The 265,374-nt window shown below is 42.7% G+C and overlaps 5 protein-coding genes across 7 annotated transcripts; 3 read left to right on the top strand and 2 right to left on the bottom strand.

The window, feature by feature from the left end:
* Nucleotides 1-7,925: 7,925 nt before the first annotated feature.
* Nucleotides 7,926-20,575, bottom strand: LMOD2 (leiomodin 2). Its single transcript, XM_084811829.1, has 3 exons — nt 20,297-20,575; nt 11,917-13,425; nt 7,926-7,952 (listed from the first exon to the last, which is right to left on the bottom strand). The coding sequence occupies exons 1-3, from the start codon at nt 20,567-20,569 to the stop codon at nt 7,926-7,928; spliced, it is 1,809 nt and encodes a 602-aa protein (XP_084667955.1). The 5' UTR covers nt 20,570-20,575.
* Nucleotides 20,576-31,619: 11,044 nt separating this feature from the next.
* Nucleotides 31,620-60,387, bottom strand: ASB15 (ankyrin repeat and SOCS box containing 15). Of its 3 annotated transcripts, none has more exons than XM_084810842.1 (11): nt 60,278-60,310; nt 57,223-57,311; nt 48,362-48,505; nt 46,993-47,045; nt 46,352-46,483; nt 44,811-44,969; nt 42,868-43,113; nt 41,138-41,309; nt 35,706-36,276; nt 33,744-33,897; nt 31,620-32,529 (listed from the first exon to the last, which is right to left on the bottom strand). In XM_084810842.1, the coding sequence occupies exons 3-11, from the start codon at nt 48,481-48,483 to the stop codon at nt 32,357-32,359; spliced, it is 1,782 nt and encodes a 593-aa protein (XP_084666968.1). In that variant the 5' UTR covers nt 48,484-48,505; nt 57,223-57,311; nt 60,278-60,310; the 3' UTR covers nt 31,620-32,356. The 3 variants fall into 3 exon arrangements, with proteins under 3 accessions (XP_084666968.1, XP_084666967.1, XP_084666969.1); XM_084810841.1 differs by having other exon boundaries at nt 31,668-32,529; nt 60,300-60,387; XM_084810843.1 differs by having other exon boundaries at nt 31,781-32,529; nt 58,436-60,278.
* A 128-nt stretch (nt 60,388-60,515) lies between these two features.
* Nucleotides 60,516-69,440, top strand: NDUFA5 (NADH:ubiquinone oxidoreductase subunit A5). Its single transcript, XM_084810844.1, has 5 exons — nt 60,516-60,653; nt 62,590-62,634; nt 65,437-65,553; nt 66,380-66,445; nt 67,555-69,440. Exons 1-5 carry the CDS (start codon nt 60,633-60,635, stop codon nt 67,654-67,656), a joined length of 351 nt encoding a protein of 116 aa, XP_084666970.1. The 5' UTR covers nt 60,516-60,632; the 3' UTR covers nt 67,657-69,440.
* A 7,943-nt stretch (nt 69,441-77,383) lies between these two features.
* On the top strand, nt 77,384-117,284 carry IQUB (IQ motif and ubiquitin domain containing). The gene is made up of 12 exons (XM_084811828.1): nt 77,384-78,239; nt 80,055-80,189; nt 81,381-81,548; nt 81,650-81,825; nt 82,249-82,404; nt 84,022-84,232; nt 92,858-93,033; nt 104,702-104,872; nt 106,878-107,054; nt 108,468-108,716; nt 115,455-115,640; nt 116,675-117,284. Exons 1-12 carry the CDS (start codon nt 77,384-77,386, stop codon nt 116,840-116,842), a joined length of 2,829 nt encoding a protein of 942 aa, XP_084667954.1. The 3' UTR covers nt 116,843-117,284.
* Nucleotides 117,285-126,136: 8,852 nt separating this feature from the next.
* On the top strand, nt 126,137-216,706 carry LOC146340048 (V-type proton ATPase subunit S1-like). The gene is made up of 10 exons (XM_084811905.1): nt 126,137-126,189; nt 155,131-155,260; nt 155,355-155,423; nt 174,011-174,207; nt 175,856-175,896; nt 177,436-177,521; nt 197,152-197,405; nt 201,551-201,604; nt 205,984-206,221; nt 214,020-216,706. Exons 1-10 carry the CDS (start codon nt 126,137-126,139, stop codon nt 214,227-214,229), a joined length of 1,332 nt encoding a protein of 443 aa, XP_084668031.1. The 3' UTR covers nt 214,230-216,706.
* The last annotated feature ends 48,668 nt before the right edge of the window (nt 216,707-265,374 follow it).

The raw sequence follows: 265,374 nt of genomic DNA, 5'->3' as shown, positions 1-265,374 counted from the left end.
GATCGATGCTGTGCTGCTAGTTCTCATACTTGCAGCATAGTCTAAGAACTAGATACAGATTTTAGTAATCTTTCTGCATAATTTTCTGTGAACAGCTGTGCTGTCATTTTAGAGACTAGGAGTTCTTCCAAGAAACACAAGGGCAAACAGCTCTTCAAATATGACCTTCTGCTTTTATTATTCCTACAGTGGTTGGCGTTCTAATTTTGTAGTATCTATTTCACGCTATTGGAAGGGGAAGAGGAAAACAAACTGTTCATTGTAATCTTAAAGTTAACAAGGCCTTTACTGACCTGGAAAGTCATTGTGAAACACCTAAAAATGTAAGAACATGAGAAGAGCCATGCTGGATCAGGCCAAGGATCCATCTAGTCCAACATTCTGTTCACACAGTGGCCAATCAGCTGCCCACGGGAAACCCCCAAGCAGGACATGAGTGCAAGAGCACCCTCCCGCCCATGTTCCCCAGAAACTGGTGTATGTAGGCATACTGCCTCTGATACTCAAATGGTGGCCATCACTACATCTCGTGGTAGCGAATTCCATAGTTTAACTTCGTGCTGTGCAAAGTAAAATATTAAATGATGCCATAGTTAACGAAGGGAGCAATCCTATGGCCGCTAATCAGCGGGTAGACAGCCATAGGGTATCTGGTTTTCCCAGAAAACCGACCCTCCCCCACTTCTCTACTGCCTCACAGGCAGCGTGGAAAATCCCCGTGTTCCGCGCTCGCAAGAAAAGTACGGAGCAGCCAAAATGGGGCATTCCCGGGGGGCGTTCTGGGGTGGGGAGGGCAGAAATGCCGGTACGACACATCCCATGTGTCATCCAGCAGCCTCCTCCCCCACTCAGCCCTCCCACAGCTAGACAGCCTCAGTCGGCTGTCTAGCCAAAAATGCAGGGCAGGAGAAGCTTGGAGGGAACGATCCCCTCCATGCTTCTCTTGCCCTGCATTGGATAGGTGGTCGCCTCTGAGTTCAGAGGCGGCCGCCTATCTGCACAGGATTGCACCCTACTTGTGTTTTGGGCCCACTAAGGAGTCATGGACACTTTGTGAGAGGCTATCTGAACAATTATCACATGGATTACTTCTGTTCTAGACTCAGAATCAAGGTGTATAGGATCAATAAGGGCTTGTCAAAGCAAGATATACCAAACCTATTTCCCCTGCCATCCAAGATCTATGGCTTCAACGATTAGTCCTGGAACTTCCCTTTAACAACAAGTTTAAAACTGGAGCCATAAAAGGTTGGGCTGCTAGATGAGCAGAAGTGTTGAATTGTGACCATACAGATACAACCTCAAGCAAGCTTTTTGTTAGAATTGGTATGTAAATGTTAACGTGTATGTATAAAGTTGCTATTAAAAGTGTTCTGTATTAATAAATTAATTTGAAAAAAAAAAGCTTTTCAGTCTCACCTTATAGCAGCTTGTAAGGTAGGACAAGGTAGTTTCGCGTGTGTAAAAAGGGAATAATATTAGTGATTTACCCAAGGCCACCTGGTGAGTCCAAGGCAGAAGTGGGCTTTGGTCTCGGACTGTTCACTGTAGTCCTATACATACTTATTAAGTAATAAGCCCTGTCAATCACAAAACTACATGCTCTATCTCTGATTTGTATGGGGTTTCCCTTTTATGGGGAGCTTAGAGGCATTTCAGTTGTAAAAATTCACTTGAAAAAAGTACCCCTCCAAAAGCAGGTCTGAACCTTTGGGAATAAAAAAGTTGCTTCAGGGGAGGTCCAAATACCTCCAAAGCGGTCTGCTTTTGGTTCAGTATTCAGGCTTTGCCAGAAGTGGAGGCACAGCCCTATGAAATGAAGCCCTCATTCAGATATGACACCTGACAGCATGTTTGTATCTAAGATTATGGGCATCTATTTGCGTTCCCACAAGCAGCTACTTTCAAGGGTTTGTTTTCACATGGTGCTGTAGCAGTTGTGAACTGGTGTAGCTGTTCCTCCCCACCCCTCCACACAAGTTAGATAAATAGCTATCACGAGGTAACAGGACTTGCTAGTATACATAGAACGTATACATGCAGTCTTTTTTTTTTTTTTTAACTTTCATACATTAGGATCAACATTGTCATGATGAAACAAATAGAGTTTTGTTATCTGCATCTAGTAGTTTGATCCATTGGAAATCTCTGCTGAAACACTATTGGGTGGAATAGAGTAACATGCCCAATGTTTGAAGGGCGATAGGTCTACAACCCCTGAATTCTCTACAAACCCATGTGTTCTGAAACTGGAGCTCTTTTGATGTTCCAAACCCTGTAGTTCTAGGCCAAGGGTGCAAAACCTCTTTCAGCCTGAGGGGCAAAATCCATTTTCAAGAAGCTTTTGGAGGCTGCATTCTAGTGGTGGGTGGGGCAAAAGGGGCATGGCCAAAAATACCAGCATATTGTAGCTTCATTAAGTAGCTCTCTTACTGCCTTTAAGGCTTAGGAGAGGCATTTCAACCGTTTAGAATGAGGAGGGCAGAGGACACACACAAGCTGAAGAACCACCAAACTATCAGCAGGCCGGATGAAAAAATTGAAACCAGGTGGTAATGGGAAGGGGCGTGGCCATCTGGGGAACCTGGGCTTGAGGTTTGTCAAGAATGACAGCCTGTTTTCCATTATGCCGTTAGGCCATTTTGTCCCATCTAATACAACCACCTGGAATAGTACGTAATCTAGAGGCTCCTCGGCCCTTTGCTCGAGGTCAGGCACAGTCCCTGCTAATTGGGGAGTGACAACAGCTGGGTTTGGTGGGGAGTTCCAGCCTCTTGGAGGCAAGGGTGGTCCACCCAGGGACTGAGCCGGTGATTGGCTAAAGGAAAATCTGCCCTGGGTTGCCAGGACTGGGCTTTAAAAGGGGGCTGAGGGAGAGACCTCATGTCTCTCTTTGTCCTGGTCGTTCTGGACCTGTTGATATCTGGGGCAGTGGTGGCTGTACTTAGGCATGTTAAGGACAGACCAGGTATCTTTGTTATTTTTCTTGGGTGTGCACGTATAAGGCTCTCTGTGTATGTTTAAGTAATTCATCTTTGTACCCTCTTGTGCCATTTGCTATTCCCATTCTTCCTTTTCCCTCTACCCCCTTTTTTATCTTAATAAATATTTATCCAACCTTTAGTTGGTGTGATTTTCTTTGCATAAACTCAGTGCTTATTTCAGTGCCTCTTGGCCAGGAGGGTAGCTACTGGGTATTTAGGGGGACTGGAAGGCTGGGTTTGGCCAGTCCTATTTTGCAGGAGAGTTGGAATTAGTTCCAGCAATCCTTCGCAAGGTTCAACATCTCTTCTGAACTGGACTTAAGGTTTAAAACTCTCTTCATAGGGTTTCCAGCATCTATTTTTCAGCAATGTTAGTGTGCCTTGAAGAGATGAATCTTCATATTGAGTATACATTCTGTATAGCTTATAAAAGGAGGCAACCCAGCCAGGATGATAAAAATCCCATTTTTTTTAATGGGAATTGGGAGAGGGGCTGCCTTTCTCGAGAGACTCTATGTCCATGTTTAATGTTAGAGTACTAGAACTACTGTGCAGCAACATTGGCAGGCTGTCTTCAAGCGAAAGGATAGTGCAAGGGCCATGGCATTCTTTAAAGCAGAAGTAAAATATCATGTATCTTTGGTAAATGCTGGCCATGCCTACACACTCAGGAATATTTTCTCACTGTCCCCAAAATCCCTGGCACTTCCAGAAACTGCACAGATTGTATGAAATGCAGGAGGCTTTCAATATGTCCTCCACCTACGTCACAGCCTGACATTCCCCAAATGTCACGCTTTGGGAAATTTAGTGGATGACTTTTTGTTTCGCACTTCACAATTTTTTCTACAAGTCTAGCTGGATAATGTATCCTGAAGTGGAGGTGGGGAGGCTTTTCTTCTAGGCTTGAATTACAGAGGGGGAAATAAGTAGACCTTTATGTTCAAGGAACATGAACGTTCTTTTCCAAATCATTCTCTTCCCTGCACTGTACCCCTTAAAAAAAAAAAAGCATAGCTAAGAAGGCTATGACAAAATGGAAGTAGGGTGTAATTTGGAGAATTTTCATTTGGAGAACTATGGAGGATTTCAGCTTGGGACTGAGACATAGCCTCGATTACCTCTTGGGCTCTTGCTGACCCTTGGATTTTGTGTGTGTTAATATACACAAACTAGCTATGGCCACCCCATAGGCAGGTTTTCAATATGAAACAGCACTTGTCAGCATGTAGCATTGTATCTTATTATTCTTATCTAACTCCGGTTTGGTCTAGTAGTCAACACTTTCTCAGCCAAGGTACCTTTTGTGGTCAGTAGCACTCCCCTGTATGCTGTGAAAAATCAGAGTATTTAGTATACTGGGTGTGGTGTCTAAACTTGAGCTGACAGCTGGAAAGTCTAGCTTAAATTGCACATCAGTCACTATGTTTGAGCTTCAGCCCCTCATTTTCATTGCAAGGATAATACTATTGTTGGTCTAACTTCCATAACTGCTGTAAAAATTACCTCAATAGTGTTAAGTGCTTCTGACATTCAGAAAGTACTACTGTGGTACTACTTCAGAAAGTACTACTGTTACTACATTTCCTTGAGGTCTTGATGAAAGTGGTAGGGCAATAGTACACTTTGACTAATAAAAAAATCACATGATTCACTGTAGGTCAAACAGTAAGAACTAGGAAACTATTTCCCCTGCCCTCGTGATGACTCAAGGGAATCGAATAGAACATGAAGCTAAGCTGGCATGCAGGCCCTAGAGAAAGCCAACACAGCTACTGTTACAAGTTTCCTCTGAGATTTTGAAAGAGATGTTGATGCGATCTGACAATTTCCCTTGTTGCTCAAAATGACATAGCTGTCCCTTCATAATTACGTTGGAGAAAAGATTCCTAACCATGTTTTTCCTGACAGAAAATTGGGGAGAATGTTTGCATGAGGGAAGTCATTTTTCATCCCAATAGAGGTGGCAGATGCTGGCTATGTAATGAGAATAATGCCTCATTGAGACATATGACATGAACACAGGGATGTTGCAGGGGCCTGAGAGCAGTGTTGAGTCCAACGGACACCCACCCCCAGCCGTGCTTGACACCCCCAGATGCTGCTCACCAAGCTGCAGGCTCTTTATGCCTCCAACATTGCAGAGATGGTCCTGTATGGTCACCATTTTGCACAACATTAAAAATACAGAAATTACAGAGTCACCATCTTGTGTAAAAATGGTGACTCACAGTGAGGAGCGGGAGGCTGCGGGGCACTCCCAGCCTGCTCGCCGAGGCCTCCAGGGCTTGCATGGCTTGGCAAGCAGGGGTGGGTGACAGCAGCAACTCGGCAAGCTCCCACCAAGCATGGGCGTGGGTGAGTCCATCCATCCATATGTGAATGTGTCCTGTAGTGGCTTCCTTTTGGTTGGAAGTCATTACTCGTATAGATTTCATTCTTGAAAAATCTGTGGTAATAGTGGATGTTCATGTACTTTTAAATTATATCCCTGTGATGTGGGGATTAACAGATGGACAACAAAAGTGGATGCTGTGAGCCCTTACAGCTGGAAAGAGACATATTTCAGGCTTGGAAGGATAAACACCCACCACTCGTCATTCAGTGGGCTGAAGTTCTTACTGCTCTTTCTACATTTGAACATATCCCCTACAGTCATCAGTCTTCTATGGATGCTCATTTAGACATATGGACTGCTTATATTAAAGTATATATTTGAAGTGGAAATACTAAATCATTTCCCCCTCTTTTTCCTTTTGTATTAAAGGTGATATAAATGACTATTGTGCATTGATATGTTGTATGATAGGTTCTTCCTTCTTTTTCTTCTCTCTTTTGTCCCCCTTTTTTGTTTGTTATGTTGTATTCACAGTTTAACTTTTTTAAAAAAAAAAATCTTCCCAGTAAGCAATTCCATTGACATAGAAGTATGAAAGGATAATGTACTTCCATACATATTTCTAGTTAGTCAAAAATTGCACTCTGTGTGCACGCGCGTGCATGCGTGCACACGTGCCTGACCTCATGCTCTTGAGATTACTATGTTATTATATATTAAAAAATAATTTTTCAAACCTTGTGCTTGTTTTTGTTGTTGTTGGGATGATGACAACAAGTGCTACATTATAGGGGTGAGAACTTCCCCCATGCAGTAGCTGTGACTAGAATTCATTTCAATAATACTGTGATGGAGGTACATCCCCCAAATTAGGAATCATTTCTCACTTCAGTCAGTTATGCTGAGGAGAAACTAACATGAGGCATGGACAACATACGGAATGCACAAGTTCATAAACATCTCTGAAAAACCCTCCTTGCATCACGGGAAGCGTTGCCATAGTAAATACCACTGTGTCATCTACGTCTTCAGTAACAACCAACTTCTCTTGCGTTTTGTTCATCTGAATACCAGGTTTGAAGCTACCCTTGTTGCTGCTGTGGGCAGAATATAATTACAACCTGGGATAGTCAGGATACGGATTGAAAAACTTGGTGTGAAATGTGCAATAACTGTGGTTGCTATGAACAGATGGAGTCTCTTTCATTTTCCTTTGGAGTCTGAATTATTCCCAGCAGCATATTGTATACGCACATTAAGAAGAGGGTACTCAGTATCTTGCTGGCAACATGCGTCTGCCTGGTGTGTCCCCACATCCTCATTATGGCAGCCCGAAGAAAAGATATAGTCTGAATAATAGTAACTCACCTTAGAGATAACAGTTTTCATTACCCTTTTCTTCTTTTCCCTGGTTTTCATTCTGCCTCTTGCTTCTTGTTCCAGACTCCACCAATTTGTTTGACTTTGTTTCAGAGTAGACAGCAATAGCTGGGGTGGTCCTATGGCTGAAGGGCATTTTCTCAATGCTGCCTCTTTGCTGTAATCATGTGATAGCATGTACCTCATTGAAAGGAACAAGTGCCCAGACTGTTTTGTTTCTCCCCCATGCAAATTACCATTGTGTATTGTGATCCCCTCTGAGTGGCTCTGCTGGTGTGGCACAGGTTTGAACAGGCAATACTGTTCAGGGTGCAATAGCCTCAGAAGAACAGTGAAGAAATAAATTATATGTAGGGACGGGGGGATGTTTTAGAGGATTAGTTTATGTAATGTAGAAATGTACAGACCTTCAAGTTGCCCAGAGAAACATGTTATACAGGAGTTGTTCAATGTGGCTTCATACAGCACAACTCTATGTGAAAACATCCATGTGGCATCAGCTCCTAGGTAGTCGCAGCATGCAAGAACCACTCATGTCAATCCCCCCCATTAAATGCAGGGTTTCCATGCCAGCATCACACATTCTTAACAATGACCAGCGTGTGGAGACACTCCACATGATTGGTGCAATCCATATGATGATCAGCTACCATTTACATCTGCCACCACACACACACACACACACACACACACACACACACACATCATTTCCAGCATTATTCATGTGGTGACCTTATCCCAGATGAGTCCACCCTAAATCTTAGGTATATGAAGAATTATCTCACATCATTGTGAGATCACATCATGCTCCCTTCACCCCATCCAGCAATCTAGGACAAAGATTGCTTTGTCACTTGAAAATTCAAACCACCTTTATTGTAAATTCATGAGGCAGACAAAACAACAACAACACAGGTCACTGAACAATTACTTCTCTGTAGAAAGAACATGTTCTGTGCTGCTTGATATCAACAAGAATATCGAAATAAACTATTCATAGAAATCTCATTAGATAAAAAAGTACTTTCCGTATTTACAAATGAAAAAATGCTGATGCATCCTTAAAAGCGTTACTTGACGTTCCATAGGTCTCTCTCTTCATATTTTAAATCTAAGAGTGCACTTTTGAAGCCATTTACATTAGTCTGTTTTATCACTGCAGAAACATTCGGTACCTTTCTCTTAACCACTGTAGTATTCTCAATGTTCTCCATTTCATGGGTTTATCGCAGAGCTTCTGGGATTTCCACCTAAAAAAAAGAGGGTCTTTAGTATTATTTAGGAATATTAACGGGAAGGGAAATAATTAGGCGTAAGCCTGAAAATTATCTTTGGGATCAATTCTAAAGCCAGGAAAAGGTCGGCTGAGGCTGTTAGAAGCAGAGGCCCCCAATTATGCCTATGAAAAGTTCCAAGGGTGTTGATGTCCCACCAGCAGTGCTACACTGGTGGCAGGGGTCAACATCTGGTGTTTCAGGGGCATGTCAAGGGCAGTTGAGGATCCACAGGATCCTAAGCCCCATTGTTCTTCAAACAAACTTTGAATACTTTTTAATACTTTGGAAGACAGAAATAAAATTCAAAGTGATCTGGATAGACTGGAGCGCTGGGCAGAAAACAACAGAATGACATTTAATAGGGACAAATGCCAAGTTCTGCACCTAGGAAAAAGAAACCAAATGCACAGTTACAAGATGGGGGATACATGGCTCAACCACACTACAAGCGGGAAGGATCTTGGAATTGTTGTCGATCACAAGCTGAATATGAGCCAACAATGTGATGTGGCTGCAAAAAAGGCAAATGCTATTTTGGGCTGCATTCATAGAAGCATCGCTTCCAAATCCCAGGAAGTACTAGTTCCCCTCTACTCAGCACTGGTTAGGCCTCATCTGGAGTACTGTGTCCAGTTCTGGGCACCACACTTGAAGAAGGATGCAGACAAACTGGAGAGGGTTCAGAGGAGGGCAACAAAGATGATCAGGGGACTGGAAACAAAGTCCTATGAAGAGAGACTGAAAGAACTGGGCATGTTTAGCCTTGAGAAGAGAAGACTGAGGGGAAATATGATAGCACTCTTCAAGTATTTGAAAGGTTGTCACAGAGAAGAAGGCCAGGATCTCTTCTTGATCATCCCAGAGTGCAGGACACGGAATCATGGGCTCAAGTTACAGGAAGCCAGATTCCGGCTGAACATCAGGAAAAACTTCCTGACTGTAAGAGCAATACGACAATGGAACCGATTACCTGGGGAGGTGGTGGGCTCTCCCACACTGGAGGCCTTCAAGACGAGGCTGGACAGCCATTTGTCAGGGATGCTCTGACTTGGATTCCTGCATTGAGCAGGGGGTTGGACTCGATGGCCCTTCCAACCCTACTATTCTATGATTCTATGAAACCCTACAAATGGACCCTGAACTATGCCATCCCTGTAGTTAATCTCCTTCCATTGATAATAATAAGGAAATAAACATCTCCCACACCAACCAAGAAAGGTGGCTTAGGGGAAGCTGTCCCCAACCCCCTGTCCTTGCTGAAATACCCAGCACACCTTTGAATATGGTGGTTGATCAACCACAAAATAGGACTGCTCTGCCTGTCTAATATATAGAAAAAAAATGTGTACAGGAAGTGCTCTTTTCCATTATATTGGAGCACTGTTGCTCATCTTGATGAAAGCATATGGCAAGATTGGCTAACTGATGGCCCACTGGCTGAATCTGGACTGCAAATGTTAATCCAGTAGTTAATTGAGCTTTTAATTTTTTAATTTTAATGCTTTCAGATACACTTGTAAGGAACACATGTGAGTTTATTTCATATGCATGTTATACATGTGATTCTATTTGTTACTCTTGTGCATTCTCTCAGGCAAAGCTCCACTGCACATCTTCAAAATGAGGCCAACTTGCACAAGTATTTTTTTTTTCGCCTGCCAATCAATGACCTCCTATCTGAGAGCATGTGTTCCATGGTGACAAGTGATAGCCAACTTTACAGAAACTTGCCATCTATGGGAAGGGATTGATGTTGCTCCCAGACCACTATCTGGAGCATCTGGATGCCACCACCCCAAATTCAGACATTGGCATTCCTGCCGTAAGGGGCAGTTTCTCACATCTGCTTATGGGGATGCTCCCACACACTCCCTAGAATCCTAATGTGGGAAGAAACGGTATACACAAGAAAGACCTGAGCTGAGTAGAAACTCTTCCCATCATGCAGTTTCAGACATGGAAGTACCTTATGTAAACATGCCTGTATCCAACAGCCACTTGCCACATTGGGATTCTAAGTCCCCCAGCAACAACAAAATAGATTAGGCTTTGAATAATGGCATGCATTAAACGTACTTCATTAGAATGGCATGAAATAGATGCTATGATCAACAAAAATAAAAGGGGCTATTTCTGGACCTATAACAACAGCTCAAGCTACCAAAATGAGGCTCAAGGGCCCCAAGAAGTCCCCACCCAATTATATATATAAAAACAGAGTGCATCTCATCTCCAGATCCAGGTCTACTCTTTTTCCTTCACTACTGAGCCTGGGAATCTGATATGTTTCTGATGCATTTTCAGTTCTGAAGAAACCTCTCACTTAAATCAGATGAGGGCCCTCTGCCGCTCAGAAAGCCCCCAGCCCACCTGTTCCTGCAAGACTGAGCGCGACATGAATGTCTGTCTGGGCTTAGAGATTTTTATGGGCTCATCTAAACTACACAATACATTTTTAAACAAGATTAACAATCATGCAGCTCTGTCCACTCCCCAAACCCCCTTAGGAATTGAAACTGGTTAAAACCATTTCACTTTAATAGGCAGGAAGTTTGAGTCTGGAGTAAGCAGCAAACCATCTGAAAGGGAACAGTCCCTCAGTCACATACCTTTTGAGAGAACTTACCTATATAAGCCAAAGAGGTGAACCCCCTAAAATGCTAGAGAAAATATATTTATTTGCAAAAACACTCTAATTTCTTGTCATGCTCAGTAGTGCCGTCTCCAAGTTTTTTGAGCGGGATGCCTTAGGCAAGTGCTGTCTGAGCTCCCCCCACCCCATGCCCCCGCCCCTCTCCAAGGCATCACTTTTTTGCCATTTTCCTCTGGTACCGATCTCCACAACCACCCAAAGGAATAGCACAAAGTAAGTGGACAATTTTGTTCCACCTCCTTGTTTTTGTCACTGTTTGTAGTGATGGCAAGGAGAAGGAGCAGCAAGTTCAGGAGACTCCAACAGGTGGCAATGTGGGCCTTGGCAGATGCCCAAAGATACCAGGCCAAAAGGCATTTCTTGTCTCTTCAATGAAGAGTTGTCATTTTAGGGAAAATACTTGTTCTGGTATTTGACTCTCCCAAAGATAAAGAAATATAAAGGAACTCCTTTAGGAAACGTGGGTTTTACCTCTAACAAAGAGTGTATTAAACTGAAACCTATTAAGCATGTTAAGAAAGCGGAGTGCTTCTGCAACTAAATAAGACCGTTATCTTTAGCACTTTTTGAGAACTTACCTTTTTGTTTGTTTTGGTTTCTTTGGACTGAAAATTGATATTGTCCTAATTTTTCTCCTGCTGTCCCCAACTATCCAAATTTCCATAATTTTCTGAAGAGCAGCTTACTTAAAGTTACTTTGTCAGGGATTGATCAGGCCAATACCTCAAAAATATTGGTGGCTACATGAAAATACACTCTCTCTGTCTCTGTCTGTCTCTCTGTGTGATATTCCAATGGAGGCTTTTTTTCTTTTTTCAACCCTCCCCCATGGGGGGTGGAATACAAAGGGGAAAATGGGTGGGGGTAGTTTAAACACTCCTCTCCCAAAGTACTCTGGCCCTAATTTGTATCAGGACCACATGCCCTTACACAAAATTAAAGAAAAAAAGCAGCATCATACCCTGATGTGATTAATAGAATGTATAGTTTGGCCCACACACCTAATTGTTAACCGATTAGGTAACTGACAGTACTCTAACTCAGGCACTAGATATTTTAATGGCACGATGATACAAACCAAAACAAATTAATGTAGTGTATGCATTTAGAAATTTGTCTTAGAAATTTGATAGTGATGATAATCTTATGATATAGTTTAACTCAGATATTTAAACATAGAACTATCTATCATCCTATGTACTCATTTTTTAAAAATTCATTGTTGTGAACCCGTAACCCAACTTATTTCTAAATCTGATTAGCTTCTGGAATGAAGATACTTACCCGCCTTAGCTGTTTTATGCTACTTGAACGAATTGCATCCATGAGATCACCATGGAGGGATCTCACTGGGGTAGAAGGTCGGGTAGAGGGGCGTGAAGAGGGACGTGAACCTTCTTCTGAAGTCTTGTCTGGGACTGATTTTAATGAATGTTTAATTTCTTTCAAGATCTCATTCTCATATTTTTTGCTCTTCTTGCCTTTTTTCTTCTGTTTGTTTTGTAGAGGCTTTTTCTTTGCACTTTCCTGCTGTTTGATAACCTCAGCAATATTTCTGGTTGGTGCCTTTTTCTCTGGAACTATTTGAGCAGGTAGAGGAGGAGGAGGAGGAGGTGGTGGAGGAGGAGGAGGTGGTGGTGGTGGTGGGGATGGAGGTTGGTTTTTAACAGGAGGAACATTTTTAGGAATCTTCGGAGAGGATTGAGGTGAACTGCTGGGAGAAGGTTGGTTCTGAACAGATGAGACTTTTTTAGGAAGTTTTGGAGATGACCAAGGTGAACCTCGAGGAGATGAATAAGGTGAAGAACCAGGAGTTCCTTTCTGCAAAGCTTTGGTCTTTGGATTGATTGCTCCATCCCAATTGGGCTCTTGCTGTCTTTGTTCCTGCATCCGTTTCTGCCTTTGTTTATCCATGTTCCTTGTCAGGATGCTTGTCATACTCATTCTTGGTCCAGCAAGCTCAAAGTGATATCCTAGCTTCACAATAGTAGTATTGTCCTTCAGAAGTTTAGCAATGTCCATTTCAACCTGACTGCCCATTATATGCCTTTGGTTGTGGAACCGTAATTCTGTTAAAACTTTGTTATTCTGCAAAGCCCTCATGATAGCTAGTATTCCTTTGCCTGTGATAAAATTGGAATCAAGATTCAGACTCCATATATGTTGATTCACTTTTAGCATACCTGCGATAGCCATTGCAACATTGTCGTCAGCATGGGTGTTAGCCAGACTAAAGGTTTTGACTACAGTGTTGTTCCTGAGGGCCTGAGCAAAATGTGTAAGCATCTGTGGTGTGATGTTTTCAATGTTGTTTAAGTTGACTTCAGTGGTGTCAGGATCATTGTCCCTAACTTTTTCCAATGCATCTTCAATCACAGTTGGATTTCCACATGGATGCATGGCACCCATTCTGCAGCTCAAGTCTTCTGCATCCTTTTCACTATGACCATTGGTAACAATTTCATTTTCATTCTTGTTGCATTTCTTTAGTTTAATCTTGAGTGAACTTCTTCTGCTTTCAGTGTTTGTAGTCTTTTTACCCTCATCAACAGGCTCCTTTTCCTCCTCCTCCTCCTCCTCCTCCTCCTCATCTGCATCTTCTTCTCCTTCTCCTTCTCCATCAACTTCTTCTTCCTCCTTTTCCCCCTCCTCCTCCTCTTTGTCCTCTTCTTTGTCATCCTCTTCTTCATCTTCTTCAGTGTATACCTCCTCAGAAACCTCACTGTTGCTTTCTGTGAAATAGTCTTCATTAATTTCTTCAGATTTGTCATCATCATCTTCTTGTTTAGAATCCTAAAAGAGAATGAAGATTACCAATGTAAAAACATGAGGTTAAAAAGGAGGAGAGCATCCAAAATAGACCCACGAATAGAAAAGAAACGTCTCAAGATGCTGAAATTGAGATTTTACTTGTTAAAAAGCCCTGAAATTCAATTTTAGTAGGAGACATCATTAAAGGAATTTCTGCAGATGTTTTTTATAACCTCCTGAAGAAGGCCTTGAAATAAAGATAGGACAAACCGTATAGGGCTTTTTAACAAATAAAATCTATGTTTCAGCATCTTGACACATTTCTCTTCAATGTAAAAACGTATTTTATCCTAAGGGCTTTCGATCTTCATTCTCCTGAGGGTATTTCCAGATTATTAGTTTATCAAACAAAAATGCATCCTTGTTTTCATTCACTTTATGAGATCCAGACATCCTCCCTCAGGGACAGCTTTTGTATTGAAGGTATCTCATGTGTTGAAATATCAGGCCACAGTATATGGCCAAGCACTGCAATTTGGGATGCTATAGTTGTGTGTCATGGGCACCTATTTGACAGTATCCACAACATCACTGAGGGCAAGTAATGCAACACCCTCCTACATCAAGCACACATTATCAGCAGCATTATATAACTTTGCTGTTTTCATGATTAGCTGTATCATTCATGTATGAGAGCAGTAATGTGACCCTTTAAAAAGAAGAGCAAAAAACTAGCATTCATCAGGAAGGCCAAACCTGATTTACCAGTCCAAAGAAAACTTAGGCTGCCATTTTCATTCCCCAGAAGCACAGCAACACCAGGAATCCCTTCGAGTAGTGGCCTTGGAGAGCACAGCACTAGCCTAATGTTGAAAATATTGGCTGGTGAACTGCAGTGCATAAATGGCTGAGGAGTAGCCAGAAAGTGAGAAGGAAGAAAGAGGGTTCCATATTCAATCCTATGCTGATTTTTCCTGAGAGCACCATTGTGCCTCCATAAGCGTGTGTGTGTGTGCATCTGTGTATTAAGGTCATAGAACATTATTCCTATGTTCAGCTTAATGTGCAATGAATGGAGAATGTGAATAGACATAACGTATGCTAAACATAAAGAAATGAAGAACATTCACCAATGGTCTGAAAGTGGATGCCTTGCATATTGACTCGTCAGTGTACACAAATCTCAGCTTACGCCTGGGGTGGGGAAACTCTTTCAGCCCAGGGGCCAAATTCAATTTTGAAGAAGTTTTCAGAGGCTGCATTCCAGTGGTGGGCAGGGGCAAAGGCAAAGGGGGTTGGGCCAAGTAAAAAAGGAGAGGCTAAAACTGCATTGAGCAGGGGGTTGGACTCAATGGTCTTGTAGGCCCCTTCCAACCCTCTGATTCTATTTCTGTGTAATACCAAAAAAGCCCCCGCATCGTTTAGCTTAAAGCTCTTCCTGCCAGTCACTAAGCCTTAGGAAAGGCATTTCAACCTTTTAGAATTGGGGGAGCAGGCGGGGAGGACTGCACAAAAGCCAGGAAACCACCAAATGATCAGTGGTTGGGAGAAAGGGGTTGGGGCCAGGGGAAGGGGAACCCCAGGAGGACTGGATTTGGCCCCAGGGCCTGAGCTTCCTCATCCCTGGCTTATGTTCTCAATTTGTGTGCCTTCATGAGAATGTGTGCAATTCGCCTATGTTTATGCAGTTTCTATGTCTAACTTGCATTCACCACACCATATACATGGACAAGTTTATCTGTTTTAACCTCCAACATTTATCCTCCAGTATTCTCCAAAGAAGGGATCTGAAACCCAAGCCAGCCCTCTTAATTGGTAATCTGGTTTTGCAGTCCTTACTCCAGCTGCCAGCAGTAGTTGCACTATAATCACTGATTAGGACTGAAATAAGAAGTGAAAATCCAGAGAAACAAAGATACCACTACTAGCAAACAAAGCCGGGAAAAGTTTGGGGGCATCAGTCCACTTGGACTGTGGATGCAGCACCTGTGCATAGGAGACTGCAATACTGTTTCCCCATCGGCATGTGGGCCATTTGTGGAAATAGGAATCCCCAGATACCCTTCAATCTCTGCCTGATACATATCACTCCTGTTCCAGAAATGCGTAATTTATGAAGCACAGGGATGGAGGGCTAATGAGGATATGGGAGGTGCATACAGACCACTTATTCTGTCTAACACTCCATTGCACTACCTCTGCTGGTGCACACACCTGTGTGTGTGTCTCTGTGTGTGTGCTGGCAGGGAACCAGGCCTCAGTTGAACCCCACTGGAATCCTCTGCGTGTGGGCCCTGTGCTTGTAGTGCAATGGATCGTGCCCTAAATGTTTGGAGCTATAATTACAATAATAATTGAGCATGAAATGGAGAACAATTTCAGAGAAGTGCCAAGCAGCCTCAAGTGTAGGCTGAAATTAAGTATAGAATTAACTGTGCTCGTACCTTCTCAGATCAGACATAGCGATAGTAGTTATTTGGGTGTGCAATTGCATTACACAGCTCTGCAAAACTCGTTGCATCACGATTGTTACTGTTTATTATTTTATTTTGTAGTATTGTTTTATTATTTATTTGTTACCATTGGACAGACTTCATGACCAATAGTATATTAATATTTTGATTGACTGCATACCAACACCTTGGCCGTAGTGCTCGGTCACATTCCTCCAGCTGGGTTCTGATAAGTGCCAGTCGAGAAGTGAGATAATTCCGTGGAAGTCAACTGGGATACCCGCTTTACACGGGTAGAGAGCATGGCCCTATCGGTTCAGTGGTAAATATAGCCCTATAATCTGTATACTGCTAGGAATGCTATTCTCTATTTAGTTGTTGTTGGGTTTTTTCCAATTTGCTGCTCTACAAAAACAAGTGATTATTTTACAAAAGAAACAAAGGCATATAGGAGAAAAATGACAACCCCCTTTGAGCCTATGTGGTTGGTAGCTGTTGAGATACTCTCAGATATAAAATACAATATTTTGGAAAATACTTTTCCTTTAGTCTGATATTCAGTTTATTAATTATTTTGCCTACCCAAGTACTATGACTCCCCCACCCTACCTGACTATTCATCAGAACCAGGAGGATCTGGTAGATAGAACATGGACCCCAGACACCTTCTTTTAAATAAATGGAAAGCAAATATAAAATAGTCATTTGTTGTGAACAGAATGATGTGGTTTTGATACATGTGGACATGTTTCATGAATTGTTTTTAAAAGTTGTTGTAAATAAAAGTAGTTATTTATTATTTTATAACCTCAGGCCCAGAAGCCAAATCTGGCCTCCCTGGGGTCTCAGCCTGGACCTCTGGGGTTCCCCAGATGACCGCACCTCCTTCCCCTGGCTCCATCCCCTTCCCCCAACCACTGATCATTTGGTGGTTTCCTGGCTTTGGTGCAGTTTTCCCCTCCCCCATTATAAAAGATTGAAATGTTTCTCCTAAGGCTGAATTTAATCCCTGCCCAGCCTTTGACACACTGACAAGTGAGCTATTTCTTAGTAAAATTTTGTAAAATAGAAACAATAGCATGAGCACGAGTATCTTCTGCGAGCAATGCAAGACCTTTTAATTGGAAAAATATGTTGATTTTGTGACCTGGATGATCTTTTAAAGGCAGCTGTGACCTGCTAATCTTTGGGGATCCAGGTCTGGTGAAGAGTAGACGTAGTGCTTCCAACCATGACTAAAAGGTTAAGGGTACAATCCTATATCCAGTTCCCTGGGACCAAACCCCATTGAACTCAATAGGACTTACTTTCAAGTAGACATATGTAGGATTGTGCTGTAAGAGTGAACAACTGGATTGAATGCTCCTTCCCCCAATCCCTTATGGACAAATTACCCACACCCTTACTTCTGGTAACCTTAACCATAGTTAAGGGTGCTCTCTGCACCAACCTTAATAATTATGCAATACTAATCCAATTTGAAAGACCTGGTTAAGATGGAACTGGGTTCGAATTAACCATGGTGAAGACAGTCCAAATAAGGGTGGGCAGACTTGACACACAAGGCAGGACTGGCTGGAGGGGTACAATCCTGTCCCTAATCACACTCTTTTCACCAAGGTTACAAATTGGAACACTGCATCTGCACTAGACAAGAATGAATTTTAAAAATCCGGAAAAATACACAACTGTCCATTTTACTAGGTTGTGGTACAGATTAATAAAGTAAAGGCCAAAGAAATCTGTGTGTACCTAGACCAGCCCTGAAATTCCCCTGCGCAGGGAGCACATGGTTTGGTGTTTTTTGTGGCTGCTTTCAGAGGCAAGCCTAGAAACCTGGCTAGGTGCATAAGAGTTACCATGCAGGATCTTTGGATTCTGTCCAGTGGTTGTGATGCAAAAGAGCTGATTTAAGTGTGCAGGAGAACTTTTGCATGCTCTTCAGTATTTCTATATGCATGATCCTGCCAACGTTAGGCAGCTTTACATTTTACTTATTTCAGCAGAAGAGTTTAAAAAGATTTAAACTTAAATCTTTCCTATTGAAATCAATGGGGCATAAAAGTACTTGAGTCTGACAGGATCATTCCCATCTTTCCCAGTAGTCTCCCCTAACTGCAGCACACCCAACCCCCAACCCCAATCTCCATAGCAAACTGCTTTTGAAACTCTCCTGCAATTATAAAGCTGTTTGTGACAAAGTTTCTGTCAAAGATACCAAAGACCCACAGAAAGGCTGGGGCTAGCTGTGCCATTCTACAGAGAAAGGGTGGGCAGAAGGGACTAGATGGGAATCTACTAGTAGATCGCTGAATGGCTTTCAGTAAATCAGCAAGGGTTTTTGATTCCCAGTTGTTTAATAAAAGTAAAAAAAGGGGCTCTCCCCCAACACACACAAATTAAGGGTTGGATCCAACTAGGGATGTTGGAGAAATCCACAACAGAATCAAGTAGAAGTTTGGATTTCTATGAATCTGACCCACAGATTTGGCAGGGGACTGGCTCTTCCCAAGTCGCACAGATTCCATGCAACTACAGATCTTTTTTTTTTTACTTCTGAAATTTAGTTGCAAAAACCCTACATAAAATTAAAAAAACCCAGCTGAAAATGTGCATTTCCCCCATAGGCTAAAGCATGAAAATGCACATTTGGGGGAGATTTGCGCATTTCGGGGAGAATGTTGCACATTTTCGCAAGCGTGAATTTGCAAATTTGCACAAATTTGGGAAATCAGAAAAAAAATCTGATTCTGTCAATGAGTGAATGATGGAACCAAAGACACCTGACAATCCATGAAACACAGACAGAATGTATTTTACAAAATCTGTACATCCCTAGATCCAACCCACCCAATGGGACTTCCCTGTCCTCTCCTCCCTCTTGCCGCCGCCCCCCACCATTGGGTGGGGGGAATGTTGTGATGGAACAACACCATTGGATGCAACCTAAGTTGTTATTAAACCTGATGTGAACTAACTCAGAGGTAGATTTGCACTAAACCTTATTTAGGCATTCAAATGATCCATGCAATGATGTGGCGGAGTGGGGATGAACATGCTAGCTCTGTCTCTACCTTCCCCGTCCCCCTGCCATTGCCATTTTTGTTGCCATCCACAGGTCAGAAGTGAATGCCTGCAGTGGGAAGCATTCTCTACTTGTTGAAGTTCCTCCACACGATCTAGAACCCTGGGAAATAATGGAGGACAACAGGGAGTACAGCTAGTCTGCATGTCCCTGCTCTCCCTCATTGTGTAGGGTGGCCATGTTTCCTTTTCTGCAGAGGACAGTCCTCTATTCGAAGGCCTGCCAGAGGACTGTCCTTTATTTGACGTCCTCTGCATCCTCTATTGGAAGGCCTTTCCAGTCTAAAGAACCATTTATCTTAAATGGTAAATTAAAGCTCTTCCTTCCGATAGAAGGAAGAGCTGGGCCTTGAAGTTGTCCATCAACAGCAACTGGACAGCAGACTGAGCAAGGCACACAGGTCTCCAGTTCATACACACTATGCTCAGAGGAATCGTATTTCTATTTAAATTATAATTATTTCTAAATTTGCACTTATACATATAAATTAGCATATGCACATTTTATACAAATCAGTGTTCTCTTTTACCCTCTTTTTTGGTGATGCCTGTCCTTTTTTTGTGATTCACAAGTGGCCACCCTTTCCCAGTATATGACTTATGGGGTGCAGCTGGAAATTGTCTCCACCCCCTGAGCCACCATTTTGCACTTAGGTTCTAGTAAAGAAAGTGAAGTAGATCCTCGAAGCCAGTCGTCTAGAGCCTCAGCTGCTCTAAAGCATGGACACTGACTATAAAGCATTTTGTATGTGAAATGTGCTACTGAAGCCTGGGAGATCTGAACTATACGTTTAGCAACATCACATACCACACATTTGTGAATATGTGACCCTCCAAATGTTGCAACTCCCATTAGTCCTAGCTAGCATAGCTAACAGTGAGGGCTAAGGGGAGCTCCAGTCCAACAACATTGAAAGGCCACATGTCCCCCATCCTTGACACAGTAGAATCACTTATTTACTTGGAGCCTGGTTACATTTTTGAATACTCCCTCATGTAAAAATTAAAAAACGAATCTCCCTGCACAGCAGACTAGCACACTGGGCAGAAAGTTTGTCATCTAGCTCTCTCCCGGATGTGCTAATTTTCTAGAAGACAGTAATGTTTACATCAGGGATTTTTTTATAAGTGTTCCCATCTACAGTCTGAAGAAGTACAATCTTAGAAGCATTCTGCCTTTGTGAATATGTCGATCAGCCCTCTCTCAACTAAGGAGATCTTTCACTGACATTCTACAATATTTTCACTTTAATAAATATGGCTGCCATTGATTAATGGGCCTTTTAGTTCAATAGCAAATATTGAAGGGAGAAACATTTACTTGAATAAAAGTAAAAAAAAAGAGAGAGGAAATATTTCTGCAATGGCTACCCTACCTTTTCACATGCCCCCATCCTCTCTTTCTCTAGAAGTTTTCTGGTCTCTCTTTCCCAGTAGGCCATGAGTGCCTCCCGGCTGAAAGTTCCTGTTGGAGTTTTCTCCGTGAGACTCTTTTGCCTGTGCCCCACTGGAAGGTTCCGGTCAGGCTCAATGTCCTCTAACTCTCTCTCCAGCTCCTTCAGCTCTTCATCAGTTAGAGAAGCGAGGAGTTCATCTTCATCTAGGTCTTCATATTTACTAAGCCCTCGCCTGTAGCCAAAGGTCGACATGGTCCCTTCTTTTGTCAGGCTGAGGTAAAGCTGAAACTACAATGCCGCATTCACAAAAGCTGAAATCAAGGCGTCTGTATCTGGTTTGGTTAGCAACTGTTTCCCCAAGTAGCTGCAGCACCCTTTAAAAAGTATTCCTAGGGGGTTGCGACAATGTACGGAAGGATGAAAACATGCTCTGTTTTAAGCATCAGACGTCACCAAGAGAGTTGAACAGAAAGAATGTCCCGACACACCAGTGTCTGTATGTCTCTTAAACACGGGGATTATTGACATACTGACCACGACCATATTTAGCACAGCCTGATACCAGGAAAATATATACTCATCTACATACTTCAAGGCCAGGAGGAAAGTAGGAAATAAAACAACAAGCACACTCACAAAGACTTCGTGCTCACCCAAATAATGGAGAGCAACGACTATTTTGCTTCGGTATGCTTAGTGTCATTCCAAACTGTGGGGTGGGGAAAGATTTTCCCAACTGTAGCACTTCATTTTCATGGTTATTGAGAAGAGAAGGGTGGGAGGAAGGGTCTGTAACTATGTCAGGTTTGAGATTTATTATCTTCAGGAATGTAACATGAAGCCAGGAGGATACACATTCCCAAGATTGGAGTATATGCCATTCAGCTGATGTCAGGCATGTTTTTAAAAAATTAGACAAAGACAACGATGACTGAACCCTTTCTATTTAAAACAAGTACAAAAGCAAAGAACTTGCGCTCAGCCACAATAGCAATTTTATTATTTTGAGGATTTGTCAAGGTATGAGGGTGGAGCTGAAACCTGATTAGTGACAGTTTTTGACATTGCCCCCTAATATCTGAGGGAGCAAAGGAGGTGCTATTACAGAAGCCATTTTGTGGACATGCTTGAGGAATTTGATCTTTGCAAATTCCTATAGGAAATGATCTGACCCCTTATGCTAATGTATGGATTAGAATTTAGCTATCTACTGGATTTTGCACTTCTCTGAATGTTGGGACACAGTTCGCAGCGGTTTAAACATGTGAAAATATGAATTTTAAATATGTATTTAGAGAGAAAATACACATTTCAATATGTATTGGGGGATGCGTTTTGAGAGAATTTTTAAAAATCATGAATTAATGCAAAAATGAAAGATCTATGGGTAAGAAAAGCATAAGTGAAATGGACCATAAATAAAGAGCTGGTGTGGTGTAGTGGTTAGAGTGTTGGACTGGGGCTTGAGAGACTGGGGTTCTAGTTCTCATTTGCCTATGAAGCTCATTGGGTGACTTTGGGCCAGTCATTGATTCTCAGCCTAACCTACCTCACAGGGTTGTTGTGAGGATAATATGGAGAGGAGCAGGACCATATAAGATGCTTTGGGCTCCCTGCAAGAGGAAAAAGGGCAGGATATAAATGTAATATATAGAGATAGATAAATAGATGGATTTGCCCTTCCTCTATAACTTTGTGAATGTAAATTTCTTTTTAATGGATTGCACCCACAAAATGACCTATTATCACAATCTTTAGCATTTTTTTGAAATGCGATCAACCATATCAATGTGGGTGTGGGGTTGAGGGTCTTCTTCAGCCGAATTGAAATGCAGAATGTTAATTGTTTCTCTGACACATTCTGTGCATTGTAGATTATTTTAATGACATGTAGTTGTAATGGAAAAGAATGAAGTTACAAACTTCAGTTATTTCACTGGCTTTAAGCATGCTTAACTCTCTAGTGGGCTGTGCCCTAAGTATATATCCACATATGGAGTATATCTTCATATATTTTTAAATTTTAATTTACATTGATGCGACCATTACAAGAAAAGTGACCAGTACCAATGGGAAGAAGATATGATAGCAATACTTTGTTTACTGTCAAGGTTTGATTTATGAACTTTAAATTCTAAGGACGTACTCAGTATGCTCTGGATTGGCCAAGTCAAGTATAAATATTATGCTCAAAGGCAGAAGAAGCATGTGCACTGTAGGCTCCAGCTCCTGACTTCAGGAACCCTGTATGAATCTCTAAACACAGCCCTGTTCTGGCCAAGATATATTCAAACACAAAATCTCCCCCTTGTCATCTGAAACCTTGCAGTGGCTTTTGATACCATTGGGTATTGGAAGCACCTTTCTTCAGTGGTTCTGGCCCTATCTGCAGGATCATTCAAGAGAGTAGTTTTGGGGGAGTGCTCATCATGCTTAGGCTGTGGGGTGCTGTATTGCCCCGGCTGGGGCAATACAGGTGCCACACAGCACTATTTTCTTCCCAATGCTATTTAATATTTATATTAAGCTGTTGGGGGTTTTGAGCAAGGTGCCATCAGCGTGGTGATGACACTCAGCTCTATTTTTCTGTAACGGCTGAATCAGTGGAGACTGTGCAATCCATGGACCAGTGTCTGGATGCAGTGGCAAGCTTGAGGAGGGCCAACAAATGGAGTCTGAATTCTGTCAAGATGGAGGCTCTGTGGTGAGTGGTTCCCATGTCCGGCAATTAGATAATTTGCCTAGGTGGGGTTACATTACCCTTGAAGGAGCAGTGGTGTAGTCTGGGGATACTCCTCGATCTGCTGTCACTGGAGCTGTCTCCGATGGCTAGGAGTGCCTTTTACCAGATTCAGCTGGTAAGACAGCTACAGCCATTCCTGGACAGATAGCTTGAACACTATAGCCCATGCACTGGCAACTTCAAAACTGGATTACTACAGTATACTTTATGTGGGGCTGCTCTTAAGGTTGATCCAAAAGCTGAACTTGGTGCAGAATGCTACAGCCAGGCTCGTAACAGGAGCAGCTTCTCAACAGCATATTACACCTATCTGCATTGGCTGCATATATGCTACCAAACCCAGTCTAAAGTTTTTGTACTTGTTTACAAAGCCCTGAACGACTCGGGACCAGGATACTTAAGAGATACCGATTCCCTACTTGCCTGTTCTGCTGTTGCGTTCATCAGGAGATACTCTCTTGGTGGTGCCAAAGATTTTGGAGGTCCAGTCCATGATGGCCCAGATGGCTTTAGTATCATAGTGCCTACTTCCTATCAGTACTCATTAGACAGACATGGAATCTTCTGGGGTTTCGGCACCTAAAATCAACTTGTTCCAACAAGCTTGCCACAGAATGATCATGTCTTCCTTGCTGTCATGCAGGATTGTCTTATGGTTTTATAACGTATAGCTGGTATAGCACTTAGACTTTTATTTTAATGTACTTCATAAATATAAATAACAAAATAGTACAACCCAGGACCATTTGCCACTTGATTTTGCTGACTATACAAACATACCAGGATAGTTTCTTACAGAGCTCCTAAAGTGGTTTCGTCATGTTTTCCCTTTATGATGCTCAGATAGAGTAGACCAGAGTGTGCACATAGCTCTATCTGTATTGTTTTTAGTTACCATAGGTCTCAAATCCTAGACTAGGGGTAGGCAACCTGGTGCTCTCCAAATGTTTCGGATTACAACTCCCATTACCCCTGACCACTGGCTATGCTGGCTGGGCCTTATGGCAGCTTTAGTCCAAAACCTCTGGAAGGCACCAGGTTCTCTCTCCTGCTCTGGAAGACTCTGGTTCTTTCTCCTTCCACCAACATGACACCTGAGCAGATAATTCAGCTGGGTCAGAAGTTGCGTTTCAATTCGCTGAGCCAGGGGGTCTGGCGCTGCATAAGTTTCACAGACAAGACTCTGCTTTCTTGCTTTCTCTCTCTCACTCCTCAGCTCTCCAGTCTGAGGAATGAAGGGACACAGTATTCTGATCCGCCTCCTGCACAGATTCATTTTGCACACTCTTCACCTTTCCCTTCAACTGTGCCTCTCCCAGACTTCCCCGATAACAGTACCTCACCTCCTACAAAGCCTGAACCCCCATAGACCCTAACAGCTGCACTCTGCCATCTGAGACCCAGATAAGCCACTGCACTGGCAGCGTGTTCATGCCTTGAGGAAATGTGCCTCTCAGATTGGACCTGGTCAGCTTGACCTGCGTAGCTATGAAAATCCCTGATATATTGTCAGGTTTTTCTGTGATCCATTTTCAGGCAACTAACCCTTCCTTACGTAGCTCTGTGTAAATCTCTGTTCCAGCACACCTTCTTTAATGAAAATAAAAAAGGTCAAAATGGTGAGAGAAGACAAGCCTTTCTGACATCTAAACATGGATGCCAGACAGACAGACTGATGAATTTTTCATCCAGGCTGGATGAGTTTTTTGCCCAAGAAGTCAATATGACCGCTGAAAACTATGCATACTGCAATGTCCCTGAGAACAATGTGTCATCCCCTACATTTAAAAGTAGTATCAGCAAACAGGGCAAAACATATGCTGGACGCATGTGAAGGAATAACTTTTCAGCTGGGCTTCTTTGCCAAATGATCCCATTGTTCAGGTCACCTGACCTGATGATATTGTAAACACTGAAGTCAGATGGAAGTAATGGCCTTTTCCCTTCTATCTGTGATAGAGGAAGACAGAAACTATAGTTATTCTCTCTAAGACACATACAAAATATTTCCTGTGTGGACCTTGCCTCCAGTTCTAGCACTGGATGCAAAATTCAGACCAGGGCCAGTCCTACCGTTAGGCAGAGTGACATGGCCCAACTCAAGCAGACAATTAGGGAATGCTCTGAAAGGATCGCTTCTTATCAATCACTTAGTGCAGGGGTGATGAACCTCTTTCAGCCTGAGGGCCAAATTCCATTTCAGGGAAGCTTTCAGGGGCTGCATGCTAGTGGTGGGTGAACCAAAGGCAAAATGGGTGGGACCAAAGTTCAAAGGGCTGAGGCCAAGGAAAGAGGGTGTGCCCATCTGGGACACCCTGGAAGGCGAGATTAGGGCCCCAGGTGGGCTGGATTTGGCACCCGGGCCTGAGGTTTTGCACCCCTGACTTAAGAGTATTCATTGTTATATGTTAACAATCACTAAGGAGAGACACTGTTTGAATTTTATCCCTCAGGCATCAACTTTCCTTGAGCCATCAGAAGATTTCCCCCAACAATTGTCTCTGGGTGCTTCCAGACAGACAGCTTCTAGCACTACCAATCAGAAGACATTGTGCAGCTATTCTGTCCTCTCCTCCTCATCAAGAAACAGCCCTGCTTCATTCATTGCATTTTATGGAGCTCCAGCTGACATTGTCTTCCACTTGTAACCTTCCTATGTTTGGCCACTGCTTCTTCGGTTATTTTTCTTTGCCCCCAAGCACTGTTAACTAGGAAAAGACTGAATGGCTGCACAATGTCTTTTGATTGGTAGCTCTAGGAAATTCAATTGCAATTTTGCTTAGAGCTTACAGTGGAAGAGCAATAATTGGGTAGTGCTAGAAGGCACTCATCTGGAAACTTCTCAAGTGATGTCCATCACTGCTGAGAAACGTTTTGGCCAGTGGAGGAGTAAACAGTCTCTTCAATCTAGCTAAAATTAATTGAAAGCAATGGGATTGAGTTACAACTAATTTGTTATTTTGTTTTCAGGAGGGATTAGGTAAGGCTAACTTTTGCTGGAATAGAACCAAATTCTTCTGATCTATGGGTCTTATAGTGAAAGCAGGCATAGATTGGCTAAGAGGTACTTAATAGGGACTGTTCACATGTAATGGTGGCAAATTGTGGGTTAATTAACCCATTATTTGATGTGGTGAGTGCCAGGTGTGCCCCACTGCCTTTTTGAATATTCAACCCCTGATCAGACTAATCAGGGGTTATTATATGATGTCTGGACCCAGACACTATAGTTAATTGTGGGTTAAACAACTTTAATTTAAAAAAAAAATGTAAGTTTTTTGTGGGTTGTTTAACCCATGATTAATCTATAGTGTTCGTGTTCAGACATCACATAGCAACCCTCGGTCAGCCCAATCGAGGGGTTAAATATTCAAAATGGTGGCACAGCATACCTGGCACTCACCACGTCAAATCATGCATTAATTAACCCATGATTTGCCACTATTATGTGTGAACTGGGTCTATGAGAGCAGAGTTCTAGATTAGCTGGGACAGTTTGCGTTGCCTAATTTGACAAAATGTGAGGTGGTACAGGACAGGTTATGTCTGTAATAGAGATGGGAAAAGTAATCTCTGCAACAAAACTAGGCCTTTATGGCCGCAGGGGAAATTGGAAGATGTAGGGAGAGCACTTACTTGAAATTGCTACCTAAAGGGATTTGGATGGAGCTCCCAGTGATCAGTGGGATGCTTCGTGGTAACCCCGGTTGTTGTTCCAATGCCCCTGCATTCTAGTTGCTTTCCCACACTGCCCCAGGGTTTTGTGAGTCTTACATCCATTTTTTCCCTTCAACTAAATCAGATCCTGATATATTTTAATAGAAGATCCTAAATTTTGTTATACAATATTTAAAATATATACAAGTTACATAATATGCAATCATATGGGGGGGGGGGAGAGTCCACTTTCAGACTGTGCAGCTTTCTGATTGCTTTTCTTATACAACATTATAGATCCTCTCAGACAAAGAATGGTACATGTATTACAAAGCTGGCAATAAATAGGACAGGATTTTCTTTAAACATCACTGCAGTGTTTTCAGATTCAGCACTTAACAAGATATTACATGTTTATCTTTTAAATAAATATATAGTCTCTTGAGATAAACTGTTTATGAATGGCTGCAAAGCTAAACATTAAATAATTGTCTGCAGTTTCTGAATGGTGAGCAATGAAATACTAAGGACGTTAACCAATGGGAACACAATTCACCTGGAGGAATGGATGTATGTTATGCTTTGAAATGCACATATCCCAATCAGATGACAGCAGGAATGATCTATTACACTCTGTTACTGTGAAACAACTTCAATTCATGCATGATAATACACAGCAGAAGCAACCTATTAGGTAGTACTAAGTATGATATGTCGAATGCCTCCTGCATGCTACCAGAAAACACTAGGAAAATGGCACTAGGAAAACGGCATTGCAATAATGTTGCAATGGTATTACTTTGTTTAGCATTTGATAAAGTGTAAGGAAGAGATACCAAAAGTAGTTCTTACTTGGGTCAAAGCCATATCATCCACACATTCACACAGCCCACTCACACTATGTGAGTGTTCCTGGCAAACACTAATTATTCTTAACTTATTTGTATGGAAGTAGGAAACTATAATTACATTAGTATTCGTGCCAAGGCACATAATAGTTTCTCTCTCACACTCACATAGGAACACAGCTATGCACTCTGAAGCTTATCCTAAGTGTTTGCAGGGACTCCCTGCCTTTGCAATAGTGGAGACTGAAGGAAACAGCTAATAGCAGCATAGCTGATGATTCATTACAAAGGAGGTTTTGCATGCTGTATAAACAAACAAATAGACCTTTCATTTATTCCAGCTGAGGATCTATCAGAAATTGTATACTTGTCCTTCATCTCTCTTTTGCTTGTCACATAATCCTCCACCACTCTCAGCTACCTTTAGGCTTATCTCCCCCTCCCCCCTCTCATAAATAATTCCATATTTGCCCCCAGTAACCTTGGGCCTAGTACTTTGGTCTTGTACAACAGCCATACCATCTCTCCCTTCCTCCAAAATAGGCACAAGTCAGCAAGAGATTATAACCACATGCCTAGTATGTGTATCATCCAGCTAGGTTGCTTCTGGTGCTGTCAACAGGGATAATTTAAGCACATACAGATTGAAGGGGGCTAAAATAAAACATACAAGGCATGTTTTGTAGTCTAAGCTTCACCTAGGATACTCCAGTTATATCCAACTGATCAGATGTGAAATACAGATTATTCTTCTCTCATCCTTCAATAGCAAATGGTTAAACATTTGTATAATAATAATGAATTACCATGAGTCAAACACTGATCACTTTCTAGTTCACTATATTAGATACTCATATTGCCCCCCCTTTCACTTAAAATGCAGCTCTGTAACTACCTTGTGTTTTTTTAAAATTAAACATTTTAGAATGAGGTGTAAGGGTGACCATGTGTTGGTCCTCTTTTGCAAAGGACGGTCTTCTATTTGAATGGCTGCCAGAGCAGTGTCCTCTATTTCAAAGGCATCCTCTATTTGAAGGGCTGTCCAAATCAAGTTTAAAGATGAAAAACCTTCAAGGGCGAGTCCAGGGGCCTTGAAGTTACCCATCAACACTTTGCACCTGGACAGCAGACTGAACAGACACACAGGTGACCTGGTCATGCTATGTTGAGATGTACTGTATTTCTGTTTAAATTATAATAATAATTTCTAAATTTGTGTCTATACCTATAAATCAATATATGCAAAAATTATACAAATTGGTGTTCTCTATTGTTCTCTTTTCTGGTGATTTGTAAGCCCCCCCCACACACACACACACACTAGTGCTAATAAGTTGAGATTTCCAAGGAAAAGGTAGCAAGGCTAGGCCCGAGTGGATTCTGTGAGAAGACTGAAGGAAGAAGGGAGGCTTCTAATACTCTCACCATGACAGACTTAACAATTTAGGCCTTTCACAAGAGACCCTGCCTGAGTGCTGAGTGCCTTTTCACCTGTGGGTCATCTGTGGTTTGAGTATTGAGAGTTGTACATAGCCAGATCTACAATGTGCCTGCAGTGGTATAAAGACCAGATTCCAGAGCATTTCTGTGAAATACTCCACAAACAAGTCACCAGCAGTCCACTCATCCTAAAGGCCAGTTCTTACATGGGCCTCTCCCACATGGAAGTGGCTGGAAATATTTCTGCATGGCATTGGTTCCAAGCAGCACTCATAAGGCATGAGGACTATTCATCACAAAAATCAGGCCAGACTACCGACAATTTTCTAGGCACCTGGAATACAGGGTGCTGATGGAGAAACTCTACTTGATTGAGGCAAACCATGTCTTGATTGAATGTCTGTCATACTTCACAGCCATCTCATGGAGCTGCAGTCATCCAGAAGCTTTCCTAGGTACTTCCACATGGAGTCCATAATGTGAATATTGCCCTTAGACCAGGAGTGGGGGAATATGTGGTTTTTAGACTGCAGCTCTTATCATCTCTGACCATTTGACATGCTGGCTGGGGCTGATAGGAATTGGCGTCAAACAACATTTGGAGGCCACAGGTTCCCCATTCCTGCCTTGGACTGAAATATTTTGTTCAAAAATGCACAAAAGCAGCAGTGGGTGTGGAAAAAACACACCTTTCATGCTACTGGCACAGGATTCAACAGACCCATCAGTTGCCTGTTTCTCACAGATTTTGACACGTTTATCTAGCTAATGCACCTAATGGGACCTAATGAAATGGAAATTCTTCCCTTCCCATCTGTGTTACCTTCAGGTAAAGAATTGGTGTAGCATATTACCTCTTTATACAACATATTACCTTTCTGCCTGAAATGCACTCTAGGCAGTGCACAATTCATAGAAGCACAGGGCCAAAACAGATGTGATGTTTTCTGTTAAACTTCAAAGCAGTCATGGGGAAAGGTCCAATTTTATTTGAGCATCTGTGTTTGTGGAGATGGTGTTTAACCCTTCCCCTTGTGAAATCTCCCTAATCTGAATCCCCTTTCCAAAGCTTCTATTAGTCTAACTGGAGAAAAATGTAGCCACTATATAGGTAGTATATTTTCCCAGCAGGGTGAATAGTGGCCTCTAGGGGATGGATTTAGAGTTTTAGACTGGAAAAATGCTAGAGGGAGGTTACACACACACCTTTCCCCAGTGCCCACTATTCTGATCAAATACAGAGCTCCCTGCAGCTGCTTTACACTTAAGAGACAGAGTATCAGGAGGTCCAATCATACACAAATCTCCCATTGTCACATCTATTAAGCTTATAATCATTAAGAGATGTAGGATTTCTGTCAGCCTCACTCCCCCTACCCATCCACCCACCTTGCAATCTGTAACCTGGAGATAATAAATACTGATCAACCTTACAGTGTTGTTATAAGGGTTACTGAGATAATGTCAGTCCGGTGCTTTGAATACTCATAGCACTATACATGTAAGTAAAAGCCATATATCACCAAATGTATCTGTTCCTTGGCCAGCACCACATCTGCATTATTGTGATGCCTGTGTAGTGAAGTGGTTAGAGTGTCAGGCCAGACTAGGAATGGGGAGACCCGGGTTCAAATCCCCACTCAGCTTATTGGGTGACCTTGGACCAGCCACTACCTAATCTGCCTCACAGCGTTGTTTCAAGGATACAACGGCCAGGAAGAGAACCATGCATGATGCCCTGAACTCCTTAGAGTAAGGGTAGAAGTGGAATAAATATAGTTGCATTTAAGTCTTAAGTGCAGTTACATTCATTACAGGTCTATCCTACCCTTCCTCTAAGGACTTCAGGAAATCACAAATGGTTCTCTTCCTACCCATTTTCTCCTAGCACTAAAGTGCTTTCAAAGTGTTCTTCTTCCACTAATGGGTCATGACCTGGAACTATCATCAGTCATGAAATGGCAACTGTTGTTCCTGGCTGAGAAAGCAGCTGTAGCAGTTAAAGCCTGGGAACACAGGAAGTTGCCTTATACTAGACCAGACTATTTGTATCTAGGCTAGTGCTAATGCTGTCTACTAAGACTGGCAGAGGCTCTCCAGGGTCTCTGGTAGGGATTCCAGGGACTGAACATGGGGCCTTCCGCATGCAAGGCAGGTGTCCCACCATGGAGCTAAGCCCCCTCCCGCAGAGATGGGGCTCATAATTTTTTCAGGGAACTGTCAATAAGAAAATTGCATCATGGCCCATGGGATATACACTCACCCCACTATCAGCTTTTTATCAGGTTTTCCTGAGTTTGTGCAGTGCTGCAAACCGTCTTGAGATGAGCAGAAACAGCAGTGGGTCAAAAGAAATGAATGGGAAATGATGGCTCTGTCAACCCACCTTCAACTCTCTTGAAATGTTTGTATAGCTGCAGCTAAAGTAGACTAGGGTAGCAAAGGATCTCTTGTGTCACTAGTCAAAAGAAAGGAGAAATACAGGGAAAGCTGCTGGAATAATGCATAACCAAATTCTCAGAGTACACCCTCGAGCGTGAGCGCGCACACGCTCACACACGCACACACACACACTCATCCCGTTCATCTTAATTGCACTTGAACCAGTTCAGATCTCACAAACTTTTTGGAGTTTATAAGTGAGCACTTCAACTGCCTCTGTCTGAGGGGATGGAGGTTGTATTTCCCAGTTACAATTATGTCTCAGTTAAAGTTTAGCTATTTTCAGAAGGAGAGCAGTGAATGAAAGCCAGGAATAACTACATGGGAATAATTACAAAGCAACAGTGAAATGTTTCTTTATAACGACACACACATAGAAAATAGAAGCGGAGTAACTATTAATGTAATAGTCAAGTAGCGTAACGACTTCTAAAAAATTAAGCCTGGGTTACATGCCCTTGAACACTGACAAGAAAGCTTTTTAATGAGACGTTCCTATTACTTAGCAAAATATGTGCATCAAGTGCATACATTTCTTTACTATGCACACTTATTACCCTCTCTTCAGTGCATATCTCAGAAAAGGAAATGTATTTCATGATTGTTTATCACAAACTGAGCACAAAATAGAAATGCAGAGCCCTCCGCTATGATCTTTGTACATGAACAACAGTGCCAGTAATAACCAGGAAGTTCCTCCCATGCCACAGGATTTCCAGGTGAGGGGAAACATGAGAGAGGAAATAAAAATTTTATATGCAAACCCTTGTGCATATATGAGGGCTTCAGGGCATCACACCACACTCTGCCATAAAAAAAAAGCCACTGGGACCCTTCAGCCCATTATCCCCATAAAAACCTGCCTCATGATAGATTGAATCGAAGTGAAGGTATCAGGGATTCTGACAATCATGCCAAATGTAGCTCCCTTCCATAAAGATCATATTCTTTGTATAGAATATATGCTTTCAGAACTGGTGGAAGAGGAAGCTTCTTCACTGACAGCGGCTTCTGTGTCCTCTCCAATCCTATATATTTACGTATTTTCAAGCGGCACAAATGCTTTAGTGGACGAGGATTCTCTAAATGACAAAAACAAAACAAAGAGAGAGAGCGAGAGAGAGAGAGAGAGAAACACAATGTGTTATTTACCCTATTAACTTACTGACTATGTAAGTTATTTACCCTATTAACTTACTGACTATGTAAGTTAAAAGGATATAGCAAAAATGCAAGTCATGGTATGGCCCAACACACTACAGACAGCTAGCATAGCACATGGTCAGTGAGGTGACCACAGTGACATAAATGGCTGCCAGTGCAACTTAAAAACATCTCCATAGCAGGATTGCATAGGGGCTGATTTTGCCACTACCCATTTTAAGAGGACAAGACTTCCCATATTGGCATTAGACAAATGGTTAAGCATCTTTTCAACACCATTAAACCAGGGGTTGACAACACACAACACACAGCCCACAGGCCACATGTGGCCCCCACCCTCTGCTGCCTTCCTCCAAAATCATCATCATCCCCATAATCATTACTATTACTATTACTATTATTTTAAAGGCATTGGGGCCTACATTTTACCCTTTCTGGCCCTTTTAGTGCTCTGTCACTACTGCAGAGTATGAAAAGGGTCAGAAATTAGCTTGCAAACAAGCTAATTTTGAGCCTTTGAGAACTCTGTAGCCACTCCGGATGCCATTTTTAGTGTGTGTGTGTGTGTGTAGCAGCGGGAGAAGGGAGATGCAGCCGGGGGGCAGGGTGGAGGGTGAAAATGGCCCCTGGACCTCCCAACATTACCCACCTATGGCATAAACATTCACTTCTGGTGCCATATAATCTAATGATTACCCAGGTCAGGTGAAGACAAAAGCAACCATTCCCCTGGGATCCACTGACTTTTGCCATTTGTTTCTATACTATTTTTTTCCTTTTCCATATCTGGGGTTGCAGAGCAAGCTCTCTTCTACCCTACATCCCGAGTTCCACCCTGATAATACACACATCCTAAGATTCATCCCTCCAGCTGAGTTCTTATCTATCTTTGGTTGGACAAATACTAGTCCAACCTTATTCTTCTCATCATTAACACACCCACATGGAAGTAAATCCTGTTTATTAAGTACATATGCTAAAGATCAGGAGATGTTAGCAGAACACAGTGTAATCAACTTGCCTGAGATACATAATTATGGACCTAATAAACATATGGTATGGGGTTTTTTTTAATTATTATTTTATAGAAGTAAGTAACAGGAATATTTTCAAGACAATGTAATATATTTACCTAATATTTGTCTGATCTCTGCCCATTCTTTCTGGGTCTCCAAGACAAACTTAAGTTTTGGGCACAGAGGAACATAATCCATGTAATCTACCAAAATGCGAACAATGGGTCCTACTAAATGTTTCATCCAAGGAACAGTCATGAAGTCACAGAACTGAAAGGATACATGTCCAGCAATATATTAAACTTCGTCTGAGGGTTAATAATATTGTGCAGAATTCACAAACATATAAGAAGACAAAAGAAAATGCAATAATCCAAATATTACATCACTTTGCTTTAGAAGGCTGAAAAAAAACTCTTAAAAGGTTATAGTGTCATCTCTGACTTGTTTAGTTCTCTAAGGGTGCAATCCTCCCACCCTGCACTGGATAGGAGGTCGCCCCCGGGCTCTGAGGCAACTGTCAATCCAGATAGGATTGTTCCCTCCAGGTGCAATCCTATGCATAGGCAGGAAAAAAATATGCATAGGCTTGGCTGGGGAATACTGGGAGATGTTAGACTTTTTTCTTTGTAAACATGCATTGGATTGTGCCCTAAATGCATTTGAGAGAAATTGAGATGCTACATTCTGAGATGAAAATAAATACATTATTTGATATCTATCGGTGTTTGTCCTATGGGCATCTCAGTCCACAAAGAAGTTAAACTAATATTGCTAATTATCATCGTAATCTCATTTAAAATGTATCAGCAAGAAGAATCTATAGATTTTCTTTAGCTGTACACCACTGTAGCTTGCCGTAAAGTATCTTATTCCCAACAAAGGGGGCAGAAGTAGACAGATCTGTTGAGGCAACTCTCCCTTAATCTACAGAGAGGGACCTGCCCTCTTTGCTCCTAATAGGCAAGAGGCAACTAGGATGCCATGCAGTGGTGCTGCCAGCAGTCTCATTCAGCTCCCACTGTCCCACATACATTTTTCAGCTGGGCTATCTTGTATCGCCTTCTCATCCACATAGCACTGTGCATGCTGTTGTTGCTGTTCAAGCAATGGTTCTGCCCTTGGCTGTAGTCACTGATACAATGTGCCCCTTGTATTATCATGTGCTAGTGGGGTATCCCTTTTACCCCAAAATGATAAGAACATTTACCCAATGATGTCAATTGCCTTAAATCAATATAACTGTGATTTAGCCTTGAATATAATTATGGCACAAGTCATGTGTAGACAGCTAGACCAGTTGACCAACATTATGTATCCATCCCTAAGCACCCTTATCAGCTGAGGAAAGAACACAAACCATGTGACAACATTTTCTTCTTACAACAGCCTTCAGCTAGCAACTTCAGTCTCTCTCTACACTTGGCCTTTGTCATCATAGCTAAAAATAGGGAAAGGGATGAGTATTCATACAGATCTTAGTCCTTTGTTCTAGTTCCTCTGGAAGCAGACAGTTCAATCATAGTGAAATGCTGTGATCTTAACTCCAACCATAACCAATCCAAAATTCTATGCTTAAAAATGTTGACTACGTGAGCGGTCCTATGGCCACTAGACACTGTCCAGAGGGCCGAAGGATTTTTCAGTTTCTGGGAACCGAGGTCAGAGCTACAGCACCGAATGCAATTCCCAGAAACTGCGCTCCCCTCCCCCTCATAGCTGGTGCAGTTCTCTCCACACTGGCTATGTCTCTGCACTTGGAAATGGAGTGTGGAGAGGGGGGAAAGGGGGCTGTCCCGGGGACGGGGAGAGGACCGTGGAAGCTGCGTTACACAGCTACCTATGCGCCTTGTGGCCTCCTTCCCTCTCCCTCCCTGAAGCTGTGGCTAGACAGCCAAAACTGGTTGCCCAGCCAAGAATTCAGGGTGGCCAGAGCAGAGAGGCACAGATTGCCTCCACGCTATGGCTGCCCTGCATTGGATACTCAGCAGCCTCCGACTTCGGAGGCTGCCAACTATCTCAATAGGATTCCGCCCTAAGAATAGTACAAAATGGGAAAAATCAGGGAATGTGCTTACTGGATTATCTTTAATCACACAAGATGTCCATCCTGGTAACACTTCTTCCTCCAGAGTTGACCACACAAAAGAATTTCCAAAGATGTCCCCATGCATGCAGTCAAAACACAGATCCACATCATATCCATGGTTCAGCAGCAACCTTAGCATCACCTCATCATTCAAGGCATACTGAATGGCACTGGGAAAATGGGTGTCATTCACAAGGTTAAAGTAGCAGTTGACGTTTGCTCCATAAGAAAGAAGCAACCTTACAATTTCATGATTGCCAGCTCTCACTGCCACAAGAAGACAGTTGAGGGGGTCTTTATTTGGGTCTGCACCAGCTTGCAATAATACTTCTGTTGAGAGAATGTCATTGTTGGAAACAGAAAAATAAAGCGCCGTTTTCCTTTCGTCATCATAACTTTGTGAAATGTGTTCTGCCAGGGGGGCATTGACATCAAAATCATTTTCAATTAGAAGTTCTAGGCACTGTGGGTTTTGGCCCTCTGCTGCAGAGTGAATGGGACTCTGTCCACTTTTCTGGATTGCAGCTTTGGACGTAACTGGAATAAGGAATTTCAAGGCCCTATGAAAAAGTAAAATGAGTTTAACAGATAGCTGAAAAGCACAATAGACTGTCCTAAGTTAAAATACAGGGGAGTATCCAATTGGACACAAGTGCTAACATAAATGACAGTGTGGTAACAAATTATGTTGCGCTAGCATAAGGGAGCTCTAGCGTAATGCCCATAGCATTAGCTGGTGTGATGGGTTTCCCGGGGAATTCCGTCATGCCAGCTAACACTATTGGTGTCTTGCTAGAGGTAGGGATGTCAAAGAAATCTGCAATGGAATCAAATGAGTTTGAATTTCTTTATATCCGACCCATGGATTCCGCAGTGGATCAGCTTTTCCTGAGTCGCACAGACCCTACAGACCTGTGGACCATTTTTTAAAAAACTTTTTGGAATTTTATACAAATTTAGTCATAGAAAAATACGTAAAATTAAAAAGAAACACTGGCTGAAAATGTGCATTTCCCCCATAGGGAAAATGAAAATGCACATTGGGGGGGAGCTACATATTGGGAGGGGGTTTGAACATTTCGGGGGGGGGGGTTGCACATTTTCACAAGTGCGAATTTGCAAAATTCAAGAAATTGGAAAAAATCCACAGAACGAAAGGTGTCTGATGATGCATGAAACGGAGATGGAGTGGAGTTTACAAAATCTGTACATCCCTAGCTAGAGGTCCCTTACACTAGCACAATGTAAGTTATGTCAGTCCTAGTGTCCAGATGGAAACTGCTCACTAAGCTTAGCACTTGGTTCTTTATAGGGGAACCCATAGTTCAGTGAACAGATGCTTTGCACTGAGAAGATCGCAGGTTCGGTCCCTGGTATCAATAGTTTAAAAAAAGTTCAGAGTCAGGAATTATGCATTTATTACATTTCTATTTCGCCCAACAGCTGAAGATCTCTGGGTGGTTCAGAAAACAAGACTTAAAACCGTAAAATACAATAGCATAATAAAAAATTAACAAGTTTAAAACATTAACAAGTTTTAAATGGAACAAAAGTAGAGTAAAAACCAAAGTAAAGGCCAGCAGCTGTGTACAGATCTTAAAACACAATCGCTTTTTAAAAATGTGCAATCATTCACAAAATGGGTAGTTCCAGGAAAACAAGAAATTCCAAAAGAACATTTCTGCAGTTCAAAATTCAAGCCATGCAGAAGTTGTACTGTTACCTGATGTAAAAAGTGGCTGATAACAATGGGAAAAGTACAGTGAGTAGTCCAGACTCCTCTAGAACCCTAAAACCTGATCAAGGACACTCATTTCTCCTTCCACTGCTAAAGACACTCCCCACAGACTCCATGGCTACTCCCTAGAGCTGCCTTCCCAAACCTGGTGCCCTTCATTGTTTTGGACTTCAACTCCCATCAACACCCAGCCAGCATGGCCAATGGTCAGAAATGCTACGTGTTGTAGTCCAAAACAACTGGAGGGCATCAGGTTGCAGAAGACTGTTCTGGAGAGTGTTCAACAGTGTTTCCAAGATGAAGGAAATTATTCTGGGACAAGTCATGTGAAGTTGTCAATGTTACGATAAGGGCAGTGATGCCATAAAATATCCAATATGATATAATATTCTTCAGACAGCCATACTGTGTTTGTGTGTTTGGGTTTTTTTTCTCTTGTTCCTAGAAAAAAAAATTATCCCTTACTCCAGGTACAGTTTTGTTGGAGTTCATGATGATTCTTGAATATAACACTCTTCTATTTTAGTGCTGTTAATTCCCAGGGCCTTCTACTACTCTGTGTAGGCTTCCAAATTTCATGGAATGTGATACCAAACAACAAAGTGCACACAGAAGGAAAATGCACAGGTGTACTGTAGCGGCATGAGCTAGGCATGCAAATTACAACCACAAGCAGCTATATAGCTTTGCCCCCTCCCACAGGAAAAATTCCTGCAGACACTCATGGCTGTAAACAGTGTAAAATCTGTCCCTCCCCACTTTTGAAAATGGTTTGTATTCCTTACAGTTGGACTTGGGCAAACCTTTGATGAAAAATGGGTAGGGAAGCCAGGCCACAAGTTAGTCATCCGTGAATGACAAAGAATATGTATGTATGTATGTATGTATGTATGTATTTATACTATTTCAGGGCAGAAGCCCTCCCAAGGCGGCTTACAGTAATAAAATACATAAAAACAGTTAAAATATTAAAAGTGATAAAAACAATAAAAGCTACAATAAAAGCCAACAATAAAACCAGCAACAATGTTAACAGCAGTACCAGCAACAATAGCAGTCATATCACGAGAAGGCCAAGGTAAAATAATGTTTTCAAGGCCTTCTTAAAAGCCTGCAATGACGGAGCATGGCGGACCTCTGATGAGAGCTTGTTCCAAAAGTCTGTGACCACTGCAGAGAAAGCCCTCTCATGTGTGATCACCCACCTGACTGACCTCATGGGTGGCAAATGAGAAAAGCCTCTCTTTCTGATCTTAAAGTGTGGGAAAGCTGATACGGGTGAAGGCGGCCTTTCAGATAACTTAGTCCCAAACCGTTTAAGGCTTTAAAGGTCAAAACCAGCACTTTGAATTGAAGACGTACATCCCTGCTTTAAACACCAAGCTTTGCCATTTTAGGTTTTCTTCTTCTTTTGACCAAGCCCGCAGATATGATAACGTGAACCTCCACGACTGCCATAAGGTGAAATATCAGCAAATGCAAAAGATACTTATTTTAAAGTTTGCCCACTCATAATGTGTAGTCATAAAAGGTCCTGCAGTTTCCATCAGGTCCACTGAACCTCTTCTTCTTCTGACTCCTTCTCGTCACTCCTATGGGCATTGACTGTGGATATATCTACACTGCTTATATTGGCTTCTGGACCCCAAACCCAGCCGCATATCTGAATACAGGTGTGCATTATAAGGAAATTATAGTATGTAGCATTAGATGACTTGTAGGCGACCAGTGATGAAGACCACAGGGTAGCACAACAGTGCCCTGCCCCACATGACACCTGAACTAACATGGACCTGAATCTAACACTGGCTTAAGAGAATGATAGGACACAATGTGGAGAGTGTGCAACTATTAAAAGCCTTAACGGAAAACATTTGCATTCAGTCATCTTTAATCTGACAGTACGATACTAATCCTAGAGGTCAGAGTTTGAAAGTGGGAAATCCAGGTTCAAACCCTGCACAGCTATAAAATCTTAGTGGGTGGGGCGTCATCGTACAAGGCTAAAAATCCCGCAATTTACCAGGGCTTCTGCTTCTGGAATCTTTGTGGGATTAGACTGGCTCCTTTCCACGAGGCTTCACAAAAAAATAAACTTCTCAAACAGTTTTATGTGTTTCATTACAAAGCCACTAGGTGGCACTGTTGTATTATTTGAAATAAAGTGACTTTAAACAGTATTGGGGGATTTACTGTGACTCCATAGTGGGTGGAGGGAAAATGCCGGACTTCAGTCATCATGACAAACAATGCAACAGAGCTAACAAAGAGCAGGAGGTGCCCTGGAGGAGGATGGCATTGTGTATGTGACCCGCAAACTTCTGTGAGTAGCCAATCTCAATAGCAGGATAAAAGCCCCATGCAAAGGGGCCCATGGTCTCTCTCAGCCTAAGCCTACCTTGCACAATTGTGGAGATAAAGAACAGTAGTGCAGTGGAGCCAGGGCTCACAGGGATGAAGCACCTCCACTTTTTTTTATTAGCCACGCCCCTCTCCCCTCAGACTTCCTGGTTCCCTCTGAGTTATCTGCAATCTTCACAGTAGCTGAGGAGAAATGACTTTTCCAGTAAAAATATAGTGTTCCCTGTCATAATGTAAAGTATTTGGAGTGGCTTGGTATTGAATGGGTAATTAAGACCCACTGTCTTTACAAAAGACTTGCTTCTGGTAGAGATGAAACCTGCTAGAACCTGTCTGTTGGACTCTCCTTGAGGATATGGCTATGGGGACTGTCATGATGAGGGCCTGCACTCCAAAGCTGACCACCACACCACTGTCAAAGGATGATATGAGCTTCCAAATCCCGGGAAGTACTAGTTCCCCTCTACTCAGCACTGGTTAGGCCTCATCGCGAGTACTGTGTCCAGGTCTGGGCACCACACTTTAAGAAGGATGCAGACAGACTGGAGAGGGTTCAGAGGAGGGCAACAAAGATGAGCAGGGGACCGGAAGCAAAGCCCTATGAAGAGAGACTGAAAGGACTGGGCATGTTTAGCCTTGAGAAGAGAAGACTGAGGGGAGGTATGATAGCGCTCTTCAGGTACTTGAAAGGTTGTCACAGAGAGGAAGGCCAGCATCTCTTCTTGATCATCTCAGAGTGCAGGACACGGAATCATGGGCTCAAGTTACAGGAAGCCAGATTCCGGCTGAACATCAGGAAAAATGTCCTGACTGTTAGAGCAACACGACAATGGAACCAATTGCCTGGGGAGGTGGTGGGCTCTCCCACACTGGAGGCATTCAAGCTGAGGCTGGACAGCCATCTGTCAGGGCTGCTCTGACTTGGATTCCTGCACTTAGCAGGGGGTTGGACTCGATGGTCTTATAGGCCCCTTCCAACCCTACTATTCTATGATACTACTGTAACCAATCCTGGTATTTAAAGATAGGTTGAGAAAGAAATCTTATTAATTAAAAACAAATGATTTACGGTGCAATCTTACACATGTTTACTCAGAATGAGGCTTACTCCCAGGTAAGGGTGAAAAGAATTACAGCTTCAGACTCTAAGCTCCTCTAAGCAGGGGCCTTGTCTTCTTCTCATGCTTATGTTACCCTGTAAAATGCCACATACATTGAGAGTGGTATAAAAATAAGAAAATTGTCGTCCTCATTCATAACAAAGTACTGCAATTTTTCACACAAATGTCTTGGGCTAGGAAAGATAAAGGGAATTTACTCACAGATAATGACCTTCGTAGGCTGCTCTGTGTATAGGGAGGTGTCCAGCCTTATTGGGCAAATTACCATTTCCCCCATATTCCAACAGCAAAGCTATACAGTCAGGATTACCACCTCCAGCTGCTTCGAAGAGTATTGATGAGCCATCGTCAGCTGCAGCATAAACATCTCCACCTAGTGGAGGAAGACAAACTAGCCACTTAATCCAAAAGAATATTCTGCAAATGCTCATATTAACAAGGCCAGCAATTTCTTACCCTCTTTATTCTTTTCTGATATTAAAAAAAAATGGCCGCTAAAAGTACAACAACAAACAAGAGGTATCTTCCAGTGGAGGCTGGTGGCTCCAATGTCAGTGGGGAGAAAGCTGAATCCACTTCAGGTTTTAGTCAGAACCAGTCAGAACTCTAAAGGAGCTATCCAAGGTGCTCTGCAAAGGCGACCTCGGAGAGGAGGGAAACGGGGCAGTTCTGTGGGCAGGGAGCGGAGGAGACTGGGGAGGCCAGCTTATGAAGCAAGCCAGGTATAAAACTAGCCAGGTGCACAAAGCATAGCACATAGTCTGCCACTGATAGAAGAGAGAGAACCTCAGACTGGGTGATATCCAATGTTGCACGAGTGGACTTCTGCATGCACAACACAACTTCCACTTCCTCTTCTCCTCCTGCATCCCCTCAATCTGTTCCAAAGGGTCCCCCAACCCTCTGGAAAGCTACAGGGGGTACATGGACCTGCAGGAAGGAAGGGAAGATCTGTTCTGCTGATGGATGCCATTCTATTTGTGGATGGACGGCACTAGAAACTATCCACTATATTTAGTTTTCAGAGTATAGAAAAGGGTTCATCAGTACTGTGATTTTTTAAATATTTTATATGTAAACTACTTAAAGATTTTATTTTATTAAGCAGTATACAAGTATTTATATTGTATACAAGCAGTATACAATAATTCACGTGTGCTGCCTTGCGTACCTTGAAGTAGGAGAAAATGCAGTATACAAGTAAATGCAGTATTGTATACTGCATTTACTTGTATACTGCATTTCAGACTGCATTTTCTCCTACTTCAAGATACGCAAGGCAGCACACGTGAATTATTCCACTATATCTGTGCTACCTAAAATTAGCTGTGAGGTAATTTTAATGACTTCAGAAAGCCAGAGAATTTGATGGCTGAAGCCTTAATGCAGCCTTCCCTGACCTGCTGCCCTCCAGTTGTGTTGGAGTACAACTCCCATCAGCCCCTACCAGCATGGCCATTGGGGCTGATGGGAATTGCAGTCCAACATTTCTGGGGGGCATCTGTTTGGGGGAAGGCTATGTCAATGGAATTCAGCTTTGTCCATCATTCTGTCCACAACATTGACTCTCATTGATGGCTCTTTATGGGTATTAAAGGCAATGAAATAGTGTTTAGTAGGTCTTAGTTGGATGAACATAAAAATCAAGCAAACTTATTGCTTTTGGCCAATGGCCACTGAAACATTCCAAGGGATAGAAAAACAATATTTCAGAAATACAAGAAGTTGAGGAGAGGACTGAAGAAGATCCTGTCTAAGCATCCAGAATCTATTTTGAGGTAAAGCGATACTAGGTTTCCATTGCCCAGATAGATTTGTGGAGGGAGAAGGTTCATAAGCATCTTGAACCAGGTATGAGAAGAAGAGATAGACAACCCTTGTCATAGAGGAAGATGCTACCTGTTGAAGTACAAATACTATTGTTAACCCACCTTTATGAATTAGATGCTCCAGCACATCACAGTGGCCATATTCAGCAGCTGCGCCTAGTGGAGTTACCCCATATCCATCTCTCAGGTGTACGTTCCCACCATTCTTCAGAAGAAGAGCAAGAATGTCATTGCAACCCTGTTTTGCCGCTTCATGCATCGCTGACCAGCGTTTCACACATGGCTGATTGATGGTGCAGTTGTATTCAATCAGAATGGAAGCCATTTCATAGGAGCCCTGTCTTATTGCTTAAACAGTAAACAGACCCCCGCCCCCCAGGAAGATAATGTTTTAGATGTTATGCTTAAAAAGAAGAAGTCATTTGTAGTAAAGTATTATTTTGTTTCTAGTGAACGAAGAAACATTTAAGACAAACGTGACTGAGCTTAGTTCAAGGATTTCCATACAAATCAAATTCAACAGAATTTTTAGATTTCCTATACAAATCTATATTGGCAATAAAATAAATTTTACAAGGGTGAATAGTTCTAGAGCTAAGAATATTTTTTCTAACTTTTAAAGAATACAGTTCCTGATGATGAAGAATTATTATTTTACATGGTTACAGCTGCAAGATTAGGGAGAGTCTCTTGCATGGAATGTCAAAGGAAGAGGGGTGGGTAGGAAAATGTTTATTCAAATTTAAGTTCCACAGTATTCAATGAAGCTTACTCCCTACTAAGTGTATTTACAATTGCAGCCTTTAAAAAGAGCAACACCAAATCAGCTCTGTGAGCATCCAGGATCTTTGAACCTTCAGGAACGTTGGGATCATAGAGAAAAGAAAATACTAGATAATTACTCATCTCGTTGGCTGAAGACTGAGCTTCAGGGTTCACATCAAATGCCAAAAACAGGGACTCCTATCATTGTTGCAACCATTTGTTATGTGTTCAGGGGAGTGGAGGAACATTCTGCTGCCCAAGCACATCTATGCTCAAATCCTTCTACTGAGTTCTCTGTTGTTTTCTCTTTTCTGTAGACGGTTCTCAGGTCTGCCAGGGAAGCAGGGAAGGATCTATAAAAACTGGACAGGCTATGCGAGCCTTGAAATTAAGTCTATGGTTGAGGGCCAAGTCTAGTTTTTCCAGTGTAAATAGCAGCTGTGGGGACCCCTGTGCTTGGACTGAAACTGCAGTGGATAGAACGGGGGGGGGGACCCATTTCTCCTACCCCACAATCCTGATGAAAACGTCCCCTCTGGAGCTGCTATTTGCCCCAGGAGGAAAGCTTCCATTAGTGCCAGTGGAAGCTTCCCTCACAGGGCTAACAGCAGCTCCAGAGTGGGGAGATGATTTTCATCAGAGTTGCACTGTGTGGGGCAGAAAGGGTTTACCCACCTCACTGCCCACCATGGTCCTAATCGTGCGTGTCCTCCTTGAGCAGCTACTTATATTTATGAAAACGTGTGTGCTAATGGCTTCCATGTAATTAAGATCTAGTTTGGCCCTCCGTCTCCTGCAACAATACTGCTGCTTTTTGGAGGTGGAGATCTTTGGTCTCTCTCAAAGATGAAAGGAAAGCCATCACATGGCTCTGCCAGTGTACATTAGCGTGACACACACACCCCATTCATTACAGCACAAATCAAGAGTTTGCACAGGAACAGAACAACATGCAGTTTTTCTATGCCTTCATATACCAACATTTTGGTGTCTCCACAACTGAAGAAACACCCCAGTCCACTATACCTGTCCCTTTGTGTTCCTGTAGGGGTGTGTGTGTGGGTGCGTGTGTGTTTCGAAAAAAAGAAAAGATTGGTACTGGGACAAAGAGGAATAAACAGTCAAAGTAAAACAAAATGAAATGTTCAGCAGACAGCAATGGCTCATGAGATTAAAGGTTTGTGTGTTCGGTTTCCAGGTTTGTTTGTGATGGCCAGCTTTCAATTCTGCAAGAACTGGCAACAAACTAAAATACTGGAAGCCATTAATAAAGTAATTACCTATCAGAAGAGGGGTTTCTCCTTTTCTGTTAGTAGTGTTGGGCCAGACCCCCTTTTCTAATAGCGTCCGGACATTTTCCCCATAGCCAGATTTGGCTGCCAAAGTTAACGGTGTCTCTCCATCACACGTTTTATATTCCCACATAGTTTTATAAGATGCTAGATTTAATTAAAGAAAACACTGTAAGTTTATAAATACCACATTTGTAAAAATGCACATGAATTTTATTTTAGAAATGTTAAACAGCAGCTACCTTATCAGTCAAAGTCATGAATATATATACAGACACACACACACACACACACATACATACAGGCTTCTGGATGTGACCTTGCATGTGTAAAACAATGCTGCATAGAGGGCTAAATCCAATGTTATGTGAGAGGACATCTGCTCATGCAGTGATGTCCTTTCCCTTCCTCCCCTTTGCAGCCCCCCACAACTGCTCCAGAGGGTCTCCCAAACCTCTGGAGCAGATTTGGGGAGCCTGCACAGGGAGGAGAAATTCACTCTGCCAGCGGTGTCCATTCTGCTGGGGGAAGGATACCATTGGATACAACCCAGAGGGTATAAATTCAGCACACTGAATTAGTGCCCAATGTGCATGCATGTACTCTCCACACATTACCACACAAAACAAGAGATGGTTGGCACTGTCAGCTTTGAGAGTACTGATTCCAACCACCTGCCTTCCTAGAAAAGGTGACTGACACTGTCAGTGATGAGAACACTGACCAAGTACATGTTTAGTAAAGGACATCTAAGTCCAGTGTCATGATCTCCAGTTCAGGACATGCATATATATGTGTGTTCACGTGTGTGCCTGTATGTCTGCCTATCTGACCTGATTTAGAGCACAAAATTACATTTTCATATTTTGACTACTCGCTTGATCTATTAAAGCCCTCGGTCCCACTTCTATCAACTTGTCCTGGGTTTAAAGGCCCCATGTTTCCTTCTTGCCCCTTGAGTCCTGCCTTATTACTATATCCCTGGACTCCGAGTTACTAGCTTTCCACCCTGCTCTGGCTCCCCTCCTTTTGTACCATTCCAGCTTAACTGCAGCCATAAATTTGCCTTCCCATCCCTAGTCTTTGAAAAAGGCGTGGGCAACGTCTGGCCCTCCAGATGTTTTGGTCTATAGCTCCCATGATCCCTCACCGTGGGCTGTTCTGGCTACTGCTGATGGGACTTGTAGGACAAAACATCCGGAGGACCACAAGTTGCCCACCTTTGCTTTGAGCCCACATCCAGGTTTTCTGGTGCCCATCTTCTCAATTAGATTCAGACCATGCTTCCTACTAGGTTAACTACCTTGAATCTTGTCCTAAGATCATTTTCTTCTTCATGCTATATAGGCCTAATATACTATGAAAGGATACCTGTTTACATATAGATGAGACAATCTATATTGTAGACAATCATCCGACTAACATCAACAAAATACATTTGTATTTCCTGGAGGCACTGACTCTATCATGCTTTAGAGTTGTATATTTTCCATCTCTGCTAACATGTATGAAACTCTGTGCCAACTTACCATCCAATATTACTTCAAGTATTTGCTGAATTGGCTGACTGGCAGCTTCATGTATAGGAAACCAACCTCTTTCATCAGCCTCATCCAAAGCATATTTGTATTTCACATAGTTTTGAAGATCAAATACTTGGCCTAAAGGGAACAAAATAATACAATGTGAAATAAAAGAAATGACCAACACATGCCCATGAAGAGCAACTGTTGTCTTTCAAAAACAAGGAAGTCTTGTAGCACCGTAACGACTGACAAGTTCAGTATGGTGTAAGCATTCATGGATTAGAGTCCACTCCATCAGATGTATAACGAGTTATCCTTAGTTGGTAGGTCTGTATACAGATAGGTGTAGAGCAACCTTGCCCAACCTGGTATCCTCCAGATGTTCTAGACTACAACTCCCATATGCCCAGCTAGCATGGCCAATGGTCAGGGATAGTGGAAGTTGTAGTCCAAAACATCTGGAGGGTACCAAATTGGGGAAGGCTGGTGCAGAGTGAAACCCCCCCCCCCCCAACCCAGTGGGGTTAAATGGAAAAAATGCAGGTGTACAGTCTGTGATCATTCGTGATTAAGGCTTAAATGTAAGCAAAATAAGTACAGTGATCATTCAAAACAATAGTAACTGAGTAACAAAATACTTGTACCTTCTCTTATGGCAGCTACAAGTTTCCTGTTTTGATCACTGACTGGTAAAAACCTATTAAAAGGATGATAGAAGAGACAAGATATAATATCTCATGTTTACAGAACCATTGCTATTATTACATTAAATATATCTGCCACTTTAAGTCTTTAAGAAGAGTTCTGTTGGATCAGACTGAAGGCCTATCTAGTCCAGCATTCTGTTCTTACAGTGGCCAAACAGATGCCTAAGGGAAACCCACAAGTGCACAGTAGCGGGACATGATCACAGTTCCCCAGCAACTGGCTTCCAGAGGCCTACAACCTCTGATACTGGAGGTAATATACAGCCAACATGACTGGCAGCCATAGCGTTCACAGCCTGAATCTTAAGAATGTCAGAAGTGCTTTTGTTTGGGGTGCATCCCTCGTTGACACAAAGGGCAGAAGCATCCAAGCGAAAGCATTACTATATTTCTCTGCACTTGGGCTCAACATGCCTCCTTATCGTCCTGTTGCAATCACAGAGATCAATGCCTTCTGTATGGCAAGTTTAGAGGCATGGTATGCAGAAAGGCCTTTTCAGCAAATGCTGCACATCTTTTGGAAGGGCTGTAAGGCCTATCATTTTGGGCTGGTTTTGGAGATCAGGGTTGAACCAAAAGAGGACTGGCTTGGAAAGAACTCTGACAGAATTTTATTATTTATATTTATTACATTTCTATACTGCCCCATAGCCAGAGCTCTCTGGGCAGTTTATGAAGTTTAAAAGCCATTAAAAATACATTATATAAAATGTAAAACCATTTGCATAAAAACATATAAACAGACAGCACACACAGAGACAACATATATCTAAAACAGTTTTAAACAATCAACCATACGACAAATCAAGGACCTGATTAAAAACTCATCATATGCTGCTGAATGTCAGAGTGAAGAGAAAGGTCTTAACCTGGTGCCGAAAAGATAACAAAGTAGGCGCCAGGTGGGCCGCATCAAGGAGATCATTCCATAATTGGGGGGCCACCACCGAGAAGGCCCTCTCCCTTGTTGCTGGCTTCTGAACCTCCCTCAGAGGAGGCACCCGGAGGAGGGCCTTAATTGCTAAAGATATCCCTCTTTAATGGTCTTTTAGTATCCGCCCAAAGCCATCGAACCGAGGCAGGTTATAAATTTTAAAAATAAGCAACACTACAGGACCCCATAGTCCAACCTGCTAAATAACCAGGGATGACACCTAACAACATACCACTGCTAGCCTTCCAGCAGGTTCCAAGCAACAGAAAAAACACCATAGATATTGGGGTGGGGGTTGAAAAGAGATGTTGAGAAATCCAGGGTTTAAAGCACCAGAGATTCAGAACTGGGCTACAAAGACTGCTAAAATACCTGGTTTCATGACTGGGGGAAGACGTTTGCTGACTCCTTTCACTTTCAAGGGACTCCTGGATGCTAAATTGGACGGAGTAACCAGTGAGGTGATCTTCATCAGAGTCCTCGTTCCCTTCCATTTTGTCCGTATGTGTTAATGAGCTGTTTTCAAGCCACAAAAATAAAGGAAAGGTCATATTTTGCCATAACTGTGCCAGATGGCACTCAAATGCATTAGCAATGGTTTAAAAAACAACAGCATGATTAAATGTCACGTAAGAATATATCAGAAAATATAGTTTCATAACTAGATGAAAAAGCAGAGAATAAAAACATAGTTAGATTAAAGGATGGATAGGTCCTATGCCAAAGCATATCCTTGGGCCTCACATTTCCCCTCATCTATAATCTGTGCATCTATTCTTAGCACTCATACAGCACTGCAGAATCTTGGGGCCAAACTAAAGGTTCTGTCTAGCATGCATGCATGGTGGAGCCATGCATGCTAGTTTCGTTTACCTCCGTGTAAGAGTGTGCAGCCCCAATTGGATCAGGACCATGGTGCTCTGAGAGGGGGTGGTTAAACCTTTCTCCCACCCAGTTGTTGTTTTTTTAAATTCCACCCACCAGATGCGGGGGAAGGGGGGTTAAAAAAAGGGCAGGCAAGTTTCAATGGTGTCAATGGATTTTTCCCCTTTTTTAAACCCCCTTCCGCCTGTGGAAGGGTGGAATTTTGTGGGGGGAAAATGAGTGGGGGAAAAGGTTTACTGCCCCTCCTGGAGCACAACAGTCCCAATTCGAATCAGGACCACGTGCTTGCACAGAGCTTAAAAAACCTAGCATGCATAGCTCCACCATGTACTCTAGACAGAATGTCTTGTTTGGCCCACAGGCTATCAGAGTAAATGGTTTTCTGGAAGCAAACTGACCAATAGCTGCTCTCTACTCTGCTACAAAATTTCCCTGTTCAGCATTAAGGATCCAGATTTGTGCAAAATTATCTGAGGAGCTCAACATCTGAACTAATCGCTTTCCCAATTCTGAATTCTCAGGATGTGAACTTTACACATGTGAGGGACTCTTTCTGATAAATAAAAACACTACTGTGCCATCCCTTTTCCCAGCTGACACATGACTTTGCTTGGGCCACCAGCTCATGGCCACAATAATTTCCATAAATAAATATAGCTTCTTTGTAATCATACATCTCTTTATTTTTAGCACTGAGGAACATGGCTTTTCCTAGGTCATAACAGATGGGAATCAACACCCCTATTCTGCCTCTTTTCTTCAGGACAGGAAGGTTTCAATATAACCAACTTTAAAAAAAAGATTTTCACATGGCAGTTGAATGTCGACCAACGTGGCCAGCACAACAGAATATGGAACTTTTTCTAATCCATTCCACAGTCACACACGCCTTAGTTACATCCTGTTTGGACTACTGGGCAGAATCCAACAGGGCACTTATGCCCCCGCCAATTCTCTTTCACTCCACCAACTCCATTTTGCAAGTGGCCCCCACCGCTTGCGCAATGGCGATTTAGCACTTCCAGAGCAAACCGACACGAACGGAAACTCTTGTTTCTGGAAGGAGGCACATCCACAGAGCTCACATAAAAGAGCTCCATCGACTTGCCTCCTTCCAGAAATGAATGTTTCCATTCATTTTGGGGTTTCCCCTAGGAAGCACTAAATCTTCTTTCTATAAATGGTGGGTCCTGCTTGTGCAACAGAATTGGTGAGACCCACCTCTTGCGGAAGGGAATCGGCTGGGATGTAAGCTCCCCATTGGATTCCTCTCACTGTAACACACTCTAGGTGGGGTTGTCTTTGAAAACTGTCTGGAAACTTCAGCTGGTCCAGAATGCTGGGGCCAGACTGTTGACCAGAACTGATTATAGGGAGTACGTGACTCTCTTGTTACAAAAGCTTCATTGACTTCCAATCTGTTTCCAGGCACAATTCCAAGTGCTGGTTATGACCTAGAAAGACTTTATGCAGCTTGGGACTGGGCTACCTGAAAGACCACCTTCTCCCATACAAGCCTGCATAGCTTATAAGATCTTTGGGGGAGGCCTTTCACTCAGTACTGTCACCATCAGAGGCATGTTTGGTGGGGACATGAGAGAGGGCCTTCTTGGTGGCTGCTCCCAAGCTTTGAAACTCTCTGCCGAGGGAGGCTAGATTGGCTCCCTCTTTGCTGTTCTTCTGCTAACAGGCAAATATATTTTTATTCAAGCAGGCCTTTGGCATGTAAGCTGGTCTTTTGGGTTGAGTGCTATTTATACCTTTATTGTTGTGCTTTTTGATTCTGTTTTAATGTATTCATTTATGATTGTTTCAATTATGTTTTTATTTTAAATGTTGGTTTTTATTATTGGTGTTGTTAGCCATTTTGAGTGCCATTTCCTTGTAGAAAGGCTGGGTACAAATGAATGAATGAATTAACCTTTATCCCCAAACCTGTCACTTCTTTGTACAGGCTTAAGCAAGATCAAATGATGCAAATGAACTTTCTGTCAGCAGCACTGAAAGCTGTTCCATACAAAATGAGTATAATTCCAAGATTTGGGGAAAGCATGATTCCAGCTTCTGCCATTTATAATGTTTACAGCTTGGGTAAGAATAACCTGAACCATTGCATGTTACTCCTCACCCAAAAGCTCTTGCTAACTGCAACAGTTTTTCTAACCCTAGGCATACCTGGAACCTGACTCCTAAACTTTACCTAGGCCTATGAAACCTAAGATATAACATTATACTGCCACACTGCAGTCTAGGTTGCAAACACTGGGCTCCATCTCAAAATGACTGGACTTTGTCTCTGATTTCCTCTAAGACCTGTACTGACCCAGACGGCTCAGTGTCAGGCACCACCCAGCTACAAGATTTTTATTTTTTTTTTTTACCTCAAGAGTTGTATATGATGCAAAGGGAACAGGCCTGGATCCTCCCAAGACTTTGCACAGTACTCTGGGATATGCAGGAGTTTTTTCTCAGGGCTGACCCTTCTCAAGCTGGGGAGAGGTAACGAGTGGGGTACCGCAGGGCTCAGTCCTGGGCCCAGTGCTCTTCAATATTTTTATTAATGACTTGGAGGAGGAGGTGCAGGGAATGCTGATCAAATTTGCAGATGACACAAAATTGGGAGGGATAGATAATACTTTGGAAGACAGAAACAAAATTCAAAGTGATCTGGATAGACTGGAGTGCTGGGCAGAAAACAACAGAATGGCATTTAATAGGAACAAATGCCAAGTTCTGCACCTAGGAAAAAGAAACCAAATGCACAGTTACAAGATGGGGGATACGTGGCTCAACCACACTACGAGCGAGAAGGATCTTGGAATTGTCGTCGATCACAAGCTGAATATGAGCCAACAATGTGATGTGGCTGCAAAAAAGGCAAATGCTATTTTGGGCTGCATTCATAGAAGCATCGCTTCCAAATCCCGGGAAGTACTAGTTCCCCTCTACTCAGCACTGGTTAGGCCTCATCTGGAGTACTGTGTCCAGTTCTGGGCACCACACTTTAAGAAGGATGCAGACAAGCTGGAGAGGGTTCAAAGGAGGGCAACAAAGATGATCAGGGGACTGGAAACAAAGCCCTATGAAGAGAGACTGAAAGAACTGGGCATGTTTAGCCTTGAGAAGAGAAGACTGAGGGGAGATATGATAGCACTCTTCAAGTACTTGAAAGGTTGTCACAGAGAAGAAGGCCAGGATCTCTTCTTGATCATCCCAGAGTGCAGGACACGGAATAATGGGCTCAAGTTACAGGAAGCCAGGTTCCGGCTGAACATCAGGAAAAACTTCCTGACTGTCAGAGCAATATGACAATGGAACCAATTACCTAGGGAGGTGGTGGGCTCTCCCACACTGGAGGCCTTCAAGACGAGGCTGGACAGCCATTTGTCAGGGATGCTCTGACTTGGATTCCTGCATTGAGCAGGGGGTTGGACTCGATGGCCTTGTAGGCCCCTTCCAACCCTACTATTCTATGATTCTATGATTCTATGACCCTGGGTTCTGGTGCCGTGGTACAGGAGGTGGATCCTGCTCCAGGATTGACACAAAAAGGTGAAGTGCCCCCTGTGGGTCTGAATTTAGAGCAAGTGATGCAGGCAGTCCCCTGGGTCACCTAGGCTTGGGGTGGTGGTGGTACCAGGCTAGGTAATCAACTATCCATTCAATGGCTGATACAAATATTACGAACAATTCATCTTCACTTGTAGCAAAGCTGGCAACCCTGTCTTGCATATCCAGTGTGGTGTTAATGTTTCATTCTTTTTATTATTCTTCATGGGGAAAATATACAACATCAACAAATAGTGTGCATGTGAGTAATTGCGATTGCATTTGTGAGTAGAAATGTATAATCTTATATGACAGGAATAACTCATGTAACACAGTTGTAAAACAAGCTACAAACATAATAAAATGAAGGGATTCAAAAAAAGTTGAACCAATGGAGCAGGAGTGCCAAAATGGTTTCTCACCTAGACCGCTATTTGGTCTAGGGCTGGCCATACCTCCAGCCTTCCACCCAATCCTATGGTCTACCTACAGGGGAAAACAAAGCTCTGGGAAGGACACATATTTGAGGACTGCAGCATACATTTTCTGGGAAGATGGAAAAAACTCACCCACGGTATATTATTATGCTCGTCCCACTTCAAGCGGTGAGAAGTTGCAGGGGGCACAGTGCTTATTCAGGGTTGTTTTCTTTGGAAGGAGGTCAGTGGTGGCTTCCCCTTCATGGATCACTGCCTTGTTGTGGTGAAGGGGCTTGCGTAACTCAGTGAAGCCATAAGCTATGCCGTGCAGGGCCACCCAAGACGGACAGGTCATGGCAGAGAGTTCTGACAAAATGTGGTCCACTGGAGAAGGAAATGGCAACCCACTCCAGTATTACTGCCAAGAAAACCCCATGGAACGTATCACAAGGCTAAAAGAGATGACGCCGGAAGATGAGCCCCTCAGGTTGGAAGGTGTCCAATATACTACTGGGGAAGAGCAGAGGGAATTTCCAAGTAGCGCCAGAGAGAGTGAAGCGGCTAGGCCAAAGCCGAAAGGACACTCAGCTGTGGATGGGTCTGGTGGTGAAAAGAAAGTCCGATGCTGTAAAGAACAATATTGTTTAGGAACCTGGAATGTAAGATCAATGAATCAAGGTAAGCTGGAGGTGGTCAAACATGAGATGGCAAGATTGAACATCGACATCTTGGGAATCAGCGAACTAAAATGGACAAGCATGGGCAAATTTAATTCAGGTGACCATTATATCTACTACTGTGGGCAAGAATCCCTTAGAAGAAATGGAGTAGCACTCATAGTGAAGAAAAGGGTGGGAAAAGCAGTACTGGGGTACAATCTCAAAAACGACAGAATGATCTCAGTACGAATCCAAGGCAAACCAGTCAACATTACAGTAATTCAAGTCTATGCCCCAACCACTGAGGCCGAAGAAGCTGAGGTTGATCGGTTCTATGAAGACCTACAACACCTTCTAGAACTAACACCAAAAATAGATGTCCTCTTCATCATAGGGAATTGGAATGCCAAAGTAGGAAGTCAAGAAATAACTGGGATAACAAGCAAGCATGGCCTTGGTGTACAAAATGAAGCAGGACAAAGGCTAATAGAGTTTTGCCAAGAGAACATGCTGATCATAGCAAACACGCTTTTCCAACAGCACAAGAGGCGACTCTACACATGGACATCACCAGATGGTCAATATCGAAATCAGATTGATTATGTCCTTTGCAGCCAAAGACGGAGAAGCTCTATACAGTCAGTCAAAACAAGACCTGGAGCTGACTGTGGCTCAGATCATGAGCTGCTTCTTGCAAAATTTCGGCTGAAATTGAAGAACGTAGGGAAAACCACTAAACCATTCAGGTATGACCTCAATCATATCCCTTATGAATATACAGTGGAGGTGAGGAATAGATTTCAGGGATTAGACCTGATAGACAGAGTGCCTGAGGAACTATGGACGGAGGTCTGTAACATTGTTCAGGAGGCAGCAACGAAATCCATCCCAAAGAAAAAGAAATGCAAGAAAGCAAAGTGGCTGTCTGATAGGTTTTACAAGTAGCTGAGGAAAGAAGGGAAGCGAAAAGCAAGGGAGAAAGGGGAAGGTATACCCAACTGAATGCAGAGTTCCAGGGAATAGCAAGGAGAGACAAGAAGGCCTTCTTAAATGAACAATGCAAAGAAATCGAGGAAAACAATAGAATGGGAAGGACTAGAGATCTTTTCAAGAAGATCGGAGATATCAAGGCAACCTTTTGTGCAAAGACGGGCATGATAAAGGACAAAGAAGGCAGGGACCTAACAGAAGCAGATGAGATTAAGAACAGGTGGAAAGAATACACAGAAGAACTATACAGGAAAGATCTGAATGTCCCTGATAGCCATGATAGTGCGGTCACTGAACTGGAGCCGCACATCCTAGAGAGTGAAGTCAAGTGGGCCTTAGGAAGCATTACTAACAACAAAGCTAGCGGAGATGACAGTATTCTAGCTGAGCTATTTAAAATCCTAAAAGATGATGCTGTTGAAGTGCTGCACTCAATATGCCAACAAATTTGGAACACTCAGCAGTGGCCACAAGACTGGAAAAGGTCAGTTTACATTCCAATTCCAAAGAAGGGCAATGCCAAAGAGTGTTCAAACTACCGTACAATTGCGCTCATTTCACATGTCACCAAGGTTATGCTCAAAATCCAACAAGCTAGGCTTCAGCAGCATGTGAACCGAGAACTACCGGAAGTACAAGCTGGGTTTCGAAGAGGCAAAGGAACTAGAGATCAAATCGCCAACATTCGCTGGTTCATGGAGAAAGCAAGACAATTCCAGAAAAACGTCTATTTCTGCTTCATTGACTACACTAAAGCCTTTGATTGCGTGGATCACAACAAACTGTGCAAATTCTTAAAGAGATGGGAGTACCATACCACCTTACCTGTCTCCTGAGAAACCTGTACGAGGGTCAAGAAGCAACAGTAAGAACCAGACATGGAACAACTGATTGGTTCAAAATTGGGAAAGGAGTACGACAAGGCTGCATATTGTCGCCCTTCTTATTTAACTTATATGCAGAGTACATCATGAGAAACGCCGGGTTGGATGAATCACAGGTCAGAATTAAGATTGCTGGGAGAATTATCAACAACCTCAGATACGCAGATGATACCACCCTAATGGCAGAAAGCGAAGAGGATCTCAAGAGCCTCTTGTTGAGGGTGAAAGAGGAGAGTGCAAAAGCTGGTTTGAAACTGAACATTAAAAAAAACTGAGATCATGGCATCTGGCCCCATCACTTCCTGGCACATAGAAGGGGAAGAAATGGAAGCAGTGACAGATTTTATTTTCTTGGGCTCCAAGATCACCACAGACGGTGACTGTAGCCATGAAATTAAAAGACGCTAGCTCCTGGGGAGGAAAGCTACAGCAAACCTAGACAGCATAGTAAGAAGCACAGACATCACCTTGCCGACAAAGGTCCATCTAATCAAAGCTATGGTTTCCCCAGTAGCAACGTATGGCTGTGAGAGCTGGACTATAAGGAAGGCTGAGCGCCAAAGAATTGATGCTTTCAAACTGTGGTGCTGGGGAAGACTCTTACGAGTCCCCTGGACTGCAAGGAGGTCAAATCAGTCAATCCTAATCAACCCTGACTGCTCATTGGAAGGACAGATACTGAAACTGAAGCTCAAATATTTTGGCCACCTAATGTGAAGAGAAAAGTCACTGGAAAAGACCCTGATCCTGGGAAAGATTGAAGGCAAAAGGAGAAGGGGACAGCAGAGTATGAGATGGCTAGATAGCATCACCGATGCAATGAATATGAACTTGAGCACACTCTGGGAGAGAGCAGAGGGCAGGAAGGCCTGGCGTGCTATGGCCCATGGAGTCACAAAGAGTCGGACACGACTTAACGACTGAACAACAACAACAGTGGTGGCTTATTAGCATTTTGCAATATTAACATTTATTTATGAACATGAAGGCTGAGCATAGGTGGAGACACAACCTAAACTCTCCAACAGACAGCCATAATCCATTGCTCCCATACCAGACCAGGGAGACAGCCAGCACGCTGAGATGCTTACAGAGTCCAAACTTGGCTCTATGTGTTTCTTCCTCTGTCTTACTCAATCTTCAGTGTATTCTTCTCACACACAGACACTGGGTCAGGGTCGGGGGGTGGGTGGGATAATGGAGATGAGTCCTCTCATCTGACCATCACCTAGCTTTCCCAGCTCCCATGGAGACACATCACTGGAACACCATGGACTATCAACACTCCTTTGTCAAGTCCAGGTAATGCCTCAGGACAATCCATGCTGATGGCCCTCCCCACAGAAATCTGATAGCAAACCCATAACATTATTGTTTCATTTCTCCTTCAAACTGATTTTAAAAAAATAAACAGCAGCATTGATTTTGTGTTCTTGTAATTTGTAACATTCTATAACTTAGCTAAAGCTAAGCACTTCACAGATTTCAACGAGAGAGGATATATTTAACTTCTTTGCTCTAAGAGTAGTGATTTGCCACAAATATTTTCAGTACTCAGAACTTGACATTCTATGTACCAAGGTGATATTAATAATAAGCAAAGTGGATAGGTTTTTTAGTATAACATGAATGAAATGTGTTAATCCAAGATGATTAATGCATGAGCAAACTAAGCACCTTTAGCTTCATAACAGCAGAGAATAATAAACATGCAGCCTTCGATTATTCATAGAAATACCATCCATCATTAATCACAATCTTTATTTGGATTTACTCTAACATAGGATTCCTAGTTTTAAGCTACCACCATTAGGTTAATTGGCAATCTACAGATATCAGAGACTCACCTTTTCAAAATCTTGCAATTGTTTCATTGGGCCCTGAATTTCAAACACGCAGGCATAGGCCTTGTGAGCGGCTGGGTCATGTGGTAGTTCTAAAATTAAATACGCAGTTGATAGTTAAATTAAGGTCTGACCTTATACAACTGAAACACAAGCAGACTGCAGGAAAGCATGACACATGATTGCTCTCAAATCTCATCTAAAGTAATCTGAGGTCTCATTGATATAAGATGATCTGCACCCTGATTGGCTCAGCCAGCTGTCTTTAAGAAAACAAATAATCTATAATTTTAAAATTGTAACTTCAATTAAATCAATAATATTCCCATTAACTGTAAGAGACAAAGGATTGCATCTAAGCATCCAGATTCCAAATGCTGTTTAGGCCACTTCAAAGGAGGGACTTCCATATTCAAAATACTTGGGAGAGCTGAATTTATAACCAGATCCATGAAATAACTGGTTTACTTGAATGTGAAGTGATTTTACACACTTGATCTTAAGCCTTGTCAGGGGTGGGGACCTGTTTCATCCCAAGGGCCACATTCAGTTTCAGAGAAGTACTTGGGGGCTACATTCCAGTGGTGATCAGGGGAAAAAGGGTAGAGGCAAAAATACAACCCCCAACATATTGTAGTTTATACTGGCAATAACTAAGCTTTAGGAAAGGCATTTCAACCATTTAGAACAAGGAGAGGGGAGAACTGCACAAAAGCCAGGAAACCACCAAACAACTAGTGGTTGGGGGGAAGCAGAAGTGACCTTCTGGGGAACCCCAGATGGCCACAATGGGACCCCAAGGGGGACAGATTTGCCCCCTCCCCTGCCCTGCCCTTCCCTGAGATTCCCCACCCCTGCCTTATATGCGGTTGTATCTCCATAAAACACCCATCAGTGCATCTCTTCAGTGATGGAGTAATGATATGTTATTGCACTAGTGCAGCACATACACCCCATCAGTAAGACAACATCGGGAGACACTTCCTTCTTCGCTAGGAGGAAGTCATCTGAACTTCCTCCCCCTCCAGCAGGCAGGCTGGCCCTGAACCTTTTGTACTGTGCCCTGAATCTGAGGGGCTGGGAACCTCATGCAGCAGAGATGGAGAGCCAAGCATAAGGTGGCACTGCACATCAGTTGTGCAGCAGCTGTGAAGAGTTGAGGAATCCAGCGGGAGTACTGCCAATTCACTATGTGGTGGGGAAAGTGTTTGGTTGCCTTTTCTGGGTGGGCTGGCTGCTGTGCTTGTGTGCTTCCTTTTATTAGTGCAGTTGCAGAGGTTGCTGGCTGGGCAGGGAGGAGGAACAGAAGGAGAAGGGGAGGAACAAGAGATGGGTGGCAATTGCAAGGGGGCAGGGAGCAGGCATTGTCCCCCTCAGAAACCGTTTCATGTGGAGGTTGGAACCAAGCAACTATTCTTCCCTCTTCCAGGAGATAAGACAGCAACAACCTCCATTCAGTAAAAGCAGCATGAGAGGGCAATCAACTATCTTCCAGAGAGTGAGTTTTGTAAATAAAACTAGAAGTTTTCTTTCAATCAACATGGATTGTTTTATTTTTCTGCTACTCTGCCCACCACCATCTTTTACTGGACATCAGTCAAATAGTTAAATACCGCTAATTTATATTACGACTGTGAACTGAGTGAACAGAGTGAAAAATAAACTCAATTTATTTATCCTGAATTGAGTGATAAACAGAAGGGTAGGAAAGATCTGGAAGGTAAATGAATGGTGATAGGAGTTACCATTGCCACACTGGCTGGGGATGATGGGAGTTGCAGTTCAACACAACTAGAAGGCACCAGGTTGGGGGAGACTGTTCTGGTCAAATGCCCTGTTTCCAGCAGTCATCAGCCAAATGTTGTGTAGCGGTTGGAATGGCAGATGAGGATTGGGAAGACTTCACTTCGAATTCCTTCACCCACAAAGCTTACTGGGTGAATGCAGTCCAGTCGCTCCCTTTGCAGCCTAACCCAGCTCACAGGGTTGTTGAGAGGAGGATAAAATGAGCACAGCAGGAAACCATAAGCATAGAGGAAAACCCTGAACTCTTTGAGGAATGGGCAGGACAGAAATGTACTAAATAAAATGTGCCTCTGAGAAGTACACTAGTATCATCAGGAATTTAGAGAGAGAGAAGGCTGTTTGTGTTATTTCTCAGGGTGAAAAAATGGTTTTATATCTCTCAAGCTTAAGTGTTAGGAACACAGGTAAAGGTTTTCTGGAAAATCTTCTACAGAAATGGGCATCATAGTTGGCTTGACTAACTTCCTTGAGTTCGCTGCTTTGCACATATGGGATTTTCCTGCTTTCCAGCTGTGGAGCAGTTGTGGTCTTGTCTTTGGTTGCCGAATATCAGGCACGAAGGCTATAGACTAGTGGCAGGGGATTTTTAAGTACAAGCAATAGCGGGATGGTACTAGAAGCGAGCAGTATTTAACTATTAGGCCAGCAACGGGACGATCTTATGCATGTTTAGACAGAAAAAAAATGCCCTACAACTCCCAGCATTCCCCAGCTGGCTGGAGGTTGTAGGCCATTTTTTTTTCTGTCTAAACATGCACAGAATTGCGCCCTAAAATACCTTGGTTGAAGGTGGGGGACATACAGAGCAGCAGTCAAATAAAACAATCCATATTGGTAGAAAGGGCACTGCTACTTTTGTTTACCAAACTCGCTCTCCGGGAGACGGTACCAGCTGCTTAATCTCTCATGCTGCTATCGCTAAGCTGCTGCTACTGATGTCGCCTTGTCTACTGCAAAGGCGATGAACGGCTGCTGGGCTCCGATCTCCGCGTGAAACGAGGCCACCAAGGAGACGATGCTCCCTTGGCGTTACCGCCATCGCTCGCTCTTCCCCTGCCCGCTCCTCCTCTCCACCCAGTATCCTAGCTCCGATGGTGCGCAGCTGCTGTCGCCGCTGCCGCAGCAGTCCTCCCCAACCGGGACCGCTCCGGATACAAATCCCATCATCCCCGGCCAGCATCGGAGAAGATGAGCTACATCGATGACAGAAAACAAGCACGGCGGGCCAGCAAGCCCCGCCACACAAAACTACCAGACGCTTCCCGCCAGCGCACCCCTGATTGGCGGCGCTCGCTCAGCTTCCCCGCCCCTGAGTGACGCTCCCCAAGAGCGCGCGACGCAGCCTTTTGCGCATGCTTCTATCAGACGTCAAATCCAATTCCCAGCATGTTTTGCTCAAGCTGCCCCGCCCTCCGCCACAGTGCGGTTCGGGCGCGTGCGCATTCCGTTGTCCTCAGCCTTGTCCTCTAGCTATTCGCAGCAAGGTCTATATAGGCAGAAGCTTGCACGCGCATGCGCGCCCTCTGCCTCCCTCCGTTGATTCTTGGGCTTGATCGGCCTTGTTCCTGCCCAGATTCCCTTAGCAGGCAGCTTCTGAAATAGTGGCTATGGCTGGAGCCCTAAAGAAGGTGAGGGGGCTGGGGAGCTGATAGGTTTCTGCGGGCTGGGGAAGGGGGCTTGAAGGAGGGACTGGTCTGGCCCCGGGCCTGTCAAAGGGGAATCTCTGGTCTCCATGGAAACTCACAATGAAGTTCTCCTCCCTCCATCCCCAAAACTGTCTCCCTAAAGCAGCCTCCCCAACCCGGTGCTGCCCAGATGTGTTGGACGATAACTCCCACCATGCCCAGCCAATATGGCCATATAGAAGTAGTAGTCCAACACCTTTGGATGGCGCCGGGTTGGGGAAGGCGGCCTTGAAGTATCCCAGAGTCCTGCAGAGCAAAACGGGAGAGAGAAATACTGCCTCGAGCCCCATAAACCAAGGCTGTTCTATAGCAGGCAACCTCCCTGGCAGAACAGGCGTCCCCCGCAAGGGCCACTGTGTCACGCTTAAACTCGGGTTCATGACAGCACTTGCTTTAATAGATCTCGGTTTTAAAGTGCTACAAACTTCTTCGTTGTTTCTCCCTACACCAGAAGCCCTAGAAAAGATCCCTTTGATAGTGCAACTTACAGTATACCGGGCACAACTTTCACTATATATATACATATATATTCTGAAGGCTTGGTAACCATGTTTTGGGTTCCAGTAATGCTGCATTTTTTGGCTCTGTTCCAAATGTGAAACTGAACTTGTGGGGGTGGGATGTTTTGTGTTGTTTTCTGCCACTTCTTGACATATCCTTGAATTACTGTTTGCAGACTGTCATTTTGCTATAGTATTTTGACGATACCCCCCATGTGCTCAAAGATGTGAACAGGTCATAGGGTTGTGGTGGCTACCCATGGCCCCCCATGAAAAGCAAGCCATGCCCTTGCACATTCAGTACATGTGAGAAGATGTACATAGAGATCCTCCATGTGTTGGGGGTTCCAGGCTCAATCAGGACACCTCTCTCATGTGAGGATCTCTAAGGATGTGCATTGGTGTGTGCATAGGACCATTTCTCATGTGTGCTAATCATGGGGACAGGGCTAGCCTAGCCTCATGCCCACCTCATACATTGACCCACCTCATGCATTCTTTGAACATGTGTATGAAGGTCATCTGAAGCACTTAGTGATACCCTTCACAGGGACATTTCTGTAATGCTATTTGTTTTGCATATGTGGATTGATTATTTAGTGGGAAAGTAGTCAATATCAGTATGTTGAAACATGTAGGGATCTTATTTATTTTTGTGAATTTTAACCTTTTTTAAAAGCAGTATACAATAAAATACCAGAGGACACTAAAACAATTAAGCAAGTTGATCCATAGTGGATCTCTGGATCCCCTTCATGGATCACTGCCTTGTTGTGGCAAAGGGGCTTGCATAACTCGATCTCTGGATGCTTGTGTGTTTCTGATTAATATGCCATGGCCAAATATGGAGCAAGCTGTACAGTTTTCAAACTTCCTATCTAGTTTAAGCATTTTTGAGGGGGAAAATTGAGAAATTACTGATGTTGATGCAAATTTGCTTATCAGTAATTGGTTAGATTGGTTAATAACTTTAAAGGCACAATCCTGTGCATCTTTAGACAGAAAAAAAGGCCTGCACCTTCCAGTATGCTTGAGCCAGCATGGCTGGCTGAGGCATGCTGGGAGTTTTAGGCCTTTTTTCTGTCTAAACATGCATAGATTTGCACCTTAAATCAGTGGAAAAGGTGACTTGCATTAATCAGGCAGATTACTTATCCCCCTTCTCTTTCATTCAAGGGAATACTTCTTCTGAAATAAAGTTTGCTGTGACACATAGTAGTATCCACAAACAAAGTAAGCTTTGGCTTCAGAAACATTCTTTTTATCCATATGCACATTTAATTGATTATTCAAGGAAAAGCAAATAATGATTCAATTTAAAATTATTTGATGGGGTTGCAGTCCTACTTATTAAGCATATGTATTTTTAATCTCTGCAGACCACTGGGCTTGTGGGGCTAGCTGTATGTGAGACTCCACATGATGTAAGTACATATCTGCTTATTTGAAATTGAAGTATTCAGAAGTGAAGTGTTGGCCTTCCAGATATAATGTTTATGAAATAAGATGCATGAAAATTTCAGCATCTTAGACAGTCATTAGAGAAAATCGTAGACAAGCATTAGTTGAGCGTCAGAACATACATTCTATAAAGTTGTTGCAACCTGGTTAATAAATTACGCTAAGGTTACAATCCTTGGCATGTTTAGACAGAAAAATAATCTACAACTACCCTCCCCAGTTGTAGAACTTTTTTCTGTCTAAACACACATAGGATTGTGCCCTAAATGAGCTTACATATCAGGTAAATTAGGTCATGGATAATGCTCCTTTCTTTAAAAGAGAAATCATTTTAGTATCCTCATACTGTTATCATCATCATCATTATCATTATTATGTTGTTGTTGTTGTTGTTGTTAGACCTGTAAATATTTTACTACTTTGCTACCCTTCCTCTCCAAAAATGCTTGAGGTGGCTTAGAAAAAAGATACAAATGTAAAAAAATAAAACCATGTAGCTAAAGCAATACAAAAACTAGACCACAGCAGAACATAGGCTGATCCAATGTTAGTTTAAAAAAGAAATGAACACACATACACAGATGCACATATAAAATGCATGGCTGAACAAATAATTTTGCTTGGCACCAAAAGGCCATAAATATAGGTGATTAGGTTTGCAATTTAGAGAATCCTATTAGATCCAGCTCTTACTTTGGATGCCCAAATAGCTTTGGTAGTATGAAACACTTTTCACCAGTTTAGGATAGCATGCTAGCCACAGCCCTTTCTGGACAGGGTAGATTGGCCATGACTATCCATTCATTAGTAACATCCAGGTTTGACAGCTGTAATGGCCTATACATGGGACTGCCCCTGAAAACTTTTCAGAAACTTCCATTGGTTCAATATACAGTGGCTAAGATGCTGACCAGCACAGCTTATGTGGATCACATTTTGCCAATGTTGAAAGGGGATTATTTCAATGCTCCCTGTGTCTTTCTAAATACAATTCAGGATGGTAGTATTAGCCTATAAATCCATATATAGCTTGGGACCAGAGTATGTTAAAGTCTGCCTGAGTCCATACAAACCTGCCCATACTTTGAGATCAACCTTTATAAGACACCCAGATAATCAAAATAAGCATGTTAGCATCCATTTCATTCAACCATTTACCTATGAAGCTTATATCCCACCTTGCATGAAAAGTTCAAATCAGCTAACCATAATAAAATACATTAGAAAACTGTATCAGAGAACAGAACCTATTAATAGTGATCTGAAACAGAAATAAACTATGGCACTATAAAACCCTGTATTTTTTTTTAAACCCTAACAAACCAAGCGGAATATCTAAAGGATTAAAACTCTGTATGACCTGAAAGGCATATAAGCCTGCCTGCTTTTAAACATCTGCAGGGGAGGTTTTCTCCACGTTCAGGTGATGATGAAGGCACAATTGGTTGGGACACAGGAGAGGGCTTTATCTGTGGCTGAGCCCAAACTCTGACATTCATTCCCTAGTAAGTTTGATTGCTCCATGTCTCTTGACCTTCCCTCATCTGGTCAAGTTATGTTTTTTGTGTTTTAAAATTGTTGTAAGCTGCACTTAGCGTTGTGACTGCAGCAGAGGGGTAGGGTGTATATTTTCTAAATGTAAAGGAATTGTTAACAAAGTTAAAAGGAGGGCTTCCTTATGGAGGGAGTTCCAAAGCCTAGATGTAGCCATCAAGAAGCCCTGTCCCTGGTCTCAGGCAAACATATTTAAGATGACAGTGGAACACACAAGATAGCCTCCCCTGATTACTGCAATGAGCAGGCAGAACATCCTTCATGTATCCTGGTTCCAAACCATAAACTGATTTAAAGATCATCGCCAGCACTTTGAATAGGGCCTGGAAACAAAGTGGAGTGATTTTTTTTCAGCAAGAGGGACTCATGTTCCTGATATTCAGCTCTGGTTATGAATATGCCCACTGGGTTCTGGACCAATTGAAGTGGCTGGACACTTTTGAAAGGCAGCTCCACATAAAGCACTTTAATTCAGGTGTGATACATGTGTTGCTGCGTTAAACTGGGCAATCAGAGTTTTTAATGAGGGCAATTAGGCGATCAGTGCTGTCCAACCTGCTGGAAGAAAATGTTTCTGGAGATAAAAGAATGGGCACCTTGGAGATATGAACAAATTTGGGAGGTATTGAAGAAATCCTCCTAGTCTAGATCTTAATGCTACAGACAAGTCTGTGAAAATGAAAGTAGAATGTTTACTAGAATCTGTTGTAGTATGTACAGGCTCTTGATTAGGGCAGGGGTCTTGAATGTTAAATTGGCTAATAAATTGTTTTATTGTGTGCTGTTTGGTTTTAATTTTTGTGAACCGCCCAGAGAGCTTCGGCAATTGGGCGGTATAGAAATGAAATAAATAAAATAAATAAATAAAACGGCTCATTTAACATGTGCTATATTTGTGGAAATAGAAGATTAATACTAAACTATCTTCTTTCATACATGTTGTTTTTGATCAGTCGTTAAGTTGTGTCCCACTCTTCGTGACCCCATGGACCATAGCACGCCAGGCCTTTCATACATATAATTGTATAATATCTTGAATTTGGGGTTAAGGCTTTAATGCAGAGTTTTGCAGCACAGCCTTGTTTCCTTCATAGGTATTGCCACTGAAGAAAATTGAACTTGTCATTTCTGTTACACTTCAGCGTTCAATGTATAAACGTTAATGGTTAACTTCACATTCCTGGTTACTCATTGCCACGTGATCTTTTCAGCGCCTTAGGATACTCTACACAAAAATTCTTACCGCTCTGGAGACTATGCCTAGAGATGCAGCATATAGGAAATATACGGAAAAAATCGTAAATGATCGGTTTGATATGGTAAAAACAGTAAGTACATCATATCTTTTAAGCATCTCAGATTAAATGATCCGAGCAGTATATAATATCTTACATCACTTATCATATTTTCTATTTAAATCAAATGGAGATGTTTCTTTGTGATTTATGTTAAAATTATTTCCAATAAATAGATCTTATCCAATTTTGAAGAGAGAAGGTTTGAACTTCCAGTTATTTTTACAAGCGTGTGTGTATATGCTTGGAATTCTTTCTCTACCCCAGGCTGGATTTACAGCACATTCCTGCATGTCTACTCACATGGGGCTTCTTCCCATTTAAGTGAGTATAGGACTGCAGCCTGAGTTTTAGCTTCATCTTGCAACTATCCAATAAGACAGTTGTTATCTTCAGGTTATACAGTGCATTTATTTTAATTGACATGGATTTATTAGAGACAACTATGCATTCTCCGCAAATATAGGTCAAATGCCAAAATAGTGATAGTGTGCTCAATATCTTGTTATTAGTGTATCAGTATCAAGGTACTATTGTCTTCCATGGCAACATAATATTTTTCCTAATGAATGGTTAAAATACCAAAGAGAAGCATTTTAACCTTTGACACTTGAAAAACTCTAACTTGTCCATGAGGGTAACCTGAAATAGCTGCCGCTTGCTAAGGTGTATGGCTGAAAACCACCGTTTTCATTCTTCTTTTGACATTCTGAGAAAGTATTACTATGGTAGCCTGTATGCCAGTATTTAGAGAAGACTTTTTTTTTGCTATTTTTCATTCAGTATCAGACACAGGAATATATTGCTTGTATATACTGTGGAACACATCTGAGCCTTTAATTTGTTCTTGAACTTGCAGGAACCGAATGTGGAAACACTGGAAAATAAAATAAATAGTGGACAGATAGAAGAAGTGATTTTGCAGGTAAAATTGCACAGTGTATAGCAAAGATCTAATTGTTTCTTTGATTATGTACTGAGAAAATTAAAGGGATCCCAAACATTTGCTTAATATACTGAATTCTGGAATACGGGGTGTGGTTTTTGTTTTCTTTTTTTCTATGTAGAGAAGACTATAACATCGGTGTATTGTTATGGTGATGACCTTTCCTACCCAGAAAAATATGATGAAATATTTAACATCACCATAACAATAACAATGGTATTTACAGTGCAGACCTAGACATATTCAATGAGACTCCCAGGTAAGTGCGTAAGTGTTTGTAGCCTCAGTTGTGCTTTTTGTCAGATATTCAGATGATTTCAAGAGTTGCTGTCATTGATGAGAGCCAGCATTAACTTTCATGAAGACAACTCTAACTTTAGTCACCAAGCATTGGTGGCTGGGAAATGCAAGACTTCTTTCTCTCTAAACATGCATAGGATCGGGCCCCAAATAATTAAATACTTTGTCATTATATGTGACATAGTAAGCTGGGCTGCTAATTAAAAGTTGCATTTTTTAGCTCTTGGCCAAAATGATATTTTAGTACTATAACCAACCAACCACTTTCCTCTGATGTAATGCGAATACAAAAACAATACAGCATTTCAATCTTGGAGCCACATGGTCATAATAATTTTTCAAACATTTTTCTGTGTATACCACCCCTCAAAACTACAGGTACTATTGCTTGAAATTTCCACATTAAAGCCTTTATATAACTTATATTACAATTATAGGTTTCCTGTGTTAGCCCATTATGGTGTTCTAAATAGGCTTCCCGATATTGCAGGTGCGGTACTAGATGCACAGCCTGTTCTGATGCATTTACATTTTCTGAATTGGGATCAACCATTTGAACAAAATATGTGCAATGCCTATTTAGATCAGTGCTGTACAAATGAAACTGTTTAGTAAGGAACAGTGTCAACTAAAATCTATGTTTTAATATGTAATGAGTGGATCTCATGGATGTTTTAAGACCCCTCTTAAAGTGTTGAGAGTTCACAAACTCATCAAAATGTACATTGAGTAGTTTTGGTGCAGCATCTTTGAGAGAGTTTTAAAATAAATTTGTATTTTGTCAACAGGCTGAAAGTGAGCTCACTCTAGCCAGGAAAATGGCACAGTGGCGACCATGGGAGCCTCTAGTTGAAGAACCTCCAGCTGACCAGTGGAAATGGCCAATATAGCTGGCACTATTTGTAGTTTTGGGAATAGAAGAACATATCATTAAATCTATGCTGGACATAAACAAAAACTGTCTTTAATGCTACTTACACAATTTTTATCTGCCTCAATATTATTTGGAAGATCACTGTAAACTTACTACAGCACGAGAATGGATCTCAGCAATTTAGCCACTGTAATCTTAAATTTTATAGATACCTGCAAGCGTAGGAATTCTCATAGTGCATAACAGAGCCCCATTCCCCATCATCAATGGCCATGTGCATGGGTTCTGTGCTCATGTTCTTGACCAAGTGGATTAGGATGGGCCATTGAGGATATGGAAGTTCACAGGCTACCCATTTCTTGGAGTGCCCTGGTAAAGTACTTGTGTGAGTGTCCATGCTGGTGCATTCAAGGGGGAGGATAGCAAAATCAGGACTCCACTAGGCCCTATGTGTGCACAGACACTGGGTTCACATGGGAAATACTGGCTGCACTTGGATGCAATGATAACCCAGGGTTTCAGAGAAGCCTGGCTTATTGTTTACGAGCAGCTGAACAAACCACAAACTCTCTGTCCATGGTATATTGTGTGGTCTGAACTGAGAACTCTGGCTTCTTTCCTCAAACAAGCTGGAGCCATAAAGCCAACATTTATGACTCTTGGCATGTTTGGGGAAAGATAACCATAGTTTGTGGTTTAGATGTCACAATAACCAAATGACAGTCCAAGGGCTGTGGTCTCTTTAGCCACTCTTGCCTGTAGGAGCCAAATGGGAGCAATCAGGCAACATACACCAGCATGGCATGCAAACTGGGCCACTAAGTCTATTAGGCTCTAGAATATGCAGCTATTAATATTCTATACGTTCTGTGTTGGCAATAGAAGACATCCTTGTGTAAGTTCACTGCCTCTGAGGCAGGGCTATGTAAATCTTGTATCTGTCTGGTAGTATACACAGCACCAGTTTTCATTCTGCATACACTGAGACAGTAGGTCTGCCTGCTTACTTTGTAATAAAGTAGCTTTTTTTCTTCCAATAGGAGACTCTGTTCTTCCTTTCATTACCAGCTTAGACAGTATAGGAAAGATGTTTTTGGAGTTGCCCCAACAAGCTGATTGTGGCCTAGTGACTTGTAGCTCCCTAAGCAGCTAACAATTCCCTGCCCAGCCAAAGTGGTATCACCAGGGTAAGCAGCAAGAGGGCTGCTGCAGATTAAAGGGTTAGGAACAACAAACCTCTATGAGCATACAAGGAAACTATTTGTTGTCTGATATTTTAAGGGTACTTGGGCTACTGTAGTTTTTTGAACATTACTATGTTTAAAATATATGATGTACTATAAACAGACATTGAAGTAATTATTAGCTTAGTGTTTGCTGGGATCCATACTTCTCCACTACCATCTTGTAAAAAGAAATAGTGCATGTTTTAGAAGAAAAGCCACTAGAGGGCATCATGTCTTACAATGTGGCAAGCATTATATTTGGAAAGAATGTGTGCTGGATAAAGATGAAAACTCTTTGCTGAAAATAAACAAATATAAATTCTAAACAAATGTTCCTGCAGGCTCCATCAAGATGAAAACGTGACTGAACTAAATTTTCCCATTGAATTTAATCTCTCTCACTTTTTCTGGAGATGGCTTACATCTCTTTTTATTTTTTTACTGATATGTTCCATTCCTGCTCTACTTTTGAAATATTTCATATTGTAATCATGTTCCTTATCATATTAACCTGTACTGGAGCAACTCTTACAATGCATTGAGTATGGAATACACTACACAAGATACATGAATCAATATTTTGCGTTATGGGATTCTAACACTATCAGAAGGCATTGTGCTGCTATTCCATCATGTCTTAATGGATTTCTTTCCATGACAAGAAAAAAATGTTGGGAAAATATGGTGGACTTACAAGTTGTATTGATCTGGGGTCCTGTCAGTTCCCTGTCATCAATCAAGATTATTTTGGTTATCAAGATGAAAAAGCCGCTTGGGCAAAAGATGACAGTTTATTGATATATATATATAATGGATGATATATATATACACACACATATACACACACACACACATATACATATAAAAAGGTAAAGGTGTCCCCAACCAGTCGTGTCCGACTCTAGGGCTCAGCCCCATTTCTAAGCCGAAGAGCCAGCGCTGTCCGAAGACGCTTCCGTGGTCATGTGGCCGGCATGACTGAACACCGAGGTGCACGGAACGCTGTTACCTTTCCCACCAAGGCGGTACCTATTTATCTACTTGCAATTTCTTGCTTTCAAACTGCTAGGTTGGCAGGAGCTGGGCCTGAAGATGGGAGCTCACTCCGTCAAGCGGCACTTGGGTCTCGAACTGCTGTCTGCAGTTCAGCGTCTTAACCACTAAGCCACCGTGGCCCAGGCATATACATATACATACATACATATACACACATTACACACACACACACAGTTCACACCTCCCTTCAGGTGACAAAGCAGTTGCCACACTCTGAATATCTATCTGGGTCCCCAAAACAGATGAAGGCCATTCCTCAGGACCACAAGTTTCTCTAGGCTGGTAGCATGCATATTCCTCCTTAGAGTGAGACTGAAGGGTGGGCCAGCAAGCTGGATCTTACAAGCTTCTCTGTTTGATGCCTCCTACTAGCCCATGAGCAATGCCTTTCCCCCTCCTCTCTCACACCAACAGAGTAACGAACACACATGCACACACGAGAATGGGGCTTCTCTCTTACCCTAAAGGTTCTCCAAACATTTAGCCTGGGAAGTCTTTTGGTGGGAGAGTCTCCCAACTCTTCTGTGAGCCTCGAGGCAATTCACTCTTATCTCTTCCTTCAGGATGACATAATTTAGCAGGCATAAATAGCTTCAAGGCAGGCTGTGAATTACCAGCCTGTGTTAAAGGCCTGCTTTTTAAACTATAAACTGCCGGTTAAATTAAAATTACACTGGTCTCTATGCATTTTGGGAACTCCGTGGAGTCCACATGTTCTGCTCACTATCCAACTCACTACACAAGCAGATGAAGATGTTATCTGGACCCCTTGTAAAATTAAGTGAATGCGACAGGGTGATTGCACATTAAAAGCCTCATCTGGAAGCACTCCTGGTAATTATGGTGAACTTTTACTTTGCCATAGCGTGCCAGTGGCCTTACACGTCCTTCTTTAAAAAATCATTTGTCAAGGCAAATGCTCACTTAAGCCTATTGAGAGTACACTGTCCACCAAACTACACCAAACCTGTCTGTAAGTAAGCGCCACCGCTTTCAGTGGGATGTATTTCCAATTTAGTATGCACTGGAGTGCGGCCTTAGAGCCCTAGTCCAAGCTAGGAGGTGACCAGGCGCAAAAAATGTGCCCCTTTGGTATCTTTCGTGGCTGAGCATTCGCGGGAATTCCAACAGGTGAGGCAGCTCCAATTCCCCACTCCCACGGCCATCAAGAGGGGACCCTTCTGTCGGGTCCCCTCTCCTGGCATTCTTATACGTGAAATGCGACGCCCCTGTGCTCTACCCGCAGTTCCCCTTACGGCAGCCGCGTCCTCTTCCCGCTCGATTTCGGCAGCCCCTCGAGGGCGAGCGCCCTCGATGCCAAGGCCGCGAGATCGCGCGTTTCCTCCTATGAAGCCGTCCTGGTCTCGCGAGAGTGCCTGGTTGCTGTGGATACAGCGACGCGCTCTCAGCCGGAGACAGTAGGCTAAGCTACCGGCCGTTCTGGGGAGCGTCGGTGAAATCCTATAGTTAAGGTAAACGCGCTCGCCCTTTAAAAGAAAACTGGGGGGACCTTAATGTTGGATAACGCAGAGAATTCGGGAACGAGTGGGCGCTGAGGCGGAGGTAGAAGAAACGGTGAGAAACGGTATTTGTATGTCTGGTTGAGTCCATTACTACAGTTCCCGGTGTGCTGTGCGCGACGGCTACCTTTAAAAACCTTCATCGTGGCGGCGCAAAGCACTTCGGGACAGTAGCCAGCAGGCGCAAGGGGAGAATTGAAGGGGTCCCGCACAAATAATGAAGACTCCTGATGCATTTTGGGTGCTTTGGACATTCGTGTGATCCGGACGGAGCTGTCTGTGAATGTGATACAGTATAACAGCCTTCCCCAACCTGGTGCCCTCCAGATGTTTTGGAGTACAATTCCCAGCATCCCGCAGCTGACGTATGCTGGAAATTGTAGTCCAAAACATCTGGATGGCACCAGGTTGGGGAAGGCTGCAATGTGTGATACGTCTTGACATGCTCTTTTTTGTTTGTTTTAATATAATAGGCTGGAGGTGCCTGTGGTGCTGCTTCATGCCAGCGAAGTATAGGGTGTTACTATTCTATGTAGAGGGTTGCCTTTGACAGGTGGTTGTCACAGGTAGAACTTCACCAGGTGCAGCTTGCCCTGGGATAAAAAGTATGGGGGGGATTTTATTTGTGGAGTTCCTATCTGTCCTGAATGGTGCTGCTCCTTAAATTAGAACAAAGACTTAACAACAGAGTTAAGCAATTTGCACACGACTTAAATAAAGGATCATAAATCATAGAATAGTAGGGTTGGAAGGGGCCTACAAGGCCATCGAGTCCAACCCCCTGCTCAATCCTGACAGATGGCTGTCCAGCCTCATCTTGAATGCCTCCAGTGTGGGAGAGCCCACTACCTCCCTAGGTAATTGGTTCCATTGTCGTATTGCTCTATTCGGCCCCCCGAAATCCGTGGCGGAACGAAGCCCCCCGCCCCCCCACCCCGCGAAAGGCATTTACCTGGTGCCGTTCGCGCTGCTTTTTCATTATTACCATGATAGGCTACATAAATACGTAGCCTATCACGGCTAACGCAGGGATGCCATTTGCGTCCCTGCGGAGGCTGCGATAGGCTACATAAATATTTACGTAGCCTATCACGGCAAAAAAAAAAGGGAACGCAAATGGCGGCTGCCATAGCCACCGCCATTTGCGTTCCCTTTTTTTTGTCGTAATAGGCTACGTAAATATTTATGTAGCCTATCACGGCAAAAGACAGGGGCGCAAATGGCGTAGTGGCCGCCACATTTGCGCCCCTGCGCAGGCTGCCCAGCGGCCAGTTGTCCGGCTGCGGGAGGCCTCAGCCGGCGGCTCCGCGGAGTCGCTGCAGAGCGGAGCCGGCCAGGGAGAATTTGGGGGGGAGGGATGGCGCGCCTCCCCCCCACCACGAATGTCACCCTTCAAAAAGGGAAATTACTTTCGTACATCCCTAGCTAGTTTGCTCATCAGGATAGCATGGGGCACTTTGTCGAAAGCTTTGCTGAAGTCGAGGTATATGATGTCTACAGCATTCCCACGGTCCACAAGGGAGGTTACTTGAACAAGAAATGAGGTCAGATTCATCTGGCAGGATTTGTTCTTGACAAATCCATGTTGGCTTCGAGTAATCACGGCATTGTTGTCAAGGTGCTTCCAGATGGATTGCTTTATCATCTGCTCCAGAATTTTCCCAGGGATTGATGTCAGACTGACTGGTCTGTAGTTCCCAGGTTCCTCCTTTTTACCCTTTTTGAAGATAGGGACAACATTAGCCCTCCTCCAGTCATCTGGCACTTCCCCCGTCCTTCATGATTTCTCAAAGAGAATAGACAGCGGTTCTGAGAGTTCTTCTGCCAGTTCCTTTATTACTCTAGGATGCAGTGGAGATTTGAACTCATTCCAAGTAATTAGGTGTTCCTTGACCATATGCCTATCAATCTCAAGCTGCAATCCTGCCCCTTCAGCCTGTACTTTGCCAGGGGGGGTCATAGACCCTCTTTTGGGAGAAGACTGAGCCAAAGTAGGAATTGATCACCTCTACCTTTTCTTTGTCACCTGTTATCATTTTGCCATCCTTGTTTAATAGCTGAACCGTTTCTTTCCTCTGTCTTTTACTATGCATGTAGCTGAAGAAAGCCTTTTTGTTGCTTTTAGAATCCCTCGCTAACCTCAGCTTGTTCTCAGCTTTAGCCTTCCTGATACCATTCCTGCAATTCTCTGCTGCCTGCCTGTACTCTTCCTTTGTTGCCTGGCATTCTTTCCACTTCCTATATGTGTCCTTTTTTGTTTTCAGGTCATCTCTTAGCTTTTTGTGAAGCCACAATGGCTTCTTCTGTTGTCTTCCACCTTTCTTCTTGTTGGAATTGTTTGTGATTGTGCCTTGAGAATTTCCTTTTTTAAAAAGGATTTTGCTCCCACCCATCTTGGACTCCGTTTCTCGTTAGAGTCACTTGCCATGGGACCTTACTGATCATTGTTCTGAGTTTATTAAAATCAGCTTTCCTAAAATCCAGGGTATGCGTTTGACTACACTCGGCTTTTGCTTCCCTTAGAACCAAGAACTCAAGTACAACATGGTCGCTTTCCCCCAGAGTTCCTGTAACTGCTACTTTATCCGCTAAGTCATCTCTGTTGGTTAGGATTAAGTCAAGGATAGCCAATCCTCTAGTTCCTTCCTCTACTTTCTGTAGGAGGAAGTTATCTGCCACACAAGTCAGGAATTTCCTGGAGGGGCCATGTTTTGTAGAATTTGTCTCCCAACAAATACTGGGGAAATTGAAGTCCCCCATTACTATACATCATGCTTCCTTGAAACACTGGCTATTTGCTTTTCAAAAGTTCCATCCTCGTCTTCTCCTTGATTGGATGGCCAGTAGTAGACTCCGACCACCATATTCCTTTTATTCTTTGCTCCATTTATTTTGATCCAGACGCTCTCGATGGGGCTACCAAGTTCATCCTCCTGTATTTCTGTGCAGAGATATGTATTTTTCACATATAGTGCAACCCCACCTCCCTTTCTGTTCCTCCTGTTCTTTTTGAACAAGTTATATCCTTCAATTGCTGTATTCCAGTCATGGGAGTCATCCCACCAAGTCTCAGTTATACCTATCAGGTCATAATTTCCCTCTTGTATTAGGAGTTCAAGTTCGTTCTGTTTGTTTCCCATACTCTGGGCATTAGTATATAGACATCGAAGGCCATGTGCTTCATAGTCTGGCTTTCTTCCTACATGTTTGTGAAGACTATTACTGGGTGCTATTAGAGCTGTTCTCTCCGTTGCGGTGCATGAGCCTTCGTCCATTGTTACCCCCAACTTTTCATCTCCCTTCCCTGTCGGATTCAGTTTAAAGCCCTCCTGATAAAGTTCTTTGTGCTGTAGCCAAACACATTCTTCACAGCCTTTGTGAGGTGCAACCCATCCCTTGTCAACAGCCCATCATAGCCCGTGGTCCCAGAATCCAAATCTCTCACACCAGCACCACCTTCGTAGCCAGTCATTCACCCGGAGTATTTTTCTTTCCCTTTCTATCCCTCTTCTAACTACTGGAAGGATGGATGAGAAAACTATCTGGGCCCCAAAGTTCTTGAGTTTCCTTCCCAAAACTTCAAAGTCTGTCGTGATTTCTTTGTAGCTCCGCTTGGTGGTATCATTTGTTCCCACATGGATGAGTGGAAAGGGATACCTATCAGTGGGCTTTATGAGTGCAGGCAACCTTTCAGTCACATCTCTAATCTGTCCTCCCGGGAGACAACATACCGGGCGAGTCCACGGGTCTTTGCGACATACTTGGGTTTCGATCCCACACAGCAAGGAGTCTCCCACTACTACTATTCTTCTCTTCTTGTTGTTGTAGGCCTGGGTTTCATTGCCTCTGCTTGACTGACCTTCAGCCTCTTGCTCACTCTCATGCAGATTCCCCTGTAACTCTTCCTCTGCAGGCTGTCCCCCAGTCTCATCCTCAGGTACCTGGAATTGGTTCCACAGCTCCACTGCTTCCACTGGTGCAGAGTGGCGTCTAGTTCTTCTCCTAACTGTCATCCTTTTCCAAGGAGTATCCTTGGAAAATGATGATAAACTGTTATGAATTTGCAGGTAATGTGGCCTGTCAATCACTCTGATATGCCAGTTGTGACAAAATGGCTGCCTACAGTGCACAGACACCATAGCAGAGATAAGAAGCAAGATCAGTCAGAATAAGGAGTCTTTAATCATACTCTTTTTATACTCTTTTTTTAGTGTGGAAAATGTTGGGGTTTGCCCTGTCAGTTATAAAACAAACACATTCCATCACATCATATTGCAGGTTAGGGGAGCTGTAGCTGTGAAGGAGCAGCTTGTGACAGTCCTGCAATATCTTCTGTTTCAAACCTGCTGGAGTGCATCCTACAGAACAAAACAGACTCTGCATTATAAACAAAACCTCCAAATTTTATTTAAACAAAGGCCCCTCTACAGAGCACTCTCAGGCTGTGGCCTCTCTTTCCTCAGGCCAGAAGCAGTGGGTTTTGCCATCAACTACCTCTTGGCTCTTCCCAGGAAGCACACCTCATCCAGGCCAATCCAACAGTTATATTGTTACATTGTCCACTTTTATATGGCTGAGATTAGAGGTGGCTGAGATTCAGATAATGGTTTGCAACAACTCAGCTCTGTAGTCTCCTGTTATAATGTGGGAAGGAGGGGTCCAAAAGTGCGTAGTATATGATAGCCCTGGGGTGTAATCTAATGTTACTCATTCTTCCTACTTTTTTTAAAAAGGGAAATTCAGTTGGGAGGGGTTTTGTTAAACTGAATGCAGCAGTGGTGCTGAGTGGTGGAGAACATTTTCCATGCAAGATATTTTTGCAATAAAACCTCACCCCACTGCTTTTGCTTGCAGAACTGCCCACAAGCAAAGGGATAATCAGTCCTCCCCAGTACATCTCTGGTCAACTTTGCAGCCCCCCTCCCCAAATACATTACTCTTCTTTCCCCCCAACCCACCCCCGGAAGAACAATGAGCCTCAAGTCTGAGCCTCAGTTCTCAAGATTGTTAAATAGTGCTTAAAGAGACTGTAGTGGAAATGATTTCTACCACCACTGCCCTCCAAAACTTAGCCATTTTCTGTTGTTACCTGGTTAGAATTTTCAGCCCCCCTCCCCCCCAAACACACCTCAAATTGCAGCGAAAGTCATCCTCCCACAGCCCAATTTCAGAGTTCATTTGCAGGCAGAAGCCTTGTGCTCTCTTAAATTCCATGCAAGCACACTGTGCTTTTACCCTTTGTGCCCCCCCCCCCAACCATGCAAAAAATGAAAATACCAAGTTAAATTGGAATCTGGTAAATTTGTGTCAGTCCTGGTTTTTATAAGTCTATGGAGACTTCAGGCTGTCCTGGAGTCATACCCTCTGATCTGAAAACTTACTTACAATCACAGATAAAGGGGGGGGGGGCAAGCTGAGCTCAGTCATCATTGGTATAACAAATGCATTATTCATATGATCAGAGATACTCTTTCATACCAGAACTGACTTTCATAACATTGAGAACTGCTCATGGGGTTGAGCCCTGGTTCAAAATAAGATTTAATAAGGGCTAACTTTTAAATGCACATTCTTACTTTTAAGCCCAGCAAGATAGAAATTAGAAGGGATAACTTGTAACTAAAACTAAGAAACAGATGAAGAAGAAAAGCTTGCAGTTCTTTTAACATCAGTGTGATAAGCTCTTAAAATAGCTCCAAGTTGCAACTTATTTTTCAGCAAAATGTTTCCTTCACATGTTGAAATATGCTGAAACTTAAATGTAGTGGGCAAAGCAACTCTTTTGGAATTCCAGTATTCTGGGGTGCTTAGCCTGAAGAGCTTTTTCCTGCCAATGGTCTCGTATTTTAATAGTACAAAGGCTATTTGAGACTGAGCGCTAGTCTAAATTCAAAATCACATTTTCGTGTAAAAAAAAATTGGTCTTACATGATAGTTAACAATGTGTACTACTGCTTTCAGGGAAATGGCTGATCTAGAAGAGGAGGCAAGTGACCTGGCTGAAGCAGATGATGAAAAGCAAGTTATAGAGGACAGATCTGTAACCAAACAAGCAGAAGAAATTATAGACTCTGCAGGTACTTCAGAAGAACAGGCAGACACAGCACAATTCCATGAAATAACTCTGCCAACAGAGCAGGAGCAACACACAGAATTAGCAACACATGAATTGGCTACTTCTGAAGAACTGGCACAGGGGCTGTCCGCTGCTGAGGAACCAGAACAGGAGCCAGACACTGCTGAGGAACTGGCCACACAGGACCAAGATGCTGCCAAGGAACCGATGGCTGCTGAGGAACTAGTGGAGGGGCCAGATGCTACTGAGGAATCAGCACAGGACTTTGCCACTGCTGAAGAACTGGTGCAGGAGCTGGATGCTGGTGAGGAACTGACCACTGATAAGGAGCCGGCCGAGGCACCAGCTGCTGATAAGGAGCCGGCCAAGGCACCAGCTGCTGATAAGGAACTGGTTCAGCAGCTGGCTGATGCTGAGGGACTGATGCAGGGGGTAGACACAGTAGAAAAACAAGAGGAACCCCATGCAGAATCCCAGGATAAAGTCCCGGAGGTTCAGAAAGAGATTTCAGATGTTCAAGATCTGGGTGCTGAGGTTAAACCAACTAGTGTGGATACAGGTGTTCCAGGAATCAAAACATCTAGAGATGCTGTTGAAATTGTTTCTGAAAAGCATATTTATTTTGCAACAGATATGTGTGCTGCAGATACCATGTTAATGGAACCTTTGGCATCTCAAAGAGCACAATTTCCAGAAAGTACAAGAGATGCTACTGTAACAGGTATACAGTTTGTCAGATACCATAAACGATTACTGCTGTCTTTACTACTAAGTACTAAATTACAACAATAACAGCTAGTCCCCTGCTTTCTCATGATGTCTGGCAAATGTCTCACCAGCCCAACAAAACTGTTCTAAAAAGATGACCTGCTGTACTCTGTCATATTAGAGAGCAATAGAGAGTTTATTTATAACATTTTTATACTCTTTCTCCCAGGAACTCAGTGTGCTGTACATGGCCCTCCTCCACCATCATTTTATCCCCACCACAACCATATGAGATAGGTTAGGTCTTCCTGGTCCTAGTCTGACACTCTGCCCACTGTACCACCCTAGCTCTCAAATGCAATTACCAATACAAAATATACAGTTCAACAATACCAAGTTGACCTCCTACGTGGCTTGTGGGCCTCAAATGCAGCCAGTGCCACAGCAAATTTTGCTTTAAGGTCTTGTTTTAAAGCTAAATTTGACCTTTTTAGGCCACTGATGTTTTTGCTGCTTCTGCTGTTGCCACCACCACAATTAAGCAGTGCACAGCAATGGGGGTGGCCCCTGGCAGGTGGGTAGAGGATTGAAATTGAAATCTCCCCTTCAGTCTTTGTTCATGGCTTGGTACAAAAAGTGACTAAAAGGTAAACCTAATTTTTCTTTGGGTAGCCACGATTTCACAAGAAGGCAAGGATGATGTGCGGGTGGATGATGCTTATGATGTTGCACAGCAGTTCAGCATGATTTTTGTGCATTTCTAGAGGCAGCTTTTGGGCCATGGAATAGCATGTTGCTGTGTGAACACAGTCACCCCAAGCCAGTGGCTCCTTAGTTACTTATAAAATCTATATAACATTTTCCTTAAATGGTACACAACATGGTATACAATAAGGACAGTAAAAATAAGTAAATCACAAAATATAAAAACATAGAGCAAAAGAAAAATATTTAAAAACATGAACTCAACAAATCTACATAACAAAGCAACAACAAATTTACAGGAAGCTGGCAAGAAAATTATATATTTCAAAAGATGAATGCTAAAAGCCAAATAGACCATGTCTTTCCAAATAACCTAAAGGGATACAGTGATGGAAGCTGCTAAGCCTCCCAAGATAGAGAGAGAATGCTATGGTTTCAGTGCCATAACTAAAAAGGCTCAGTTGCTGGAAGCTGCCAATCTCCACAGGTTAGGAATCCCCAACAAGGCCTCATGAGATGACCTCAACACACTTAGGTTGCAATCCTAGGTATACTTGCTAGGAAGTAAGCCCTACAGGTTTACTTTTGAGGAAACATGTTTAGGATTACACTGTCAGATGCTAATATGGGAGACAAAATTCCTTCGCATGTTTATGCACTCAAGTAAATTATAGAAGACTGTAAGCATGAGCAAAGACTTCCCCACTGACTTCATTGTTGTGCAGGGGTCTCTTTATGCAAAGGAATTTTGAGATTTGTGCATTTCTAGGGAAACTATTTTTGGCATGCTGGCATGTGCATACAGTAATTGCTTCTGAAAACAATACCACCTAAAGGATTATACAGCATCAATCCCTTTTCTGTGTATTGTTCTTTATTTAGAATGTTGTCTTTATTATAGTGTAATTATAGGGTATTATTTATGATATTTAAAAGATTATATTTCAAAGATGTGTTTCTTAATTTGTTACATTTAAAAACTAATAATAACCACTTCCCAGAGCAGAAGAGAAAGAAAGATGCACACAGCAAGAACATGACTTACTTCATCTGACTAAAGAGTACATTATTAGAATCAATTGCTGAAGAAATACGATAATGGATAAATTTGTTTGTTTTTCAGTTAAATTCATGCTACATCCTGATATCCAGATTTTCGTTATGACTTTTAACATTAACCGAACTGTGGAGCAAATCAAGAAATACTTTGCAACACGTTTAAAAATACCACTGAATGTTATACAATTTATGTCACTAGGTATGTATGTTGTGGTATCAAGAACCTTCTTGTGTTTCTCCAGATCTATAAATATAATCATGAACTAGACCCAGAAGAAGAATGAGGCTACAGTCCTGTGCACACTTACTAGGGAGTAAGTCCCATTGCACTCAGTGGCACATATGTCTGTGTAAACATGCCTAGGATTGTGTTATAAGTGTTGCTCAATAGGACCAATTGTGTTTTTGTTTTTGTCAACAACAACAACAGAAGTTCAAACCTATAAAGAAGAAACCATCTTTTGGTAAACCTAGGGAGGTTCAAACACTGAGCACAGTCCAAACTGCAAAGGTGATTACAGAAAGCACGGTGAGGAGGCAAGTGCAGCCGCATGCTGCTGTATTGATTTTAGCTGTCAGGTGCTGTGCCATAGCCTTGCCACTCAGCGCCTGGCCTAATACCTCACTTTAGGAAGGTATCAGTGTTTCAGAACCCCTGGTCTGTCTTCTACAAGATGAATATAGGGGAAAAAATATACCTTTTAATTTTATTTTTAGATACAATAATAATTTAATGAATAATTCCCAATGTGCTCCCAATATCTTCTTCAGGGCAAACTGCTCAGCACTTAAATACACACACAACATTATATCTTCCTCTAGGGCTCTACCTATAGATGAACTGTGTATCCTTCTTTACAAATCAGTGCTAGAAGGAGATAAGGCCCTGTGTCCATTTAACTGAACAGTTCTCTCCGATGAAGATATTGTTCTTTATTACCTGATTTTTAAGTTATTCTTATTATAACATAAAAATATTATACAAAAATATCAACGTCAAGGACAAACACATGCAAAAGGAAAAGAAATACTGTACAGCAGGGCTGAGCAACTTGTGGCTCAAAAATATTTTGGCTTGAAACTCCCATAGTTCCTCACCATTGACCATGCTGGTTAGGACTGATGGGGGTTATAGGACACAACCATTGGAGGGCCAGAAGTTGTCTAAGTTGTCTGTACAGTAAAGGGAAGAAAATATATGGTAACACCTTTGTAATGTTTATGGGTCGAATGGTTAACTTGGGATAGCAGTTGGGATGGCATTACCATAGGCTTTCCCAAGGCTTGGTCGCATCTCCAAAACCATCCTTAATTTTGTTTTTACGAAAGAAACAAAATTTTTAGCTTTTTGTTTGATGTGCAACCTAATCATCTTAATATTTACTTTTAGGTAGAATAATTGGAAATAACGAAACCCTATGGAATCTTGGTGCTCAGCCTAATGGGACCACACAAGTTGATATGTTCTCCCTTGATGAAGAAACCTTTCCAATCAAAGCAGCAAAACTCCTACATGAATTCTACATGGCTGACATTATAACTGTTAGAGTGCAAACAGGTAAACAGCAATGTTCAAATATACATTCTAGCTCATTCTAGTCAAATATTACCCTGTACTACTCTGTATGTAATTTAACAACACTGTTTTTATCTGAACAGATTCAGAAACCTTTCAGGATATAGATGTAGAAATTAAAAGGCCAAATTTCGAGAAACCGTTTTTGGGTGGATTTAGACATAAGCATACAGGCACGGAATATCATAATGCAGGATCACAGACAGATCCAAAAAAACGTCCAGACAAAGAATATGAAGAGTTCTGTAGGTCAACACAGGTAGGTTTGCAAGATAATAAATTAAGACACTAACAGTACAATCTTGTACATGACTACTTAGAAGTAAGTAGCATTGTGTTCAATGGGGGTTACTCCCAGATATGTGAGTATAGGATTGCTGCATAAGGCTGCAATCCTGTATACACTTAGTTCGGACTAAACCCTGTTGAACTCAATGAGACTTACTTCTAAGTAGGCATGCATAGGAATGTGCTGTAACGTGAATATGAGAAAAGAAGCTGATTTGGAAGCTAGGTGTCTTCCAGCATATTAGAAATAGTTAATTATATGAGTTATTATTCCTTAATCCTTTCATAAATTAGCATTTTGTTCCTTTTAATTTGTACAGAGAAAGAGCCCAATGTTTCTAGCACAGCTTGTTTTTATAACGTGATGATTAAAATAAATTAATTTTATTTCTAGACAGTTGTTGAGAGGAAAAGGCTGCAACAGACAAGAAATACGACTTCCACCCAGATGACTAAAATTGGTGTCTATGTGACAAATGTTACCGATAAACTTATAGAACCAAAAAGGTACGTGACAGCTGAAGAATACCATGCACGACGACTTAAGGCAGTAAGTATTCAGTCCATCAAATTATTATCATTATACAAGCAAACTAAAAGATCATTTGAGGCTGCAATCCTATTTACACTTACCTGGGAGTAAGTTTCATTGAACTAAATGGGCCTTACATCTGAGTAGGCATGTATAGTATTGCACTGTGCATCAGAAATGTGATGTGTGATGTTTACATTTAAATGGGAATCACAATATTCCGGAGAAGGCATTTTTAAAGTGTTATATCATAAATAGTATTTGAGACTATTGTTTGCTAGCTTTGGATTGGATAGACAAGCTGCAAATTTCTTGATTTATATGTCAAGAGGGAGGGATACACAGTTATAAAAAGAAGGTTATTTAAGGCAAGCTCACATTCTTCTGCACTGATGTTTTGAACATGTAAGATTTTCAAAAGCTCTGTGTCACCAAGATATTTGTCAGTCAAGATGCTAATATTCAGGATTTCTTCTTACACTGCAGCCACCAGTCTCTTGGACAAGGAGCATACACAAATGCCTATGTACTTCATAGCAAGGTTTCCCATTTTCTCTCAGCCTGCACATTCATTCTTTTGGTTAAGATTACACAGTACAGCTGCAGAAGCAGTCCCGTTTAAATACAGTAGCCTCCCTTACTTGACATGCTTCCATATTAATATTTGGTACAAGCAAATCAGAATAATGCAACCAAGGTTAAGAATTGCTGACCTACAAACTATTCAGCTCATTTAAGGCTGCAATTTTATGCACATTTACCTGACAAGAAGCTCCACTGAACATACTAGGACGTATTTGTGGGTAACCATGTTTAAGATCGGACTGTAAAGGCACATCTGAACTAGGGTTTTCTGCACTCCCATTTCAGAGCTTTAGACAGCAATCCAATGGTCCCTGGGAAAGCGTTCCAAGGACCATAGAATGGGATGTGAAACACCGCTGAGGTCAGAAACAGTGCTCCAACGTCTGAAGGGGGTATCAGAGATCCAACCCCAGACTCCTTCCCCTCGCAACTGGCATGGAAAGAACAGTGCTGGCTGCTTCTCCAAGGTTGGAAAAGCGACCTCAGAGGATGTGGAAAGGGGACATTCCAGTTGGAGGGGAGGGGAGGAGCCTGCAGAGGTCAGGATACGAGTTATCCTGAGTCTCTTCCAGCCTCCTTCCCTCCCCCTGCCAAGTGCCTTTGCTAGATGGGCTAAAAAGCTCGTCCAGTGAAAATACAGGAGATTGGAGGGCAGGGAGGCTAAGATCGCCTCTGCCGCTCCTCCCACCTTGCTGGCTTCAGTCCATCAAGGTATAGGAACCTCAGTGGCCCCTGAGTTTGGGGACTTCCTAGCAACAAGGGTGCAGTCTGTAGGATTGTGCCCTTAGTGACTACCCACAACCACTGTTCAAAACATCCATGCAGGTATCACTGATGGTTAACTCCCTTTATAATAAAAGTTCAGCTTATCTTAACCATTTGCATCACTTAAAAATGTGCTATCCTGACAGGTAAACTATTTGCTGATAAAGCCTAGCAGATTTGCTCTTGAAGCATCATAAAAGAGATACTGTAGAATATTGTACTTCTTTGTGACATGTATTGAATATTTCTCTCTCTTTTTCTCCTCCTGCCCACTCCTATTTACAGGTAATTGTAATCCAGACCTATTACCGACGATGGCTAGCTAGGAATATAGTAAAGAAACTAAAAGAAGAACTAAAGTTAAGACTGGAGTGGGAAGAGCAAGAAGAGCTCAGAAAACAGAGAGAGAAAGCAGAAAAACTGCTGAGGGAATATAATCGACGGCTGCATCCTAGAACAAAAGACGATTTTGAATTACTCTATCATGCTTTAGAATGTAAGTTTCTTTGAGAGATGTGTTTAAATGAAAATTCTGAAAATTTCTTGGTCAAGAATAAGTATATATAGGGCCCTCACATTATTGGATTGTTTTCAGGAAATGTTATGCCAAACCATGCGTACTGTCATGAAATCACTGTCAAACTGGGATATCTCATACAGTTCAGTAAAACTTGCAAGCTCCTATGGCTTTTCAGAACTGTGGCCATGGGTTATATCCAAGTCTAGCATGGCCTTAATGCTCTGTATATGTAGCAAGTGCCAATGTTGCCAATGCACTTTCTATTTTAACAGGCAGAATGCTAGTTAATGAACAGAATTCAAGAAGGAGTAGTTAGAATGACTGCCATTGGCTGCAGTCCAGGATTTTATTTTATTTTATTTTTTGTGAGTGCTTCCAGATTGTAGTGTTTCACTTCTGTTTCTACTGCCAACTCTCATTTTATTTATTTATTTATTTATTTATTTATTTATTTATTTATTTTGTGCCCCACCTTTCTACCAAAAAATGGCACTCAAGGCGGCTCTCAGATATGTTCTATGGATTATGCAGAAAGGGGTGGTAGACACAGGTGGTGGAATTCTGAATTATAGAACTTCTGACTGCAGCTGGAGGGTCATATATTTTAGTGTTCTCAGCATAAGACTAGCATATTGGACTGGGGCAAAGCTGTCTATAGGGCCTAGAGGAGGGGTGGGGAACCTCTTTTAGCATGAGGGACGAATTCACTTTCAGAAAAGCTCTCAGGGATCATATTCCAGTGGTAGACAGGGCCGAAGGCAAGGGGGCAGGACCAAAAACAAAAGGGGTGGGGTCAAAAATACAAAAATTACCGTCATGTTGTAGCTTAAAGCTGGCCTAGAGAAAGGAGCAGCTGTGTCCTAGGAGGATGGGCAGAATTTCACATGCTGATTTAAACTAACGAGCCAGTCTTCAATTGCAGGCTTCTAGTACGATTACATTATCTTTAATAATAATACAATCAACAATAACAATCTATGTATAATATCACTTTAGAGTGTTTATAGCGCTTCATGTATATTATTTTGTTGTAATCATCACTACACCCCTGTAAGGTAGGTCAGTGTTGTGCTTGCCAGTACCAAGATGGTAACATTTTAAAATCTAGTCATGTCCCCCATGCTTATCCTATCTTGGGGGTGGGAAGGGGACCTTACCAACTTCACACTGAGCTTCAAAAAAGCTTGGGGGAAAACGAGACACCTTGCTGCTTCCTGATCATTTCCGAAATAGTGCAAAATTTGAGGAAAGGGTGGGGGATCTTGCTGACCTCACACTGAGCTTCTCCATGCTCAGACCTGGACCAGAACCAGGCAGCAGGCGGGGGGCCAGACACCTGCAGTCACATGCAGCACAGTTGAGACCCAACAAGGTTTGGGCACAAATCTTGACTGGCTACTGGCTATCTAGAATTTGTAGAGGCCTGATTATTATGCCCATGGAGCAGGTGAGAGGCTGAGGATAAAAAGAGTAGTTTGTCTAAGTTCATGACAGAGGCAAGATTTGAATAGGGGATTCATAGCTCGCTCAGCTACTGCGTTACACCAGCTCACAAACTAGTTAAATACAAAGCTACTGGTGTGCAAATGGAGCTCTAAATGAAACCAGCTCCAATAAATCTGTTCTAAAAATTCATTTCCCGTAAGCAGGGGTCCCAGGGGATGGTTGCATTTCTTTGCAACTGCTGCCCCCTTGTGGATCCTCAAAAACTGTGTAGACTGCTGTCTTTAAAGCATGCAGCCATTCTCATCAGTATACCAAACAAGAAGAATAAAGCTGAACTAAAAGCGAAAAAATATATAGTCACTTGGTTGAGATATGCATAATGGTTTTTACTCATTAAAATAAATATGTTTTGAAAGAAGATTTTTATAAGCAGAGTTTTTGATTTTGTATATTTTCTAAGCTTTTCAGAAATACGTAGAGATTATGAACTTGAAAATTTGTGCAATGAGGTCCAGAGGATACTGTGTTCAACCAGGACTGGTCTTCAGATTCCAGCTCTTCCATGGATTCACTTAGGTGGCCTTGAAGAATTGCCATTACTCAGCCTCAGTTCCTCATCTGTTAAATGGCAATGATAACCCGTTTTACAGGGTTCTGTGAAGATGAGTGAGAAAATGATTAGTGAGGAGCTTTGCGCAGTTTAATTGCTATGGGCAGTATCCAGCGTTGGCAGTCCACCAGCACCAAGCACATTGTGCCAGCATGAATGACCGCTAGTGCAACAGGAAACTGACACTTCATAGCGCAACTCCAGACAGTAGTTCAAACTAGCGCTTTCGGAATGAGACAAGTCAATGGAGCTCCATTCTGCGGACTAGTTTGGGCGAGTTTCTGGTTGCGCCATCAAGCGCTAACTTTGTCTTGCACTAGTGATCATTCTCAATAGTACAAGATCAGCATTGGATACTGCCCTATATATGTAATAAATCAACATCCAAAGAGTAATCTGCCTAACTAACGGCCTATTCATACATCTCTTACTGAATGCTGGTAGAAGAAAAACAGCAACAGCCTATGTGAATAGCTAACGGCCTACATGAATGAGTCCCAGCCATTCCCAGTATATGTTACTAGCTAGTTCTCAAAGCTAGTTACTAGCATCTACCACCACACATTGAATCCAGCTTTTAAGCATTCCTCAACTATTTGTTCTGGTGGTGGTATTTGTTGTGGTGCCAGAAACTGAATTCAGCTCCTGGCAGATGATATTCAGGACCAGTTTGGCACACACTGGGAGCAAATGGGCATCAACATAGGGCCACCACACACTGTGCAGTGGTGAGAATGGACCTGTTTCTTAGGGAAGATCATTAAAGCTGATGGTGATAGCAGGGACCAAGGGCCAAACTACACATTACATGGGAGTTCCATGACTGGACCTCTCCATCTCCTTTTCAAAAAACAACCATGAGGGGAGTGGGGAGAAGTGTCATTTGGATTGCAGCCATGGAACAGGAGGAAGGGGGCTAACCCTTTGTTCCCATGCTGATTCCCCAGGGCAACTCTTTCCCTGCTACTAACTTCAGAGAGGAAAACATCCAGAAACACTTATGGGTGCCTGTATGTTTTCCTGTCTGTGCTAACAGCAGCTATGAGGGAGGGATTTGCATTGGGGAATTAGAGCACCATGGCCTCGGTCCAAATCCCCCCACAATACTTTTTGAAAAAGGCATTGGGAGCACTAATCATGGGAATATTATGTAATATCTAGTTTGGCCATGAGTGACTAGGCAGTTGTAGCAGCCTAAAAAAGCAAGCTCTGGTCTCTGATTAAAATCGTATTAAGAGCTCACTTAACTAAGCTTTGGAAGCATTTTTCATGGCCACAGCTGAGAAGTGAATTGCTATAGTAGACAATCATAAAGCTTTTCATGCATTTACAGAGCTGAGTAAAACATTAATTTCTGAAAATATTACAAGTGAGACACAGCAATAACCACATTAAACCTATTATACATTTTGTAACATCATTAGCATCAATTTTACTTGATTGTAAATGATACTGAAACAGGGCCATGGTAAATCAACAGCCTTCTGCTCAAACTCAAAGTCAGAGGAAAACTGTAAACAAAGACTACATACTCACGAGGACCCTATTTAAAGAAGTCTTCCCGAAGGGACGGTAAATAAAGAAATAGACTCAATATTCCCACTGGATGGTAGCAGATTTGCATTTCTGTTCTGTGGTCACAACTTGGAAGAGTAAATTGAGGGAGATGAATACTAATTTTTTTTTGACAATCTAATGTGTCCTGTAAGGCTGATGGAAAGTGTTTTTGAGGATGCAGCTGCTTTCTTGATCGCTTCAAGATATTGAAGGTGAGAATGGAGCAAAGCTGATCTCCCCAGTTGTCCTACCTTATTGTTGGAATGTATTTGTGTGGCTGATCATTGTAGAGATGGTGGTATGACATCCTTCGTGCTCCGGGGGGGCTCATTTTTCAGACTCCTTTTCTTCCATTGCATACAGATCACAACCCAACACACAGCTGGCTTTGGCTTAAATGCTGATGGGGAAAATGGACACAGCTACTTTTTACTGAAAGTAAAATGCAATAGACCTGTAAGCCAAAATTCTTGTGGTGATGGGAGCTAAACTGGAAAGATGTGCATGTATTTTCATCAATGTGAAATGGGGGGGGGTGTCCTTAAATACATTTTATATAATAAATTTAATCTAAATTTATTCAGTACTTTTAATTAGTGCTGAGAGTGCAGGACAGGAAGGCCTGGCGTGCTATGGTCCATGGGGTCACGAAGAGTCGGACACGACTGAACGACTGAACAACAACAACAACAACAACCTGTCCACCATACCAGTACCTTAGCAGTCATTTGTCAGAGAGCTGGAAAATGGGATCAGATGTACTTCTTACTGTGCAAAATTGTCTAGAAGAGAGCTTTTATGTTTTCCCTTATCTCAGTATAAGGGCTAGATATTTACTAACCCCTTCCCCACAAAAAGCTCAAATTCAGGGAAGATGTTCTTGGTGGAGTGTCCTGGAATGTCATTTGACGTACCAGGTCCACAGGCCAACCCATGGCTTTTTGCTGCAGTAGGAAAATTAAAAATTTGCTGCCCCAGGCCCCTTCTTAGAATATACTGAGCAGTGTGATAATTTTCAGGTGCCCAGCTGTTGTCAGGTGCCACCCATAAAAGCATGTATCATCTTTGCTGAAGTTGTATCATCTTTGCTGCACTAGTTGCCCATTTGCTACCAGTCCAGGTTTAAGGTTCTAGTGCTAGTATACAAAACCCTGAACAACTTGGGACCAAGATACTTGAGGACATGCCTCCTCCCTCCCTCCCTCCCTCCCTCCCTTTGTTACATTTATATCTTGCCTTTCTTCCAAGGAGCCCAAGGCTACATGATCCTCCTGCAAGTCATGGCTGAATGGGGACTAGAACCCAGGTCTCTTGAATCCCAGTCCAATTCCCTAACCACTACACCACACTGACTCTTATTATAGAAGGATGCAGTCAAACTGGAGAGGGTTCAGAGGAGGGCAACGAAGAAGATCATGGGAACTGGAAACAAAGCCCTATGAGGAGAGACTGAAAGAACTGGGCATGTTTAGCCTTGAGAAGAGGAGACTGAGGGGAGATATGATAGCGCTCTTCAAGTACTTGAAAGGTTGTCACAGAGAGGAAGGCCAGGATCTCTTCTCGATCATCCCAGAGTGCAGGACACAGAATCATGGGCTCAAGTTACAGGAAGCCAGATTCCGGCTGAACATCAGGAAAAACTTCCCGACTATTAGAGCAATTACCAATTACCTAGGGAGGTAGTGGGCAATCCCACACTGGAGGCATTCAAGACAAGGCTGGACAGCCACTTGACAGGGATGCTCTGACTTGGATTCCTGCACTGAGCAGGGGGTTGGACCCGATGGTCTTATAGGCCCCTTCCAACCTTACTATGCTATGATTCTGTGATCCTACCTGCCCTGATCATTGAAGGGGGTGCTTCTGACTGGAGATCCACTTAGAAATCACCAGTCGGGCCTTTAGTGTGTTGGCTCCCACCGTACAGCATACCCTTCCAACTGAGATCAGGCATGCACCTACATTACTCTGTTTTCGACATTTGTTGAAGACTTTTCTTTTTAGAGAAGCATTTCCTTACTGATGAGTAAATTTCAGCCACTGTTTAATTGATGTGTTTTTATTGATTTTTTTCTATTTGATGTTTTAACTTGTTGTACACTGCTCTGAAATCTTTTAATGTGGAACTTTTTATAAATCCTATAATAAATAAAAAAATAGTGCATTTAGGGAGCAATCCTGTGGCTGCTAGACAGCAGCTAGACGGCCATAGGATATGTTGTTTTACGGGAACCAGTGTCGGAGCTTGCGCTCCAAGGTCTGTTCCCAGAGAACTGACCCCCCCTCCCTGCACTTTTGCGCTGCCTCGGAGGCAGAGCGGAACAGCCCTGCCCTCCACATTCACAAGAGGAGTGTGGAGCGGCTGAAAAGGGGCATGTCTGGGGGGTGTTCCGGGGCAGGGTCAGCAGAAATGCCTGTACGACACATCCAGTGTGTCATACAGCAGCCTCCTCCCCCGCTCGCCCCCCCCCATTGCTAGACAGCCAAAATCAGCTGTCTAGCAGAAAATGCAGGGCCGGAGAAGTGCAGAGGGAACAATCCCCTCCATGCTTCTCCTGCCCTGCATTGGATAGGCGGTCACCTCCGAGTTCAGAGGCGCCCACCTATCTGGATAGGATTAGGCCCTAAGTATACTTCCAGAGGGGGCTTTCATCATGCAATTACTCTGCTTCATTCTGGAATTTTACAGGGGGTCCAGATGTCATCATTTTAATCTTGTAACCCTCCTGTGTTTCCCCACCACTTCTTCCATCCTTCTTCTAAAATCTGTCAAGGAGGAGAAGACTGTCTTTTGATAGGTAGCACTAGGAGCTGTCTGTTTGGAAGCAGCCTAAGTTTGCTTCCATACTAGCCCTTTGCTCTGGAATTCATAATTCATCAACCAAATTCTATCATCAACTCAGTTATTACGGAGAATCTAGATGACATTGCTGCCAAACTATTGCAATCTAGTATTTTCTCTGTTGTCTCCTGTCTTTTTAAAGGCCTGATTTGTGATGATTTTTCTGATTTGCAACATAATTGCATTGCAGCAGCATCCTGAAAAGCGTGAACTGGCAAAGCACTATTAATGCTCCTGGAAGGAGAAGTGGTCTGAGAGGCAGATAATGATTTAATTAACAACGCCCTGCCATTTCTTGGATTCACTGCCCTTACATGTCCTACAACATGGACCCTTCTTCCATTACGTAGTTTAATGCAAATGTAGTAACAAATATACTTTAAAAAAATCATCCTTGAAGGATTTAAGGAAGACAGAATGGAGAAAACATGTGGGCAAGCTCCTCAGCGTGTTAGGCAAGGAGCAAAGAGGAGCCGAATAGGAGGGACCTAATTCATTGGAAAGATTTAATTGTGACATTTTTTCCAGCTAGATACGCAGTGGGGAGAAATGCTCACAGGTAGATTAAAGATGTTTACTAAGAGCTGATGAGTTCTCCAGTGGGAATAGTATAATGACTCACTGAGATGCCTTCTTATAGAAATGGACCTCTAGGCAAATCCAAATGCTGCTCAGCACTACTTCCTTCCCCCCCCTTTTTTTTTTAAGGAAGGGCAATGGCTGTTCAAAGACTGTTTTTGACCTGAGACAACTTGGGTCAAATCACATTGCTTCTTATGACAAGTGCACCCTGGCTTTATCCAAGTGTATATGTATAAGATCAGAAGCAAGCTTACATTACGTTTTGAGAATCCGAGGTTTAGGAAGCAATAGGGGTTCACTTAAGCAAGGCTAATGTCAAGAATTGGTATGGTTGGGCACCTGCTGAGGGCCTACTGACAAAATTCCCCAAACCTGCTCCTCTTCACCATTGCAACCTACTGGTTCACCCATCTCTCACAGTGGTGGTGTGCAGGAGAAACAGTAAACGCCACTGCCTGCATACTCATTGGATCTCTGCCTGTCAAGTAGCAACGATGAGGAAAGGAGCAGGCAATAATACTGGTGAGGAGGTGGACAGAGGGAGAGTGGCCCATTGAGGGTGTTTGCCCAAAGAACCTCAAAAAACCTGCAACCAGCACTGCATTTAAGCATACGTTTTAACTGTTTATGGGTCAGATTTCTCAATCACTTCCAGCACAAGGAGGCTCACAGATTTTCATTTGGATATCTCTGCATCTGTTTTGTGACAGTACCAAATTAGTAGCTGCTGCTACAGCAAAACTGCACTACCCAATAGCGCAAGCAATCTATTCTTCTTTTGCAAGAATTTGCCCATTTCACTTGTATAGTTTAGCTTATCAGGTAGACTGAAGAATTCAGAATATCATGTTCTTGTTCCTACCTTAGGAGCTATTAAAAATATACACATCCAGTGGTCCTGTCTCTTGCTGCTGTAGGTTCATGTGTAGAAAAATAACATTCTCTGTTCCTAAGGAGGTTATTAACCTTGGCACAAAAACCTAATTGGATAATTTATGGTCTTGCTTGAAGCATTTGTATTCTTTGTCAGTGCTCCCATAATAGAATGTTGTGTTCTTATTTTAATGTACATTTAACTGATAGTACAGCTTTTGCATTGTGTAGTAACAGCATACATTGGGATACTGCGTAGGATAACTCTCAACAAATACAAATAATTACAGCATTGTGACTGCATAGCATATTATAAACAATATAATATTCATAACGTTGCGACTTAGGTGTTCCATTTATTTTAGATAGCTATATGCGAAATATATTCACTGAAGGACATCAGTAACTTTAGTGGTACAACATGTAATTGGATGGTTGCATCTGTTCATATGTAGAATGATATACTAGCAAGTATTGGAGAAGTTAAAAACACACACAGACACACAATAGCACACATTTTACCAATGTACATCCTTAAGCTTAGAGTACCAGAATGACAAACGCATAATCCCCTTTCAATGCTGAAGCACTGAGCTAACCTAAAGGATACATTTCATACTGATGGCATGTGAAGGCTAAATCAAGGAACAAGAGTTGGAAAAAGCAATTATCTGTCTTTGTGTTCATATAGTATGGAGGCAAGAGCAGCTTGAGCGTATCAACAGCACTTTCACTGGAGCTGAACGGAAGGCAGCTCTCTGTGCACTTCTGGAAAAAGAGGCCCAGCTGATTGCTTCCATTGGAAGACACAAAATAAATGCAGATGAAGAGAACCAGGAAAAAGCAATCCTGTTCTTTTTGGAAAAGGTCAGTGTGATAATCTCTGTCTGAACACTGAATGTACCCAGAGTTCAAAAACCTGAATTAACATTTATAAACTAGCAGCAGACGGAGGAAAAGCACAGTAATTAACTTGACCAGTTGAGGATATGATTTGTGGGCTTTATGCATGTCTGGCAGTAAAATTGGCTCATTATGTACAGTTATTAAAAGCTTTTATATATGCCCATAAAATTTGATTTCACCTAAGAACAGAGAAACCACCACTTATATCTTAATTTACTTAATTGTGTCTTCTTATTGAAGATGATGAGTACTGTGCACTATGTAACCCTCCATTAGTGCTACATTGGAGGCATGAGTGGCTGAATGTTTTACTGCAGACTCATTCATACTTCCTCAAGTTTACATTCTAAGGTAACTTGCATAGAGGGTCTTTCTTATTACTTTCAGTGTTACAGGATCAGGCCATTTTGGCTCCATCACAGGAAAATATATGGTATTCTAGATTGTGCATTAGGACAATAATGAAGAATAGTTATTATTCATGCTTTGTTTTTTAAAAAGAAACTTTTAGGATATTTGTTTCGTGGTGGGGGTGGGGAGAGACCCCAGCATCTCTAATCGAAATGAACTATGGCCACAGTCCTGTTCTCTCCACATATGGAGAGAATACTAGAGGAACACATCATGCAAGAAACCTCTTTCTTGCCCTGCTATGCATCTCTTGTGCAGGATACTTCAAGCGAGGTGCAGGAAGGCTTTAGTTTGCCGTATATGACCTGACAACAGTGGCTTGCCTGGAGAGGTATCAGTATGGCATAGAATGGAAATGTTATGCTGCAGTCCTATGAAGTGCCCATCTACATCTTGCTTTCTGCAAACATAAGGAGAAGAACTGCAACCTATCTTTCCCCCTAATCTGTGCTTCTGATGTCCTGCTATATACTAAGTACAAAAGCTGTTACTAAAAGTAATTTGATGATTTGTCTGTGCATCCAAGATCACAGATCACCATGTCACTCCAAAAGTCCAATACTCCCGCAAAGTATTCAATAAACCAGTTAAACTTTAAGCCACTTTAAATCTAAAGATTGGCTTAACAAGTGAATTGCAAGCTTAAGTTGTTATCCTCCATAGTGCTGTACTGGTATAAGCCTCATTCAGTGGTAGTATCCTTCAAAGAGCTCAAAATGTTCTATTTTGTCTGCATACATGAGTGTTTCATTTGTACATTGGTACTCTCTGTTCTGTGAACCAGACAACCTGTGACGGTTAGAGTGATTTTTTCTTCGCTATAGGTTTTGGTCATAGTGATATTAAGAGTGGGAATTTAGAGGCAGGAAACAACTAATTCATCAGTGCTTTGGAATACAATCAGATAATCCAAAGAATAGTGCAGTGGATAAGCAGAGTTTGCTGGTTTACTGGCACAAGCAGAAAAATACATCTGCATGGGATATGATGATTGGATAAGGAAAAGGGTACTGAAGAAGAGGAATATGAAGGAGAGTGTAGGCATATAGCATAACACTGTAGATGTTTGCAGGCTGCAAACAATCACCCTCAGAAGTGCTCAGGTCATATGCTGTCTTACTCATAAGAGAAGTGGATGAAGGAAGTGGGTTTGGGAAATGGGGAATATGAAGCCAGGTGAGGGATTAGCAGCTATCTGGTTCTGGAATGTAGGAAGGAAAGAGCAAAATTTAAGATGACCCCAATTTTGCATGCCTGGGAGACATGAAAGATAGCATTGTCTGCACTATTATCTAGCAACTTCTACTTGGTACTATAGTTAATGATTTCTCTTGACTGAAACAAAGGAATTTCTTGGCTGATACGGATTTCAGAACTTTGTTGACCTTCCCCATCCCATTGTTATCTACTGTGTTCTACCTAGTATGTAGTCAAGAGTTTATCTGGACTTTTCCCATAATGAACAAGCCACGTCATAAGAAATGTTGGTAGTTCAGTTTGTGCCTGAGACAAATTTTAATGTAAAAATAAAGTTTGCTAAATAACAATCCTTACAGTTTTTTTACTCATTGAATCAAATGTCTCCTCTGACCACTTGGGCTTTAGATACCAAAAGAGACTACCTTTACTGTTGGTTTCATTGCAATCTTTAAGGTTGGCTGAAAGCACCCCTTGGCAGTACATCTGTGTCCTAAAATCAAACATGCTGTGAAAACACCTATGCTGAGTACATAATGGGAAAGTTAAGATAGGCACCTTAACTTATAATTTCCATGCTTTTTGGTGCACAAGTGAATTTGCAAATGATCTCTTAAACCAATTTCTTTAAAAAAAAAAATCTAGAATAACAAATGTAGCTACATGTAAAGGAACAATATAACCATAGACATGTCTGCCTCGGTTTGTACATTCACATTGACTCCAGACTATTAATTGACCCATGAACCCAGGATCTTGGGACCAAACTAGACTTGATGCATGGAATCCATAATTACAGATGTTTCGTAGTTTTTAAATAATAGCTGTAGGGGAGCCTGAATCAGATCTCAACCACAGTGCCTTTTCCCTCTTGCCAGTTTTTCCAAATTTTCCCCCTCCTGAAGCTGGTATTGGTGGTATCAGAAAAAATTCTACAGGTACACACTCCAGCACCATGGCCTTGACCGGATTCCCCACTTCTGGCAGCATTCACCATTTTTAAAAAGCAGTTCATTGCTGCCATTGGACAGGGAGAAGAAGAGGATGATACGCTGCCCACTTCAGTTTAATATACAGAAGTTTCTCCCCTGAGGCAGCCACCTGGCAGTAACCTGTTCACTATCCTTGGCTGTCAGGGGAATCCTGATAGCTGAGGCTTGTACATATGCTGTAGAAATGAGATTAGAGGAGCAACAGGGGCAGGTCTTGGATATACTGTAGTAAAAGGTGGGCTAGAAGATACTACTGTTAGATGGATTTGTAGCTTGTTGATGGTTGTACACAAAGAGTGTTCATCAATGATTCCTTGTCAGCCTGGAGGCAAGTGTTAAATGGAGCATCACAGTGTTGTGTCCTGGGTCCAGTGTTGTTTAACACCTTTATAAATGACTTGAACAAAAAAGTAGAGGGGGGATGGTCATCAGATTTGGAAATGACACCAAACTGGGTGGGGTAGCTAGTACTTTAGGAACTGGGATTCAAGATGATAGTGATAGGATGACAAACAACATGAATTTCCGCAGAGATAAAATGTAAATTTCTGCATTTAGGTAGGAAGAATCAGGTGCCCGGCTTGCCAACAGTACCCATGAAAAGGATCTAAACATGAAACAGCAGTGTGATGTGGCAGCTAAAAAGACTAATGCAGGTCTAGACTGCATCAACAGTAATATCATGTCCAGATCACAAGAAGTAATGGTACCACAATGGTACTCTGCTTTGGCCAGCCATTCACATGGAGTGTCTTGTTCTGGGCACCGTAGTTTAAGAAGGATATTGACAAACCAGAAAATGTTCAGAGGAGGGTGACAAAGATGGTGAGGGGACTTGGAGACCAAGTCCAATGAGGAAAAGTTGAAGGAGTTAGGTATGTTTAGCCTGAAGAAGAGATCAGTAAGATCATAGGATAGCCATCTTCAAATACTTGAAGAGCTGTCACATAGAGCAAATTTGTTTTCTGTTGCTCCAGAGGGTAGGACTTACAAGAAAAAGATTTAGACTAAATATTGAGAAGAATTTCTTGGTGGTATGAGCTGCTCCACAGTAGAAGAGACTGCCTTGGAAGGTGGTGGACTCTCCTTCGTTAGAGATTGTTAAGCAGAGGCTAGATGACCTCCTATCAGGGGTGCTATAGTAGTGGATATCCTGCATCAGCAGTGGGTTTGATTAGATGACCTTTGAGGTCCCTTGCAATTCTGTGGCTTTAGTACATGGGGTCAATCTACAGTTAAGAGCTTGGCCTGCACTGCCAGATCTCCTAAACAGAATTTTCAGTTGCCTGCAAAAAAATGCTAGGTTTTTAATTAAAAAAAAACACACCTTGCTAATAATACCAAATGCTTATTGAATATGTTTGTTAGTTTAGATGGTTTGTTGTTTTCTTCCCAAATAGTCTTTATTTATTATCTCTCATTTTTCTTTGCATCCCTTCTATCTCTCCCAATGTGTGTTTTATCCCCCCATTCCAATAGTCTGTACTGCTTTCATGTGTGGGCAACTGAATGTAATTTACAATAAGCCTGCTCTCTGAAGCAATTTAGATAACAAGATTATTGTAATTTCCATTTTTAGCCAGCAAACTAAAAGGCAGAAAAGAGCTGGCAAAAGAAATCGGGAGATTCAAAATTTCTTGCATATGTTTTGAGTGTATAAAAGAGGCTGTCAGTGAACACTTTCTACATATAAAAATACCATAAAATTGATCTGGATTGAACAGACAGGTGTTGAAAGATGGATGGATAAATGGTTAACATTCCTGAAAGCCCACGGTTTCTGACAACCTGAATAGTAACTGTGACAAACCCCTATATTCTGATGTAGCTCAACAGTGCCCTGTAGAGTGTCTGGTAAGTTGGCACCATACTGGGACACCTGAATAGGCTTATCGAACCATCTTGTTCTACAATAAAAAGGTAAAGGTGTCCCCAACCAGTCGTGTTGGGTGTGGTGCTCATCTCCATTTCTAAGCTGAAGAGCCAGCGCTGTCCGAAGACGCTTCCGTGGTCATGTGGCCAGCATGACTGAACACCAAGGTGCACGGAACGCCGTTACCTTTTCCGCCGAAGCGGTACCTATTTATCTACTTGCAATTTCTTGCTTTCAAACTGCTAGGTTGGCAGAAGCTGGGCCTGAAGACGGGAGCTCACTCCGTCATGCAGCACTCGGGTCTCGAACTGCTGTCCTGCCGACCTTCCAGTCTGCAGTTCAGCGTCTTAACCACTAAGCCACCGCGGCCCCTTTTCAGCCCCTTACTCCTGTTGAAAAACTGCTTTGAGGGGTTGGGGAACCAATTGGAACACTGCTATGCAGCACATGGAGCTGCAGCTGGGAGGGGTCTGGCAGAAATCGGAGACTTCCATTTGCATGAGCAGAAGTACTTTCTACCCACCATAGGGTCTCTTTGGATCCAAGCCTATACTGTTGTAACGAGAGAGAGAAAGAGAGAGAGAGAGAGAGAGTCATGAGAGTGGAAATATACTTCCTTGGCTGACTAAATTAAAAGTGGTTGTGCGGGCATAACAAAGTCATCTGACTTCAAAAGACAACAACCACCCTGACTGCCATCCTACAGGCTTATACTATAAGCCGTATCGTACTTTATGAAAGATTTGTTTTATCCTGCATGCATGGGGAAACAAATTAATAAACCTTTAGATATGCTAGAGCAACAATCCTCTGTTTCCGATTTTCTCGGTTTGCTAGCTCTAATTGAAAGATTTAGAACTTCATTATTTAGACAAACCTGTTTCCTGTCAGATTTTTTAATCAGTTTTGGCTTCAACCCGTCAGTTCCAATTATCAGCACCTCATTTAATTATAGAACTAAACCCGCTAAGAATCTGTCAAACTCTCTTTTATGAGCTCCTACTTTCTTTTAGTTGTCTTTTTTGTGCTTGCATAACTTGAAAAATAGATGATCCTTAGCACTGTACAGATTTGTGCTTCCAAGAGAAAACTGTGGCTGTGCATTTGAGTTTGGTACGGACATGAGCAAGACTGGGAACAGCGCTTCTTGGATTCAGAATAGCCAGTGGCATCGTCGGCTTTGTCATTTTTTAAAAAGCAATTGGCATGACCGGTCAGGGCAGAGAGTGGGGAGAGTGGAGGGTTTGGCTTGGGAGTGTGAGATGGAGGAGAGAGCCCTTGAGCTAATCTGCACTGGCTGAAGTTTATGAGCAGGCCAGGAAAGGGGAGAGAGAATATTGCCACAAGTCAGGATTGAAAATCTCCTGATACCCACCCACCTTTGCTGACTTGTTCATTCCAGCCTTTGGGTTTTTCTACATTAAGCAAAAAACCGCAAAAATCCACATCCTTTCCAGAGCTTCTTGCTTTCGGTTTCTTTGCAGGACTAGGAAGGGCAGACACATGATTTGAACTGAAGGAGTGCCTTCCTCCCTCCCTGGCACGTGTGCCAAGGAGCGAGGGTGTGGGGTAGGGGTGGGTTCTTGTTTCCGTAGCTTAACTTCTGCTGTACTCTTTTCTTGCAGCCCCCAGGAAACCTCTGACTTACTTCTAAGTAGACATAAAATGTAACATTGTGCTGTAAGTCTTCAACCCTTGGCACACTTATGTGGGAGTAAACCCCATTGAAATCAATGAGACTTACTTCTGAGTAGACATAAGATCACCTTGTAAGTCTGCAACCCTTGGCATACTTACTTGGGAGCAAGCCCCATCTAACTTAATGGGGTGCTCTGAATCAACAGAGGACATTGCTTCTGAGCTTGGTGAGGTGGGGGATCAGATGTGTCTCCCTTCATTGCAGGGAGGCATTTTACCCTCTTCGCCCTCCAACTGAGAAATGTGCTCAAGCATTCACATGGCAGACACCTGGGAATCAAGGAAAGTCCTTCCCCAGCCAGATTCTTGCCCTCGCACCTGTCAATCTGCTCCTGCACTTCTGCTCCCATCCTCAATGCCTTCGTCATCCTGACCATGTGTGCCCCCAGCAACTGAAAACAAATGCCTACAGAGCGGTTTCTCCCACGATTGGAGAATTTGATGGGGAGGTCATGACACTCCTCTTCCGTGAGCTGGAAAAAATACTACATTTTTTGCATTTGGCGAAAACATGGGATAGGCTGGGGAAAATGGCAGGAGACACCCTGGAGGGTAACAGCGTCATCTAAAGAGCCCGCAAACGTCCATGAGAGAGCCATCTCAATAGCAGGATAAAACTTCCATGTGATGAACCCCTTTGTCTTTGCTGGAAGGTAAAGTCTAGCCCTGGGTTTAGTCACAAGGAGGTCACAAAAAACACATGGTTGAAAAACAGATCACTTTGTTTCCACTGCTTACTGTTGTGCTGCCGGTTCTCTCTCAGTGTATAATATGCCACCCTGTGTATCTCTCAGCCACTGCATAGGGTCCACAATATGTATATCAGTTAGCCATTCTTATATTATATTGCACGCATTTTGTGTGTGTACAACTATGCATCCCCTTGTGTGAAAAAGACACATCAGAATTGGGTCACAGGTCTGAGGATAATAGGGAGTGTCTATCAGGTTCCAGTTGATCAGGTTCTGAAAACTGGGGGGAGGTGGCTGTCAGTCTAGGTGGGCTGGAAGAGGTCTGTGTTCCAAAACAACCAGGGGCCGAGCACCAAGACAGTAACCAACTAACAGAAGCAGGTGCTTATGCAGAGTCCTCACATACAAGCCAAGTTGCTCAAACTGAGGAGCAAATTCTCCATCTAGGGCTTTATAGGTCTAAATAATTTTGCTGTTTTAAATCTTTTACGATATTTTAAATCTCTGCATTGCTGCTAGGTTCTATTCTAGTTGTATTTTTATACTGTAGTTTTAAGCTTTTATATTTTTTACTGTTTTTATTCTGTGCTTTGTGGTTTTAATTTTTCAGAACTGCCTAGAGAGCTTCAGCTATTAGGCGGTATAGAAATGTAATAAATAAATCAGAGGTGTAATAAATAAATAAATGGGGGGGCATTTTCCACCCCTGTCCTTCCCAGGGGACACACTCCTGCCACTACCCCAGTGCCAGCAAAAATCCCAGCAGTTTGCTGCCCTCTGTCTATCCAAATCCCTGCCATCAAGAGCCAGGCAAGGCGGGAGGAGGATGGAAACTTTTACAGCCTCTCCACCCTCTGTTTAAAATATTTTCTGTTAGATGGGCTTTTCAGTTAGACTAGGGAGTGGGCAGAAATGGTGGTGGAGAGACTCTTGGATTGACTGGATCTAGGCCTCTCCTCCCCCCTCCCCTCCCCACCACCTTTCATTCCTCTCCAACTTCTCTTCTGAGGTCACAGTTGCAAACTGATAACTTATAAGATAAGCTTTCTACAGCAGCTAGGCAGGGGAGCAGGGAAGATGCCCTCCTCTGCAATTGTAGCCCTGTCTACAGCCGTGGCCCCTTCATGGATCACTGCCTTGTTGTGGCGAAGGGGCTTGCGTAACTCAGTGAAGCCATATGCTATGCCGTGCAGGGCCACCCAAGACGGACAGGTCATGGTAGAGAGTTCTGACAAAATGTGGTCCACTGGAGAAGGAAATGGCAACCCACTCCAGTATTCTTGCCAAGAAAACCCCATGGAACGTATCACAAGGCTAAAAGAGATGACGCCGGAAGATGAGCCCCTCAGGTCAGAAGGTGTCCAATATGCTACTGGGGAAGAGCAGAGGGTATTTCCAAGTAGCGCCAGAAAGAGTGAAGCGGCTGGGCCAAACCCGAAAGGACACTCAGCTGTGGATGTGTCTGGTGGTGAAAAGAAAATCCGATGCTGTAAAGAACAATATTGTTTAGGAACCTGGAATGTCAGATCAATGAATCAAGGTAAGCTGGAGGTGGTCAAACATGAGATGGCAAGATTGAACATCGACATCTTGGGAATCAGCGAACTCAAATGGACAGGCATGGGCGAATTTAATTCAGGTGACCATCATATCTACTATTGTGGGCAAGAATCCCTTAGAAGAAATGGAGTAGCACTCATAGTCAACAAAAGGGTGGGAAAAGCAGTACTGGGGTACAATCTTAAAAATGATAGAATGATCTCAGTACGAATCCAAGGCAAACCATTCAACATCACAGTAATTCAAGTCTATGCCCCAACCACTGAGGCCGAAGAAGCTGAGGTTGATCGGTTCTATGAAGACCTACAACACCTTCCAGAACTAACACCACAAAAAGATGTCCTCTTCATCATAGGGGATTGGAATGCTAAAGTAGGAAGTCAAGAAATCACCGGGATAACAGGCAGGCATGGCCTTGGTGTACAAAATGAAGCAGGACAAAAGCTAATAGAGTTTTGCCAAGAGAACATGCTGATCATAGCAAACACTCTTTTCCAACAGCGCAAGAGGCGACTCTACACATGGACGTCACCAGATGGTCAATATCGAAATCAGATTGATTATGTCCTTTGCAGCCAAAGATGGAGAAGCTCCATACAGTCAGTAAAAACAAGACCTGGAGCTGACTGTGGCTCAGATCATGAGCTGCTTCTTGCAAAATTTCGGCTTCAATTGAAGAACGTCGGGAAAACCACTAAACCGTTCAGGTATGACCTAAATCATATCCCTGATGAATATACAGTGGAGGTGAGGAATAGATTTCAGGGATTAGACCTGATAGACAGAGTGCCTGAGGAACTATGGACGGAGGTCCGTAACATTGTTCAGGAGGCAGCAACGAAATCCATCCCAAAGAAAAAGAAATGCAAGAAAGCCAAGTGGCTGTCTCATGAGGCTTTACAAGTAGCTCACGAAAGAAGGGAAGCGAAAAGCAAGGGAGAAAGGGGAAGATATACCCAACTGAATGCAGAGTTCCAGAGAATAGCAAGGAGAGACAAGAAGGCCTTCTTAAATGAACAATGCAAAGAAATCGAGGAAAACAACAGAATGGGAAAGACTAGAGATCTCTTCAAGAAAATTGGAGATCTCAAGGGAACGTTTTGTGCAAAGACGGGCATGATAAAGGACAAAGAAGGCAGGGACCTAACAGAAGCAGATGAGATTAAGAAGAGGTGGCAAGAATACACAGAAGAACTATACAGGAAAGATCTGAATGTCCCTGATAGCCATGATAGTGCGGTCACTGAACTGGAGCCGGACATCCTAGAGAGTGAAGTCAAGTGGGCCTTAGGAAGCATTAGTAACAACAAAGCTAGCAGAGATGACAGTATTCCAGCCGAGCTATTTAAAATCCTAAAAGATGATGCTGTTAAAGTGCTGCATTCAATATGCCAGCAAATCTGGAACACTCAACAGTGGCCACAAGACTGGAAAAGGTCAGTTTACATTCCAATTCCAAAGAAGGGCAACGCCAAAGAGTGTTCAAACTACCGCACAATTGCGCTCATTTCACATGCCAGCAAGGTGATGCTCAAAATCCTACAAGCTAGGCTTCAGCAGTATGCGAACCGAGAACTACCAGAAGTACAAGCTGGGTTTAGAAGAGGCAGAGGAACTAGAGATCAAATCGCCAACATTTGCTGCATCATGGAGAAAGCAAGAGAATTCCAGAAAAATGTCTATTTCTGCTTCATTGACTACGCTAAAGCCTTTGATTGTGTGGATCACAACAAACTGTGGCAAATCCTTAAAGTGATGGGAGTACCAGACCACCTTACCTGTCTCCTGAGAAACCTGTACGAGGGTCAAGAAGCAACAGTAAGAACCAGAGATGGAACAACCGATTGGTTCAAAATTGGGAAAGGAGTACGACAAGGCTGCATATTGTCACCCTGCTTATTTAACTTATATGCAGAGTACATCATGAGAAATGCCGGGTTGGATGAATCAGAGGTCGGAATTAAGATTGCTGGGAGAATTATCAACAACCTCTGATATGCAGACGATACCACCCTAATGGCAGAAAGCGAAGAGGATCTCAAGAGCCTCTTGTTGAGGGTGAAAGAGGAGAGTGCAAAAGCTGGTTTGAAACTCAACATTAAAAAAACGAAGATCATGGCATCTGGCCCCATCACTTCCTGGCATATAGAAGGGGAAGAAATGGAAGCAGTGACAGATTTTACTTTCTTGGGCTCCAAGATCACCGCAGACGGTGACTGTAGCCATGAAATTAAAAGACGCTTGCTCCTTGGGAGGAAAGCTATGGCCAACCTAGACAGCATAGTAAGAAGCAGAGACATCACCTTGCCGACAAAGGTCCGTCTAATCAAAGCTATGGTTTTCCCAGTAGTAATGTATGGCTGTGAGAGCTGGACTATAAGGAAGGCTGAGCGCTGAAGAATTGATGCTTTTGAACTGTGGTGCTGGAGAAGACTCTTACGAGTCCCCTGGACTGCAAGGAAGTCAAATCAGTCCATCCTAAAGGAAATCAACCCTGAGTGCTCATTGGAAGGACAGATACTGAAGCTGAAGCTGAAATATTTTGGCCACCTAATGCGAAGAGAAAACTCTCTGGAAAAGACCCTGATGCTGGGAAAGACTGAAGGCAAAAGGAGAAGGGGACGGCAGAGGATGAGATGGCTAGATAGCATCACGGATGCAATGAATATGAACTTGAGCACGCTCCGGGAGAGAGCGCAGGACAGGAAGGCCTGGCGTGCTATGGTCCATGGGGTCACGAAGAGTCGGACACGACTGAACGACTGAACAACAACAACAACAACTACAGCCGTGGAGGAGGAGATCTGCACCATCCTCTGGATTGCTCTGTAAGCCATTACTCTAATGAAGAAAACATTTTTAGCTGTATTCTGGCAGCAACTTCTAATTATCCACCAACTTACAGTAAGTAACAGCCCCTTTTCTCCACTGTTTGCATTTATTGTCTTCTGATTTTATGTTGGCCAAGTAACCATGCAATTTTACAGTAAACCCACTGAATTTGGCTGTTAAATATAAGAATTTACAGAAAATGTGAAGTATTTTTCAAGGAACTGCAAGTTTCTTGGGATAGTGATGGTTCTTCAGATAGCTTTTTTAAAGTATCACATGTTTAGAAGAAATCAATGAATTTCCGTGGGGAGCATCGTACTTTTTTCATCTGTTCATCCCTTTGTTCTAACCCAGTGATATAAATGTTTCTGAAGTGTGCAGCGCCAAAGAAATGGAAAGCATTTGATGGCAAAACCACAGAGATGGATACACAGTTCACTCTGCGTGCCAGGGAACTGCTTGAAATCTACCGCAGCATTAGTATGAAAGACCTTCCCCAAGATGAACGGCTAGATGTGCTGCTAACGCTGAAGCATACAGTGAAGGTACGTTTCCCTCAAGCTTTTAAAGAAACCCTGCTGAGACCACACTGAGTATATTAGCGACTGCTGAGTATTTGAAAGGGGACTCTGCACTCATGTGCCAACATCGGTGTTGTGCAGTATGTATCGATTGCTTACTGAGTTAAGAAATTAAGACTGCAGCTGTAGGCACACTGACCTGTGAGTAAGGCCCATTGAACTTAATGGGACTTGCCTGCATAAGTTGTGCTGCACAACTGCAGTCTTAATTTCTTAACTCGGTAAGCAACCAGAAAGTAGGTTCCTTTGATTTCATTATGTCTCAGGGCCAAATTAGATGATATGCCATTCACACAATTAGCAATTGTGTGACTGGCCTTTTAAAAGTAAATTGCAGGTGCAGGGAGAACCAGTCCAGATCAGGGCCGTGGTGTGGAAGTTAAGGGGTCTTTAACCCTTTACCCCCCATTGTAGTCCCTTTTCAGATTGGGCTCCCTGCACCTCCTATTCTTGTGGGGAGGGGTGCGGAAAAGCTCATATTTGCTGTTGTCAGTGAACACTTTCTACATGTAAAAATACCATAAAATTGATCTGGATTGAACAGACAGGTGTTGAAAGACAGTGAACAGTGGATGGATAAATGATTAACATTCCTGAAAGCCCATGGTTTCTGACAACCTGAACAGTAACTGTGACAAACCCCTATATTCTGATGTAGCTCAATTGCGCCCTGTAGAGTGTCTGGTAAGTTGGCACCATGCTGGGACACCTGAATAGGCTTATTGAACCATCTTGTGCTACAATAGGCATCCCAAAACTTATGCTCTTTTTAAGAATAGGCTAACTGGTTCAAACCTACTCGCCCTTTTGAGATGTAAGATTAGGGCTATTCGGAAAGTGGGTCATGCTACTAAGTAATCTTCTGATCTGCTGGCTAGACCACTGACATCAGAAACTGAGGCTATCGCATGATTGGTCAAGACAACAATCAGTCTCTGCTAAAGGGCTGGATTTTACAGAATTCAGATTTCCTCTTGCTCACTCCTGGGAAGCCTTCCATATAACATCTAATCAGAGGCCAAGATGCTCTGTCTCAGGCCATCCCCTCTGCAATGAACTCTGCATATGTTCTGGAGCCCAAGACTCGATTCGACTTGACTCCACCTACTCTACCCAAGACTCTAATAATTATGATGATGTGCGAGCAAGGTGGAGAATCCCCCAGTGCTGCTTTGAGATCCTTTTAACTATTTGTGGATTGAACCTGGAATTTTCTTCATGTGCTTTTCCCTTGAACTATGCCCCCCAACTAGCAATATAAGTTTTTAATGTAGTGTCATGTACATGCACAACTTGGGATCTCTTCTATATGCAGAGGAACATTCCCTGGGGCTACTTAGACCTGTGTGCCCTGAGGGAAGGCAGAAGAGAAGGCCAAGCTGGGGAGCTCATGCCATCCGTTCCTGAAGAGAATAAAACAATATAGTAAAATACAATAAAATATAACAATTACAGAATTAAAAAAAAACAGAAAAAAACCCAGAAAACAGAACTCAACCCAACAGACCCCCTTACAGGCCAAAGGCCTTCTTGAATAAAGCAGTCTTTGCCTGCTGGCAGAAGGACAGCAAAGAGGGAGCAAACCTAGCTTTGGCAAGAGGGCTCAGAAACTCCTGAAGCAGCTAGACTAGAGTGTCTCAGCAGGTTCATCCTGGCTGATAGCAGCCTATCACTGATTCTTTTGGGGGAAAACTGTTGAAAATAAAGGGTCCATCAGTAGGGAAAGTCATTCCCCCTCCAAGTCTATAACAGAAACCAACTGTAGCCACTCCATTGAGCAAGAGTGATATATGACTGTATACCTTTTCTGTAGTCACATTATAAAGTCATTTCGCAAAGAGCTAACATTTAAGATGCCTTGGGGCACCTGTATTATCATAATTGACTGGCAATCAGTGGAAGAAATTATGTGAGCAATCAGTGGAAGAAATTATGTGCACATGTTTTGCTAAATGTTTTGCTTTTGCAGGAACATGCGTGTAAACTCACACATGAAATAGTGGAATTAATTGATAGAGAAGCAGACCTCATGATGAGGGCAGTGAAGGAATGTAATTTACAAGGACTCAGACAAAGAATATGTACATTATTTCTTCAGTATATTAAAACACCACTTTTTAATCCAGAGGTTGCTCGACTTCTCAAGGTATTTTTCCTTTCTATTACATTTGTTACTTGTTCATGATAATGTAATTTTTAGCTAAGCAAAATTCCTTACTTTAACCAGTCCAGACACTACCCAAAGGCAGTTGAATTGGTAGATAGCAGAGAAATGGATATTGTTTCCCTGTTCACTTAGTATTGCAAGAAGATACACCTGGTGCTCCAAGGATATAAATATGGAAAGAATAAGGGAGTCAATGAAGCATTTGAGAAGGCTATACAATGGGTTGTACCTAGTGGTAGTTTAACTTAAGTCCCATTCATTTATTTTGTCTACTCTAAGTAGGACTAACATTGGATAGAACCCATTGTTTATGAAGAAACTATATGAAAGCCAGCTATCAAATATTACTGCTGGGCAAAACATGCTCACTGGCACCTTTTAAGTAGGAAGGGGAAATATTGGAGAACATAGAAAACAATGAAATGAATTGATAACATAGTGACTAACAGAGCGATCTTCAGAATTAGGTCACATTGAATTCAATGGGACTTTGAGTGTGTAGAAGATTTCAGCTAAGCATGTGAGCTCAAGTTCAGGGTTCACTCAGAGAAATGTGGATGCATTGGTGAAAATAAATGGGTGCTCCTTAAACTATTCATTGTTTCCGTACCTTCCATCTTTGGGTCTGCATCATCTCAATAACACAACCATAGTGGCCTATATTGATAATTTCATTCTTTTCAACGTGTTTTTATATACTTTACCATAATATTTTGCCCTTTTGAACTAATTCTCGCATTGCAAGCTTCAAAAATATGTTCATAATCACAAGGTTTGCTGTACAGAGTGAGGGAACAGATTGCATTTGACAGACTGCATGCTGTGCTACAGCAGAATTGTTTTGTAGATATATATTTCTTCAATTAGCAAAGGTCACTGTGCATACAGTTATCAACAGTTACTTTGGAACAAATTGAGTGAGGTTTTAATTGAGACTGGGTTTAAGGTTGACACTGAGATAATTGTTACTGTAAGCCAGTACAACTTGATTGTTTCAGTCACATTAGACACTTTAATACAGTTTTGCCTTGTTGCTGCTTATAAAAATTGCACTATAGTTAATACAAATTAATTTTATGGCACTGAAGTGTTACAAATTTATGTTTAAATTTATGTGACTGTCAATGACATCGTTGTTTCATTCACTGCGATTCAGATACCTGAGTGAGCTCTTATGCGCACATGGATCTCTTGAATCGGTGTACTCTCTGCTGATTTCATTGGAGGGAACAGATCTACTAATGCAACTGAACATTCATCCGGGTCAGCTTTGTCCATTAAAAAGAATGGGAAAGCCACTGCTGGTGGGAAAACTTGGAGCAGATCTCTGGCCCAGGCTAATAATATGGAAATAATCTTATGATACCTTATTCTATCTTGTTTTCCTTGCAGGTTCCACCTGATCCAATGAGGCTTTATCACAACATCTTCTTTTGCCTTGGTTGCAAAAAGTACCTACCTTCTACTGATTTTGCCATATCTGCTAGTTCACACACTGTTGGCCGGTGTCGCATGTGCTGCAAGTTGAATAATGAGGCCCGTAAGAGGGAAGCCTTTTTGAAATACAAACGTATGCTCCAAAATCTCCGAGAATCTGAAGTGAATTATAATGATGGTGCTAAGATTGCTTTCATAATACAGGTACGCAGAGAACAGGGAACACTGGTGTTAAAGACAGTTTTAGAAGGCACAAATATTATGGAAAATTATATTGTACCAAGTTTATTAATGATGGAATATGAAAGGTTTTAAATTACGGAAGATTCACCTTTTGTCATATATATAGATATATATCTCCCTGGCTTTTCAATATATTTTCCTAACTGGCAAAAACTAATATATACTTCAGTTTGCAGCTCCATTTCTGACTACATTTGTAATTACTGTTTAGTAAAATAAAGACATTTATATTTTTTTTAATTCCTGAACTATACTTGTTCAGGAATGTGCCCTTTTATACCCCTTTTGCCCTGCTGAGTATTCCCCCTTTGCCCTGCTGAGAACTCCAACAGACAAATCAACACTCAGACAAGAGGCTTCATTTCCAAGGCTTTAATTCCATTTACCCTAATGAGGCATACAGATGCAAATTGCTAGATACTCACAGACTACAAAGGAAGAGCCTTCAAGGGGTTCAAAGGGGAGCTACGAAAGTTGGTCTCCGTTTGGGAAAAAAGATGGCAAACTCTCTTAACTTAAGGGGTGGGAGGGGAAACGTTCTCCCTCTCCCGTGACACCTCTAGGCACAGCTGTTGACGCCGAGCCAATTGGGCAGAGCGTCTAAGCTCAGCCCCAGCAACTTCCCGCTTGTGCCTGAGTCTGCAGCTTGCGTCTAAGAGTTCAGGTTGTCCTTCCCTCGCCTCCCCCTGTTTGCTATCACTCACAGGGATGTGTGAAGGGAGGGCCTCTTCATCCAGCTGTGCCTCTGAAGCCTGGGAAAGTTCCTCCCCCACCTGTAGCAGCTCTTCCTCAAAAACTGAACTGCTCTGACACTCTATATGCTCAGAGGCAACCCTGACATCACTGAACAATACAATTTTATGTGCTGCTAAGTTATCCTTAATACATTTCACATTCTTAAAATAGTAAAGCAAGTTTAGGTTTAATGAGTATTACAATTTTCCCCAAAATGTCTAGGTGCTTTTCCTCCAGACACAAACATCCCCCCACCCCCAAATTTCTCATGGCTCAAATTTCCACAAAAGTTGCATCTCTGTCTTCTCTTCAGATTGGCTTGAGGCCTGGATTTGGTGGCAGGCCTTTTATGTGGAAGCACAGGTAAACTTATATAACTGCTACTGCAGTTGCACAAGCAGTAGCAGCACTTTTGGTGTCAACTGTGTATAAAAAGCTAAGAACTACAAATACCCCACCAGCTGGGATTTCTTTATTCTGGCCAACTCTCCTTGGCTCCAGATAGATAGATAGATAGATAGACAGACAGACAGACAGACAGACAGACAGACAGACAGACATGGGTGTCCCATTGAAATCAATAGTAAATGAAAGCAAATGGGAGTTTGAGAAATGAAGTAATTCCAAATAAGTAAACAAATGTAATTCTTAAAAAGGAATAACAAATCAAATGGATTTTTAAACTAATGAAAATAAATGGGATAACGAAATGATTGTTTTTCTTGCACACCCCTATTCAGTTGCAGTTTATAATACTATTGAAGAGTTCAGTCTTATTTCATTATCACACACCGTGGGCACTATCCAACTACATCGTTCCATTAGTGCAGATGATGTTGCACTAGTGGAAACTAAGTTCTGAGCTATACCCAAGAGAAGAATCTCACTAAAGTTACCTTTGTGCAAGCACAGTTGTACAAGCAGTTGTGCTTGCGCAACCCCTTGTGAAACCAGTTCTGCACAACTCTTGTGCAACCTGTTGTGCAACCAGTTGCACATTCCACTTGTGTAACTTGTTATGCAACCGGTTGTGCATTCTGCTTGTGCAACCCGTTGTGCAACTGCTTGCACAACGGGTTGCGCAATTGTAATGGGCAAGCACCTGTGCAACAGAAAGATTCAATGGAACTCTGCTAGCACAATTTGAGTTTGCGGAATGACACCATTGGCTACTGCCAAGTGTTTCATTCTATATGCATAGGATTAGCCATCCTCATTTTTTATTAGATTTCTACCCCACTATTTGCTAGTAAATAATTATATCCTTGAAAATAATAGAATCTCAGGTTTATTTCTCTAATCAGAATCAGTATCTGAAAGATCTATAGCTTCTTATTCTTAACTCTCATCTTGACCTTCATGAACTTCAGAAAACTGAAAGTTTGCATGAATTGAAACAAGCCTCGCAACTCTTCTCACATGGTCTGTTCCTTGATTTTGAGTGTGTTCTTTGAAACATTATTTTTTTCTCCACATTTCCAATGTTTCTATTTCAGGCCTCAAAGGAAAAAAACAGTGGAAAGGGGTGGGTCCAACCCCCCCCCCCAAGGCCGCATCTCTAGGAGCAAACACAGCATTTAACCCTCCAGAAGAGAGTTATTTAATGGTAGAGAGAATCTGTTTTCCTTGCCATTCTTCACCCCTTCCCGTTATAGCATATAACCTCCTGTCCCCAGGCCCTATATGAGGTTTTCACCATCTTTCTGCAGCTTTCTTGCTCTCCTATGCTCTCAGCTACAACTACTTAGCTGTAGGAATGGACAAATCTGTCTGTTCCAATTTCTGTAACATTCACATTTTTTCAGCTCAAGTTTATTCCATCCCAATTCCACATATGCTTGCAATTAAAAAAAAAATTGCATGAAAATTTGTACAGCTTTTGTCTGCATTTTCCCACAATATCCCATTTGTATGCAATTTTCCCTAATGTACACAATTTTGTATGCAGTGCATTTTAACGCGCTCTCCTTGAACTCCAAAAAAAACTTCCTGCAAGAAGAAATCTAGCATGACAGAGAGAGACATTCTAGCTTGCTCCCTGTTGTGATAGTTGTCTAGTTGCAGAAAGCTTTTTACATTGGAGAGTATTAAAAAAATTGTCAAGAATGGGTTAATAGAGTAGGGGCCATGCGGGCCGCTGGGGTAGTCATGTATGCAGCAGCCACCTGATTGATTGTTTGTAGCTGGTTCTCAGACTGCATCTCAAGGTCAGGATTTGCCCGGCTAATTGGGAAATTGATAACAGCCATGCTTGGTGGGAAGATGCAGCCTGTTTGGAGGGTGGAGTGGGGTGTCCCAGGCCTGGGTTTGGATTGAGCGCCTAGAATCTGCCTTGGGTTGCTAGGCCTGGGCAATAAAAGGAGGGCTGGAGAAGGGGCAGGTGTCTCTTCATGGTCCTGATGGTATCAGGGTGTGCTGCTGGTCGATGGCTATCCTGGGAGCCCATACCTTGGTGTGTATAGAACAGACTAGCTAGCTTTCTTGTCTTGCTCTTGGGAGTGTGTGCCTTGGTGTTTGGCATTTTGCGTTTTGTTTAGAGTTTGTACTTTGCTTGTAATTTCCTGTATAACCTACCACCTCTCCCTATTCCTTCCCCTTTGTTTCCTTCCCCTAATAAACTGTTACCCAACTTTCAGTTGGTGTGGTGTGTCCTGAATAACTTCAGTGCTAAATACAGTGCCTGTTGACCTGGAAGGGAGCTAATGGGTTAATTTGGGGAAAACTTGTAGCCAAGTTTGACCTGGTCTACCTTGCAGGATTGTTGGGGTGAAACCAGCAATGCTTCACAAATATGATATCCCATCTGCAGTTTTTCAATGGTACAGTCCATTCTGCCAGCTGAGGATTCTGCCTCCTCATTCTGTTGCATGGGTAGATTTGGCCTCAGTCATTGGCTTTTTTCTGACTTGTACTTGACAAAAGATCTTTGGTTATTGGACAGTATAAAAATATAATAAATAAATAAATAAATACAATATTGCCATTGAACAGGCTATCATTTTAGTTAGGCAAAGTCCCAATGAAGTTATTCTTAAACCATAGACAACCTTAAACCTTAAACAAAGGTCAGGCAACTTAGGAAGAATGTAATATATTTTAGAAGGTTAATAACACCACACACATTCTAGCTTTATTTTTATGTTTCCTAATTTGCTTGCATGGAGTTTCATTTTGTTCATACTGAGTTGTCATTCTATTTAGCTTGGAGAAGATTTTTTAAAATTGACACTGATTTGCTAAAAAATAGGCTGTTATCCTAAACTTTATGAAAAAATTCTCTGTCTTTGATCAGTGCTGTGTGTATATTTGATAGAATTTCCTCTTATTGACTCATCTATTGTTGTTGTTAATTCAATTTATAACCCGCCTATATACAAAATACTCTAGGCGACGTATAAAGTTAAAAACAATTTAACAAGAAACTCAACAATAAAAACAATACAGCATAAAAACAGTATTTAATGATCAACAAAGAAGAACAAGAGTTCTAAAAAGGGAAGGCCTACTGGAATAATAGAGTCTTTAATTCCTGTTTAAAAACATTCAAGGAGGTCAGCAACTGGCAGGTCATTCCACAACTGAGTGGCAGCAAAGGAAAAGGTCCTCTTGCATGTGGTTGCCAGTCTCACAGTAGGCAGCCACTGCACACAGCCCTCCAAGGACCTTAGGTGGCGGACTGGGACATAGGGGAGGAGGCGCTCCCTAAGTTACCTTGAACCTAGATCATGTAAGGCCTTAATATATATGCTGCTGGTGGCAGGACATTTGTATTACTTTTAGTCAGGTCATGGATATTTGCTCCCATAGTCCATACCAGTTATAGACTGGGTTTGTACGACATGATAAACCATCATGGGTGGTTGTTTTGTGAAATAAGCCACAGTGGTTTGTTGTGTCATCCAAATCTGGACCGTTTCCTGCAGAGCAGCTTATTTTTGCCCAACAGGCCACCCTGATAACCAGTGGCTTGTTCTTGGGGTTGTTTAACCCACAATGGGTTGCAGTGTTGTCCAAACCTGGAAGAGCCAACCTGTCATGGGATGAGGTGATTGGGCAGTGAGCTGCTTAGCAACAGTGGAAAAAAAGCCTGCTGCTCTTCCCGGGCAGTCTTGCCCATGCCGTAGTGACAGCCCCTCTACTGATACCCAAACAGCACCTTAGAGGGGCTGTCACTTGTTCAAGAACTAGTAACCAGAGCTGCGAAAAGGGGAGAGTAAATTTCCCTTAAAAGGACTTGTTGGAGACTTGGGAAAGTGTGGAATGGAAGCAGGGCACCCCCAAGTGTCAGTTCAATACGTAAAACCCTGGGGATCACCATACTAAGAGGGGTGACTTAGTTCCCTTTTCCTAACCTGTCAACGGCTATCAAATTATCTTGTCAATTACCTTGTATATTTCACACTGCAGTTTGTTCCCTTTGACAGCCGAAACATACAAGGCAATAGGCAAGGCAAAACCATATATATTTTTGACAGCTGCAAGTGCGCACTTGTGCAACTGCAAAAATCAACAACGACAAAAATAATAAAGACATTTGTGCAAATTCCTGTGGCTGAAATTTTTTTAAATATATATATTCTGGCTCCATTTGCTCACATCCGCCCCCCCACACACACACCCAGTGAACAAAAATAGGGTCACAATTGGAGCAGGGAGGAGGACGACATGACAGGCAGATAAGCCAGGTTCTGACCCAAAGTCCCCTGGGATACATGCCAGAGCTGGCTGGAGGACCAAGGGGGAAGGAGTGGGAGAACAGCCTACAGTAAGCCCAATCATCTATTGAGCTCGGCATGGGTTATTTCACAAATAACCCATACTGTGTAGCTTGTTTGCCAGGGTGGGTTGTCACGCCATACAAACTTACCCATAAGTCCACTGCTAGAACTGCCATGATGCTTCTTATCCATATACATTGTGGCATCAAGCAGTCTTCATAGTCATAGTTAGGTTCTGATTGAACACCATAGTTAACATTGGGCAGAAATTTCTCCCCTTGGTCAGATTGTTGAATGAAACTAAAATCTTTTGCCCTTTCCCTGGCTCATTTGCTTAAGTGATGTGGACATATTTGCTCTTTGTTGTTGTTCAGTCGTTCAGTCGTGTCCGACTCTTCGTGACCCCATGGACCATAGCACGCCAGGCCTTCCTGTACTCAATTGTATTGTACTTTAATGCTCCTGTGTTTGGAGGGGCAGAGGGGTTGGGTGCAATTGCTCAGATCCAAACATTTCAGTGTTTCTCACGCCATTCTCTGACAATTTACATAAGGTTTTCTGGTTGCTGTTTTGGTTTGTTAAGATGCATATTTTAAAATAAGTGTGTGACTGGCTTTGGTAGACATTTCCTGATGGGCTTTAAATTTATACGAGCTTCCAATCTTTTATGGCAGAATATCTACTGTACCATAATCTTGCAATATGTAAGCCACAGTGATGATTTTGATGCATGATTGTTCCATTCCAATTATAAAGTCAGCAGCCTTTGTCGTATGTTTGGAGAACAGAGAGTCCCTTGGTTTTAGAGTGCTGTAACTTTGAATTTAATTGTGTACAATATATATTTGAGGATTTGACTATGTGGATCATTAATTCTTTTTAAACAGCATGGATTTGGTATGGGGCTAGCAGCAATAAAATGTTCTAACAGCAAGCTGATAATCAAACAAGCTGCCAAGAGAGGATGCAGAATTTCCATCTGCAGAAAGTTCCAAAAATAAACTTTTAAAAACTTGCATTTTAGGCATGTGTGTCTTGGAATAATTAAACTGATTGTGTGTTATTACTGCAGATACAGAGATTAGGCTCTTCAGTAGCATTTCAACCTCTAATTAAAAGTTCAGAGTCTATGTGTGGTATACAGTAATATTCATTCAGAGTACAAGCCAAATGTTATATGGATGTGGTGATCTTTTTAAAAAAAGATTTGCTTAATTTTTTTCCCTCAACTTACTTCCAATTGCAGCAGCAAGACCTGCTCTATATGGTTGAAAATTTTTGGGGTTCTCAGTCAGCTCTTAGTGCCTGGGATGATCTCTATGATCTCGTCATGGTCAGGTGGAATAAGTATCAAGAATGGTCTCCCTGGAACACTATTCTCCTTAGAAATGATGAAGCTGAGTCACATCTCAGGCTGAAAAATCTTGAAAAGGTATAGATTTTTTAATGGTTTTTTTCTGTATTAAGTAGATTTTGCCCCACGTGACACCTCTGCTGCCTGTTGAAATGAAAGGCATACTTCCCTACACTTCATAAAACTTAAGTATTGCTTAGTGTTTGGCCTTCTGTTCTGATGAGATTTTGGCTGTGTTTACTGCCAACCTTTGTATAGCTTCATATCATATTGGGGGCAGGTGTATGTGGAATGGGACCGTATTCTTCTTTCTGTGAAGTTGCTTTTCGAAGGTTTTGTGTGAAGCCATTGTTTATTTAAAAGCCTGTCCCCAGTTCAAAGTCCAATGGGAAATCCAGTGTGCACACATGGGGCTGCATTCTGTGTGAGGCCACTGTTTACTTAAAAGCCTATCCCACAATTCAAAGTCTAATGGGAAATCCAGTGTGTGCATGGAGCTGCCAGCAAGCACAAGTTTCTCTGTTCACTCCAGTATATAGGCATCATCTTTGAGGTAATCTTGAAAAAAGATTCACTGTTTTTTTTAAGACACTGTTTTTAAAAAATTCATACAATGCTTTGTATGCAGAAGGTTCCAGGTTCAATCGCTGGCACCTCCAGATAGGGCTAGGAAAGACTCCTGCCTGAAACCCTGGAGCGCCACTGCCAGTCAGTGTCAACAATAGTGGTCTAGATGGACCAAAGGTCTGACTCAATGTAAGGCAGCTTCCTATTATTCTAAATAAGTTCCGTTGTGTCTAATGGGGACATACATCCTGGTAAGTGTTTCTGCAGCCTGAATTAATTATTTCCCAGTATCTTGTAACCACTTTTACATCTGCAGTAGCTGCTTGTGAGTGGTCGTGCAATTCTGTTTCAGTAAATTAACATACAGGACTATCTTGTTTAAAGACACTAGGAGATTATTGTTTTGTCTTCAGTTTGGAAAAAAAGTTATAACCATTGAAGTTCAAGGTTTGAAAGCCTGCAATATAGACATCTGATCAACAGAGAGTGAATTAAGTGTATTATTTTATTTCATTTGATAACTTTGGCTCTTTCCCCCTTTTCAGGCTTATGAGATGGTATTCATTCATAGGATAAAGCACAAGCATATTCTTGCAAGGAACTATTTCTCCCAGTTTCCAGAGCTGGCAGCAGTTCTACATAGAGATGACAAGCGGACTAACGCAGATGATCTTTTAATAACGAAGTCTTTAACACCTGGCCCATCAAAGTAACACTTTCAGGATATACAAGGGTTTTCACTGATGTGTTGCTTGAAGAATTGGTCTGATTTCAAGATAAAGAAACATCCATTTTGTCTATCTTAATTACTTGTGTTTTCTTAATTGTTCATTGGCAAATATGCAACTGTCTTTAGCTAACAAATTGATTTCAAATAGTTATCATTACACTGCGTTTATCATTTTGAAAATGACATATCTGCTGTGTAATTTCTGTGTGTTAAATCCTTTTGTTAATATTCGATTCACTTTGTTATGCAGTGAAAAAAGGATGCATTGTCCTATTTAGCAACTTCTTTTTAAATTAGGATTTCCGTGTATCAGGAATCCAAGCTGCAATGAAAAAATCTAGTTTGTACAAGAGTAGCACTTGCTAGAGTTTGATCATTGTGATTAAGATAAACTTCTTAAAACTCATGAAAAAAAATTCAAAGGTAAAATTATCCTTCTGCTCTTTTCTATAATCACACTGATCTCCACTATATCTCTGTGAATGGCTAGTGCACAACTGAGAGCCATGGTTAATGGCATGCAAAAATATGTTTAGGTATTTTATGAGCCTCTATATTGTACATATATTGGTGCAAATCCAAGAGTAGTTACATCATAATTGTAAGGTGAGTGTAGGCAATATGGTACCCACAGACACCTCCCCCTCCACCTGCAAAGTGCCCTGCTGATTACCTGTGATTATTTTTATTTAATGTTTAAAAATTGGGTGTCCTGGAGCGCTTCATTGTGAAGGTCTGGCATTTTTATTCCTCTGTGCCCCATGTGGACCCAGAGACTTTCTTTAGAAGTAAAGAGGCAGTTGGAGGCCAGTGATTCTTTCTGAAGGGCTCTAGCTGCCTGAAGAAAAAGAGCAGCAGGAGGGGACAGCTAGGAAAAGAGACTATTGCTTTTGCCTGGTAAGGGTGAGGCTTGAGGATGCCAGCAGGGAAACTGGGGGAACATGATGGGTTGTGACCTGATCTAGGGGTAGGAGGAAGCAAAGAGTCTGGGGCTGCGCTGGGGGCAACTCAACAAGGTGAGAGGAGGAAGAGGGAAGACTACAGCTGACGTGGGCTGCAGAGAGCAACATGGGGGGGGGGTGCCTAGGGAGGCCTATGGATGACCCAGTGGAGGGGGGAGGAAAGAAGGAAGGGTGTGTGTGTATGTGTGTGTGTGTGTGTGTGAGAGAGAGAGAGAGAGAGGGAGGGAGGGAGGGAGGGAGGGAGGGAGATTTTGGCAGGGGTGATCCTGAAAGAGAGGGAGAAATGACTGACTGGGGTGAGTGGATCTTCTGTGCTGGGAGATGGGAGGGGAGAGTTGGGAAGGGGTGATCCTGAACAAGAGAGCTAATTTTGTGTTGAGTGGCTTTTTATTTTGGGGTGCAGACACCGGTTCTGCTACATATTCAGGTTCTTCAGCAAGTTACTTGCCTTTTAGCATCACAAGTTTGCCTTTCTGTGAAATGATTTCTGTTGGAGCAGAAAACTGGTTTCAAAGATGTGGGTTTATGTTATAGGGCTCGTTCCCAAACCATTTCAGCAGTTCTTAGAAGCCAGTTGCTTTTCTTAGCCTGAAGTTCACCAGATCAGCTCCATGTTAGTTTATTTTTATATAATTAAAACAAATCTACTCAGTCATTCAAAGCAGTGGTTTACTGTTGGGTAGCTTTTGAAATAACTTGGAAGTGGAGAGTTTCTCCATGATGACGGAAGGAGAAAGAAGGAGAAGCCAATCGTGGCTTACCAACATTTTTCAAGGAGCTGGCTTTGCTCCATGCAGGGCTCCATGAGCAAGTGTATCGCACCAGTAAAAATTGCTTCACAGAACATACTTCTGGGTAGGGTGGGGGTTGGAGTGAACATTATCTGACGGGAAGGGGCTGCTCAACCAATAAGAGAGGCTGTCCCCCAGGCTCTCCCCACCCCTTTCACCTTTGATAAAATCCCAGAAGGTTTCCTCCTGTGTCACTACATAAATCACTCTCCTCCTCCTTTCTCTGTCTCCCCTGCCCCCAGCATTATTTACTCCCTTAAAGAACAATCACTAAAGGAACACAGTGTGCTTCTTGCCCTGAAACTGACGATGCTGGGAACAAGCTCCTTCTCTGTCCCCACTCCCCAGCATTATATACTCCCTTAAAGAACAATCACTAAAGGAACACAAAGTTGTTTCTGCCCTGATCAGCCAATGATGCAATCAATCGAAGCTTCAAAGCTTTGACATTTAAGGCTCCTAAATGCGTTATTTCGATTCATGGGAATCTAGTAACTCTGGCGGAGTGCACATTTCGGGGACAAGCTTTATTGACCGCAATGGGAGTTACTTCTGAGTAGACACACATATGTTTGTGCTGGGAAAGACAGAGGGGAAACGAAGGGATGGGAAACCAGCTCCCTTTCTAACCCAATGCTGTGCAGGATCCAGTGATTGAAGGTGGAATTAGTTACTTCCGAATGGCAGTAAACCTAACAACAGAGAATCGCAGCTTTGGGAAAGCACTTTACAGCCTTTAGGAAATTAGTGCTTTAAAATCTGCTATTTCAATTAGGGGGGATCTCTGTAAATGCTGGTGTGCACATTCAGGGGACAAACCTCATTGACCACGATAGGAGTGACTTCTGAGTTGACACGAATTGGTTTGTGCAGGGATGGGAAATACACAGGAAACGCCCCTTGACTGGGGTCACCGTGAAAGGCACACCCCTGGGCAGGGCTAGTATACCCAAGGTAAATGGGGTTGGGGCATACAGCAATTATACCATGGAGAACCCAACTTAAGGAAAAGAATCGGACTTTAAGCAATCTCAGGAAATCCGGGTTTTCTGTGATAAGCCCCAGGGTGGCTGCTGGATGGCCATGACATCATACAGTCAGGGCCAGAAATATTGGAACAAGGATAACTGTTTTGGCAGTTGATCTGTACACCACTACATTGAATTGAAAGGAAACACATCCAGATGGGAGCGAAGTCAGGACTTTCAGCTGTAATTCAAGGGGTTTGACAAAAGTGGGGCACTACCATTCAGGAAGTACAGCCAGTGGGATACACACACACCCATCGTTGGTGGCTCATAAGTAATGGAACGAATGGCTGACAAGCAGCTGCATGGCCAGGTGTGGCCTGTTTCCTGAGTACTCCATGACCAATCAAGCAGATAAAAGGCTTGGAGGTGGTTCTGAGTGTTACATTTGCATTTGGTAGCTGTTCACTGGAACTCCCAACATGAGGTCCAAAGAGGTGTCCATGTGAGTGAAGGAGGTCATCATTAGGCTGAGGAAACAAAATAAACCCATCAGAGAGATAGCAAAAACAGTGGGAGTGGCCAATACAACAGTTTGGAACATCCCAAAAAAGAAGGAATTAACTGGCAAGCTCAGCAACAGCAAAAAGCCTGGCAGACCACAAAAGACAACTAAAGTGGATGACCGCAAAATTCTGCTCATGGTGAAGAGGAACCCTTTCACAACATCTAGCCAGGTCAAGAATGCTCTTGCAGAGGTAGGCATGTCATTGTCAACATCTACAGTCAAGAGACGGCTTTATGAATGTAAATACAGAAGCTTCACAACAAGGTGCAAACCACTGGTAACGCTCAAGAACTGAAAAGCCAGATTAGCCTTTGCCAGCAAACACCTAAAAAAGCCTGCCCAGTTCTGGGATAAGATTCTTTGGACTGAGGAAACCAAGATTAACTTGTACCAGAATGATGGGAAGAGAAAAGTATGGAGAAGGAAAGGAACAGCTCATGATCCAAAGCATACCACCTCATCTGTCAAACATGGTGGAGGCAGTGTTATGGCATGGGCATGTATGGCTGCCAATGGAACTGGGTCACTGGTGTTTATTGATGACCTGACTGCTGATAAAAGCAGCAGGATGAATTCTGTATAGGGCTATACTTTCTGCTCAATATAGGGCTATACCTTCTGCTCAGATTCAGCTGAATGCTGCCAATCTGATAGGACGCCGCTTCGTATTGCAGATGGATAATGACCCAAAACATACAGCAAAAGCTACCCAAGAGTATCTCAAGGGAAAGAAGTGGGATGTTCTTCAATGGCCAAGTCAGTCACCTGATCTCACCCCAATAGAGCATGCTTTTCACTTACTGAAGACAAGACAGAAAGCAGAAAGACCCACAAACAGGCAGCAGCTGAAAGCAGCTGCAGTAAAGACCTGGCAAAGCATCTCGGAGGAGAAAACTCAGCATTTGGTCATGTCCATGGGTTCCAGACCTCAGGCAGTCATTGACTGCAAAGGATTTTCATCCAGGTATTAAAGGCGATCCTTAAGTTTGATATGATGTTGGCTTGTTCCATTACTTATGAACCACCAACGAGGGGTGTGTGTTTATGCCACTGGCTGTACTGCCTGAATGGTTGTTGTTGTTGTTGTTCAGTCGTTCAGTCGTGTCCGACTCTTCGTGACCCCATGGACCATAGCACGCCAGGCCTTCCTGTCCTGCGCTCTCTCCCGGAGCGTGCTCAAGTTCATATTCATTGCATCCGTGATGCTATCTAGCCATCTCATCCTCTGCCGTCCCCTTCTCCTTTTGCCTTCAGTCTTTCCCAGCATCAGGGTCTTTTCCAGGGAGTTTTCTCTTCGCATTAGGTGGCCAAAATATTTCAGCTTCAGCTTCAGTATCTGTCCTTCCAATGAGCACTCAGGGTTGATTTCCTTTAGGATGGACTGATCTGACCTCCTTGCAGTCCAGGGGACTCGTAAGAGTCTTCTCCAGCACCACAGTTCGAAAGCATCAATTCTTCGGCGCTCAGCCTTCCTTATAGTCCAGCTCTCACAGCCATACATTACTACTGGGAAAACCATAGCTTTGATTAGACGGACCTTTGTCGGCAAGGTGATGTCTCTGCTTCTTACTATGCTGTCTAGGTTTGCCATAGCTTTCCTCCCAAGGAGCAAGCGTCTTTTAATTTCATGGCTACAGTCACCGTCTGCGGTGATCTTGGAGCCCAAGAAAGTAAAATCTGTCACTGCTTCCATTTCTTCCCCTTCTATATGCCAGGAAGTGATGGGGCCAGATGCCATGACCTTAGTTTTTTTAATGTTGAGTTTCAAACCAGCTTTTGCACTCTCCTCTTTCACCCTCAACAAGAGGCTCTTGAGATCCTCTTCGCTTTCTGCCATTAGGGTGGTATTGTCTGCATATCGGAGGTTGTTGATCATTCTCCCGGCAATCTTAATTCCGACCTCTGATTCATCCAACCCGGCATTTCTCATGATGTACTCTGCATATAAGTTAAATAAGCAGGGTGACAATATGCAGCCTTGTCGTACTCCTTTCCCAATTTTGAACCAATCGGTTGTTCCATCTCTGGTTCTTACTGTTGCTTCTTGACCCTCGTACAGGTTTCTCAGGAGACAGGTAAGGTGGTCTGGTACTCCCATCACTTTAAGAATTTGCCACAGTTTGTTGTGATCCACACAATCAAAGGCTTTAGCGTAGTCAATGAAGCAGAAATAGACGTTTTTCTGGAATTCTCTTGCTTTCTCCATGATGCAGCGAATGTTGGCGATTTGATCTCTAGTTCCTCTGCCTCTTCGAAACCCAGCTTGTACTTCCGGTAGTTCTCGGTTCGCATACTGCTGAAGCCTAGCTTGTAGGATTTTGAGCATCACCTTGCTGGCATGTGAAATGAGCGCAATTGTGCGGTAGTTTGAACACTCTTTGGCGTTGCCCTTCTTTGGAATTGGAATGTAAACTGACCTTTTCCAGTCTTGTGGCCACTGTTGAGTGTTCCAGATTTGTTGGCATATTGAATGCAGCACTTTGCCTGAATGGTTAGTGCCCCATTTTTGTCAAAGCCCTTGAATTACAGCTGAAATTCCTGACTTCGCTCCCATCTGGGTGTGTTTCCTTTCAACTTCAATGTGGTGGTGTACAGAGGCTGACTGCCAAAACAGTTATTCTTGTTCCAATATTTCAGGCCCTGACTGTATATCCCTAACGAACTTCATACACAGCCAGCTCAGAGTAAATCGCTCATGCAGGCACCCCCATGATGTTATGACCACACCTCTACTATTAACCAAGTATAAACAGTTAGCTATGGACTACAGCTGGCTAACATACTTGGGGCTGCTGAACCACATACATTCAAAGTGTTCAGTGTGCAGGCTATTAAGATACAAAGCTACAATGACCTAAAATAAGCCTATTACAAAGGGGAAACTTGGCTACTAATATGTAGGTTTCAACTGCCAAGCAGTACTTTTGGATCTAATCAAACCTCAATATTTATCATGTGAGTTGCATTTTAGGACAACTTAAGAAGAACACCCTTTCCAAATCTGAAAGGATCATCCAGCACTACTAATGTCAACATCATCTTCAATTCCATTAATAGGGTTAGGCATTTTAGATTCATTCTGGGAGTACACTTGAGCACAACATGAATTCTTCCAAACATCAGAAGAATTCCATTGACTTTAAATGTTTTTTTCTGATCTCTACTCAGTAGGTGTCATTAACCTTTCTCTTTGTGATAGAACAAGAACTTTTATTATTCTGCTTGTCAGCCCTATATTGTATTTCTACTTCACTGATAATTGGGCAATTCTTGTCTGATGCATTCAGAGAAAATTCTGGCCTTGCAATATGCAAAATAAAAATGTTCATACAAAAGCGCCAAAAGTTTGGCATTATTCTAAAGTGAACTGAACTTACCCACATTTACTATAGACAGCAGTTTCTATGGAAAAAAAAAACTTTGGCAGCTATTTGTCATAGAAGACTGTTAGATATACCACATATATTACCCATTTCGTGTATTGGGGGGGAAATGAGTTCACACCAATGCACGTTGCATAAGATAGTGCAGTGCACAATAGTAATTATCTTTTCTTGAACAGATCCTGAGATAAGGAAGTTTTGCAGAAATTCCTAAGAAATTCATTTGCCATAGTTGGTCTAAATTAAATGTTTATTTAAAAAGTTAAGCCTTACTGAGGGCCACTGGGTATTACAGATAAGTCACTATTTTGAATATCAACAGCCTAATGTTTTGAGACACAACATATATGCAGAATAGAAAAGTGAATGTTATTTCCAAAGCACCCTTCAGAGGATTTGCTGTTTTCCACTGGGAATATTTCCATTTTTGTGGAAATTCCCCCTTTTTCATCTCTTTGTTTAAGCTTAGGACTGGGTCAATCGGCACTGTAACCCACTTACATTCAAATCTACTGTCAATCACAACAGAGAGTTGTCACTGTCAAATCTCAACTGATTTGACAGAGAGGGTGATTTTCAGTTAACTTGGAGGGAAATCGCATATACGTATTTGCAATGTCCCAGGCATGGTCTGAAGGCACATGAGACAGCTACCTTGCTGAAGCTAAGCTGGTCTGGGTCTGGTCAGTGCTTGGCAGGGGAGACCACCTGGGAACCACATGTAGCCACTTGAGTTCCACAACAGGAGAAAGGTGGGATATAAATTAAATGAAATGTCTAAAGAGCTACATTTTCAATAGCAATGTGGATGAAAACAGTTTCCCACACGGCCATCCAACCAGAGAGGTTTGTGTGTATAAGCACGCTTCTCCACATGTAGCTGATTTGGATGTGTATCAGCCCTATTGAATCGGCTGAGTGTGTCTTTTGAGGTGAATAGGGATGTGCATCCACATTTGGGACCACCAATTAGACCTGATGAGTTACCCTCAAGTGAGAGTTGGATGGGGACACTTCAATTCACTGAAAGAGCAGGAGTATTGCCAGTCTGGAATCTCATCAGAACTTGATGGTTGAGTGAGAAAGTGCACTTGGCTGCAAAGCATACAGAGGCATTTCATAGCTGTGTTCTAAGTCTCAAAAGTTGAGCAAAGAACTGGACTCTTAAGGGGAGCACTGCATGAGGGTCAGAGAAAGTGCTAACTGCATGAATTGTTTTACAATCATGTTTTAGCATAAAGTACAGTTTAGCACTTTCTTAATTGGAATTCCCAATCATAGAATCATACAATAGTAGGGTTGGAAGGGGCCTACAAGGCCATCGAGTCCAACCCCCTGCTCAATGCAGGAATCCAAGTCAGAGCATCCCTGACAGATGGCTGTCCAGCCTCGTCTTGAATGCCTCCAGTGTGGGAGAGCCCACTACCTCCCTAGGTAACTGGTTCCACTGTCGTATTGCGCTCCAGACTATCCAGATCACTTTGAATTTTGTTTCTGACTTCCAGGGTATTAGCTATCCTGACCAATTTTGTGTCATCTGCAAATTTGATCAACATTCCCTGCACCTCCTCCTCCAAGTCATTAATAAAAATGTTGAAGAGCACTTGGCCCAGGACTGAGTCCTGTGGTACCCCACTCGTTACCTCTCCCCAGTTTGAGAAGATCCCATTGATAAGCACTCTTTGAGTCCGATTCTATAGCCAGCTGTGGATCCACCTGATCGTTGTTTCATCTAGCCCACTTTGAGCTAGTTTGCTCATCAGGATATCATGGGGCACTTTGTCGAAAACTTTACTGAAGTTGAGGTATATTATGTCCACAGCATTCCCACAGTCCACAAGGGAGGTTACCTGATCAAAAAATGAGATCAGATTAGTCTGGCAGCATTTGTTCTTGACAAATCCATGTTGGCTTCGAGTAATTACTGCATTGTTTTCAAGGTGTTTACAGACTGATTGCTTTATAATCTGCACCAGAATTTTCCCAGGGATTGATGTCAGACTGACTGGTCTGTAATTCCCAGGTTCTTCCTTTTGCCCTTTTTGAAGATAGGAACAACATTGGCCCTCCTCCAATCATCTGGCACTTCACCCATCCTCCATGATTTCTCAAAGATTAGACAGTGGTTCTGAGAGTTCTTCTGCCAGTTCCTTTATAGGGGTGGGCAGATCACTTACCTGGCTTCATTCCGGGGATCCGTGGTGGTGGGGAGGCAATCCATCCCTCCCCCCGGAATATTTCTCGGCTGGCTCTGGTCCACGGTGAGTCCGCGGAGCCACCAGTTGGGGCCGCCCACAGCTGGACCTCCATCTGCTGCTGGGCTGTGGCCACAAATGATGGCTGCCATAGCAACCGCCATTTGCGTCCCTGTGTTGCCGTGATAGGTACATATATATTTACGTAGCCTATCACAGCAAAGAGCAGGGACGCAAATGGCAGCCACTACACCATTTGCGTCCCTGCTCTTTGCCGTGATAGGCTACGTAAATATATCCATAACCTATCATGGCAACGCAGGGACGTAAATGGTTTAGCGGATGCTATTTGCAACCCTGCTCTTTGCAAATACTTACTGCAGCCTATCATGGCTAACGTAGCGAGGGAAATGGCGGCCACAGACCGGGGCCGCCATTTGTACCTGCTGACGGCCGACAAAAGGTAGGTTCTGTCCCGGGGAGGTTTTGCGAGGTGGCGGGGGGGATTGTTCTGTTCCGCCACGGACTCCGGGGAGCCTCACTGGAGTCCGTGGCGGAATTCTCCGCCATCCCTATTCCTTTATTACTCTAGGATGCAGTTCATCTGGCCCTGGAGATTTGAACTCATTCCAAGTAATTAGGTGTTCCTTGACCATATGCCTATCGATCTCAAGCTGCAATCCTGCCCCTTCAGCCTGTACTTCGCCTTTGCCAGGGGGCACATAGATCCTCTTTCGGGAGAAGACTTAGCCAAAGTAGGAATTGAGCGCTTCTGCCCTTTCCTTGTCATCATTTTGCCATCTTTATTTAATAGCACTACCATTTCTTTTTTCTGTCTTTTACTATGGACATATCTGAAGAAAGCCTTTTTGTTGCTTTTAGCATCCCTCACTAACCTCAGCTCATTCTCAGCTTTAGCCTTCCTGACATCATCCCTGCAATTCTGTGCTACCTGCCTGTACTCTTCCTTTGTAGCTTGGCCTTCCTTCCACTTCCTGTATGTGTCCTTTTTTGTTTTCAGGACATCTCTAAGCTTGTTGTGAAGACACATTGGCTTCTTCTGTTGTCTTCCACCTTTTTTTCTTGTTGGAATTGTTTGTAATTGTGCCTTTAGAATTTCCTTTTTTAAAAACTCCCACCCATCTTGGACTCCTTTTCTCATTAGAGTCACTTGCCATGGGACCTTACTTATCATTGTTCTGAGTTTATTAAAATTGGCTTTCCTAAAATCCAGGGTATGCATTTGGGTACACTCAGCTTTTGCTTCCTTTAGAACCAAGAACTCAAGTGTAACATGGTCACTTTCCCCCATAGTTCCTGTAACTGCTACTTTATCCACTAAGTCATCTCTGTTGGTTAGGATCAAGTCAAGGATAGCAAGTCCTCTAGTTCCTTCCTCTACTTTCTGGGAACAAAGGTACCTTTTGAAGTTAAAAGCTGCTACATTGGTTTATACTTTGTTTTTAGATTTCAAATTTTACATTATTAAAAAAGTAATTTTAAAGCAATTATTATTCAAATAGGCACTTAAATTTTTCCATTAAATCTGATTTCTTAATATGCAGGCATATATTTTGTATTGTGCATCTTCTCAAAAACACCTCTTCAGAACCTCTTCAGAAATTCAGTTAGCAAATATCCCTAAATCATCCCTTTTTACAGCAACACCTATTTTATTCAAAGTTAGATGACTAAATTTATCATTATACCACATAAATATCGTGTTGACAGGCTTTCACAGACAAAATAATTTACATCAGGAATGTAAACACTTATACAGCTGGAGGGTATATTTCAATACGCAATAAGGATATCTGTAAAAGAACTTGTCCAAATAATTTCTAACTTCTATATGAATGATCTTTCTTATGCATCCAATTGAACTCTGAAAAGATGCGATCAGGGTTGCTAACTTGTGGAAGACACAACTCTAGTATGGGCCTGGCCCTAGGATCCAAGCCAGTGAAGTCAAGGGGCAGAAGAAAGACCTCTACAGTGGTGAGAAAAAGTTTGTGACCCCCTAATGATAATTATGGAAATTCCATACTTTTACCATGATGGCCTTCATGAATCAAAACCAGTCCTTTTCTAAATATCCAATAGGGTTTATATTAACCAATTCTGTGTCTTGTGAAATAAAATGATGTATAAATTAGGCAAACAATGAGGGTTTAAGAGTCAGGATATGTACAAAAGTAAGTGAACCCCTGGTTGCATCAGTTCAGTTACAGGGAATCATTAGAATCAGGTGTTTAAGTAATTAGGTAGATCTTCAGGGGTGTTTGGGGGGGCCTACCCTATAATTATCAGAAAATTTGCGAGTTTGGTCTTCACCATACGGTTGTGTGGAAATACCACGTCACACAAAAGACACTCAGTGAGAAATGTTATGTTTGGCAAAAAACAAACACTGAGTTCAAACAGAACTTCGTCCCAAGCGTCAAGCATGGTGGTGGGAATGTGATGGTTTGGGCCTATTTGCTGCCTCAGGACCTGGATGGCTTGCCATCATTGACACACCCATGAATTCTGCAGTGTATCAGAAGATTCTCGAGGAGAATGTCAGGCCATGAGCTGAAGTCCAGTCTGGCAGGACTTGTTTTTGACAAATCCATGTTGGCTTCAAGTAATCACGGCATTGTTTTCAAGGTGCTTCCAGATGGATTGCTTTATCATCTGCTCCAGAATTTTCCCAGGGATTGATGTCAGATTGACTGGTCTGTAGTTCCCAGGTTTCTGCTTTTTACCCTTTTTGAAGATAGGGACAACATTAGCCCTCCTCCAGTCATCTGGCACTTCCCCTGTCCTCCATGATTTCTCAAAGAGAATAGACAGTGGTTCTGAGAGTTATTCTGCCAGTTCCTTTGTTACTCTAGGATGCAGTTCATCTGGCCCTGGAGATGTGAACTCATTCAAAGTAATTAGGTGTTCCTTGACCATATGCCTATCGATCTCAAGCTGCAATCCTGCCCCTTCAGCCTGTACTTTGCCTTTGCCAGGGGGGTCATAGACCCTCTTTTGGGAGAAGACTGAGCCAAAGTAGGAATTGAGCACCTCTGCCTTTTCTTTGTCATCTGTTATTGTTTTGCCATCCTTATTTAATAGCTGAACAACCATTTCTTTCCTCTGCCTTTTACTATGCATGTAGCTGAAGAAAGCCTTTTTGTTGTTTTTAGCATCCCTCGCTAACCTCAGCTCGTTCTCAGCTTTAGCCTTCCTGACGCCATCCCTGCAATTCTGTGCTACCTGCCTGTACTCTTCCTCTGTTACTTGGCCTTCTTTCCACTTCCTATATGTGTCCCTTTTTGTTTTCAGGTCATCCCTAAGCTTGTTGTAAAGACACATTGGCTTCTTCTGTTGTCTTCCACCTTTTCTTCTTGTTGGAATTGTTTGTGATTGTGCCTTGAGAATTTCCTTTTTTAAAAGCTCCCACCCATCTTGGACTCCTTTTCTCATTAGCGTTGCTTGCCATGGGACCTTACTGATCATTGTTCTGAGTTTATTAAAATCAGCTTTCCTAAAATCCAGGGTACACGTTTGACTACACTTGGCTTTTGCTTCCCTTAGAACCAAGAACTCAAGTACAACATGGTCGCTTTCCCCCAGAGTTCCTGTAACAGCTACTTTATCCACTAAGTCATCTCTGTTGGTTAGGATCAAGTCAAGGATAGCCGATCCTCTAGTTCCTTCCTCTACTTTCTGTAGGAGGAAGTTATCCGCCACACAAGTCAGGAATTTCCTGGAGGGGCCATGTTTTGCAGAATTGTTCTCCCAACAAATATCAGGGAAATTGAAGTCCCCCATTACTACTACATCATGCTTCCTTAAAACATTGGCTATTTGCTTTTCAAAAGTTTCATCCTCGTCTTCTCCTTGGTTGGGTGGCCGGTAGTAGACTCCGACCATCAGGTTCCTTTTATTCTTTGCTCCATTTATTTTCACCTAGATGCTCTCAGTGGGGCTACCAAGCTCATCCTCCTGTATTTCTGTGCAGAGATATGTATTTTTCACATACAGTGCAACCCCACCTCCCTTTCTGTTCCTCCTGTTCTTTTTGAACAAGTTATATCCTTCAATTGCTCTATTCCAGTCATGAGAGTCATCCCACCAAGTCTCAGTTATACCTATCAAGTCATAATTTCCCTCCTGTATTAAGAGTTCAAGTTCGTTCTGTTTGTTTCCCATACTCTGGGCATTAGTATATAGACATCGAAGACAATGTGCTTCATAGTCTGGCTTTCTTCCTACATGTGTCTGAAGACTATTATTAGGCGCTATCAGAGCTGTTCTCTCCATTGCAGTGCATGCACCTACGTCCATTGTTACCCCCAACATTACATCTCCCTTCCCCGTAGGATTCAGTTTAAAGCCCTCCTGATAAAGTTCTTCATGCTGTGGCCAAACACATTCTTCCCATCCTTTGTGAGGTGCAGCTAGGGATGTACGAAAGTCACTTACCTTTTCGCAGCTTGGCTTCGCAGTGAGGGGGAGGCGCTTCGCTTTTCCCCCCGAAGTTCAGGCAAGGGGGGGGAGGCTTCCCGCTTCGCCCGGGCGAAATTCAGGCCAGGGGGGGAGGCTTCCTGCCTCGCCCGGCTGAAATTCAGGCCGGGGAGAAGCGCCCCGTCTCCCCGGCCGCGAAACAAAAAGTTAAAAAAAAAAAAGACCCCGTGATAGGCTATGTGACGATTTACGTAGCCTATCACGGCTAGATTTCCAAAGTCAGCCATGATAGGCTGCGTAAATCGTCACGTAGCCTATCAAGTGACTTTGGAAAAAAAAAAAGCGCATACGCAAATGGCGGCACCCATGGGGCACCGCCATTTGCGTTCCTTATTTTGACACGTCTAGTCTACATAAAGATAGTCTTTATTTTCGCCGTAGTCTACGTAAATCTTTACGTAGACTAGATGTGCCAAAATAAGGAACGCAAATGGCGGTCCCCCTGGGAGCCGCCATTTGCGTACGTGCTTTTTTTTTTTTCAAAGTCACCCGTGATAGGCTACGTGATGATTTACATAGCCTATCATGGCTGACTTTGGAAATCTAGCCGTGATAGGCTACGTAAAACGTTACGTAGCCTATCACGGGTGTGTGTGGTTTTTTTTACTTTAGTTTTTTTTTTTTGCAATGGCGGCGGCGGCAGCCGGTCGGGAGACCGGCCGCCGCCCCCCCCGCCCGCAATGAACTGCCGCCGAACCGCCACTGGGACCCGCCTCCGGGAGGGACATTCGCCAAAGGTAAGTCCCATCCCAGGGGGGGCGGGGGGCGGAGAATTTCACCGCCGATTTCGGGGGGCCGAATGCGTTGGCGCTCGGCCCCCCGAAGATTCAGGGAGAAATTCTCCGCCATCCCTAGGTGCAACCGGTCCCTTGCCAACAGCCCATTTTCCAGGAAGTATAGTCCCAGAATCCAAATCTCTCTCATTGGCACCACCTTCGTAGCCAGTCATTCACCCGGAGTATTTTTCGTTCCCTTTCTATCCCTCTTCTAACTACTGGAAGGATGGATGAGAAAACTATCTGGGCCCCAAAGTTCTTGAGTTTCCTTCCCAAAGCTTCAAAGTCTGACGTGATTTCTTTGTAGCTCCGCTTGGCGGTATCCTTTGTTCCCTCATGGATGAGAAGAAAGGGATACCTGTCAGTGGGCTTTATGAGTGCAGGCAACCTTTCAGTCACGTCTCTAATTCGTCCTCCCGGGTAAGGATGGACGAAAGTCCCTTACCTGGTCCCGCAGCTGTTTTCGGTGGGGGGGGAGGCGCTCCATTTCTCCCCCCAAAATTCTTGGCGGGGGAAGGCGCCCCGCCCCTCCCGGCCGAAATTCAGGCCGGGGGGGAGCGCCCCGTCTCCCCAGCCGCGAAATAAAAAAGTAAATTGTAAAAAAAACACAAAAAATGTGATAGGCCACGTAACGATTTACGTAGCCTATCATGGCTAGATTTTCAAAGTCAGCCGTGATAGGCTATGTAAATCTTTACGTAGCCTATCACAGCTGACTTTGAAAAAAAAAAAAAGCGCGTACGCAAATGGCGGCGCCCATGGGCGCTGCCATTTGCGTTCCTTATTTGGGCACGGGTAGTCTACGTAAAGATTTACGTAGACTACCCGTGCCCAAATAAGGAACGCAAATGGCAGCGCCCATGGGCGCCGCCATTTGCGTACGCGCTTCTTTTTCCCCCAAAGTCAGCCGTGATAGGCTACATAAAGATTTACATAGCCTATCACGGCTGACTTTGAAAATCTAGCCGTGATAGGCTACGTAAATCGTTACATAGCCTATCACTTTTTTTTTTTTTTACTTTACAGGGAAATGGTGGCGGCAGCGGCTGGTCGGAAGACCGGCCGCCGCCGCAACGCCGCCGCAACGCCGCCGGGACCCACCGCCAAGAGGGACATTCGCAAGAGGTAAGTCCCCTCCCGGGGGGGGGCAGGGAATTTCCCCAACCATTTCGGGGGGCTGAATGCGTTGGCATTCAGCCTCCCGGAGATTCGTGGAGAAATTCTCCGACATCCCTACTCCCGGGAGACAACATACCTGGCAAGTCCACGGGTCTTCATGACATACTTGGGTCTCGATCCCACGCAGCAAGGAGTCTCCCACTACTGCCACTCTTCTCTTCTTGTTGTTGTAGGCCTGGGTTTCATCGCCTCTGTTTGACTGACCTTCAGCCTCTTGCTCACTCTCATGCAGGTTCCCCTGTGATTCTTCCTCTGCAGGCTGTCCTCCAGTCTCATCCGCAAGTACCTGGAATCGGTTCCACAGCTCCACTGCTTCCACTGGTGCAGAGTGGCGTCTAGTTCGTTTCTCTCCTAACTGTCACCCTTTTCCAAGGAGTATCCTCTACTCCATTTTTCTTCACCTCAGCATTTCCCACTGCCTCAGCTTGCTGTTGCTCTTCAAGCTTCTGGTCTTCCCTTTGCTGCTGTAGTCCCCCCATTCTGTCCAATCAGGTTATCCTTTATCTAGAATTATGGGATTAGATTAAGATCTAATAACAGGTTGGAAATACATGACAATCCTAAGGGGTTCACAAACTTTTTCTCACCACTGTATGATTGGGGTGCAGAACCTCAGGCTGACTTTGAAAATCAGACCTTTGATCAGACCAGACCTTTGGCCTGGAGGTTCCCAGAAGGCCATGGCCCCTTTCCCCCCGACCACTGATTATATGGTAGTTTCCCAGCTTTTGTGCAGTTCTTTCCCCATTCTAAAAGGTTGAAATGCCTCTCCCAAGATTTAGTTACTGGCAGTAGGAGCTTAAAGCTAAAATATGTTGGTATTTTTGCCCCACCCCTTTGGCTTTGTCCCTGACCACCACTGGAATACCGTTCCTAAGAGCTTCTCTAAAATGAAATTTGGGGCTCCTTCACACGGAGCTTTTATCCTGCTATTGAGATTGCTCACTCATGGAAGTTTGCTGGTCCTTTTCATGACGTCATCAACCTCCAGGGCACATCCAAAGGTATTTCCTGGTTATTCCATCTCAAAAAGATCTGGAACTAATGAACTATCTTTTTAACTCGGAATGTTACATGATTAAAACAGCCACTAGATGGTGCAGTTTCATTAAGTTCTATGGAACCTTGAAATTTAAAAGCTTGCCCTCTCAGCAATCACATAGTCGCTGTCTGGGGACCCGCTGTAAACATGGAAAGGCTCCAGAATGGGAGGAGTGTGAGGTTTTTCTTTAGTGTAAAGGCATCTTTGGCCTTTGGCATGAAAAAGGTTCTGAACCCCTGTTCTATGGTCTACACTGCTCTGAAGACGAAGGGTACTTGAGGTTGGCAAGATTTTATAAATTTTCACCCAGAAGGTACACCCTCCTAAGCAATCTCTGCAAAGATTGCACAGAACTCACTCTGATCAGTCGCAGAGGAGGGGCTTTAGTCACCACCCGCCCTGCAGGGGCTGAACCACTACAAGTGTGCAGTTTCGCAACATGTTTGAAGAGAAAATGGGATTTATGAGAGAAAATACTATGCAGATGTGCAAAACTGTGAATATATAAATGGAATTTAGTATATTATCTTTGCCTTCTTCTGTAACTACAAAATACAATAAAACAGAGATAACCCCAAGGCACAGAATTTTGTAAAACTATTGCTGCATTTGAAATGCATTGTAATCTTAAAGTTCATATGAACATATGAAGAGCTTTATTAGATTGGACTCTATTTCCTGTCTCTGATTATGACTCCTCCAGGCTGTTCTTGCTCTGGTAGAAATATCCTAAAAGTAGCAGACAAAATTAAGGTTACCAATATGTTGTGTTTATGGATATTCATGTTCCTTGCTTGTTGATCTTTTTTCTGCCACAAAACACAGGCACCCTCTTCGGTTCAGGGTTTTTTTTCAAGACTAAACAAATAGATGTTGTATGAGAAGCTCCACCACCCACAGCCTGTAGGAGGGGAATGTCTGTGGGGCAGGAGGTGGCAGCACCAGCCAGCTTACCTCTTGGCCTTAGTGCTGCTCGCCAACGATGACACATTGGAGCCTGGGAAGCCACAGCAGCTGGGGAGGGAATGGAAGTATTGCGAAGGCAGGGCACTTCCAGTCATCCCAACTGTATGGCAGCTGAAATCTCGTGAAATGGGATTGCCATGTCTTGTGAGATTTAGAAAGGATGATATTTGGATAAAGTCTATATAAGGCCTCCTTACACATCACTTGGCCTTCGTCAGCCAAGCAAGCAGCGCGTGCCACTGACCTGTCCCAGGGTTACCTCACATTAGCTGGTTATCCTGTCAGGGGCTGGGAAAGATTTGTTTTATGCCGCTGTGGATGGTATTAAGCTCATGCATTCTATTTGGCTCATAACTGTCACAACTTTGGCAGGTAGAACAATGAGGTGGGGGGTTAAGACTTGTAGAGCAGGGGTGGGGAACCTCAGTCTCACAGACCAAATCCAGCCCTCTTGGAGATGCGATCTGGCCCTCTGCGGTTTCCCAGATAGCCCCGCCTCCTTTTCCTGGACACTGCCCCCCCTTCACTTGACTGCTGATCATTTCGTGGTTTTCTAGCTTTGGGGCAGCTTTGGGGAGCTCATTACTGGTAGGAAGAGCTTTAAGCTAAAATATTTGTATTTTTGATATTTTGGCCCTACCCTTTTGCCCTTGTCCCTGCCCACTGCTGGAATGCAACCCCTGGGAGCTCCTCTGAAATAGAATTTGGCCCTTGGGCTGAGTTTCCCACCCCCACCCTAGAGGGTGAAGTTATACACCTTCCCCCAACATACTCTGTATAGAGACAGGGAGTCTCCCCAGGATTGGGCAGGCACCTAAACGTTGAGTCAGGCTAGGGACTGTGCAGCAGATACTGGGCAACTGCTGGAGATGGGACCTACTCAGGCAGAAAGTTCATGCTTGAGTTCAGCACCTGACCTGAGAAGCAAAAGTGGCATGGAGAGCCAGGTGAGTCCCTTGGCCAAATGAGAGTCAGGAGAGTGAGGACCTCCTGTCTGTCCCCTACCCCCCACCCCTGGCCTCATGTTTCTTCTTCCTTGCCACTTGCAACTGCATTCACTTGCATCTTCCTTCACTAGCATAGGCAGTTTAAGCTAGTTCCATGTACATAGCTGATAAATTCCTGCCTTATTTTTCCTCCCCCAAAGGGAGCTGTGATGTTGCAACTTGCCAACATCCAAATGCGTGACACCAGCTTTTGGCAATGTGTGAAAGGAAACAAAAGTGAAGGATACAAGAATAAGAAGAATAAACTAGAAATGAAATAACTTTAATTTCTGAAGCCAAAAACATTTCTTCCATGAAGCCCGTCAGACTTTTGCAATGGAATGCAATGACTTATTAGGAAACGATGTTGTATGTCGGGGTGGGCAATTTCAGAGGGTCCAGGGGCCAATTCCCACCCAGGGCTGAAATCACCCCTGCCACCCCACTGAACTGCAGCTGTGTTTTGGTGGTGCAGGAGCAGCAATGGCAAAAGCAAAACTGTATTTCTGCTTTAAATGAAGAATACGGTGCATGGAAAGGATTGCATTTGAACCTCTTTTTAGCAAGGAACGTGTATGGACTTTGCAGCCAGCACATGCATTAGCCCTCAGTCTAACAGGGCAACCCCACATGCTGATGATTTTGGAAAGTCAACAAAGTCAACGTTCCTGATTTTGGAAAGTCAGCAAAGAGCCCTACTATTCATGAAGCTCCATCTGCAATAGCTGAGAACCTCATGCAGTATGTACCGTCCCTTGGTTTACGTACCAAGAGATCACTGCTGCATTAGCTGTAAACCCATCAAGTCATAGCTCTAGGGAACTGAGTAGAGTAGTACGCAATACTCACTGTAGTGAGGTGACAGATAATCACTATGCTGCACTTAAAACAGTTCGCAATTCAGAGCGAACACTGTGTGCCACCTACAACATACGCAAAACCTATACAGTTCACAGAGCCCTTCTCCTTGCCCTCAAAGTTATTTCAAACCTCACGCCCAGGTTGAATGTTCTTTTGTTGTCATAAAACAGTCCCACCCTAGCCCTCATAAAACAATCCTGGCTGAATGCAGAAGCTTCAGGACACAGCCACGTAGCAGCAGCTTCTTTGACTTCCTTTCCTTTCCAACCAACTTTAGCTTTCTTTTCAGTCTACTAGCCACATATGAATCCAACAGAGATCATGGCAAGACACAAGCCTGTTTCATGGGCACAGCTCTTCTGCGTCTTCAGCATGCTCTTCAGAGGAATCCTGTCCTCAAACCATGTGCCTATGCTGCTCTGGTCAACCCACAGGTGAGGAATTCTGCGTTCTGACCATTTCCTAGGAAATACAATGCCCAGTGGTGTTTTGTGCAGTACTAAATCAGCCTGTTTCCAAATTCATTTCAAAGCACTGGTCCTTACCTTTTAAAGGCCAAAACAGTTTTAGGGCCAGGATATTTGAAGGACTCCCTCCTCCTGCATGACCCCACTTGCCCATGCAGGTCCTCAACATCAGAGGTTTAGTTGGGTATGCAGGACAGGGACTCCATAATGGCAACCAGACTCTAAATCAGGGGGTGGGGAACTTGTTGCCCTCCAGATCTGGTTGGACTGCAACTCCCACCATCCTTCACCATTGGCTATGCTGCAGTACAACAACATCTGAAGGGCCACACGGTCTGCACTCCTTCTCTAAATCTTTGATCCAGGAGATCCGTTTGCCAGTTTCTCCTGATGGCATTTAGTTGCCAGCTAAGACCATTTTATTCTAACAGCTTATGAATGTTTGATTCTTGAGCCCTAGTTGCTTTGTTATTTGCTTTGGTTGCTACATGTTTTTGCTCTTGTTTTGGTTTTTTTTAAAAACCTGTTGCAATCAACAGTGTTCGTTGAAAGCTGCCATGGGCATCCACTACATACACTAGAAAGCTGGGGTATATTTTAATTAAATACATGCGGAAGAATTAAGACGTCTGCTTTTTAGTCTTGCTTTTTAAGCTTGGAGCCCTATTGTGAGCCAAGCCCAGAACCTGGTCTGAGCTATACAATGCTGCTACATTCTTAAAGCAAAGCAGGACTCAGCCTACAGTGGTCATAGTAACTGGGCGGGAGAATACCTGGGAGCTGCATGCGCTTGCAAGAGTGTGATATAGGTGTAACAAGCAGCCACAACCGCCCAAGTCCTAGTAGGTAATTTTTTCCTTTGACCTTGCTGCCATGCTGGCGTGGTGTCTGGCTTTGTAATGCTGGATTAGCATAGCTGCTTTTAAGCCCCATCCAGGGCACTGTGCTGGCTCAGCTGCTCTGTTCCCTAAGGTTGTTAGTTGTCCTATAGTTCAGCCTTTCCCAAACTGGCACCTTCTAGATGTATTGGACTTAGGGATGTACAGATTTTGTTAAATCCATTCCATCTGTGCTTCACCAATTGTCACGTGTCTTTTGTTCCATCATTCGCTCATTGATGGAATCAGATTTTTTAGGGATGTATGAGAATTTCATTCCACTTGCACAAGTGTGCACTGACGCAAATATGCATTGGCGCCAATGCAAATTTGCGCAAATGGCCCCAAAAGTAAAACATGAGTCCACAAGTCCGCAGAATCTGTGTGATTCAGAAAAAGCCAGTCCACTGCGGAATCTGCAAGTCAGATTCATAGAAATATGAAATCATTTGAATCCGTTTGGGATTTCTCCGACATCCCTAGTTGGACTGCAACTCCCATAATTCCCAGCCAATTATGGGAGCTACAGTCCAACATATCTGGAGGAGAAGGCTGCTATAGTTAGTAGTACCATCAAAGAACTGACAAAAGTTTGTTTATTACAAATGAGGGCTTTTTAAAAATAAAATGAAAAGCCTTCATCAAATATACAAATGTTATTGCACCATGTTAATTTAATGAAAATAAAGTAACAAAGATGTCACAGATAGGTCACTTTGGATTTGTCATTAACAGACTTCACCCACATAGCTAGCTGGATTTTTTTGGTAGAAAATTTCAGTTCCCCAAATATACTTTAAAGCCATAATCCCCTCCCACACACACACACACACACACACTGCTTTGTAAAATAAGTTCCTTTATTTCTCCTTTTATGACAGGGGCCTGAAAAGAAGAATTAGTGATATGTGAGTCCATAGCTGAGCACAGGATCAAAACTAACTAGATCACCAACCACCTGACATAAAAGTATACAAGCTTTCAGTAGTTTGGGAACTGAGGGCACCAGCCTAAAATCCTGCATTTAAAACGGGTATTTCTGCTTCCGTTTTAAATGCAGGATCTCAACTGACTCCCTTTACACGTGCTTCCTTTCCCCCTTCCCCTTCCCCCCTCTTTCTCCCCTATCGGAGTCTTCCATTATCTTTCATTGATCTCGCTCCTCTTCTTGCCGCTTTAACTCTTTTCATGGAGGAAACTGAAGCGGAACACAACTTTGATAGCTCATTATCTGAGATCTATTTAAAAACGGAACAAAGGGCATTTAGTGCAGGAGACACCCTGGAGGGTCACAGCAGGATCACAGCGTCATCTGAAGATCCCGCAAACTTCCGTGAAGGAGCAATCTCAATCGCAGGATAAAAGCTCAGTGTGAAGGAGCCTTGAGAAGAAGAACTAGTGATTTGACCAAGGCTGCCCAGTGAGTCATTGCTGAACACAGCAGCAAATCTAATACTGGATCACCAGCACCCAGTGTAAAAGTATACATGCTTTCAATCATTTTCATAGCTTTTCTGCTCTTATATTAACAGAAAATATAGACCAGAACTGCAATCTCTATCTTTTTCTACAATGGCTTGGATCCTAATTTTTGTTTTGTGAATGGAATGGAGAGCCACTGTAGTGCCATGGTTAAAGTGCTGGACTGGGACTCATGAGACCCAGGTTCTAGTCCCTATGAAGCTCACTGGGTGACTTTGGGCCAGTCCCTGACTTTCAGTCTAAAACCTACCTCACAGAGGTGTTGTGAGGATAAAATGGAGAGGAGAAGGAGGATCTTATACGCCACCTTGGGCTCCTTGGAGGAAGGGTGGGATGTAAATGCAACCCATAAATAAATAAAATAAGGCTGCCACATTATGTCAGGGGAGAGGGAGTAATCAAATCAGAGCATGCAAAAGGATGCACATAGATCTTTTTCCTCTCTTGAGATGAAGAGGGGTCCTGTGTGCCTGCCAGAGCTTCAAGGTCCATAAGGAATGACTAAATTGGGAGATAGGGGCATGATCTAAGGGGTATGTTGCTTTTCCTTTTTGTCTATAAATGGGAAACGGTGGTAATCTGCACTGCACATGCCAAAATGTCTGCTCTTAGACAGAAAGCATGGCAAGCCTTATGTGTAACCACAGCATATTACATTGTCTAAAAAAAGCTAACCAGTGCCAGGATTTTGAGGGCCCTCCATGATTCCCCCCCCCTCCACCACCCGCCCGAAACTGGAAGAGGTGGAAAATTGAAACTGAGAATTTTTTTAGGCTGCATCTGATCTTCTTGAATATTCTGTGCAAAGTGGAAACGGCAGCTCTGCTAGGCCAGTGGACCTACTGTTGGTCACAGAGTCATAGAATAGTAGGGTTGGAAGGGGCCTATAAGACCATCGAGTCCAACCCACTGCTCAGTGCAGGAATCCAAGTCAGAGCATCCCTGGCAAGTGGCTGTCCAGCCTCGTCTTGAAGGCCTCCAGTGTGGGAGAGCCCATTACTGGTCTTGGGGCCCTGGCAAATGCCCAGCCTTTCCACCATTTGAAGCCAGCCCTGAAGCATATCACACACACACACACACACACACAGTACATTTTAAAATGTTTAAAAATGTGATTTCAAGTCTCTCTTGCCCTTTATCCTTATCTGATACCTATTGTGCTGTGCCTGTTGTCACCATAAACATGTAAGACAATACCACTTTGTCTGTATAAGTAAGGTGACCTAGAATTAGAAAACTAAAATAGCTTAGTTCATGCAGGTTCTAAAGCCCCTCTCTGAACAACAGCAAGAAATTTGCTGCATGCCGTTTTGCCAACTGATCGACTGCCAAATCAGGCATGTTCCGTCTTCAAACTGGTTTGTGTTTATACTATGATGTAATTGTCAATAAGCCATGAACTTACAGCCACAACCTTTGTGTTTCAAAAACATAAGAGCCCTGATCTGGAAGACGTTTGAAAACCAATGAAACTGGAAGAAGGAAGGGGAGGGGGAGGGGGAAGTGGCTATACTTGAAATACCCCATATATCAAGGGAGAGGTGAGAAGAGATCCTGTTGAGAAAAGAGATGATCTTGTTGGGTGGAAATGTCATGCGACTTCTGCTGTTTACCTCTTCAGCACAGGGTGGCCATGTGTCCTCTTTTACAGGGGACAGTCCTCTATTTGAAGGGCTACCACCATCCCCATTTTTAAGGCGTCCTCTGTTTGAAGGGCTGTCCTGTCCAAATTGCAGTTGAAGGATAAACAACCATAAAAACTGTGTTGCCTAGTAAGAGTTAGCACCTGAACAGCAAGCTGAACAGGCAGACTCAATGCATTATGGTGAGATGGACTGTATTTCTATGTACATTGTAATATTTAGTTCCAAATTTGCATATCTCTACATAAATTAGCAAAGGCAAATTTTATGCAAATCAGTCTCCTCTTTTGTCTTCTTTTTGGGTGATGCCTTTTCTCTTTTTTGGAGGTTCATGAGTGCCCACCCTAGGTGCCCCTAAAGCAGGCCTGGACAGCTTATGACCTTTTATGCCAAAGGCAGCTCGCCAGGCCTACAGCCCAGCCCACCAGGGACACAATACACATCATGTTTCTGCTTCTTGCCTAGAACTGCAGAGCTGTCAAGCAGCCGGCAGGCCTGCTGTAGGGTTCCGTATGTAGGGCAGCTCAAGGGGTGTCTGTGTTGGTCTGAACTTCAAAGCAAACTGACCTGTGATCCGCATCTCCTAGACTAATGCACAGATCAGAATGCAGCCGTCTTTCAGATTTCCTACTTCTCTGAATTTTGTGATGCAAAGCTCAGCTGAAAATATTAACCAAAGGTATTTAAAAATGTGTATTTTAGGATAAAATATTTTGGGATATTTTTAGGACACAATAGTACACATTTAGAAATATGTACTTTGAGAGAAAATATATTTATAAATGCATATTTTGTGAGAAGATACTGTAAGTAGGGGACACTTACTTTTTTTTAAAAAAATTGGTTAATGGGGAGATTGGACAGAATGGACTTATAAATGAACGCGTACAAAACTGGCTTTGATCAGAAATAGGCTGGTCCATCCATCCCTGCTTGCATACCACTGCTTCCTTCCTTAATGAATAATCTCCTGCTTGCCTTTGCTTCTTCTACCAGCTTTCTTTACTGGTTAGGGTGGCCAGGTGTCCTCTTTTGGTAGGTTTGCTGCAGAACCATCCTCTATTTGAAGGGCTGTCCTGTCCAGTTCCGATTTAAAGATAAAGAATCATAAGAACTGTTGCCACAGTTCTTCCACAGTTAGCACCTGAACAGAAAAAGACTGAACAGGCAGGCATACAGGTCACCGGGTCACAGTCTTCCACACTATGGTGTCATATCTATGCCAGATTCTATGCCAATCACTGCCATCTTTTGTCCTCTTTTTTGCCGATGTATTTCTTCTTTTGTAGTGATTCATAAGTGGCCATCCTACTCTAAGCCCTAGACATTTTCTGGGCGCCTTTGATTCCTTTCGCCACTTGCCTTGCCATCCACCTTGCACTCTTCTACTCAGATCCCTAATCACACATGTCATGCACACACCCAGAATACCTCCCAATTGTCCCTCATGGTGAGGAAGATTGTGCATTTCATGAAATCTGTTCTGCTCTCCAAGTATTGTGTAAGGATATTTTTGCTACATTAGTAAAGGAAGATACAGCAGTTAAAAATAAACACCTAAATGCAGGTTGTCCCTTGTGAAGCAGGCTGTTGGAGATGTGTGGCTTTCAAGATTTTGTGGATTTAAATGTGGAGCCAAGAGCAGCAGGCCTTTAAATTACTGTAGACGGAGAGGTGGTATAAATTTTAATTAAAAAGAAGAAGAAAAACAGCATAAGGCATGGGGGCTTTCTATCACATGGGGAAAATACATGGGGCCTAATATATTAAAGCAAAACAAGGAAGAGACACAGGAGTAGCAAAGCAAGATACAACACAAAGCTTTCTCTCCTGCCTCATTCCTTAACTTGTTGTTGTTGTTGTTGTTGTTCAGTCGTTCAGTCGTGAATGACTCTTCGTGACCCCATGGACCATAGCACGCCAGGCCTTCCTGTCCTCCGCTCTCTCCCGGAGCGTGCTCAAGTTCAAATTCGTTGCATCGGTGATGCTATCTAGCCATCTCATCCTCTGCCGTCCCCTTCTCCTTTTGCCTTCAGTCTTTCCCAGCATCAGGGTCTTTTCCAGAGAGTTTTCTCTTCGCATTAGGTGGCCAAAATATTTCAGCTTCAGCTTCAGTATCTGTCCTTCCAATGAGCACTCAGGGTTGATTTCCTTTAGGATGGACTGATCTGACCTCCTTGCAGTCCAGGGGACTCGTAAGAGTCTTCTCCAGCACCACAGTTCGAAAGCATCAATTTTTCGGCGCTCAGCCTTCCTTATAGTCCAGCTCTCACAGCCATACATTATTACTGGGAAAACCATAGCTTTGATTAGATGGACCTTTGTCGGCAAGGTGATGTCTCTGCTTCTTACTATGCTGTCTAGGTTTGCCATAGCTTTCCTCCCAAGGAGCAAGCGTCTTTTAATTTCATGGCTATAGTCACCGTCTGCGGTGATCTTGGAGCCCAAGAAAGTAAAATCTGTCACTGCTTCCATTTCTTCCCCTTCTATATGCCAGGAAGTGATGGGGCCAGATGCCATGACCTTAGTTTTTTTAATGTTGAGTTTCAAACCAGCTTTTGCATAGGGATGGCGGAGAATTTCTCCCCGAAACTTCGGGGGGCCGAGCGCCAACGTGTTCGGCCCCCTGAAGAAGTTTCGGGGAGAAATTCTCCGCACCCCCCCCGGGACAGGACTTACCTTTCCCGAATGTCCCTCCTGGCGGTGGGTCCCGGCAGCGGTTCGGCAGGTCTTCGTCAGGGGCGGGGGCGGCAGCCGGTCTTTCGACCGGCTGCTGCCGCCGCCATTCCAATAAAAGTAAAAAAAAAAAAAACGCCCCCGTGATAGGCTACGTGACGATTAATGTAGCCTATCACGGCTAGATTTGCAAAGTCAGCCGTGATAGGCTACGTCAATCGTCACGTAGCCTATCACGGGTGACTTAAAAAAAAAAAAAACCGCGTATGGCTAATGGCGGCCCCCATAGGGAGCCGCCATTCACGTTCCTTATTTGGTCGCTGTAGTCTACGTAAAGATTACGTAGACTACGGCGAAAATAAGGGCAACGCTATTTGCGGGAAGCCGGGAAGCCTCCCCCCCCCGGCCTGAACTTCGGGGGGAGAGCAGCGAAGTGCCTCCCCCCCACCGCGAACAAGCTGCGAGACCAGGTAAGTGGCTTTCGTGCACTCCTACTTTTGCACTCTCCTCTTTCACCCTCAACAAGAGGCTCTTTAGATCCTCTTCGCTTTCTGCCATTAGGGTGGTGTCGTCTGCATATCGGAGATTGTTGATAATTCCCCCAGCAATCTTAATTCCGACCTCTGATTCATCCAACCCGGCATTTCTCATGATGTACTCTGCATATAAGTTAAATAAGCAGGGTGACAATTTGCAGCCTTGTCGTACTCCTTTCCCAATTTTGAACCACTCGGTTGTTCCATGTCTGATTCTTACTGCCAGCATGGTGTAGTGGCTAGAGTGCTGGACTGGGAGTCGGGAGATCCGGGTTCTAGTCCCCACTCGGCCATGGAAGCTCACTGGGTGACTTTGGGCCAGTCACATACTCTCAGCCCAACCTACCTCACAGGGTTGTTGTTGTGAGGATAAAATGGAGGAGGAGGAGGATTATGTACGCCACCTTGAGTTCCTTGGAGGAAAAAAGGCGGGATATAAATGTAATAAATAAATAAATAAAATATTACTGTTGCTTCTTGACCCTCGTACAGGTTTCTCAGGAGACAGGTAAGGTGGTCTGGTACTCCCATCACTTTAAGAATTTGCCAGAGTTTGTTGTGATCCACACAATCAAAGGCCTTAGCGTAGTCAATGAAGCAGAAATAGACGTTTTTCTGGAATTCTCTTGCTTTCTCCATGATGCAGCGAATGTTGGCGATTTGATCTCTAGTTCCTTTGCCTCTTCTAAACCCAGCTTGTACTTCCGGTAGTTCTCGGTTCGCATACTGCTGAAGCCTAGCTTGTAGGATTTTGAGCATCACCTTGCTGGCATGTGAAATGAGCGCAATTGTGCGGTAGTTTGAACACTCTTTGGCGTTGCCCTTCTTTGAAATTGGAATGTAAACTGACCTTTCCAGTCTTGCGGCCATTGTTGAGTGTTCCAAATTTGTTGGCATATTGAATGCAGCACTTTAAGAGCATCATCTTTTAGGATTTTAAATAGCTCAGCTGGAAGACTGTCATCTCCACTAGCTTTGTTGTTACTAATGCTTCCTAAGGCCCACTTGACTTAGGGGTGGACGAAAGTCCCTTACCTGTCGTCGAAGGACGTTCGCGGTGGGGGGGAGGCGCTTCGCTGCTCCCCCCGCGAAGTTCAGCCCGGGGGGGGAGGCTTCCCGCCTCGCGTTGCCCTTATTTTCGCCGTAGTCTACGTAAACATTTACGTAGACTACAGCGACCAAATAAGGAACGGGAATGGCGGCTCCCTATGGGGGCCGCCATTATCCGTACGCGCTTTTTTTTTTTTTTTAAAGTCACCCGTGATAGGCTACGTGACGATTGACGTAGCCTATCACGGCTGACTTTGCAAATCTAGCCGTGATAGGCTACGTGAATCGTCACGTAGCCTATCAGGGGGCGTGTTTTTTTTTTCTTTGATTGCAATGGTGGCGGCGGCAGCCGGTCGAAAGACCAGCTGCCGCTCCCGCCCCGCTCGAACACCCGCCGAACTGCCGGCCGGACCTGCCACCGGGAGGGACATTCGGTGAAGGTAAGTCCCGTCCCGGGGGGGGGGTGCGGGGGGCAGGGGGGGTTCGGAGGATTTCTCCCTGAAACTTGTTCGGGGGGCCGAACACGTTGGCGCTCGGCCCCCCGAAGTTTCGGGGAGAAATTCTCCGCCATCCCTAACTTGACTTCACTCTCTAGGATGTCCGGCTCAAGTTCAGTGACCGCACTATCATGGCTATCAGGGACATTAAGATCTTTCCTGTATAGTTCTTCTGTGTATTCTTTCCACCTCTTCTTAATCTCATCTGCATCTGTTAGGTCCCTGCCTTCTTTGTCCTTTATTTATTCCTTAACTTACTTTAACATTTATTAGCAGTCCAAAACTCATTTCTATTCTTTCAGCACTTGTCAATGCATTAGCAGTGCATCCTCCACTCCAGACAAACACCACCACTGACTAGTTGTTCAAATGCTGTTAGTGCCAGCATTCATTTCATATTGTTCTCTTGTTTAAAAATAAAAAGGTGCTCCAAACTGTTATTTTGATACTTCTGTTCCCCACCCCCAGGCTATGTTTCTGTCCAATAACGACAGCATAAAAAGATGCGTTTTCTGAAAGTGTCACACAGATCTATACAGAAATGTATATTTTCCTTTGAGGAGGTCTGAATCCCCAAAGTATTGTTATGGGTTTCCTATCAGATTTCTGTGAGTAGGTCTATCACAGTGGGTTGCCTTGAGGCAATACTTGACAAAAGTGTGTTGATAGCCTGCAATATTTGTATGGTTTGTCTCCATGGGAGCTAAAATGGCCCAAGAATAGATGGCTAGGCAAAAGTCACAGGAGATTACTCATCCCTTATCCCACCCCACTCTAGCCAGGGGGAGGGCTGGACTAGCTAGATCTCAGTCTGAAAGGAAACAACCAAACTTGCCATTCCAGTGAGACTGAGAAAGCAACACAGGAAGTGGCCCTTGAGTTCTCTAAGCATGTTCAGGTGATGGCTGAGTCCCAAAGGACATGATGTGAGAGCAGTGGACTTTGCCTGTCTGTTGGGGTGTTTTAGCCAGCCTTCCCCCACATGGTGCCCTACGGATATTTTGGACTACGACTCCTACCATCCTTCACCGCTGGCTGTGCAGGCTGGGGCTTATGGGTGCTGTAGACCAGGGTTACAAGCTGCCTACCCCTGAATTAAGCTTTGAATCCACCTATGTTCAACCTGTATATTTGTGAATAAGCACAAATGTTATGAAATGCCAGTAAGCCCCCAGGGGCCTCCTTCCAAAGGAAACCAACCCTGAGTAAGGGCTGCGCCTCTGGAACGGGACATTTTATAGGGACAAGGTGTTTGACAAAAATATTCTGGCCCAGCTGAGGTGAAACTGGAGCGGGGAGGGGAATAACGTAAACATTTTCATGTCCCCAGAGCTTCCAATTTTCAGCAATTTGTGAGGTACAAAGGGACACAAAAGTGTTTGTGTGGCTGGCTGGAGAATGCTGCCCATTGCTGAAACTCCCTGTCTTGCTTGCTGCACTAGCAGGCAATGAAACCACCAGTGCAGTACAGTGAGGGCACAACTAAGATCTAATTATGGATCTGCATTAAAAAAAAAACCTAAAACTAAATGCAGATGCTGGGAGCCACATTTCAGATCAGTGCTATGGTAACATGGGAGTGTTAAAGGGATGTTTAACCTTATTCTCTCAGGCCATTTTCCCAATTTGCGCTGTATTGCCCCTCCAAGACCTGCAATTTGCTTATGAGTGGAGAGGAGACAGAAAATTGCTGGGGAGAAGGCAACCAAGAGTTAGGAAGCGACAGGATCAAGGGGTCATGGAGGTCTCCTTTGCTTGCCATAGAATGCTGCTGGTCCTTATAGTATAAATACTAGCAGCAGAATCCAATGGGGTGCTTACGCCCCCACTGATTCCTTTCCGCCCTACTGATTCCCTTCCGCAAGTGGTGGCTCCTGCCAATTGTTGTGCAAGCAGCGGAGATTTAGCACTTTCTAGAGGAAACCCCCAAATTAGTTGAGAATGCTTATTTCTGGAAGGAGGCAGGTCACCGGAGCTCACATAAGGAGCTCACATCTGCGTCCTTCCAGAAACGAGCGTTTCCACTCATTTCAGGTTGCTCCCAGAAGGACTAAATCACCGTTGCACAAGCAGTGGTGTCCGCTTATGCAATGGAATCTGTAAGGATTGGGTCCAGCATCTCTGCAGGAGCATCTTGAGAGGGTGAAGGAACAGACTCAGAGTCCGATGAGGAAGAGGGTGAAGCGCTGGGGGAGTTAGCGAGGTTTCAGGAGATAGGGTAGGGAGACAGTGGAAGAGAAGAATCTTTCCAGATGCCAGCTAATTAGTTGGTTCAAAGCCAAACAGAAACTTCTCCACCTTACAAGACCTTATGGGAAGGGAAGAGTTGGGAGTGACACGCGCCAGAATCAGACGTTGGGTCAAGACGAAGGGCCAACTTCGGGATGTAAAGCATTACAAGGTTGGCCCGTTAAAAGAGGTCTCTAGGGGAAGAGCCTCCCTGACGGCAGGGCTAGAAAAGCCACTCAGGTTTCATACCAGTTTCATTGCAACTTTCATAGCAATAGTGCATCCATCAAAGGGATCTTCGGGTAGTATAATGAAGTATTGTGCAAAACTAATTAGAGATCTGAGCTCTAGGTTGCTGGTGGCTGAGAAAGTCTCTAGCCTGAAACACTGCTATCTGGCTGATTTGCATAATAAAGGCTATTTACTACGAGATCACTTTCTTTGTTTGACTGCAAACTGCCAGGCACAGAAGAATCTGCAGCAGCATAAGTGCCCATTGGATTCTGCCCTAGAACTGCAATGTTTATTCAAATAATTGATTAATTTAATTCATTTAATATTGTGGGACTCTCTCCTATCAGTCTCAGACAGTTTGGCCAATGATCAGGGATGATGGGATTTGTAGTGCAGCAATATCTGGAGGGCCACAATTTTCTCACCTCTGCACTAAGAAAGGGGTTAATCGGATTGCTTAGTTAATCGGATTGCGCATTATAGTCCGTTTTAAGAAAAATACCTCTAAAAACTGCAAATAGCAAGACAGAAAGAAAAGGGGGAATGCCTCTTCTAAGATAGTGCATGCTGAGACATATGTGCACCATCTAAAAATATGCAGATTTTAATTAATGAATCAACTAATCAACTAAAAGTCATACAGTTAACTGAGTAAGATTTCTTCAGTTGGATAATAGCTCTAATAAGTATCACAGTGCTGTACCTCCCTACTCCTTCTGCTCAAACCTCAAAATATCAGTTTTTAAAAGGCTAGCTTGCTAGTGTTCTGGGAACAATAACAATTGCAAGGATGGCCAAGGCCTTTCTTAGAAATATACGTTGTTTTCTATCGGTGAAAACCATTGACAGTCTATAGTGACAGCCAACTCTGTGCCAAGACAGGGGGTGAAAGAACCTCATAAATGATTTTTCTCCAATGTGACAGTGTCACTCTATCCTATATTCTCTCACCTGCATGCATAAAGCTTAAACAGAGACGCAGGCTGTTTTATTTGGCATATGGAAGTGATCCAGTGAGTACAAACGAGGTGAGCAATCTCACAGCTTCTGGAAGAATTTTTTCTTTGAGAAATCAAAGGTGCTAAATTGTAAGATGACATTTCATATCAGGCCATTGTTAGGTTGCCACTCCAAATAAAATTCCTTCAGCTAGAAGTGAATTGGGCTGTCACAGTGATACCATTCAAAGAGATGCTTCGGCATCTTCTTGAAATTCTACTGAAGCAGTCATTTGATTTTAATTATGTGGCTCCTATTGCTGCCACCGGCAACAGCAGTGCATGACGTCAGTACCTCGCAGTTGCATGTATATCCTGGAACAGTTTTAATTGGAATATTTGTTTGTATGAGACCAGGCCAGACAAGACATGATTCTTCTTGTCTATCAGCCTCCTCATGGTTGAAAAAGACACCTAAACATTTATTAAAATATATCACATCTCCAAAATCCATTAGTTATTTTGCAGCTGCTTGGGCCTGCTTATACAATTTGTTTCCATGGACTAGCGAGCTCTACATTCTTGGACAGCAAATAGTTTATCACAGGACCCTTTTCAGAAGGGAATGAGGGGTGGTGGATGAATGCCTCCCTCCCTAGTTGCCTGTCACCAAGGACCTTTCTTCCACCTTTACTTCTGGGCTGGCTACTAAGGGGCCTGGCAGCAAAACAGTTATGAAAGCAGTCTAGTCATTCTTCAAAAAAGATTGCAAATCAGGTCATAAATCCATCAGAGGAAAAGTACATAAGAAGTACAAAGTGCCATATTTTAACACAGGATATCCACAGCTTGTCAAAAGTTTTGTATCCTCATATCCTTTCAGATGAAATGCCATCTATTATTTTTGTTACATCTAATTAATTCTGATTCATGTTTCACATATTATTTTTAAATTAATAGCATAATTTTTAAAAAGCTCTTGAAAAGTTCCATCTGTGGATATTTATTTCACACAAATCTGTTATTTTCATGCATTTTTAAAAAAACTGTTTTAGATAGCTGTTTGTTTTGCTGTGAAGTCTTTTTACACACGCTCCCTCTCTTCTCTCTCTCTCTCCCCCTCTCTGTTGTGTACCTATTAGGACCTAAGTTCATAAAACAAAGCCAAAAAGGTTACTGTAAACCTAAAAAAAAACAAAAACCACACAGGGTAGAATCCAATGCGGGCCTTGTGTGGGTGGCCCAGGGCCACTGGTGGCAGCCCCTACCGCAATGTAGTACTTCCAGAGGCAAATGCAGCATGTCGTTCCCCTTCCTGAAAATGAGCATTTCTGCTCATTTCAGCACTTGCCCCCAGAAACACTACATCAACGCTGCCAATGGTAGGGGCCGCAGTGGCCCCACCACTGGCAAGGCCGCACATGCATGTGCTGCTGCCACCAGCAGCCCTGGCTGCCCACACAAGGCCCGGTTTGGATACTACCCATACAGATCCCCCCAAAGTCTCACTAATACATTGAAAAGAAAAGAAAATTCACCCTAGAATTATGGGGACTGCAGTCCAACACACCTGCAGGTCACCAGGTTGAGGAAGGCCGCTTTAGAGAGTCGATTATATTTAAAAAGCCATTTATAGAACCTGTAAAAGTATAATTCCATTATAGAGCATAATATATATCTGTAAACCGTGTGTGTGTGTGTGTGTGTGTGTGTGTTGAAGAACTACACTGCAACAGTCTGAGAAGTGTGTAAACTGAAGGATAACTGTGTTCTAGTTTTTGTATTAGTTAAGTGCAAATTAGGTCGGTTTGTTGTTAAATGCATCTCCCCCCATCCCTATCTGGAACGGACTGTGGGATAAACGTGCAAGACTCTTCTTCACACAAGAAGCACAAAATAATGGGGGGGGGGGGGAGACACAATTTACTTGCACTTCCTCTGCTGCCCATTGGCTTAGCTGTCTGAAGCTACCCTAAGAGTGCAATGAAGGAATGTTTCCTTCATTCTGGATCTGGAAAGGTGAAATGACAACATACCAGAACAGGCATGTATAAGGAACACATCATTCTGTTGGCAAAGTCGCAATGTATTGTTATGGGTTTCCTCTCAGATTTTTGTGTGTAGGGCTATCAGCAGGGCTGGCCTTCCTACAAGGCAGAGTGAGGCAACCAGTCTCAGACAACTTATTTTGGGCATCATGAAAGGACAGCAAATTGTTAATTATTTAACTTATTATTGTTGCATTTTTACTGCTAGGGCAGGGCAAGAAGCACTTATCGGGGTTTTCTGCCTCAGGTCCCAAAATAACGTGACCCTCCTTGGTACTATATGCACCTTGTTTTGGAGGGATGCTATTTCCTGTTCTGCCTCAGGCAGCAAACTGTCTTGCATTGGCCCTGGCTATCAAGGTGGGTTGCCCTGGGGCACCAGGTCAGTATCTGAGATTGGTCAAAAGGCTGGTGATAGCCTATAATATTCAGGTGATGTATCTGTTTGGGAGTTAAGATGGCCCAAGAAGACTAGGTGATGGTTGGAGGAGATGACTCATCCTTATTTCTCCTTGTAGCCAAGTGAGGAGGCATGCTAGGGCTCTATGTGAAAGGACAAAGGACAAAACTGCAATTTGAGTGAGTTGGAGGAAGAGACACAGGGGTGATTTTGTAAGCATTTTAGGGTGCTTGCTGTCTCCCTGGGGACTGGCTGTCTTGAGTGCTTACGCTCTGTCTCCATCTATGTTTTTTAATTATGGTGTTAAGAGTATTTGGTTTTAATGTTTTATAAGTATTTTGTATTTATTATGATGTATTTTAATATATTTTAATCTCTCTGTAAACCATTTAGAAATATTTTTAAATATGGTGAGCAGTATATGAATCTATTAAATAATAATAATAATAATAATAATGATGTTTGATCTGGCTATTTGTAAATAACCACAATATTATAAAAGGCTAATAAGCCTCCTTCCAAAGGAAACCAAACCCAGGTAAGGTCTGCACCCCTGGAATTTATCTCTGCTCAGAGAAGTGGGATGAGCATAACAGTATTTTCCCCTTCTCATCCAGTGATGGGCTAGGATCTCATCTTTGTGTGAATAACCTTAAATATACAACACCTACATTTATTAAGCAAAATGCAAAAAATGTAGGGGCTCCATACTCTGTGTAGCTTTATCAATTCTATAATGTTCAAACAGTTTCTTAAATTAAGAACAGATAACAGGCAATTTTGAATTGCTATGGCTTTCCCATGTGAGTTCTTGCAAGTTTATTTATGACTGTTACTCAAATCTCTGAGAGCAGAGATTTCTTTTTCTAAAATTTCTAGGCACAGCTCTAAAGAAATTTCTAACCTCGTGGGCTTTGAACGTGCTATTTAATGTAGCTTTCAAAGCACAAACAAATTACCTAACAATAAATGGAACACATTTAGAATAATTATGAAAGGAACTAGTGAGAAAATATATCCAAAATGGTGCTGTAAAACTCTCTATGTAGCCTAACTTCAATAGCTTGGGAACAGTCTCACCAACAGAAACAGGGCTTATTTATTAAAGTCTACATATATTCATGTTCAGAGCCTCATGTGGCGCAGAGTGGTAGGCAGCAGTATTGCAGCCGAAACTCTCCCCATGACCTGAGTTTGATCCCAGCGGAAGCCAGGTCTCGGGTAGCCAGCTCAGGTCGACTTAGCCCTCCATCCTTCCGAGGTCGGTAAAATGAGTACCCAGCATGCTGGGGGAAAGGTAGTCATGACTGGGGAAGGCAATGGCAAACCACCCCGCTGTAGTCTGCCATGAAAACGCCAGCGTAAGCGGCGTCCCTCTAGGGGTCAGTAATGACCCGGTGCTTGCACAGGAGGAACCTATATTCATGTTCACATATCCTCTCATGAAACAAGCCTACTTTAAACTTGTACTGTGCATTAGAATCATGGAATTACTGAATGTCAGAGTTGGACCTTGGAAGTCATTTAATCCAACCTCTGCTCAGTGCAGGAACTTGAATGTATTAGGTGCCTACCAAGCCCTTTAGGGAGAGAGAAGCACACCACTCCTCCTGGAATAGCCCCTGGTATGTTGACATAACATGGCTTTTAATGGGAATATGTGCAGGGTGGGAATTTGTATCATGCCTGCTGCTCCCACTCCCAACCTGCTGCGTTCAATACAGATCAAGCCTGTGTGATTGGAGAACCTGCTATTTGCCAGACTGGCAGGCTGATACATTTTACTTATTTATTAAAAACCCATCATGGGGTTAGACAAATTATTTAGGCTCAGATTTTCAATTTACTACCTAAGGGCGCCAACCCTCAATGAGGTAAAGCACTAAGAAAGATAAAACAGAATTTTACTGTTCTTAACTTGTTTGGAAATATGGAGTAAAATGTATAAATACATCGCTAATGGTAAAATGAACTCACTTTAGACACAGACTTATTGATGGAGGTGATTACTCATCCTTACCATTTCTCCCCTCCTTTTTTGTCTCAGAATCTACATGTCTCTGATGGGAAGCTCAGTGCACTGTAGCAGATTCAGGGCTTCCCCATACAGGGTTTTTATCCTGTGATCGAGAAAGGTTACTCACAGAGGTTTGTGAGTCCTTAACGTCATGTCGTCACTCTCCAGGGCCTCTCCCGTGCTTTCTGACTTTTATCCCCTTTTTAAAAAGATAACAGATAATTAGCTATTAAATAACCTAAGTTTAATTTTTCCATGAAAAGAGAAAGTGGTGTTATAAGACAGCACCATCTAGTAGCTATATAATGAAACATATAGTGCTTGCAGATAAAGGAACTCCCCAGGAAAAAAGTGGAAATGCATGAAAAGGGGTGAACTTAATCCTGCAAAGAATACAGAAGCAGAAGCCCTGGTAAAGTTTAGGGATGGCAGAGAATTCCGCCACGGATCTCGGTGAGGCCGAATGCCAGTGCATTTGGCCCCCTGAAAACTGTGGCGGAACGGCCTGCTACCCCCCGCCCCCCCCCGCAGATCCCCCCCGGGACGAGACTTTCCTGGGGTGGATCTTCGGGGCGGCAGCGGCGGCAGCTCCGGCAGCGGCTGGTCTTCCGACCGGCCGCCGCCGCCGTCATTTGCAGTGTTGTTGTTGTTTTTTTACAGAGACGTGATAGGCTATGTAAGTTTTTACGTAGCCTGAAACGTCTGGGTAAAAAAAAAAAAAAAAAGGCGTACGCAAATGGCGGTGGCTATGGGTGCCGCCATTTGCGTTCCTTATTTTGGGCCGTCTTAGTCTACGTAAATATTTATGTAGACTAAGACGGCGAAAATAAGGGGAACACAAATAGCGTCCGCTACGGTATTTGCATTCCCCTTATTTTCGCCATCTTAGTATACGTAAATATTTACGTAGATTAAGACGGCAAAAATTAGGAACGCAAATGGCGGCGGCCATAGCCGCCGCCATTTGCGTACGCGGTTCCCCCCCCCAGAGCCCTCCACGGCTGGAAATCCGGCTGCAGACGGCTCTGGCCTGGCTGGGCCTGGCCAGCTGCTCTGCGGAGCTGCCGTGGAGCACAGCCGGCCATGGAGGATCCTGGGGGGAAGGAACGGAGCACCTCCCCGCCCGTCGAGGATTCCGGGGGGAGGGACGGAACGCCTCCCCCCCATCAACATAATCCGCGAAAGGTAAGTGACTTTCGTACATCCCTAGTAAAGTTGCAGGATAAAAACCTTCTGTGTAGAGAAGCTCTCAGCCTCATATGTGCAGAAGTCAGCGTTGGATTCAGGAGTTAGGAGTATTGGGTGTTGTCTGAGGGCCAAGGCCCATATTTCAGCAGGGCTGAGATTGCTAGGTCTCTAGCATCCGAAAGCCTGAGACTCATGGCACAGGGTGTAACGATGTCATTAGTGGTGCCTCATGTTCTAAATTTTTAAAGGTTATTATATTATGTTTTATTAGGTTTTTTAAAATTATTATTATTTAAGCTTTATTTTGTGAACTTCCCAGAGAGCTTCGGCTACTGAGTGGTATAAAAAATGGAATGAATGAAATGAAATAAATGTTTTGGGGCGGCCAATTCTTAAAAGATAAAAATCAGATAACTATTTGGTGCCCAGGGATGTGGGCCAGCAATAAATTGGAGCCTGTAATGAAAACCCTCAGGAAAATAGAAACATTCTGGAAAAGGGGGGGTTAATGGGGCAGGGGTCCCAATTTTTCTGCTAGAAAATATGGAAATTTGCAGTGACATGTGGTGGCAGTAACATGTTATGTAATATTTGTTGTTTCAGTATAAGTGATTTATTTATTTTTTTAAAAATAGCATTTTAAAATAATACTGCTGCAGAAGTCCTAGACCCAAGATTCAAAGGTAGTAATTTAGGACTAGTGATGGCCTGAGATTTAAACTTATTCCCCTGAGAATGGACCCCAAAACTGTGTGAAATTTTGCAGTTTTAGATTCTGTCATAAAGAAAATATTTTTGTTGTTGTTTTAAGTTCTCTCCAAGGCTTGGCAACTACTTTACATGAAGGACATAGCATCTCAGAGCATGAACTGCATATGTTACTGCAACGTCCTGTTGTTTCTTCAGATTCCAGAAACTTTGTCTTGTTTCTTCAAGATACGGTAGGTATTGGCAATTTCCCTGAAGAGTGCAGCTTGTGTGTAATGAGCCGAGACGGGCCCCTACTGTGACCTATGCTATATTTTTGTTTTTCAGCTTAGCGTGGATGACTTCACACGTTACACCGACTCTTCTGGAAATGAGACACCATTTCGCAATGTTCAGGCAAGCATAACCATCCCATATGGTGCCTTCCCATTCCCAGCAGTTTTCAAAAACAAAAGGATGCTTGAAAGGAGTGACAGAGCTGTTGTAATTCTGGTAACAGGCTGGAGGCTCTTCTAAACTGGATAAAGAGATTGACATAAAATAAGCTTAAGTGGCTGTAACTTCCTTTACACCTTTCAGGAAAGTGTTTGAAGTTAATCAGGATTTACAGTTTCTTCTGTATATTGATCTACAGCAATGGAAATTAGGGAATGAACCATTCTCTGTTCCCAAGTTGTTTTCAAGAAGTCCATTTACAAATGTAATTGGTAATGGTAATGTGTCGAAAACAATGTTTTCTGGAGCCAGTCCTCTGGGGCTGATTCTTTCAAAAGTAAGAAGTTATTATCTTAGTAAACGTATTCCTCCAACAAGTTTTCCCCCCTCGTTGTCATATTCTGAGAAGCACCCACTTATGAAAAAGTGTCTTCCATGTTGATTAAAAAACACACACAAAAATCTGCTCACACAAGTGTGCACTTTCATGCTCAAGTAAAGAGTCTGAGACATTTTGTAACTGAAAACCTCTCCCTTTAAGTTGGGAGGAGCAGATCAAGTATTCAAGAATTGGTATTTTTGAACTTATCTCTTTACCCTTTAAAATTCCTGTTTTATTTAAACATGAATTTTAAACTAGTATCTATTAATAATTCCTGTTACTAGTGTCAAACTAGTTGCACAAATTACTATTATCAATTTGGGAAATGAAACTGGATAGTGGAGAAGTGTGTATAAAGGCCTACAATCTAACATCACAATTTTATTCCCACTTAATACATTTGGCATAACTACCACTACCTGGTTCTGTACTCACCATAATCAGTGCCCTCCAGAGCTCAAAACAATCCACCCCTCATCAACATGATAGCTTAACTGAATCACATAGAAATCAAAACCTGATTTTATATTCTAACAGCTTGTACTAATTCATATTTGTTTAATGTTTTACAGCTTATGAAATGGCCTACTGTTTTGGTTTACATTATTCAATTCTGATTAGCGTATGCTTTTTAACTTCATCAAAGAGCTTCTGTTTATGCATACTGGCTTTTAAAAGCAGATAAGAGGCCAAAATGTATGAATTTGTTCTATACACATATAGAAAACACACATATAGGAAATCTATATGTGAATTTGTTTAATGACTGTTGATTGTTATCGGAACCTAATTTTTATGAGGATGAGTGATCAGGGTTAGTGATGCTTAGTCCTACTAAATTAAACAAAAGCTGTTTATTTAAAAGTGCATTCCCTCAAACTATATGAGTGTTGTAGTCCAGATTGCAAGGGTTTAGGTTGTGCCAGAATCTCTTTTCAGTACCGCACTGAGTCCTAGAATGTGTGATGCCATGCGCAGAGTGTCTTCCGCTCACCTAGGTCCCACTGAAATCAGTGGGACCACAGGCACATAGTTAAACGCTTTGTGCTATTGATAATAATTGAAATTAGGCATACCTTGTCTGGGTTTGTCCCATAGGGCATTGTTTAATCACTCTGATGTGGATTTTCCACAGTGCAAATGTATTAACTGAAGTAAGCCTAAGCTCTTTCTTTCGTGTGCTATATTAGCATATCACAGCATATGTAATACAAAGCAAAAACTCAGCTTCTTGCAAGAAAAAAACCCCTATTGCATTAAAAGCCTCAGAGACCTTTACAAACATTAAATTTGTTCAGCTATGTTACCTGCTGTTTGGAGCCTTGAGAATCAATAGCTACATGTGCATGTAGACATGCAGTGCCATTTCAGAAGGGGAGGGGTGCTAAAACTAGCATGCCACTTGTCTTAAATATTCAGCCCAATTAAGCAGTCAAATACCAAATTTTTGCATTTGAGAATACGGCTTTTTCTAGGAAATAGATACCTTGTGTATACCAGATACTGCAGAACAGTTAATAGATTCCGGGCCAGGGGCAAAGGCAGCTGCGTAGGCCCCAGCGCCCTGGAAGGGCCCACGGCTGACTGTTGACTCCTAAGCCACCGCTGCTAAGGAGGAGGAGTGGCAGCCGCTGCCATCTTCTGTCTTTATAAATTGGAGCATTGGGAGGATTGGGCAGGCCCAGGGTCAGAGGCAGGCAGGGGCAGGCAGCGGCTGAGGGCCCAGAGGTTCGGAAGGCCCAATGCCTGCCCCTCCCACAGCTGCTGCCAGCCTCTTCTTCCCCTCCAGTAGTTGGCCCACTGGCAAAAGGCAGTGCCATGACCAAGCCTGCAGGCCCTGAACACCCCATTTTAGAATAACACTTTTTTTAAGACGTACATTTTGTGTAGCAGTGATCTGAAGTGATCAGGCACTTCCTTTGGGGTGGGGGGGTGGTGGCGGCAAATGATGGCACAGTCTCTACATTGCTCCTGTGCCCTCATTGGCTGAATGTCCATGCCCCAAGGCAGCATCTGATTTGTTCAGATCGCTGCTACTCACAACGCACATTAACAAAAAAATTAAAATTGCACCTGGAGCTTACAAGCTTAGCCAGCCAGGCGCCATGGCGTTTAGCCCGTAGGGCCAGCCAGGCTAGATAAGGGGGAGGCGCTACCACCACCCACCAGGTAAAACAACCCAAAGTGGAGGTTGTGTGGGCGGCTTCGGCAGAGGGCTTGGGTGACAGCAAGTGGCGGTGGGGGCAAGGCAGCGTGGGCAGGCAGGCAGCTTGGGAGAGTGAGAGGGTGGGCAAGCAGGTGGACAGGAGGCTTCAGTGAGTAGGTGGGCGGGTTCAGCAAGCAGGTCGGCAGGGGGCTTGGGCAGTGGGGACCCATCAGCAGCGCTATGCCAAGAGCCCACTAGTATCTGGCTTTGAGATTGGGCCACCTCTCACGGGCCCATCCCTCTTTTATGCTGTACTGCCACCTGCACCACGGCTGACTCCAGTGGGCAGAGGGAGAGGGCATGAAGCAACACATGCTGCCACTCACTAATTTGTTCACCCAAGTGAGCAAGGGACAATGGTGGCCATGAACAGGCACTATCACTTGCTCTCCTGCCCTGCCCATCTGGATGGTGACTGCAGTCCTTGGCTACCATCTCCCACTTAGCAAGAGAGCACAAGGAGCACAAGGAGCTGCAGCTGCCTCCGGCTCTCGCTCTCTGCCTTTCTGTGTCAGGTGGGGAGGAGGAGGGGTTGTAAGTGCTGGTGAAGGAGCCTTGTGGGGCGCTACCGGAAAGCATCTTGCCGAAGGCTCCACAAAACCTCGAACTGTTCCTGGAGAGATGTTGTGTGTATGTGGATAAAGAGATGCATAACAGTTTTAGAGCAGAGTTGCAGTTCTGGATGTTTCCTCACTACATTCAGTGCAAATGTCTGTACAGCTTTATAGAACGCCTGCTTTCCCAGGTGGACCTGCTACCTAGGGTTTCTGGAACTTAAGGACTGCTGCTGGGAATGTTTTCCGAACAGAGGAGCTACTCTGGAAGTTTTCTCGCTGCATTCAGTCTAGGGATGTGTGAAAATCCCCCCACAAAGATTGTAGTCTGATATGGACACAAGTCAGAACGAACTTCGAAGTGGAAATTAGAGAACCTCAATGAACTCTGCTTTCGCTGGTTTTCACATTCAATCTGCCCACATGGACTGCTTTCCAAGAAAGCCTCAGCACCAGTGGTCCCATGGAACTGGTCTGTATTGGAATCTGACGAGCAAAGCTATGGGAATATTTTAGTAGCAGCAGATCATTTCACCCATTATGCCCAGGCTTAGCGTTATGCACGAAGGATGTGAAAGCAAATAAAGTTGCAAAAATACGCTGGAGGAAAAATTATTCTGTGTATGGACTGCCAACATGGATCTATTCAAATCAAGGACGGGAGTCTGACAGTCATGTGCCAAAGGAGGTACTGAACCTGGAAGAGCTCAAGAAGTCTAGAGCTATTGCATTCCATTCTCAGGGTGACCCTCAGCCTGAAGGATAGAATTGCATCTTGCTGAAAATTCTGGGCACCCTATGCACTGAACAGAAATCCTGATGGAGTCAGCACATCACATTCTTGGCACATGCCCACAACGCCACATGAAATGATATCACAGAGTCTACTACCTACTTCTTGGAAGGGAGCTTACACTGCCCATAGACCTGTGCTTCAGGGTTCCTGGAGATGGTTATGATCTTGGAAGTCATCTTCAATATGTAGACAAGATAAAGCAGAAATATGAACAAGCTGTTGTTGCAGTCTGGAGAAATATAGAATGGAACAAGTACCATTATAATGCATGTGTGTAGGCATATAACCCCTTCACGGACCACTGCCTTGTTGTGGCGAAGGGGCTTGAGTAACTCAGAGAAGCCATAAACTATGCCGTGCAGGGCCACCCAAGACGGAGAGGTCATGGCGGAGAGTTCTGACAAAATGTGGTCCACTGGAGAAGGAAATGGCAACCCACTCCAGGATTCTTGCCAAGAAAACCCCATGGAACGTATCACAAGGCTAAAAGATATGATGCCGGAAGATGAGCCCCTCAGGTCGGAAGGTGCCCAATATACTTCTGGGGAAGAGCAGAGGGAATTTCCAAGTAGCGCCAGAAAGAGTGACGTGGTTGGGCCAAAGCCGAAAGGACACTCAGCTGTGGATGTGTCTGGTGGTGAAAAGAAAGTCCAATGCTGTAAAGAACAATATTGTTTAGGAACCTGGAATGTCAGATCAATGAATCAAGGTAAGCTGGTCAAATGAGATGGCAAGATTGAACATCGACATCTTGGGAATCAGCGAACTAAAATGGACAAGCATGGGTGAATTTAATTCAGGTGACCATCATATCTACTACTGTGGGCAAGAATCCCTTAGAAGAAATGGAGTAGCACTCATAGTCAATAAAAGGGTGGGAAAAACAGTACTGGGGTACAATCTCAAAAATGACAGAATGATCTCAGTACGAATCCAAGGCAAACCATTCAACATCACAGTAATTCAAGTCTATGCCCCAACCACTGATGCCGAAGAAGCTGAGGTTGATCGGCTTCATTGACTACTCTAAAACCTTTGATTGTGTGGATCACAACAAACTGTGGCAAATTCTTAAAGAGATGGGAGTACCAGACCACCTCACCTGTCTTCTGAGAAACCTGTACGAGGGTCAAGAAGCAACAAGAACCAGACATGGAACAACCGATTGGTTCAAAATTGGGAAAGGAGTACGACAAGGCTGTATATTGTCACCCTGCTTATTTAACTTATATGTAGAGTACATCATGAGAAACACCGGGTTGGATGAATCACAGGTCGGGATGAATTCATCCGGGTTGGATGAATTAAGATTGCCGGGAGAATTATCAACGACCTCAGATACGCAGACGATACCACCCTAATGGCAGAAAGCGAAGAGGATCTCAAGAGCCTCTTGTTGAGGGTGAAAGTGGAGAGTGCAAAAGCTGGTTTGAAACACAACATTAAAAAAACTAAGATCATGGCATCTGGCCCCATCACTTCCTGGCAAATGGAAGGGGAAGAAATGGAAGCAGTGACAGATTTTATTTTCTTGGGCTCCAAGATCACTGCAGACGGTGACTGTAGCCATGAAATTAAAGGACGCTTGCTCCTTGGGAGGAAAGCTATGGCAAACCTAGACAGCATAGTAAGAAGCAGAGACATCACCTTGCCGACAAAGGTTTGTATAATCAAAGCTATGGTTTTCCCAGTAGCAACGTATGGCTGTGAGAGCTGGTCTGTAAGGAAGGCTGAGCACAGAAGTGTTGCAGAACCCAGAGTCAGAGAGACCACGGAGTGAAGGAAAAAGAGATTCTTTATTTAACGCGCAGGCTTAAGGCTGGAATCGTTTCCAAAGAGCCAGAAGCCCCGATTTACATTAGCACATTGGTTTTATAGACATTGTGACACATATGAAACGGCTCCTCCTCCCCCTCCCGCATGGGGTTGCAATCCTCAACATTTTTTCTCTTAGCACTATTGTTTATAATACAAGAACTGGGTTATAGGGTAGCCATGATAAGGAGAGAACAGAAGAGAACAGCAGAGAACAAGATATACAATTGTATGACCTTTGACAAGATAAGGAATTCCTGTGTCTCGTCAGCTTACAACAATATATTCAAGGGAGAAAGAGCTCAGCAAGAACATGAAGCATGAGACTGCATGAGGCTACTTAGTCTGACCCCCGATATGGCTGCTACATTCCCCCCTTAAATGCATAATTTCATTACAATTATAGCATTTCTGATAACTATACAAAGCTTTTTGTGACATACATATTACTTAGCCTCTTGTTGGGCTATTAGAGCATAGAGGGCAGCAGTTTTACTAGCTGAGACATAAAACAGATTGGTTAAACAGCGCATAAGACAAGGAACGCAGAGACATAACAGAACTTTTATGAACAATACTGGTAGAATTAGGATGAACAATGCTTTTAAGCCAGCTAAGATCTGGAAGCCAAGGGGTTAACTAATTGAGCTAATTGTTTTGTCTTATTGTTTTGTTAGCTACTATACTGTGCAGCTTGTTGATCTGTTCATCTACAGCATTGCCATTATTAGTTAAGTTAAAACAACAGAGCTTTTGGTGTGTCTCACAACTTTAATGATGAAGAAGGAAGAGGTAATCTATACCAGCTCTATTTTCTAGAACTGCACCTCTTAGATCACGCAACTCTTTATTTAACAATGACAATGCTCGTGAGGTGGCATTTATGCTTTTGGCTAAGCTGCAAGCTAACCAGTTGTTCTTTAGACCATTAGCCAAGGCTAAACCTGGAACCCCAACTAGTGACATTGCTAAGGCCAATTTTTCTGAGTCAGAATATAACTGCACATGACTATTACAATTTTTAGTTAGTTGGAGTGCTCGAGGCTGCCGTTGACGGATTTTCTCGGGCTACAGGGGAAGAATTGGCACCAGTTCAATTGGCGGCTGAGGCAACATGGGTGGTTATCAGACAAGTTGGCAGGAATGAATGACCAAGTGCGGGAATTACATGTCTAAAACTATCCATGAGGCAAAAGTATGTGGGCATCATTAAAAGATATGTTTTGAATTTTATTTCAGTGGAAGGGGGCCAGGGATAGCTTTATATTTTCTGGAAAATTTTTGACAATTAAGCATTCGTGCACACGTAGCATTTGTTTCAGCAATGATGGGGGTGCGTAGAGTGAACTCTGTAGGGGGTAGGATCTTTGCAACTACGCCCCAATTAGCATTTTGGGAATAAGTTAAACTTACACCATAAACTCTTAACATGGTATCTTTTTGAATGTTCCCAGGATGTCTACAGACAGGTATTAGGCAAGAGCTAATAAGCCTGTTTGCAGGTATACCTCTTGGCAAACAAAAATGTTTTACTCTCGTGATGTTAGCCAGGTGAAGCCAGTAATTATCAGCAAATCACTGGGACAAACTTCTTTTTCCAGGGGCAGACCCCCCTTTTTGCACCTTATTAAGGAAACACAATGCAACACTACTAACACTACAACACGCATGTTTGATCTTCTTTGGGATCTGACCGTACGCTGGGCAGCTATTCACCTGGCAAGCTGCAGTAGGGTCTAGTCCCCTTCTTCAATTCTCCAGTTGCAGGTCTGACCGTACGCAGGGGGACAGTTTCCCGGTGTGTCCACAGTAAGGTCTAGCCTGAGTCTTCTTACTGCTTTTTCAGAATGATTTTTAAAGGATTTTCAGGATTTCTGTTTACAGTCTACTCTCCCCCTCTCGCTCTCTTGACTCGTGTCCAATGTATCTAGGGTTTAACTCTAGCTGCTTTCATAGCTGCGGGGGTGGAAAGTATGACAGTTCTGAGTTCTTTCCATCTGGGAGTCAAAGGGTTATTTTTCCCTCTTTAACTCATACTTTAACTCTTGGTTGGAAAGGATGAACTTCTGTGATGGGAATGGCTTATTTTTTTAAGACAAAGCGACGCTGGGCTTGAAGAACTTTGCTCAGTGTTTGAACTTCTTGTTTAAGGCTAACGTTTGCTTGCTTTTGATGCCACTCCAGTGTCAATCATGAAGTCAATGTCACTGCCCCTCACAGTCAATGTCACGGCCCCTCTCAAGCTGTCTCCCTCTTCGCCCATTCTGGCCCCTTTGGTTTTCTCCTTTGTGTATTTGATTTATTTTATTTGGGCATTCATGCCACTAATGTCCATCTTGTCCACACTGGGCACACTGGTTCTTTTTTAAGAATCTTCTGCCTCTGCTGGGTCTTCTTCTTTTCTTCTTTCATCCATGTCTTCTTGGGCCTCTGGGTTGAGGGAGGTATACTGGCGATAGGCATTTGAAAGACGCTCCAAGTACGCTCTGGGGCCTCGGTGGCACCTTGCAGCACTTTAGACACTTTGGTCATATTAACTGACTTCTTCATACCTGCTTTCATGGCTTCTAACAGCAGGGTTTGATACTGGGTGAGGCGCTCTAGCCCCACTTGTGTTTTGGGATTCCAGCGGGGGGGGGGGTACTTACAAGGAGGCTTTATTGGGTAACTTACAGCACACAGGCGTACTTAATGGTTGGATCAGACAGCTTCTCTGAACCACGAGCTATTGGGCTAAATGGGTTTTATACCATACATGTTACCCATGAGGCAGCACAACACTAGCAAGCATTTTCAGCATAGGCTAGAAGTGTTTGGTTCTCAGGCACAGCTTCCTGTAAACAATTTCGCTTCTCAGAGTGCTTGATAACACTTTTATTTATTAGTATGGGAAGACAAATTTTTTCTCTTTTTTTTGCTTTCTTTTTCTTTGCTGATCTGCCTGTATTGCAGATCATGTTTCAAACTTTTTACACAAAACTTTCTGCTCCATGCACCAGCCTTGTCTCTTTATTTGTCTTTTTCAAGTTAAACTTATTTAAACCTTTCTGCCTTACACTAGTCCCAATGACACACATTTGGGATAGGCTCTTCTTCTCCTTCTAGTTACATTTTCTTTATCTTAAAGAACTATTACATTATTGTGGCTACTTTATTCCAGGTAATAAGCTCCAGGCACAATCAGCTGCTTTTAATTTACCCTGGGGGCAACTATGGCCACGCTTCTTTTTTACAAATGTTTTTTCTTTGCCTTTTGCCTTTTCTTTTTCTCTCTTCTCTATCTGTCTTCTACTTTCTCTATTTTTTCTTTTCTACTTGCTTTTGTCTTTTCTCTTCGTCATCCATTGGGAACTACACTTAGTATCATTTGGAGTTGCAACTAACACTAATTTGCAAATATCACATATATTTCATGATATTTAAGAAATCATAAAATATACACAACAAACTTTTTCTGCAATTTAACACAATGAATGGAAAACACTTTTTGCATGGTAAGGCATGATGGAGCAGATCCAGCAATTATACTGCTCTTCTGGCTGAAAGCTCAGGGCTCATCAAAATCAAGGGAAAGGCATACCCACACACACAAAGAGTTCTAGGTCACCATTTTTGCATCAGCAACTCTATGCTGCATGAGTTTTAGCAGAAGGAAATTTAAAAGTTATAAATCAAACTTAGCCTGCTGTACACTGAGCTGACTACAAACATAGACACATGGTCCACAGCGATGAGAGTTCAAGTTTATCAAAAGCTTCACAGCACTGTCCATGGCAAGTCTTTGACAATTTAAAATTTTAGTTCATGTGCAGAGTGTCTCTAAAAAGCCCAGATGATGATGGAGGCAAACAGTGAAGGCTCTGGGCAATGAAGATGCGATGTTTCCAGCAAAGGCTCTCTACTTTTGCATGAGTTTAAAAAGGGAAAGTGTGGCCCTACACCCCTTTTGACAGACAAGGGCCTTTAACTTTTTAGCAAGGCCTCTGTCTAAACAGAGCGGCACAGCTCAGCTCTCTAGCCGTGACACTTTAACCTGGGCAACTCCTCTGTAAATTTTATTTTACTTCTGTCAGGTTCTCTCACAGACATTTTAAAAACTTACTCTTTTTTTTTTTTCTTCTAACCTGGTACACGAAAGCACTGAAACACTGAGTGCCGAAACTCAGGACGCTGGGGGGTGATGGGCATCGCTTTATACTTGCATTTTTCAGGCAGCCATTAATCTTCGGGAAGGCGGTGGGGTGATTTGCAGGACTTCAAAGGCAAGCTTCTCAGTTTGTTTGTATTTGTAAATCCCAAGCTCAAAACAGGACACGATGAGGTACAGGGCCACCAAATTCTTGCTTTGGCACGGGCAACAAATAACTCGGGTTAGCTTTCTTCGCTGGGGTCTCAAACAGGAAAACAATCTTAAAGTTGTAACATCACTGACAGCGTCAGCCAGCCAGCTACACAGATCTCATTGTTTTTCAAGACAGTTGCTCCAATATCTTCTTTTCTTCTCAATCAGGTTGGGTCTCCCAGCTTACACAGTTTATTGCAGCTTCCAGGAGCATGGCAGTAGCGTGATTTTGGCTTGGCCAGGAACATGCTGTCTGGTTTCTCGGTCTCTTTAGCACACACACTTAGGCAGTGTAACACTGGACACTCAAATCAGTGAGATTTCTTCATTGCAGGGAATCCCACGGCAAAAGCTTAATGGTTACGCTCTTCAGAAATCATATAGCTGATGGTCAGTAGCTACAGGCTCTATGCAATTCTAACACAGTTCAAAGCTAAACACGGATACCTTGACAGAGATCTTCAACATGGTCTTTCCGCTTCATTCTGCTTTGGGACAGTCTTATGGCACACTTTTCACTCGAAGAGGGGTCTAGCCTGTGCTCTGGGGGCTGATTCTTCACCTTTATTTTCTATTTTGCCTTCATCTTCTGGGTCTTCATTTTCAGTTTCCATTTCTTAGGGATTTTATCTCAATTAGGCGAGGTGATGATGTTGCACAACTCAGAACGTTGTGGGCAATTTTCCTGCCCCCCCTCTCTCGGCGCGCTAGGCTAACAGCTACTTCTTTGGCCTTACACTCTCACGCTCCCACGCTTTGTTAAAAGCCAGACTGTCCTGCAACATTTTTCTAATTAACAGCCTCAGATCTTGTTTTTTTTCCTCTCAGCTCGACCTTGAGCTTTTTGCTGTTTTCTCTCTTTATTCTGAATCTTTTTAAAAAAACCTTTTTCCTTCTTTGTTTGACATACATCTCAAGGGGGTGCAAGGTTTGCTTCCCCCACCACCCATAGCCTCCCTCCTAAATTGAAGACAGACACAATTAGGGAATGGGAATTGGTCAGTGAGTAAGGGGTCTCACTGGCCGACACAAGAGGATTTTTCACACCACGCACTTTGCTACTGGCCTGGGCACCCGGACGGTCAACGGTATGCGTCAGAAACCGCAGTAGCCACTCACACAATCATCAATCTCTCCACTACATCCATATGTCCCTGCCACCCACTTTTCCCACTTTTTACCAGAGCGGAAAACGGCTTCCCCAGCTTCCTCAGCTTCCTACTGAGTACTGGCGTGCTAGGTACTGGCGCCCACTCGGGGGTGTGATCAGGCCCCCCTTCTACCCGCAAGGAGTAGGTTCTTTTGTATACGTATACCACCAACACTGACCTTCATAAGGCGGGGCCCTCTTTTTTTCTGCCCAGTGGCCTTTCTCCCTAAAGGCGGGGCCCTCTTTTTCCCATATACTTGCCTTTCTCCTGAAGGCTTCCAATGTGGGTTTCAACTCAATTGCAGCTGCGATACAGGCAGGGCTCAAGTTCCTTCCTCCGCTTCCCAAGGTTCTCTTGCTGCTCGCTGCCGTTTGGGCGATCCCGGTGCAGGCTTTCTCCCATTCACTCGACAAAAAGGTCGGTGGCGCCAAGAAAGGGAGGCATGCGCCGAGCTCGTCCTCCTGGTGCGGCGATCAAGAGCAGGCAACTGCCACCTGTCTGGCTCAGAGCCTGCCACATCCGAGTCACGGCACCATTTATGTTGCAGAACCCAGAGTCAGAGAGACCACGGAGTGAAGGAAAAAGAGATTCTTTATTTAACGCGCGGGCTTAAGGCTGGAATCGTTTCCAAAGAGCCAGAAGCCCCGATTTACATTAGCACATTGGTTTTATAGACATTGTGACACATATGAAACGGCTCCTCCTCCCCCTCCCGCATGGGGTTGCAATCCTCAACATTTTTTCTCTTAGCACTATTGTTTATAATACAAGAACTGGGTTATAGGGTAGCCATGATAAGGAGAGAACAGAAGAGAACAGCAGAGAACAAGATATACAATTGTATGACCTTTGACAAGATAAGGAATTCCTGTGTCTCGTCAGCTTACAACAATATATTCAAGGGAGAAAGAGCTCAGCAAGAACATGAAGCATGAGACTGCATGAGGCTACTTAGTCTGACCCCCGATATGGCTGCTACAGAAGAATTGATGCTTTCGAACTGTGGTGCTGGAGAAGACTCTTACGAGTCTCCTGGACTGCAAAGAGGTCAAATCAGTCAGTCCTAAAGGAAATCAACCCTGAGTGCTCATTGGAAGGACAGATACTGAAGCTGAAGCTGAAATATTTTGGCCACCTAATGTGAAGAGAAAACTCACTGGAAAAGACCCCGATGCTGGGAAAGATTGAAGGCAAAAGGAGAAGGGGACAGCAGAGGATGAGATGGCTAGATAGCATCACCAATGCAATGAATATGAACTTGAGCACACCCTCCAGAAGAGAGTGGAGGACAGGAAGGCCTGGTGTGTTATGGTCCATGGTGTCACGAAGAGTCGGACATGACTTAACAACTGAACAACAACAACAACAAGGCATATAAACTGCTACCTGGAGATTTCGGTATTCCTGAAAAACACAACTTGGCTGATTGGTGGAAAGCACAGCCCTGCTTTGTTGAGGAAAAGCAGGGTACTCTGCCTGTAGAAATGGTAAAATGAAAAAATGGTGTGGGATTTGTTAAAACACTTCATAGAAACCACCTACTCTCCATGGGACAGTTGGATGGCATACCTGACAGTACTTCAGTGGAGACGGTTAGTCAAGAGAGGAGAGATGCATCTTGATTACAGCCATAGGTGCAGAGGCAGAGCCCACCTAACACTCCATAGCATGCAGAGGAAAACAGTGACTCAGAGAGGGCGGAAAGTGATTTGAGCTGCTCAACAGTGGGAAATGGTACCTGACATAGATTGCCAGCTCTTGGAAATTCATTTGTCCCAAGAGACAGCACACTGAATGAGTGAGTGCCCAGTACTTTAAATGCCGAAGTTCAGCCATTTGCAATCCTTGCATCCTCACTGGACCCACCAGTAGCTTCAAGTGCACCTATTGACATAGAGGACCCTTCAACTCCCATAAGTAAAGAAGATGAGATTACTGGCTGCTACCCCGTAGCAGGTAGACAAAACTCCCATTATCACTATGGAGCACCCATACGTAGGGTTTTAGCATATGGTTTTCTGGAACATCAAGCTTTTGGCTGAGTGGCGAATGTAGAACTTTAGAAACCCCTGCATTCTGATGTGCATCAACAGCACCATCTAGTCTCAGTTTCTAGAATGTCTGGAACTCAGGGACCCCTGCGGGGAATGAACATCCTTGGGTTTAGAACTAATCCACTTTCCCAGTAGAACTTTAGAAACCCCTGCATTCTGATGTGCATCAACAGCACCATCTAGTCTCTAGTTTCTAGAATGTCTGGAACTCAGGGACCCCTGCGGGGAATGAACATCCTTGGGTTTAGAACTAATCCACTTTCCCAGTTTAATCCTTTTTTTTCATAGCCCAACTGGTTTAAAGTGGCTTGCTCTTTTGTAATGGACATTCACAACCATTAAGAAAGTGGAAGCGTTCTCTAGTTAAATTTCTGATTGGTTACCTTGAACACCTATATCAGAAATGGAGCTTACTTCAAAGTACACTTTATCTCAGGAAGGTGGCTGTCTTCCACTGGGCTCAGATTCCCATAAATATGCAGAGTATAGTTACACTGATTGTTCTCGGGATTCTAAACCAGGCAAGAAGGAAGGCTTGGAACCATTCTAAAAACTGGGATTGTAGTTTGCAATTCCCATAGGTTGGATCAAATATTACAGTGTTCTAAGTTTATGGAGGAATTATCCTTCTGCCACCTGTTAGACCAGTATATATTGCAACACTCACAATTTTTTTGTATTTCAGTGCTCACAATTTTTCAGGATTTCAAAGCCCTCCCCATGGGCCCATTTGAGAATTTGAGAAACTGCTGTGGGCACCACCACAAAATGCCTAATCAGTGGATTACCAGTTTGGCATCTACCTGTCCTGTCTATGGATCTTAGGCTGTGTCTTATTCAGCAAAAACATTTGTTTTGTGTCTATTGGACACCACAATATCTCTTTAATAAGGGATTTATAATTCAGCTAATTGCTGGTGGTGCAGTACAGTTAATGCTTCTTTTAAACATATGTTTTGGCAGTGTCCAGTAGTTGCTGTCAAGGGCTCCTTGGAGGCCTCTCTCAGTCTAATCCAGTAGCCAAGTCCAGACACAGACAAAGGGATTCAAAGTGAATCCATCCCTCTCCAACCTGCTGCCACTCCACCTCTGAAGGATCTAGGACTAGGAACATGGTAGTGCCTGATACAGCAGTCATTTTGCCTTATTGTCAGCAATACAGTGAATCTATTTTCAAACTTGTTAATCGGCCAGCATGAGGAAGCTGCAAAAGTAGATTGCAGTAACTTCATAAAGGGCATAGGCAATAGAAAAACATTTGAGCAATTTCAAAAATAGATGAAAAGGTCAGGAAAGTATAGGCAGGCAGAGAAGAGGAAGCATGGAACAAGAGGAGTAGCAGGACAAATGTACTAGCATAACAGTGAAAAGACAGTATGTAACAAGTTGTTAACATTAGAAAATGAGAAGAAAAGGAATTAGTCTCAAATTTAGAAAACCATACAGTGAACCAAGGCAGGATAAGTGCACTGAAAATTCCACAAATTAATTATTAGTCTGATGATCATGCTTATTTTGCCATTTGGTGGGTCCAGGCATTTTTGTAATACTATTAGCAAATGTCCTGATTTGCTTGAACCAATATTTTCCATAATAAAATTAATCCGGAATGTTGACTTTCACAGACATAATTTCACATTACAAAGAACGGATTTAACACAGATGCTTCCTTAAAGATGATTGCTTGGCCTATCAAAACATAATGAAATGGCAAACAGCCATCTACTAACATCAGATTGCACTCTGGCCTGAAGTTTATGGTTTTCATGTGTTACAAAACTGGCTGCATCCTTTCAATAAGAACTCCTTCTTGACTACTGCAGTGTTTTTGCAGTACATATACATATTAATCTGTAGTTTTGTAGAATCAAAGCAGTTACATTTGTGAGGCACAATTCTTATTTGCATAATTTACTGGTTGGTAACCATGTCCTTTCTAAGTGGGATGGCCATGGAAGGATGAATTCATGTTTTGCAAGACTTTTGATTAAGAGGCATGAAATATTCAGCCCTATATTTTCTGACTAGGTAATTTTGAAATTCAAAAAAATGCTTGTCCACTAAAATTGAATTCTGGCATAATGAGAAGGTTGAAAATGGAACTGGCTATTGTCTCCAGGAGGATCATAATATTTGCACAGCGAATATCTGAGACCCCCAGAGTTTGGTCACTTAACAATTTCCATGGTGTAGAGATTATTGCGATCACCTTCTACTATTTCTTTAGTTTTCTGCTGACATGTTCTTGATCTTTATCAGAAGTAATGTCATTGGGATTTCATATCTGCAAGAATATATTATTGAGGATAATATTTCTATTATAAACAAGGTTATTGAAGAGCTAACAGTAAAGATGCCATTATCCTAAATGTTTCTTCCAGATTAATTGCTTAAAACAAGGATGAAATAGACCTGCCATGACTGCGCAAACCCATGGTTCATTACATTTTACTTGTATAGAGTTGCTATGCCCTCTTTCAGCTAATTAAGTGTCAGTGCCTAAGGCCCGTGGCATTGAAGGCAAAAGTTGTGATCCAAACAGGCTGGTGACTGGATTCTGGGGCATGTACATAAGGAAACAACAGGCCAAAGGCAGAAGATGTGGTCAGGGACAGGCTGTTGATCAGATAAGGAATCCAGAAGACAAGGAACAAGAGAGGCAGAGGCAGAAGCTGGTGGTGAGCTACAGGATAAGGCAAGATGAGGTGAAGTGAAGTGAGGCATGGCAGCCATATACAGAAAGGTTGGATATATATTTGATAAATAAGACAAGGCAGGACTCTGTTCAGTACCTTTTCTCACAGATGAGTTGCCCAGACTGGAACGCTAAGCCTAAGAGAGATGGGGCCAGCATGATTCTGTTTTGGCTCACCGGGACCCTGTCTCCATGACAATGGAAGGAGAAGCAAAGGAAAGCTTATCCGGATTTTTTCAAGGAATCAGCTTTGGTGTGCTTTGGTCCACGCAGGGCTCCATGCGTGAGTGCACCACTCCAGTATAAGTTGCTTCACAGAACATACTTCTGGGTGGGGTGGGAAGATTGGAGTAAATATCTTCAGACTGGCAGGGGCTGCTCAACCAATAAGAAAGCCTCCCTCCCCTTGGCCAGGCTCTTCTTTTTCCTTCCCCTGATATTCCCGTAAAGTGATGGATGAAAGCTTAGCCTCATTGACCACAATGGTAGTTACTTCTAAGGAGACCCGTTCCCCAAGCCATGCCCAATTCCACCAATTGTTTTTTTTATTTCTCGTCCTCTAAATCCACTACCTCACTTTGTCACTACCGCATGATAGCACTAAGGTGCGATAGTGACATAGTGAGAGATAGGGGGCATAACTGTTGCTAGACAAATGCCTAATACTGACATAGTGACATTAAAAAACCCTTTGTAGGTGCGATTTTTAAAACCTTCCTTTCTGGATGGATGGTTTCTTTCATGTCTCTATGCCTCTCTCATGCATTTGTTCTATCATGCAAATGCTCTGTCGCTGTATCCAGAAAGGAAGAAGTAAAAAAACCTCACACCAACAAAGGGGTTTTCAATGTCGCTAGGTCACTATCACGCATTTGTCCAGCAATAGCTATGAGGTAGTGATATAGGGGATATAGGTATTGCCAGACAAATGTGAGATAGTGACATACTGAGATAGTGAGATAGGGGGGCGGTGTTGGTACTGCCAACAAAAGCGCTATTTGGTTTAACACTTTAATTTTTAGAGGCTGCCCGGAACACACCTATATTTTGCAGGGATGGCCACCAAAGTTTAGTGGTAGACAAGGTGAAGTAAATGCCACGAGGTAGCGCAGAACTCTGACAGGTAGCCCTGAAATGGTGGAAAGAGTGGAGAAACAGAGACAGGGAAAACGTTGAGGAAAAACCCCTTGACTGGGGTCAGTGAGGTGAAAGACACACCCCTGGGCAGGGCTATCCTGCTGGAGTAAAAGCAGATGGTGGTGCACACCACAACAGAAGCTCAGACAAGCCGAATTAAGGAAAACAATCAGACTAAAAGTAGTCCCAGAAGAACCGTTTTTTTAGTGTGAAACTCTGGAGTGGCTGCGAGATGGCTATGATATCTTGTATCCCTAATGACATCCAAGTGCAGCAAGTTTGGAGTAAGTAGCTTGTGAAGACCCCCTGCCCCGGTTACTGATTCCTCTTGGGCTGAGAGGTGGCACTTTCCTTTCTGCCACTGTCAGGGGACACTCAAAGGCTCAGGCTTTCCAGTCCCTCTCCACAGAAAGTAAAGTGTCTGGGCCTTGCTGCCAGATTTCCCAGTTCAGGCTTGAATTAGGGCACCTTACATTAATAAGGTGATTAATGTAAGGTGAACTGGGCTCACTTGATTTACAATTGAATCAGTGAACCGACTCCGTGGAAGCACTGTGTTTGGGCAGGAGTGCACAACCCATGGCATGCAGGCCACATGAGGCCCCAAGGCCTTTACTGTAGCTCCCATGGGTGCCCACCACCACTGAATTTTCCCCACCCCAATTTCTCCAACACTTGTACTGTCCGTTCCCTTCTCCAGAGATCTTCATCAGTCTGAGGTTGCTCTTTCCCTGCTGCTGCTACCAGTGGGGACATTTCTGTGCCACTGCTAGCATTGAAGGAAGAGCAATCTATATCAGGATAGCTGGTGTGTGCACATGAATGTGTGCGCGCGCGCGTGTGTGGCCAGTGACCCAGAGCCAGCATTACATGCAGCCATTGGGGCCAAAAAGATTGTTCACACCCACATTTGGGGATAGGTGAAAATTTTGTCGAGTTTTCATCATTCAAACATGCAAGTTACCTCACCACTTGATGTTGCTGACATCAAGTGATGAATATGCAATATGTGGCTGCCTTAAAAGTTGCTGGAATGGCACATTACAGGACCATTTGTAGTTGTTAAATCACTCTATAAAATATTTTTTTTCAACTTACAGCATGATTAAAATTTTCACCTCTCTATAAGCTGGTTGTAAAACAGCCAATTTCACACATATACACAAAAGATTAATTTTTCCAAAACATTTAGAAAATTGTGAACACTTAAACATTTTTGTTCAGCTTGATTATTGTAATTACTGGGTTGTTTATGTAATAAAATTCCATGTCAAATCCTTGTTGAAGATAACCGAGTTCATTTTACATAATAGAGGCTATAAAAGACTGTAATCAAAGCCTATCAGAGTATAAAAAGCAATCACCCCTGCCTTAATCATCCTCTACATAATTAACTGTTCTTTGTACTTACTGCAGGAACTTCTTAAGACTTCCTCATCATCTTTAGTTTTGCCAGGTGTTGACTGTGATGCTGTCAGTCACCTTTCAGACTTCCTCCAGGAAACACTGAACTGGACCTTAGTAAATGTAGATGGCCCTGATATATCACAGCTGATGGTGAATGTTTCCCAACCCAAACTATTTGTGATCAATCTACAGCCAGTGAGGAGGAGGTATGAGGTGTAATACAGACTAGAACATTTGTATACACTCTCTGTCTTTATGTTTAAATCCTGGTTTTAAAATTATTTTTATTTATTTGTTTTATTTCTGTACTGCCCAATAGCTGAAGCTCTCTGGGCAGTTCACAAAAATTAAAATCACAAAGTACAACATAAAACAATATAAAATGTGAAAGCTTAAAACTACAATATAAAAGTAGAACCAGAAGAAAACCTAGCGAGAATGCAGAGATTTAAAATACAGATTTAAAACAGCAGTACTAAAAGACTGGAGTGCTAAGATGCTGGGAAAATAAAAAGGTCTTCACCTAGCACCAAAACAAGTACAATGTAGGTGCCAGGTGAACCTCTCTAGGAAGCTCATTCCACAGCCAGGGTGCCACAGCAGAGAAGTCCCTCTTCCTGGTAGCTACCCGACTCATATCCTTTGGCAGGGGCAATCTAAACTAAACAAACTATACTAGTTTGTTTTTGTTTGTTCTAAACCTCCAAGAAAGAAGTTTTCAAAATTACCCCAGAGAGGTTTTCCATGCATAAACTACTCTTAGCAGTTTAAGGGAGCAATCCTGTGGCCTCTAGACAGAGTCTGAGGGATCATAGGATTGTTTGGGGTCCCCGCTCCAAGGTCGGAGGCAGCACTCCCCTGCCCCCTTGTAGCCAATGCAGAAAGAACCGCACCAGCTGCTCCCTGAGGTCAGAAAAGTAACCTCGTAGAGGGGGAAGAGGGAGTGTTTCGGTGGGTGCAGAGGGGAGGAGACTGGAGAGGCCAGGATATGAGCTATCCTAAAGCCTCTCCAGCCTCCTTCCCTCCCACTCCGAAACACCCCAACTAGATGGGTAAAAAAGCCTGTCTGGAGAAAAATGCAGAATGGGAGGTGGAGGAAGCAAAGATCAGCTCTACCACTCCTCCCACCCTTCATAGGATGATCATAGGCTTCCAAGTTTGAGGGCTAACGATCATCGAGGCTGCAATCAATAGGATTGCGCCATAAAAGTGTTTCCTGCAATTTAATCGAAATGTTCCACCATCGAATTGTCGTTTAAAACAATTGCTTTAAAATCTTGCACAAACATTCCCACAAGTATGCCCTCTAAAACATCCTACTTAATTAAAAGCACACATGGCAACCATAGATCTTGCAAGCATTATCCTCTAGGGACATGCATGTATTGTGCTGCAAAATACACCTCCTTTCTATTATCTACTTAGGGCACAATCCTATGGCCGCTAGACAGTGTCTAGACGGCTATAGGATTTTGCTCTCACAAGTGCATTTTATATCAGCTTCAGTTTTGCAGTTTTTATTTGGAAAACTTTCACTTACTGAATGCCCTGAATGTTTGTGTCTGGAATTTGTCTTGTCCACCAAAACTACAGTCCTTAAAAATAAAATAACAAAACCTCTGTATCTTTCTTCCCATGTTTCATTTGTTATATTTGTGTATATTATTCTTATATTAATATCTATCTATCTATCTATCTATCATCTATCTATCTATCATCTAATTTCCTCTAAAGATAGTATGAAAATGTTTTCCTTTTCAAGAAAACAGTAGTAAAATTATTTGCAAGAAGCACACTATTTCAGTCTTGTTTACTTTGCAATATTTTTCTTTTTCTTTCCATATTTCTGTGCAGAACAAATGAACATTCCCTTCGAAAGGAGTTCATGGAGAATGGTAAGCAGTACACAAGGAATAGGTTGTTCAGGGCCAGCATTAAGGGTATGCATGGTTGGGCACCTGCCAAGGGCCCAGACCACAACAGGGGCCTACTGATAAGAGCCTCTGAATTTGCCCCTCCTCTTCACCATTGCAATCTGCTTGTTCACCTGCCTCTCTCTCTGGCCCAGACAAAAGTACTGGTGAAAAGGAGGAGCAGTGGAAGGCACTGCTTTGCTGCCTCTGAAGCAAACGAGGTCACAATGATGAGAAAGAGGATGAGGAGCAATAGCACCTGGTGACAATGGTGGTGAGAAGGGAGGCTCGCTGATGGAGGGGAGCCATTCTGGGTGTCTTGCCCTGGGGCCCTCAAAAACCTGGAACTAGCAGTCCAAGCCCCAATTTTGTAATGCATATGGACAAGTTAATAGAGAAGTGCAACAGCTTCTAAGAGTTGCCTGGTGGTGCTTCCAGACACATGGATCCTAGCACCACCAATCAAAACACAGTGTGCAACTATTCCATCTTGCCCTCCTTAGGGTGCAATCTTATGGCGGCGAGAGAATGTCTAGATGGCCATAGGATTTATCAGTTTCTGGGAACTGAGCTGGGTTTTCAGAGACCTGACTCCTCCCCTCCACTGCCTCGTAGACAGCGCAGTTCACCCCTAGCTCCTTGCTTGTAAGAACTGCGTGGAGCGGGCAAAAAGGGGGTGTTCCCAGGGGCAGGTAGGGAAGGAGACTGCGGGACACTTCCTATGTACTGTCTGGCCTCCCCCCCGCTCCGATGTGCTCTGGCTAGATAGCTGAAATAGGCTGTCTAGCTGCAAATGCAGGGCAGCCAGAGCGTGGAGCAGAGCATCTCCTCCGTGCTCCACCCACCCTGCATTGGATAGTCAGCCTCCTCCAAGTTCAGAGACAGCTGACTATCCCCATAGGAATGTGCCCTTAATGGATTTTTTTATGGAAAGAAAAAAAGATAGAAGCATTGGGAAAGACCACAGTGTCTCTCTCTCCCTCGCCGCTAAAATTCTTGAATGACACAGGGCAATTTCATGATAAATGCCTCATCTGGATCCACCCCTGGATTAAACATTAGAATTTGACCTTGCTGTGTAAAGGAACTGTTTAACCACTGTATGCCCCAACCCAGCACATACATTATCAAATTCATATTTCAGCAAGAATTAGCCCTATGTTAGAAGTATGTGGTAAGAGGGTGTCTGTTTCATACTTCATCCAGTCTTTTCCCTTGAAACTCTTCAGTAGCCTTGTTAATGTAGTTTCAAATCACCTTCAATAGTACCTAAACCTCTGAACCTTTTCTGAACTGTTGTTTGCATCATGTAATGTAGATACTAAACTCTTCAGGGAAACACAGATGTCTTAGTCTGTTTTTGTAAATTATCATGCACATTGTGTAACAATGAATATTTAAATATTAATAAGGATAGACACCTGTTTAGGGCCCAGCATGCACTACCTTCCAAGATATCTTAGCTCTTTTGAATGAAATTAATGACATTTGTAAGCTCTTATAATATAATTCTGTTTACAGACAAAATAATTGGAGGGTTTACAAAGTCTTTGCAGCAACAAGGAATTCAATTTTTAGCCATTTATACAGCAAGGCGACCTTCAAAGGTGAGTAGTTTCCAAAGCTTAGAGTCCTATATATGTGCAGTCCTATATATGTCTACTCAGAAGTAAATACCACTGAGCTCAATGGGGCTTACCGCCAGATAAGTGGTTATAGCAGGGGTCCCCAAACCTTTCAGGCTGGTGAGCACGTTTGGAATTTTGAGAGTGTTGCAGGTGTTCTCACAAAACAGCTGCCATGGGGGACTTGCCCATTCATAAAATGGCTCCATGAAGGGTTAGGGATAGGGATGGCTGCTGTGGGGAAATCCAGAGCTTTTTAGGCTCACCCAATTTCCCGGGAGCCATGGGCTTTTTCATGAAATCCAGGAATTCCTTTCAGGGTTTTTTTCCCCTTAAATTGACGTTTACACAGATTGCAGCTGCAATTTACATAATTTGCAGAAATTGTGGCTGTAATTTGCTTAATCTGCACAAATTGCAGCTACTGTTTGTGCAAATCATGGGTGCAATTAAGCATATTATGGCTGTAATTTGTGTGAATTACATGACTGCAATTTGCGTAAATGTCAATTTAAGGGAGGGAACAAAAATCTACAGGCTGGCCCAACTCAACCTACATCAAGTTTGGCCAGCTCGTGCGTAAGTGAGCCAAAGTCCAGGGGGCTAAGCTGATGAAAGCTCGGTGAACTTCACCCCCTGGTTGGATTCCTCCAGCAGCATCCCTAGTTAGGGCCAGTCACAAAACATTCATTTTTCAGAAGGCAAACAAATGAGAATACAAACGAGAGTAACTTGCCCATGAACCTAAGTACAAGAGCTGGGTTTTGAGCTCCAAAACACAAAACCACTCTTCTGAAGTCAAATAAAGATGGTGCTGGAGTTATTTTGTTTTTAATCTTAAATCCCAGTTGTTTTTTAATCTTAAGAAATAAAATAAAAGTCAGGAGTGGCAGGGAGCCTGGCAGGTGGTAAGAGTAGTGTCCATGGGCACCACGTTGGAGATTCCCGGAGTATAGGATTTCAGCCTTATTTATTTATTTATTTATTCATTCATTCATTTATTTAATATCCTGGCTTTCTGCCAGAAATGGTGCTCAGGTTGGGCGAAGGTGCTCAAGGCAACTTAGTGGATTACTGTTGGATATTGTGTTTGATTTTCCACATTACACAACAGAGTTGGTTCTGCTGTATATTATTTTGCCCAACAAGTGGAATGAGTGCCAGTGCTTAAGGTCAGAGAAAGAACGGGAAAGAGGTGTGAGGGGTAGAATTAGAATATGTTACCAAAAAGAATGGACACTTAAATCAAGCAGTAAGAACTATGGGATTGTGGTGTACCTACCTGTGAGGTAGGTTAGGCTGAGAGTCACTGACTAGCTCAAGGTCACCCAGTGAGCTTCATGGACAAGTGGGGACTTGAACCCGGGCATCCCAAGTCCCAGTCCAACACTCTAACCACTATGCCACATGTTGCAGTGTGGAGTGCTCCTGTTCAGGATTCCAGCCAGCCAGCTCTGCACTCTTCCAGGTTACACCATTCTATTCCCCCTCCCCTGGTTTTCCATTCCCTCATACCCTCCAGCATCCTACCGTCAGCCAGCATTTCGCCATTGAGGACACTCAGTTCTCCTTCTCCTTGGGCTGTTTTGGGGGCTTTCCACCTTTCATGGGTCCCCCCCCCAAAAAAAAAACAAATAGTACTTCTACAACTCTACCCCCAAGCCTGCTGATAGCTCCCTCCTATGTGCAGATGTTGTTGTTCTACACAAGGTTCTATATTCAGAGAATGAATTCACTGTTATTACATAGGATAACTGCAGAACAAGTGTGGATAATCTAAACTAACACACAATAGATGGCTTTAGAGATTTAAAGCAACAGAGGACTTTGAAGGCTTAAATGCAAGGCAATATCTCTTTTTTGGTAAAAATCTTGCTTTTTTTCCTAAGAGAAAGACAATTAACTCCAATAAACCTCTAAGAGGTTTTATTGACCTCTTGAAACAACACCATTACCAGTATGAATATTCTTTTCAAGAGAGCAATCCTATTGTCCCTGGACGAACATCCCAGAGACCATAGAATTGTTCAGCTTGCCCTCCTTGCGAGGTCGGAGACAGCACTCTGACCTTGGAAAGGGAAGTCGGAGAACTGACCCTCCTCCCCCATCCACTCACTGCTGGCATGGACAGAACCATGCCAGCTGCCCTCTGAGGTTGGAAAAGCAACCTCAGAGGAGGAAGAAGAGGAGGCATTTCAGTGGGCGGGGAAGGGAGGAGACTGGAGAGGCCAGGATACAAAATATCCTGAGCCTCTTCTAGCCTCCTTTTTCTCCCCCTCTGAACTGCTCCCACTAGATAGGCTAAAAGGCCCATCCAGCAAAACCTGCAGGGTGGGAGGATGGAGAGGCAAAGATCACCTCCACTACTCCTCCAGCCATGCACTGATTGATTAGATGCCTCCAAGTTTGACAGCATCTAATTACCGAGGGCACAATCAGTAGGGTCGCACCCTAAGTCTATGAGAGCATATTAAATAACCTGCTTCCATAAACAAATCATTAGTAATTAGTAACAATGAAACAATGCATGGAGAGAAATGTTTAATTCCATACCAACAGAACTAGTAACTAGGGTGGAGCAAAAGCAGCTACAAAGCTGGCCATGATTGTCTGCATTGCTGCACTCTGCCATATTTCAGTACATTTTTAAGAAGCAGATAAACTTCCCTACATTTACCACCAGGTAAATTCTTTTATTCATCCATTCTCTGTTCTGATTTGTGGATTTAAGATCATAAATACCAGGGAAATGCACGGACAGTCATTTTCAGTGCTTGAGGAATGTGCAGAAGTCTCCGTAACGTCTTACCAAGAGAGGCCAGCCTAGCTCCATCTCTGCTGTCTTTCTTCCAGCAGGCAAAGACATTTTTATTCAGACAGCCTGCCGAACTGGGTTTTACTGGTGGGTGCTGTTTATTTCTTTATTTTATTGACGCTTTTTTAATTATATGTTTTAATTATAATGTATTTTTTTTCTTTTTTTCTTATCTGGAACACTATTTGTAGTAGAAGGGTAGGATATACATTTAGGCACAATTCTATGCATGTTTAGACAGAAAAAAGGCCAACAACTCTCAGCATTTCCCAGCTAGCCATGTTGGCTGGGCAGCTCCTATGCTGGGAGCTGTAGGACTTTTCCTTGTCTAAACATGCATAGGATTGCGCCCTTAATAGATAAAAAAGATAGATAAGATATAGATAGATAGATAGATAGATAGATAGATAGATGACAGACAGACAGACAGACAGACAGACAGACAGACTAAACTGAACAAGGCATCCCATCTTTTTCCTCCTTCCCTTTGAGCACTGCTTTACATCCAAAAACTAAATTTTAACTTGTAATTGTGGACAATATACTTAATTATATCCCAGCTAGGTCAGTCAGATTTGACATACAATGCAAAGAAGAGTTTAAAATAATTACAGCAGAACTGCTTCAAGCTGGTTGAAGCTAGCTCCAAGCCAACCTTTCCTGACCTGTTGCCATTCAGAGGTTTTGGACTACAATGCCCAGAATTCCTGACCATTAGCTATGCTGGCTGGGGATGATGGGAGTTGAAGTGTACAACATCTGGAGCATGCCTGCCAGATTGGGGAAAGCTGCTGCTGACTTTTCTAAGAAAAGTCAGCAGCAGCTTGGCAATATATAGAAGAAGGAATGGTGAGAACTGAGACATTAGTAGCATCTTGTTATTCATCCCACAGGATGGTAGTATATTTTGGTCAACAGTAAGAGGCACTAGGGGGTATCTGCATGGAGCTTTTACTCTAGTTCTATTCCACCCCCAAGACGATCATGGCATATGACGCACGCACCTTCTCCATAGCTAACACAGCTTTTCTTGCCGTAAATCTGTTTTTTTCCCCAATCTCATTTTGTGACGCATTTTCCCATCACAGTGGCTTCAGTGCAGTTTGGGAGTCCCTGGGACCTCAGCTGGCTTCAGTGCAAGCTGGGGGAAGCAGCACCAACTGGTGGAAGGGAAAGTTGCATGGGGCAGGGGTGTGGGGAGAGGAGAGGGCTAAACATGTCTACCTGGAAGTAACTCATTACCTTCAGTTGCACTTTGCTGAGTACAGGAGCAGAGGGGTTGGGAGAATTCCTTTGCCTGTTGTTTGAGCGCAGGAGCGGGGAGGGGTGGGAAGCCAGTCCTGTTCCTTTAAAACTGGTCTGTGGCTAATATGCGCTCAATCTCTGATTCTTGATTTAAATATTCATTGAGAGTGGGAGTGGGGAGGGGAGCCAGCTATGTTGCTTTCAAGCTGCTCTATTGCGAATGTGCACATAATCTTATTGATTCTAAAAAGGGATCGCCCAGAGGAGAGGCATTGGCTAAACATGTTTTCTTGGAAGTAACTCTCTCCAACTGCACTTCATTGACCGCAGGGGGGCGGGGGGGGAGGGCAGGGAGCAAGCCTCCACTCATGTGCTGCTGCACACCTGTGCAGTTGATGATGATCAGTTCTACTCACGAGACTCTGTCCTCACAACCTTGAGTGAACGCAGTTTCTGGTGCCATTTGCCTCAAGAAAGTGCGGGTTTCTCCAATGAATACACTGCTTTACTGGTTGTGTGTGCTGCACAAGAAGCAAATTCGAGTTCTTGAAAATCTAGTTTTTTAAACAGAATCGCCTCATAAACCGTCTCCATGTAGATGTGGTCCTAGTTTCTGCACTAGGGATGTACAAAAGTCACTTACCTTTTCGCAGGGGTGATTCGTGGTGGGGGGGAGGCACTCCGCTCCTCCCCCTGACATCCTAACCTGGCCGGCTCTGCTCCGCAGCAACTCCGCGGAGCTGCTGGCAAGGTGCATTCGCAGGCATCTGGAGCCTGCGGACGCAAATGGCGGCTACGGCGGACGCCATTTGCGTTCCCTTTTTTTGCTGTGATAGGCTACGTAAATATTTACGTAGCTTATCACAGCAAAAAAACAGGAACGCAAATGGTGGCTACGGTGGCTGCCATTTGCATTCCCTTTTTTTGCCGTGATAGGCTACATAAATACTTACATAGCCTATCACGGCCTCCGCAGGGATGTAAATGGCGTCCCTGCATTAGCTGTGATAGGCTACGTAATTATTTACGTAGCCTATCACAGCCTAAATGGGGAAGCGAATGGCGGCCACAGATGCAGCCGCCATTCACAAAGCAGTGCGAACAGCACCAGGTAAGTGCTCCGTTTCGCGCGCCTTTCGCAGGGTGGTGGGGCGGAGGGCTTCTTTCCGCCATGGATTTTGGGGGGCCAAATGCACTGGCATTCAGCTTCACTGAGATCTGTGGCAGAATTCTCTGACATCCCTATTCTGCACTAGAATTATTTTCCAGCACAGACATTGCATCTTTTGACTTCAATAGTACATTCATTTTCCTACAGTGATGAAGTGGAATTTGGTACCTATTATGCCACTGTAGTTCTATGAAGGTTAGAGGCAAGGTATATATAAATGGGTATATAAAACAAAGATGGATGAGCTGGTCTATGAACAAAAAAATCCACAGTAGGGCAATACCTTTATTGTTGTTGTTGTTGTTTATTCGGTCAGTCGCTTCCGACTCTTCGTGACTTCATGGACCAGCCCACGCCAGAGCTTCCTGTTGGCTGTCACCACCCCCAGCTCCCCCAAGGTCGAGTAATACCTTTATTAGGACCAACCAAAATGGCACAAAAGAGTGTGCAAGCTTTCACGTTCTCCAGAATTCTTATCAGACTAGATAGTACAAAAAGTAGAGGGTGAGGAAAAAAATACCAAGATTAGGCCAGGCATTGTGGCCATGAGGTCTGTAGGGTAGACTCAGTCTCAAGATGGAGATTGCAGAATGAATGAATTGGTCACTGGTAGGTGTTGCAGGTATCAGATAACACCTGGCTTCTGGGACAAAGAAGAATGGCTGACCCACATTTGAAAACATAAAGGCCGGCTGTAACTCAGGTCTGTCTCTTGCCTTGGGCAAAATACACAGGTTACTCAGTAGGCCGAGAGCAGAAATAAAAACATGTCAGTTTTTGTACTAGCAAAGCTAGATATTAATTTTGTGTGGTGAACTAGGTCAAAAGGTCAATTGAAGCCTGCAGTCTCCATCTTGACACTGAGTCTAAACTACAGTCCTCGTGGCTATGTAGATTATCTGGCCTGATCTTTATACTTGTGTGTGTGTGTGTGTGTGTGTCCTAACACACACACACACACACACACACACACACACTTTGTTCTTTCTAGTTTGATCAGAGTTCTGGAAAATTCAAACACTTGCACACATTTTTGTGGCATTTGGTTGGTCCTAATAAAGGTATTTGCCAACTGGGGATTTTGTATAAATAGGTGTGCCACTGATAACATTTGCCCACATTTGCTAGTATCTACCACCTAAAAGATTTCTGGAGTTTATGTGAGTTACTACACATGACAGCTCTAGCTGGTTCCTGTTTCCAGGTTCATTGATAATGATTGAGTAGTGTGACATTCAGTTGGAGAAGCAACAGGCCACAAATGAAATTTATGCTGATGGAGAAAGATGCATCTGAACCTCCTTTTGTATGAGTACTTCAGGTCAATACATAGATTTGACCTAAAGCATTTGTTGTCTTTCTCAGATCGGAGGTTGGAAGGAAACATATGGCAAAGAAACCCTGTCAATGGCAGCAGAACTTTCTTCTCAGTAAACAGGGTTAGAAACAAGCTACTCAAACTGTAATGTTAAGCTGCCCAATGATTCTTTGGGTAGTATGCAATGGTGTCCCAGCACTAGCATTAAAGACGTTGTGCTAGCATAAACCAACGCTGTGCAACATAGCTAGTACAATGGTAAAAAGTGGTGATTGCCACCAAAATCGCTGTGTTTCCCCATTGCACATTCATTTATTACATATGTATACTTTGTGCAATGCTGTTACGTTGTGCGAGTGGGTTTTTTTTTCCATTTTTTATTGTGAATTTTAACAAAACAGAAAACATAACAAAACAAAACAAAAACAAAATAAAAATACAACATATTCTAAAATCCTCAGTTTCAAATATGTTTGCCATAAAAGTTCAGTCATTAAGTCGTGTCGGACTCTTCGTGACCCCATGGACCATAGCACGCCAGGCCTTCCTGTCCTCTGCTCTCTCCCAGAGCGTGCTCAAGTTCATATTCATTGCATCAGTGATGCTATCTAGCCATCTCATCCTCTGCTGTCCCCTTCTCCTTTTGCCTTCAATCTTTCCCAGGATCAGGGTCTTTTCCAGGGAGTTTTCTCTTCACATTAGGTGGCCAAAATATTGGAGCTTCAGCTTCAGTATCTGTCCTTCCAATGAACAGGCAGGGTTGATTTCCTTTAGGATGGACTGATTTGACCTCCTTGCAGTCCAGGGGACTCGTAAGAGTCTTCTCCAGCACCACAGTTCGAAAGCATCAACTCTTCGGCACTCAGCCTTCCTTATAGTCCAGCTCTCACAGCCATACATTACTACTGGGAAAACCATAGCTTTGATTAGATGGACCTTTGTCGGCAAGGTGATGTCTCTGCTTCTTACTATGCTGTCTAGGTTTGCCATAGCTTTCCTCCCAAGGAGCAAGCGTCTTTTAATTTCATGGCTACAGTCACCATCTGTGGTGATCTTGGAGCCCAAAAACATAAAATCTGTCGCTGCTTCCATTTCTTCCCCTTCTATATGCCAGGAAGTGATAGGGCCAGATGCCATGATCTTAGTTTTTTTAATGTTGTGTTTCAAACCATCTTTTGCACTCTCCTCTTTCACCCTTAACAAGAGGCTCTTTAGATCCTTTTCACTTTCTGCCATTAGGGTGGTATCGTCTGCGTATCTGAGGTTGTTGATAATTCTCCCAGCAATCTTAATTCCGACCTGTGATTCATCCAACCCGGCATTTCTCATGATGTACTCTGCATATAAGTTAAATAAGCAGGGCGACAATACGCAGCCTTGTCGTACTCCTTTCCTAATTTTGAACCAATTGGTTGTTCCATGTCAATATTCAAAAAAGAAAAAAGGAAAAAAATAAGTCACTCATAAACTTCAGTAAAAGCAGACCAGATATCCACATATCTGGATATAGAGCACTATATAGTATATAGTGCATACTATATACCACTCTTTCAAATGTTGCTAGTCTTGTTAAGTCTTAAGTCCATTGCATTATAGGCGGTGAGCTTTTATCCTTCCAATATCATTGTATCAGTCTTTTAGCAACCAAAAAGGCGTGAAAAATCTATTTACACTGACCATGCGTTACATTCCAAGAAGCAGGAAGTAATTTAAAAGAACATTTACATCAATAAATATTAAAGAGCTTTCCAGTACAAAATTTATCTGTATAATAACTTCCTCCCAAAAGGAGTCAACCATTGGGCATTTCCAAAAAATATGAATAAGAGAAGCATTGACTGCATTACACCTCCAACAATTAGCCGAATTTGACAAACCTTTATTAAAAAGACATTGTGGCGTCCAATAGACCCGAAACAAAAGTTTTTGCTATATAAGGCATAACCAAAGATCTGTTGAAATGTCTAATACAGACACCAAGACAGCAGTCCATTGATTAAACAAAATAGGACGTTCCAATTCCTTGTTCCATTCCTGCTGTAAACCACTTGTATCATATTTATTCATTGATAATAAATGTTTATAAACATGAGTCAATATGTCTGATCACCTTCAATAAGTATTTCCAATAGCAAAGGAGACTCCAAAGCAGTAAAAGTGGCAGGACCGAATCTAGATACCAGCAGGCAAATCAAATTGATCTCGCAAATTTGAAAATAACAAAAATTCATCATCAACCCCCACTAATTGATCCAGTGTAAAGATAATTTTATCTGTACAGTTTTGCCATAAGAACAAGATTTTCTTGCCAGTTCTTAGATCTGGATTTCCCCATAAAGTCAATTTAGCATAGGAAAATGGGTCAAACTGTAATTGACATGACATTATATGCCAAACTTCTCTAACTGACAAAATTGTGGCTACAGACAAGAAAATCCCAACACTGACCAAGGTGGAAAATCTAATCTGAGTGGAAAAGACCAAAATGTAGTAGAGGTCAGCAAATAGACCCGATGGTCCTATTTGCTGCTAGATCTGGAAAATTGAATCCGCATTCATTAATTCAAAGTTGCATCCTTTTTAAAGATATTCTTGGTGGAAAGGAACCCCAAAAGAATTTACAAACCAAAGCATTAGGTTTTGGGGAATATTTTCCAGGTCATAGGTATAGGGGTCCCACGTATAACGTAATTAATTTGAGGTATGGTATTCATCTTAATTGTATTCATCTTATCCCATAAACTCAACTTTAAAGATACCCAGCTATCTATATCTCGTGAAATATCATTAATCAACTTGTTTAAATTTAACCTAATCATTTGAGATATATCTCTAGGGATAATTATTCCCAGGTAAGTAATGAACTCTGGGCACCGTCAAAATTGCCAATCGGCTAATACACTAGAGTATACCCTATCTCCAATTGACATGATTTCTGACTTCGACCGATTAACTGAATAGCCGGACAGTTCACCAAAGGTATTAATCAATTTCATCAAGGCTGGAACCAATAACTGGAGTCTCGAGATAAACAACAAAAGATCATCACCATAAAGGCTAATTTTGAATTCTAAACCAAAATGGACAAATTTCGTTGGGCAAGTGTTGATTTACAGTAGCACAACATAATTAGTGCTAGCTTTGGGACTCCATTGGATACCACCCTATGAAAACAAATTGCTCAGTCTCTCTCCTAAAAGAAACAAAGTTGTTGCAGCAAAGGCCAGTTCTGCTCTTGTCTAGGCCGCTAGGCGAGGTGATTCCTGTACTCTTGCCTTATTTGTATTATGCCCCCCAAAGCAGGGAGTAAAGCATGTAGCCCCCTCCAAAGACAGCACAAAATTCTGCTTTTGAGGAAGTGACAAGAGGCTCATGTGGAGGTGTGGGGAAAGAATATGCTCCCGAGGTGGCCCACTGGAGAAAGACACATTCATCACAATGTCTGCTATTTTTTGCAGCTTCACAGTTACAAAATAAAGTATGTATGAGCCACAGTGCTAGCCAGAGAGGCCTTCTAATGATTTACTGCCTACTGTGCTCCAAGTCAGCCATGAATGTGAGAGAGTCCATTTTCAGAACTACTGCATTTCCTAAAAGTTTCTTTTCATCTTTGTGAAAAGCCAAAGGGCCCGTCCCAGTTTCAACAAGTTAAGCTAAATCCTGTTTTGAAAATACAGAGCCTGCTGTGCACTTGTAAACGCAACCACTGCCTCAATTTTCTCTACTTTCTTCTTGTGAATAGTCTCTAATCTAATGCTCTGCAGCATCTACCTGGTTCACTGATCCATACATACTGCTGAGATTTCATTTATGTGTGACTAAAATTCTCTCCTTTATGGATGTGTGCTCTCACCTAACTGCTGATTCCGACACATTGCCAAGCTATTCATGTTTCTACATGCAACAAGATTTTTTTAACCGTCTCTTCCACAGAATCCGGTAGTAGAGTAAGGGTTTTAAGTCTGTATTGTTCATTTTTAAACCATACATATGTTTTGAAGCTAGATATTGATCTTTAATTATTTTTTTCATATTTTGACATATTCAAGTTTTGTGTATTGATTTTAAGGTTATAAAGGGCTAGTTCGTAGGAATACATGAGAGACTTTTACATTATGTCCCTTGACCAAGTATTGGCAAAGGAAGTCACAAGTAACTACCTGGTGGACACACTTCATTTTTCAGTCATTCAGTGTGTTCAAGAATATAATTGTCTGTACAGAAAATATCTACCTCCATTTGTACGCCCTCGAATTTCCAAGCTGCTGCTTTTGCTGACATGTTTACTAAGTAGCTACATGAAACGTTTTACAGAGACATTCTTCCAACAGAATTTAGTTATATGTTTAGTTATATTTGAAAAAATATATATCTGGTTATCTATTCATTCACTGTAATCTGAAATAATAGAACATCAGGAAGTGAAAATTAGTCCCAGATCTTCTGCATATATTTCACAGGCATTCGCTAGGGAGTTTTTGCTCTCCACTGAGCTCCGAGTAACTGTTTATGGGGATGAGTGGGTATTAACATCAGTTTCTATGGAACCATGTCAACTACACTTTTCTTCATATGGTTTTACTGAACACAGTATTCCTATGTTGAGTTGCTTCTTGGCTTGTAAAAAGGCGCGTCAAAAGACATGATTAACTGTTTTAAAAGGTTGTGTAACTTATAAAGCTTCAGCCATTTTTCCATTTGATTTTGCCAGTCATTGATGTGTTGGAAGACAGGGTACCTATATTTGGGGCAACTCACACACTCCCTCTTTGGATTTTAATTTCCTCCTCCCAGCTTTGCCCATTGAGCAAAATCCAAGGAAACATTTCTTTTTTCACCTTTTTTAAAAAAACTGAAACCACCACATAAAACAGTACTGTGGGAGAAGCAGTCTCTGTTGTTCATTTTACATTTCATAACCATCCTAGTTGCAGGCTTTTTACCCTCAAAATATAAACCAGAAATTAGTGTTATGTTGAGAAGTCATTATTGTGATGACACCTGAACTTTACATTTCTAAGAGCTTTTCTAGACAAGGCATTTATTGTGCACTCATCATTCCTTACTCACAGTTATTTATGGATTCTTTAGACAATGACATGACCCTCCAGTTTTGCTTCTGTTTTTAAAGAGGATTTTCACTGGTTTTTTTTAGAGCGGAGGAAATGGAAATGGAAATTTTCACATTTGTGAAAGTGAAATAAAATGTTTTTCCTACTTGTCTAATTATGTTATTCTGCTATAGCACAGCACTACCTAGAGGTTATGCAGTGGAAAAGCGGGAAAGCAAATGCTCTTCATGTACTGCTCGGATCGCAATTCTGAGACGAAACTGAAAGTAGATAAAGCAGATTAACAGCCTTGTGTAGAAAAGCTCCATGAGCCTTAAAATGGCACCAAAAATGATTGTGCATTGACTTACATATGAAGAAATAAAAGAATATTTTTTCACATGTCTTGAAGGCAAACATTTTCTGGAAAGGGATGTGGCATTTAGAACTTGGATAGCCAAATGTCTTTTAAAAAAATACTAATGCAAAAATCAAGACTTCACAACTTTTTAGAGGGGTGAATGAAATAACCTTTTCTCTTAGTCATGAAAAAGAATGTTAATCATTCTCACTGTGGGGCTTGTACATGCAGATGCATTGGGTTCACGGGCCCATAAAGAGGGCAGGAATATGCTTGTACAGACAGAGAAAGCACACACACACACACACACACACACCCAGTCTCTGCAGCTAAATCCTGTATTTTTCAAAGGACCCCTGCCTTCCCCTAAGACTCATTGACCATGGCATGTGAGTTAACCCTTTCCCTCCATACGAGAGTCCTGATTAAAATCACACACTCCTCCTAAGTTACTGTTACCTTCCCCAGAATATTTGTTCCTGAATTTGCTCAATCTACAAGATTGAGTAGATTCCACATATTTATACTGGTTCCCAAATGGTATTTTTTTCTATAATCATGTTGTTTCCAAAGAGCCATCATAAAGATTACCACTTCTGTATGGATGTGTGTCCTCTTCTCTCCTGAAGAAACATGAGGGCTTGAGTCCTGACATGGTTAGGCTGCTTAAATTCTGTTAACTTCAATGGGGTTTGAGCAGTTTGTGTGCGGGATTTCAACCTACATCTCTCGTTAATCAAAGACTTGTCTGAGAGGCTGCATTTATCCTTTGGTAATCAAGCAGTACAAATCAGAAAGAAGATTAAGGCCTGATTACTTTCACACCATGCTTTGAAAATAAATGTCTGTCTTCAATTGTTTCCTGCATTTTTGCAAAATCAGAATTACTGTTCGTAAACACAGCAGTATAGAAGATGGGAAAGAAGTACCACTTATGTGTTTGTTGAGGGATTTATTATCCTGAAAAATAAGGATCTCCCTTGTTTAACACAAAGCAAAGGAGGCCTTAAGAATATGTAGAATTGTGGCCAAAACCACTTGTTTGTCTCCCTGATCTCACATGTATTGTGATAGAGAAGGAGTGAACTGAATAGAGTTGGGCGGGGACATGAGAGATAAACTGCCAGTACTTTTAGAATCAGACCCAATATGGAAGAATTATCAGATGTGATGTGATTATTACTCAGTAACTTGAACTACATAACTGCCCAAAATTAGCCATGTTAACCTCTATCCAGTTCTTTGCAATTAGAAGTCAGCTTTCTAGTGCTAAAAAATAACTGTCCTGTAGCATTAGACTTATTTCCAGTTGTCCCTAAATGACATTGCATATAGACTCAGGCCCTTTTAGGGCATTCTCTTTCTTCATTGAAGGGGCCGTGGTGGCTGAAGGGGCCGTGGTGGCTTAGTGGTTAAGACGCTGAACTGCAGACTGGAAGGTCGGCAGGACAGCAGTTCGAGACCCGAGTGCTGCGTGATGGAGTGAGCTCCTGTCTTCAGTCCCAGCTTCTGCCAACCTAGCAGTTCGAAAGCAAGAAATTGCAAGTAGTTAAATAGGTACCGCCTCGGTGGGAAATGTAACAGTGTTCCGTGCACCTCGGTGTTCAGTCATGCTGGCCACATGACCACGGAAGCGTCTTCGGACAGTGCTGGCTCTTCGGCTTAGAAATGGAGATGAGCACCACACCCTAGAGTCGGACACGACTGGTTGGGGACACCTTTACCTTTTTTACCTTTCTTCATGCCATTAAAAGCACATGAGGAGGGTGGCAGTGGGGCAAGCCTTGTCCCTTCTGTGTCACTTTCCTCTCATTTGAAGCCCTCCATGAACTGAAGAATGAACCTCTGTGAAGAGCCTCCTATGATGATTACTACTACTACTACACAGGTTTAGATACTGCTTTCCAGTGAACTATCAAAGTGGTTAACAATGATATAACAATAAAAATATAACAATAAAAATACAGTAACATTATCACTGGTGGGCAATTAAATTAAAACTATACTGGCTGGGTCATACCTTGAGGAAAGCCTGCACGAAGAGGTGGGTCTCTTGGAGCTCCTCATGCTGTTTAAGAACACTGACTATGTAGGGTTCTAAATCACATGGGGACCCCCCAAGCATAGAGGATGCTTTCCACTCCAGAGGCTCACCCTTCAACTTGTGGAGGGCTTCAAACAAGGGGAAGGAGATGTTCAAGAGGGGACTGGGACTTGCCAGTATACCCCCCCAATCCCTCACAGGATTTTAATCATGAGGAAAAAGGACGCCCAACTACAGCTTTACCCACAGTGAGGGTCCTTTGCTTCAGGTTTGCTCTGCCTCATAGCAAGGTATGGCAACCTGCTTCAAGATGCGCCACTTATATTTTTCCAGGGCTGGCCTCACCATTAAGCAAAGTGAGCCAGTTTGCTCAGGTGGCACATTGGAACGACAGCTATGACACCCTGGCCTCCTGTGCTCTCCCATTCCCTTCAAGCCAGCGATCTGGCTTGTTGCCGTACCTCGTGTGCACTGCACAAAAACTGTATGGTTGCCAGGAGGAAGCAGGAGGAAGCAACAGCACCCACTGGCAGTTCCTTTGCCAGTGTGGTTCCAGCTGCTGCACTTGATGTAGTAGGAAGCCTTTGTTTTATATACCTTCTTTGCTCTATCCAATTGTCAGAAGAGGCTTTCCTTCTTTCTTTTCCTTAATTCCTGCCAACTTACTTCTTTATTGTTGTCCTCACTCCTTTCCCCCGCTGTCTTCCATTTTCTATTTCCTCCTTTTGGATTCAGCCTGCTTTATTGACCCAGCTCTGCTAATATATATTTTCTTCCTCCACCCCACCCCCACCCTTGCTTCTGGTATTTCTTCTTTTACTTTCTTCCTTTCCTTTTTTCTTCATAGCCCCAACCCTTAGAGGTTCTCCCCTCTCCCATGGAGGTATAGTGGGAGTGAGGTGACATATTTGTGTGCGTGTGTGTGTGTGTGACAGAGAAAGGGGGGGGAAGGTTTGGATATGCAGAACAGTACTACCTAGATCTACTCAGACGTAAGTCCCATTGCATCCAAATGAGCATATTCCCAAGTAATCATACAAAGAATTGCAGTCTTAGAAAGTTGGGGTTAGGTGAAGGCAGGGCTTATTGTCCGAATGTTGCAGCAAGACATTTAATTTGTTGGCTGTAGCCAGCAAGACATTTGCGCTCTACTTCTGTTGTTTTGCTTGGATCCATTCAGATATCAAAAAGCACCCATCACAGTGCTGTGTCTTCCATTAAAGATTCCTAGCATCTGCCATGTACTCATGTACTCTTCCAGTCAAACCCACACACAGAAGCATTACCTACCAGGAGGTTACATTAAGTATGTTTTTGCACTATAAATGTCATTCCAAAGGATGCTAGCAGTTTTCACTAGACAAAATCCTCTATTTCCCCTCATGAACAAATTAATGTGAAAAATTCTTCACTGGAATGCAAAACAGGTGGATTTCTCAGGAAAGAGCTCTTAGCAGGAATGTGCAGAAGTTCAATTTCCCACCTATTGCTATTTCTTGCAAAATCCACGTGGCTTTTCCATTTTGAGATAATGGATTTCCTTGGGTTATACCTCTGTTCAGGAAAAAGTTGTGTTGAAACCCACTCTCATTCTCTTATCTGGATTGTGATTTAGCTAGGCCCTTCTAGCTCAGCCCGGATTACTCAATGCGAACCATTGCCACAGTGTAAATTGTTATTGTATGCATTTGTGCAATTACCAGAGATTTATTTTAATTTTTTTTACTCTGGGAGGGTGGCAGCTCACTCCTGTTCCGTACAGTATGATGCAATAAGAAATAGTTTAGTTCAAGTATTGTATGTTTCATTGTTTTATTGAAGAGTGGGAGATACCTGTGGCTAGACATTGTTAAAGGATTTGTGGTAGATCTATGGATGTAAAAGCTTTGGCTGCCTGAATATGAATGTATTCTTTACTTCATTCCTGCCATCCAAAATCAAACTATTCCCCATAGCTCAGTCATCATTTCTTCTTACATAATCTTATTTTCTGTTATTAGTACTAAGATTCTCACTAGACAATGTGCTAGCCCCAGCAGCCCTTAACATGCAGTCAATTGATTAAACACACCATAATTTAGTCTTCATAATCTTTTCTCTGTGTGAAATAAAATGGTTACACTTTGGGAGCAACAAGAGAGATTAATTTTTTAAAATTAAAAATGGAATACTTATGCTTTTCTTTGTAATAGATTCCTTCAGTCAAGAGAAGGTTTTCTTTCTTTAAAGCTGCTGGCCACTGTCCAGAAAAAGTAGTTGCGACTATGTCCCACAGGAAGCAATGTTACAGGATTTAGGTCCATTTCTCGCTGAGGAAATGCCTAAACCTGTGTCCAAGGCACAGCACTTCAGACTGCAGGTACAGGCTCCAAAATGGGCACACTGGCTACATTAGAACTTCCTGACATGACTCCCCTTTACCATCTGGGTAGGAAAAGCCTGCATAAGGGGGAGAAGTGGCATTGCATCATTAGGCTCTGCCCCCAACCTGGACATGTTTGTTTGAATGTGATATTCAAACAAATGTTCATAGGGTGGAAGCACAGTAGCCACAGCAATGTTGCTCTCCCTACCCCACTGCCGTATGTGCTCATTTTACCTGAATGAATTGCTGTGTGGGGCTAGTTTAATTAGTGGGAATACGTAATCACGTAAACTCCCATTGTGTGAATATTTAATCATGTCCTTTAACACTTCAGAGGAAAAGTAGGCCTTACACATAACTGAAGCTTCAGCTAACTTCTTCTAGTTTGTGCCTAGCATTAGACTGATAATTCCTTTAAAGGGAATTTGTACTGAGTTTTTAACAGCTGTTAATGCAGTTGGTGGTGGGTTGGATTACAATAAAAGATGCTTATTAAGATCATCCATTCATCCTGTCAGCTCTGGGATTATTGAAGTTTCTCATTCTTATATTCTCTACTGTTGCTACCATGAGAGGCGAGTCCCTTCTAACAATTCTTTCCTGTTTCTTCAGTGGGAGATTGAGGACAGACAAAGGGAAGTACTTCTTCATACACCACGCAGTTAAATTATAGAATTTGCTACCACAAGATGTGGAGATGGACAGCTTTAAAATGGAATTAGACAAATTAGTGGATATCAACAGCTACTAGTCGTGATGGCTATATATTATTACTGCCAATATCAGAGGAAGTATGCCTTGCCGGGGAACATGAGCAGGAGGGTGCTATTGCACTCATGTCCTGCTTGTGGGCTTTCCATAGGCATCTGGGTAGCCACTGTGAAGAATACTGGACTAGATAGGCCTTTGGTCTGATCCATCAGGCCTTTTATCTGTATAACTTGCATTGCCTAAGGGGTAGCCATGCTAATCTGTTATAGCAAATGACATCATCAAAGTATCTTGTGCTATCTTCATAAAGAGTATGAAGTATCTTGTAGTAGAAGGCTTTGCAAGCTCTTTACTTTATCATATTGCCTGTATATTTTGTAAGGTTGTGTCTGGTAAGATTTAATGATGATTACATTAATTATTGGAATCGTTAATTAACCAATCAGGTTTCAGGCCTGGTTATGGGATGGAAACAGCCTTGGTCACCCTGGTTGATGACTTACACCAGGGAATGGATGGAGGGAGTGCAACCCTATTGGTTCCTCTGGACCTCTCAGCAGCTTTTGATATCATCAACTATGGTATCCTTCTGCATCGTTTATCTGGATTGGGCTTGGGAGGCATGGTTTTAAAGTGGTTCCAGTCCTCTCAGGAGAAGCGGTCTCAGAAGGTGGTGCTGGAGGACTTCTGTTCCACCACATGGCCGTTAGCCTGTGGGGTGCCACAAGGTTCTACCTTGTCCCCCATGCTTTTCAACATCTACATGAAACCGCTGGGGGAAGTCATCAGGAGGTTTGGGCTGAAATATCATCAATATGCAGATGATACTCAGCAACACCTCTCATTTCCATTTGCACATCCCAGGAGGCTGTGTAACTCTTGAACCAGTGTCTGGAGGCTGTTTTTGGATGGATAAGAGTGAACAAGCTGAAACTTAATACAGACAAGAAGAAGGTACTGTGGGTTAGGAAACTAACTACTTCAGATGGAGGTTTACAACTGGTCTTAGATGAGGTTGCACTCCCCCTAAAAGACCAAGTGTGCAGTCTGAGAGTCCTCCTGGACTGTACACTAATTCAGGAAGCCCAGGTGGCTACAGTGTCCAGGAGTGCATTTTACCAGCTTAGGCTGGTACACCAGCTGGCCCTATCTGGAGAGGATGGACCTTGCTTCAGTTATCCACACAGTAGTGACATCTAGGCTAGACTAATATAATGCACTGTACATGGAGCTGCCTTGAAGACAGTTCAGAAACTTCAGTTGGTGCAGAATGCGGCCTCCTGGGGTATTGGTGGGGGCAAGGTGATTCAGTCACATAATGCCTATACTGCACCAGTAGCACTGGTTACTGCTGTGTTTCTGAGCCCAAATTAAAGTGCTGGTTTTGACCTTTAAAGCCTTAAACAGTTTGGGACCAAGTTACTTGAAGGGCCACTGTTACCCATATCAGCCTGCTCACACTTTAAGAGCAGCAAGAGAGGCCCTTCTCATTTGCCCACCCATGAGAACAGTTAGGTGGGTGACCTTCTCTGCAGAGGCCCCACACCTTTGAAACAAGTTGCTATCGGAGGTCCACCATGCTCCGTCATTGCAGGGTTTTAAGAAGGCCTTGAAAACATATTATTTTACCATGGCCATCCCTTGATGTGACTGCTGCTACTGCTGCTGCTGTTACTGCAGTTGTTATTGTTGCTGGTTTTATTGTTGGCTTTTATTGTTGTTTTTATTGCTATTTTACTGTGTTTATATTTTTATCATTTTTACTGCTTTAACTGTTTGTATGTATTTTATTGCTGTAAGCCACTTTGGGAGGGTTCTACCCTGAATGGTGGCCAAGAAATATTTTAAATACATAAATAAATAAATGGTTTAGTTATCATAGTGACGGGGACACCCCCTGTGTTGTTTATGTTCAATCACTTTCTTTTAGTCCGATTGCATATCCTCCCTGCAGCTGAATTTTCCAATGGTGATGCATTTGGGGCACAGGCCAATGTTGTTACTGAAGGATAATGATGCATTGCCATCATCCAGTCAATTCTGCATTCCCACGCCCACCCCTGGAACTCTCACAGAAAAGCCTTCTGTTATACTGTTACCTTTTGAGAACTCTTCTTTTATTGTGATATGCTGGCCAGTTCACTAGGAACTATAGACTAGGCAAACTAATTTGAATGTAGCTGAATCCTAGAGAAAATGAATACTGTTGCTAGTTAATATTTTATCCAAAGAGTGTTTGTGTGTTTTCAGCAGAGGCAGGGAGAGGTTTATCAGCTGTAGTGGTTTCCCCCAACACTGTGTTGGGGGACACTCCAAAAATACTATTCAGAACCACCTGTTTGTTAACCCCACCAAGTAGATTTGCACCACTGGACCCCAAAAGACTGACCACAAAGTCACTCTTTATTTTGTTTTTTTTTTCTGTAGAAGCTAATTAATAACCTAATCAGATTTGAATCAATATCTGAGTTTCAGCTCAAAGTTTTGTTTTTTATCAAAATAATCTGCAGAGTTCTCTTATGTTGTTTCAGGTACCAGTGAGACTGGATGTAGCATGGCCCAGTAGGCGACAACTGATGTCTATAGAAGAACAAGAGAATTATCTATATCCTCCACTGAATGTGACCAATAAGGTCAACGGGACAGATGTCATATGCATCCTCTTTTATGCCACTAATTTCAGCCTTACATCTAAAACCAGTGTTTCCAAGGATCTAAGAAATCTAACCTTTGTGTCAGGTGACGTGAATACGACTCTATCTAAGTGTTCAGACACCAGTGCAACGTGAGTAGGATTAGGACACACTTTCGCTACTAATGGTCTTTCACAGTTAAACAGAACATTGACTGAGCATGCTGATTTTTGATCTTATAAGCAAAATCACAATTCCATTTAGCCTAGAGATGTAAATCAATGACACAGAAAGATCAAATTCAGAAGGACTTTTTATGACAGTACAGTTGTGAAATTGCTCAGTTCACATAACTCTGTGCTTTTGCTTTTAATTTGTGAAAAATGCTTTATGATTCATTCTTATTCATTCACAGCTGGAGAACCAAGACCAAGATATTGTAACTTGATCAAAATGAGAGATGGATAAACTCCTCCCAGCTTGGTTCAGATCAGAACCAGCAATTACTAGTGAGAGTGAAGAGTGCTTGGGGCACAGAGATCTTTTCCCATGAGAGCTGGGTTCGCTTGTTTGCTCAGAGCTGATTTGCTCAGTGTGATCTAGATCACATTATTGGTCTGGGCTGCATGTAGTTAAATGCGAGCTTCTTGAGTGGTGGTGAGGAACCTGTGGCCATTGGCATAATTTCATGTGGGGTGGCACAGACAGAAAGAGGGGGGGTGGCTTAGAGAGTTGACTCTAGCTCTGCCCATGCTTGATTCTGGCTTTGCCTAACACTGGATCTGGTTTGACTCACTATTGGCTGCAGCCCTTGACTGACTTTTCCTGTGGGCCAATGGCCCTTCATAAAGAAAAAGAATCCCCACCCCTTTTCTAGTGTATCAATTTGGTCATAATTGAATTTAGAAGTTCTGATCTCGTATCCTTCCAAGAACAGAACTACTGCCTGAGACTTCCTGTTTGTCTTCCCCTCCCCTCCCATTTTTTTTTTTTTTTGGATCTGAATACCCCTGTGACTGCATCCAAGCTTGAGTTTGAGCCCAACTCTGTAGAAGTCAAGATTGCTACTCTTTAGCTTGAGCCACTGAAGAAGACTGTATGGTTAAAATGCTTTTGGCTGGTAGACCTAATTTCACTGCTTTTAATTAAAGACATTATTTCGCTCCAGTATGACTTATAAAATTGTTTATCACCAATATGTTCCTTTTAATTCCTGTAAAACCTTTTAATTTTAATTCCTGTAAAACCTTTTAATTCTTAATTCTTGAATATTTATTTATTTCCATTTAAATTCTGTCCTTCACTTAAAAAAAAAACCCCAGGGTCGGTAACAACAACATTAAGGGAGCAATCCTATGGCCACTAGACGCTGTCTAGAGGGCCATAGGATATGCTCTCTTCTGGGAATGGAAATCTGACCTCCTCCTCATCCGCGCTGCCTCGGAGGCAGCGTGGAGAAGCCCATCCTCTGCGCTCGCAAGAGGAGTGCGGACTGACTGAAAAGGGGAGGGGCTGGGTGCGTTCCAGGGCAGGGAGAGCGGAGCTGCGCATACGACACATCCTGTGTGTCGTACGGCAGCTTCCTCTCCTGGTCGGGCACCCCCGCCACTAGACAGCTGAAAATAGCTGTCTAGTGACAAAAAGCAAGGCAAGAGAGGCACGGAGGGAACGATCCCCCCATGCCTCTCCTGCCTTGCTTTGGATAGGCGGTCTCCTCCGAGTTGGGAGGCAACCGCCTATCTAGTTAGGACTGCGCCCTCAAACATCCCACAATAATAATTAAAAAAAATAAAACTAATAAAATAGGGAATCTTGAGACAAGCTGAAATTTTTGTATGTTTGGTTTATACTTTTTTCCTTACTTATTTGAATATGGTTTTGCAGACATCTGATATCTATTTTAGTATTTTCACTCTACCTTTTATACTGTTACTCTTTAGCATCACACCAAAAAATGGATCTCAGCTCAGTTCTTGATGGTTCCCACTGAGGTCTGTGGAATAAAGTCAACAGGTAGCACAGATGAAAAAAGGCAGAACCTAACTGTCACTCTGGACACTGGGACCACCAGGAGCAGGGGGCAGGTTTAGCCCCCAAACACAACAGTGACCATAAATGTACTTATTTACTTTCTCTCACATAGAGAATGGTTTCTGTTCACCTCTGTAGGAACAAATAAATTGAGGACACTGTTGTGAGGGAGACAAAAACTGCCCACATGCCAGGCAGCAGATAGTTTGGCCTCCACTGATCCAACGGGAGGTGTTCATACCCCTTGTCATTATTGAGTTTGGTGCATGTGAGAAGGAGCTCTATGCGCATATCAATGCATATATTTAGAGCTCCTCCCTACAGATGGGGGTGGGGGATCCTGGCCCAGTCAGGAGTACTCATCACATGGAGGCCCTTTATGAGCACATTGGTATGATTCTCACATACACTAAACACATGGATGGGGAGCTGTGGCTATGGCTGCTGAACATCAATGGTGTGAGGTAGTAGCCCTGTGACCCACACCTCATGCATAATTTTATTGTTTAGGGAAATTGTTTGAGACACTTATTGTGTTGTAAGAATCTTAAAAGGCATTGTAACTGCACTTATTTAAGGCAGAAGGCTGTATGAACTTGTCATAAGGTTTTGCTTACATATAAGAGCAGCATAGAAACCATAAGATAGTACTATACTATCTTATGGTATAGGAAGGATAGCTAAGAGAGTCAAAGACTGGTTCTTTGGGCCTGGTTTGAGCCAGCGTGAATTTTGAGAAGTGATTGTTGGGTAGCAAAGTTACTGAATTTGCTAGAGAAAGAAGTTCATGGAGAAAAGCTTATGGTTAATGCACTTTTTTTTTTTTTAGACAAGTTGCCAACTGCAGGGTATAGAGACAGGATGCTTAAGGAGAAGTTGGGGACTTCTCAAGTGTCTTTGGAATTAACAAATACATCAATAATGACGTTAGTAGGTGGCACTTACATTTAGTGCAAGGGGCTTAAGGACTAGATCACCTTATGATAACCAGTTAGCAAGCTTAAAACATAATAGTTACCAAGAATAGAAATAGGGATGGAAATTGACATAGTACAAGGGTATAAAACAGCCTCACCCCAGATGCCAAGTTTATCCTTCATTTAAAATTCCTTGGGTCTTTTTCCAGCCCCACACAAAGGGCCTTTGAAGAAAGTCATATGCTTCACTGGTGAATATAGTAAATGAATTCTGTTCTTTTTCAGTTTCTGTGTTAAGTATGGAAAGTGTGTGTACGTGTCACTTTTTTCTAATAAAAATTATTTTCTATTCTATTTTAAACTGTTGTCTGTGTGTATGTCAGTGTATCTCATAGTCAAGGCAGCCCTGTTTCCTAACCTGGGCCAAATTTTAGTAAACAGGAAATAGGAACCTGTCATAATTTTAAACAGGTAGTTTAAGGGGAAATCACCAGTAAATTCTATTTCCCTACAGTGTAGGGTCCCTGCAGTACGTAGGTCTTTCTCTCCACATATGCCCACGCATCCTGTTAAAATGATGAGTCTTTCACAAGTAAAGTAATGAATGTGAATGTGAACATCAGAACCTGCAGAGTGCTTTCCTGTCACTACTGAGGAACCATAGCCAGCCTAATACCTAATCTAGTATTGGGGAAATGGTTGGTTTAAAGAATAGAACATATGGAAGACCACTGCCCTGAAACAGCTCTTGTTAGAGTGAAAAATTGCTTTCCTGACACGTTTCCAAACTGTCAGGTCAGAACTGCATTCAGATTCATGATTTTCCATGATAAAAGAATAAAGCTACTAGTTCAGTTTGTATGTATGTATGAGGTGCAAAGAGAGAATTGTACCAACATGGCTGCTTCTTTTGTCTTTCCTTGATCATTTCGAAGAGAGTAATTATGCTTGACTTCTGTTCACATATGTCTTACCTTACTGCTGTGTTCTCCTCTGCTAAGCCCTCATTTTTATTAAACAACATATCTTGTTTCCCCTCCCCTACTGTCATTACATGAGACAATCATTTCATTGTAAGATCTCTTTACAGAGAACTCTTGCCACTGCCTGAATTTAAGGGAGCTGTAAGTAAGTTCATAGATCAAGGTCTGCAGTGTTTCCCCCCCTTTGTTTGCCAGGGAGATGAGGAAATGATTGCCCCCTTTGCTGTCTTTTTGTAGTTGCATCTGTCATCTCTTTGTATTTACCTACCAATTTAGATTGGTTTATTTTTCAGACATGAAAATGCTTCATTTGAAAATGACATGGTGTAACCACATTTTCTTTCATTTTTTTCTCCTGCCTGATAGACTGTCATTAAAATACACCAATCCAATGCCTGACATCAAGAGTCTGGAAATAAGGTACTTTTATGAATTACTTCTAAAATTATTTTTATCTATATTGTAGGGAGTAGCTGTAAAATAAGAGTATAACATTCCATGTAAACATTTTCAGTTCTTTAACTTTTTTTCTTAAGAGATAGTAGAGCAGCCTTGCCCAACTTGGTGCCCTCCAGATGTTCTGGACTTCAGCCCTGGGCAGCATGGCCAATGGTCAGGAATGCTGGGAGTTGTAGTCCAAAACTTCTAGAGAGCATCAGGTTGGATAAGACTGTAGTAGAGAATAGGATCCAAAGAAATGTGAAACTTGTTTCATGAGTCCCTAAGGGGTTTAGACTGGTTTTTCCTATGAAACATGGCAAACTGCTTTTGAAACGGAGTGGACTTTCTGAAAGTAGTTTGTTATATGGTATTGGGCAAGCACAAGTCCTTCTTATGAGTCTAGGCTCATCTCTTTGGATCCTGGCCACTGGCATTTACTTCCTTGCTACATGCCCCTATTTACATCATATATGAACCACTAGGACATATAATTTTACATGTATACTTTATGAATGGATGTATACTATTAAAACAGCAAAACAGCCAAATCCTGGTGGCATATGTATTACTGCATTCTCCCTCTCCTTTTGGAGACCATTATGAACAGGGTGTGAAATGAAATAGTCCTCCTCCATCATCATCATCATCATCATCAAAGAAGGGACCAATTCAGACCCAGCTAGGGTTCATTTAGAGGAAAAAAGAAAATTAGAGATTAATTTAACAGCAGAATACATACAACAAATATTTTATGTAAATTTCTTGCCTTGTACTTCAAGCTCTTCAGAGCCCAGACTACTATGTAAGAGTTCCTGTTGGTTTCATGAAATGGTCCATAGGAGCCTGGTTTGCACATTGCACTAACTATGCTTTGTTGTGGGGTGATAAGCCAGACTTCCTGGTTTGTATGTCACAGCAAACAACCCAGGGACAGAGTGATCAAGAGCATGCACCAGCATGCTGCTGCATTTGCAATAATCCAGAATTATTATTATTTTTTAATTTGGGTTATTGTGATGTGCAAACTGGGCCACTGAATATATTTTGCTTGGTTATTAGTCCAACTATCATTGTGTCAGTTTCTGCAGCAGTAGAAGCCTAGAAACAGAGGCAGCCATAGTTGCAGGGAACACAAACTAGGTGATCAGATCTGCAGTGCAGTCAGGTGATATAGCGTACAATTTACCTGAGGCCAGAATTTTTCCTAAAACCACTTTGAGTAAGGTTATAGTTAACCTGAGGTTAATAATACTAACCTGGGTCTTCAACCTTGCCTAAGATATTGGCTTAACAAACAAATAGATTATAGAGTATGTAGGGAAAATACAATTTTCTTTTGAGGTCAAACTGGAATAGCTAGAAGGCAATTTGTAACAAGCAATAAAGACCACCTTGGGCATGAGTAAATAGAATAACACTGGAAATGAACCATGGTTCAGAGTACTATTATCATCAGGGCAGCAAATGGCTCACAAAACTAAACAATGTTACAATATAGCAGTGCCATCTTCCACTAGAACACCCTCAGGCATTCTAGCAAATGAAAGACTTGTAATCAACCCAGAATTCAAGAAGTTTGATAAAATCCTCTACCAACAGCCAAGAGAACTTGTTTGGTGCAGGTATCACATTGCAAAGGCATCATGAGCTGCAAGCAGTCCACTAATCCACATATTTCACATTGCTAGGAAACATAATTATCCTGTGATTATTACAAATCCCGTCTTGCTAACTAGTCTTCCAGCCTGCTGAGGAGACCAACACCTGCCCAAAATGAATCACTTTAATGCCCCCTACATGTAAAATATTTTCTCCTATGTTTTCTGTTAAGGTCCCCCTAGCATAGCATCACATTTTCTGATCTGGAGTAGCCATGGACCATTTTAAAGTGGTCTGTGACCTGTACTAATTGTATATACAGCCCCATAGGTCAGTGTTTCTAAAATGGAGTAGGGGAGAAATGTAAGCCAAGCCAAGCAGTGCAAACCATTTTGAATGTCTTGGGAACATAGGAAACAGCCTTATACCAGGTCAGGCTATTTGTCTGTTGAGCTCAGCATTGTCTACTCTGACTGGATCAGTGGCTCTCCCAAGATCTCAGGTAGATGATCTTTCACATCACCTGTTTCCTGAACCTTTTAATTGGAGATGACGGAGATCGAAACTGTGACAAGGCATATACTCTGCCACCAAGCTAGGGTGCCCCCCACCCTCCCAGTTTTAAAGTGTTAATGGATATAAAGTCAAGGCTCAAGGTTTCCTGATGTGAAGTCTGACTCCACTATTATTGCTGAAAAAGTGGAGAGGGATCTTGAATCTTGACCTCTTCAGTTGTATAAAGACTGCCTAATTTCTGTCCGTGATCCACTGGAAAAGGGGTCCATGTGCTTCGCCCAGGATGGAAACACATCTGAGTCACAGCTGCATTTCATATTTCTAAAATGGAAATAGAAGGATCCAACCTTTTTCTTTTTCTGGTTCCCAGCTACCCTAGGGGCAACTCCAGGTTCAACCTTGTGACCATCCCATGACCTGCAGAGCCTAATTTGAATGTCTCCTTCCCCATTTTATTTTAGAGACTCTGAACGTGCAAATACTTTGATTTCACCATCAAGTTAGGTGTTTTTTTTCTTCTCCCAACCCACCCTGTCCCCCACCAAGCTTGCTCTTTGAAACATCTTGCCTGGTGAAAAGGTCTGGAGATCTCAAAAGCTTGCATATTTTTTGTGATCTTTTGGGTGTTGAGGGTGAAAGAGGAGAGTGCAAAAGCTGGTTTGAAACTCAACATTAAAAAAACGAAGATCATGGCATCTGGCCCCATCACTTCCTGGCATATAGAAGGGGAAGAAATGGAAGCAGTGACAGATTTTACTTTCTTGGGCTCCAAGATCACCGCAGACGGTGACTGTAGCCATGAAATTAAAAGACGCTTGCTCCTTGGGAGGAAAGCTATGGCCAACCTAGACAGCATAGTAAGAAGCAGAGACATCACCTTGCCGACAAAGGTCCGTCTAATCAAAGCTGTGGTTTTCCCAGTAGTAATGTATGGCTGTGAGAGCTGGACTATAAGGAAGGCTGAGCGCCGAAGAATTGATGCTTTCGAACTGTGGTGCTGGAGAAGACTCTTACGAGTCCCCTGGACTGCAAGGAGGTCAAATCAGTCCATCCTAAAGGAAATCAACCCTGAGTGCTCATTGGAAGGACAGATAATGAAGCTGAAGCTCCAATATTTTGGCCACCTAATGCGAAGAGAAAACTCCCTGGAAAAGACCCTGATGCTGGGAAAGACTGAAGGCAAAAGGAGAAGGGGACGGCAGAGGATGAGATGGCTAGATAGCATCACGGATGCAATGAATATGAACTTGAGCACTCTCCGGGAGAGAGCACAGGACAGGAAGGCCTGGCGTGCTATGGTCCATGGGGTCACGAAGAGTCGGACACGACTGAACGACTGAACAACAACAACAATAAAAGTATTACACTAATAAGGATTCAGTTATCCCAGTGGAAAATGAGCAGTAGAAGTTTGTAGAAAGGGGAGACATTGGAGTGGGGAGGAGTAGGTGCTGTCCATGGGGGTGTGAAGCATGAGCTAGGAAGGTGGAGAAAAAGCCATGACAGCACCTGGTATCTTTGGGCAAGTGCTGGGGTCATGGCAGAGCTAATCACTGATGGGCTGTGCCCTTTACAAAAAAATATCCTGACCCAGTGTTATGAGTGGTTGGATCTGGCTGACATTTTAATTTGTCACAATATCTCAATGTAGCATCACTTTGGGGCATTGTGGGAAATTACAGTGGCAGCTTCCAGCCACCTGGTGCTGCCTGAAGAGATGCTGAGCCTGCCAATGCTGGTAGGTAAGCCTACCAGGGCCCATCATCAGAGTAGGGGGCCCACCAGAAGAGAGTCTGCTCCAGACTCCCTCAAAAATGGGGCTGACCCTGGACAGTCTATAGGAAACAGGCAATAAAATGTCATGGCTAGGGAACTGATCCATATTCTTTCACATAGGTTCTGTTTCCTCAGGCTGTAGAAGCCTCTTTTCGTTTTCCTGACAAAAACTGATATATTTCCTTCTCTCTACTGCCCTCCTCATCCATCTGGAGAAGGCTCAAACCCGGATTTCTATACCTCTATAGCTTCTCTGTTAGTCTATTCAGGAAAAGAATAAGCAATTAAGTTCTATCCTTCAGTGTTACAGCATGCAAGACAACCCTTTGTCACTGCCAAGCAGAATGGCATGTTTGCAGTTTCAAACAGATATCAAACTTAATCCAAATACACATGCCTAGTCCTGTAAACCCAGCAAATTCTGCTGCAATTTGAATCAACATATTCTACGTTTCTGTTCTCTCTAGTTTTCTGATGAGCAACAAGTACTATGTAGGCTCTGCTCGAAACTGGTTCACTTTAGATTTTGTTCATATTGTGCAAGATGGCAAGGCCACTGCTAAATTTAACGTCTCCAGCATCTCTGGTCCTGCGGAGTATTCATTTCATTGCCAGCTGGTGGGAACAAGCAACCACTACGGTGCAACGTTGATTCGAGATGGTGCTGAAGCTGAAAACTGGGAAGTTGTAATTTCTGAGTTCCAAGTGAGTACATATTGCCATTTCTGAGGCAATTTTTAGAGCTATTACTTGCAATAGGAGTTTCTGAAAGTCTGATATTGAATATCACCTTTACTATTTCTTCAGACCTAAGAGAAAGTTAAAAGGAAGCTATTTCATGCACACATCCAGACACGCACACACATTCTACATCCCTGGTAAGGTATTCAATAATGGGGAGATGAGGAGTACAGACAGCATATAAATGATGAGAATGTAAAAGCAGAAAGCAAAAGAAGACAACCACCCCAGAAAATGGATCCACAGAACACATTCAAATAAATATACTTCCTTCCCCCATTAAGATAACTAAATAAATGGGACTTTGCCATTTTAATGAATTAGACCACCTTTGCAAAGTAGGTTTTTTTCAATCACAGCTAAGTAGTAGAGTACATCCTATGCATATAAAAGACCACAAGTCCTGCTATGTCCATCCGAATCAGCCTTTACCAACCTGGTACTCTACAGATGTTTTGGATGTCAATTTCCATCAGCCTCAGCCAACATGCCGATGGTTAGGAATGTTGGGAGCTGTAGTCCAAAACATCTGGAGAACACCAGAAGGGAAAGGCTGATCCAAAAGTTCTCAGGTAGCAGCACCGAGGAAGGCCACTGCCTGACATGCAACTCAGGGAAGATGGTCCTGGGCTTGCTGGATCATTGTTCTGTCTCAGTATAAGACAGCTTCTTATTTAAAGCTTTATTCAGCGTTGTTTCGTACCACATTTATTTATTTATTTATTTATTTGATTGATTGATTGATTTGTGCCCTGGCTTTCTACCAAGAAAAATGGCACTCAAGGTGGCTTACAATAGGAACTGCAGCATTAATTCTACTTTAAATATAACCATTATTTATGCTGTTGTTATACTGAAGGGGGTGGGGAATTTTTTTTTGGACCAAGGGGCGAATTGTCTCCAGGCAAGCATGTCAGGGGCCATATGCCAGCAGTGGGTGGTGCCACATTCCATTACTGACATTGCCGCTGCCCTCCCCCCCAGCGTTATTATTCAGACTACATTCACACACAAAATGATAGGAGAACCCTCCTACTGTAGAGTACAATTGAGTTATGTGAGCTATCTTTAAATGAGCTATCCTTAATTTACAAGTTTAAGTTTATAAGCCTATCAGAGATTTATTCCAGTGGGATTTGTGATAAAAATTGTTTCAGATTACTCGACATTTTTAGAGTAGTGCTTATTTCCTGAAATAAGAATGACCAGTTCATATTAAAATACATTCATATTTCTTTCTTGGAATAAACACGTGTTTTTAAAATGTATGTTAAAGACAAATTTGTTTAACCTTTTCATTATGTCAAAAGCTAGGGATGCTAAGAATTTGCTTGATAACTTATTTGACTCATCTGCATTATATATTGTTCATTAGGTTAATCCTACTATCTGCAAAATAATTTCTTACTGCATTTCTCTTTACATATGGTTAAACAATGAGGAAAATCCACTCAGGATACACAATACAATAAACCAATTCCTGATTAATCTTAGAAAAAGAGAGCCAGTGTGGTGCAGTGGCTAGAGTGTTGGACTGGGAGTTGGGAGATCCGGGTTCTAGTCCCCACTCAGCCATGGAAGCTCACTGGGTGACTTTGGGCCAGTCAGACTCTCAGCCCAACCCACCTCGCAGGGTTGTTGGTGTGAGGATAAAATGGAGGAGGAGGAGGATTATGTATGCTGCCTTGGATTCCTTAAGGAGGAAAAAAGGTGGGATATATATGTAATAATAATAAAAATAATAAAAACAGTTAATGAAATAAAGACAATTAATGAAATACAAAGTATAGGCTAAATAGGAGAACCAGAATTCTTGTCTGAAGGCCTTGGAAAATTTTGTGTATGAAACAGACAAAAAGAAAATACTGGATTATATGCTTTTCTAAGTTATTAATGACAAGCTGCAGGGATTTTTATGTTACTGATATAATACATCTACCACTACCATAGCAGGGACAAAACATCAGAAAGAATATAGATGAATGCAGAAATTGCAGTAGGTATTTTTAAATTAGACAAGGCATTTTAAGACAATTAAGCCTCCATACTGAATTTTTAGACTAGAAACAACAGTCTGGTTTTTTTATTAGAAAGATCACTATTGCTGCACCCTGTATATTTAGGCTTCCTGCCTTCAGTCCCCTCAATCCTCTTAAGATAAAGTACTTTAGTAACATCAAAGCCTTGTTATATGCTTCGTCACGCACTTTGGCTCCAAGAATGGTACCGACCATGTTTTATTTCATAGCCACTCACTGCTCTGTGGGAACCAAAATGACATTATGCATCTTCTCCTTTCTTCAGCTAGCCTTTCAGGCCTGTGTGTGTGTGTGTGTGTGTGTGTGATTTCCTTTTGCCTGATGACTGAAAAGAAGCTAAGCCATAAAATGCTCTGGCAAAGGTGCCCTCATCCTAAATACACAGACTCATTCTCCCAAACCACATGTTTCATAATCCTGTTTGATGTTTAAAAATCACTCTGGAAAATACACTGGTTGCCAAGCTGCTGGAAAAGTATCAGCCCACTCAGTTTTGGAGGTTCTCTCTGTGTGTGTATGAAAACAGAAGTGTGTGACTGTGTGTCATCTGTGTAATGGATGGGTAAATATTTCTAGGTGCTTAATTCCTGGACCATGTAATACTTTGGGAGGTCTGAGGGCCATTTTTGGCACCCTGCACTCCCCTCCCTCACTGGCCGCACCCCCCCCATGGGTGCCAAACATAGAGGGAAAATAAAAACAAAGAATATAATGGGGTCTGAGCTCCTACAGAATGACAAAAGGGTCAAAATTAGCTTGTTTGCAAGCTAATGTTGACCCCTTTGGAACTCCATAGCAGCTACAAAGCCCTCAAAGGGTCAAAATTAGCTTGCAAACCAACTAATTTGACCCTTTTAGTAGCTCTGGACACCATTTTGTTTGCTTTTTTTTAAAAGATTTATTTTGGGACCTCCCCCAAAATTTGGGGGGGGGGGCTGTAGGAGCTGCAGGTTGCCAACTCCTGAAATAATACATATGGTTAGACCCTGTAATCTATAGCTAAGACAGGGGTGGGCAACTTTGGGGGCCTTTTATGTCCCCCAGGTCCCCCATTAGGGCTGAACTCCACAGAGCAGTGCGTAGCCTACAGGGTGCTCCCCCCCATCCACAGAGCAACCCCCTCAAGAAGAAAAAGCCAAATAATTGCTGGCTTGCTTCTGAAATTCGAAGCTAAGTATAACTCTTTCAGTCCTCTTCAACAGTTATGGAATGCCAAAAGGGCCACATTTAGCTTGCTAAGGGCTCACTTCCTTGAGTGATTTGCTTTGCATGGCTTTTGGGTTTCCTGCCATGGAGTCAACGGCCAGCTTACACCATCATCGCAGCCTAGTGTGGCTTATTTAAGCCACAGTGGGTTGTGGTGTGTGCCGGTAGCCATTTTCAATATTCATCCCCCAGTACGGAGTTGCCATGGTGTGCCATGTCATCTGAACCTGGGTATCATGGCTTGTTGGCGGGGGAAACAACTCTCCAATAACCTTACAACAGTCCATGGGTCTGTTGGAGGATTGTTTCCCCCTCCAACAAGCCATGTGGCCCAGTTTGGGATGAGAGAACAAGCCACAGCTGGGGACTGAATAGGAAACATGGTACCCATAGGCACCACACCTTGTCATGCCTTAAATAAGCCACAGGGGGCTGCAGTGATTGTGTGAACCAGGCCAATCATTGTCCTTCAGACTAGAAACTCACAACCTGTTTCCAGGTTGTAAAACAGGTAAATCATTGTTATCATGCATGGATATATTGCTAGATGGGGCGGGGGGAGTGCTATAGGCAAATGGCAGAGCTGTACGTGTTAACAAAGCTGTTTTCTATGTCCTACCCTTTTACCACCTGGACTCTCCCTATTTACTGCTGGGCTCTGGCCTTTTACCACTGGGTTGTACGCTTTTACTGATTGGCTCCACTTGCATCTTATGGGCACTGCCCCTCTGACATGCTGGACTCTACCCCCTTGCCCTGTCAAGCTCCCCTCCCGACCCTCCTGGCTCTAACCCAGGGTCCTGTCCAGCCACCAGAACTTGGCAGCCATAACTGGAAACAGTGGAACAATTTAAAATTTGCTTAAGCCTAGAGATGTGAAGGCCCAGGGAAAAAAAGGGAGAATTAGAAACAAAATGTTTTTTCCCGTTTTTCCCCTGAGGACTGTGTTTTTCTTTTCCTGAAAAATTGGAGAAATTGAACAGCTTTGGATCATGAAATATTTTCTTTTAGAATTTAAGACAAAGTATTTATATATTGTTACCCAGCCTTTACTCCCCTCAAAATGCTTTCTAAGAACTATGTAATAAGACCAATTTTCTAGAAAGACTAGAGATGTAAAATGTCTGGAAATAATGAAGCCATAGGGGAAAATATTTCTTTTAATCCTCTCTGTAAGATTCCCATCATAGTTAGTTCTTTCATTCCTTATTAAAATTATTGATCTAAAGTACATTTTACTGGTAGGCATTTATGCTCAGTTTCCCAACATGTGAGCAGAGTCGCCATTGTGCCTTCTTGACAGTAAATGTGCATTCTTGACAGCTTGGGCTTTGTTCTACAGAGTCCTGTGTTTCTGATGCTGCAGCGCTCATATAACGTAGTTTGAATCTATCCAGATGATAATCACAAATTTACTGAGTTTACTTTTAAAAGTTTTAAAATATAATGATAATTTTATGAACAAACTAAGTCATACATAAAATAACTTTAGTAACAGAAAGGCTGCTTTATGTTCCTAAAGCAGTCCTCGCCAACCTGGTGCCCTCCGGATGTTTTGGACTACAGCGCCCAGCATTCCTGACCATTGGCCTTGTTGCCTGAGGCTGATGGGAGCTGAAGTCCAAAACTTCTGGAGGGCACCAGGTTGGGGAAGGCTGTCTTAAAGCAACAAGGTGACTTTAGATCTGTAAAGAGCGCTAAAAATATAGGTATTGCTTATTCTCAATTTTTCCAAAATTTCAAATTTTTCCAAGAAAAACTGAGAAAAAACTTTTATTCCATGGTCTCAAAATTTCCCGAATTTTACATCTCTTCTTAAGCCACATTAGCGTTTACCTCTACACTAACTTTTGTATCAACCACTGCTTCCATGTAGTCTTTGAAAATACCTTTTATTAGCAATTTAACTTTTGTTCATCCTCTTCTTTCCTGCCATGAGGAAGGAGTAGAGAGTGAGTGAAGAACATGACCGTTCCATACTGCATTGTACAATGAGGATGGGAGGAGGGGAAATACAGCAATCGTATTATTCTAGCCATCTCTTTATGGCCTGGGCAGTAGACGTAGTTATATCCCAGCACAGAAGAATTCACATAGTACTTTTTAAAGTGAGGAAGGAAAAACTAACACAGATGGATTGATCCTTATGCTAATAAATATTTATCACTTCCATTCACCATTGGCCAATCTGCATGTAACCTTTTAATTATTATTATTCTTCAAAGTATGCACAGGCCTAAGCATACTTGTTACTGAGTAAGTACCACTGAAATCAATGGGAGTTACCTCTGAGCAACCATAGCTAGGATTTAACTGTTAATTAGAGTGGGGTCCATATCCCCACCCCAAATGCATTCATTTTGGAAACACAAATTTTGTGTTTATCTGTGTTAGATTTGTAAGAAGAGTTGATTTGTGCAAATCAGTATTTTGATGTTCCATGTTATGACAAAATAATGAAATAGAAAATTCAGCCAAGCCCACATTATCAAAAACTAAAAACACTCAGCCAGCAAAAATGTGTGTCTGATGTCAAATATGATCATTGTTAATAAACAAACGATTCAATCAGCAGAAAGGAATTCCTGTGGAATTTCTTATAGGTTAATGTGTAATTGACATTTTTGCTGTCTTTTATTATGGCTGCTGTTAGTTTTCTTGTGTTGTTTAAGGTTTTTAAATAATTATTTATTAATTAATAATATGGAATCTCATGTGATGAGGTCTAGAAATGTTTTAAATAAATGAATATGGCAAAATGTATACTACTTCACAAACATCTTCACCCTAGAAAAAATCTAGCAAGTCATAATTCGAAATGGGCACTGCACAGTGTACATTTTCAGGGTGAATCTTCAAATTTGTTATTCCTGTGAGAATTCTAGACTTTCCTGGTGAGCTGAGAGCAGTTCACTACTTACTGAACTGTTGTGTTAGTAAGAGAACAAATTCTATATCAAATTCTGTTGTATGCTTTCAGACTCTTCCTGAGATAAACTTTCCTGGAAGATTTTGGGCATTCTAATGATTAATCTAAATGGTACAGATTATGTTAGTGTGAAAAGATGGAGTTAGAATATCCCCGTCAGTGGTGTAGTGGAGGCAGGGATTGCTGGGATGCAGCCCTGGCACTTTTTCATTAGCAGGGACTCTGATGTCATCTGCCACCCCCCTCAGAATTCCCTGTTCCCTCTGAGTTTAGCTGCGATCCTCACTGTAGCTGTGGGGGGAATGAATTTTCCAAGCAACGATATATTGTTCCATGTTAGAATGCAAAGTATTTGGGATGAGTTGGTCTGGAATGGGCAATTCAGACCTATTCGCTTTACCAAAGACAGGCTCCTGGTAGAGGTGAAAACTCCTAAAACTGGTTTGTTGATATGGATCAACACAGCTGCCTGAAATTTTTGGACTGCCCGTGAGGACTGTCACAATGAGCTCCTGCATTTTCAAATTTACCACTGCACCTCTGTGTGTGTGTGTGTGTGTGTGTGTGTGTGTGTGTGTGTGTAGTTCAATCCAACTGGGTGTGTGGACATTTCTGTTGGAGAGGGAGGGGGGAGATATAATGAAGGATCTTAGGGAAGGCTAATGGTTAATGTTGGGGCACTAATGGAGTGTGCAAGGGGGCTGTTTAAATTAGAAGGGATCTGTCCATGAGGGCTGAGTTGAGAGGGTAAAGCTTCCATAGGGTATCATATTTTGAAAACCTAAAATGTTTGTGTTTGAGTGAGTGAGTGGGTGAAAAATATTTTAACACCCCTGCATTTTTCTTGGATGTCCAATTGAAATACCCCTGCCTTACTCTCAGCTGCACTGTTTTTGGATCCCAGTTGAAGGCTGTATATCTTACAAGGTTGTATAATCTTAGAAGGGGGCGTGGCTGTGAGGGGGCGTGGCTGTGACTGTCATGACGGGACTCTGCACTTCTGAATTTGCCACTACACACTACTGATCCCCATTAAGGAAATAAGATAATTCTTCCATACAGAAACCTGCTGAATCCATTAATTCTAATACAAATGCCTGGGTCATAGTATTTCAGGTGATTCAATGAATGCTCAGGGTTTATTTCTTTATTTTAATTTGAAAATGGCTGTAGCACAGTGGTAGACCCCAAACTTTGAGTGGTATAAGATTCCAAGTTCAACCCTTGGCATTTCTAGAGAGTCTCTAGAGGGTCGCTCTCAGATAAAAAGGATTTCAAATACTTCACTTTGAAAATCTGCAGAGCTCGGTTCAAACTACATATTGAACCATTTCTCTGCTCTTGTATAAGGCAATTTCTTAGATACTCAAAAGTAGCCTAGCAGTGTTGAAGTGTGAGAGAAATGGGTAATGCCTTATGGTTTTCCCAGATCTATATCCCTAAAATATCCTACATTTTCTGAAGTTTGATTTATACCATTCTTGTGAATCCACACAGACATATGGTTAATGAATACACAGCATGGTAAAGGAGGACATGAAGTACAGATGCTTGGTGGCTCACTCTTTGTCCTCCTTCTCTTTTGCAGATTCAAGCTTTCAATATTAAAAATCACTCATTTTCCTATGCAAGTGACTGTACGGGATTCTTCACCCAGGCCATTTGGATGGGTTTGGTGACTTCATTAGTTTTAATATTGATCCTTACATATGGAATCCATATGATTACGAATCTCACAACAAATAGTAGATTTGATGATCCCAAAGGTCCAGCACTTTCAGTACCTCAGTCGGAGTAACCACACATGTGTACTTAGGATAACTGCAAACTGCAGGAATTGATGAATGTGTTTCACTTTCTATAATGTTTGTATTCTTTAAAGTACAAGTTTGATATGTCCCATTTCCACCTCATATTTTTTGAAGTCTCCATGAAAATTCATAAGCATTTTTGTGCATATTTCATATGCACACAAAAATTATACACATCTCTGTAGACATTTTCTCAAATATACGCATTAATTTTTTTTTGCAAGCAGTTTCCCTTAATATATGCCTGTTTGTACACTATTTCCCGGAATGTATGCATTTTTGTATGCAATTATCCCTAATGTACACATTTTTGTGTGCATTGTTTGATTGGAGAACCACATGGCAACATTCAGACAGGTGCGCAAACTGAAAAATAATTGCATTCGAGTTTGCATATTAGTTCGGGAAGTGCAAATTAGGTCAGTTCATATTAAAATGCGAACCAAACGAATTTCTCTCCCAGCCCTAGCAAACTGCCCTTCAAACTGATTAGTGTAGAAGAAAGCAGAGATAACATTAGTAAAATGTGTACACTTTTTAGGCAGAGAGATAGAGTAGGGGACTGTGAGCAGCAGTGATAATTCTGCCAGCTGTTCCTTATTTTTAAAAATAGCTATCTAAATGAAAAGTCCTGAAGCAAAGCCGAAGCCTCTCACAGTTGTTGCCCCCCATTAAGATCAGTAGGTAGTGCCAGGAGCTTCATAAATGATATTTAGGATGTTATTATCAAGGTATTTTGGAGAAGGGTTTGTTAAATCCACTGAGGGAAGATATGATAGCACTCTTCAAGTACTTGAAAGGTTGTCACAGAGAAGAAGGCCAGGATCTCTTCTTGATCATACCAGAGTGCAGGACACAGAATAATAGGCTCAAGTTACAGGAAGCCAGATTCCAGCTGAACAGCAGGAAAAACCTCCTGACTGTTAGAGCAATACAACAATGGAACCAATTACCTAGGGAGGTGGTGGGCTCTCCCACACTGGAGGCCTTCAAGACAAGGCTGGACAGCCATCTGTCAGGGATGCTCTGACTTGGATTCCTGCATTGAGCAGGGGGTTGGACTCAGTGGCCTTGTAGGCCCCTTCCAACCCTACTATTCTATTCTATGAAATAAAGCCTTATGAAGAAATTACATATCCACCTTGAATGCTTTTTAAATCAAATGGTGGGATGTAAATGTTTCAATAAATAGAAAATACATCTAAAAAATATTTTTGAAGTGTTATTTTGAAATACCACAATGAAGTAAAAGACCAGGAATGACCCCTAGAGTGAAAATTGACTAGACACCTCAGCCATTACATATGCTTACTTTTAAATGATTTATGCAAACACATTTCTAAGTGTAGATTCACATGGTTGCTTCTATTTTTTGTAAAAAAAAAAAAGAAGAAAAAAAATCGCAATCGCCCTGCAATGAAATACACGTAGAAAATGGCCTCAAAAAAGCTGCCAGGGTGTATTCTGTTCCAAAAGCACCACACAAAAAGTGAGTGTGATTTTCAGGGGCTCCCATTCCCATGGTTACTTGGGTAACTCTCTGTGAACAACAACAACGTTCTCATTTTCCTGGTCTTTATTCAGATAAGACTCATTAATGTACTGACCAAGCCCATCGGGGTTATAGACTTGGAGGTCCTAAGTTCTGGATCTTAATTTCGCCTCTCCCATTTCCTCAGCCATTCAGATCAAGAATAATAAAAAGAGAATGTTGTGATTCTTAGAAGTCATTTTTAAAGATAAAAGCAAACAAAGAGCAATCAACAGAAACCATGGGAATGGTTCAGCAGGTTTATCTTTCAAAACTTTGTTCAGGAGCCTTTGGGACCATTTATTGAGGAACAAGCTCACTCACCACAAGAAAATTGTTAGAGATCATGCAAAACATTAAATATTTTATGCACTATTGTTAGGGATGGACGGTTGGATGGAGTATGGTTACCTGAGTCCATGATCACCAGGCGCTCACCGAACCCTCACCCCCACCCACACTGCTGGATGGCCTGACAGGCACTTAGCAACTGCCCAGACACCTGGTCCCTTAGTGAGCTGCCACTTTGTGTAAAAATGATGGCTCATTCTGCGTAAAAAGGCCTTTTACAGAAATGGCATCTATAAACCTGCTTTTTACACAAGATTAGAGACATGAATGGTCCATCAGACTCCACCCCTGTATTGGACACCCACAACATCCCTAACTATGGTGTCCATATTTTAGGTATGTCAATCATACATCCCAGACCCAAATCTCAACCCTCTTCTGGATCATAAGATCTCGCTGGCTGAATAAGAGAGCACTATCACAATTTGAAAGTTTTGTGATTCTGTACTGAATGCATCTACTAAATTGGTTATTGGTTATATTTGATTAAGGTTAACTGATTTCTCTAGCATGTTGGGACTGAGCTATGTTTAACCTGTTTCCTCTGTATATTTCAAAATTCTACTTTAAAAATAAAGTTATAAAAATTATTGTTGTTATTGTGATTGTTTGTATTGATTGTACTTTTTTCCTTGTTGTGAATACAGATGTATGAGAAATTCATTTGACCAGAATTTATCCATTTCGTACCTTCTGGAACTGAACATGGACCTGAATACATTCTGCAGCTAAAGTCTATACATTTCCGAGCTTGCAGGGTGATTTGCAGAAAAAAACCACGATGTGTTTGAAAAATACGTACATTTGAAAAGTGTACATGAAAAAATATGTACATTCCAAAAATGCACACAATTGATGCATACATTTGGGAAATGTGCATGAAAATATGCACACATTTTCATCCAAAAGCAAAAAAAACCCCAATGAGCTCAAATTTTGCTGGTTCACACATTCCTAGTTGTAAGTTGCCTTGGGCACCATAGATAGAAAGGTGGGTCAGAAATATTTTAATAAATTAATAAAGAAATGGCTACAAAAATGAACTAAAGCTGTGCGCAAACAGCCTCTCAAAATTCTCCAGCCTATTTGTGGGCAGAGAAATTGGGGGAGGGGGAATTTCACTGAATTTCTCCTAGGGGAGGAGAAGTTCTCCAGGAGTTTCTCACAGATAGGGCTCACTGTTGGCAGGGGTTGTAACACAGGTTCTTTCTTTCTTTCCTAAGGGTTTTTGGTTTAATCCACTGTTCCTGCAAGGGGCAACAGAATCAACTATGTTGAGACTTCTACTTTTCTGAGTCAGGATTTTGAATTTCTTTTGATTTTTGAGCTTACCTAATCACTGCGAGGTGACCAAGGATGCTGTGTGTGTTTTCTCTCTCTATTACATATCTTTCCATTGCTCTGCAGTCTCCCAGGCCATCTGCCACTTCTGAACTGAAAAAGCCTTATGGGAGCAATTACTTCATGACGTCTTCCTCATGATGGCTTTAATTGAAGCGTGGGAAGCTGAGGAGGCTACAGGCTGCCAATTTCTTGGAAATTTCTTCTCCTTTGAATTTCTTTTTGAAAGCAATTTAATTTCTATCAAATTGAATGAAAATGGTCAAAAAACTGTGGGAGAAATTTTTGCCACAGCACTAAAAGGAACATCTCATCAGTAAAGTGGGCTACCCAGATAGATTTAAAAGATGCATATATATGCCCTGTTCAGTTGTCCAGAAGCATATTCAAGAGGGAGGCATTACAGAAGCAGGCTCTGCCCCAACCTGAATGTCTGAACAGATTCCCTCCCATGTGTAAATTTGGTGTACACGTGGGAGGTCCACTCCTTGTGATCAGGAACTCTGCCTTTGCTGTACATGCAGAAGGACTAATCATGCCCTCCTGTGTAATATGATATCTTGTATAAAGTGTAATATGTCTTAAAAGCTTTGCAGATTAATCAGAGGGAGAGAAAGGACCTGACATGTTTCAGGCAAGATGAGTTTCTCCTACAGTGGCCTCACTGCAATTAAGAAGCAACTTGGAGTAGCTTCTGGTTGCTGGGAAGAGGACTCATCAATAGCGTTGGCGTTGCCCCGGACCTATTACGAGATGTAAATGTTGTTGAATCAGTTGGAAATAGTGACCACAATGCTATCAGATTTTATATATATTTGAGTGGAAAATTGTCAAGGAAGTCCAACACAGTCACGTTTGACTTCAAGAGAGGAAACTTCTCTAAAATTAGGGACTGGTGAAAAGCAAGTTGAAAGGTGGAACCAAGATGGTTAAATCCCTTCAAAATACTTGGAGGTTAGGTTACTCAAAACCACAATAATAGAAGCTCAACTAAAATGTATACCATAGACAGGTAAGGAAAGGTAGTACCAAGTCCAAGAGGTCATTGGCATGGTTATCGAATAGTATCAAGGAAGCTATTAGAGAAAAGAGGTTTTCCTTTAGAAAATGGAAGTCTTACCCAAGTGATAAAAACAAAAGGGAACACAAGCTTGCACAAAGTAGGCAATAAGAGATGCATAAAAGCATTTTGAGGAGCATATCACTAACAACAGCAAGGCCAACAATAATGAATTCTTTAAATATATCAGAAGCAGAAAACCAGGTAGGGACACAGTTGGACTGTTGGATGATAATGGAGTTACAGGAGGACTGAAGGAGGACAAAGAGATTGCAGAGAAGCTGAATGAATTCTTCTCATCTGTCTTCACTGCAGAAGATATAGGAGAGATACCTGTGCCTGAACTGATATTTTCAGGAAGGGAGTCTGAGGAACTGAGGCAAATAGTGGTGACAAAAGATCAGGTTCTCAACCTTATTGACAAACTGAAAGTAAATAAATCACCGGGTCAAGATGGTATCCATCCTAGAGTTCTTAAAGAACTCAAATATAAAATTGCTGGTCTTCTAACAAAAATATGCAACATGTCCCTAAGACCAGCCTCTGTACCAGAGGACTGGAAGATGGCCAATATAACACCAATTTTTAAAAAGGGATCCAGGGGGGATCCAGGAGATTACAGGCCAGTTTTCTTAACATCTGTTCTGGGTAAATTGGTTGAAAGCATTATTAAAGACAAAATTAGTAAGCATATAGAAGGACAAGCCCTGCTGAAAAAGAATCAGCATGGCTTTTGACAAAGTCCCTCACCAAAGACTCCTGAGCAAACTTAGCAGCTATGGAATAAGAGGACAGGAGAGGTTCTCTTATGGATCAGTAACTGGTTAAATAACAGAAAGCAGAGAATAGAAATAAATAGTAATTCTCCCAGTGGAGGGATGTGAATAGTGGGGTACCACAAATATCTATACAGGGACCAATGCTTTTCAGCTTGTTCATAAATGATTGGAAATTAGGAGTGAGCAGTGTAGTGGCCAAGTTTGCCAATGACACCAAATTATTGAGGGTGCTGAAAAAAGGGGATTGTGAGGAGCTGCAGAAGGATCTCTCCAAGCTGGGAGAATGGGCATCTAAATAGCAAATGCAGTTCAATGTAAGCAAGTGTAAAGCAATGCACATTGGAGCAGAAAAATCCCAACTTCAAGTGTAACCTGATGGGATCTGAGCTAGCGGAAACTGACCAAGAAAGAGATCTTGGGGTTGTGGTGGACAGCTCGATGAAAATGTCAACCCAGTGTGCGGCTGCTGTAAAAAATTAAAAAAAAAAGCAAATGTCATGTTAGACATAATTTGGAAAGGAACTAAGAATAAAACTGCCAATATCATACTGCCCTTATATAAATCTATGATGCAACCACACTTAGAATACTGTGTACAATTCTGGCACCAGCACCTAACAGAATATATTGTAGAGCTGGCAAAAGTACAGAAAGGGCAACTAAAATGATGAAGGGGCTGGAGCAATGAGGAAAGGTTACAACAGCTGGGATTGTTTAGCTTGGGAAAAAGGCAAGTTAGGGGAGACATGATAGAGGCATACAAAATTATGTATGGTGTGGAGAATGTGGATAGGGAGACATTTTTCTCCCCCTCTCATAATACTAGAACCTGGGGTCATCCCATAAAGCTGATTGGTGGGAGATTCAGGACAGATAAAAGGAAGTACTTCTTCACATAGCACATAGGTAAACTATGGATTTTGCTATCACAACATGTAGTTATGGCCACCAGTTTGGATGGCTTTAAACGGGTTAGACAAATTCCTGGGGGAGAAGGCTAGCAATGGCTAGTAGTCCTGATGCCGCTATGCTGCTTCTGGCAGTATCAGAGGCAGTATTCCTATGTACACCAGTTGCTGTGGAACATGGGCAGGAGGGTGCACTCATGTCCTGCTTGTGGGTTTCCCATTGACAGCTGGTCGGTGTGAACAAAATGCTGGAGCCAGTGGACCCTTGGTCTGATCCAGCATGGCCCTTCTTACATTCTTATGGAAGGGAAGAGAAGGTGGGACTCTCAATTTCAAGAATAAAACCATGCATCTGCTTGTAGAGAAGCAACAAGAAATGGCTAAAAGGTGAGCAAACAGGAGGAAGAAGTAGAGTGGGAAAAGGCAGGAAGCGTCCCAGGAGACAAATACAGCCCAAATCTAGCAGCTCTCCCCAGCTATTTAGAAGCAAACGAGACAATCCTTAGCTTCAGTAGATCAGAGGGAACTGAGTTGTAAGGATTACCTTCCTTTCCTGAGACTTTATGTTGGTGTTTCTTCTGGGGTGGGGTGACAATTACTCTCTCTAATATATTTGTTATCCCTGCCTTTTGTCCCACAGTTTTGTGTAAACCCTGGCAGAGGTTCTTCTGTTCTTCCAAACCACAGGAAAAGCCACAATGATTCTCCACAACTCTGAGGTGCATGAGTGCATGACTGACTGACTGACTGACTGACTGAATGATGTAGGCAGTGGCAGAACTGGGGAAGTCTCCAGTGGTGGGCATTCCTTTCTCCCTGTGCACCTCCCTCTCTGTCTGTGTAGAGGGAAGTCCATAGCATCCAACAGCCCCTCAGCTGCTCTCCCAGGAGCTTAGGGCTGCTCAAATACATATTTCTGAGAGAAAACGCACACGTAAATATATATGAAAATATGTAGTGTACTTAAATATGTATTTTGAGAGGATATTATAAAATAGCAATTGATGTGGGAATGAAACAAAATAGTATTATGAGGGGAAAAACATGCAAAAGTGATACAGACCAGAAGTAGACATATTCCCCCACCTCTTCATGAAACATAATTCCTAAAAAAAAAAAAAAAAATTACTAAAGAACTGGATAGGTATCTAACTGGCAGTTTTAATGATACAGACCATCTTGTCTTAGCGATGGGAGTGTATTTAAATTGTGAATAGAAGAAAACAGCACTTCTTGAATGGTGAACATCTGAGTTATTTCCATTTCCACCAGCAGGTGAAGCATGAATAGTACCTGTTAGCTCAACTGATGGAGTACCTTATCTGTCCTTCAAAATCTCCTATGAGCTTTCTGAGCCATGACCTCATTTGAGAGAAGAAAAAATCATGCCAATGATTGGATCCCTCTGACACAGAAACCTATGCAGAAGAGTACAAGCCAGATTATAGCTGTCCTGAAATATATCTCCAAAATAAAATGCTGGTAAAATGGGGGGAAATGTAGCAACTGGTATAGTGAAGAATGATCTAGTTTTGTTCTCATTTTTTTAAATATTAACCTCAAAAATGGACAGTATCTTTTCTTCAGCAGTGTCCCCTCTTGTTCTGCCATAAGGGTTCACACTGGAGGCAGTGGAACCCTTGCAAAAGTTGCAGTCCAATGCAATCATGCAGTAGCCTCTCACCACGACCCCTCTGCAGGATATATAGTAGGAATATTTTTTTTTTATTAATTTATTAAATTTATTAATCGCCCATCTGGCCAGTCACCCAGCCACTCTGGGCGATGTACAACAATAAAAACAGTTTACACAATAAAATTCAACATTAAAAACATCACATTTCTAAAATTACCCTATCGCACCCCAAATGCCTGCCTGAACAACCATGTTTTTAATGCATGGCGGAAGCTCATTAAAGAGGGGGCATGGCAGAGTCCATGCACCATTCAACAGTTCAGCATTCAGGATTTGAATCCTGAAAGTCCATATGGATAAAAGTGTTTGTAGAAGATCCAGTCTAAAAACAGTGCATAGTCTGAGCAAATATGAGAGACAAACCATACTTTGATAAAACTCAAACTGCACTTGAAATACTTGGATGCTGAGGGAATTGAAGTTATGAGGGTATGGGACTTTCCAAAGCCTGTGAGAGAAAATGAAGAAAGACACAAATGTACCCTAGGTACCAATCAATGTACCATGAAATCAATGGAGGAGAGTTAATGTTCCCATTGAAATCAATAAGACTTACAGCTCTAACATATACATTTTATTTAGAAGTACTTCCCACTGATGTCAGTGGAGTCTATTCCAAAGTAAGTGTGATTGTAGCTTTAGAAGCACTTAACTTTGCCTGGATCATATCCAGAGTACAAAGCAATGCATGCAATTAAGTGGAATGTTACTCAACGCCAGTGAAACTCCCAATGTGTGTTTTAGTAGGCTATATAGCCTTTCCCCCCCCCTTAGTCTTGGTTCACTGATTTAAAAAGGGTGTCTTACTGCAGCATGCTGTGAATTTCAGCCCTAATTCTAAACAGAAACAGAGAACAGTAGGATTTATTTATCTGGATGAACTGTGTATCTCCTATGCCTTCCTTCATATGATTCAGCAAGAGGGGATGTGTGTCATAGTGCACTCTCCTCCCTTATTACTGCTGGTCATTCCAGTTTTCCTTTCCAAACTTTGGCTCAAAACACACGTCCTCCTGTCCTTCAGTAGTTTGCCCAGGATCGCCTTCTAAGATTTGTTGAAAATTATTATCAAGCAGATCAAAGATTCTCTTGGCCAACTCTTTAAAAGTAATTCTTTACTGACTTTTCATCACATGCACAAACCCCTGACAGGAACAGTTTGAGTTCTGTAGATTTTCAGAACGTACTCATCATGTGCTCACTGGGCACCTTGATGTGCAACAAAGCATTCAGATGGTCATTTCATCACAGACTGAAAGCATGCCCTTTGCCCCCAAATCAGCTGTCAAAATACACTTAGGGATGTGTATCTACTAGGTGGATGCTATTTAGCTTTCCTGTCTCATTAGCCTTGATACAAAAAAAGCAGTTTGTCATTGTGTAATACAAGGGGGGGGGGGGCTGCAACAAAATGTTGCAGTGTATCCCTGGTGTACTTACGTTATCTGGTCCTGTGGCTAAGGGGGCTATTAACTCAAGTCTGAAAGGGTACTTCTCCTTCAGTGGAGGGGTGGTACCCATGAGGGCCCTCAAGAAGAGGGAAGTGTGGCTTCTTGACAGGATCCTGCTTGTCCCCTCTCTCCATCTGCTCTGCTTCTCATCCAGCCCATTACTTCCTCTCTGCCTTTGCTCTTGGCTCCCACTTTTTCCTTCTCTAATTAGTGATTCCTCTCTTCTTGAGCTTTGCCTCATCTTTTCCCTTCCCCAGCTCAATTAAAGCTATATTAAAATGTTAGATTTCTCCACTGATTTCTATGGCCAGCTCTCACTTCCACTGATTGATTGATTGATTGATTGATCTGATTTGTACCCTGCCTTTCTACCAAAAATGACACTCGAGGCACTTCCATCTCTGGGGACATTTAAAAATAGCATCTAGATTTGAACTTAAGAAATGGCCTATCCAGACAATAAGATGGTTCAGTGCTGGCTCCAGGTTTTTGAAGGCCCTGGGACAAAACACCCTCAGTGAGTCCCCACCTTCAGCAAAGCTACCTTATCACTGTCATTGTCACTAGCTGCTGTTGCTCCTCATCTCCTTTCTCATCATTACTATCAGGCAGAGAGGAAGTAGGCAGGGGCATCTACTGTCCTCCTTCTCACCACCACCGTTTTCTGGGCCAGAGTGAGAGGCAGGTGAACAAGCAGGTTGCGCTTGTGAAGAGGAGCAATTCCAGGAGACCCTTGTCAGTGGGCCCCTGCTGGGATGTGGTCCCTTAGCAAGTGCCCGACCATGCTTACCCTTGACGGCGGCCCTGCCTTTACTCTTTTTATATATGTATGCATCTGTTCGTTCATCCCCTTTTTGCTCTTTTTCTACTCCTTACCCCTCTGCACTCCTTGCCTCCTCTCTCAGCTAGCCTCACTTGCCCACCTGTCACCCGATCAACAGTGTCTTGAGGCCTCCCAGGTTCCATCGCCATGCCCCTTCTTTACTGGCCACTCTCAGCCAGCCAGTCTATTCCATTTTCCATAGTTTTCTTTTCCAACTGACTCCCAACATGCCATGGCTACTGAGCATACTCCATCCTGATTAGGATGGTTTGGGGGTGGTTGCCTCCTTAGGTTTCATTTTTAAAACGTATTTGTATACTCCTGTAAACTTCTGTGTTCCCCCAAACATGCTGATACCTCACTCCTGTTGCTTAGTGGCCCTGCTTGGCTACAAGGCAGTCAGCTCTCTGGGGCTGAGTTCAGCATTAGAAGGAGCAAGGACTTTCCCCACTTACTTCTTTCAAAAAGAAAGCAGAAAGAATTGTACTTCAGTGTTTCTGCTAATAATTATACCACCTCTGCCTGGACACACATCCAGAGCTACTTCCAATGCTTCCTGCACATGGGATGATGGTGACAGCTGATTTGGGGGCAAAAGGAGAGCTTCCAGTCTGTAGTAAAGTGACGGCCTGATTGCTTTGTTGCACACCAGGAATTGCGATGAGTGCATAATGCATTCTGTGTGAAATGTCATTGGAGTCACTATGCTCTTGCCATGGATCTCAGGACATGTAGAATGGTTTGCTATGGACTGAATGTTCATATCTGTATGATATAATAATTGGTAAATCACCTCTAGACTAGGTGCTGAACAACGATTGTGTTAAAAACAACAAATTTACGATATAAAAAAAAAACACAGGACCACAAGGAAAGGGGAAAGGACTCAAATGGAAGGCAAAGGAGAAGGAGAGATTAGATGTCAAAGCATGGGAGAAGGGGTATATTTTCAAATGCTGTTTAAACAGTTGCAACTAGGAGGTAGATGTGTGGGTGTCAGGAGGGAGTGGGTTCCAGAAAAGAGGCAGCAAGAGAGAAAGGATGGAAGCATGACATAGAAGTAATCTGAAGTCTGACTGAGGGGAAGGCATTGGCAGCATGAAGATAACAGCACAACCAATGAGAAAGAATGGCCCCAAAAGTGTAAGCTTTAAAAACAAAAAGTAGTGAATTAAATGAGGAAACAAGACAATGACATTAGCATAACAAAGTAGAAATGTGGGCTAAATGAGATGTAGGGCTTCTTCATACAGAGCTTTTATCCTGCTATTGAGACTGGTTACTCATGAAAGTTTGTGGGTCCTTTAGATGATGTCGTCAACCTCCAGGGGATTTCCCGCACTAAATGACCTTTATTACATTTTTAAATAAATCGGAGATAATGAGCTATCAAATTACAGTGCTTGAGTTCCGCTTGAGTTCCCTCCATAAAAAAAGGAAAACCCTCAATAAGAGGAGCTAGTCCACCACACCATCTAGTGGCTAGTGTATAATGAAACATGTGGAAGACTCAGATAAGGGGGAAAAGGAAGGGGAAAGGAAGCACACATAAAAGGAGTCCATCGTGATCCTGAGTTTAAAACAGAAGCAGAATGCCCTGTTTTAAATGTGGGGCTTTAGCCTGGTGTAGAGACAGTCGTAGGGAAAACCAAAATGAGCAGCAGTTAAGAGTTATGGGGAAGATAAACCTGAAAAAAAAAAGAGGTATGTATCATTTCACATTGTAAACGATGGAGCACTAGCTGAGACCAAACTCATAATTTTCTTAGGGCTTCCTGAGTATGGTTATAACTCCAAAAGTAGAAATGTCATATTTAATCTTTTTGTCTGCAAACAGAAAGCCAGCAATCCTAAGCATACTGAATGGGAACAATCTCATTGGGATTTACTTCTGAATAAATATGTTTAGGATTCACCTGGAAGTGGTCATCCCAGGAGTTAATTTAAATTGATGGCCCTTTAAACATTGCCTAGCCATGTGGGAGAAGCTTTTCTGTGTGGTGGTTCAGTGTGGCTGGGGTAATAAGAAAATGACTCAGCCACATGAGCAGGGGGCAGTCGCACAAATCCTGATGGTAAGATTGACCCCCCACATAGGAAGGAAGGTCCATGCAAAAGATTGACATGATCAGCTCCCACTAGGGGTGGCCCTAAGAAGTAGCAGGGTCAGACAATCTGCTTCAGCCAGTACCACAGAGTGGGAAGGGGACAGATGAAGGTAGAAACTGGTGTCTCTGAACGGTGCAAGACCTTTTAGAGTGTAGGCCCTAGTTTTGGGGGCACAATTTGGTCTCCACTTTAGGCAGCAAGATGGGGCAAAATGTTCTACTCCATTCATTTATAGACTAGGGTAGCATTAAACCTGAGAGCCCTTTAATTATAAAGGATCAAATTAATCTTTAAAATACAAGTAGTCAACTTGAATTGGTTTGTGGATCATGGCCAAAAACATTATCCTTTTTTTAACATCTCATTGTCCAGAACACTTTGATTCTACGGTGGTCAGGGTTGAGCATAACATGCCAGTTTCCGTTACAAAATCAGAAGCAAGGATGAAAGACCCCTTTGTTCAGGAAACTGGATGTTTTGAAGGAGGAAAAGAATGTGAAGCAGCAAGTGGCCAAGAGGTGGTTCCCTGTTGTCTTACTATAACACTGCCACACCTCTTAAATTACACAGGTGGAGCAAACTCCTACTTAATTCTTCCAATGTGGTAGAGTTTTGCCTTAAAGACAGCCAACACCAAGGCACTAGTTCTTTGATCTACTGTTCAGGGAAGCTGTTTCTGTCCTAGAACCAGTTCCCAGAGGGATTTTCCTGCCAATTCACCAGATCTCTTAAATCTTCTCTAACTCTAGATTGGATCGACTCCTTTGTGGCTGCTGGTATGTTTTTAAACATCTCCCCGCAAGTAGCTTTAATAATCTGAGTTCCAATAGCTTTCTTAGCTACAGCATTTTATGAGATATGCAAGATAGTTGGCTTTGTCATATATGTGTGTGTGTGTGTGTGTATGTGTGTGTGTCTGTGTTCCGCAAAATAATTATAAGTGGCAACATGGGAGCCAAGAGAAGTGTCAAGCCTGCTTCAACTAATATAAGCAAAGTGCTATCGTGTAATGCAATATACTCAATCACTTTTAATGATCTCTATGGGAAATTTTCAAATCAATGGCTATTCAGCTTGGGCATGGAGAGCATGCATGTGTTAGGAGAAGAAAGGCCCCACTCCCACATTTTCCTTAAGCAATGCTGCTTCTTGCATATGAGCCTGCCTGGTCCTTAAGATCTTCTAGAGAGGCCCTTCTTTCGAGACTGCCACCATCAGAGGTGCGTTTGGTGGTGACACAGAAGAGGGCCTTTTTGGTGGCCACGTCTAGGCAGTGGAACTCCCTCCCAAGGGAGGCGAGGTTCACTCCTTCTCTCCTGTCCTTCCAACAGTAGGCAAAGACCACTTTATTCTAGGATGCCTTTGGTCTCTGTGTTATTTTTATTCTGTAGTTTTGTTTGTATTGTATTTTAATGTGATTTATTGTTTTAATCTATTTTAAAATGTTTCTTGTATGTCGCCTTGAGTGCTATTTTTTGGTAGAAAGACAGGGTATAAAGCAGATAAATAAATAAATAATCCTGCCAAGTTAGCTTCTGGAAAACAAAATATGCCTGTTAAAGAAGGGGCAAGGTGAAGGCTCTGTCACACATCTTGAAAGCTTCCCAAACTGGGAATGGCTATATTTCGTATTCTATATTTCTAATCAGAAAGGGCGGGTAGACAGTATTGACTATGTGGATTTGCTGCTCTGGCACTGCCACTGAAACCCTGGTCAAGTCCTTTTCAATCATAAATCAGAGTGGTAGCATACTATTAATATGAAAGTGAGAAAACCAGAGTGCAATTTATTTAAAGTAATTCCAGACATGGTTAATATTGGAGCACCACCATAATGGCTGAAACTACACATAGCAGTTATACCATTATCATAACTATTGGTACACATGACACCAATGGGCACCAATAGTTATGATAACAGTATGATAACGGTATAACTGCTATGTGTAGATTCAGCCATTCTCGTTTTTGCTTACAAGAATCCACAAGGATCTGCCTCCTTTGGATAAGGTCCACATACCACAGTTTGCTCTGAAATAACCCCACTGACTTCAATGGAACTATTGCGCTGACAAGTAGAATAAAGATTATGTTTGCAACTACACTATAAATGTAGTATATTGATGCACACCCAGTCACATTGCAATTTTTTTGGCAACTGACCTTAGAGCAGCCTGCTCTTATCTCACTTGTTCCTCAATAATATGTTTATCAACAGAAAGCTAATGTTGAATAGTAATTGATGCAGCTAAGGATATGCCTACCTGAGATCTGACAGGTTTCCCACATGGACTTCAGCCCAAAGCTGGAGGTGCAGGAAGGAGTCCCCCCAAAAGAGAAACATGAGGCATAAAATAAGTCTGGAAAAGATGTGTCTTTAGTGAATCCATAGGCCTGACACAGAATTTGAGCTAGGAGAGCCTGGAAAATGTAAGAACTCCAGGAATTGTGAAGTGTAGCCGTTAGGGCACAGAATTGTGTGTTTGTGTGAGGTGTAGGGGGAGAACTGGTATGCAAGCACCTGTAGGCCTGGTACTTAGGGATTTATTAACATAAGATTATAGTAGAGTTTCTACAGATGACATCTTTAGAGACACAGAAGTACCTATTGCATCTGGTAGTACACATCAGAGTCTTGAGGGTGCCCTTGGCATAGTGCCCTCTGGTGAGTCCCCTCCTATGCCAGTCCCCCCACTTCCCACCATGGTAGAGGGCTTATCCAGCAGCGGGACTCCTCTGATCTGTGCAAAGCAGGTGCCTTTTAAATTTCCCACAATCCCCTGGAGCAATGCTACATCAGGGACATTGTGGGAAAATAAATTGGTGCCTGGTGGCCAGAGCCAGTCCTCTCATGAGGCTGACTGAAGCAAACGCTTCAAGTATCAGATTAGGAAGAGTAGTGGGTTGTGTTCACCCCCACTCCCTTCCCACTTGCTGCAGCCCCTTGTAGGCTTGGTTTGCCTTGCCTTGCCTTGCTGTAGCTTGCTTGCCCCCATTGTTTTTTCTTTTTTGTGTTGGCCAACCATGAACACCCTCCCACTCACTGCAGCCAGTTGTGTTTGGCTTGTTTGTCTCCAGTGGAGACAACGGTGGAGTTGTGCCTTTCTGGGCATAACACTTTTCTCCTCAGAAAACTCTATTTTTTAAATTGTTAGCTTTCTCCCGCTCCCCCAAATGTGTGTGCACTTAACTGTGCTTGCACCCTGAGCAACCCTGCAGTCACGCTACTGGCTAGAGTGGGCATGGTAGGCTTGTGAGCTGAACAACTGGTATCATGAAGACAGACAGCAAGAAGCCGGACTGCAAGCAATTGAACAGTCCATGCCATAGCTGCCATCACAGCTAGGTATGAATGATAAAACAGTAACAAATCAAATTAATCATGGCACGTCAGTGCAATGTGTGTTTTAAAAAAGTCACTGGCTGCTGTTGTTTAATTTTTGAATGTATCAACTAGTGTCTGTATAGTCTCTCTATCCTGCTGAATATTTCATGATTTCCCCTTCCCAGTTTTGTAATTCATAATCTGTCATCTCTACAGTCATGCTCAGTTTCTCATGAATCTTTGCTTCCTTTTGCAATACATAATCTGATTCAATACAGAGTCTATACAGTCCCGCTGGGTTTTTCATGATTGTCTTCTGCACTCCTACTTTTCAATTCATAACCTGATTATGTGAGGAGTCTCTACAATCTTGTTGATTTTTATGGTTCAGTCCCTGGCATTAATGTGATCTATAATTTGACTATGGTTTCAGGTAGATCTCATGTAAAAATCCTGAGAATCCATGCTTTGGATTCGCGTTTTTGCACAATGGCAGTAGCAAGTGCAGTATACATGATTTTTGATAGTTCAGTCAGTGGAGAGAAGTGTGATCTGTGATCTGGTGGTAGCTTTGAGGGCATCACCTGTAAAAATTATATGAAATCAAGAGGATCCATTTTTGTTTTTTTAAATCCAACTTTTACTTTCATCCCTGCTGGGTTTTCATGATCCCCCCCACCCAATCCCTTTTGCAATTCATAATCTTGTACAGTATCTCTACAGTCTTGCTGGGTTTTTCATGACACCCACCTCCCTACTTTGCAATTCATAAACTCTACAGTCTCTCTAGTTTTGGGTTTTTCAAGGTCATCTGAACTCAAGTGCATACTCTTAACTCATTAACTGAAGTCTCTCTCTCTCTCTGTCTCAGTACTGAATCAGCATGAAAACTTCTGGTGCTTAAACTTGTTCCTGGCAATTCTTCTCCAGACTATACTCCAGAGCCAGTTTGGACCCAGACTTATTGCTTCTTTCCTGTTAATTGTTTAACTTCCTAGACAGGGTGCATGGGGTGGCGGGGGGTGGGATTTTCTGGGTCATCTCATGTAGCAAATGGCCTTGGGCAATAAGCGCCACAAAAACAATTAAACACAGCCCAGCGTAGGGGTCAGCAGCTGCCCAAGGGTGCTGTGTGTTGACACCGGGCCTGGTGTGCACACATTTCTATTTTTCTCATTGCACCTAGTCATATTCAAATTTGATTTTCACTGTACTATGTCACATCAAGTCATACCTTCAAAAAACTGAATTCTTCCACATAAAAATCATTGTTGTTACAAATACCTCAGTACGGTATACCTTATCTGGAATTTAACTGGAAGTTCATGTGGCATCACTAATAACGAGTACCAGTCTCCCTACTCTGCCATGCAAATGCCCATCGAGTTTTGGAAATATTTTTATTTATTCATTCACTCATTCATTCATTCATTTTCAAGCTTTATATCTCACTCTACATTCAACAGGATTCCTGAGCAGTGAACAATAAAAGAAAGCAAATAGAATCAAAATACAGAATACAGAATTGTATGTGGATTTTAAATGATTTGTTCGTTCATTCGTTCATTCATTTGAGACATTTATGCCCACCTTTCCTTTGGAGAGCTCTGTGGCTAACAGCAAGAATGATAAAAGGTGGCTGTAGCACCAATGCTAATGTAACTCCTTAAACAAGATAATAGGGAGGGCTACTCCTTCCCTACATCAATAACCCTTCAGGTCACAAACAGTTTTTTGTTCTTTTGTTTTTACTTTTAAATCTGTTTTTCATTGAAGAATGAGTGCTCACATTCAGCACTGGAGGGTTTTTTAATGCATGAGCAGGCTGCTCTCTCCCCTTCTATTACAGTTATACCGTTCACAAGCCACTGAGGCAGGAGGCTGGCTTTGAAGCCTAGCGTGCCTCACGCACTCAACATTCTGGCCCTAAAAGGCCATTTTGAGTTTGTACGGTTGTGCTGTGCAAGTTCCACAATATGGAAACTGGCAGAAGTGCCACTCCGTTCAAGGGCCAGGTTTAGGAGCAGATTTATTTAGTTATTATTTATTTATTTAAAACATTTGTATCCTGCCCTATATCATTAAGATCTCAGGGCAGAGTACAGATGAAGTCAATTTAAGCCGTATAAAACAATAAATAATTCAAACAGCTAAAAACATATTAAACCATTAAACATGTTAATACCAATTAAAATCTAAAACAATAAAATAGTTAAAATAGTGTGCTACTTTAGGGAATGCATTTTAGCCTTCAAAGGCTTTGGTAAAAAGCCATGTTTTTACTTGGCGCCGAATGAGACCAATGTCTGTGCCAATTGGGCCTTCAAGGGTACGGCATTCCACGGGGTGCCACAGCAGAGAAGACCCTCTCCCACGTCCCACCATAGTGTATGTCTCGTACCGGTGGCACGCAGAGGAGGGCCCCTCCAACAGAACTTAGTTTTCAGGCAGACATATTTAGGAAGAGGTGCTCCCTCAAATATTGAGGTCCCAAGCCACTTAGAGCTTTAAATGTTACCACCAAAAGCTTGAATTCCATCCGGAAGTGTATTGGCAGCCAATGCAATTCCTTTAAAACTGGTGTTGTATGATTTTTATAAGGTGTTCCGGTCAGCAGTCTAGCTGCTGCATTTTTCAGTAGCTGCAACTTCCAAGACATCTTCAAGGGCAGCCGCACATAAAATGCATTGCAATAGTCGAATCGGGAAGTTACCAGTGCATGTACTACTGTGGCTAGGTTATCCCTGTCCAGGAACGGTGGTAGCTGGCGGATCAGCCGAAGCTGGCCCCAAGTACTCCACACCACGGAGTCCACCTGAGGCTCCAGGTACAAATAGCTCCTCTTCACTTGAAGCCTGGTAACACTTACTGCCACAGCCAGCCGCTGCATTCTTGTTAGAGTGGTGGCGGTTATTTTTCTTTATTCATAGGAAGATTCACAAATTGTGTGTGAGTGACTGTGATCAGATCCATGTGTGCAAATTTAATAAACTGAGCACATAAATTGTGCATCAAAGTTGTGAAATGGGCTACAAAGGAAATAAAAAATAAGGTGTTCGAGACAAATGGTGCCCCCCTCACCCTTCTCCATTCCACATATAGAACCCAACTAGACTGGCAGCTGAATTTGACTTCAGCACTGGTGATGGAACAGCATCCAGGGCAGAGAGCGCTAGCTTGGGAGGTTCAGGGCCAGCCGTATGGCACACACAGCTCTTTCTGCCAACACCTCACCCTGCATCTGCCTGAGGTAACTGCCTCACTCTGCCTAATGCTAGGGCTGGCCTTGGTCTGTACTATTGACCTTGCCTTTACCTCTGGCAGGCCTTTGGTCCCAATAGCTGATAGAAGGACGTTCTGAGAATATAAGTCACAACCGCTCATGATAATATCCACAGAAACAGAATCAACCAGGATCAGAAACATTGCACCTTTTGTATAGCCACGTTTGTGGCTACTGCTGCCACAGTTGAGGAGCTGGAAACAAAAGCTGCAGTAATTAATACCCTATTGATTTAAGTGAGAATGCAAAAACTGTATAATATGTCTACTGTAAAGAAAGTCTGACTTCTTCTAAACTGCCCTCTTCAGATTACGGAAAGGACTTCCAAACAATTGTTACACTTCCTTAAAGGGAAGAAAAGGGAGACAAATTATGGCAACTCCTTTTATCTCAGATGCAAAATATCAAGAGGCCACATTAGCTCTTGGTTGTATTTTTCTGAAGTTCACATCATCTGTCAAAGTCCAACTGAGCTATAAATGTGGCTTGATGTGATGTCTGGTACAGTCCATAGATGATTCAGACAGATGAACCAGAAAAGCAATTTGCTTTTCAGCTACATGGATGAAGAAACTGCCGTTGTGTATGGATTACAAAATTTGAGGGTAACACTGAACTGGCATAATTATCAGCTAAAATCAGGGATGGTGGTAAAGATGGAACTGAGGGTAGGAAATCACCGATCAATGCAAATCTATGATGGGAGAAGCTGCACCAGTCAAAGATACACTACAATTAATAAATAAGTATATAAATGTAATAATAATAAAAAATTTAAAAGGTGCAGGAACCTTGCTCTCTGCTGAATTTGACACCCTTTTTAAAGAATGTGTCAAAAATCATATCTATTAAGTGAAGAATGGAAACAGTTACACCTTTGAACAGCTCATTTCTTAAGTAAATCTGCCTGTCCCAGAGGCAGAATATTGCCAAGTTCTGGGAAAATGCAAAGCAAAATGAATAGTGCAGATGGAAGATAAGTTACCCTCCCTTATACTGGTTTGCCATTCTGGCTTAAATTTACCCATGCGATTCAGTGGTAAACCACATGCTTTGCATGTGGAAGTTCTCAGCTTCAGTCCCTCGCATTTTCAGGTAGGGCAGGAAACGACTCCTGTCTGGAACCCTGGAGAGCCACTGCCAGTGATGAAAGACAATGCTGAGTGGGATGGACCAACGGTCCAATTCAATATAAGGCAGCTTCCTATGTTAGGCAGAAACGATGAACAGAACATCAGTTTCCAGTCAGGGGCTAAAAATCCTAATCCCAGACCCTGACAGAAAGAGACATGCTGCTGGGACTGGTCACTAGTCACTACCTTCTCCAACGTCAGGAGCTGCTGGGATATGTGTGGAGCTGCCCCATCCAGTGAACCACTGATTTCCAGGTGGCAGCTTCTCAGGAATGTACCCTCAGGCCCCGGACTGGTCATAGAATCCTCCAGAACAGGAAGGCATATAAGAGGGCTTCCTGTTCCAGCTGAGCCTTGCTTGAGCAACATGATCTTTCTGAGCAATGGTGTATTCCTATATCCATGGGCATTTCTCCAGCCCTGACTTCTTGCTCCTGCTTTCTGGTTTGTCCTTTGATCCTGACTTCCTGTCTAGTCCTGACTACTGGCTCTCCTCAGACTGCTGCCCAGCCCTGACATACTCCTTCCTAGGTCCCAAAGTATCTAGGTCTTGGAACAGGGGAAGGAGGAAGCAGCATCAGCATTTGAGTAGGTGTGCCTACTTATGTGAGGTCACTCCTGCTTGCAACACCCATAAAATAAATAGAGTCTTGCTCAGCACGGATATCCTACACCACTGCAAGGGCTCCCATAGCACTGAAGAAATATTTAGAGAACACCTATTTCCCACTGATCTCAGAGGGCCTTACTTCCAAGCAATGCAATTGGAATCAGTGTTTAAAACATCTTTTGAATGAATGCTAGACTTCTTGACCTTTCCTTCCCGCTGCAAAATGCCTCACATGGTTAAACACTCAGCCTCAGCCAAGCATTAAAGCCTTTGGTACTGCCGGGTCCTGAGTGCTATAATATCTCATTGACCTTAACTTGCCTCCTCCTCGTGCAAAAAACAGGTGGCAGGGTAGCAATCCCCTACAAGCTAAAACAAACAAAAGAAGCAGTTTACAGTAGCCTAAGCGCTTAGAACCTGTTGTTCAAAAGTTGCTAGGGGACATAGAACAGTCTGGAGAGCTGCACAAGTACACTTTCTGTTCCTTTCATACCAGGTAAAGCTGCTTAGTTGTTTAGGGAGAAAGGTCGTAAACTTTCAGTTGTGATCTTTCAGTCATTTCCATGGCAATAAGCTCTAACAAACAGAACATGAATGTAAAGCCAAAGCATTGCTTTAAATGCAGTATAAAGCATAAAAGTTTCATCTGTAGCATGATGAAGTTTCTCTTTCAGAAAGTGCTCATTGCTGTAGTTTTTAGCTTCCAGATCTGGGCTTCAACCCTAAACACCTGCAGCCAGTGGGACCTGGTCCTAGCACTAACCATTAGAAGGCATTGTGCAGCTATCCTGTCTTTTTTTCTCTCTGGAATTTACACAGTAAGAAAAATACAGAAGAAATATCAGGAAAATACAGAAGGTTATGAGTGGAAGATGCTGTCGTCTAGAGTCCCCATAAAATTTTAGGAATGAGGCAGGGTGACTGTGTGATAAAAGCATCATCTAGAAGCACCCTTGGAGCATTTTTTAGATGAGACTGTTAACCTGCTATATCTACTTCTGGTTTTGTTACAGAATTAAGATCAGATTGTAGGACATTTTTCTGGCTAAACATGCATAAGCATGTGCCCTAATTTATTGTTTAAATGGGTATTGACTCATTAACCTAACAAATGGGGTGACGTAAAAAGGAGAATGTAAATGGGGCATATTTCACCCCTTGATTTCAGTATGCATGTTGAGGACATAATTGCTGTGACATCTGCCAGCTTGTTTATCAATGATGTCAAAGGGAAAATGGAAAAAGAACTGCCATTAATAATTTACATACCTTTACAGCACAACCCTCTACATGACTACTCAGAAATAATTCCCGCTGAGTTCAGTGGGACTGACTCCCAGTTAAGTATGAACGGGGTAGAACCTTATTCATTAACACCATTATTAATCTGACTATTGTCTAATAAGGAGACTGAGGTAGAAAAAACAGAAAAACAACAACAGACTAGTTTAAACCCAGCCAGCTGGCAGAAGTACTGTCAAACTCCATTCCTCAGCTCTTAATAGTCATTGTGTCTTCAGCCTGGCTAACACATTGTAACCTACCTGTCTGTGGCCCTGATAATTTGGTCATCATACTCTTTCTCAGCAATGGTAAGGATTAGATTCTTTCCAGGCTGCAGCAGGATCAATAAGTAATTTGTGTCAAAGGCAAAAAAAACACCACCTGACAAGAGAGAATGGGTAAAGGCTTTGGAGGAAACAGGAACAGGCAGGCCTGGCGGAGAAGTTCCAGCAGACAGAATATTTGGGACTAAGACTGACCTAACCTAGGAAGGTTTAGTATGTGTCCCCAGCAGGGCTGGCATTAGGAATGGGCAAGCTGAGTGCTTGCCCTGGGTGTGGAGCTGAACGGGGTACAAAGCTGAACGCAGTGATTTTTTTTTTTTTTGGTAAGGCTGTTCTCTGCAGTGAGCTACGTTGACAAAAAACAGTAAAGCATCTTTAACCTCCCCCCCCGCACACCCCAACTTTTGCAAGTTGATTGGGTACTGACTACAAAAATGAACTTGCATGGAACAGCTTCAAAACATTTTTTCCAGTTTGACCTCATTAATTCTAGATAAAAATCAGCAGAACATGTCTTTACTTTGAGGCAATGTTAGCAAGCACCGTAAACACTACAAATATGATTGACACTATGAGCGGTATAAATAATGTTTTCAAAGAAAGCTATAAGTCGATGGGCAGCGCTGAAGGCACTTCTCACCCGGGGCACCCTTTATCCTAGGGCTGGCCCTGTGTACTTCTTCAGCCAATCAGAAAGCTGGACTGGGACAAATCAGATCTTGAAGAGCTAAAGGACATGGAGAAGTTCTACTAGACCAGGCTTCCTCAACCTGCTGCCCTCCAAATGTTTTGGACTACAACTCCCTTCATTCTTAGCCAGCATAGCCAATAGTCAGGAATGATGGGAACAGTGTCCGACAATATCTGGGGAGCCAAAGGTTCCCCACTGCTGGATTAAGTCCTAGATTTTGGAAACAGCAGATTAATCAAAGTGGTAATTCAGACTGCAGGCAGGTTCACATGACTGAATGCGCCTCTCTCTCTCTCTCTCTCTCTCCCCCTCTCTCTCTCTCTATATATAGAGAGAGAACATTGAACATTTGATGTACGACAAAGGGTTCTAGTCTAACTTTCTTTCTGACATGCTAGTCTTTTGTATGTCGGATATTTTGTTCCTGGGGGAGCTTTCTATAATGTGAGCCTACAAGTAGGGATGGGGGATGTAACATAGGTAGGCTACACTGTAAGATAAAAGAATAACTGGTTTATTTCTTCATACAGTTCTGTTTGGCATCCATCTTGTAACCACAGCCAAAGGCACAGGCCTGGAGCATTCACAGTTCCAACTATTCTGAAAGAAACCCTTTTGCCTTTTTACCACTAGGTGGTAACAACATAAACATGTATTACACTCCTCCCCCTTTAGTTTATACTATCAACATATAGGCAAGCAGAAAATGAAAACAAATTAGGGTGCAATCCTATGGCCGCTAGTCAGCAGCTAGATGGCCATAGGATAGATTGGTTGGTTCCCGGGAACCGACCTTGGAGCCTGCGCTCCGAGGTCGGTTCCCGGAGAATCCACCCCCTCCTGTGCCGCCTTGTAGGCAACGCGGATCAGGCCTGTACTCCACACTCATAATAGCAGCATATAGAGCAGCAAAAACGGGGCATTCCTGGGGGCGGGGAAGTCGGAAATGCCGGTATGACACATCCTATGTGTCATTTGGCCGCCAGTTCCCGCGCTCTGAGGTCCCATGGCTAGACAGCTGAAATCAGCCATCTAGCCGCAAAAGCAGGGCGGGGGGAGTGAGGAGGAGCTCTGCTCCTCACCACTCCTCCCACCCTGCACTGGATAGGTGGTCGCCCCCAGGCTTGGAGGTGACCGTCGATCTAGATAGGATTGCTCCCTTAATATCTGATTATGCTGAACTAGTTAGTAGATACATTGGTCTTAACTCATGAAGTCCTTTGTGTTTACAAATCCAGCCTCTTCCTGGGCTTGGGGGTTCTCTTTGAATGGCGTAGAGTAACTGCAGGTGTTCCTGATGTAACACTTTTTCTTCAGGGTCTCTAAAGGGACTCACAGCAAAGGGTCAATTAACATATATTTCAATATCTTAATTAAAAACAATAATAATGCACATATAATAATTTTACATGCATAACCCACCAAAACAATAAAACAAAGCACAGCCCTCCTAAAGTCCTGTCTTTTTTTCAGCTTGAGTCCACAACAAAAATATAACTAAAATTTCTCTCTGAAGCTTAATTTTTTTGTTGGCTGAAGAAAGAAAACAGTCTCTGTCGTGTTCAACTCTGCAGCAGCAATCGTCTAAAAAATGGATCAGTATCCAGCAGGACAGGAACTTTGTTAAACAGCTCTTCATACAATATAAAAGAACATAAACAAGAAACTCATAGTGTGTGTAAAAAAAAACACGTAACTCTTTTAAAAAATTTCAAAAGGAACCCTCCCTACTAACCTGTCTCAAGGGTTCAGGGTCTTACAGGGAGGAGAAAGCAAGCTTCTTCTATACTGCATTTCGGTAACTGCCTAAAACGGTGGCCATCCCTAACTCACTCCTTTACTGAGCATGTGCAGAATATTCCCACAGAATTCTTAAAGAAAAATACACCAGTGGGTTACACTGGCTCACCCACAGGTGCCACTAGATGAAAGTACTTCATCAGGAGTCACAGCTCAAGTGGTGGTATGATCTGATGCAGGAATGGTGGTAATTTCAGCCTCTCTGGCTGTAGCAAGTGGAGAGCATAGTGGTTCCAGGCCAATTTGCTCCTCCACCTCAGCCTGTGGATTGTCTGCTGGAAACTCTTCTCCATAGTTCAAACGCACTTGATTATGATGTTGCCGAATACACCTGCCATCTGGCAATTCCATCATCCATGAAAGAGGCCCTGCCTGTGCTATGGCCTTCGTTTAAGCACAGCCAGCACTCATTATTCCTGTGGGGTTGACCATCATGTTTCCTTCCACATCGAAAACAGGGAGTTATGCTATGTAAGTGGTATCTTTCTTCCCCTGGACAGTCCTTTTCAGCCAATGTTGCCTTGAACAAGGTAGTAGAGAGTGCCTGGGCATCCCTGGGGAGTGTAGAGACCCTATCTAAAGCATTCTGAGCTGCCACCTCCATGGCTTGCACAATTTCCAGGGCCTTCTTAAAGTTTAAATTCGACTCTGCCAATAGTCACCTCTGCATCCCGTCATCATTTATGCCACAGACCAGCCAATCCCTCAGCACGGCATTCAAGGTATCTTCAAACTCACAACGCTCTGATAAGCGACACAGTTCTGCCACATAGACTGCCACAGACATCCCAGGGGAGCGTGAGAAATTGTTAAACTTACATCACTGCACAGTCTCTGAGGGCATGGAGTTATGATGATTTGAGACAATCCTAATCAATTCCTCAAATGATTTGGCACTGGTCTTATCAGGAGCTACTAAACTTCTTATGAGTCCATATGTTTTTGCTGCACAGTCAGTAAAATGGCACACTCCTTGGTATCATCATCAATGTAATTAGCAATGAAATACTGGGAAAATCTCTCTGCATATTGTACCCAGGTCTCCTGATCGGGATCAGACTTCTTCATAATCCCATAAACAGCCATATTCCAGCCACACTGCTACTTACAACTTGTGAAGAACCAAAGGAGATGGATGTATCCAGTTTATCTTCATCGCCAGTGTAATATAGGCAGCTTACACCAGTAAGATGAAAGAATAACTAGTTTATTTTTTTATACAGTTTTGTTCGGCATCCATCTTGTAACCACACCCAAAAGTACAGGCCTGGAACATGCTGGATTCCAACTATTCTGAAAGAAATGCTTTTGTCTTTTTACCACTAGGTGGCAACTACATAAACATATATTACAGGGGAGAAATTAGTTCAGTTTGCATTTTAATGCAAACTAACCTAATTTTGTATTTTTGAACCAATACATGAACTGAAACTTGATCATCCTTTGAAATTCACACTTCTATGGATTTTTTAATAGATTTCAATAAAAAATTCATTTAAAATGCACATATTAGGAGAAAGTGCACACAAAATAAATTTATGTATTAATACTTGTATACCACTTGATATAACAAAATCAAATATTGTGATCAGCATTAACTTTAAATAAATGAGGATTACAAAAACACATGGAGGATAGGGTCATCTAATCTCCATTGTCAAAGACTCTATATAAATACCTTTTATTTCCAGGTATTAGTAGATATCACCATCATGAGACCTGTGTATCAGCTGCCCTCTGGTATCTGGTTGGCCACTGTCAGCAGACAGAATGGTAAGTTACATGGATCACTTGTCTGGCCTAGTATGGCAGCCATTACGTTCTCAGTTAATTCAGCTCTGGAAACATAATTAGGTTTGGCTCAGGCTCTATATGGCAACAGCTCCTGGCAGAACCAATTAAACTAAAATGTTAAAAATGTTCTATAAACAATTTTCTGAACCTTGCCCTGATTGGGGGTGCATTACATTGTTTCTTGTCTCTTCATCCTTCTGCTTTAGTTCCCCCACCCCAGCTAATCCTAAATCAATATCAACAACTAATACATGTTTTGCTTGTTCCCTGTAATTTATTTGCTCCTGTATGCTGAGCAAAATAGTGGGATTCAGTAGAATAGTGGGATTCAGTTAAATGGTCCATTAGTTTTCAAGCACTGGAAAAGAAAGCTTGGTCAAAACTACAGAAGGTCTGTTGGTGTGGAAACTAATCAGAGGCTTCCAGATGAGGCTTTCATTGTACTATCAGCCTGCCTCAGTCATAGAATTTTATAGGGGATCCAGACACTGGCTGGGTTCATACAACATGACAACCCACACTCAACATTGAGTGGGGTTTGTTGTTGAACCAGGGCTTGTTGTTGAGAAGCCTTGTGCATCTATTCTGTCTTTTCTTTCTTAATAATTATCTGCGGTAAAAGAAAAGACAGAAGAAGCAGTGAGAAAACATGGGAGAGTTACAAATGGAAGATGACAATGACTGGGTTCACACAACATGACAACTCACACTCAAGATTGAGTATAGGTTGAGTGTGGGTTGTCATTGAACTGTGGGTTGTTGAACTGTAGGTTTTTGTGTTGTGTGAACTCAGCCATGCTAACAAACCATTTTAAACATGAACAACCCACAAAGAGAACCCATCATTTGTTGTTGGGTTGTGAACTATGGGTTGTTCATAATAAACAAACAATGGTTTGTTAGCTCAGCTGGGATCACACAACAGTTTGAGACTATGCAAACTGTAGCCAATTTAGTTTTGACAAGTGCAGTATTCTGTTTTGTCTTGTATGTAGCGGACTGTAATTTGGATGGCAGCTATGGAGTGAAATTTGAACACAGTTTTCATTACCTGATATATTATGTATTCTCAGGCTGCTTTTTAAAAAAAGAAAAGAAATTATTTTAGCTGTTATTCTTGTCTGGTTATTTTTTGTTGTGTATGAAACAAGTAACCATCATGAGGCACATGATTGCTTTTTCTATAGGCCTTGTCCTTCATAGGCTATAGAAACATGGAGAGAACCTTCCTCTTCATCATCATTACTGTGTCACATACTGTACTAATGAGGGTACCTCAAAACAGAGTGAACTTTATATTAGACACAGTAAAACAACAGAATGTCAAGGTATTGAACAAAATCAAAAGTATTTTAAATGTGTGCAGAGATACTGAGCTCATATAGATGACCATTTTACCACACATTTTGTCACACACCCACATCTGATATGTCATAAAATCTTTGTGGGATCATACTAATGATGAAGCTACCTTGGATGAGAGTGTTCACCCTGGGATACTTTGGTCTTCTGTACGGACTTCTTCATTGTTATTCTTGTTGTCAGACCTCAGCCAAGCTCAGACACAGGCCAAAATGGGGGAGGGGGAAGGGTTTGTTTCCAACACTGGTAGACCAAGGGCCAAAATGCCAGAGGCAGATGACATGGTCTAAGACAGGCTGGTGGCCAGGTTCTGGAGCAGGCAGGCAAAGAAGAAGTGGCAAGGCAGTTTAGCGCCTTCTCCTATTGATGAGCTGGTCAGATTGAGGAACTTATGTTAGAACTTTATAGGGCCTTATTGATCCATGCACCACTGGTTGTCCGATTGGGGGCCAAGTAGGAATTTTTGCTCTTAGCCAATTTGGCCAGGCTATGGTTTTTTTGCCTACTTCATACTGCAGGTGGGATAGGGAGTAACGTAGGCTGATTGGTATCATCCGATTGCTATTCTCATCCGGTCACATAACTGTACTGGCAGTTCCGGGCGGGCACTCCACTGGGGGAGAGGACAGGTGAGCATTCATGGACACCGTTTCAGGTGACTGGTAAGGCCCAAGGCTTTCAGCTCCAGGTTTTGTGGCCCCGAGTTGGGAGATACGGCTTATCTCTGAGGCTGACCCTCCTCACCCACTCGGGTTCTGTGGCTCGAGGAGGGGTGACAGGGGAAGGTCTCCCGGCCCAGAATTGGGTGGATTGATCTGCAGGGTGGCTACGGTGGATGCCATGCCTCAGACGACGAATGCCTCACTCAATACCTGTCATGATTACTTGTTTTTCTATGTGCCCGCTGGTGCTTCCTTTGCAGATTGTAATATGTCAATAAATGTGGCCCAGTTTTATCCCAACTCTATTGGTGTCATCTCGTCATTTCTCCCCCCTATGCACCCGCAACCAGTTGTGCAACTGGTTGTGCAACCAGTTGCGCAACTGGTTGTGCAACCAGTTGTGCAACTGGTTGTGCAACCAGTTGTGCAACTGGTTGTGCAACCAGTTGCACAATGGGTTACACAAGTGTAATGCACAACCACTTGCACGAACATAACTTTAGTTGAATTTTCCTCTTGCACATAGTTCAGAACCAAGTTTCTTCCAACAGAATGATGTAACTGGATACTGCCTTTTGCTTGGAATGAATGAGTCAGTTGACCTATTTGCCATCAGCTTCATGAAGAAACTGAACTGTCAGTTGTATGAGCCAATGCATGCAGGAGCGCCTAAGACTAGATACGGGAGCGTGTCCTCAACTGCTGTGTCAGCAAGCAGCTGTACTCTCCCCTTACCATGGCACAGGTGTGCTGTGTAATAGCAGCTATTTCAAATTTTCCAGAATGCCTATTTCCCAGACCCACTAGGAGAATGTTCAGTGCTGGGAAATGTGATTTGACTGCAAGCGAAAGGATTGTCAAGAGAGGATGTCTGGTTTGTTGGGTGTTAAAAATAATTTGACCCCTATCAGAGGCAGCCTCTTGATCATAAAAGTTGTTTAAATTCACCTAGTGTGACGAACATTCCCCTCTGCACTGTTTTGGGGAAGAAATGTACTTGCAGTAATCTATAATAATAAAAGAGGATGTGTGTCTCTCTGTGTGTTTGTCAGCACCATAGCGCCAAGACAATGAAACATAGACACCTGGAACTTGGCATGCATACTAAGGAGAACCTAGGGGTGTGCACATCAGGGTCATTTCATTTTTTAAATAAATTAATTAAATTTCATTAATTTAAATGTGTCCATGAGGTTGACACCTGCAGTAACATCTTCAGTCACTAGGTGCAGACTTCCCTAACAGCACATAGCTTTGCAGTCAATACAGTTTGAAGCCAGGGGAGATTAGTAGGCTGAGGGACATAATTATATGTCTTCCCCCTCCTCCTGCTTGGGACATCCCCCCTTGGGGAAATGGAGTGAACAGAGCCCTCCTTCAGGGGCTATACGGGTGCCCCATGGCAAGGGCTGTGAATAGGGGTATCAGTAGGCAGAGCTTCAATCAGATGCAGCAGCCACAATGTGTCCGACTTTGACAGCTGTGTAAGTTTGTTTGAAAGCTTCACTGTATCAAACTAAAGCCTATTCCAACCTGTATGAAGCCATTCACTACTAAAACATAAATAAAAGCATAAAGTCCAGCTTCCATAATGCAGCATTTTGGGGAAAAACAAGTTCTGGAATAAGATGTGTTAACATAGCTTGCATATTGCTGCCACGGCAGCAGAAGATACACACCTAAAAAAGAGCATTTGGTTTCTTCACAATTCAAATTACATTTTAGGCATGGACATTTTACCATGTGGATGTTTAAACTTTTACATTTTCATTTGATGCGCATCTGTTCCTAAAATTGCAGGAGAGTACTTGGAAATTACAAGTTCAGAATGATTTTGTGGATTTATAAAGGCTGAAAGCAAACCTTGGAGGTTGTTTGCTGGATTTATTGCCTGGTCTCTTTTATGTGTTGTCAGTTTCACATAGCTACAACGGGAAAACATCTGGGATAGGCATGTGTGCCAACATTGAAATGTGTGGCAAGTTATCAGCACTGTACCTTATTAGGTTGTCACTTTAACACTTTGCATAATAATATGATGATGGGCAAAAACAGACTGTCAGCTTTGTGCTCTTTTAGTACCTGCTGCTGAGTTCCAGCTCATGCATCAACCTTCCTCTGCTAAATAAATGTGAAAGGAAAACAGTCTTAGGCAGACCTCCTAGGACAATTCTGCAGGACCCAGTGATCGAGCTTCCGCTAACCATGGGTTGATAATCTGAAATTGTCAGTGGACAAGCCTGCTCAAATATTCACAAATCATTCCAAAGGTTAGAGTCTTGCAAAGCAAACCTCCCTCTCAGATGTATGGACAGTATACCTCACATATGCACATAACTTTTACATGGCTCTCTTTAGGGAGATGTTGGCAAGATATGCTTATTCTCAATTCCTGGATCCATGAAATTTTGCAGTTCTTACTACACACACAATCATTAACTTAACCCATTTAGTATAGGATAGAGGCTGCAGGAGATTCCCAACCAAAAATAATGCTGAGTGTTCCCTAGCCTAGGGCATAATGTATCTTTGTTTTACATTACAGAGAAAACACTTTTATGATTTTGGCCCCATTTTCTTTCCCTCTAGCTAGCATTCAGTAAAGTTCTCTGTGGTGGCAATATATCTCTTCCAGAGCCATTAACACATTATCCCCTCGTAATCTCCATGCACATTACAATTAAGTATACTAAAATGTATTTTAACTATTCGTGAATGATTCTGTTGCTTATCTCTGCTTTGAAGAAAGCTCTGGTAGATTCGCCTAAAATATACGGCTGAATCTACACATAGCAGTTGTACCGTTATCATACCATTATCATAACTATTGGTACACATGACACCAATGGGCACCAATAGTTATGGTAACGGTATGATAACAGTATAACTGCTATGTGTAGATTCAGCCTAAATCTTGTATAGTTTGAAACGGTTTGCTCTTGATGCCCTTTTAATTAGCACAGGGTAGCTTCATGTCCTGTGTCATGACACTCCAGTTGATAATGATATGCCCAATTTTAAACATTTATATGGCACATTAGCAGGTCAATCCTATACATGTCTACTCAGAAGTAAATCACACTGAGTTCAATGGTACTTATCCTCAGACTAAGATCCTAAAACTAAGCCTTAGTCTTAGGATCTTGTTGGCAGTCTGTTCAGATTGAATGCCTCTGTGAACTCTGCAGGCAAAATAATTACGTTCTCTAATTCTCTATTATGAGACACATTTTTTGTATTGACAGATATAAGCTATTTAGGTTTTTCGGGGGGGGGGGAATCTTCTATTTCCTCCAGAGAGAAGAGAAGCTAGCAGAACTGTTCTTCATATAATAAATTCTTCATAAAAATAACTACTGCTCAGATATATCAGACTGGCTCCTATTCCCAATCATTTTAGAATAGCTTGAGCAAATTGGTGATTGGGGAACACAGAGAGGAAGAGAGGCCTAGAATTGCAGTATTCTGGGTCTGGAAGTCACTAACAACACGACCTTATGCATAACTACTCAAAAGTAAGTCCCAGTGATTTTAATGGGGCTTACTTCCATGTAAGTGGATATAGAATTGCAGCCTGAAATAAGCACTGTTAGGCTGCAATCCTACACACACTTACCTGGGAGTAACTCCCATTTTGAACCCAATGGGACTTGCTTCCAAGTTGGCATGCATAGCATTTCACTGTTAGTCCATCACAACCCATCTTCCCAAACCTGAAGTGAAATAGGACCTTCTGTGTTCACCTCTAGGATGGTGTACAGATTATAGTTTTTCAGAAACTTGAAGAAGGTATGCGAGAACTATTGTAATTTGCAAGTACGTGTTCATTTTTTCCCTCTCCAGCTACAGTCTTGGATCAAACCAGTTTTTCAGGTTTTTGAACCACTGTTTTAGGTACATGAAAATTCAAGGATAGCCTGGTACGGGGGTGTGACTAAGGAATAATTTAACTTCCACAGTCCACATGCACTGGTGAATGTGGCTCATTATGTCCTCTAGCATGGGTTGGCTGGAAGACAGCCCCTAACTAGTAACAGCTACTCATGAGCAATAGTCCCATGAGTCCTGCCTGCCAAAGACACAACCTGGGAATACATCCCTGCAACAACCCTGCTGTTGCCATATTTACTCAAGCAACACATAAAATCTGTCATATCATCAAAGCTTGTTCACTTGCGCATCAGCTAATGAGATATATATATGATCCCATCATCTATCATATATACCCATCTATTCACTATATAGGCCAAACAGGTCACTCTTTCTACAAGGCCCAGCAGGGTTGATAGCCTGGTGCCCTCCCGATTTTTTGAACTACAATTTCCATAATCCCTTACTATTGGCCATGCTGGCTGAGGCTTATGGAAGCTCTAGTCCAAAAAATCTGGAGAGCACCAGGTTGCCTTCTCTTGTGCAAGGCAATAAGAATATAAATGGATACACATCAGAAACTGAAAATGATAACATTCTGCTGTCAACCTTTATGCCACCATAATTCAACAAAAAGTTTCAAAGTGGGTGGGATGCTGTGGAATGAAGCCACAAAATTGGAATTCATTAATGCATTTGGTACTGTAAAATTAGGACTACGAGGAGACTCTATCATTGCAGAAAAGAATTGGTGTTTAGATATTTATCTTGCTATGCATATTTTTTTCACCAGTGGCCACTTGGATCATGCAGCCTTTGACTGGGTCTTGTATTCATTTGTGCTCAGCATACTAATATGAATTATCTTCTTGTGCTGCCTCTTGCATTGCTTGGCCTTTTGTCTGCTTTGTAACTGTTTTTCTCTTTCTCTGTATCTAGGTGTGTGTGTGTGTATGTGTGTATATATATATATATATACACACACACACACACATATACATATATACACACACACACACACACACACACACTTATCAAAAATACAAACATCCAAGTGGTTTTTGGAAGCTTAGAATTCAGGGAAACGGGGATGGATTTGTACAGTGATAGAACAAACCTCCCTTGCTTTAAGAAAAAGTAAACAAATTGTCAAACACTTACTAGTATTACTGAACTGAAAGTTCAACTTCCAATTCAAAATATGTATTCTAGAGGTGAAAGGGGGGGGCAAATCTGAGGGAGAAACATTTCATTGGGGGAAACTTCCTTTGGCAGTAGTAGGCCTTTAAAAAAAAATTTCCTCTCCTTTCTCAACCTCATTTTGTGGTGATGGCAGAACTTGCTTCCTTGCAGCCGCCATTCCCACCCCCACGTCCCTTGGAATGATACTACATCATGATGGAGCATTGTCCTGAGGGAGCTTTGCGGGGGGCGGGGAGAGAAATGGTGAGGAGCTCCACCAGTGTCGCTTGCAGCGGTGACCAAAGAAATGAAAGAAAAAAGGTTTTCAAAGCATTGTCACTACCCAGAAACTTTCATAACCCTTAATCTCCACCCATGAAAAATAGCTGCAGCTACCTGGTTATTTCATGTCCTGCAAAAAGTTGGGTGGCCATTTCAGTCCAGCCCTAAATTACGATGGCCATGTGTCCTTCTTTACAAAGGATAGTTCTCCAATTGAGGGCTGTTCAGCTGTGCCCATTTTAAAGATAAAGAACTAGAGCAAGGGAGAGCAGGGATCCTGAAGTCTCCTATCAATGCTTATCATCTGGACAGCAGACTGAACAGGCACACACTTCACTTGGTCACAGTTTCCACAACTATGGGGAAATGTATTATACTTCTATTTACAATACAATTATTTCTAAATTTGCATTTATACATATAAATTAGTATATGCAAATTTTATGCAAACGTGTATCAATCTTTTGGCCACTTTTTTACAGATGTGTATGAGCCACCCTTAAACAGAGGTAAGAGCAACATGGTGAACAGAACACTATATGCACTGATCAAGAAAAATCTGGGCAGCTCTTTAGTCCACCGGCTCCCCCTCAGAATTCAGACTACTGTTTAAAACAATGTTAGGTTTCTACCATTCATCTATGTCTCAAAAACCAAATGGTGGCTAATTCTCAATGCACTGAGGTGGTAAACCCATGCCTGGGTGGGAAGCAGGAACCCATGCCTACTTCAGAATGTAGGGAGGCAGGACTCATGGGACTGAATGTTCCTCCATACAAAAACAATTAAAATGTTTAAGGGCACAATCCTATGCATGTTTAGACAGAGAAAAGACAACTCCCAGTATGCCCCAGCCAGCTTTACTGGGAGTTGCAGGCTTTTCCTCTGGCTAAACATGCATAGGATTATGCCCTAAATCCCTAAACCTAGAAATTTAGCATGTCAGGAGAAGCTAGGCCAGAACCTTTCTCCCTAACATCTAGTCTCATATATGGAGGAATTTGTTTTCAGATTAAAACATGCAGAACTGAGCCCCACCTGCAGTCTGAAGTGACACAGGCTTACCATCTCGGTGAAAACTAGAGGGGCATTTCTGTAAGGCTCAGAAAACAGCAGACATCATGATACTCCAATGTATTTTGCTCCCTGTATCGCTCTTGTTCATCTCCTGATATTGAAAAGGTGTTTCATGGTTTTGAACATTTCAGTCTGTAGTGATTTCTGTTGACTTTGCCAGCAGGATGATAAACTCAGATGTTAGAGAACATTAGGGGTAAGCAACATAAGGCTTACAAGCCTTATGGCAGACCATATTGGCCAGCCAAGGCTTTTTACCCCAGACAACACCGCTGCCAAATGGCAACTCACCTGTGTGCAACTGTTTGATGGGCTGGGGGAAGAGAAATGGGGTAGATACTTCTATTTCCTCAGGAAAAGCCTTAATGGGCCAGTTATCATCTTATATCACATAGATGGTATTTATGGGACTTGAGAGGGATATGTCACACAGGCCAGGCATTGTTGTATAAAAATGAAATCCCAAACAGCAGAGCCAAAGATTCAAGGTTCTTTTTCAGTGTGCTCATCAGCTCTGACTTGCAACCAGCCTGGCCATGCAAATACTTTTTGCACATGGACAATAAAACATTCAAACTGGCTTAGGCCATCTAGTTGCTGTCTGCCATCTGCCCAGCTTTAAATCAGCCCACATTGAGTTTTTGGTTTTTAATCCTCAGGCTGTGTCTTTTTAAAACATGTGCTAATTAAAAGAGAGTTTCTTCTTTTTTTGCCTTTCCGGAAGAAGATGCATCCCTGTCTGTAGCTCATCCCTTTATGACGCACACGAAAAGACTGCAAGAACAGAAAAAGGGAAATGGGCAAATAAGGCTTTTTCCAAAACTTTTGCCTCGGAAGCTGCTGTTGAGCTGCTTTAATTGAAACTATGCAAAAAATCAACTGGATGCCTATGCCTGGTTAGGAGCAAGTTCAGCCCAAACAGGAAAAATAGGGAGCACATTCGAAACACAATATCATTAAATGTGCTAGATCAGGGGTGGGCAGAAGGGAGATCAAGATCTACCAGTAGATCTCTGGGTGATTTGGCACAGATCACCAAGGGTCCCCAACTCCAAATTGTTTAACCATAGTTTTTTTTAGGTCTAAATGAGACATAATCCCCGATCTGTAGTAACTTGGATGTAGATTTGTATTTGTGTGTGAAGGTCATACCAGTATCTGGCTTATGGGGTCCAGCAGACCATTGGCTCTGCCACATGAGTCATCTGCCACCGGCTGGTGGCCCATGGGGTTCTTGCAAAAAACAAAGTAGATCCCATCCACTGTGCTAGATCAGAACAAATGTCCCTCTAGTTCTGCATTCTTATTCTAACGGTGGCCATCTAGATGCGCCTGGGAAGCTCACAGGCTAGGCTAGGAGGTATTGCTCCAGAGGGCCTGATTGGGGCCCCAATAGAGCTGGATTTGGCCCACAGGCCTGAGGTTCCCCATACCAGCTCTGAATATGGATCATAAAGGGCCTCCAACTCCCAATTGTTCAACAAGAGCAATTTTAGCTCTAAATTAGAGAGATCTCTAATTACTCAGGTGTACGTTTGTATTTTAATACAATTATTATTATTACGTACTTAACTTTGTTATTAATAGTAATTAATAAGTAAAGAGTGACCCTGTTCAGGGTTTCAACCAGCAAGCCATGCCTTCTTTAAGGCTACTACATCCCATTCCACCTCCACCTCCCTGGTTTTCCATTTTCTCCCAATAGACACTCAGCTTTCTGTGGCCTGAGCAGACACTGAGCATGCTTAGTCCTCATTGGGCTGTTTTGGGTTCTTACGTTAGCTATCTACACTGGTGGAGGTCCAAGATCGCCATCTGCACTGCTGGAGACCAGTGCGAACGGAAGCAACTTGCCTATATGTATTGTGAAGATCAGATAGTCCAAACCAATTAGGGCCATGTGGACATGCCCCCAGCAAAACAATTAAAAGTGGAGGCCTCATAGAAGTTGAGGAAGCCTTATTAGTAGGGGGGATTCACAGCAAGGCCTTTAATTAGGGATGCCATTAAGATTCAAATTAGATCTGGGAATTTTTAATTCTCCAGAACACAGATGTTTGCACCTGATAGTGAACTCTTATTTTATTTATGTATTCATTACACTTTTAGATGGCCCAATAACTGAATTTCTCTGGGCAGTAAACAATTGAAAACAAAATAAAATACAAAACTACAATAAAACAATGAGCATAAAACAGCATACAATAAGATGAGCAACAACAGGTAAAAACAACGCAGCACATAATAAAATAAAACCCTTCCAAAGGTTAAGGGTGGCTGTTTACATCTGAGTTTATTTGACTAATCCCTGTTGTTATTATTATTGGCTTCCTCATTCTTTCAAATGAATTATTCATTTAGCATTGCAGATCCATGTACATAGGTTAGAGTTGCTCAGAAACCTGTATTCCCTGTCTGACGGAAAAACCCAGTCACCCAGGAATCTACATTTCTATAGCTTCCGTAATACGCCAGCTTTATTGCCACAGCATTAAGCAATGTTCTGCACAAGAAAATACAAGTTTCTACTAGTGTGCAATGCCAACTATAGCAGAGGTTTAGTGTATGCATAAAGGGGGAATCATGCCTGCTATCTTAGGAATGACTATCTGAAAGTCTGAAGAGAGCAACATACATACAAGTTACACACACATCGGTTCTTTCTACACATTTGGGAACCATGCAAAAGATCACATGTACAGTTGCACGTGTTTAGGATGAGTTCATGCATTTGAATGAACACATTGAGATTGGGAGCAGGGACAGTGGTTGCAGTCCCGATCGCTCCCCCCATCATGCTTTCTCTGAACATCTGTCTGCACACAGGCATCATTTAATTCCACTTCCAGGACACACAATGGCTGTGCTATGATATACATTTCAGAGCTTATACTCAAAATCTTGACACACTTGCTTTTGTACATTCTTTCTCCCCCTTTTGACTCTTTGTTATTACTCCCCATGATCACAAATTACTATCTAATAATAGAGTCCTCCCTGGGTTTCCAAGGACTGAGGCATAGTAAAAAAGGAACCATTCATTTTCCTTTCCAGTTTGACACTCCAAATGAATACTGCTATATCAAAATTATATGGAGAGACCTGTTATACAATATATTGCTGAGTTCATTCATTGTGAAAGTAACTAAAACAACTCTACAGGGTGGGGAAAGAGCAGTGTGATCCAGTTCACAGTCTCTGATATGCATACACAAGATTTTTTTCTCCTTCAGTGCCAACGTGTTTGCACAACAGTTAAATTGGTACAGACAGCCCATTATATTTTTCATATCACCAGCCTAATAGGGATCTAACTATAGAAACAAGCCTATAATCTTGTGGGGTGGGTGCATTGTTTAGTGCTGCAGTGCAGATATTTTCATTATCCTGTTGACAATTTCTAGTATCCAGAGAATACTTGTGATGATTTCTAAAAAAATATTTTGAAGTCAAGGGGCTCTTTATTTTTATATCTTTTGCTCTGCTGGCTGATCAACATGCCCTGGTATTACAGGACAGGACACATTATAGGAGTAATATGGTATAACTTTCATTACCACATCTCAAAGCACATTATTGTTGTATAAGTACTGTATAAGTATTGAGTAAGTATTGTGAGGCTGAGGGCACAATCCTATTCAGATAGGTGGCTGCCTCTGAACTCAGAGGTGACCGCCTATCCAATGCAGGGCAGGAAAAGCACGGAGGGGATCATTCCCTCCGTGCTTCTCCTGCCCTTCATTTTCAGCTAGACAGCCGATTGTGGCTGTCTAGATGTGGGAGGGCAGAGCGGGGGAGGAGGCTGCTGTACGACACATTGGATGTATCGTACAGGCATTTCCCCCCTCCCCGTCCTGGAACTCACTCCGGGAACGCCCCTTTTCGCTGAGCTATGCTCCTCTTGCGAGCGCGGAGGACAAGGCTGTACCATGCTGTCTCTGAGGCAGGGCGGAAGTGGGGGAAGGTCAGTTCTCCAGGAACCGACCTGAGAGCATGGGCTCCAAGGTCAGTTCCTGGAAAACCAGATATCCTATGGCTGTCAAGCCACTGTCTGGCAGCCATAGGATTGCTCCCTCCGGCTCAGATGTTGTTCAGATGTAACAACAAACTATCGTTTTTCATTTTGGGAATGAGCACTAGCAAGCCTCAGGCTCACACATTTTGTCTTCCACCTTTCCTGGAAGATTAGAAGTTTCTGGTTTAGTTTCTCATCATTTTGTTTAATGTGGCAAACTATGTTTGCAACTAACTGTAGGTTGCCCTCCAAAAGGGATCCACAGCTTGATCCTGGTTTGGGATCCTGGCTTGAGGGCAACCTATGGTTAGCACAAAGTTGCAAACCTTAGATTGCCATATTCAGACAAAACAGCAAATGAGGAGGAGCTACGTCTAATCTCCTTTTGCACAGAAGGAAGGGGAAAGAGGGGGTTTGTCATTATGTCTGAACTAAAGGTAAGTGACTCCCCAGTGTAAAATGCAATCTTTATAATTCCTTCAGTATCATTTTAAAAAATACAAACTATGTATATTTGTTTTAAAAAAGAAAGATGAGTGAAATTATAAGGAGATCCAGACTTGCAAAGAAATTCCACGCCAGCATGGCAGATGCTTTAAGCAAGTCAGGATTGCTGCTTATAGCACAACCACCACTCATGGTGATTAGAAGAAACAAGCAGGACCTGTAACAAAACTCTATAGTGTACAGCCTGGGTGCCGCTAAAGGAACGTTACAGTACTTCCTCTGAATCAGGAGGAGAGTGGGGGAATCTGGATTGCAAAGAGTGAGGGCTTGCATCAACACTCTGCCCTCAGGTAGCCAGAGTTCCACAAGAACACAAGGGTAGCACACATGCACAGCCCTTTTCAATCCCTTTTGAAGTGTTATTGTCCCTTCATGGAGGCTTAGGTCTGAATTCATCTGCTTCTGCATATCTTGGCATTCTCCCCGGAATGCAGCAATATACCCTTTGCGTGTGAGGCCGCACCATTTTCCATCCATAGCGATTGGGATGGGCCACCCAAATTCAGCCTTAGATGGAGTGATGTTGAACATCTAAGTACCAGATCTTCTTTGGGTACTGATCCTAAGCACTTTTATTGTCATCCATGGTGTTGAAAGCTTCATGGATCTAGTAGCCAATTAAGGCAGAATAGATTAACGCTCAGTGCTAAAACTTGCTGAACCAGCAGATTAAGATTATAGGATGGGTTGACAAATTACTGTTATAATTGTTGTCATGTTCCCAGGACAGTATAATGGTATTTGTTGATTTGTTGTTACAGCAGACATGTAAGAATGGATTTACTGGAATAGCCCTATTCAGGCATTCTTCTCTTCATGCAATTATTTTTATTTATTTATTCATTCATTCATTCATTCATTCATACCAAGTATTTATTAGCCATTTTTCTGGATCAAACTCTCATAAAGCGACATACACAAAATGAAAGAAACAACAGAACATTAGGCAGAAGATGTAAGTATTCAATAAACACAACTTACAGACGCATGGGAAAAACTGCTTAAATTACACAGCCATTCTTTCATTTAAGGAAATACAGTTGTAAAAAGATATTTTAAAGACTTCTTGAGTGCTTATGTGGAAGGGGCCAAGCGAACAGTAACTAGATGATCAAGGGGCTGGAGTAACTCCCCTATGAGGGAAGGTTATAACATCTGGGATTGTTTAGCTTGGAAAAAAGGTGAGTAAGGGGAACATGTTAGAGAGGTGTACAAAATTATGTATGGTGTGGAGAAAATGGATAGGGAGACATTTTTCTTCCTCTCTCATAATACTAGAACCCAGGCTCATCCCATGATGCTGATTGATGGGAGATTCAGGACAGATAAAAGGAAGCACTTCTTCACAAAGCGTATAGTTAAACTATAGAATTTGCTACCACAAGACATAGTGATGACCACCAGTTTAGATGGCTTTAAAAGGGGGTTTGACAAATTCATGGAGCATAAGGGTATCAATGGCTGTATGCTATCTCCAGTAGCAGAGGCAGTGTGCCTATGTACACCAGTTGCTGGGAACATGGCTGGGAGTATGCCGTTGCACTCAGGTCCTGCTTGTGGGTTTCCCACAGGCAGCTGGTTGGCCACTGTGTGAACAGAATGCTGAACTGGATGGACCCTTGGTCTGATCCAGCATGGCTCTTCTTATGTTCTTATGTTTGTGATGAGGTTCACGGGTCTTCATATACAGCACACCTAAGTATACATGACCCCAAAAGACAAGCTATATATACAGGAAAAACTAAATACAGTTTCTCCTTTAGATATTATGATGTCCAAGAGGATTGTTATATCTGTATTGTGCAATATTGGGATTTGCCCTTCCCAGTTTAATGTGAGCCAGGCTAAGCTACGAATTGTATTAATCTTGCACTGATCAGGGACGTTGCAAACTATTACAATGCAGGCAAATGGTTACACTGGTTGAAATGGCTAATTAATCAGATTAATTAACTTTTTAAAAAATTTCCACTGTTTTGCACTCACTACAGTACATTTTCTTCTACGGGATGAAAGACATGCTAAGTTCATCTGTACAAAAGCAAATTACGACAGCTGCTATGGCTGGCAAAGATCAAGGGGCACCTGGGTCGGCGAGGTTGCCTTTACGTTGTGTAATTAAAATCTGGATCAACTGACAGACTGATCTGAAGTTTGATGACTGAAACAAAGCTGATTCTGCAATGTACAATTGTGGGTGGTGGAAGAGGAGGAGGAAGAAAATCACTCATACAGGGAAAGAACACTGGCAAGCTGAGTAAATTGAACTCAGCAGACTGGCATCTAGGCACATTTTTACATCCTTGATATTTGCAAGACATAATTCGAACAGGCAATTAAGATGTTGTTGGATAATCCACATTCCGTGCCTGGACGTGGCTTCTGCATATGAAATCTCTAACATGTGAGGTGACCCTTATTCCAACAAGGATTGAAGTCCCATATAATTAATTGTACAGGGTGTCATGAATATCAGAGAGATAGATACATAAATGTATGCTTCAGTTGTGTGCTGCTAGCCTGCTACCTGATTCTTTTAGCATAGCAGGGGATGGTCCTAGGGTCAAAACAGACATTACTCTACATTTGTTTCTGCCAGCTATGTCTCATTTTTTTTCTTTCTTTTCATGTTTACTCTAGAGAAGGTGTAGGCGGCCCAGTCTGGATCAGGACCCTAGTGTGTGGCTGGGGGTGGGGGGGCTCTTAAGATCTGGATCAGCCCCCCTCACCTGCTATAAAGTAAAAAAAAATTTAAAAGTCATAGCTGCTAGGAATGGATTTAAAGTAATGTCTGTTTTGGCCCTTAGGGGGCTAGGAAAGAAAAAGTATCTGTTCCTGCTTCCCCACAGGCCTGAAACTGCCACCATACACTGTGAGGCCTGAGCAGGAATATAAGGCTCCTGTTCTAGGCTGGCTGGACTCCTAACCAGCAGTATTTCTTTTAGGAACTGGGAATAACCTGCAACATTTTGTTGCAGGTCCTACTTGTTTGAAAAATGTCAATATTTTATTTATTATTGTGTTATTATTATTAAATTTATAAATGGTTCCTCATTGAGATATATTGGAGCGGTGTACAAGAAATTAAAACACACACAAAAAGTTACAGTTGCTATTTTATTGGGGGAGGTAGAATCACATTTTGGGTCAATCCAGCCCCGGACTGCTAATGTTCAGGCTGGGAATATGTTTTCACAGCGCTGGCTCCAGGTTTGAGGGGAGCCATGGGCGAAGTGTCCTCTCATAGGCCCCTTCTTGTCAGGGACCCTGGCTAGTGTATCTGGCTGTGGCGGCAGTGCTCCAAGCAGTGCTGGGTGGCTGGATCTAGCCCCCCACTCTACATTTTCCACAATTCCTCAGAGTGATGCCAAGGCAGGGGCATTGTAGACATTAAAATGGTGGCTAGATCCAGCTACCTGGACAAAAATTAAGGAGAGGAGCCCCAGTGGACCCTGGCAGCTGCCTGAGGATACTACGTGTTGACATCAGTCCTATGTTTTTATCATGGTAAGAGAATGCCTTCACATGGGAATATCTTGGTTGATGCAGCACTGATGCCATTATAGCATGTTTCATGCATTACTCAGGAAGATGAAAATCCTTAGGCTACAGTTAAGGACAGAACTGTGAACAAGTACCAGGAAGGCCCTTAGCTAGCAGACACTTCTAGAAAGAAGCTTAGAATTGCCACTTCTTTTTACTAGAGAAACTTCCTGCACCTTAACAGCTGTATACCTGGATGAAACAGACAGTGCTCGTCACATGTTGTATGATTGTTTTTACATGTTGTATGTCACTTTGAGTAATCCTGGTGAGTTGGAAGTGTGACTAATACATTCTGTAAATAAACAAAAAGAGATGCTTTCTCAGCATGGAAATTGGGGAAGCTTTATCTGTTGATTTCAGCCTTTTATGCAGCTGTTAAAGAGGGCAGCTCTCCAGTTAGAAGGTCCTGGTAACCTATCCTGGTAGAGGCTATGGTACTTGTGTGTGAGGAATAGAGAAGTTGGATTTCCCTCCTCCTGTTTATCCTTACCTAAAGCAGGAGTGGAATTCTAACTTTAGAAGAAGGTAGCCCCCTCCCTATCTGTAAAATGGGTAAAAAAAATAGCCTGACTTCTAAGATGGGCTAGAAACCTCTACCCATTTTACATATGGAGAATACACTGGTGAAATTAAATTTTCTAAGTATTTCTGTTGTTTCCTGTTAACCTAGCACAAGTAAAGGTTATGTATTGAGACCCCAAGTTAATAATAACTAGGTAAGGTGGGCCTAATCTTTAAAATAAAAGCTGCCTCACCCCCACCCTTGAATTCCACTCCTGCTTAAAACATGCATCCTTCTCATCTGTTTCTACTTGAATTTCCCCATTTCATTTTCTCATTTCCCACACTTACTTCCCCCAAAATAAAATAAAATCCTATACTCCTCCCTATATTTGAACAGTATAAGGGTTTTTTCATAGACAAAACTCTCTCGTGCTCCTCCATGTTCCTAAAGCATTGTTGTGGCTTTTCCTAGGAAGTGTTCCCTCTCCTCAGGGCTTGATGCCAACCAGGATGAACACTTCCTAAGAAAAGCAAGAACAAAAGTTGAGTATGAAGTGAATAAACTGAGAAGTGGTGGGGGAAGCAATAGAAAGTTTGTTTTGAGATACTATGTGTACGTTGTAGACAAGTTTATATAGGCAGGCTGGCCATGTGTTTTCTGTGTAAGTTACAGGTCTGGTCCCACCATTAGGGAGAATGCACTGGCCGCCTCAAGCAGCAAAGTTTGGGTGTCGTGAAAGGGCAGCAGTGGTTAGTTATTTAGGGCACAATCCAACGCATATTTAGACAGAGAAAAAGCCCTACAGTCGTAGAATGTTTTTCTATCTAAATATGCGTAGGATTGCACCCTTAATTTTTTAGTATTATATTCTCTGTTGAAGGTCACTATGTATGTTGACTTGGGGATGGAGGCACCATTTACTGCTCTGCTGAAGGCAGCAAAGTATCTTGGGCCAGCCCAGCAGAAGGAATATTGACTTAAAACCACCATATCTAAATAAATAAATAAAACAAATTACCCATGAGTTTTTAAAGTGATGGATTTTTGACTGTCTAGTGACCTTTTTCCTTCCTTCATTTCTTTATATTTTATTCTTTTGTGTTTGATTGTTTTAGGGCGCAATCCTATGCAGTTAGGCGGCCACCTCTGAACTCAGAGGCGACCGCCTATCCAATGCAGGGCAGGAGAAGCATGGAGTGGATTGCAAAGCCCTGCATTGCGGCTGTCTAGCCACGGGAGGACGAAGCGGGGAAGGAGGCTGCTGTGCGACACATTGGATGTGTCGTACAGGCACTTCGCCCTCCCCACCCCGGAATGCCCCCACCCACGCCCCTTTTGGGCCGCTCTGCACTCCTCTTGTGAGCGCGGAGGACAGGGCTATTCCGCACTGCCTCCGAGGCAGAGTGGAAGTGCAGGGAGGTCAGTTCCCGGAAAACAACATATCCTATGGCTGTGTAGTCTCTGTCTAGCAGCCATAGGATTGCTCCCTCCATGTTGCATTTTCATTGTAATATGTTCACCACTACTTTTTAGCTGAAGAGTGGCATACCAATTATGAAAATAAGTGGAAAACATCTATATGCTCCTTCAGTTAAGGCAGGCTGAGCAGGCACACAAGTCACTTGGTCGCAGTGTTCCTCACTGTGGTGATATGTACTGTTATTTCTATTTAAATTAAAATAACAATGTCTAAATTTTCATCTATACATATAAATTATCATATGCAAATGTTATGCAAATTGGTGTCCTCTTTTGTCCTCTTTTTTGGTGATGCGTGTGCTCTCTTTTTTGGAGATTCACAAGTGGCAACCCTTCTTTCATGACATCTGCTGCATCTACTTTTGGGTTCGTCACAGAATTGAGATCTGAGCAGTTCACAAAGAGTGCTTCCTTTCCTGCTTTCCCACTACATAACTTGTAGGTGGCACTGTGGTATAGTGGAAATTACACATGTGGAAAAAACATTTTCTCTCACTTTCACTTTCACAAATAATACCACATTTTCTCTGTTCTAAAAAGACTCATCAAAAGTGCTGTTTAAAAACAGAAACGGAACTGGAGAGTCACATGTCGTTTAAATAACCCATAAACAAGTACAGAATGACGAGCACACCCTAAATGCCTCATGTAGAAAAACGTAGGTAGTATCTGTGAAAGTGAAAGAAAATGTATTTTCCTTCTTCTGTAATTGCATTATTCCGCTATAGCACAGTACCACCTAGAGATTATGTAGCTGACAATCAGGAAAGGAAAAGTTCTTTGAGTAGAACTCAGATCTCAGGTCTGTTACAAAACCGAAAGTAGATACAGCAGTTGAACAGTCTTGTGTAGAAAAAAAGCTCAGAGTTATTCTGGGAAACTCAAGAACCTTATCATCTGTTAGTTTAAGGACCAGGCCTGCTAGAATGTTTAGTACTATAAGCTGATGAAGGGTTTCCACTGAGAAATGCTGATCATACTTAATTATATAGTAGGAATTATTTCTTGTAGCATAGAAATGGAAGGTAGCAAATGAGTTTATCATGGTTTTCACAATCTGCTTCTCCTAAGGCTATCAAGAGAATTTCCTTTCATATGCATTTGTATGTATATGTACAGTATGCATATGGCAAACCTGTTCCTCTTGTGTGTTTTCAATGCAACACTAGGATGTGTCATAGGAATGCAATATTATTTTTAAAATATTTAACACTTTTCTAAGTTTAACTTTCTTTTACAAAAAAAAAATTATGTTTTCTTCTAGTTCTGCATATTGGATTGTTGCTGTTTGTTGGTGGCAGCAGGGGGGAATCAAATTCCCTTTCCCATGAAATATTTTTTTCTAGTATTAAGGGATTATTTGTCAAGAGTTGGGATGGAGGAAAGACACCAGAGGACATACTGATAAAAATGTGATTTAAAGCAAATCAAATTAAATACCTTGCAGTATGTATGTGTATTATCGAATCCTATAGCTCCAGAGTTCAGCTAGTGCCTATTTCTAATACCATATAGAACTTTGGAAACTGGAACTCACAAAAACTAGACCTGCGGTCTACTCTCAACAGCAGTATCTAGCAAAATAATGCTTGCTTTCAATTTGTTGCTCCAGCGTAAGGAGGATTTTCACTTGTATTTTCTTCTACAACTAACAAAAGTTAGCTTGTTATTGTAGAAGTGGAGACGTGCATTGATTCCAAAGCATACCACTCTCTTAAAGAATAGTAGGTCAGCCCTGTATATAGTACCTTCAATCAACCCAGACACTAGCAGCTACCTTTGAGTTAACCCCTATATGCTCTCTACTAGTACAGCTACTACTACAACATAATGATTTAGTACAAATAGTATGCTAGACTAGTGGAGAACAGCAACACTTTGTAGAAAAGCACACACGTACCATACCAATTTAACAGAAAAGCACAATACAGTTTATCACCTTCTTTTTCCTTCCACCCATCTCACCCTCATCCTCCCTGATCCCTACAGCTTTCTCCTTTTCTATCCTGGTTCAGTTTCATTTACAGTGTAATCCTACATGTTTACTCAGAAATAACTCCCACTGAGTCAATGGGATTTAATCCCAGATAAATCAGTATAGGATTGCAGCCTTACAGTGCAGTCCTATACATGTCTACTCAGAAGTAGGTCCCATGGAGTTCAGTAGGTCTTACTCCCAAATTAGTGTTTATAGGACTGCAGCTTAGGCCGCAATGCAAAGGCCCATCAACAGATATTCATAAGTAAATCATAAACAACTAGCAGCACAAACCAGGTATATTGGGGGGTCAGCATGGCCAAAGTCTATATTCTCAGGGGCTGCTGTATTTGCTGGACACTAGTCAAAAGGTTGGAAGGGACTTTCTTTGGAACTGACCTGGAAGTCAGGCATGTGCCAACACTGTGTTGCTTCCAGCGCCTCCTGAAAACAGTTCTCTTCTAGGAAGCATTCCTTAAATGACCAGCCATAGTTTCTATTGGTATTCTTTTAAAAATAATTTTCATATGCTGTTTTCATCTGTTATCTTATTCACGATTGTACTACGTGTGTTCACTGCTCCGGAATCTGTTTGGATGGGGAGCAGTATACAAATGTAAATAAATAATAAATAATACACTTTCTTACTCCCTCACAGAGAGCCTCTGTAATAAAATTGGCATCACCTAGAAGTAGGTGTTTCATAATGATTATGCACATGCTCTTGGATAGTATGTGGTCATCAGTGGTGGGATAGGGTTAAGGAACTAATGTGCTTCCTGAAAGGTCTACCCAACGGGTAGGGTAGCAGCATTCTTTGCCTTTGCAGGATGTCTGTGAGGCAGGAATGCTATGAAATGTATATGAATGTCCACAGAGACTCATTGCTTCTTTTCCTTATGGGTGAAACTATATGCATTTTTATTTACCCTACCTTGATTAGCATCTGATAGGGCCACTGTCTAGGGTCCACATAAAGTTTCCAGCCCTGCTGTACAGAATCCACAGTCTGCATCCTAGGATGGCCATGTGTCCTCTTTTACAGAGGGCAGTCCTCTTTTCTGAAGGGCCAGAGGAGTGACCTCTATTTTGAAGACATCCTCTATTTGAAGGGCTGTCCAGACCAAGTCCAATTTAAAGATAAGGAACCATCAAAACAAAGAGCTGGGCCTCAAAGTTGCCCATCAACAGCAACTGGACAGCGGGTGAACCAGGGAAGAAGGTCACACGGGGCTGTCTTCATGAGCAATTTAGTGCGAAGTTTGAGCAGTCTGAATTCCTTTGCGACAGATGATGTCAACACCAATCCACTGCCCACCACCTGCTTCCATCTTGAAAAGCCACATTTTCTGAAATGCCTTTTAGTCCATCTTTTTTACTGAAAGCAACTCCCTGGAGGTTTTACCACAGTGTGCCACCCCCACCCCCCGCAATAAATCCTGGGTGTGCCTCTGTGACCTGACAGTGATGTGGTCAAGGGGGTGGGGCACCCCGTTCCCTCTTGTTTCCCCAATTGAGGCAGTTTTTCCCATTGAGAAAATCCCCAGGAGCGCAGCAGCGACCCCTCGCGTTACCACAGTAGTGGGGACACTCCTTCACCTTAGCTAGCCTGCTTTTAATCTTTAACACATCCCCCCTTCTGTGCATGCTTACTCAGAAGTAAGAAATAAATCTCTCTCCCCTGCAGTGAAAGGGTTAAAGGCTAACTTTAGTAACTTGCCCTGAAGCGCTCTTCTGCTTCTCCAATGCTCTCTTAAATCACTGTGCTGTGCTTCTTTGATGTTCCATAGTTTCTCTGATCTAAAGTCGTTTAGCCTTCTCTGCTTTATTGCTTTATCTCAGTAATGATCTTTCAGATTTATGGGAGATTCTCACTGAGAGCAGTGAGAAGGAGAAAGAGAGAAGGGCGCAGTTTGGAAGCAATAACTCTGGGGCAGAGAGCTGTAATGGGGCAAAATTGAGGGGCTGAGCTGCTCTCAAGGGGGGAGGGGCTTTCAGGTGCTGCACTCAAGAATCAGGGATTTTGGTTTCTCATCTCAAGGCAAAAGTGCAAACATGGGGCCGATCTACATTGTGCCCATCATCGCAATGAATTCAGTGTCCTGTCAGGTAAAACGCTCTCGCATTAAAACATGATTATCCACACTCACCCATTTTCCCCATTGCTGTGCTTCATCGAATGCACGAGCTCAGTTCACACTCGAGCGCTGTGCTGTTTTCCTGCTCTTAAAGATGGAGGCTCTCATTGGAGGATCAGAAACTCTTCCTGTTTCTGCTGATTCCATGCTCACCATGTTCACAGCTCTCGATGGCCCCATGTCATCTTCTGGCTACTGATCGCATAGCTTCCTCAGCACTCAATGTTTCCTAGGAAACAAGCAAAGGGCTGGATGTGCGTGTGCTTGTCTGATCTCAGAAGCTAAGCAGAGTCAGCCCCGGTCAGTAGTTGGATGGGCAATTGCCTAGGAATCAGGCTTCCTGCATTGAGCAGGGGGTTGTCCTATCCCTTCAAATGAGACTACGTTTTACCCCCTTCTATCCCTCGCTTTGGCTGGTTTTTTTTTTTTTTTTTAAATTAAGGCATTATCTTCAAACAATCATGCCTTCTCTGCGATTTTTTTTTTCTAATTCAGGCATGATCTTCGAAGATTCGAATCTTCAAATCTTCGAATTTTAGAATCTTCAAAGATCATGCCTCAATTAGGAAAAAAAATCATGGCAAAGACACGATTCTTCGAAGATAATGCCTTAATTAAAAAAACAAACAGCCGAAGCGGGGGATAGGAGGGGGTAAAACTTAGTCTCATTTGAAGGGATAGAACAATCCTCTGCTCAATGCAGGAAGCCTGATTCCCAGGCGGTCGCCCATCCAACTACTGACCGGGGCCGACCCTGCTTAGCTTCCGAGATCGGACAAGCGTGCGCACATCCAGCCCTTTGCTTGTTGCCAAGGAGACATTGAGTGCTGAGGAAGCTATGCGATCAGTAGCCGGAAGACGACATGGGGCCATCGAGAGCTGCAATTGGAGAGGAGGGAAATACAAACACCACCATATATGGACAGGCAGGGGAGGGGACTACGACCAGATACGGTAGTGAAGGTGGAAAGTCAGAGCACAGTAAGGGGAAATACCGGGATATCAGGGTATTGAAAGCGGGAGCACAGAAGCGGGAAATTCCGGTTCCAATTCGAGGTGGGTACTGCATAGTGTGAAAGATGGGCGGTGAAACCTCATTGGAAGCGAAAAAACCCATAAGTGTAGATCAGCCCATGGGGAAAAACAGGGTAGGAGCAATAGCTCTGAGGCAGATTGCTGGAATGGAGCAAAATTGGGGTGGGGGGCTCTCAGGGGGAGCCTTCAGATGCTGCACTGGAGAACCAGGGATTTTGGCTTCTTCAGGGAAATCTGCACACATGGGGAAAATTAGTTGCTCTCCATTTATAATATTAGTAGTAGCAGGAGAGAGCCTGGACAGAGGCAGGAAACACGTCTCTCTCATTGGTTGAGCAGCCCCTGCCAGGTTGATGACATTCAGTTCTACTCCCCGCACACCACCTGGAAGTATGCTCTTTTCAAGTGCTGTGTGACCCCTGAAAACCAGATTTTAAAGGTACAGCATAGTAGGCTTATCTTTCTTGGTGTGTCCCTGACAGAACAAAGCCAATTCCATGAAAATCTGGGTAAGACTCCAACACGCTTCTCATTCAGTTGTGGTGAAGATCCTCCCCCCACCACCTGGTCACAGTCTTCTACTCTGGTGAGATGTACTGTATTTCTATTTAAATTATAATAATTTCTAAATTTGCATCTATACATAAAAATTAGCATATGACATTTTATGCAAACCAATGTTCTCCTTTGTCCTCTATTTTGGTGATGCACATCCTCTTCTTTGGGAATTCACAAGTGTACATCTGGCCTTCAGCCTTTGCAGAAGCATTTATTAGAAATCTGGCTTCAGGCCATTGTGCCATATTCTGCAGCTAAACAGGTTCTCCCTTACAAATCACAGAACTCATCTACAAGTTATGATGGTTGGTGATCAGTAGTGTAGTGACAAATTCAGAAGTGCAGGGTCCCTTCCTGACAGTCACAGCCACGCCCCCTTCTAAGATTGTACAACCTTGTAAAGATATACAGCCTTCAACTGGGATCCAAAAACAGTGCAGCTGAGAGTATTTCAGTTGGATGTCTGAGAAAAAAAATGCAAGGGTGTTAATCTTTTTCACCCGCTCAATTACTCATTCAAACACAAACATTTTAGATTTTCAAAATATGGTACTCTATGGAAGCTTCAGCCTCTCAACTTGGCCCTCATGGATAGATCCCTTCTCATTTAAACAGCCCCCTTGCACACTCCCTTAGTGTCCCAACATCACCCATTAGCCTTTCCTAAGCTCCTTCATTATCTC

The sequence above is a fragment of the Heloderma suspectum genome, chromosome 7 (genome assembly GCF_057233095.1).
Source record: "Heloderma suspectum isolate Gila_16-S chromosome 7, 16-S_ref, whole genome shotgun sequence".
Classification (NCBI taxonomy): domain Eukaryota; kingdom Metazoa; phylum Chordata; class Lepidosauria; order Squamata; family Helodermatidae; genus Heloderma; species Heloderma suspectum.
This window is presented reverse-complemented; position numbering and strand designations above follow the sequence as displayed.

Excerpts from the sequence above, each read along its gene's own strand:
- LMOD2 (XM_084811829.1), bottom strand. The coding sequence starts at position 20,569 with ATGTCGACCTTTGGCTACAGGCGAGGGCTTAGTAAATATGAAGACCTA. Across the intron at positions 13,426-20,296 it reads GGATGGGGGCATGTGAAAAG|GATTCTAAACAAGAAGATGA; the intron begins GTAGGGTAGCCA and ends ATTCTCTTTTAG. Across the intron at positions 7,953-11,916 it reads GCATAAAACAGCTAAGGCGG|GTGGAAATCCCAGAAGCTCT; the intron begins GTAAGTATCTTC and ends TCTTTTTTTTAG.
- ASB15 (XM_084810841.1), bottom strand. The coding sequence starts at position 48,483 with ATGGAAGGGAACGAGGACTCTGATGAAGATCACCTCACTGGTTACTCC. Across the intron at positions 43,114-44,810 it reads AGAAACCCCTCTTCTGATAG|CAATAAGACAGGGCTCCTAT; the intron begins GTAATTACTTTA and ends TTACTGTTTAAG. Across the intron at positions 33,898-35,705 it reads GTGTGATTAAAGATAATCCA|TTCTGTGACTTCATGACTGT; the intron begins GTAAGCACATTC and ends GTATCCTTTCAG.
- NDUFA5 (XM_084810844.1), top strand. The coding sequence starts at position 60,633 with ATGGCTGGAGCCCTAAAGAAG. Across the intron at positions 62,635-65,436 it reads TATGTGAGACTCCACATGAT|CGCCTTAGGATACTCTACAC; the intron begins GTAAGTACATAT and ends TGATCTTTTCAG. Across the intron at positions 66,446-67,554 it reads TAGAAGAAGTGATTTTGCAG|GCTGAAAGTGAGCTCACTCT; the intron begins GTAAAATTGCAC and ends TTTTGTCAACAG.
- IQUB (XM_084811828.1), top strand. The coding sequence starts at position 77,384 with ATGTGTACTACTGCTTTCAGGGAAATGGCTGATCTAGAAGAGGAGGCA. Across the intron at positions 84,233-92,857 it reads ACTCTATCATGCTTTAGAAT|TATGGAGGCAAGAGCAGCTT; the intron begins GTAAGTTTCTTT and ends GTGTTCATATAG. Across the intron at positions 115,641-116,674 it reads GGCTGAAAAATCTTGAAAAG|GCTTATGAGATGGTATTCAT; the intron begins GTATAGATTTTT and ends CCCCCTTTTCAG.
- LOC146340048 (XM_084811905.1), top strand. The coding sequence starts at position 126,137 with ATGGCGGCCACAGACCGGGGCCGCCATTTGTACCTGCTGACGGCCGAC. Across the intron at positions 155,424-174,010 it reads CACCATTTCGCAATGTTCAG|GAACTTCTTAAGACTTCCTC; the intron begins GCAAGCATAACC and ends TACTTACTGCAG. Across the intron at positions 206,222-214,019 it reads TTGTAATTTCTGAGTTCCAA|ATTCAAGCTTTCAATATTAA; the intron begins GTGAGTACATAT and ends TCTCTTTTGCAG.